The sequence below is a fragment of the Arvicanthis niloticus genome, chromosome X (genome assembly GCF_011762505.2).
Source record: "Arvicanthis niloticus isolate mArvNil1 chromosome X, mArvNil1.pat.X, whole genome shotgun sequence".
NCBI classification, from domain to species: domain Eukaryota; kingdom Metazoa; phylum Chordata; class Mammalia; order Rodentia; family Muridae; genus Arvicanthis; species Arvicanthis niloticus.
The window spans coordinates 61,263,740-61,552,097 of NC_047679.1; the positions used below are offsets into that span (position 1 = coordinate 61,263,740).

The following is a 288,358-nucleotide window of genomic DNA, read 5'->3' on the forward strand; positions in this document are numbered from 1 at the left end:
GTTATTTTGTTGGGGTTTTTTGGTCTGGCAGTTTTATACAATGCATTCTTTGTTTTCTTTTTTATTCATCTAGAATTTTGATGAATTAGTGAATTGTGTTCAGTTCTTTACTAATATGCTTACTTGTGCTTTCATGAGTTTGTTCTTTTGTTCTCCTATTATTCACCTTACTAGCTTAATAAGATTTAATTGCTATAATTCTAAATATATAATGAAGGTAGTAAAATAGCCTCAAATTTCAAAAAATTAGTATGAATATTATTTGCATCAAAGAATAAAAACTTGATTATCTTCTATTTCTCTTTGGTACATCTGTTCTAGTAGACTTTATAATTCCATGTGCTTGCATAGTGGTAATTTCTTTTGCTTCCTGATGAAGGACTTACTTAAGCATCTTTTATTATTATTATTATTATTATTATTATTATTATTATTATTATTTCTCTTTTTCCTTTTTTTTTAAACTCTGGATTTTATTCTCCTCCTGGTTCACCCACTGGCTGTTCTACATCCCATACCTCCTCCGCAACCCCTGTCTCCACGAGGATATTCCCACCAGACCTCTAAACTCCCTGGGGCCTCCAGTCCCATGAGGGTTAGGTGCATCCTCTCACAGGGAACCCAGACCCGGCAGTCCTCTGCTGTATATGTGTTGGGGGCCCCATATCAGCTGGTATATGCTGCCTGGTTGGTGATCCAGTGTCTGAGACATCTCCAGGATTCAGATTAGTTGAGACTGCTGATACTCCTACAAGATTGCCCTCCTCCTTAGCTTCTTTCAGCCTTTCCCTAACTCAACCACAGGGTCAGCAGCTTCTGTCCATTGGTTGGAAGCAAATATCTGAATCTGACTTTTTCAGGTCCTTGTTGGATCATCCAGAGGGAAGTCATGATAGGTCCTTTTTTTGTGAGCACTCCATAGCCTCAGTAATAGTGTTAGGCCTTGGGGCTTCCCCTTGAGCTGGATCCCACTTTGGGACTGTCACTGGACCTTCTTTTCCTCAGGCTTTTCTCCATTTCCACCCCTGCAGTTCTTTCAGACAGGAACTATTGTAGGTCAGAGTTTGACTGTGGGATAGCAACCCCATCCCTCACTCAATGTCCTATCTTTCTGCTGGAAGTGTGCTCTACAAATTCCCTCCCCCACTGTAGGACATTTCATCTAAGGTCTCTCCCTTTGAGTCCTGAGAGTCTCTTACCTCCCAGATCTCTTGTACATTCTGGAGGGTCTCCTCCAACCTCCTACCTACTGAAGGTTGCCTGTTTCCATTCTTTCTGCTGGCCCTCAGGGCTTCTAATGCCGGTTTCCCCAGCTTTTACTCAAATTTACATTTGTTTGTTCTTTATTCTTGAAGGATAGTTTTACTGACTATAGTATTATTGGTTACCAGTCCCTTTTCTTACAAACTCTTGAATAAATTGTCCCAATTCCTCCTGTGTTTAAGGATTTTACTGATAAGCATGCTGAGACTAATGAAGGATCCCTTATGCATGACTCGTGATTTTTTTCTAAAAGGTTATATTATCCTTTCATCTTACACTTTTTAGAATTCAATTTTTAACCTGAGGTCAGTATTTCTATTTTGGTCAAGCTTCAAGATTGGCATATATAGCTTGAACATGCTAGCCCTTTTTGTCCTGGGAATACTTTTATTCCTGCCCATCATGTTAAAGTTTGTCTTTAACAACATCAACATGTTGGCAGCCAAAGTACATGGCGTGAAACTGAAAATGGACCCCCAGACAGAATTAATAAATTAACAGGCTGGCAAGCCAAGGATGGGTAAGATTATGCACAGAGCCTTACCAACGTAAGACATAAGTGCATTGCTTTTGATGATGCATATTCCATGACTGGTAAGAAAGTCATTCTTTTCAGAATAACCTAAGACAGACTCAGTCTTGTTTATAAAATAAAAAGGGAGGAGAGGTGGAGAACTTGTGGGACTGCTTGGCAAGAATCTGACATTTGCCAAGGACAAGGAATTGTGCTCCAGGGAGGAATCTGACATTAGGCTAGAACAAAGAAGTAATTTCAAGCAGTAATCTAAATATTAGGCTAGAACAAAGAAGCAATTTCAGGCACGAATCTAAATTTTAGGCTAAAATAAGGAAGTAGGCTTCAGACATGAAAATGACTTTGGGCTAGGACAGGGAAATTGGCTTAGATATTTTGGTCATCCTGATAAGCCCTTAGAAACAGTGATCAAAGGAGTGTTCACAGAATTTTGTTTATTGCCTTGCTTAATCTTTGACTACTTGTGTTTATTGTATTGCTTGTTCCTTGACTCTTTGCATCTATTGTATTGCTAGTTCCTCAACCTACAACTGACCTTAATACATGTATGTAATTAAAATGGTATGAAAGCAAAAAGGAGGAGGAGGAATGGGATAGGGGATTTCTAGGGAGGGGAAATGGGGAAAAAGGATGACATCTGAAATGTAAATGAATAAAATATCCAATAAAAAGAGAATTCAAATTTTACTCTTCCAATGGGTAAAGAGGTGACTCACTTGTTGAGACCACTTGCTGCTTTTCCAGAGGATTCAGGTTTGGTTCTTAGCACCCACATCAGGAGTCTCAAATCAGCCTGTAATTTCAGCTTCAAGATCTGATACCCTTTCTGAACTCAGTGTAGCCATTGTGGAAGTAAATGTGCAGGTTCATCAAAAAAACAAACAAACAAACAAACAAACAAAAATAGAACTGCCATATGAACAAATTATACCACACCTGACAATACATCTAAAGAACTCTAAGTCAGCAATCTACAGAGGTACATGCATATCTGCATTTCTTGCTACAAAATTCAAAATAACTAAAAAATGGAACTAGTCTAGACTCCTATCAACAGATAAATGAATAATGAAAATGTGAAATACATACAAAATGGAATTTTATTCTTCCATAAAGAAAAATGAAATTATGACACATTCAAGAAGTACATAAAGTTAGAGATCTTTTTTTATTGTTTTTATTTTTTATTATTATTTTTATTGGATATTTTAGTTACATTTCAGATGCCATCCCCTTTCCCCATTCCCCCCCCCAGAAAAACCCTATTCCATGCCCCCTTTTTCTTTTTGCTTTTCTACACTTTTTTTTATTTACATTTCCGATGCCATCTCCTTTCCCCATTTCCCCTCCCTAGAAAACCCCTGTCCCATGCCCCCTTTTCCTTTTTGCTTTTACACATTTTTAAAAAATGTTAATCAAAGGCTTTATAAGTTTGGTAATGCTCAATCAGAAGTGTAACTCAATACCCAACCTAGATATAAAAATTGTCTTTGACTGGTGGAGACCTGTGAACATCTGCCTCCATGCCCCCTCTCTCTTTCTCTCTCATCATCTAGCTTCTCCTCTCCTGCATCTTCTCTCCTTACTCCATCTCTTCCTCTCAATACTCCTTCCCACTTAGCTCCTCCTACATATCACTCTTCCTGTTAAAGTAAAACTTTTCATTAGACATCATTTTAAAGCCATATTAAAAGTGACAGCTATGGCATGCTTTTTCTTGTATGCAGTCTAGATTGAGATTTATATGATTGTGATAAAGGTGGTAGGTTAAAGGAGAGGTAGGCTAAATAAGAACAAACAATAGTGACATATGCATGTAAAAATGCTTTAATGAAACCCATTACATCATATATTAAGTGAAAATTACTTTTAAAAGGAAAAATAATTTCAGAAAAGCAAGGTAATACAATATGTCCTCACTCACTGGTCACACAAAACCAATTTATTTGCATTGGTAAGTCGCTCAGTGATTAATAGTGTGCCCTGCTCTTGTGCTGGACCTGAGATTTGTATCCAATGCTCATGTCAGATGTGGCTCATAGACACATATAACAGGAGAATCAAAAAACTTTAGCCTCCATGGACACCTGCACACACACAGAAACAGACACAGACACAGACACAAACACAGACACAGACACAGACACAGACACATATGCCCAGACACACTCACATACACACACACACACACACACACACACACGGGGGGGGGGAGAATTTGAAACAGTAATAACATAAACTTTTAAAATTTTGTTTGATTTTATATGAAGTGTATCAGGCCCTCATGTATTCTTACATTAGTATTTAAATAAATCACAAGAAGCCAAGTTCTACATCTGTATTTTTTTATTCCATAATGATACATAATTTTATGTTTTTCATCTTTATTATTCTTATCAATTTATAAACATTACATTTTAACTTTCAAAAACAAGTAAAATACTATCTTTCTCCAAAATTCTTTCTTGAGATTTTACATTATGAAGATTCTTTATCTAAACTTTTCTAATATAAACTGGAGATATGGCTCAATGGTTAAGAACACTGGGCACTCTTCCAGAGGCCCCAGGTTCAATTCCCAACACCTACCCAATGCTTCATAGCCATCTGTACCTCCAATTCCAGGAGATTTGACTTCTTCTTCTGGCTTCTGTATGTGTCTGGTGCACAGTCATGCAGGCAGGCAGAGCACACACACACACACACACACACACACACTATAAAATAAATAAATCTTCAAGTTCCTTCATTTCTCTGTGTCAATTTATGCATTCCTCTCTTTTACTACACACATTTTTATTATACCCTTAATGATAAGATCCTGAAAGGCAATATCATGAAAGATATTTGCTGAATTAATGAATGAATGCACACATCCATACCCTTTGTGATATTCAGGAAAAAACTATAAAATATTTTACAATTATTTGGATGCCATCTGTTGGTAACCTGCACTCTGCCTCAATGCTTTGGGGCTAAGTGCTATGATCAAGAGAGAGAGTGGGGCTGCAGGGGAAGAGACGCGAAGAATGGAGACAAGACAGAGGTTCTGATCAAGTCTATAAACAGCAACACAATATATGTGGGATATCAGAGTGTGCTTCAGCTGTTGTAGGCCATTGAAAACCAAATCTCTTATCAGGGTATATGGTTCCAGATGGCTGCAAAGATAATCTAGGGGCTTTCTGCTAAAAGTCGGCTCCCAACAGCCATCTGCTTACACTTCAAGACTTACCTTAGTTTGGAAACTGTGAATGCATCCTGACATTTTTGACTGGCTAGAAGAAATTCTTCTAAGTTACTTTTCTGCTCCAGTACTTAGTTGGACTAGGGCATGATTCACTCTGGTCATAAATTCTAGAGATTTACTCAAAGGACTTTGACTTATAAGACTAATTATCCAGAAGAGTTGTCCATTATTCTGTAGGCAGTGCCCAACTTTATTTTGCTCACCAAATAAACCATTGTTGACCTTTGATCATTTCCCATGCTAGCTTTAACCTGTGGGGCAACAACCTTAACCAGACTTTGCTGCCCTTATTCTCAGTATAGGTACTTCTCTGGTTCTAATTATTTTGAACACAGAAGTTCTGAAAAGTATTTCCAATTCATATAAAGTTTTCCCTGGATTTAAGGAAACATAAGAAGTATCATGCACGTGTTTTACACTTCCCTGCTTTATAATAAAGATATAATTATATCTAATCTCAGAAACTCTCTGGTATTTAGAGTTGAAGTGTTTACCATGGACATATTTAGTGATCATGAAATAGCTTTTTGTTCCCTTTCAAACCCATATGAAATTATGTGAGACCATGATACTAATCAGTGAATGCAAACTAACTTCCAAGCCAAAGTACTTGAGAATCATTGTCTGGTTCTATCAAAAAAATTCTTCTGTTGTGGTTAGAGAACATTTTTATAACATGGTACAACCTCTGTTAGCCTAGGTCTTTGAATATGGTAGAAGACTGTTGCTAAGAATGGTGGCCATAAAAACTGAACCACACACAATTTTTGTCATTTTATTTTGAGCCATTGAGATCTCAAAGGCTAATTTACAATAAAACACATCCTAGCTTATTCCTTCATGTAATATTTTATACCCACTGAGGGTAGCTAGCTACATGTTAGGAACAGAGGTATTTTGGAGATATTCAGAGATTGATTAATGTTAATATTTGCAATTGATTGCTTTCAAGAAGGCTCTAAATTGCAAAATAGTTTCAGTCCAATATTGTCAGAACAGTTATGAATGAATAAAAAAAGTTAAATATTTAAGCCACTAACCGCTCATCCAGATATATTTTTACTCTAACTGCCCCCTGAGGAAAATAAGACTATTTTCTAGAGTGGAATAGCAAAAGACATGGTATTTCTGATTAGTGTAGTATTTCTTATTTATGTATATTGCTGTTTTATAGAAACCCCAAATTACACAAACATGGAAGGCTATACAAAATAGACCTGTCAAGTGTTAAATAGGGTTTTGAAAAACAAATGCCTGACTAGAAGTTCCATTAGAAAAGTTTAAGTAATTAAAATGTTTGGCCCTCTTCCAGCTTCCTTTTTCATTCACTCATTAACCTGACAAATATTGACTGCCTGCCTCTGATGTGCCAGCACCCATTCCAGGTGGTGACAATGAAGAAACAAATGTGACATAAGTTTTTCAGTCAAGGAACTGCAGTCTTGTTGGAAATATAAATAACCAGATAAGTTTAAAAAATATAATAAATCTTAAAATAGACTAATTTCATAGAATAGTGGGAGGCTCAAGGGTACACTATCTCAGCAAACCTTTTTGCATTGAAAACCCCATCTGTCATTGAATAGTACTTCGAGTAATTATCTACCTTGAACATCTTCTAAATATCTTCATCTCAATTTTTTCATAGCAGAATTTGTCATCCCATCCTCTGAACTCTTATTAATTCATTCAGTTTGCTAGTCTCAGGAAATTGTTGGAAAGAAATCAATCTGAATAAATTATCTCTAGGTGTGAATGAAGTCTAAATACTAGTATTTAGTTGTAAGATTTCTAAGACTTATTGTATTTGCTCAGATTCCTAAAATATTTAAATTATAGGTAATAATGAACAGTAAAAAGAGAAATTCAAGTTATTAAACTTTGGCAAGTGAAGAATTGTCTAGTAATAATGGGAGTAGAAAATGATAACTTCCGACTGGCCAGTTAAGTACACAGCCACCTGATTTTCATATGGCCAATGTGAATTTCTGTCAACTTGGCATTTATGAAAATAACTATTTCAAGTGTCGTTGTAGATGGTAAATATTGACTACAACTTCTAGCCAGTATTGTATTGACAGACAGGAAACTGTCTACTAGGCTTCTATTATTCTGGGAAGTAAAGAACATCTCAGCATCTCCCCTTTCCATTAATGTGAATTGCTTTAAATATCATAGAAATTTGTTCCTAGTCATTTGTTCAAAAAGGATAAAATATGCAAATATTGTGTGAATTTAACTGTAAAATTTGTGCAAATTAAGTATGGAAATCAGTGACTATTACAAATTGCAGACAATTTTCAGAGGTTTCAAAGACCACCCCACATATATAAATATTATGTAAATTAAACTGTAAAAATTTGTGCAAATTAAGTACAGAAAACAATGACTATTACGAATTGCAGATTATTTTCAGAGGCTTTAAAGACCACCACCTGCCACCAAAGAGCTGTTGTCTGCAAAACAGAAGTCCAATTCCTTAACTATAATTCAGAGCTCTGTAGTCTGGTTCATGTGTAGCTATTCATTTTCCACCACCACATACTGCAGAAAGCTCATTGCTTGCCTCAATTACTTTAAACTGTTTGCCTGCTAAAAACATTTTATTTGCTGTACCTGGGATTCAATTTTTTAAACTCTAAGGTTACAAATTTGTTTAACTTAGTGAAAGATTCTATCATGAGGTATGAGCGATTAGATTTCTAGTTTTTCCATTAACTTAATGAAGGTGCTCAGTCTATTTTCCCTCTTTAATGTCATTTTATGTAACTATAAAATTAAGGAAATGGATCTAGCTAAGCTGCCAGGTTCCTTACTGTCCAAAGGCATACTAATTCTATTATTCTCAACTCACTTCATTTTCCAATCCCCCCACTGAATCTTCATTCTCACCATTTGTTTTCCTTCATACATTTGAGAACTTTCTCTTTTCTTTTCTTTAACAAGAAATTGAAGAAGTGTATTTCCCTAAATAGATGCCTAATTGTGTACAATAGAAGAATATTTCCTCATCTCATTCTCTGACAACAGCTTCTTTTAGAAGGTTGCCAACCTTGGGCCAGGATCCTATGAATCCTTCATCATATTACTTCACTGAGTAAACAGGGCTCAAGCTACTATGAACAGAAATATGGAGAAGAAATGATAAGCACAAATTTGGATTTCTAATGCAATTTTTACCATTAATTATAGTATTTGTAAATGAGCATTGCTTTATTTCTTGTACCTTTAGAAAACAACCCTTTGAGGTAAAACTACTCCAGAAACATACCAGCAAATAACAAAGTTCAAATTCCAAACCCAAATTAAGTTTAGCTTCACAAAATAGTTTTCATTCGGAATAGGTTATTGTTGAATTAACAGGGGTTCTACAGATTCAAGTTTTCAGTCTATACTAGTCCTTGTTTGTCCATCAGAGACTATTCCATATAGCAGGGATTTGGTAAATATTTGTTGACTTACTGGAAGGGATATAGCTGGATTCAACAATTACTTATTCATTTGGAGCTTCACTGAAAAAAGAACAGTAGAGAAAGCTTTACCTCATGCCACTCAAACCTTTTGGTTTCTAAATGATAGAGTTACTAAAACTTGGCCATTTGGACTTATCATCCTGTTGGGAGCTGACTTAAGCAGAAAGCGGCTAGATCAACTTTGCAGCCATCTGGAACCATATACCCTGATGAAAGACTTGGTTGTCAAAAGCCTATAACAGCTGAAGCACACTCTGATAAATATATTGTTTATCCCACATAGCTTGTTTTGCTGTTTAGTGACCTCAGCTGTATGGTGCACGTGGTAAAGTGTTTTCACCTGTGTTCTCCTGCTTGTGTATATAAATACCTCAGAATTCCCTTCAATAAGAGAGACTTGAGGGAGACTTGAGAAAATAGAAGAGACTGAATCACACCCTGTCTTGTCTCCATTCTTCGAGTCTCCTGCCCCAAGAGCCCCACACTCTCTCTTGACCAGAGCACTAAGCCCCCAAAGTGTTGAGGCAAAAGTGTTGAGGCAGAATGTGGGCCTCAACATCATCCCATTAACCTCTACATCCAAGACAGGCCTTTAAGGCTTCATTATTCCCAAAGACAACAACTAATATAAAGGTTTTTTAAAGTTGATTTTCTTTTTGTCACAGCCAGCTGTTGCCAAATCACTACATTTTGTTTACTTCCTGGTATCTTGGGGGTAGCCAACAGCTGTCTGGTTGGACTTAAGGCCCAATCAATAAGGAATTCATACCTGGAAAAGGTCAGAGATCTAAGAAGAGAACCTACTACTGTCATTTCTCTAACTCAGCACACTCTCTAACTATATTCTAAAACTGTACTCTAAAACCCACAGGTAAGTATAGTTTTCACCATCATCAGAGAAGCTCTTTTTCCAACAGATGAAGCCTTTAAAGAGGTCTATAACCAGTGCAAAGAGTAAGTGATCATGGATTGCTCAATCCCAGCTAGTACAATCTTAAAAACAACCCCTATATCTCATGTCCAGGGAGTGCCTCAAAGAGAGGGTAGAAAGACCATAAAAGTCAGACGGCTAGGATGCCTGCAGAAAGACAGTGTCTTCTGGACATGACAGGGAAATTATCACTCACGAAATCTCAATGATATGATTGTCTAAATAAGATCTGCATAATAACACTAGGTGATACATGAATGCAGTCAAGGGGAATTTCATAGGGCCTCAGCCCCAGATAAAGTGTTTCAAGTAATCAATGGCTGGTAAAAGAAGAAGAATCAGTTTTCTCTGAGGACTAGCCCACTGATTAGATTATCTAAACCCAAGGGACCAGCCCTTAGCACACATGTATATGTGCAATATGAAATGGTAAGTTAATATAGTAGGTTATATGCATGTGTGTACATATGTATGAATGTATGTATGTATAATAATATTTATAAAAGAGGTTATGGATTTGAAAGGGGACAATGAAGCAGATATAAGGAAAAAGAAAGTGTTGAAATAATGTAAGTACAGTATTGATGTACTTACATTAAGAATGAAATTCTTAAAACATTAAAATGTAAATTAAAAGTATGTTAATTAATGATAGAATTGTAAAGCCCTAGGCAAATCTCCATGGCTTGAGAGTGGCGATTCTAATTGTATAGAAGATCAGTGAAATGCATAGTATTTAGAACTGACACAGTATCTGTGACTACCTAAGTCTAGGTGTGTGATGTTTTTATTTGTGAATTCATTACAATAAAGCAATTTTCCGTTTTAAAAATCATCCTTAAAATCTGCACTCAAAATGCCTCACTTGACAAACTGCATTAGTCCTGCAGATTTGTCAGTCCCAGCCCCAGTACTAGGAATACTTTAATAGGTTATAAAATGTCAAATTAATACTAAAACGCTCACTGAGAGCTAAGGTATCACCTACAATGTATTGTTTAAGAACCTCAAATGTTATGAAAAATTTAAGGATTTTTGTTTTCAAATGAAAAATGATGGCAAGAAAAATTAGAAAACAAAATTGATGGGCTGCTTATTTCATTCTGAGTGCTTCATAATTTTTGTTGATTTTATTTTCTGAAACTACTCTGTGAGGTAGGTGTGATTATCTATACTTTAAAGATGAACAAACTAAAATCAGAGCTGGGAAGTCACTGAATTGTAGGAGCCTGAGGACTGTCCTGAATCTGGCCTTCTGGTTCTCCATCAGGGAGAACCAAAGCATCCTTTATGCTCAATGTGCATTATTGATTTAACACTTTTAGAAAAAAAATCTATGTTATTTCAAAAGAAACCTATTCAGAGGTGTGAAACGGCTTTGTGTGTAAAACCGCTTGTTGTGCAAACCCAACAGCCTGAGCTCAGTCCCCAGATTCCATGATTCCATAGTGGAACCAAGTTGTCCTCTAACTTTCACAGCCATGTCATGGCACACACACACACATACACACTCACACACATACACAGAGAATAAATCAAAATGAAACCTGATCGTTTTATTAAAATGCTTGAATTTATTGAATTTCTTTTGGATAGATGCTGTCTAACTTTGGCTTAGCCTAGATACATGGCATCCTTAATTTCAGATGGCAGAAATCATGAAATCAAAAGTTGTAAAGTAACATAGGAATTTGTCATTGCAACTCAACAGGTTTGATTTAGCCTAGACACTCTATTACCTGTTTATCTATCTATGCTCATGCAACAAGTTCCATTATGAGTTACCCCATAGCATCAAGATAATTCTATTAGCAATGTGGCCAGGGTGCTTTTTGGTCCCTAAGGTTACCCTGTCACAATCTGCAAACACAGATGGTGGCAAAATTCAATCAAATCCATTTTGTTTTCCACTCACATTCTATATTATTTCTTATTTCTGTCCAGATGCCAGTATCACTGCCAGTTAACCTGAGTGTCAATTTCCAGATTTCATGGCCAATAATAACATTAGCATGTATCCTCCTTTGGCCCAGGATTTGTGAAAGGTATGTCTCTGAACTTCAACATCTACTATACTTCATTTCGCCCGTTCAGGCAGCCTTGATCTTTGGCTCTTTAGTTTACTACCATCTATTCTGGCATTCTGTATATTTTTTTTTACACAAACTGGGGATAAAGGATGCTATTTGTGCTTAAGGTTCACATTTACCTTATCATGAGCTATTATAATTCAGTCTTTGTTACCCACTTGCTGTTTGGGAAGAGATGAGTTCTATTCTAACCCTGACAGAATGGTGATGACAGCTAATTAAGCCCTGAGTCTTCTGGCTGAGGTGACTTTCCTGAGTTTGACAGATCAAACCTGTCAGAACTTGCTGCTATCAACCCTTAAGCTCATAATCTCTGCAGTCTGGATATCACCTCACATGGGAAAAGCAAGCTACCTTTATGTTGATGGGAAACGAGGATTTAGAGAAGTAGGAGGCAGAATCTGCAGTCAACATTAACCCCAGTTTTATCACAGCCATATATCTAGAAATTACAAACTCCATCAATTTAGTCTTTCCATAAGCAGCAGAAAGCAGATATCAAAAAAGATACAAGATGGGCTGGTAAGATGGCTGAGGGTGGGTAAAGGCACTTGCTTGTGCAATTCTAACCCTCTGAGTTAGATCCTTGGAACTCATGTAAAGAAAGATAGGAGAGAGCTGGTTTCACAAAGATGTTCTATGATTTCCATGTACACACTACGGAACTCAAACCCACAGACAGATGATGACTACGAGGACGACTATGACGACTAGAACAACAACGAAGAAGACTATGACAAAGATGATAACTAGGACTACAAAGACAGTGATGACAATCATGTTTTTAAACCTACAATAAATGGAGCTGGAGAGGTTGCTAAGTGGTAACGAGCTTAACTGTTCTTCCAAGGACCTAGTTTCGTTTTCTATCACCCACTCAAAACCATCTGTCCCTCCAGTTTCAGGACATTGAACCACCTCTTCTGAACTCAAGGGACACCAGGCATGAAAGTAGTGCATATGCATACAGGTTGGGAAAACATCCATACACATAATTTTTATACATTTTTAAAGTATTGGAAATATCTAGTTCGTACAGAAAAGAATGTTGTTATGTACCAAGCATTGCTTAAAATATTTGACAGAGAGTTTCTCTTTGACCAAATATTAATCATATTTTTCTCAGACATTCCTGACTAGATATTGAAATGGGATCTATCTTTGCTATGCTTGCTTAGCCCAGTTTTATATTTTTAAAAAAAGTATTAATGTTTAAAAGAGAATCTCCAGTCCTCAATGTCCATTTAAATTCTTCATTGTCCATCCTTGAGATATATGGTTGGCCTGCATTCAGCACAAACCCTAAGTCAGATGCACAAAAATAACTTTGCCCATTGTGACTCTTGTTAACAGTTGTCAACTCTGCTTAAAGGAAAGGCCATCCAGAGACTGCCCCACCTGGGGATCCATCCCATACATAGTCACTAAACCCAGACACTATTGTGGATGCCAAGAAGTGCTTGCTGACAGGAGCCTGATATAGCTGTCTCCTGAGAGGCTCTGCCAGAATCTGAAAACTACAGAGGCGGATGGTCTCAGCCAACCATTGGACTGAGTACAAGGACCTCAAAAGAGGAGTTAGGGAAAGGGCTAAAGAAGCTGAAGGGGTTTGCAACCCCATAGGAAGAACAATATCAACCAACCAGACCCCCCTAGAGCTCCCAGGGATTGAACCACTAACCACCAAGTACACATGGAGGAACCCATGGATCCAGCTGCATATGTAGCAGAGGATGGCCTTATCTAGCATCAATGGGATGGGAGGCCCTTGATCCTGTGAAGGCTTGAGGTCCCAGTGTAGGGGAATGCCAGGGCAGTGAGTTAGGAGTGGGAAGGTGAATGGTGGAGCACCCTCATAGAAGCAAGGGGGATGGGATAGGGGGTTGTGAAGGGAGAATTGGGAAATGGAATAACATTTGAAATGTAAATAAATAAAATATTCAATAAAAAATTGTCAACTCACCACACATTCAAATATGCTTTTTGGTTATACATTCATACTTGTTCATGATGTGTTTGCAGTTGAACTTAATCTCTTTCACATACTGGAAGTTTCTTTACACCTATGATGATATACATGAACAATCTTTCCTTGCCATTTTCACAAGTATAAAGGTAAATTATTCATTCATTCATCTACCACATACATCAATAAAACACATTCAGTAGCTCATAGATCTTTCACTAAAACAGATAAATATTTAGGCAATAAAATGAATCTAACAAGTAAAAATAAATTAAAATAATTTTGTATATTATGCAATTATAGTGGAATAAAGTTATCAATTAATAGCAAGAGAAATCACAGAAAATTTACAAATGCTTAGAGATCAAACAATATGTCCTTGAATGGCCAGTAAGTGATTAAAATAATTGAGAAAAAAATTCTTACAATCAAATGAAAATGATAGTAGAAATTAACAAAACTTTGACATGTCAAAAAAGCAGTTGCAATTGGGAAGTTTATAGTTATTAATGTTAATATCTAAAAATCATAAAGATTTCAAATTAGCTGAACAATGAATTTAAAGGTCTTGAATAAACAATTGAATCCCCAAAGCAGCAAGAGATAATAAAGTAGGGTGAAATTAATGAAATGAAAGCAAAAGAGCAGTTCATAGAACCAATTAAGCAAAAAAAGTAGTAAAAAAAGGGGGAAGTAACATAATAGATACCAATGAACTTTAGAGCATCATTAGAGAATACATTGGTTACATCTTCCAATAAATTGGAAAATATTATAGAAATAGACATATTCCTAGAAATATAACTTGGAAAATGCAAATCAACAAGCTATAGAAAACTTAAATGAATTCATAAAAAGTAATGAAATTGAAGTAGAGATAGACTATTTTATTTATTTATTTATTTATTTACACTCTAGATTTCATTCCACCACCACCACCCCTGTCCACCCTTCGACTGTTCCACATCCCATAACTCCAATCCAACTCCCTGTGTCCACGAGGCTGTTCCCACCCCCTATACCACCTGACCTCTAAACTTCCTGGGGCCTCCAGTCTCTTGAGGGTTAGGTGCATCTTCTCTGATTGAACACAGACCCAGCAGTCCTCTGTTGAATATGTGTTGAGGGCCTCATATCAGCTGGTGTATGTTACCTTTTTGGTGGTCTAGTGTTTGAGAGATCTTGGGGATCCAGATTAATTGAGACTGCTGGTCCTCCTACAGGGTCGCTCTCCCCCTTATCTTCTTTCAGCCTTGCCCCAATTCAACCACAGAGTCAGCAGCTTCTGTCCTTTAGTTGGGTGCAAATATCTGCATCTGACTCTTTCAGCTGCTTGTTGGGTCTTCCAGAGGGCAATTATGATAGGTCCCTTTTTGAGAGCCCTCCATAGCCTTAGCAATAGTGTCAGGCCTTGGGACCATCCCATGAGCTGGATCCCACTTAGGCCTGTCACTGGACCTTCTTTTCCTCAGGCTCCTCTCCATTTCCATCCCTGTAGTTCTTTCAAACAGATGCAATTATGGGTGAAAATACCCAAGAGACAGTCCATAGAACTCACAAAGGTCAACAAGCTGAAGGGCCCAAGTGAGGACACCTGAGTCCTACTGGGGAGGGAGAAGAAAGCCATCACAAGTGGGGAAGGAGGGAGGGACCTGGGAAGGAAAGTGAATGGGAGTGGGGGGAGAGGGGAACCTGATTTGGTACTGGGTGAGGGAAAAGGACTGAGGTCATGAGGGCCATAAGAAAGAACAAAAACAGACAGCCTAGGGAGGTATGAGGTTGGGGGGACCCTCCAGAATACACCAGAGACCTGTGAGGTGAGAGACTCTCAGGACTCAAAGGGAGGGACCTTAAATGAAATACCCAACAGTAGGTAGAGGGTATTATAGAGCCTACCTCCAGCAAAACAAAAAAAACAAAAAAAAAAAAAAAAACAAAAAAAAAAAACAAAAAAAAAAAAAAAACAAAAAAAAAAAAAAAAAAAAAAAAAAAGGTCATCAAATGATATAGAATATCTTAAGAAAGGAAAGCCTATGCGTGGACAGGATTAGTGCCATATGCTACCAAACCTTTTTAAAAGAGCTAAGACCAATGTTCTTCAAGCTGATTCATGAAGTAGAAAAGAAGAGTACTATCTTATTCTGTAAAGCTAGAATTAACCTGCTAAAAATTGCATAAAAACTGAACAAAAGGAATGATTAAAACAGTCTTGTCCAATTTCCTTCATGAACAAAGGCAAATGTTCTCAATTAAATACAAATCAAATTTGAAAACATGGTAAGAACATCATATGCCATGACCAAATACGTTTAATTTAAGGATGCAAAGATGATTCAGTAAGTATAATCAACCAGTTTAATACAGCACATAAATAGGTATAAGGACAAAGTCCAAAAATCAAATAATTATCCCAATAGATACAGACTTGTCTTTGATCAAGTTGAGCATCCCTTAAGGGTTATAAACTCAAAAATAATAAGAACAGAAAGAACTCATTTCAACATAATTAAGGTTATATATGACAACTCTATAGCCAATACTATGCTAAATGGAAGAAAATGAGAGCAATTGGTCTAAAATGAGGAACAAGATAAGATGCTCACTCTTTCCACTCTTAGTCAATCAATATAGTTCTCAAAATCTTAGACCAATATGTCCTGTGAAAGAAATAAAAGGGGATATAAATAGGAAAGAAGCAAGCAACGACAAAAAAAAAAAAAAAAAGCCAATCTTATTTACAGATGACATGATTTTATACTAAAAATAAGATTCTAAATATGTCACCAAAAAAACTCTCAGGTCAGTAGGAAACTTTAGCAAAGTAATAGTGTGGGAGTGGAGGAAGCCTTGGGTGAATGTACAAGAGTGGCTCAGTTAGTGAAGATTGACCTGTGTGCTAAAATTAGCAATGGCAACTTCTTCCTCCCAGATGCTGCAACATAAGACTGCCTACAGAGACCTCTCACCAAGACAAGCTAGTTTCCTACCCCTGTGCTGTACATAAGAAACATGCTGAGGTTCTTGTTTGCTGCGTACTTGGTAATGCTCCAGCAAAGTGAGCACAGCCCATCTTTTCTGTCCCTATGCCTTCCTGTGCATCTGTCCTTTCTTCCTTCCTTTTCTATCTCAGTCAGGTCAAGTCCCAACCAATTCGAATGAGGCAAAGTCGGTTCCAAAAAAAATTAATATGCAAAAATTAGTAGAATAGTGAAAATAAATTTTTTAAGAAAGAAAACATAAAAACAACTCAATCCACAATAGCTACCTACCAGTTGGAGATGCAGCTTAAAGGTAGTGAAGTCACCTAGCATTTACACAGCTATGAGTTCTATGGCCAGCAGCACATAAACCTTAAAGTGGCTGCAAATAGACCTAACTATAAAGAGGCGAAATATTTCTACAATGAAATCCTTAACATTAAAAAGGAAAAAGAAGAAAATGAAGATACTGGAATATATAAATCCCCCTCGTGATCATATTATAAAGATAACTGTGCTCAAATTGATCAAAAGACTCAATACAATATTAAAATTTCAAGGACATTTATTTAAGAACTAGAAAAAAACCCTAAAATCCACATTGAGGCAAAAAAAAAAAAAAACCTTGAATAGCCAAAATGAATCTAAGTAGAAAGAAATGTTGGCAGTATCACAACGCATAATCTGTTATATTTTAGAAACAGGATCATAAACAAAGTGTGGCAGATACATAGATGAAAGGAATATACTTACCAATCTAGAAAGAAAATTAACATCTACAGACACCCTAATTTTAGGCATTTTAAAAACAGAGTACTACATAGATCAGGTTGGCCTTAACCTTCTGACTCTCTAGCCTTCTCTCTTCAAGTTCTGAGATCACAAGCAAGCTCAACCACACCTTCCACTGCCATCTAGTTTTTCACCAAATGTCAAAAACACACATTGGAGAAAAGATAGTTTTTTTTCAAAGGATAGCATGGCAGAGGTCAATATTACCAGGTAGAAGACTAGAGCGACATCTATTTAAAAGAAGAAAGAAAGAAATTACATCCATGTTTCTCAAACTGTACCAAAAAAGCCATTCAAATTGTAACAAAGACTTTAATGAAAGACCTGAGACTCTGACCTGGTGGAGGGAAACAGGTAAAATGCTTCAATGTAAGTAAACATAAACATGGACTTTCTGAAAAGGAATCTAAGAACTCAGAAAATTATATAAAGAATGGGCAAATAGAATTGCATAAAACAAAAAAGCTTCTTATTCACTAATCTATTTCTGAATTCAGATAATAATGTGAAATATTTTTTGAGATGCCAAGTATTTTCAAATTTTAAAATATTTTTGGAAAGACTTTCAGTGGTTGCTCTAACCCAAAATTCATCCATCCACAGAGCCTGGTTATAAAGTACAAATGTAAAATGTTTAGATACATAAGAAGTCTTTTTAGAATTGTTTGAGGATGCTCTTGCCGGAGCAATAACGGAGAAAAATGCTAGTTATGCTAGGAATGAACTTGGTAATCATCTCCAATAATGCCTTCATTCCACAGATAAGAAAGTAAAGTGACAGAGAGAAAGAATCTAGGACATTATTTCCACTGTAGTGTTTATTCCATTGGTTAACTGTTTCAGTTCTTCTTCCCAACCCCTCACAATTATATAAAATCTTGCAAATTACTCTTATTTCTATCACTGTGTCCACAAATACTGACATGTAATTCTTCCTTAGTCATTCCCATAAGACTTGGCTACCCATTTTGCTTCACTTCCATCTTGGGACTTCTAAATCAAATGTGAGTAATTTAATGCTAACTGGCTGAGCAAAGACAGTTTTAAGCAGCATGAGCAAAGTTTGGTAAGACTCAGGTTTCAAGCTTTAAGTACAAACCAAGGTTTCTCTTCACTGATAATTAAGGTACCACATGCTAATATTTGTCATCACTAATTACTTTGATCAGAGATCTGAATGCCTTTAGAGAAACTCACTTGTGAATATGGTAGTTTGTGGTCTGGCAATTGGTGGCACATGCCTTTGATCCCAGCACAGGGAATAGGGAGGCAGAGGCAGGCAGATCTTTGAATTTGAGTGAGTTCCAGAATGGCCAGGACTACACAGAGACACCCTGTCTTCAAAAACAAAAGAAAGGAAGGAAGGAAGGAAGGAAGGAAGGAAGGAAGGAAGGAAGGAAGGAAGGAAGGAAAAAAGGAAGGAAAAAGGAAGGAAAAAGGAAGGAAGAAAGAAAGGAAGGAAGGAAAGAGAAAATAGCAGTTTGTGAAGAAATTTAAGCTGTATGTTGTATATGGTTAATTTAGGTCAAATATTTCCATACATTCAGTAGAGTAATCCAGGTGCAGAAGAGTCTTATTTACTAAAGTTTGCACCCTTTGTGGTTCAATGCTATAAAAAATAAATTAAGTAAAATTAGACAGGAATAATACATACGACATCTCATATTCATCATTTGATATCGCCTCACTCATCTAAGAAATGGGAATGATATTATCTTCAAAAGACATACATATAACAGTGTTTTAATGGTAATGAAACAAGATAAATTGCTAGCGATCAAATCACAAATATGTGATCTTTTCCTGTACACAATAGTACACAAATAAAAAATGTTCCTACACTCTGTTAATTTATGTGTGTAGTCACTCCAAGGCCCTCATCATCCAAAGCCCTCTTTCACCATGACCGTCTCCCAAACAATAAACAGGCATACACTGACCATACCTCTTTCCCCCTGATATTAAAAATCTAGCGGCAACTGTAATGGTCTGTAACAGTCCTTTCAGAAAGAATGGGAAATTGTAGTTCTTAGAAACAGAGAAATCTCATCAGTCACTTCTGATTCTCAAGGTCAGTGGCAGGATACTCTGTAGGAGGAGCTAAGGTGGGAGGAGTAAAGAGGGGAAGAAGAGGAGTAAGGAGAGGAAGAGAAGAAGGAAGAGGGGGAGCTAGGAGAGGAAGAGGGAGAGAGAGAGAGAGAGAGAGAGAGAGAGAGAGAGAGAGAGAGAGGTTCATGTGTCTCCCACAGTCAAAGGTAGCTGGTATATCTAGGTTGGGTATTGGGTTACACCTCTGATTGAGTGGGCATCTTGTTATTGATCATTACCAAATATGGATACCAAACTGGATAATCTAAGCACTAGGGTCTCATTTGTACTGAGCTCCAGTGGTTGGCAGAATGGTTTGGGCAATGCCCAGCCTTATGGAGATAGCGTGGAAGATTGGCAGAGCCATCTCCCACACTGACGTCTGGTGGGTGTCAGAGCTGGTGTTTCTGGCTGGCTGTTTCTAGCTGCATCGCGCATGTGGCCTCTGGCTATGGAACATGGCAGCTGAGCTAGGCAGAGCCACCACAGCTTAGATAGTCGTCTTGACCAGCAGCCATTTTAAATAATTACTTCAACAATACTCAACAACAATAATCCTCACTGATATAATATTAAGAAATATGAAAACAAACAGGTATTCAGAAGGAAATAAGTGGAAAACCTCATCAACAGGAACTCCACAAGAAAAAGGGCACTTAGCATTCCAACTAATTAGCATATCATTAATTCCTTCGTGTTTCATGGCTAAATATACACACACAATTCAAGAAAACATATTATAATATATTAATTCTAGTGCAAATAATGTGAGCATATATAAACATCAATTTCTTGATATTTCTGATGGTAGAGTTTGTCTAGGACAATAGCAACAAGAAAGACTGGAGTGATTCTTTTGAAAGCTTACATTCATTATTTAGGAGAAAAGTATCAAATTAGTCAGCTCCAATTTTTAAAAATTGAATGGCAGGTACCTGTCATCAAGTGCACGAAATATTGCAACAAGTATTGCAAAACTGCACAATGTCTGTCCAAAGGTATTTCTGATCCTTTACAGAGACTCATACATGTTGAATTCATACCCCATTTAATTTTCAGTTTTTAAAAGGATTGTGGAAACTGTTCTAATTTGATCAGAACCTTCTTGTTTGAAATAAATTTCTTTTATTCAACATGAGTAACATTAACTGAACAAATAAAAAAACACTGATGACAACACTCTCTTGATTAGTAACATTTTTAAAAGGTCATTTAGGAGTTCACAGAAAAGAGGGTTCTGGTTATAGGTGCTGCTGCTCCTGAATCAGGAAGACACAAATACACAAGTTTGCTTCCTCTTTAGAAACTATCATAAACTATCATAAAGTAATGCTTCTTAGAAAACAAAAATCAATTATTTTCAATGTATAAATCATTTGTATTAATTAGAAAGAATTCCTGAGTTGGCTGACAACTTGTGCATGGTCCTGAGTGACTCAGAACTAACTGAAGCAGAGTATTCTTAAACCTTATGCTGATCTTGGAGCATGCATTCCTCTAATTAGGGCCCACTTCTATCTACATCACAGAAATTCCTCTGGCACAGAACTCCATCTTTTCTTCCATACATACTATTACCATGTATTTTTACTTACTACTATATGATAACCTCTGGGAAGGACAAACTAGGGAAGTTTCTCCCCAGAATAAAAATAGAGTGATGGCAGTTAAGCTAAGGATAGGCTCCAAATGAAGCTTCACTTCTGCTTTTGGTATCCCTGTGTTCTTATCTGTATACAAAACACTCAAATAAACTTGTGCTCTGCTTTTCTGGAGTTTTCCTCAATGTCCTGCCCACCATCATCCAGTCTCTCAACTCAAGTTTTTGATACTGCTCTAATTTTTGCAATCTTCCTCTTCCTGGTATCCTTTTCATCCCACCTCACCATCTGACATGCCTGGATTGCTATATTAAAGTGTTGGTGTGTATGGTGGTTTGAATGAGAATGATCCCCACAGAATCATATATTTAAGCAATTGGTTCCCATTTAGTGAAACAATTTGGAAAGGATTAGGAGGTGTGGCCATATTGGAGGAGGTGTGGCCATGTTAGAGGAGGTGTGTCACTGAGAGTGGAATTTGAGGTTTGAAAAGCCCAGCTATTCCCAGTTAGCTCTTTCTGCCTTACAGTAGTGTTCCTAAATGTAAGCTCTCAACAACTGATCCAGTCCCATGCCTGTCTATCTGCTTGCTGTCATGCTCTCTACCATGATGACTATGAAGGACATGACTCTAGCCCTATAAAGCCACTGGCTCCAAATTAAAGTAAATACTTTATAAATTGTCTTGCCTATGGTGTTTTAATGACAGCAATAGAAAGTAAGGCAGTGTAGTATGCCCCATCCTTTTGGTTTGCCATTCTCTTAGAAAGGAGTATACATATTTTCATAAAGCACTAATCATTCTGAAACCTAAAGCAAGCAGCTGTAAAAGAAAATGAAGAAAACACTAATTCCTGAGCAATAGTGTTTGCCAAAGGCAGCCAGACTTGAAATTTTTTTTTAATATAACACATTGCACAACAGTGAGTAAAACACAGTCAAATAGCCTGTTTACTGTTTGCTACCTTTGAGGAAACACACAAGTCACACTAGATTTTCAGCACAGATGTTGCCACCCATTTATTTGCAATGCTAATCTGAAAGTTACGTACAAAACAATATCTTTGTTCTTCAGCATTTTCTAACTACACCAGAACACATATTTTCTGCTCAATGTACAGGCCCAGTGATACAGGACAAGCAAGTACAACAGGCACAAAGACCTGCAACAGTTGATATGACCATCAAAAATCGTGATTGACGTTTATATTTAAGGGCTTTCTTCACTGTTTCATTTGACTGTTCAACGTAGTCCTGGGTGCGCAAAATGTTGTACTCAATGCTATCCAGCAACTCTTGCTGTCCTGAGATGAACGTTTCTACTTGAAGGAAGATGGTATGCAATTCACTGATCTGGCACTCCAGGTCCAGCAGCTGCTGGTTACGTACTTCAGCCAAAGTCAGGCCCTGCTTAGCCTTCAAAACATCTAGATCACGACCCACAATTTGAGGAGGCACAGGGTTAGCCACCAGTTTCTCCAGGTCCTCTTCCTGGAGCTTCACCCCAGCTAGGTCAGCCTGTCTCACCATCTTCTCCTTCAGCCTGACCATATTCTGAGTCTCACAGGCATAGTGGTGGCTGATGATGCCACTGTAGTGACTAAGGAGAAAAGAGAGCTGGCTCTGACGAATGCGGTGCTCAGCCCTCCAGTACTTACAGTCTGTGGCCAATTCATGCTGGATAGTGCTTAGCTGAGGCTGGATGAGTCGGGCTTGGCTAGCAAAGGAGGCCTTTATGATGTTCAATTCATTCTTCTCCTTGAACACACTCTCCTCTGTGGTACAACACAGAACACCTTGCTGCTTCTTGTCTATTAAATGAGATAGCCCTTCTAACTCTGTCAGTGCCAGGGACAGTTCAGTCACTTCCTGTAAAAACTCTTCTATGGTGTTTGTTTCAGTCTTTTCAAAAGCATGGTTGTCAAACATCAAGCTGTCATCCAACTCCGAAGAGATTCTTCTGTGGTTAATGTGGTCCTTCAGTTCCTCTAATCTGTCCTTCATCTTTGACTCCAGCTGCTCGACATATCTCTACTTAAAGGACTTCAGAGGGAGATGTATCCATCAGCTTTGTCTGGTGGTATAGGAAGTCAGGGACAGCTCAGTTTTGCGTCAGTAGAAGCTATTAAAAATCTTTCCTTCTCAAGCGAGCAAACAATGACAAAGTCAATAGGCCACTGAACTGTTTATTCAGGATGAGGAGTGTCAGGTGGTAAAGCACACAGACTGGACTAGACCAACTAAATTTTATTTCAGGAATGGACTAGACAATTGCCTGACTTGTCAAGAGCTGAGACAAGAGTACACATGAGCTACAGAGCTTTAGGCTAAGAGGCAACAAAGTAAAAGGCTGGAGTCTGTACAACCCCTGGAAGCAATGCTGTTGGTTTTAAGGAAGGTAACCAAGTGTGTAGAGAACACTAATGACTATAGACTTCTTATTTAAGATTGAGAACTTATAAGATTGCACACTTATAAACAGAAACAAAGACACCAAAAAAATCTAACATTAGCATCCAATTTAAAAAAAATGGCTTCAGGCCAATCCTATTGCAAAAATAACCATCTGCTCACTGGTAAAGGGAAATAAAAAGAGCATAGCTTTCCCGATTGCAGATCTGTTTCATTTAATAATAACCTCTTCATCATCCATTGTTAATGCAATCTAGTGACTGGAGTTCATTACCTGCAATTAAAACCAGCCTGTTATCTTTCTGTCTGGTGTCTACCTGCCTGACACTCATTAAACTCCTTCATATAATTGAATGAAGAAAATACATTCTTTACAGTATTTTCAAGTATTATATATTAAAATTTAACTGTTTTCCTCACTTCCCTTTCTTCTCATTGTCAAATATTTATTAAAACATTTGTTTGATTGTTTGTTTTGGTGCTGCATAGATGACTTAAGAACCTAAGACTAAGCCCTGAGACCTAAGGTAAACCCAAAACCTACTGTTCTACTAAGTGAATGTAGCAATATATTGACTCCTGATGACATTCTGCTATACTCATAGATCAGTGCTTTGTGCAGATATCATCAGAGAAGCTCCCCCGACCCCTGCAGCAGATGGGAGCAATACAGAGAGACCCACAGCCAGACATTGCGCTAAGAGTGAGAGAGACCTTGGAACACTTAGCCCTGATAGGATGTCTCCATCAAATTCTTCATCTCAAGGATCAGGGCTCCCTGCAGAAGAGGAGGAAGAAAGGGTGCAAGCACCAGGGCATAAGGGGTGAAGGACACTAAGGAAACAAGGCCTCTAAATCAACAAGCCCAAAACACAAACAAATTTGCAGAGATAGAGAAATCATGCACAGGGCCTGCATGAGCTTGCACCAGATAGGGCCCTATAGCTAAAAAAAAAAGAACACATAACCCTATCCCTAACCCAGAAGCTATCTCCAATTGATAACAACATGCAAATGAAAATTCAGTTTCTGCCAAGGGAAATAGTGTCTTTAGATGTTCATTGTCTCATAATCTCATGTCAGGCCATGCATGCATCTTTTTAAAACTTTTTATATTTTAATTTAATTTAAATTTATTTTATTTTATATATACTTTAAATTTATCTTATTTTGTTTTTATTATTTTTCTGTCTTTTTATCCTATAGGTCCTCTGGATTGAGAGATGGATGGAGATAGATAGAAATGGTAGATAGATAGATAGATAGATAGATAGACAGATATAGAAAAGACAGATACATATAGATAGATACATAGATACATAGATATTATAGAGATATATAGATTCATCCAGCTTTGTGTTTTTATAGGATTCCTGCATGTGTTGATCTCTGTATCAATACCTCTGTGTTGTGTCTTTTCTTTGCTCTTCTTTTTCTTTCTTCCTATTCTGGTATGTTAGTTTTTTATCTAATTATATTTTATTATTATCCCTTAAATCCTTTTAGTTTCCTAATAAGAGACAGAAAAGGAGCCGGGCAGTTGTGGTAATCCCACCACTTAATCCCAGCACTTGGGAGGCGGAGTTCTGAGTTTGAGGCCAGCCTGGTCTACAGAGTGAGTTCCAGGGCAGCCAGGGCTATACAGAGAAACCCCATCTCAAAGAAAAAAGAGAGAGAGAGAGCCAGAAAAGGAGTGGAACTGTATGGGAGGGGAGGTGGAGAGGGCTGGAAGAAGAAGAAAAAACTGTAATCAGGATATATTGTGTGAAACAAAATCCATTTTCAATAAAAGGAGAATATAAAAACAAAAAATGTTTTTTAGCTACTCTATAGTTTTCTTTTTTCTTTTTATAAACTCTAAGGTTTTTGAGCTTTATTTAACTTTTACCCAGGTGTTCAACAAGATCAAACAAATATAGCATCAAAATATCTCGTCAAAGACTTATTTTTTTATTTTTATGTGTATCTGTGTGTGTGCATTTATGTTCATATGCCATGGAGGTTAGAAGAAGTCAGATTCTCTGGACCTAGAGTTACAAGTGGTACTGAGCTACACAGAATGCTTTGAACTGGATTTCAGTATTTTCAAATGCAACAAGCACTCTTATCTGCAAGCCCTCAAAATATCTTTTATATTCATAAAATTCTCCTGCCATCTGTCTAGTAATTTACACCGTTGTATCCCTGAGTCCCTCTCTGTCCTTTCATTTACCTAATTTTTCTCTCCCCACTCTCACTAGCTTCTGGAAGCACGACATCCTACATAACTTTCCAGTCACCTTCCCTATCACAACCTAAATGTCTACCTACAGAAACTAAGTTCAAGTTCTCCCAATCTTAACAAGCCTTACAAGCAAGAAAGCTCTCAGCAAAAGACAAGCATAACAACATCCAGTTTTATGTCCAGTTTTTTATTGTGGGTATTGTGTGTTTGTTTTGGTTTGGTTTTTAACAAATGCTTGGAGAAACTCTCACAGAACTTAAGAAGTATTGGAAGGCTGCTGAGAGCTCTTTTCGCTGAAGCAAAAGGTTTTTTCTGGTATTCCACAGGCCCTATGGAGACCTTTATTGCCTCTACTGACATAATACCACCCAGTCAGTCATTAGGAGACTCAGCTTTAGGTTGAAGAGAAAATAAAGACACTGAGAAAGAGAGGCTCTCACAGCCTCCATGAAATCCTCTCATCACAAACCTCAACATATTTTCTCTATTCCTTAATATTTACTTTGCCAAGTGGCTCTGTCTGACATCTCAGAATTTTGCTAGAACTTGAAACTCAGTTAAGACTTGTTGAAAAAAAAAAACATTGTTAAATTTCTATCAATAAACTTCATAGGAATTTTGTTACTACTCCCCTATGTCCAACTCTATTGCTATGTATATATAAAGGTATCTAAAATACAACATCCAGATCACATGATTTCTGGATTTGGTCATTACCTAAAATCTGAAATTGCTAAAACTAAACTTGACTATGTGACATCAAATAGTTTTCTATACTAATCTTAATTCAGTGTTTTTATGCATAGTTAGTATCATGCTATGTGAAATATTAGAGTTCACACTAGAACTTGATTAGGTAAAGAATCCCAGAGAAGACAAACCTCTTGATACATTTAGGAGAGTGTTTCCAGAGAGGTTTAATTGAGAAAGGGAAACCCACTCTTTAAGTGGGACCAATCCCATGGGCTGAATGAATGGGCTGAGTTCTAGACGGGATGAAAAGAAAGAAGGCATTGAGCATCTGCATTCATCTCTCTGTACTTCACTGTGGACACAATGTGACCAGCTGCCCCATGCTCTTGCTATCATACCTTTTTTTGTCATAATAAACCCTTCTGTTATAAATGTAAGTTTGTCAACAAACTAACAAAAATAGCTAATACATTTCATCCCACATTAACAAGTTCCCTCTCTCTGCTCCCAGGTGGAATTAGAGACTACATTCCTCACAACAACCCACTGATATTGCCCTGGCATATACTGGAATATTAAATGCATTTTGCTTTACTCGATTCCTCCAATCCCAGCTCAAGAATGGGAGAATTTGTTGGGGGGGAGTAAAGAGGGGGAGAAATGAGATCCTTTTCGACCTCAGTGAGGCTTTGGGGGTGAGGGTTGTTGCTGCTGCTACTGTTCTTATAGTAAAGAAAGCATTGCCAGAAAAATTCTCTGTTTTAGCTCACCATTTCTCCAACCCCTTGGCATGAGCTTGAAGCTTATTTTACCTGTGTTGGCTAACAGTTATGAGTGCATGTTTATTTTAGGCCCTGCTCAGCATGTACGTGACAGGCTAAATGAGAATCCAGGAATCTTACTAATCTATTATTTCTAAAGTCCATAGTCCACAGCTTTAAATAAAGTTTTATACTGTTTTGTATCTTTTATTCTTGGTGTTTATGTGGAAGCAGAAAAAGATCATGGAGACCTGGAGCTACTTACATACAAAACTGGAAATTTCTTGGGTGTCATTTTTTAAAAGTAAATATAAGTAATTAATTCGAGTGAAAGAAAATGTTTCCTGGGAAGTAAAAGTATTTGGGAGCTGGATAATGAATTCAAATTATCTAATAAAATCTTTTGATTGCAAAATTGTTTTTTTTTTATTTTCTGATCTTTTCATCTTTAGCTAAATCATCTCTTTTTATTATTATTACATTTTGACCCTGAATGTTAGGCAAATAAATGTTACACTAGCACTGATATTTTTTTCAATTTTGTTCTTTTCCCCTAGTTCCTTTGTTTAACTCAACTCTTCTAAACAAATTACATTAGCACATTTGGTGGCTATAAGACTATTAAAAAGCCAGTTGTTTCATCAACCACATATTTCTTGTAGTTCTAGAGACTAAAAAGTCCAAGATCAAACTGTAGACAGAGACTGTGTCTTTTGGGGATCCATTTCTTAGCTCAAGAATAGTCAGTTTTGTTGTGACCTCACATTGCAGATCAAGTGAAAGAAGTCCCTCAAGTTTCTGTCTGGACTTGGTTTATGAAATCACTCATTTAATTCATTAGGATATTGCCTTCATAACGAAATCACCTTTCAGTGGCTCCAACTTTAAATAACATCACCTAGAAAGGCTCCATTAAATAGCCTAGAATAGGAGCTGTTATGTGTAAGTACTTGATAAATAGGTGCCAAAGAATTCAATATATGCTTTTTAAACATGTACTGGAGATTTCTTTAAAATATAACATTAAAAACTAGAAAAAGCTATACCATCCCTTGACATATTCCCAAAAGTCTCAACATCCTACTTTATAGATATTTGCTCAGTCATATTCATTGCTGCTTTAGTCACAATATCAGGAAATGAAAGCAAATTAAAAGCGAAATATCCTTCAACTGATAGATAATGAAAATGTGAGATATATATATATATACTATTCAGTGAAATCATGAACTTTGCAAGTAAATGGATATAACTAGAAATAATCATATAAAGCAAGATAACACAGACCCAGAAAGACAAGACAAGCACTGCATCTTCTCTCTCATCTTTTGATCCCAGCTCCAAACACTCAGATGTGAATATATACATATATATATGTGTGTGTGTGTGTGTGTGTGTACACGTGCATGTGCACATGCGCACGTGCATGTGTGTGCATGTGTGTGTGTGTGTGTATGTATGTATGTATGTATCCTGTAGCAATCACAGAAATCAGGAAATTAACAAGGGACTCTGTGTGGGGGGGCGTGTACTGTAGATTGGAATAACAAGACTCAGGTGATATGAGTCTTTTTTATTGGTTATTTTTATTTATTTACATTTCAAATGTTATACCCTTTCCTGGTTTCCCCCCAGAAGCCCCCTATCCCATTCCCCTTCCCCTGCTTCTGTGAGGGTGTTCACACACACACCCACCCTCTCCCACCTTCCCGCCCTCAAATTCCCCTACACTGGGGCATCGAGCATTCACAGGACCATGGGCCTCTCCTCCCATTGATTTCCAACAAGGCCATTCTCTGCTACATATGCATCTGGAGCCATGGTGCTCCATGTGTACTCTTTGGTTGGTGGTTTGGTCCCTCAGAGCTCTGGTTCATTGATATTATTCTTCCTATGAGTCTTTATATTAAAAATTATGAGAAAGAGTATTCAGTTAGTCTAGACTGTTTTGTTTATATACCCCTCTCTGAGAAAATTGGATTAACATAGACTCATTGAAGCAGTGTACTGTGGGGGAAAGTACTTCATTAAAAAGAAAACATAGTGTATAACCAAGAAAAGGAAATTGATGCTAATCCTTCAGGTATCTAATCTAGACTAGTGACTAGCCTAAGGCAAACTTTTAAATACTAATTATTCATAAATAGTATAAGTATAATAACAATGAAAATTAGGTAAATATTTTAGAGTCATTAGATGCTCAATAAGCACATGAAAAGGTGTGCAGGACTCAAGAGCCATATGAAGTGCAAATAGAAGCCATACTGAGATACTATTTCTAGTTCTTCTACAATAAACAATAGAAAACAGATGTTAGTGATATTGTAGAAATTGTAATTACTAGGTATTGCTGCTGGGAATATGAACTAGAATGCAACTTGGCAAATCAGTTTAGCAATTCTTGTGCACCCACACAAACTACGTACATTAATGTTGGTAGTGCCATTATTACTAATACCTACACGAGTTTCCCAAGAGCAATGGACATGGAGACAGCTATTAAGTAGGAAAATAAACTCAGCTTGCAACTGCAAGGGCAAAGAACTAGACTTCCTTTCTTCCACATACATTGAGACCTAAGTGTCATAGCAGGCACCATTTAGTTCCTTGTCCCAAGGTACTATAAGACAACATGCCCTGATTTTGGGGAAAGATGGGTAACTAGAGGTGCTAGAGGTCCATAATCTAACATTCTTCATCCTACCACAGAGATACTTGTATGTCCATGTTCATTGCTGCTCTATTCACAATACCAAGAAAACAAAAGCAGCCTAGTATTTATTCCTCAACAGATGAATGGGCAATGAATATGATAAATTTACAGAATGGAATTTAATTATTTATTTATGAAATTTTCAGGAAAATGGATAGAACTGGATAATATTATAGTGAATGTAGTAGGGCTAAGATAGACTATATGCCCTCTCTCACATGTGGCTTATAGCTTTTAATGTTTATAAAAATGTATATAGGTGGGGGTATCAGTCATGGAGCTGGAAGAATAACCATGAGGGGGAAGGCATGGAAAAAACAAGGAAAAGTTAATAGAATAAATATGACATAGAAAAGGTTAAAAAGTTCACTATGTATATATTCCTAAATATATAAATGCAACCTGCTCAGTCTATATAATACTGCTTGTATGTATATTTTCAGGGTTGACCATTTTTCATTGGGTAACTGTCTTAGTTAGGGTTTCTATTGCTGTGCTAAAACACAACACCATTGTAGAGTTCTAATCCAACGACATGGCTGCTCTGGCAAGGGATCACATCCAAAGACAAGATTTGGCTGAAATGCAGACACATCACACACCTTTACTCCCAAACAATGAACTCTAATTGAGGGACAGACAAAGTGACAGAATGAGTCAGAGATAGGATATGTCCAAATCCCACAGGAACAGACAGGAAAGACAGACTACTTAATAGCAGTGAGGGGGAGAGCGCTCAGGTCAGTTCAGAGCTCAGTTTGCTGCAGTCCATTTTTCACTCAGTTCAGTTTAATGAGTTGGGAGTTCAGTCAGTTGGGAGTCAGTGAGTTGGGCGTTGAATTCATCACTGGGGAGTCATTGCAGTGAGTGCAGTTCAGTGCAGTACACCTGAGTTCATTCCTGAAGTCATTCAGTTCAGTGCACTTCAGCAAAGGCAGTTGACACTACAATATAAACAGCCAGAGGATTAGAACAAAGTGCCAGAGTTAGTTTGAGGCCAAACAGACCAATTCATTGAGAAGCTGAGAGAAGCCAAACTCAGTCAGCTTGGAGAGGAGTTTTGAGCCAAAATAGCTGAGTTGAACTAAGCAGTCAGAGTTCAGAAAGAAGAGAAAAGGTGAACTTATTCAGTAGGAAGCCTATGAGATGACACTTACATCTGGTGAATAGAAGATACATTTACACATGATCAAAAACAATTGGGAAGGAAAGAGTTTATTAGGATTATACTTTCACACCACTGTTCATCATTGAAACTCAAGCAGGGCAGGAGCCTGTCGGCAGGAACTGATTCAGAGGCCATGGAAGAGTGGTGCTTACTGACTTGTTTATCATGGATTATTCAGCCTGTTTTCACTTTTAAAATATTTTTTATTATATTTCTTATTTGAAAATACATTTTTATGCATAATGTTCTGATTACAGTTTATCCTCTCTCATTTTCCTTGGTTCCTCCCCACATTTTTTCTCCCTTCCTAAATAGAAAATTTTCCTTAGAAAATAAATGGGCTTCTAAAGGATAATAATAAAATAAAACCAAAACTAACACACAAATATAAGACAAAGCAAACAAAGAGAACAAAAAGAGCCCAAGAAAAGGTATAAGAAACAGATAATGACATAGAGGCCCATTCCTCCATACACTCCAGAATCTCAGGAGGGAGAAAAGGAAATGAAGAAATGTTGTACTCATAATCCCAAAAAATAAGTTTCTTTTCCAAAAAGCTACTATAGATGAAAGAGTGCAAGGGAGACAAAAAGATATAGACTAATAGAGGAGGTATGGGTATATAAAAATTAATTATAAAAATTCCATTATTAAATATAATAGTTTATGTCCTAATTACAAATTAAATGATAGCTGAAGTATGAAAGCAAATGCCCAGCAACAAGAGAAAGTATAAATAAAATAATACACCCACATATAATGCAATAATATAGATTCAAAGACAAATTAATACTGGGACATACTACAATGTAGAAAGACATTACAATCATTAAATTTAATGAAAGAAGAAAGACATAAAATGCTACATATTCTGAGATGAGACTGATTTATATGGTATTTCTAAAATAAGCAAACCTTATAGATGTTGCTCATCAAGTCATGGTTTCCTAATGTTTGGAGTGGTTGGAGAGCAATGGGAAGTACCTGCTAATGAGTGCAGTCTTTGTGTTAGAAAAAACTTCCAAAACTTTGATGAAAGTGTACAACTTCAAGAATATGCTGCAAACCATTGTTCTGTACTTCAAATTGGGAAATTATTTATCATACAGATAACATTGGAATAATGCTGTTACTTTTACAAGTCATGCTTACATATTTATCTGAAACTTTTGCATTTGGGTGACTTCTATGGCTCTTGTTTTCTAATTTTGCCTTAAAAGTGTATGTATGCCTCAACTAATATCTTGTCTTTACTGGCTACAAACAAAGCTATCAGCCCTGTTCCACTGAGCAGTTCTCTTTTTTTTTTTTAACCAAGCCTAGATAAACAGAAAAGGACAAAGGCAAGAAAGGGGAGGAAGAAGATAGGAAAAAAAGACAAATGAGTTACCAAATGCACAGTCTCAATAGTTCTGTATCTGGACTCTGGATGTTTGATGTCATATCCCAAACCAAGCTGACGTTTAAATCCTATCATTTAGGAGGCTATAGAATCATGAGATTGAAGGTAGTCTGACTATGCGGCTAATTCCATGTTTGTCTGGTCTACTAAACAAACAAATGAATGTAGTTACAACTGTCTGTGATCTTTGTTCTCATTCTTAAAAGTCTGTAATTTTTTGGAGTTTTTAACAATTAAAATGTAATTTTGTGTTGTTTTAGCTAGGTATAGGAGTTTGTTCCTGCAATCCCAGTACTTGAGAGGCAAAGGTAGGAGAATTGCATCATGTTAGAAGCCAGCCAACATAGTAAGTTCCAGCCTACCCAGGGTTACAAAGTAAGACTCTGTCTTAAACCATAACAATTTTAAGGCAGGTATGATGGCACACAACATTTTGTTTTTGTTGTTGTTGTTGTTTTGCTTTTTTTGAGACAGGGATTCTCTGTGTAGCACTTGTTGTCCTAGAACAGAGCAGTGGTACATGTCTTTAATCACAGAACTTAAGAGACAGAAGCAGGCAACTTCTATATTAACATGACGCCAGCCTGATCTACATAGTGAGTTCCAGGCCAGCTGCGGCTACAAAAGGAGACCCTGCCTCAAAAAAAAAAAAAGTAAACATTTCATAAAAATAGATGATTCAGAACTGTAAACACAGCTATAAAACAAGATTTATCAATATTTTCCATTGAGATAGCTTAACAGTAGAACAAAAATCATATGTATCTCTTAAAAGTAGAAAGTATTCCAAAATAGAATATTTTGAATACAAAAATATCTTTGATCTTAGGATCTAATCTTAATTTTTTTATTGTTTAGTTATTAACGTATTGGTACTTTAAAATTGAATAATGCCTTTTTCTTCCAAAAGTTCTATATTTCTGTAAGAAAGTATCATTTTTATCTATGTAAAGTAACTTGAGAATATTATGAAACATTAAGCTAATCATTTGGGAACATAGCACAGTCATCTGGAAAGTGAAATGGGAAAAATACATCAACTACTACAAATTCCTCAAGATCATCCTAGATCTCCTTCTAATTTGACTCGCTTTCTAACTCAAGTCTAAAAAACCGCGAGTCCAGTCCTTCATTTGTAAGGTCAAGTGGGTAAAGGTAAGACCATCTAAAGAAAGAAAATGTGTGATAAATGGACTTAAGTTCATGTTAGCCAAATTAGGACATTTGTTTTCATCTCTGTTTGGTAAAACCTTAGCTCTTCTTGTCTTTTAGGGTCAGATTTTCCACCTATTTAAATCTACAGTGTAAATAAGGCCAGATACATGGTTTTCCATAGAAAGACTTTAAAACTGAAACAAGTTTGCTGCCCTCCCCTTGCAAATAGGATCACAGTAGGCTAAAGAGAATGGAAACAGTCAGCTGCCAAGTCAAGGACAGCCTGCTCTTTTCATTCCTCACCCCAAGTGCTTTCTCTCCAGCAAACAAAGGAAGTGTTCCTTCTCTAGTCTCTGTTAAACTGCTAGCAAATCATTAGTAAGGTCCCTTGAATGTCTGAGTGTTTGTTCTCCTCTGGGAAAATGACTCATTTAAAAAAACTCATTTGTGTTTTTTTTAAAAAAGCTGTTGAGTACACACACACACACACAAACCAACCCTGCCTGTTTGTGCTTCTCAGTTATTTCTCTACAATACTATGAAATACATTTTATTGGTTTGCTCCTGGGAAAGTACATCTGTAGAGCTCAGCTTTTTATAGCCTTGTGAAGTCATTGACAATAAGAGAGGGAAAAAAATAGAACGAGAGATGGACTGATGCTAGTCAGTTTTAATTGTCAACTTGATACAATATAAAATCACCTGGAAAAGAAAGTATCAATGTGGGATTGCTTGATCAGTTGGCCTGTGAGAAATTATTTTAATTATGTTAACCGATGTGGGAAGACCCAGCCCACTATAAATTTGGGCCCTGGACTCAAAGCAAGCTGAGTATGCATTCACTGCTCTGTTCTTGCCCGTGGATATGATGACCAGCTAGTTTAAGTTCCCACCACCTTGAGTTCCCTGGTATGATGGTCTGAAATGGAGAAATGGGGGTGAAAATAAAGTCTTTCTCCCCAAGCTGTTTTGTCAGGATGTTTTTGACACAGCAACTGGAAAAGAAAATATTACTGCTGACAAGTCCTACCAGCAAAAACAACAACTATAACAAAAACAGAAACAGAGCATGATGTTACATGCCTTTAATCCCAGCACTCTGGACCTGGTTTACATAGTGAATTCCCTGACAAGAGCTACATAGAAAGATGTTGTCTTTTTGTTTTAAGTGTTCTCTTCCCTTTAAACCTACATGCTACAATTCTGAAGAAATTAAAGTGACAGTTTGTCGGAAAGGGAAACAGTCAGAAAATGAAGTTACTTGAGCTGGTAGCTTCCAAACTGCCAGCTAGTTTTCAATGTGCTTGAAGGTGATACAAAGGGTCCTTTAGGAGAAAAGCATCAGTTGTCTTACCCAGCTATGAACCCTATATATAAAGTATTATACCTTCTAGACAAACTACTCTCTGACTGGATGTGAGGCACACTCCACTAGAATGAATCCATAGTGAATACTGGAAATTGCTCAAGAGCCCACATCTGGGATGGGGTCGTTGGCCCTAGCACGTAACTTAAGTCTATTTTTTAATTAAACTGACATAACATTATCTCAACTTCTAAATATGTGTGCTTATACCCATAGATAATTACCACTTTCAGCCTGAACCAGAAAACCCCTTTTCCAATGAACTGCAGTAAACATGTAGAGTTATGCTTTTATATAGGGGGCTAAGAATAAGACATTGTCTAGTGTTCGGCCCTAAAAAAAAGACATTCATAGCATCCCCTCCAAAGACCAGGCAATAATGGAGACAAAGGAACAGAAAACAACAACAACAACAAAAGACAGAAGGTAGGACTAAGGGCTGCAAAATGCTATCTTAGGGACAAAACATAACCATGACAATCATGAATTTTCAACACCTGCAGGTAATTGCTTTGGGTCTGTAGAGTACAGGCCTATCAACAGTCAGGGCTGGTTGGAGAGGCTCTTATCAGGGCCCTATACTTCACTGCTGAAATTATTTCCTACAGAGAGATAGATTCAAAGAAGTGGAAGATCATTGCTTTCAGCTGTGTGTCCACTGGCAGCCTTACCAGGCTCCACTAGATCGTTGCAATCCAATATTCAGATTGATGGTCCCAGTTAAACAAAATGAGTGACACAGGGAAACCAAAAGTCATCAGTTTGAGAAAGGAACTGGTGTGGAGGAGAGTGGGTGTCTGGTAGGGGTGGGAAGGAGAAGGGAGATAGTAAAGGAACGTCAAATGATTAAAGAATAAAAAGTTCAGTTCTTGAGCATTCCAGCACTAGAGATTAACCCTCACATACGAAAACATATGTTGTTTCTTTACCTAGAGATAAATTTCAGTAACAGAAGATATTCAGCAGACAGGTTAGTTGAGATTCAAGTAACAATATGTAATCGATAGAACAAATTAAACTTGTATAAAGAGTACGAGTATACACTACAACAGTGTTACATTTTTGAGGCCTTAGACTAGAGGTTATAAAGAGCAAAAAAAAAAAAAAAGTGTAAAATAAGGAAACACCATAAAATACACAGCCTTGAGGGGAGATGGTTAGGATGGAGGAGAACTGTTTGTTGACTCCAAATACTTGATTGGGTAAAGGGTGATCATCAACTTAGAGCATGCCTTGGCTTTGTCTCATACTCATGAAACAATTTAAGTCAAAATAACTTTTCTGCCATCAATTGCTTATTTTTATAATATAGATAACACTTTCTCTACCAATATGGCTTCAGAGGACAAGGTAGACAAACATACATGTTGCTAACACAGTGCCTAACACATTAGTATTCAATACATGTTAGTTCTGATTATTTTGCTTACTTAAAAGAAAAGATTACCTACACATTGTAAATAAGAAAATACATGCTGTCACCCTTCCAAATAATAGAGGGGTATTCTTAACTAGCTCTAGATGTGGCTCAGTAATCTTATACCAACATTCTATTTTCTATGCATTATGTACACTTTATTTTATGTGTGAGTTTCTTTTCTCTTTGTTTGAAGCTTTTTTTATCCTGCTAATTTGTTAAGGAGCTAAATAACTTTGATAGATACCACCTATTTTTAAGTGGGCCATGGTTTTTCTTTTTTGAAAAATGGGCTTTTATACTAGTCCTTCTAGCTGGATGCCATCACTCTTTGTTTAATAACCTTTGCTGTCTCATCATAAGACTCCAACACTCTGTTAATGCAAATCACTGTGTGATACTAACATAATGTTCTAGAGGTGATTGCTGGCTCCAAACTCAGACAACACTTCTTCGTGATCCCCAAACCTTCCATATGTTGTCATCCTTTTGTGCTTCTGCTGCTTCTGCTATCTGGAATATTTATTTTTCTCTATCTCCAGTTTATCATTTCAAAGCTTAAAATGCACAGTCTTAATTCTATTAAACAAGACTATCTCTTTCCTTTTCAAACTCATTTCTCTTGGAGCATCATTGCTCATGCCTTACAGAGTCATTGTGTATGCCTTTAAAGAGACACTGACGTCAGTTGGCCTTATGTTAAGATAGTTTGTTTAGGTGACTGTTTCCCCTTAACTCTATCTAAATCTTCTTCTTGGGGATGGTATGTTGACTAATTTTAAAGCCTCATAATGCTTAATACAATGATTTGCTAAGGGAAGATAGTGAAGTTTTGATGACTTTAAAAGAAAGGCATGCTGCTAGTGTGATGTTTAAAATTTACCATCAACTTGATAAGATTTGAATTCACAAAAAGATAAACTTTAATGCACGTCTGTGAAGGATTACCTAGATTAGGAACGCTGCTGGCTCTACCACTCTCCAGGCTTTGGGCCACAACTCCACAAAAGAAAAAATGAAAATGAAAGCTAGACACCATTACTCATTGCTCTGTGTTTCCTGAGTATGAATGCACCGTGAGCAGGGTGATCCTGAGGCTATACTTTCCCTTCTTAGATTAACTTTTATTGTACCAAAAGGGGGTCATATCATATAGATCATTTGCATTTGGTTGATTTTATATAGCATGATTTTTTTTGATTGATTCATTTTCATTGTATCCTATTATACATTAGAATTTACTCTTTTAATCAATTTTAAGCCTGTAATTCAAAGTCATTGAGTACACTCACAGTGTTTGACAATCATCAATAGTGTCCACTTCAAACTATTTTTTATCATTCCCAAACAGAAACTTTGTACTCATTAAACAATAACTCCTCATTTATTTCCGTTAAGCCTCAGGTAACTTCTCCTGAGCTTTCTATCTTCAATAGTTTGCCTATTATACTAATGTCATATAAGCAGAGTGACACATAATATTTTATCCTTCTGTGTTTATTTTATTTAATATTATGTTTTAAAGGTTTATCCCTGTTGTAGCATGTACAGAATCTAAATAGATTTTAATCCTGAATAGTGTGGTATGTGTGTGTGTGTGTGTGTGTGTGTGTGTGTTTCTGGGGTTAGAGGCAGTTGTCAGATTTTGTCATGACAGGGTGGTCTTTTATGGTTAGTTGTTTGAAACACAAAGAGGTTCAGGGATTTCTCAACTGTCTCTGTTTTTTTTTGACAGCACTGAGCTCACATAGAGTTCAAAACTGTCACATAATACACCATACAACTTAGGGGGTGGGGAAAGAGGCTAAATAGCCCAATGCATTATAAAAGAGACTCCATGACAAACTACATAGAAAATGAGATGAAACTAAGTCTAGGTTTTTAGTGTACTATTTATATTTTTTCCATTAACTTCCAAAACTACCTGTTAATCTGGAGTAAGAGTAAATTTAGTAACAAATGGAAGTTGACAGTTATTCACCCTTACCAACTCCTTTTCCTGGGAGTCCACTAGTAATTTGTTCATGTAAACATCACCATTGCATTTTCTTCAGTTAATGTTAACTATGTTCCAAATCTACAGTACAAGCTGAAGGAATATGATTTGACCCAAAGAAAAGTAAAGTGATTCTACATTGTAATAAATTGCCAATCACACCTTTCAGCTCTGTTCACATGTCTCTGAAATCTTCCTGCCATCAATTCTGTTCATTTGATCCCTTTTATTTCCCAAATCTCTGTAGGATAATTAAATTTGTTAAAACAGTATATTTAAAACTTAAACATATTCCTCTGTCTGGAAGAATTCCAAGATTATGTGACAAGAGGACGCAAACATACAAGAAATTAAACAGATGGAACAATTACTCTGGCTTTAAATCCTGTATGTTTTAAAGAAAAAGAACACTTTTTTTTCCAGTTGCAGATTTGAAATATGAAAAAAGCAGATCCTGAATGAATAGAAAATATTCCCTCATGTGATGGCATGTCTAGAAAGTTTTTGTGGTTTTAGACAAGACTTTAGAAGGAAGGAGAAGGGTGCTTTCAGAAAATATTGTCCTATAAACAAAATCCATATGTAGTTTTCAAAGCATATGAGACTCTAAGCTCATTACATTTATATCTTGGAAAGTGATTATAACAATGCACACACTGTTATGTCTTCATGCGTCTTCTCAGATGTGACATTACCTTCTACCAGTCTGAGACATCCTAAGTGAAAGTAAAGCAAACTCTAGACTCTGGGGCCCAGAAAGCCTAAGATGCTTGGATTGATGCCCTATCTCTAAAGCACTATGTTGATGAATGCTTGTGTGCCAAATACTGCAGAGGCTGAGTCAGTAGTTCATAGTCAAGAGCTAGAGAACAGCCAGGGCAACAAACATAGCACAATCCAATTTTTAAAAATTCTTATTTTTATTCATGGTTGGTTACCAATGAGCTCTGAGCTAGGCTTACAAGCAAACACCTTACACATAGCAGGTCAATTTTTCTAAGTTTGAATTTTTTTAAAGAAAATATTAATTGACAGAATCTTAAATTGTTGAAGAGGTATATGTTAGCCCATGAATATTATTGTGTTCTGAATAATTGGCTTTCTTATACCATAAAGGTATAGACCAGTATAAATTATGCAATTTTAGACTCACTGCCACAGGGAATGATATTTATTGTTATTTTGAAGAATTCCATACCATTGCTCAATGATGGAAGAAGAGAGAATTCATATGGAGTATGAATCCTGTTGGGTTTCATAAAACAGCATCCAGAGTAAAAGGCACAGAAGTATAAGTAAGATTTTTTGCTGGCATCCTCTTCTATTCCCCTGATACCTATTCCACTCCACTCCCCCATAAATATGGGATTTTTCTTCCCCAAGGCAGGTTAGAAAAACTAGATCCCCTTTCTCTAAAAGAAAGCCATAAATCCTCAAAGCTATTATTTTAATTTTCTCCTGTGTTTTTTGTCTTACAGATGGCCATAAAGATATTCTCTGACCTATTTGGAAGGATGGTATTTAGACCCCCTATCCCAGAGGGGGTCCTGCACATCCCTTGGAGAAAGAAATGGTACATACAGTAGCTGTTACAAAATCTAGACAGGCCTCGCTGCCTCCGTCTGTTTCTAGACAAGCCTAATTTTATGTGGGTATATCTACAGGTTTGTCCAATCTTTATCAAACTCAAGCATAAAAATGGAGAGTTCATATTGGATCTTAAGATTTTCAATCTGGAGGATCACATTTGCATAAAATTGTGGCCAAATACGTTTGTTATGCTTTTCTCCTCTTTGTCCTTTGTTATAGGAAAGTCAGCCATCACTGTTTCAGATGATCTTGAAAGAGCGCACTCTCTTTTTGTGCTTCCAAATTTCTGATTACCAAAGTATATCACTAATCAAACAGGGAAAAATAAGTAGAATATTCTTGTCATCAGAATCTCTCTCTGGTTTTGCTCCCCATCTCCTGAGTCCAGAGAAAGAGCTGGGAAGATGGACTGGGTAGTAAAGTGTTTGGTGTTCAAGTGAGAACCTGTTTGGGCTCTCAACACGCATATAAAAAGTGGTTGTAATAGCATGCTTCTGTAATTCTACCTGTGAGGAGCCGCATTCACCATTAAAAGATGGCGCAGGCTTCTGCTTCCTGGTTCTTCATGGAATCTTTACTTGAGAATGCGCCTGCGCATGGCGCGAAAACCGAGTATGACAATTGGATGAAAGATTTGAGCCAATGAGGGATCTGCACGTCTCCCAAAGCTCTATTTAAGCAGCGGGCTTTCTGAGCTTGGCGTCCTTCCCTCCACCTCACCATCTTGAAGAGCTGTTCAATAAATGCTGTCAGAAGAATCCTGAGTGTGGCGTGCTCCTTATCGGTGAGCCTGCGCGCTACATCTACCACTCAGGGAGAAGAAGGCAGAGGCAGGGGACCTCTGGACCCTTCTTAGCAGCTAATCAGTGCACTCTAGGCTCAGAGCAGAACCTGTCTCAAAAGAAATAATGTGGAGAAACGAAGACATCTGGCCTGCTTGCACACAGAAGTGGAGGGGAGATTGAGACAGCAGGCATGACGTATAATGTAGAAGATAGGCAGAATTTACTACAGAGTAAAGTGTGTTACAGTTAATGGGTGGGAGTACATCAAGGCCAAGGAGACCATTATGTTGATTTACATTATAGGCAAGTTTTCTGCTAGTTCAGAAATTTCTGAAACAGATGGCTTTTCTGAGGGGTATTTTCGTGCCTGTGTGATTGTCAGGCCCATTTGAATCAATTGTTCCACAAGGGTCAATATATGACCTTGTTCTTTATCAGAGAGTCTCCTCCTATCTTACAAGGTTCAGGACTCCTGGAGTCAGGCTTAGTTTCAACTAATGATATTCTGGGAAGGTCAGGATGTCACATCTCCTCCCAGGATGGGAACTATGACTCAGGAGCCATTCTAACCAGTAATTAAGAGCCCACAGTTCCAACACTTGGTTTTCCCTGATGTTGATTATGAGGGAGGGTTCCAGGCCTAGTGTCCTCTACTTCTGCTAATACCTAACTAGTTTCATAATAGCTTGACTGTAGTTCACTCCCGTTTCTATTCCATCTTGATAGGAGAGATCTAAGAACACAAAGAGAAACCTAAGCAGGAGAGATATTCACGTTAGAAAGAGCAACAGAGCAGGCAAACAAAGATCAGTGCTGATTACTGATTAACAAGGAAAGTAGGCAACAGGATTTTGCCTGTCACAAGTGCCTGTGGAAACCATCTGATTAGTAAATACGTTCAAAGTGAATTCTGAGGACTTGCGAAATGTGAGGATAATTTTCAAACTCTCTGAGCAAACCCAACAGAATCACTGAACAACATGAAATCCAGGGCCATGGAAAAAAGGCTTAAGAGGATCTAAGAAAACAAAAAAGTTTCAGGGTGGACCAGACCTCCATTGTTCTCTTCGTTTTACAAGCTTGGATTCCCGTCAGCTCTGTAGGAAGGAAGAACTGGACACATAATTCAAAACTCCAGCCCATATTTTTAAAGTCCTTACATCTTAATTATAGCACATAGACTTTAGTTAGAAATAATGCATGTGACTGTCACATTTTAAGATGTCTGTAGAAATATTTTTTCATTTAGAGTCCCAAGTTTAAGAAGTCCTTCAGGAACTTTTATATAGAGACATCTGGGACAGATGCCTCTTGCCTTATTGTATCAGGTTAAACCAGATGATATTCAAACACAACCAAAGCAACTAACCTCAACATTATATCTTTCAGGATAGGCTAATTTCTTGCCAGATCAGTTGTACTCCAGATTATCCATGTTCTTTTCATTGTACTGTAAGCATCCAGTATAAAATGTCTTTGTGCATATTTTAAGTTTTATAGAGCAAGAATCTTTTCTTTTTTAGCTAAATTATTTTATTATTTACAGTTCAAATATTGCCCCCCTCCTCAGTCCCCCCCTCAGAGTTCTTCACCTATCTTCCCCCCCCTTTGCCTCTGAGAGGATGCTCCCCCACACTCCCCCTACCCATTCACTCCCCCATCTCATGCCCCTCCTCACATCCCTCTTCCCTGGGGCATCAAGTCTCTACAGGATCAGGTGCATCCTCTCTCACTGAGACCAGACAAAGGAGTCAGTCCTCTGCTACCTAGGTGTGGGGACTGGCCCTGGGGACGGTTGCAGGGGGTGGGGAGTGCTGAACCAGGAGAGTGCAGAACCAGAACCAGACTAAGTATGCTCTTTGGTTAGTAGCTTAATCTCTGGAAGCTCCCAGGCATCCAGGTTAGTTGATACTGTTGTTCTTTCTATGGGGTTGCCATCCCCTTCAGTTCCTTCAGTCCTTCAATAGCATTCCTGACCTCAATCCAGTTGTTGGCTGTCTCAGTCAGCTGCTGGTAGAGCCTCTTAAAATCTCACCTCCTACTCAAAACCTGCTTTTGGAAAGGAGTGCTACTTTGATACTATAATACACTTACTGCAAAAGGAGAGTGCTCCCTTTCTAGGCACATGGTTCCAACACAAAGGAATGTGCAGCTATATACACTATTACTATCCTCCCCACTAACTTTCATCTCCCTAGTTAATCCATTCCATCACTGGCAATCCCTTGTTTATCTGTCTGCATAGGTCCATTTTTAGCCATCTAGTAGAGTGGTTGTCACAAGTAACTTAGCTTTTCTCCATTTCGTTTCTCTGACTTTTTTTTTTTGGGGGGGGGTCTCTGTGTAGCCCTGGCTGTCCTGGAACTCACTCTGTAGACCAGGCTGGCCTCGAACTCAGAAATCCGCCTGCCTCTTCCTCCCAAGTGCTGGGATTAAAGGTGTGCGCCACCACTGCCCGGCTGATTTTTATATTTAAAAATTAATTTTTTATTAGAACATCGTTTTCCACTCCCATCAGCTGCCCAAGGCCTCGGAAGAGGGCGAAGATTCATGCAATTGCTATCAATTGTGGAGTTGGTCTGCTTTGTGCATCTCATCTGCGCATAACATGCACATGGGGTCAGAATCAAAGTTTAAAGATACAGAAAATACTGCTTTAGACTTTAGAGGGCTTCAGAGTGGAAAGAAGATGAGGACTAACAAGCAGGAAATGGCTTTTCATCAGAAGGTTAACCAGAAGAACTCAGACTTAAGTGAGCAGGGCTCACAGGGGCTCACAGAAACTGAAGCAGTAATTGCAGAGTCTGTGGATCTGACCTAGGCCCTCTGCATACATGCTGTGTGTGTTGGCTTGGTGTTTTGAGAGACCCCTGAGAGTAGGAGTGAGGTGGCTCTCATTCTTTTGCCTGCTTTTGGGACCCTTTTTATTCTACTAAGTTGCCTCGCCCTGCCTTGATTTGAGAATTTGTTCCTGGTCTTACTGTATCTTGTGTTGTGTTCCTTTGATGTTCCTGGGAGACCTGCTCATTTTTAGGGGGAGAAGGGGATCAGGAATCTGGATTGGGAGTGGGGGTGGGAGGAAGATCTGGGGGAGAGAGAAGGTGGGGGTACTGAGAGGAGTGGAGGGAGAGGAAGTTCAGTCTGGATGTATTATATGAAAGAAAAATAAACATTTTAAAATGTCATTTCCCTCTTTCTTTTCTGCCCCGCTAGTCCAGGGTTCTTAACCTGTGAGTCATGACCTCTTTTTTTTTGGAGGGGGGGTCCAAATGACATTTTCACAGGGATCATGTTCCAGATATCCTGCATATCAGAGATATCCTTTACAATTCATAACAGTAGCAAGATTATGGTTATAAAATAGCAACAAAAGCAAATTTTTGGTTGGTGGTCACCACAGCTGTCTGAAGCATTAGGAAGGTTGAGAAGCATGGCTCTAATCTCTCCCATTTACCCCTTGCTTTCTGTCTAATTTATAGAATCTTTTTCTATGCTGTTACATAGATGATAGATAGATAGATGGATAGATAGATAGATATTCCTAAATATATAAATATAATCTACTTAGCATATCATTACTTGTATGTATATGATTTCAGGGCTCATCACTTGTACTTGATAACCAATAAAGGGACACTTCCCTGGGGAAGAGTATTTCTCCCACTTCCAGCATTCCTTAGTTGTCTGTAGTTCTTTGTCTAGGGTTGAGGCCGTGAGATTTTTTCCCCTCCTACATTAACATGTCTCATTGGTGTCTAAAAATTTTATGCAAATTTTCTATATTTTAAACATAATCACCTTCTTTCCATTAACACTTCTCATATCCAACCTCTGCCTTCCCCTCCCAACTAATTTTGTGTCCTTTTGATTTTCTTCCCATTGAAGGAAATTCAAGCTCTAAATGTTCTTGCATGGCTTTCTACTAGAGTATAATCAACTTATCAGGGACTACACTCTTAGAGCAACCTGCTCCTTCTACACTAACTACAGCCAGTAGCCCCTAAACTAGAGGTGGAACTTCATGCCCCTATGCTTTTTATTCTGTGATTTGGTCTGGTTTGGACTTGCACAAGTACTGTCTACACCATCACAATCTCTGTGAATTCATATGTGCAACTGCCCTGCTGTGTCCAGAAGACACAGTTTCCTTATAGTTATTCATCAATTCTAGTGTTTTCAGTCCCCTCCTCCACAGTGATTCCTGAGACTTGGGAGGAGGGGGTAGAGTTTCGATTATGGCTGAATGTTCTGCAGAGTCTTATTCTTTGCACTTTGGCTTCTGATTCTCAGAAGCTTCTCTGGTAAGGGTTGAGGGATGGCTGAATCTATGAGTATAATGCTGAATAATCAGGAGTTGGTTTACTATTGTGTCTATTCAACAGTGTAATTGTAAAAGGTTCTCCCCTGGGGCATATAACTTGTCTATTCATTGGTTCCTGATCCAATATTGGTGCCAGGTATGGAGCTGACCTTGTAGACTGGCCCTTAAACCCAATCAGGAAGTTATTAGTTACTTATACCACATTCACTGCTGGTGGGCATGAAGTCTAGTGCAGCTGTTATGGGAATCGGTGTGATGGCTTTTCAAAAAACCAAAACAAGATCTACCACATATATTAGTTACTTTTCTATTGCTATGATAAAGCTCCATGACCAAGCTAGCCTCTACGAACTAACTTTCTTCAACAAGGCCACACCTCCCAAGACTTCACAACAGCACTTCCAATTTGAGAACAAGTACTCAAGTGCCAGAGACTGTAGAGGATACTTCATTCAAATCACAACACACACAGTCCTTTTATTTCCACATAGTGTCAAGAACTGTGTCAGGAAAGCCTTTCCTTTTTCTCCCTTAATCGTTCCACTCTTAGGTTGTGGAAAACCCAGAACCAAATATAGCATAAGATCATTTATATAGAGAAAACATTCATGTCAAAGTAAAATGAAATATTGAGATCAATTCTAAGCTACATGAACGTGTTCACAGGGATACTTACTGAACATAAACAATAGTATCTTAAGCTTCACTCATTTTTTCTAACTAAATTTACTTCTCCCAAAGCACCAAAGTTCAAAACAAAGAAATACCCTTTTTGTGTAAGGGAGCTGTCTTGTTTTTGTTCATCTATTTGGGAATCTATAAAGCTTTCCACTTGCAATGACATGGGATTTCACATTTTTAATGCAATGATTTGCATTTATGGCCTAACAAAGAACACTTCCATCACTTAGAACATTATTCTTATGAGAAAGGAAATACATTTCAAAAAATTTTATGTAAATTGAACGTGGAAAACATAATGGGCTCACACATTCAATAGCCCAACATTAAGTTTTATATTCAAGTATAGACGATGAAGCTATTGTAGTCACATGTACAACTATGAAATGATTGATCACATCCTCTCAATGACTTTATCTCAAACCTGGACCATGTCCTAGGGATAGAAAATGTAAGGTATAGGCAGAAGCAGCAATGATCCCTTTACACACTACTTTATTTGAGTTTCACTGGAACTGTACTCTTCCCTAGAATCCTGTAGTAGCTCTTAGGACAAAGCACCGTGTGATTCTTCCAGTGTCTGAATCTTCCTCATTTCAATGGGTTAGTAAACCTAATTTTCTGATACTCCAGCCTTATTATGAATAGTTTGGGGCTAAAACACAGTTCCATTAGTGCAGGGAACTGAATGTTCTTCAACATCTAAGGCCACAAAGTACATGGTTTCCTAGCTAAAAAGTCACATTAGTTTTCTATTATAGTCTAAATTACTGGAGGTCAAAATTAGCTCAGTCATACTGTGGAAATGCTGTTCACAGTAATTAAATAAGAGATGCTGATAAAATGTCAAAGATCTGCTGCAATGTAAACAATTTAATCAGAGTTAAATGGCCATGTGTTGACAGAAAATGTCAATACTTCAGTGACAAATATTTGGGAACAGAAATTACAGAGAGTCATGAGAAAAAAAATTACTTCTGCATTCTAAAACTTCAGTGTGGAACCAAATTGGTATAAGGATCGTCTAACCCCAATTTTGATTCTCAAAACTTCATCCTTCTGCTAATATTAAAAATTCTCTCAAACCCCTTCATCTATAGCCCATGATGTTATTTGTGTCAAATGCATTTAAATCACAAATGTGGTGTTCAGAAATTCTCCATGGAGTATAGGAACTTAAAACCTAGCTGCAAAGATCAGGAAATACACATAGATCAAATAAGGCATAAGATGAGCTTGTATGTAATTATGCACAGAACTGTTCATACTAAATACACTCTTGGAATATTTTTTAGACTAAGTTTGAACCAGGGGGAAGTGAGTATAGCCTGAAGGAAGTGACTGAGCTGAGAAAGAACATTGAAAAGATATATGAGTGGAAGATGGATTCGACTTTCCTACTTAAAATTTTTTCAGCAGGAAATTTCTTGAGAAGCCTTCCTTCCTCTAGTAAACTAATGTAATAATTACATTTACTTACAGGCTCCAGTGGTCATGTTCCTTACGCCTAACAATTTCATTAAGTTGTATGGTCGTTAGTACAACACATGAGATATATCTTCACTTATCTTGATTTTATTCATAATTATGTGTGCATTTATGCAGGTGCACACAATGTCACATGTAGAGGTAACAGGACAACTCAGTAGATTCAGTTCTCTTCCTCCACTATATGGATTCTGGAGATCCACCTCAGTTCACCTGGTTTGTTGGTAAGTGTCTTTAATAGCTCCGAAGAGATCATATTTTCACAAACCCATTTCATATGACTCAGCATAACACTGTAATGCTGATTACATTATGTATGTATGTAAAGATTATTATGATTGCCATTACAATTTCACAAATGATGTGTCTTGGCATCAAATTGGTTAAGTAATTCTACCCATGTTTCAGGGTTAGGAAATGGAAAACTAAGACTGGGTCATGTGTTCATAAAGCTAGTATTCCTTGCTAGATCATCTAACAGCTTTTTAAAAAAAATTTCACATCTTTTGTCTACTGATTGAAGTCCCATTATAGTCACTTCTTAAAAGTCAATTTTTAAGAAAGGAAGTTTATTTATCTAACCATTCTACTATAAGATATTATCCAAAACTTGGGCGCAAGATAAGCATGTCTTTTTTTCATTGCCATTCAATAGCAAGGACCACTTAAAGATCATTTACAAACATGAACCTTGTTCACCTTTCTCTTTGGTATTGACCAGAAGCTCTAGACTTAGTAAAGCTACATATAGAAGTATAGATATTTGTGTAATGGAAAAACAGATTGTTTTTGCTGTTTGGATGGTTGATACTAAGAATTACACTTTATGGCTATGTCAAATCCTATCAATTTCAACCGTCCTTTGAAAATGTCTGACCTATGAGTAGCTCCTTAAACAAATTGTTTTTCAGCATCTTAGATGAAACTGTTTTGGTATCTTATTGAAGACAAAGGGGTTTTGTCTTACAGTTAGGTGTATGTTGAATGAGTTTTACCCCTATGTGATCTCTTGATACTTGTGTCTGACAGATCCTTAGCATTTACCTTTCTTTAGAAGTTGTTGCTGCTTGACCTATTTTTCTTCTGCATAGTCATACATTTCCCAATGAACAAAGCAGAAATCTGTGTCCACAGTTTCGGGTTCATCTGCTTTCTTCAGCTTCAACAATGCTACTCTAATACAGATAAGACATGTTCATCTTTTACCTCCAGTATACTGACATCCTCTTAACTGCTGTCATTGTCAGTTTTTTTTTTCATTTTTTGATTGTTCTAAAATCTGTATCACTATTTTTTCTTAAATAATGTTGAACCATTGTTCAAGAGATAAGGTTCAAATCCATTACCCAAATGTTTTACAGCACCTGGCCTCTGCCTATTATCCAGCCTCATCTTTCTGCCATACTTTTTTCATACCTTAGCTGCCACAATACACAAGGAACACTAACGTATGTTACTTAGGTTGTGATGGTCAGAGTTGATCCCTGCCAGCCCTAACAAGCTAGGCCCTATCCCCCATACTCAAAAGGCCACTTAAAGGGATAAGTAAAAGGAGAAATCAGAGCAAAAGGATATATTCAATATGGCCACATTAGAAAAACAAACAAATAAATGAAAATGTCCAGTAATCTCTACCCCCACGTCTGTCTTTGCCTTCTTGATATGACATTTAGATTTAAATAGAAGGCAAAAAGTATGCATGGCTAAGCATTCCAGGCCAAGGTATGGTCTCAATGTCTAGGTTCCAGTCTCTGATGCAAGGTGGTGTGACAAGTTATCAGAACTGTGTAAAATTTTGTTTCCTTTGGTTGGCACCAGGTTTTTTGCCTTTTCCTTTTTCCACCATGAGACTCCTAAGTTCCAATTTATTGGAATCTATTGTTTCAATAGTCTAATAGTAAAAAGGAAAGACTTGAGGTTCTCTTTAAAATATCTTCATTCCTGTCAGGTCAGTTACTGTTATTCCAAGTATCCAAAGATGTTCTCTCGAACAGAAATGTCTTTGTACTTACTCTTCCCTTATTTATAACTCATTTATTTCTTTGTTTGGTACATTCCTTGTTACCTTTAGCAAAAACTGTAAATATTTTTGTCTTCTTCACAAAGTATGCATGCCTTGAAGACTGCTTGTGTCTTTTTATATAAGAGCATTGAAATATCTAGACATTGAACAAATACTAGGAAGCATACAAAACACAGCTAGCAAGAAATCTTAACTTTATTTAAAATAATACTTTTGCCTCTAATACAGAGAAAAAGTAAAATGATTGTGCAAGCATTTCAAACCCCTTTAGCCAACTACTAATTCTAATGCCAACTTTTACATGTATTACTGTGGTGTATATAAATCTTGGCATACTGCTGCTTTATTATCAACTATGGAGAGTTAATTTTATCTTTAAATCCTAAAAATACTATGTATATGGAGATTTGAATCTTATCAAAATGTTATAAATAGTGAAAAAAATAGCAAAATCCCATCAACTGTTCTTCTTAAGAATTCAGTAGCTAACTAGATATTTTTGCCACAAAATGAAATTTCTACTGCCAAGAATGGACTACATCTAATTGAGTTGTTCAGCAATGGGTCACCATGGAGATCCACAAACAAACCAAACTATTGCCAAAACTATTAGTTGCTCTTCACAAACTAATGGCAAGGCCCTATTACTTAAGAGAACACCTACACAATTCATTGAACATGGAGAAATTGAGCTGGTATCTACTTACATAGAGCTTCAACCCCTACTGACTAGGGTTTATGGTACAGGAAGGAACTAAAGGAGAAAGGTAAACACCAACCCAGCTAAACTCTTTGATTTCTAATGTTGACCTGAAATAGTGGATTGTGGGAGTAACCAAACACTTTCTGATTGGATTTATGGCCAATTCCATGGGAACACATGGAAGAACATAGCAATGTCATCCGGAAATACTCATATCTTGCTCAGCTATCATCACAGAAGCTTCTTCCTGTGGCAGATGGGAACCAATACAGAGAACCACAGCTGGACAATGTGCAGAGTATGAGAAGCTTTGGAACACTCACTACTAAATGGGATGTCATCATTAGATCCCTCCCCTCCGGGCTCAGAGAACTCTGAAAGAGGAAGCAGAAAGATTGTAGGAGCCAGTGGGAATGGAAGATAGCAAAGAAACAGTGTCTTCTTTACAAAATAGGGCTTATGCACATGGAAATTCACAAAGACTGTGGCAGCATGCACAGGACCTACACAGGTTCAAACCAGATAGCATCCTAGCAGTGAGTAGATTAAGTGGACACAATCCTCATCCCCAACTAAGCTATTCTGTAATTGATACTCATTCTCACAAACTACACTTAACAGCAAGCCCCACGCCAGTAGTGAATGGCTAACACAAAACTAACTCAATGGTATTTTTGGAGATTATTTTTGTCTCATATTGTTTTGTTTAGACTTTTTATTTTTTGTCTTTTGTTTATATATTATGGCTTCTCAATTTTTGTTTTTAATATGCTTTGCTTTTGTGATTTGAAACTTTTTAGTTTTTCTCTTTCTGTTTTCTAAAGAGAGAGAAAAAGAAGATATGGAGTTGAACAGTTGGGGAGGTGGGAAGAATCTGGGAAAAAATGAGAGAGGGGCAACCATGATCAGAATATGTTGTATAAATTTTTATTTAAAAAAAATTCAGAACTACATTTTGATTTATTTCTTCTAATTATATGATGTTACCTCTTAAGATCTTTTTTCAGATAACAAAATTAAACTAATTAATCTTCTAATACTAAATATGGTTTTGTATGAAAAGAAAGTGAGAAGAAGAACAATTTAAAGGAAGAAACATGGTGGACAAGGCCCTCAGGCTTTGCCTTTTCATCTGTTTCTACTGCTGCCACCTAGTGTTTTGTTTATTTGGGGGATTCACTTTCATCACACTGTATCTCTGAATGCCATTATAGGAAGGAACTTGGAGATTCTCATTTGTATTCTTCAATGCTTTCCCTCTTTGACCATATATATAGGAAATGAAACTCCCAGCTTTGAAAATCTTAGTAGTTTGTTAACTCTTTCTACCCATTTGCCATTTCCAAAGATGTTTACTGACAACAAGGATCCTGTGACTAGAATACTCTACATTAAATAATCACAAAATATGAGCACCAGAAAGGCTACTAAAGTACACAGAACAAACTACCACAGGTAAATAGATGAAGATGAAACCAATCATTCTGATTGAGGTAATCCAGGACCAGATTGGCAAATGTCTCATATTTTCTCTGGTTTATAAATAAATGGTAGCTTTGAATTTTCAGATATATGTATCTCATTTATATGTATCTCATTTGGAATATCCATAGAGGTCAGAAGATTAGTAAGAAGATCAGTAAAGATCGATGAAAGTGACTTTCAAGAAAGGAAAAAGAAACAATGGTATAAAGCTTTAAAGAGTAACAAAGAAATAGAAAAGGTTGAATGAGAGATAGGGTAGAGGAGGGAATATTCAGAGGGATAACTAACATTAAAGACCTTTCAAAAATCCCATGTGGAAACCTACTACTGTAGAAACTTTCTACAATATACACATATATAAAAATAATCTCAATTCAATTAACCTCTAACCTCAATTGAATTGCCATGTAATGGAGCAGAGATGTCTCTACCAGATATCACAGGCAATCAAAAAAACAAATAAACAAAAAAGCCCAGAGTTTCAAATGGGTTATCTCTTTTAGAGTTGTCATCGAGGGAGATCTTACAGACCTCCCCAAATAGTATAAGCTATTTGTCAATGTTCTTGTTTACACTCCAGAAGTTGATGGAAAAACCATTTTGCCAAAGACATCACATATTTAAGTCAAATAACATGAAAGAATAAAGCTGGGATTCACCTTAAAGCTTCTCCCATACTGGCTAGCTTTCATACTGCTGGAAGTTGTTAATGCATGGTACCAGCAAAGAAAAGTTATCATCACTCTTACTAAAAGGTGAACTCTACAAGCTACAGTAATGACTATCCTGGCAAGATATGGCCACTTGTGCAAAAATGACACTAATATTATGGGAGTAACCAATCACGTTCTAATTGAATTTAATGCCTGTTCCACAAAAAGGAACTCATGGTTGGTACCATTAGGGGAGCCAAGAGCCTGAAGCTAGGTAGATAATAGGCCCTATTTAACATAGTGTTAAAGCAGCTCCTAAAACTTAACATTACATCCACAAGTAAATGCATATCTCAGCACTCATCAGAGAAACGTTCTTATGCAATAGATGGTGATTAACAAAGAGACCAACAGCCAGTCAATGCGCAGAAAATAAGGAACTGCAGAAGGCTCAGCTCTAAATGAGACAGCTATATTATATACACTCTTCCAAGTCTTGCAGATCATTGTGGAAGAGGAGGACAGAAAGATTCTAAGAGCTTGAGGTATTGGATGACTATAAAACATTGGTTTTTGGATACAATAAGACAACAGCACATAAGGAGTCATAGCAATTGTGACATTATGCACAAGACCTGTGAAAGCTCAAGCCAGGCATTATCTATCTCAGCGTGGGAAGAGGGAGTGTACACGAGTTCCTGCCCCTAATGAAAGGACTATTGGAACGAAAGAGAGAGTGAGAACAAGACAGAGAAAGAGAGAGAGAGAGAGAGAGAGAGAGAGAGAGAGAGACCGAGAGAGACCGAGAGAGACCGAGAGACCGAGAGCTAGAGAGCACTCTGAGCCTTGCAAAAAGGCACTGGTTCTCTAGCTACTCAAGCTCATGGGGAGCATGGAAGAAAATACTAAGTGTGCTGGCTGTGGGGCTGTCGGTGTGGTCCAGTGGTAGAAGTGCTGTATAAAACACACAAGGTTCTGGGTTCCATCCCCAGAGCTACAACAGAAGCCACTGAGAAGAAAAATAAAGAAGACACTCTGCTTCAGCAACCCTTGTTTTCAACATGCTAGACAAGCTGCTTTCAGTAACAGCCAAAAAGAAGGATCAGCTTATCTCTGAGGGAGGCTATGTCTGGCAGTTCTTTTGAGTCTTAAAGCTAGGCAATAATGCCTACTATTTCTGCCTGGCATCAGTCTTCTTTGTCCTGCCTTGATGTCTGCTTTCGTTTCTGCCCCATCACTCCCTGAGAAACCCCTGCTTTTGTTTGCACTTTCTAGTTACTGTGACAAAACCTGGTTAAAGAAAAAGAGCATTCCATGGGTGCAAGTGGCAAAGTCATGGGCCTTAAGAAAGGAAGGAGAGATAGAGGCAGAGGTAGAGGTGGTGGTGGTAGAGGAGGTAGAGGCAGAGGCAGAGAGGTGGAGAGGTAGATGTAGATATGCTATAACATGTACAAGACTTATACAAAATCAATCTAGACAAAATTCTAATATGAAAGGAGTGGTAGTCAGGGAGTCCAAACTCCAGCTAAGGAGCTATGTGTAATTGATGGCTAATGGGAAGAAGAGTCAGTTTTCTACAGAGGTGCAACCCCTGAGAAGCTACTCATGCTTCAGGAAGTAATTGGCCATATATTTATGCACATTCTGGCAGTAATAAGTAGACTTCATAGATTTGAAAAAATACAAAAGCACATAAAATTTGGAGAAAATAATTGTGATGAGAATAGAGGAGGAGATGGAAGGAAGGTATTTGGGGGATGGACTTGATTGAAATAAATTATATGCATGTATGTATGTATACATTTATGCATGTATATATGTATGTATGTATGTATGTATACCATTCTCGATTAAATTTTTAAAAGAGCAATGCTGGATATAGCTCTTCACCATAGTTTATTATAGTGAACACTACCCCATCTAGTCCTTCATAATCAAAAATCCACTTTACATAAGCAATCCTGTTTCCTCACCCTGGGCTACTCTGCCCTTTACACCACACTGCATTTTATTCCTAATGGTCTTGCTGGGGCTAGCTTGTGTTGCTCAGCCATGCTTAGTTCTAAAAGGTAATAAGACTATACTTTAGGCTGCTGTGCCTAATTCTGGAGCCAGCTCTCTGGTCCTAACAGGTTCCCATTTAGCATTGTGACTGTTGCCTTTCCATTTGTCACACCTGGGCAATGAAAAGACCCAATGAAGAGTAGACAGTCTCTATTTTCTGTATATGTTCTTTCAAGGGACAAAAATGTACATGGAATACTCTGGGGGGATAATACCCACACATATTCAGGCTTCTGAAACATTTTAGCTGTACTTGCTGTCTTACGAGTTATGTCTTCTGTAAACTGTTGATCAAGCTTCAAAGTTTCCCAGAATTCTGTTAATGCAGCATTTACTTTTCTATTAATTTTTCCCTAAGAACAACAGATTGGAATGGATCTTACTTCATTTGCTCTTGAGTGACCCTGAAGGTCATTTATTCTTGATCAGTATTCTACTTTATGAGCCAAATTTACATGGTGATCTAAGTCATCTAGATCCACAAAATCCTCTCCTAAATCATAAAGATGGCATCCAACCTTGTGGTTAAGCAATGCAACTAAAGCCAAACACCAGTCCTGAGGCTAGTAGTGAAACAGAACCATGTGTAACCTAGGCCATTCAAGATCCCACACATGCATCAGGAATTACATGTTCTTTAGTCCACCAGCCATGTGGAGACATACCCATATTTGCATGGCAGTCCCCATTTATCATATTTCCATACCATGAGGACTACGGTTCTGGGATTCTCTTGAATGACATTGTACTTTTAGATGGCTTGGGCTTTGCTGCATATTCTATTATTAATCACAGGAAACATTAACAACACCCCTCCAGGTTACATCAGCAATAACAATTGGTGAAGAGACAAGACTCTCCAATCAGCTGAGATGCCTGCAGTTTGTGCAAGGAGGGGTGGTTGTATAGACCCCCATTATGAGTGATGAGACAGGAAACTAATTCTGACCTGTGAGAGCTTAGAGTATCTCTAGAGACAGTCCTGATATGGCTATCTTTTCCCAAATGGTAGGAAATGGTATGCCTTCCTGTAGTAGTGACAGCTGATGTTCCCTGTGATGAATGACAGAAAACATGGAACCACTCCTCCCTTTGATTCTCTTGGTCCCTGTTTATGTGCTAAACTTTCTGTGTGACTTTTCTCAGAGAGATGTGAACAAATGTGGATTCACCCAAGATAGCACACCAACAGACTAAAGAAGGAATTTCATCCAAGTCTAGCTCAGTCCTCAGTGCTTTATTGAGGTTACTTACTGGAAGCTTGAGTGACTCAAACACAGATGCATCCTGAAAAGCCCATCCCAGCATAAATGATGGCTAATGAAACCCACAGCCCCAGAGCTCGTTGCACGACTTGCAGGCAGCTCAGCTGATTGGAGAGTCTTGTATCCTGACCAACTGTTATTGCTGTCTTAACCTTCTGGACCTGTGTTGTTAATCAAGAGTCAGAAGCATCCTGAGCTTTATTTCACTTACTTCCTGATTCTAATAAACCTCCTTCCTCCCTCCAGGAAGGTTTCAATTAAGAAGAAAGAGCCACACAACGAAGAACACAACAGTTGCATCAAGAGAATTTTTTTTCTTTCCACATTGGATATATTTCTCTTTTTTTTATTAAATTAATTTTCCATATTAAAATCTCTGAAGCAGTGTTTAACAGAGACAGTGAAAGTTGAAATCCTATTTAGAGATTCCCTACTTGTAAAAGTAAAACATTCAACTGCTCATAAATAAGTGCAATGTTAGTTATGGGTTTTTCAGGTGCCAGTTATCGGCTTCTAAGAGTTGTTTGCTGCAAGCTTTTATTGTCCATGGCATTGTATTTGGTCAAATGCTTTTCTTGAATTTAATGGCATGAACATGGCATGAACATGTTGATTTCATTTCATTTTATTAATATTGATTTTGAGACTTATGCCACCGGCTTCTGATGAAGATTGAGGAAATTTGTCAGGCAGATAGATCTTCATAACCAGCAGGTCTGCTTCTTGTCTTTGACAAGCAGTTCTAATCTGGCCAGAACTGTCATTGGTCCTGTGTACAGTTTCTGTTCTGGCCATCAGCCAAAAGTGCATCTGCTACATGCACTTTTTGTTTTCTTCTTTAGCGTAGCAACCTAATGAGCACAGCTGCCTGAAAGCTATGTGTGAACAAATACTTCATTGGCCCTCAGAGTTGTGCATCAGAACAGTACTCCATTCACTGGGATGGAGAGGTTAGTGGATACTTTGTGGAGATCTGTGGTTGGACCAGCTGGACTAGCCAGCTCACCTCTCCTTATTTCAGCTAAATCATTTGAAATACCAATTTGCTTTCTTAGTAAAAAGCCTTCTGATCCCCCAGACAAAGCCCCTCAGAGACAACCCTCTCTTGGGAAACCTCTCACACGGGAGCTTGCTTGCTTTCTCTCTGCAATTAATCCTTTTTTAAAAAGCCTTGACTCTATGGTAAAACTCCTTTTAAAACTGCTGTCAAAACTTCATTTCTCAAGTTCACAAGACAAAGGATGCAGAGTTATTCACTCAGTGGCAGTTTTGATGACCATGGACATCTGGCACTTTAGCCAGGGTTTCAGACACCGGAGATGAGAATGTCTCTATTGTTCTCAAAGACAACCACTTAGTCCCCATCTCTCTGAGGACAAGTCTTACTTGTGTATAGCTTTTTACATTATTAGATTTGGTTTAGGTTTGTCAGTACGTTGGTTGATTTTTTCATGTATCTGTATTTAAGACAAATATTATTGTGTAGTTTTTTATGTTATTGTATCAGACTCAGTTGTCATTGTAATACAGGCATAACAGAATTTGTTGAATTTTTTTTAAAAAAAAATCTGTAACAATTTACCAAAGATTGCTATTGATTTTCCTTTAAATATCTGTTAAAAGTTACCAGTGACAACATACTAAACTGAGATTTTGTTTTTGAGAAAAAATAATGTACTAATTTAATCATTTTACTTGTACAGTTCTAACCAGTATCTCTGTTTTTAATTTTGGCAGTTTGTGACTTCCTATGAACATGTCTTTTATGAGTTTTATCTAATCTAACTGCATGCTGATCATTTTAGACATTTCCCCTCCCCTAAATTCAATGTCTAGCTTCTATTCTCTCATATGTTTCAGAAGCTATAGCCTTTAGGAAGCAAAACTTAGGTGATATCAAAAGGATAAGTGATTGCTATTGGTGTCCTTACAGGAGACATCAAGTTTTAGTATTTGTGTCTCTCTCCAACTAAACATACACTCGTCCTCGCAGGACAAGATTTAGAAGAAAGCAATCTAGTTAGCATTTTGATCTTTGACATCTAGTCTGTGGACAGTGAGAAATCTCATTTCAATTGTTCAAGGTACTCAGTCTGTTCATAGTATTTCCTAACAATCCTTTTGATTTCTTGTGAGGTAGGTTATAATATTTATTTTATATTCTTGATTTTAATGAGTTCATTTTTTTCTCTTATTTTCCTCACTGATGTAGTGCACATTTGCCTGATATTGCTGATATTTCTGGAGACATTTTTTTAATTTCAATGTATTCATAGCAGTTTTCTAAATTTCATTTCATTTTAGCTGTCTCATTGCTGTCCTTTTCCTTGGCTTACTTTGAGCTCTATGTATTTTTTTCTTCTATACTTACAGTTTTCGAGATCTCTAATAATAGTTTTCATCTTAAAGCTTACTTTGGCTTATTTCACTACTCCTTTCTCCTTTGTTTGCTGTTTGCACTCTCTTGCTGTCTCTTTGTATCTTTGATTTAAAAAAATATCCCATATACACTGCATAGAACTGGATTTTTAAATCTTTTTAGGTTTTAAGTATATGAGAAATTTGTTTGCATGTATGTGTTATGTCCCATGCATGCCTGGTGCCCTTGAAAATCAGAAGTGGGGATCAGACCCCAGAACTGGAATTACAAATGGTTGTGGTCTGGGAATCAAATCTGGCTCCTCTGGAAGAGCAACAAGTACTCTTAACTGCCCTTGTTTTCCAAAGAATTTGTTAAAATTTATTGATTATATTATTGGGTTCATTCACATTTGATGTTAATATTTATATGGATTAATTTCCCTTTGCCATATGTTTTCATTTTTATAACTTGTATTTATTTTGTTATTGGCAACCCTGAGCAGTGTCACCCTCTTCCCAACCTGGAGGCTAGACATTTGATACTGTTAATTGCTTGGTTATGTATTTTGTAACTAGCTTGATGACTTTACTGAAAAAAATTCTCTCCTAATTAAGAGACTCAGTTTCCTCCTGAATGTAGTTCAGCCTGTGGCATGCCCACAGTCACCCCAGCAAATCAGTCCTTTGGCAGAGGTCTCTTCTACCTCTGGCTATATTTTAAAATCCATTAATTAAGGGAATCAATCACACTTAAAATGAATCCAATAAAAACTGCCCTCTTCCCCGACCTTTCCTGTCCCTGCCAACAAATATATTCACCATTCTCCACAATCTCTTTGTTTTGAGATACCATATATAGGTCAGCCCTTGACCACAATGCCTAACTAATGTCATAGGCTCAAGTTTCCATTGTCTTTAAGATGGTTTTAAGACTTGGTGGCAATACTTACTGCCTCTAAGATGAGATTAGTCTTTTAGTGAAAATGTTTCTCTCTGGTTTCTCCCCAACCCCAGGCAAAATCCGTGAGTCAAGCCTCTGGAATGTCAAACCTCTGGGTAAAAGACTCCCCCACCCCCACTTTGTGGGAGCTGAGCATTTAGTCTGGGTAGAGCAGTAGCTGAGGTTTCCATCATGGTGTGTAAATATTTCATGAGCTGTGGCAAAGGTTATCGGGGCTGGCATCTGAGGCAGCAGCAGGAAGACAGAATTTCAGTTTATGCATTGAGCAGTGCTCAAGGCCCAGGGTTATTGATATATCCTCCAACAAGGAAGAAAATGTGTTTTGGGAGGGAGCTTAAACAACAGGTTTTCATTTACCTTAATGAATTTTCATAGTTTTCTTACATAGCTTTTGTCTATTTACTGTTTGCCCTTTGGACCTTTTCCAGCATCTCTTAGTGATTTCAAAAATATTTTTCATAAGTTTCACCAAGAAGTAAGTCATTGGAGTTCTCATTGCTATGCCATTAATTTCCAGTTACCTTATACTATTGCATTTGATAAGCTTTCCCTTACAAACACTTCTCCCAAACACTTCAGTAGAGCGATGTGCCTTCACAGAAGTTACTTTAACCCGGACATGGTGCTTACCAAGCTTCTGAGCATGAGGAGTCTTCAGTAGCAGTTCACTTTACAGATTAAGAAGATACAAAATAAACAAGCAAGAAAGGTCAAAAAATAGAACATGGAGCCTCATAGAAGTTAATGTTCAATTTCAACTTTGCACAGATACTGACAACCGGAACCAAGGAAAACAAGAAGAGACTTGGCAAGAGAGACCTAGCAAATTTCTGACTAAACAAGCCCACAGCCTTTGTTAAGATCCAAGAAGAAATCTTACTGTTTATTTCCAATGAGAGTTTTTAAAAGTTTTGCTTTCCTATGCAAGTTTTCATCTGTAAATGGAGCTAATGATAATGACTTTCTAATAAAGTTTGACAGGCCAAGAAGCTTATTATATTAAGTAATAGAATGATTCTGACATTAAAATGCTACAGGTTAACACTAATACATGTAAATACTCTATTCTCATCCATTCTACAATAAAAATACAAAAAACACACCTCAGGAGCTTCTTTCTTATTTCCAGTGATTTAGATGTGAGGCTGCTCTTTGGGAACTAACAACAAGCAAACACTGAATATTTTTCACACTTTACTATCTTCCCAAACCCACTGGCCTCTCTTTTCTGAGATGAATCTTAGAGAGACCTTAAGGTATTTTTTACTTCCTCTTTCCTTCCCCTGGCTTCTCTCAGGGGCACTAAGGATTAGAAATTCTCCAAGAAATCCTATGCTGGGGAAGGAGGAAAGGCCACCAAAGAGAGCCTAGGTAACAAGAAATGACTTTGTTTCCCAGTGAAATCTACACATTCCAAAATGCTAGCTTCATCTTGCCTATATCACTAAGGGCAAGACAGGATTTCTTTTGGCCAAGTTCTGGTTGAAACTGTAAAATAACCATCTGGTCACATCAATTTTTATCACCTAATTGTTAAGAGAAATGTGAGCAACAAACTTTGAAGTTGGCAACAAGGGCATTTCCATCTAAAGACACACCATGAAACATACAGAGCAGAGCACAGACTAGTATCTAACTACAGCACCAAGAACAGAAGATTTCTAAGTTGTATTCTACTAATGCAAGCATTGATAGGTTTAGAAGGGAAACTGTGGTACCATGAAATAAGATATAACCAAATACAACTCAAACAGTCCTGGAGGTTTTAAAAAATCCCATTGCAAATCTGGGCTGGTGGTGCATATCTTTAATTCCAATGAAAGGAGAGGCAAGAAGATCTCTGTCACTTCCAGGCCAGCCTGGTCTATACAGAGTTCTAGGACAGCTGGGGATATGTATAGAAACTCTGTCTCTAAACAACAACAACAACAAAACAACAAAAAATAAATAAATATCCATTGCAAAACCTCATTAACTGATGTTGATAAAGTTAGCAAGCATGAGTCCTTATAGCATAAATAGTTGAAAATTTCCCAGTCACTCATATATATCCAGAACTGTTAATGTAATTCAGGGGTTCAGTATACTTTATCTATAGGTCTAATCAAATTCCTACTGATTACCACCAGTGGCCAATGTTAAGTAGAAAAAAGTCATTATAATGATTGCAAGTTATCATACATAAAGGGTTGGTCATAGTAGCACAAGCCTTTAATCCCAGAACTAGGTAGGCAAAATGAGGCGGATCTCTGTGGGTTTGAGGCCAGCCTGGTCTACACAGCAAGTTCCAGGACAGCCAGGGCACAGAGAAACCTTGTCTCAAAAACAAAATAAACAAAATCTTGTTTTGATTCTGGGACAAAAATTTAAATATGAGGTTATGGAGAGAGAGGAGGGGATTAAATATAAATAAAAAGGAACTACTCACCAAGGAAACTGAGCAGACCTGCCCAAACCTCAGATGTCCTGGAACTCCATCTGGATGCAGTGAAGACACAGTGTCAGAGGCTTATCAATTTACTCTTCCCCCCACCCCTCTTCTAATATCTCAACACCTGTAATCATCTTGAAGAAGTTAAAGAAGAGGCAGCGACCCTATTCCCTGGGCTTGGGGACTAAGGTGGTTAATATTGGGCTGTCTTTCTAGGGAAAAGTAGTGGTTTTGTTGGAACAGGGAGGATTAGCTAGGACTTATTGCATAGCCATAACCTATTGGTAGAAATCTGTATAATTATTATCAAGATAAAGTTTTAATTTCTTAAATGGTACAAAATTTACTTTGATTTCAAATTTAAGGCCTTCATTGGTACGAGCTTCTTATTGATATAAAAATGAGATGAATATTGATACTCTTGTGGGCATTGTGCCTGTATAACACATTTAGGAATACAAGGCTTAGACCCAGTCCTTCTTTAACATTTTTAACTGATTTGGGATGGTTAGCCTATGAGTTAAGGGACTATAGAAAATTCATGGCTTTGAGTTTATTGTTGGGGTGTTTTCTATGTTTTATTTAGAAATATCTGAGAGGAGTTAACAGACAACAGTCCAGGTTACCTTACATGGATAGTTGGTTTTCAAAACGTCAGAAGTCCATAGAATTGGCGTTACAAATATTTCTATATTAATGTTCATTTTGATTAGAGACCTGTCTGCTCCTGACAGCTTCCTGTCGTGGATTCTAAGAAGAAATTGAGCATCCTTGGAGTTACTCCAGTTGTGGTGAGACAGCCACTTGGCAAGAATTGCCTCTTTCCATCTACAGACAAATTACTGTCCAGAAAAGGACACACTTGCAGAATAGTTGACTGATTATATCTGCCTAGACAGAGTAATCAGCCCTTAATAATCCTGCATCACTAAGGTCTGTCAGATGATTCTGGGCCAGAAGGCTGAAGATTTGATGCTCCATCATTCGGTAGTATAGGGTCTTTCCAGGTGTTCAGCGGTCTCTATAAATTGGCTAAGTTTTAGAAGCTATGCTTAGTGCTTCCCATAATTTCAGTTAACTCAGTCATTCTGGATTTCTGACAGGGTTGAAAACTTATAGTCTCATAGCCAATCCTGGCTATTTACTTTGAGAGAAAAGATCTGAGTGGATGGTTTTCAGCTGACATTCATTCTAAAGCCAAGAAAAAAGCCAGGTTCAAAACTAAGTGTTTTAGTTAGGATAGATGACAGAGGTTCTGGTTAGTCAACAAAATGATGGACTGGGTATTAGGACTATCTTGTACCTCACTGGTACAATTAGGAATAATTATGCTCTAATTATATTTTGAGAGAAAAGTTTTATTTTAACAGGAATGGCAATATGTAGGAGGAGCTAAGGGGAAAGGAGTACTGAGAGGAAGAGATGGAGTAAGGAGAGGAAAAGATGAAGAAGAGAAGGTAGGTGATGAGAGAGAGAAAGAGAGAGAAAGAGGAGGGGCATGGAGGCAGATGTTCACGTGTCTCCACCAGTCAAAGATAGTTTTATATATCTAGGTTGGGTATTGGGTTACACTTCTGATTGAGCATTATCAAACTTATAAAGCCTTTGATTAACATTTAAAAATGTATAAAAGCGCCGGGCGGTGGTGGCGCATGCCTTTAATCCCAGCACTTGGGAGGCAGAGGCAGGCGGATTTCTGAGTTCAAGGCCAGCCTGGTCTACAGAGTGAGTTCCAGGACAGCCAGGGCTACACAGAGAAACCCTGTCTCGAAAAACCAAAAAAAAAAAAAAAAAAAAAAAAAAAAAAAAAAAAAAAAAAAAAAAAAGTATAAAAGCAAAAAGGAAAAGGAGGCATGGGATAGGGGTTTTCTAGGGAGGGGAAAGGGGATGGCATCTGAAATGTAAATAAAAATAAATACATAAATAAATAAAAAGGAAAAATTTGGGGTAGCTCAAGGAAAAAAATCTTAAGCCCAGGGAGTAGAATAGTAAGTCATAAAACCTTTTTTTTTTGGGGGGGGGGTATTTTCTAAGAACTTTTATCTGAAAATCACATGACCTATTAGATGAAAAGAAGTTTCAAGTTTGCACTGACAAAAGTCCATATAGTATGCAAGGTAGTAAGAACTGGTATTCAGTCTAACATAGTGTGTGATGTGTGAGACAGAATTGCAATAACAACAACAAAAATAAGTCAATAGTCACATTGCTAAATTTCAAGACAGGGAGGACATCTACAGAAAACTAGAATCCCACTCATGTGCATGAAGCTTGTCTTGGATCCAGAGATTGGGTTGCTGAAACCACTTCGGGTACAGAGTGTTAGGATTTAACTTACAAGTTAATTCTTCACAGTGGCAAAGGCTAAGGTGGTGGTTCTCAACCTGTGGGCCATGACCCCTTTGAAGGTTACATATCAGATATCCTGTATGTCATACATTTATGATTCATAGCAATAGCAAAATTACAGTTACGAAGTAGTAAAGAAAATAATGTTATGGTTGGGAATCATCACGATGTGAAGAACTGTAATGAAAGGTTTGCAGCATTGGGAAGGTTGAGAACCACTGCTCTAAAGAAAAAAGTTAAGATCATTTACAAAGATGAATTCAGCTGTTATTTGGGCTGACATCATTAATGAGCTTGAAAACTCATTAATTTTTCTTAAAGGTCTACTAATTTCTTGTTCTCTCTCCCAACACTGATGCTTTACTAAAATATTAGTGTGCACTACTACTAATTACTTCTCTTTTAGAATCCAAGGCCTTATCAAATGTCCTCTACTGTTCCTCCTCTCAATAAGCACACACTGTTGGCCATAACATATTTGAATGTAGTATCCATACATACCAGAGCTCCAAAATAAGTCAGCCTTATGTACCCAGCTTTTCCCATTTTACAGAGAATGGACCTTTATCCTGAACCTGAGGGGATTATCTTTCTTTTTCTCTTAGCTCTGTCAGATCATTTTTATAGTATAATGAAATGACACTGTGTCACGTACACTCTAGTTACCAAGGAATGGAGAAGAGACCACCACACAGTACGTCCTGAGTGAAGATACACTCCAGACATATGATTTCTCATGAGCTCCATGAACAGTGTGGACACAACAGCGTCAGAAATATCAGAAACAATCTCATGACTCACTTCTTCGTACATGGCATCAGACCCTGTAACCGCAAAGTCTCCAAAGTAGAAAGAACTCAGAAAACATATCTCAGTGAACATCCTCTTTAAAAATATGATCCATATGCTCACTTTGGCACCACATATACTAAAACTGGGACCAAAAGCAAACAGAAAAGTTCGCTTTAGGTGATACTTATATGCATGAATTAGCCTCTGTTTTATAGCAGTTAGAAAGGAAGCCAACAGAAATAACACTAGAAGTAGGTATCCTAGATGAATCAAGGGTTTTGTTTCTTTTTTGTTTATTTGAGATAGGGTTTTTCCGTGTATCTGACTGTCCTGGAATTCACTCTGTAGATCAGACTGGCCTCGAACTCAGGGATCCACCTGCCTCTGCTGCCTCTCTAGTGCTGGGATTAAAGGCCTGTGTAACTTCTGCTTGCCCTGATGAATCACGGCTTTTTGATTTACTTACTAGCTACAATATCCCTAGACAAATTACTTGATTTTACTGAAACTCATTTTTCTCATTTGAAAAAAATGAGAGTCGACAGATAGTCGTTATGGTGATTAAGACTATATTTGAGGAATAAATTTCGTAAACTCTAAAGCTCTTTTAAAAATTACAGTGCTTAAAACACAGGAGGTAGAGATGAACAATCCTAGGGAGGTACAGTCCAATACAGGCTACAAGCACCAGCTGGTAAATATTATCTAGGAAGAACATCATCATACAACTCCAGAGAGCAAGAATGTGACTTAGTCCCTGACAATTTTGAGTTGAACAATTAGAAATATGTGATAAAAGATTTAGTAACTAAAACTGTCAAGGACAAGATATGAGGTCAGACTAAAACAAAAAACAGGTATGCTTTTTGTATACAAGAGTGGCTCTCATTTATAAATCAAAACTGAACATATGGAAACAATCCAGAACTATCAGCACTCCATTATTGACATTTTAAATGAACAATACCCAAGGGTAACAAAATCTCCTGTTAAAATGTCTAATACACAATTTGGAAAGCATATTTCATTGAAGCTGACATTTTGTCAAAAAAAAATCTAGAAACACCTTATGACAAGTTTTCTCTCCACGAAGTGCTTGACAGAGTACACAAAATTCCTAGTACAAATTATGTGCTACCATACAATCTAAACAGACAAAAATGAACCACAAAACACCACTAAAAGTGAACGAAATATTTATCAATGTTAATTGCTTGTATTAAATGATTTGAAATGTTTTTATTTCTTAAAATGTTTCTGAGAAACTTTATAAAATTGGAAATTCTAAGGGCACTGAGCAGGCATAAGTAGAATTTGACAAATTAATGAACATATAATAGCATGACAGTTTTGAAAGTCCTTAGTATATGTTGAAAGATTAGTATGCTAACACTTTTGCTGAAATTAGCTACTAGATGTTTCTATTCTGCAGGTGAGAAGTAACTGTATTAAGTTAGGTACTATAGATGGCAAAGGAAAGGTAACTAAAAAGTTACAAAATAAAAAAATGTCACTCCAAATTTGGGGGGAAAATAATACCATAAAATATTCATTTTATTTAAAGTTATGTTTGGTCTACCAGCATTATGCATCATAAAAATGCTTTAAGTACTTATATAAAAATCTTGAGACAAGAAATGAGTTTAAATATAGCACCAAAAATCCCACTTAAAAATTAACTCACACACTCAACGTATTAGTTTCAATTTATTTTGTGCATTTTTGGAAAGTAGCTTTAAGGAGTAAGTGGTAAATAATATAGAGAAAGCAAAGGGGACTCTTCCCTCTTGATCTTCTCAATGAGGCAAACAATCTTCTGAATACTTCAATAAAGTTTTGTCATAAAAATTCTTTAATTTTTCTATTTAAGAAATCTAGCGGGTAAAGAAAATACGAAAGCCTTCTAACAAAGAAATTTTAATGTAACATATTCACATAGTAAAAGAGGGTTATTTTAAAGCAGTCAAACAGCTACACAAAAATAACACAAATATACCCTGACCTCAATCTGGGTATTGTGAAAACTGGGCTGTCAGTCAATAGATCCAATGCCAGAAGAGAGGTGAACTATTCTAAGAGTCTTCTCAATTCTAAGAACACAAAACAGACAAGCTACATATAAAAGATGCAGACCAGTCTTTTGGAAGCTTATTAATCATGAATTCTTGACATTGGGAGAAAACTTGTGGGTATAGATTTAAGGCCAAGGATGAGTGTTCCTGGTAAAACATTCAGACCCCAGCTCGCTTCATTTCTCTCCCTCCTAGATTTACATCAAGTTAAAGCACCACTTATAAGAAATTCATAGTCAACAGGCAATTTAACCTCAAATAAAAAACACTGGGTATCCATAGCGCAGCTGTTAAAATTTAACAGTTAAGCATATTAGAAATCTAGCCACCTCAAGAAGCTCTGCAGAATCAAGAGCTCACAAGTGCTTGGGACTGCTATTTAAGGCACCAAGCAGCCCACATTTTAAAGTGTTACCATCATATTGATTATCTAAAGGTGATCCAAAAAAATATTAGTAAGAATAGGAAACATCTTTTCTTTCATAAGAAGCAACTCAGATTCTAAGAATTAAAAAATGATAATAAAATATCTTATGACAAGACCCACAGATTACATGATACAATCTCTAAAGCTGGATAGTTAGAAAGGTTAACTTCGTAGTTCTTATTCTTTTGTCTTGTTAATTTATCTCTAGTATGAATTAAGGCATAAAGCATCGAGAGTGCAACTGATTCCAAACAACTTGGAATTTTATTGTAAACATCCCATAAAGAATGGCAACAAATTTAGTCCAGTATTTTTGTCTTTGAAAGTAATTGCTTATAATGACCAACAACTGCCAAACAAAACATCTTTTATAAACCAAGCCAGTTTTGTTTACCTTTCTTCCCCACTGAATTTTAGTTTAATGGACATTCTGCCCATACACAACAGCACATCAACTATTAACTGAATGTTTTTCCATTTTAAAATTTATGGACACTAAGAACAAACATAAAGTACAGCTTTGTTAACACTGTGTAAAGGATTACAAAAAACATGGATGATAAGTTACAGAACAAAGAAATAAATTACTGATTGCCATCACCATGGTATTGTTTAAAAAATTAACATTTGTAGTACTGCCTAATGTATATTTGGTGACATATGCAAAGACACATTTTCCAACTGGGTTTCTAGATATTTCAATATGGGATTTTTAAAAGTAAATTATGAATGGAGATCTCAATATGTAGCAATAATTTTATTTTTTTAGAAAATAATTACCATGCTTTTATATGTCTAAGTCCCATATTCTAGATTTAATTAAGATAGGTATAAGAATAAGAAATGGGCATACATATAAACATATCTTAACTATAAATTGTAGGGTCTTTCTATTTTTTTCTCTCAGAAATGAATGTGAAATTTCCAGTCTGGTTGAAGTATGCTGAGTGCAGTATTCATTGTGAAAAAGAAGTAGATATAAGAGGAAGCCCGGGAGGAAAGACGACAAAAGAAATACTTAAGGATTATAAGACCATAGTAAGGAATAAATATCAAGAATCCTGAGTGCTCTCCATATTCCATAAAATACAGCACCATAAAAACATTTCACTTTAATTGGATTTTAACCCAAACTTTGTAAATATGGTAAATTAACACTTGGGTGTTAAGAGATGTAAAGAAAAAAAAACAGCATGCAAATAGTTCACCATAAATTTTAAAAATGAGCCTTAGAAATGATCTTAGAATATTTTCAGTAACATTCATAAAGCCTTGCATGCCACCAAGATGTTGGTGAATGTGGTTAGCATTTAAAATAAAGGACTTTAAATGTCAAAAGTACTATTCCTTCCCCCAGAACTATTTTCAAATGTTATTGTAATTGTTTAAAAGGCAGAATATCAAATTGTAGTGAAAATCACATGTTTTAAGACTCCTTTTTAAGGGCATGAAAATGCAGCTTTAAAGAAGTACCAGTTAGCAAATGTGCAGAAAATGATTCCATATATCCTAAAGGGGTGTATCATTACCACAAACTTACACATTTTGAAAAATGCTCCAAAAAGTTTTATTCAAAAGTTAGAAATGGCATTCACATCTTTCTCTTTTAATCACTGTATTGTCTGATGACAATCTACATGATTAAAACAAAAGATAAATCACTCTAATTTACAATATCTGAAAGCCAATTTAGGCGTAGGAGAACTAAAGTGTGTAGAAGGAAACTTAGGAATTTCACTCAGTTCCTTGGCCTCTGTGGGAAACAGAGCACCTATATTTTATTCTATAACAATTTCTAGAATAAACCTGATTTTTGGAGAGGGAAAGATAAAATACAAACAAATGAAAGACCAAATTAAATTAAAAAGAGAGACACAAATACATGACAAAACCAGAACTGTCATCTAGAAGACAAGATGACATGGATGATTAAATGTTAATAAATGCACAGACTGAGCTCCAAAGAGGCAAATTATTGGTAGACAGTATCCTACATCGAAAATAGTCTCTCTTTTAATGTCTGGGATAAGGTATGTCAAACTGGAAAAAAGCTACATACATACAAGCACACAAAGACTTTTACAAAAACAAATTTAGTCATTAGGCTAGTGGGCTTGTGCATGTTTTGGAGAGCATCCTATTGCTAGATGAGATACATACAGCAAGCCAGAGAAGAAACACATAATTCAACTTTATAAACATATACACATGCTAAGGTCATAAAGCTTGGAATCTGAACATTAGCATTCTTGAGAAATATTATAGCTTACTGACTATTCAGATATAGCAGAGGATTAAACTTATACATGTGTATGCTCTCATGGGCCTAAAGATAACAGTGGTCTTCATTTGCAAAATTCTTAACTCATTCCCTACTTTCTTTGCTATGGCTGAACCCAGATATTACTTAGGTTTAAAAGATCTCTAGAAAACTGAAATGATAAAGTATTCAATATGATACAAATTATGACACATTTGTAGGAAGTGGTATTAAAAAACTTAAAATATAAATTGGGGAAAGGGGAAGTCCAGATTAAAAAAGTAAAAATATTATTTTCCAGACTTTTATTTTCACACTTATGAAAATAATTTGCATGCAAACAGAAAAGTATCTGTTTGATTTATAATAAATGATACTATGCTCACCTAACATACCCTGGTGACTAACTCTTTAAATTCTAATGACTGAAATCAACATCACAGCAAAATGCTGTTCACTAGTATTTCACAGTATTTCACTACATATAAAATATGCTTTAAAATGTCTTTAGCCTTATTATTCTAATTATGTAAGCCTAGAAAATCTTGACATTTGGGGAATAAATGTGGCATTTTTATTTTTCAAAATAAATTATAAATAAAGCTCCAGACTGCTAATATCATACAAATGACAATTCTTCTACATTTCAAGAGGTCAGCTCTTCATGGAAGAATGTCAACAAAAGTTTCATACTAAAATGGTACACATGATACACATTTGGGTATATCCAGAATTTAAGCAACTATAAGTATGTTGATTGTTGTAGGACAAAATGTTACTGACTCCAGGAAAACACAGGCACAATTTAGTCTAAATGCCCAAGAGATGAATAACTGAAATAGTATATTTTAGTAAAAAATCAAATATAGACTCTCAAATGGGAACATTTTGAATCTATACTATAGCTAAAATGGCAGTTGAGTTTATAACCAGAAAGTTTTGGTATAGTGAAAAAAAAAAAAAAAAAAAAAAAAACAACAAAAATATCAGCTTGGTCTGCTCTCTAGCAACAGACATTAGTGCCATTAACAGTTCATTATATTTTCTTAAAGCCTGAACATCATTTCTACTGCAAGTGAAAATTGCTTAAGGGTATTAGTTCAAGAATAAAGCCCCAACCCCACCAAAAAGCAAAGTTATGTGTGTACTCCTTCCTCTGCACTTAACAGATTTTCAGATGCATGAAATGATTAAAAGCATGAGACAAACACGTCAGCTTAAGAAATATCCTGGACTACCAGGCATACATTAAGAAAATGTTTCATCACACAAGTTTGATCTAAGTGTAACAAAACTGCTGTTACAAAAGCAGAGATCAATTATTATCCCCCCTCCCACTTCAAGAATTTATGTAACAAAGTAGCACATCTGCTATCTCAAATCTGAGGAATAAAATTGATCTTGGAACTGAAGCTCACTTGTGGAACCACGTGCACTCTATTGCTGTAAACAAGACCATAGATGATTTTATAGGGGTTTTCTTATTTTGTTTTTCAACTATAAAATAACGATTCAAAATATCTGTTTGCAGTGCAATGAGGCTCTTTTCTGGAAGTCTAGAACAGAAGAAGCCTTTGGAATGAGGACAGAAGAACCTATTAAAGTTGCTTCCAAGTATTAGCTAGCCAAAATATTCCAGCTCAAGTTAGGTACTTTGATACTATTTAAGATTCAAATGAAAACCAGTAACTCACAGCTGTTAAATAGTAAGTAGTAGCAGATATATATATATATGCAGTAGAGCAAGTCTACTTACACAGATATGTTCTATAAAAGCCTAGAGCATATAACACTTAGGAAATCTTGTTAATTACAACTATTAATTTGAGAGCCAATATGATTATTGAAAATTCTCAGCTTATAACTTAGGAGTATTCATCCCTACCAAGCTTGTTCTATTTCTCCTTAGTAATGAGTAACAGCATCTATTTTCCTTAGCATTTCCAGTAGTTGTAGTTAATAGAGGTAGCTGAGCTACTGTTCAAGGAAGTTATTCTTTGTGGATGAGGATTTTTTTTCAAATGTTTAAGTTACATTTAAGCTACACAAGTTCTATTAATGCAATAAAATATAACAGGAAAAGAAAAATGGATGCAAGAAACTTTTGCATTTGGCACCTTGTCTAGATTGATACCTCAAGTATTCTCTTTTAATAAAGTTAATGCACACATCAGGACACACCACAATGATTTGCTACATATTTACAAGGCACCAACCCTTTCTCACCTTAAACGTGAATTAAGCAAATCAATGAAAAGCATATCAAGATACCCCCCACCCCACCCCAAAACTGCAGTATAAATATATACTTCAGTTCAGTACAGTTCGTGAAAGTTTGGCCTGGGAAGAGTAAAATAATCCAGATCGTTCTTACAATATAGAAACTGTAAACATTTAATAGCTGCCTTTAGGATTGGTGTATTGTGCAAAAGTTATTATTACTGGGTATAGGAATCAAAATGGCAAAAACAAACTATATAAAACTCTGTAAGAAGGTGCTATACTTCTGTGATACAAAAGCAAAGAGGGATATCTTATTGAGATAAAAATGTCATGCTACTCTTAAGAAGCAGTATGCTCCTTTAATGTAGTAAATCTGTAGTGTGTCTGTGGTGTGTATGTGTGTGTGTGTATGTGTGTATGTATGTGTGTGCGCAAGTGAGCGCATGTCCGTGCATGTGTATGTGCACACACGTGTATGTGTGGGCAAAATTTGTTTTAATTTAAGGCCTAATGAGTAAGGCTTGTTTGAACAAATGAAGTGTGGAGATTTAAAGTCTTGAAACAAATGTATACTGGCATAATGGAAAAGCACCAATGTGAAAGGAAGCAGAAGTCCCCACACAACTTGCTTTGTAGATTTTCTGATAAATTCCCTGCAGTAGAAGGCCAGTGATTTTATTTAAAAATTATTTTAAAATCTTTAACTGTTAATAATTCCATCCCATGAGATGGCTAACCCTGGCTTTTTCGGTCATTTTACGTACTCTGCCTGATCTGGATGTACCAAGATTCAGAGGATCCTCAGTGGACACAAAGTTGTCATTATCTGAATCATCATTATATAAAACAGTTCTCCTGCCTTGGTTTCTTGTTTTGATCCGTGGAAGTCTACTGAAACGTCCTGAAAACATCGTATCAAACTCATCATCTGCAACTCGTGCTCGTTTGGCTCGGCTCGATCCTCGAGAGGCACCTCTTCCTCCTCTCCCTCGTCCTCTCCCTCTCCCCCCACCTCCACCTCTTCCTCGACCCCCTCGCCCCCTGCCACCTCTTCCTCTGCCTCCTCTACTCCATCTACCCCATCTTCCCCATCTGCCTCTTCCTCCTGTGCCTCTCGTCTTCCAGTTTCTTTTTCCATTGGCATGCTGTTTTCTGAGTTTCCTTTTAGGTCTGGTTTGTATGAATTTGCTATAGTCATGGTCTCCGTCAACATAATCTTGATCTGTTCTGGATGTGGATTCAGAGTCAGAGTCAGAGCCAGAGGTACTTTCTGAACTTAAACTGGATCCTAACTCTCCACTCTCGGAGGAGGATAAATGTGCTTTTTCTTTTGTTTCTTTCATTTCTTTTTCTTCTCCTCCCATGCTTTCATCTTCTTCTGAAGCACTGAGCAGTTTTCTTTTGGCTCCTGTCCGGGGCTCTCTGCCATCAGCATTTGTAAGAGGGCCATCAAGGGAGTGATCTAAAGCAAAATGAATCATTTTTAAAAATTAGGTCTTGACACTGTAAGATAGTCACTGAGATTAAAAATCAAAACCATGTATTAAATTGATTGGACAGATTCATTGAAAGTATTAGGAAAGATACTTAGATATATTTAAAATGAATGATATTAAAGTTTGATTCTTGTTTCACTGCTTCTTTTGGAGTTAATAAAAAAGATACTGAAGGATTGTGGGGTTATCTGGACAGAAATTTTAGCATTAAACTTAAGAATTATAAGGAAACATAAATTACACGTTTCATTCATTCATTCACTTAACAAATACTTGGCAGTAATTAGTATGGAGTATTAGTATTAGACGGAGGTTAAAACTTGATGAATGAGAAAGTACTTGCTATCATAGTTCATACTACTGAGGATAACGTGACTAAAAAATGCAATGTTAAGTAGAGATGAGTGTTAATGATGGCTGTGTCTAGGGCGTGCTATTTAGAAAGGATGGAACATATAAAGAAGCAATTAAGGAAGTGACTAGAGAAAGACAGTGATTTACATTTAAAAAAAATTCCTGCTGTTATATAGAGAACAGATTGTAGGAGGTAGTTAAATAGAAGTGGATATCAGCTGAACTCTGAAGTTAGTAGTCTAGGTAAGACACAATGAGATGCCAAGAAGTGATGTCCATAATCTACTCAAAGGTTTTGTCCTAGAAGGCCAACCAGAATAAATCCTTTATTTCAAAGGTGTAAGTAACTAATGGGATCTGTTGAGAATGGTTGATGTCAAACACTAAGAACAAAACATAGTGTATATCCTAGATTTTATAGTGTAAGAAACTGGGTAATGAGTAGAAGTATTTGCTAAGTTGGGGAAACTGAAGATTCAACAAGTTTGGGCAGTGTGCTGAGAAAAAGTCAGTAGAAATCTTTTTAAAAAGACATGAAATAGTCAGAGGTTAAGAGGGTAGCTCAATGGTAATATGCTTAGCATGCATGAGAGCCTGAGTTCAGCTCCTGTTATACCCTTGTATATACATATCTAAGCATACCCCCAAACAAGTGAAGACATTATGTAGGTATGTATAAAAGCTGGATCTCATAAGATTTTGGAGTTAGAGAGAATAAAATTTCAGTCCAGGGAGAGCAAATAAAGGGCAAGAAAATGGATGAAGAAAGCAAGCTATATTAACTTAACATTTACAGATAAAGAAAAAGCAGCAGTTAAGTAATAGGGAAGAAATAGCCAGTGAGACAGGGAAAAAAAGAAAAACAGGAACGGAAACCAGAAGGAGAGGACTGGTGATTACAAGTACAACATTAATTTACTAGGTTGAGGTTTGTTTGGACTGAATTATGTGCCTTCAAAATTCTTATGTCAAGGGCCTAACTCTGAAAGTGCTTGTGGATACTGGAGCCTTGTATGAAGGAATGAAGGTCAATTGAGATCTAAAATATTAGAGAAAAAGGAAGAAAACTGAATGTTGAACATTTCTAAGTTTCCCTCTCTCCATCACACACACACACACACACACACACACACACACACGGATATACATACTGTATCTCCTATACAATATATAAATATCACCCCAAAGCAGTGGGGCCAGAGAAAGAGTAACAGAGAAATATAAAGTCAGACATATGGTCTTAAGGGACACAACTTAAATGTATTCTATAAGCCTGGGGAAAATAAAGGTCTTTTCAGATAGTGATTTCTGTGCACTTTGGGACTTCAGAACTGTGGGAAAATGGAGTCTTGTTTAAGCTTCTCACTCTGGAGTCTTATTACAGCTGTCAGAAGTGACTAATATACTCAGCTACAGACTTAAGTCGGTATCACAAAATAGCAGGAGATAAGATATTTTAGCAAAGAGTTATAGAAGGACTACAGAGATGGTCAAGAGGGCCTGCTGTTCTTGCAGAGGTCAGTTCTCAACATCCACATGGATAGCTCAAAACTGCCTATATGTCTAGCTCCAGGGGTGTGCACACTGTATTAACATGCACAAACTCACAGACAGGCACAAACATATGCACATAATTACAAATAAAACATTTAAAAGAATGATAGAATTAACAAGACTTTACAACTCTGTGATGTGAGAGATAAAGAGAGAATTAAAATTCCTGAGTGCTAATTTACACTGCCTTGAACTTCAGTATTATGGACATTAAGTCACTAAGATAAAAAAAAAATCTAAGGTAAGCTTAGACTACCCAGTGACATTATACCTTTAAAAATAAGAGATTGAAGTTGAATGAAAATGCTGAGTTTTGAGACACAAATATAGTGAACATGGATGAAATTCACTTTTGTTTGTTTGTTTGTTTGTTTTTTCGAGACAGGGTTTCTCTATGTAGCCCTGGCTGTCCTGGAACTCACTCTGTAGACCAGGCTGGCCTTGAACTCAGAAATCCGCCTGCCTCTGCCTCCCAAGTGCTGGGATTAAAGGCGTGCGCCACCACCGCATGGCTGATGAAATTCACTTTTAAGAAGCACCTGGAAACACTGGTGAAATGAGAAGATGCTAGAGTTGATACATCAGGAAGAATGGTTTAAGCCAGGAATGGTAGCATACACTTTTAACTCCAGTACTCAGGAGGCAGAGGCAGTCAGGTCTCTGAGTTTGTGGATAACCTGGTCTACAGAGTGAGTTCTACACTAAGAACTACACAGTGAGTCTCTGTGCTAAATGTGATGACTGGCTTAGTCAACAGATTATCATTAGATTTCTTTATTTACAGGAGCCAAAAACATCTAGTGAGCTAAACAGGAAAAAACTCTTCACAACAAGCAAAGCAAAGAAAAGCAAAAGAATTCTATAGAAATATCAGTAGAGGCTATAAGCCAGTAAATAGCTAATAAAGGAGGAGTAAACAGTGTCCAGTGTCTTAAGTACTAAGAAAAGGAGCATAGAGGAAGTAATAGAAAGGCTATATTACTGGTGATTTGGGCAGAAGAGCTTTTTGGAGAGTGGCTGGGGTAATAGGTAGGGTATAAAGGACAAAGGGATCCTGTATAAAAGAGGGAGAAAATACTGTCTATAAGATTTTCCTATGAAGGATTTGTGGCATAAGTATGTATGCAATAGAATCAGAAAAAAACAAAATTGTGAAATGGAAAACATAAAAGCACATTTTAAAGTACTATGTTTCAACTACTTGTCAGTCTTTTACCTGAGATCAACTATAACATGTTTCAATATTTTTCATATAATCGGCAATATATTTATAAAGTTTATAAAGTAACTTGGTGGTTATAAATCATTGCATATGAAAATCAACATCCAGTTTACATACATATATACATATATATGTATATATACATTTATAGATTGTTACTAGATTATTATACATATAGAGAGAGATAAAATAATAATCTAGTAACATACTTATAAAAGCAAATTAAGTATTTTTATAAACTCAAATAGTTGAACATAGAACTTTCTATGAGCATGCTCAGGGTATGTGCAGTACTCTGTATAATAGCTTCTGAATAATAGTAAACTTCATATGATCATGAATTAAGTCAATGATTTCTGTAAGCACTGTATGTTTTTTTTCTTCAAATAAAAAGTTACTGGAACAGCTCACAAGACCTTTAAAAATAGAACATTTGAGTCTATTTCATTTTTTATTGACTTGGTTTAATATATGAAGAATCATAAATGTGTTGAAAGTCTGGTTCTTATGCACTTGGGAGATAAATTCTTTATTTCGTTTTTATTCTCCTATTCATTCCATTTTACATTTTCTTTTAAAGTAATTATTAGACATTTGTTCCTAATTGTTTTAAAATTCCCTTTGACTTAAACTCAAGCATACTGCAATTCTTACTAAGTGCTAGGACACACTAATTGTACTACTCTAACATACCAGCTAATGATTCATTATCCATTATAAGAAAATAGAGAATATGTTACCTATCTCATATTCGATTTCCTACCTTGTTTAGCTGGTAAAACTCTATTACGGAACGATTTGGCTTTCCCTGGGTCATGGCTATTTCCACTTCTACTATATCCACTGAAACTTGATGGAGAAAAAGGCCCATCTCCTTCATCATCAAGCAGATACAGTGAAACACCTTCAGCAGCATCTGAAACTTACATTTTAAGAGATTTTAACATTAACAAAATTTCATTTGTTTCTCAGGAAAGTTAATATGGGCTGCTGTATTATAAAATTCAAAGTTGCTTTACAACTGGTAAGACAAATATACTCCCAGATTTTGAAAACTCAGAACGACAGTGAGTTGAAGATCTACCTTGGCTATTTTAGCAAGACTTTAAAACCCACCCCCAAAGTAAAAATAATATTTGACGACAAGAGAACAAATAGTTAAACTTTCAAACAAACTGCCGAAAACAAAACAAGGAAACACTTCTATCACATGTTTAATCTTCAAGTCTTATGTTGACAACTACATTGTACAAATCCTCTTGAGTTCTTATAAATACAGTTGCAGACTTTCAAAGGAACATCAAAATTCCTCTAGTCAGGGGAAACAGATGGCTCAGCATTTAAGTACATTGGCTGCTCTTCTAGAGATTTCAACTTGGATTCCCAGCACCCACATGGCAGCTTTCAACCATCTGTAATTCTGATTCTAGGGCACTTGACACTTGCTTTTGGACTCTGTGGTTATCATGCATACACATGGTATACAAAATACACATAGGCAAAACACTAAAACACAAAATAAATGCCTTAGAAGGGATTTTCCAAATTACCTAGTCAAACAAAGAGACCAAATCACTTGACCTAATGTCTTACTGGAAGGCCATATAAATAGCAAGCCAAATGATTAAAAATGCATTTTTAATCTAAATTGATTGCTTTTTGCACTCTCTTCGGTGGTATCACTTCTATATCCTTGAATAAGCATCAAACTATAAAAGAAAAAAAAACAAAGATATACTTACCAGGAGAAGAAAAAGGAGAGCTAGTCCTGGCATAAGCCACTGAGGTATTCTGGTCATTTTTAGGCTGTAACTTCATTTGCTTCTGTTTCCCTTTTGGACTGAAAAAAAAAAAAAGAGACCATCTTTCTGTTAGTAATTCAGTATAATAAATAATATGACAGAAAATTCTTAAGGTGACCAAAAATGAAAACTACCTAAAATCAAGTGATATATTTAAAATTGGCGAGCTGACAAAGTTAAATGTCAATAACTAAAAACACGAAAAAATAAAAGTAAACAAAATAAACATTAAAGGCATAGGAATATCCACATAAACAATAGCTTAGGTTCCAAACTCTATCTTTATATAAGAACAAGAGTTCCTGAATCTATTGAGACTTCTGGAACTTATTCATGACCTTTCACAAATGAGGTGACAGGCACAAAAGGCTGTAAAGCATCAAATGCTGCACAGACGCGCTCTACCTCGGAGCTCTGCTGCCCGATAGCGAGCTGCTGCTGCTTCTCAGACGCTTTCTGTACCGTGGTGCTCTTCTCCTCTTCTGACTCTGGATTGCTGACTTATATTCCGAGATGATATTTTTGATGTGATTTTCAAATAAGGCAGACAATCTCAGTGTCATGCTATAGATCTGGAAAGGTGGAAAGTACAGCCTTGCTTTAGCACTTACTTTAGTTTTAAGAAAAGTATGAGCATATCTGGACCAATATGCACATCATCTTTCCAGATGGAAAACACATCCTATCTACTTGAAAAATTCTTGAGGAACTAAGATGTCATTTTCATTAAAAATAAAATAATAAAAGCTTTAAAAGATAATATTTAGTTCTGTGAATGACATGAACAAACCCTCATATAACAGGAAATCTTTACTGAAACAATATTCTATTATTATATTTATATAATATATAATATGGTATATAATATATACCATAAAAATGTAAAGATACAGCTATCCTTTGGCTAATAGTTTTACTGCTGGTAATCTGTTATAAGGAACTATCAAGGGACTGTACACACATGAAAACATGCTCAAGGATATTAAAGACATTACCAACAGTCATTATTTATATAGAGTAAAAAATTCTTTCTTTAAAAATCAAATTTTCTAGCAAGAGGATACTAGTAAAACAAAACTCCAGTAAACTATGACATGATCAAATAAAAGAAAATTTCAAATATCTTATTTTAAACAATCATAATACAGACTAGAGCATCTGCCAACTCTCAGAGAAACATTTTCCTTGAAGTAAATAGCACACTTAATGTTGAGTCCCCCAATTGATCAATGTGCAGAAAAAAAAGAGCAAAAATGTGCTCAGCCACAATCAGTCTCTCCAAGGCTCAGGAATCTCCAAGGAAGAAAGGGGAGAAAGATTTTAAAAGAGTCAGAGGTGGTGGATGACTTCAGAGAAACAGTGTTTTATAGACATAGCAGGACAGATGCTTGTAGGGACCCAGAGACTGTGAAAGCATGCATAAGACCTACTGAAGTTCCAGACAGACAAAATCCCAGCAATAGAGGACAGAAAGGTTAATATGCATTCCTACCAGTTGCTGAGGAGCTAAAGCATGAAAGTTGGGCATTTTTGTTTTGTTCTGAGTGATATAACCTCTGGTAGGCTGACTGTATAACAGAAGAGGCCCCAATCAAAAGACTATCTGGGCAACACAAATTGGCTTGATGAGTAATGATTTTTTTAAAGGATATTTCAAAGTTGGGTGGGAAGGAATGGGAGGTTTGACAGAGTACTAAGTATGTTCAAAATATAGTGTATGAAATTCTCAAATAATTAGTAAAATTTATTTTAAGTCATAATACATATGTAACAAGACTTGAAATGCAAAATCAAATGTTGTAAAAGTATGTGAATAAGTATTAGTATAGTAAAGGATTAGTATAGAGAGTCCTAGAAGTAAGCACATTAAATATTACCTATAAAAAATGTGATAAAGTTTGAGTTTTAAAAATATTTTTCTATATTTTTAAACTTTCTATAGAAATTATATTACTCTAAAATTTATGATGAAAGGAGAAAAAGTAAATAAATACTACAACGAAAGGAAGAAAACCAAAAATTATGTCTAGAGAAATTAGTGAAAATTCACTATATGTAAAGAAGTTGAAGCACGTAAATATACACCTACCATACAACTAGATTGACACTTAGTTGGATACGAGTGACTCCAAAAGAAAACAGTACTGTAAGTATTTCTTGTTCTCCAGATATTATCAGTTTTGATAATACATAGGAAAATATTTTATGTAAGTAAGAAAAAGGTGGACCTTCCTAATAGGGTTCACTAGTTGTAATAACAATGGGAATATCTACATTAAAAACTAATTAAAAGATTTTATATAAATTAATACTGTCAACTACCTTTATTTTTAGATTCATTTACAGGGGAATTGAGTATTTAAATCATTAACTTTCTTTCTTTGTCATTACTCTGAAAAATGTAATTATCATTAAAGAATAAAGAAGAGTTAGATGGAAAAGAAAAAGCTGCCTAATTTCAGAATAATTACTTTAAAAGCATATTTCCACATGCCTTGAAAAAAATCCAGAATTCAGAAAAGATACTGAGAATCAAACTTCAATAATTGTGTCAAATACTAGACTAGAATATATTTGTTTACAAATCTTAAAAACTGTGGAAGAAAAACTGCCTGATATATATAACTGTCCATTTAATATTAGTTTCATACCCTTGACTTTTTATTAGAAGTATAAGCTTTGGAGTTGCTGAATATTTGGCGAACATCTTTATAAAATTCCAGAGGACTATCATAATTTCCTGATTCCAAAGTTTCTTTCACAGTGCTGAAGTCCATAGGTGTGTCTATAACATCTTGATAATCCTACAAATGATAATGTGTTATATTTAAATACTCAAATTGCAAAACAATTCTAAATAAAATAGTATGGAGAATGACATTACCCACTGATGCTAGTTACTCTTACAAAAATGCCACCTATATGTCTACCAATTTATTCTCACTCCCAAACCAATTCTTTTGTTTCTGAAAATAATGAGTTTTAAAGGTCAGAAAAGTCAAAGTTATTCATTGACTTGAAGTGATTGATACCTTGCCAAGTTATCTAATGACAGATGATGAGATTATTCATGCATAATTACATAAGTCCACTCCACAAATTACCTACATATTTCAAAGATTCTAAGTTATGACATTTCACGTATATTTTCATTAGCTGAAGTCAAAATTAACTGGCCATGCTTGTGCTCCATACCCCTTTTCTTGGTGTCTATATGCAGCTGAATCTGACTTTAGACTTACGGTTCTTCCAGCTTAGCCTCCCAAGTACTAGGGTTATATTTCTGCACCATTACATTTGGCTTCTCGTTTTAAATTTTCATTTCATCTAAACTCTTCAGTCTTACTGATTCAGAACTTACTTTGATTTTAATTAGGAGAAAAATACATTTTAACATAAATCTTTCAAGTCTAAAGCTATCATATAGGATAATATTTGAAACAGACATATACATTACTACCCTGATTACAGGAACTTGAGTAAAATCCATAGTAATGTATTCAGTCAATCATGCTACTTAGAATCATTAAGAAGTAAAACCATCACATTTTCTCTGGGGAAAAAAAAAAAGTGAAGTACCAAAATTGGCAGAGAAAAGTTATTATAATAAAGAAAAATCTTTTCTAAAAAACCCACAATTTCTTTTTTTTTTCTTTTTTCCTTTTTTGTTTTTGCTTTTCGAGACAGGGTTTCTCTGTGTAGCCCTGGCTGTCCTGGAACTCGCTCTGTAGACCGGGCTGGCCTTGAACTCAGAAATCCGCCTGCCTCTGCCTCCCAAGTGCTGGGATTAAAGGCGTGAGCCACCACCGCTCGGCTCCACAATTTCTTTAAATAGATTTCTGTAAGTTTTAAAAAACACCAAAAGTATATTCTAACAGGTTTTCAGAGTGAATAATGTTGGAACATAAGTAATAAGACAAAAAAAAATCAAAATATTCAGCTGACTATTTAAGAAAACCCCAGTGAGAATTATCATCTGTGATACAGAAATAATAGAGCATACTGCATGTTCTCTGCTTTGATGCATGGCTTTATATCTATGTCTACAAGTAACAACTATGACTTCATGAAGAACAACTGTGAAAACATGCTGACTCAAAAAATAAACAAATAAAAGAATAAAAATGACCAAAAATTAAATAAAGGTCTAAAAAGAAACTCAGTGAAGTTGCAAAGGGGGGGGGGGTGAGCAAATTGAACATAATTTGTATGCATTATGAAAAATTTAAAATGTAATATCACAAAAATAACCAATCTAAGCCTACCTCAGAAAGAGATGGATCTTGTCTATCTGGAGGAACTGATTCTGATGATTCTCCTTCTTGTTGTTCAGCCTATTTGGGTAAATAACACAGACTGTTTCCACATCACCATGACACAGAACAAGACTTTTAATGAAACTATGACTCAAGGCTTAAATAAACACAAATAAAAATTACGTTTTACTTGAAAGAAGTCTGTATTCATCAGATTTTGGTATGAAAAACCCAAGCTTTTTGTACCCAACTCATACTTCCTACTAACAAATCAAACTTTGTTGAATGTAACATTGATTTTCAGTTTCCTTTCCAGAACATACAAATATATATTACCAAGTATTTCCAGTATTTGGAGTTGTCACATATGTGTGTGAAAAAATATCTTAGACATAGGGCTGAGTGGTGCACGCTTTTAATCCTAGCATTTGAGAAGCCAGGTGGAACATGAACACAAGCTCAGCTTAGGTCTACAGTCAGTCCCACACCAGTGAGAAGACCCTTACTTCAAAGTAAGATGTAACTTTATATTCTAAATTGTTGTTAAGGTTATCTATGTTGAAAAGTAATTTTGGTATATGGATTCATCTAAGTAGCCATACTGATGATAAATTTACTATGAATTAGAAAGGTCTGACATATATTAAAAGTTAGTAGAATATACTAAACAAAGCATGAAAGAACAGAAAGGGTTTTTTGTTAGTTTGTTGTGTTTTAGACAGGGTCTCAATAGGCAGTCCTGGATGTCCTGGATTTCTGTGAAGATCAGACCACCCTCTAACTCCCAGTTATCCATCGGCCTCTGTTTGGGATTGAAGGCATGTGCCACCACATCCAGATGACTTGAGTTTCTTTTAGAAACTCCGTATTTTTTTATACTAAGTCCATGATAACTTAAAAAGTTATCACAAAAATTTTTCATGAACATATACTAATGAATATTAAGGATAAATTGTCCTGTTGGCAATTAAACAATGGCGTGCTTACTGGATAAGAATGAGGATCCGCTGGCTGTCGGAATGGCTCCGAGTCTTCCCGTTCATAAATGAGGCTCAGTAGCTCTTTGCATTGATTTTTCCAAGCATCAGGATTACACTTGAGAGACTGTCGTCTGCCTCGACATTTGGCCTACAGATATAACATAATTACATCTTTAACTATTCCTCGATCTTCTCATAAAAGCCTAATGTTATCAAAGTTAAGCTGCAATGAGCTGAGCTAACATATCTGTCATTCTAGCAGCAGTCACTTGTATAAAACACAACAACCACTACACTTTTATGTTTCTTAGTTTAAGTCATCATTCTGTCTGGCCAAAAAAAATAAACCAAAGCTAATGCCAACAATTTGGCTATTCTAAAATTTCATTTTAGGAAAATCTAAACTGCAAATAAACTACAGACAAGCAACCATTTCCCCACTCCCCTTGCACAGAAGCAGAACTTGAAGTAAAATGTTGTTGGCCTGTGGCCTGTATTTGGGAGCCTTATCTGTTTCTTGGATTGTAAAGACTGTTTATTTAAAGAGTATAAACAATATAATCTATCCAGGCTGCCTGCTTTCCTTGTGGGAATCTGGAACCAAGGTATGGGTTAGTCACAAGGCGCCTACATAACCAGTTTCTAATGAATGTCTTGGTAACTGAGTCAGGAATCACATACATGTTTTTTTTTTTTTTTTTTTTGCTTTTCATTGCTGGGGAAACAATAGGCTGTGTGGCCCCTCATCGGAGACAGAACATATAGAAGCTTATGATGTCATCCAGACTCTCCCTTCAGGTGATTAGGCTGTACACTGTACTGCTGTAATAAACCTAAAACATGTGTAAGCTATGTATTTGCTTCCAAGAGTCCTAGCTACTTTCAAAAATTAGGGTAACAGACTTTAGGATCTCTGACTCAGGAACCCTGGAAATGCTTTGTTCTCAGCAAGTCACATCTACTCACCCTCCTTCCAGATGAAGTGCCAGGACCATCTGAATCTAAGTCAACCATTTCTGTGTCCTAAATTATAGGCAGGGGTGGGGGTGGGGGGAACGAGAGATGCTAAGTTACATTCAAAGTGTTACAAAAGTAGATGTACATGCATGAGGAACTGGCAAAGATAATGACAGCTAACTTTGCTTCATTGGATGAGACAGCAGAACAAATGTGGGAGAGAGATTCACTCTAACTGTTGGCAATATGCTGTGCCCAGATTAGAAAATACACTGGGAGAAAAACTGAAAAGGCATTCTTTTAAAACTAGAATAGGGAATGAGGAAAAATGTGAAACTTTGTATTTAAATACATGTGAGCATTTAAAAAAACCTTATTCTATGTGAATTCTATGTGACTCATTCATATGATACACTACAATTCTAAAATACTCCCAATGAAACATTACTATTTCAAGAGTTAGTTCTCTACAGGAAATAGACATTTATACTAATTCAGTTAAGTATGTCTCTGAAAAATAGGTTTGATATCACAGCATAGAGACTCAGGTACAATTAGTGAAGGGAAAAACAACTGCACAATGGATAGGGGAAATCAAGCTGTTAACATTTGCCTAAACTTTTAATTCAATGCAAAACAGTAGTACTAGTTTGTAGAGAAATTCTTATTACATCAAATCCTAAATTAAAATACATTTATGGTAAAAGTCATAAAAGGTATAAGGAAGAGTGAATAATTATGCTTGGATTTTTAATAGATTAATATCTAACTCCTATATCACACTGTCCTTATTATTTATATAAATGGCATTTAGGTGTATTAAAATAGATTATTTTCTAGTCAGATAAGCTAGTCAGATAAGTTTTCACCAAGAAAAATAACCAAATCAAATAAAACGCTGAGTGCTTTGACTTTTTTTTAAGGCTAAAAGTCAGTACTGATTTTTAATCATATAAATGCACTGAGTTTCAAGGGATGATTGGTACTTGTCTCCCACTACACCTTGTAGATAGCACCACTACATTTTTGGTATGTAAGATTGGAATCCAGGTCAATAGAGCTTAATATATAAGATTTCAATGTTCAGCCACCTTCCAAAAGTTTTCACTATTTATAATCAATTACAGTATTTAACACTAACACTTGCTATGGCTCAAAGACCAGAAAAGAAATACAATGAGAATCATCAAGCTGTGATCCTTACCTCCTCCAGATCGCTGCTGTTTGGATCTTCTGCTTTGATTTTATTGTAAGTATCCAAAATATCAGTACAGCTTTGATCCCTAAGAAATAAGATAAGTAAGGCAAACTACATCCCATATTTAAGAAATAGGATGTTAGTGTCTATAGAAGATGACATTCCTTCTTACCCAATAAACCGAAGTAGGACATCAGTCACAATCTTGGCTGCTTTAACTATAGGACTATCTGGCTCATTGAAAGTCCTAGCATTATGTTCAATATAGCGTACCTCCCACATTAATGCTGATATTCTCCTATGAAATAAAAAAAATCTTGTTAGTATTGGCTTATACGTTTAAAATATATTCTAAGACTATGCATTATTAGACTATGAGGCACTTTATCATGGTATATCTAAGGTATTTCAATATATTTCAATATATGTATAGGACATATATGTATGTGTGTGTGTATATATATACATATACATACATATACATATATATATATATATATATATATATAATGTCACCTGTGCAGGCTTAGAACACCAGCATGGCCCAATGGATAACCTGAGGACCAGAGACTGATGCTCAGGATCACACAGTAGGAGAGAACCAACACTTGAAAGTTGTCCTTTGACCTCTGTGTGTGTGTAGTATCACAAATGTGGCTCTTCTGTTGAACCCCCAACATTCACATACATAAATAAATACAACAAAAACAATAAAAAGTGCATTGGTAAATCAAAATCACATTTAGTTTAGGAAAAGGGGCCAAAAAAAAAAAAGACCCTACATTATGGAAAAAAACAAATTTTCATCTAGCTATGTTTGAAATACATTATGAAATGAAGTCAATACCTATTTTATAAAATATGCCTGCTGGGTGGTGGTGGCGCACGCCTTTAATCCCAGCACTTGGGAGGCAGAGGCAGGTGGATTTCTGAGTTAGAGGCCAGCCTGGTCTACAGAGTGAGCTCCAGGACAGCCAGGGCTACACAGAGAAACCCTGTCTTGAAACCCCCCCCCCAAAAAAAAAATGCCCATTTATCAAGTACCAGAGGCCAACTAACTAGCTCATGGAATACTGCAGTTATTTTAAAGTGAACATGGCTTAACAAAGGCCCAAGACCTAACCTGCAAAGTGCTCTGATAGTAATTTCTCTCATAAGCTAAAAGAACAAAATAACATGGCCTACTTAGATATATAGCAATTAAACTTAACTATCTATTGTGAATTCTCCAAGGAGGATTTTAAATATTCAGCATATTCATTGTAGCATCTTGATCACGAGGCATTAATATACTCCCTAATCTGCCTTTAGTAAACTCAATTTAATGTAGCTATTGTGTTTCCCATAGATTTGCTACATATGTTTTCCACTCTGTCTTCTTTGCATATATAATTTTAGTTTGTACATGTGACAATATTTAGAGTATTTTTTGGATGACTAGATCAGACATCAAAAAGCAGATCTTAAAAGGTACAAGAACCATAAAACTGTGACTTCTGCAATAAATTATAAAACAAAACAAACCTGTAAAAGCGATTTTCAAGTCTTTGTTTGATGGTATTGAGGTCAGTTGGATAAGCAACTACAGTACAATACAAGGGGTAGGCACTAAGATCCACTGGAACAGCAAAAGGGCTGGCAAAGTCTGCAAAAGTCACCAAAATTTTAAAAACCTAGTTAATAAAAAGACCAACATTTCCTGGTAGTTAATATCCACATATAAACAAGAAGAAAGGGCAATATACCTAATTTTTACAACAATAAATATGTCACCTTTTCTTTGTATATAGTAACTTTGAATCATTGTGATGGTTTGTTTATATATGCTCAGCCCAGGGAGTGGCAGTATTGGAAGGTATGGCCTTGTTGGAGTAGGTTTGTCACTGTGGGCATGGGCTTTAATATCCTCATCCTAGCTTCCTGGAAGTCAGTCTTCCACTAGCCGCCTTCAGATGAAGATATAGAACTCTCAGCTCTGCCTGCATCATGTCTGCCTGGATGCTGCAATGCACTCACTAGGATGATAATGGACTGTAAGCCAGCCCCAATTAAATGTTGTCCTTTATAAGGCTTGCCTTGGTCATGGTGTCTGTTCACTGCAGTAAACCCCTAACTAAGACAATAATGTATAAAGTATTGGTTCAAATTCGATAAAATGAAACAAAATTAAGTGAGACACATGCCAAATTTCAGTTTTCTATGTCCTTCTTGAATAAATGCCACTTCTGGTGATATATTTTAGAAAATAAAACTATTTATGTGGGTAAAATACATTACTCACCCACTGTCTTACCAATAAACCTCCCCAAAGACAGGCTCAGAAAATAGCTAGAGAGCCAAAAAGACTCAAGAAAGAAAAGGACACTTATGTGCTTGCCTTCGCTATTACCCCTATCTCCCAGCAATGGCAAAATTTACTAGTTACTACCTTAGCCAAGCATATAGAAATGTTAACATTAAACTCAAATCACTGTCCCTCAAGTAAATGTCAAGTACTCTGTGATGAACTATAGCTGTTGCGCAGACTTTAAGATTCTGCTGGCCTTTCAAGTGCCTGTCTAGTCTTTTTTCATAATCACCATACCCAGGGAAAGAAGGTCGTTGATGCCCTGAATAACTCGTTCACACTCCTCATCTCTGGAATGAGCCCCCCACTCTCCTTCCTGGGGTTTGTACAGCAATGCAGTTAGTTCTTCCTGGGACACAGGAATACCAGCACCAACTTCATCTGGAAAAGTAGCTAGGTACAGAATAAAAATAAAACCAAAACAATAAGTTTCTAACATCAAACTGTTGCTATTTTGCTTTTCTAAGAATTATAATTCATCTTTAAAGGTATATTTACTTCCATCTGGAATTGGCTCCATATCCCAGGGGCTCATCTTTTCTCTTTCATTATTGTCCCAGCTATCAACAAAAGAAGAAGATGCAAATCAGATTCCCAAGCATTTCCATTCATACAGTAACATAATTTGCATGATTTCTTGAGGGTGAAATTAAGAAAAAAAAGCAACATAGTATTCATGACACTACAATTCTGCTTATATAAAGACAGTAATGTACCACTGAGAGAGAAAACATGTTACACCAATGTAAAAAGCTAAGAGGGCAGAAGCCCACTTGTCACACTAGTTACATTTCTTTGCTGAAGAAGAATATATCTAAAATTATTCCACAGGAGAGGACACAATGATGCATTAGAAAGATTTTAGATGAAAAAAGTTGATATAATGGAACATTTAGTATTTGTCAGAGACACAAATGAACTAAACTTACTGAACACTGTAACACTGGAAAGAGCTATCAGGATATTCTGGCTGAAAAGGCTGCTGACTTTCCACAGTTCCAAACCACCAGGCATCATCTATTATACTGCGGAATCTATCACCTATAATGAATTAAAACAAACAAACAAACAAACAAAGAGAATGAGCTCTCTCACCATTCAAATTATCACGTATTTTTAAAATATAGAAACATTGTATTCATCATCATCATACATAACTCATACATTTTATAAATCTGGCTTAGTAAGAGATTAGAAATGATATAATAAACCATTTAAAATATAATATTATAAAATACTCCAAGTTTGTGATATGGTTCCTCTTAAAGCATCCTATTGCACTACTATATTCTCCCTTCTTTTTGTGATTATGTGAGCTGGTACAGTGAGTGGACGTGAGGTGAATAATGTAGGCCTTGTCACACTATTAGGCTACTACATAGCAGGTGCCAGAACTTAAGCACAACAATATGCAGAGCATTCAGAAGACATGGGTGAGACTAAAAGGGATGTTCAGCTTATTCACTGGAAAAACTAACATTCCAGGCAAGAAGGAATGTGATGGTGTAAGAATTCATTATATCATTGAGAATGAAGTACAATCTAAAAATTGTGAGTTATTATTTTTGGTATTTCCAATTTTGTACCTTCATTCTACAACTGGAGATAGGCAAGGAAAATCATACAAGGTGAATGAGGGACAATAATGAAGCACTTGTAAGTACCACACAATGTGTGTAATGTTACTTAACATTATGCTTATTTTTTTTTGTTTGCCTTATACATTTGACTTTTGGGAATGGGAGAAGGGCCATGTGAGAGGAGGAATGGAAAGACAGAGGCACTGTTGGGATGTAAAGTGATTAAATAAGTAAATTAATGTGAAAAACAACAGGGTTAATACTGTAATTCAAGGTTAGTAATTATAAGTGACAATTCTATACTTACCAATCTGCCAGTTCCTTTCTTTGGCTTCATTATAAAACTGATGTAACACAAGGAAATCAATGACATCTGGCATGTCATGATACCTACACAGAAAATAAAGCACAGTAGCATCTAATACTGTAATATAATAGCAGTTATCACATGCTACACTTCCAAAGATATTTGACATAGCAAAATGTTGTAAACCCTGTGGTCTCCAGAATGCTTTTACTTAAATAACATAAAGACTTCGATAAAGGTTTAAAAAGTTTAGTATGAAGACCTTCTTAATATATTTTTTAAAAAAGTGGATTGCCAGGCATGGTGGCACACACCATTAACCATGGCTCTTGGGAAACAGAGGCAGGTGGATCTCTTTCAAGGCCAGTAAGGGGTACAAAGTGAGATCTGGCCAAAAAAAATATATGGTTTGATATTTTTTCATTCCCTTTAATCTTAAATTTAATTCCACAAACAGTCATTTACTTATTATTTGTATTATTATTAACAAAAATATCATCCACTACGTTTCAAGCTTTGATTCCTTCGAAAATATCAGCAGTTAAACATGTCCATGTTACATGAGCAGATTAAGTAACTTGCTTTGCTCAGGCATCAGTTCACTCTTATGTGCATTTACTCAATTATCATAGAGTACACAGAGCAACACGAGCTAAGCTCACATCTCTATAATTGTAAACCATGTAGCAGTGCCTCAGTGCTTTCTTCTCCCATCGTTTTTGAGGCACTAACTGAATATTAAATCCATTAGTAATGATGCACACTAAAACTCATACAAACAAACATAGAATCAGAAATAGCTACTTACTTAATGGAAAAAGACTCTCCAGTCATTTTGCCTGAAATTGGATCCAAAAATGCAAGTTTCAAGCAGCATAGTGTAGGTGGTCCAATCTCATATTTGATTCCTACAATCTTAACAAATTCTTGCTCCTATACATAGAAACACCAATACATTATTTTTCTATATATGATTACCTTTCATTAATACCCTTCATTATTACTCAAATAACTTAAGAATTAAAAAAATAACTTAAGAATTATCTGAATTCTAAACTGTTATTTAATAGTGTCTAAAATAGCACTAGCAATAACAAACATTTATTTTCATTTGAAGATATTTTACTTCTTTTATAGGGGTCGGGGTGGCTCCAAGACATGGTTTTTCTGTGTAGCCTTGACTGTTCTGGAACACATTCTGTAAACCAGGCTGCCCTCAAATTCAAAAAAGTCCATTTGCCTCTGCTTCCCAAGTACTGGGATTAAAGGCATGCATCACCACAGGCTGGTTATGATTTTATTTTTAACTAAAATTTAATTATACTACCTCCTTGCTTCCTCTTCTTCCTTTCGGCGCCTCCTATGCCCCTTCACTCTCAAACTACTTGGTTCCCTTTACTTTATTAAAGTAAATACAAATATAAATAATAAATAAAGTAAATAAAGTATATACACATATATATAAACTTTAATATATATAAATATATATTATTTAATTATATATTTATTTATATTTAATTATATATAAATAAATATATAATTAATTATATATAAATATATATAATTTAATATATATATATATTTAGTGTGTTTATACACAAGTATAAAAATATAACTTGCTGAATCAAAAAAGTCAACTAAATATCCATCAAATGATAGGAACTACACTAAGTTGAAGGCAGTCTCTTGAACCTTAAATATTTAACAGTGAAGCCAGTAAGATGACTTAGTGGGTAAAAGTGCTCGCTGTGCAAGCCAGCAACTTCAGTTCACCCTCAGAATCAACAGTGTGTGAAAAGAAACAACTTCCAAATGTTGTCCTCTAACTTCTCCATGTGTGCCAAGCCAGATGAATATCTAAACACACATGCACATGCGTATAAAAGCTGATTCAAATAAGAATTACAAAAAGAATACTAAACACGTTGACATTTAAGGTGGGGCTATAAACAAAACTAAGCAACAAAATGTTTAAGGAAGCATTCCAGAATTTACAATCTTAAGTATCACCCTTAATTTATAGGTCTTGGGTACATATCAGCCAAATAATGTTAAAAAGAAAACTTCTGACATTTGTATTAGACACAAACTCACAGCAAACTCTCTGTTCCTCTGGCTCATAGAGGCTTTCCGCCCACCTCTTCCTCAGTGATTCCTGAACCTTGGTATGAAAACTATTGTGCATGTGTCAGTTGGTAGTGTGCTGTACAACTCTGCATTTTAGACAGCAATGGATATGCTAACTTGAAAGAAAGGGGTAAAGCTCACTAGGCCTCAACCATGATAAAAGAACGTTATAGCCAATTCCTTAATGCCAAGTGTAGGAGAAATAGTCTTCTCCAGGGAAAAGAATACCAATTGTATGCACACAAGATGATTCTAATTCCAAATGGTCAGCCCTGAAATCATACACATATAAGCAGCATACAAACTGAACAGACTATTTACACACACATACATACATACATCACAGCCATACACCACAGCAATTAAAAGAAAATAAATCATGACTTTGAAAGAGAGCAAGGAGGCACATGGAAGAATTTATCAGGAAAAGAAGGGTAAAATGATGTGATTATACAATACTCTCAAAAATAAGAAAAAATAATTTTAAAAAATTAAACTGGAGGATTGTGCGACTGTCTAGTTAAAAAAAATCACCCACACCATTAGCAAAAACAATATATAATCATTCAGACTTATGTACATATGTTTGAAATGACAGGCTTTTTAAAGCATATGGTATTTTAATGTTACAATCCTACAGTTTATTGATGATATTTAAAAAATAAAGAACTAATCTTCCTGGATACAGCAACTTAATTAAAATCATATATAAGCATATAGAAGAGGTAGGGTTGAAATTCAGGTATTATTATCCCAAAGCTTTTATATCTTATACATATTACCCTCCTATAATTTCCTAGACTCAGAGTTATGAACAGAAATAAGACAGAAAGCTTATCCATTCCCTTGGTTGTAGGAGAGTATTCAATTCTCATCTGATTTTGGATAAGCAGGCAGTAGAGTTAATCCTAAGAAGATGACTTGGTAAAATATTTTAATACCTAAAAACATTAATATTTTATCTGCAAATGTCTAAACTAAATATCAAGTTGAATTTCCAGATTTTTATTTCATTCTTCAAGACAAACAGCAAGTCTTCATTTCTCATACAAAATCATACTAAAACTGCCCTTTTTTTCTCGATTAAAAAAAAAACACAAATAAAACACAAATAGGAAAGATATACACCTATACCTGCCTGTACATATTTTATATCTGACAAAGAATCAACTCACAGTAACTGACATAAAATTCTTCAACATAAAATAACTGTATTTATATTAACTTGAGGTTATGAAGCAGTGTAGGTATTATATCAAAAGAGATGATCCCCAGAATACAAGCCTTTAAGCTTCTTGTGCTTTCTGATATTTAACCTAACTACAAGAACTGTGAGAATGCCTGCAGTTCACAGGCTTTACTCTGGAATGTACACAACTGCTGATAGGGAAAATACTTGAAGCTAGGAAATATATCTGCTTTTCTGAGGTTGAGGAATGGTAAAACCTAGAGGACCCAAAGCTTACAGAAAAAATAGGGCAAAAAAATATATATATATTTTAAATATAAATATTTATATATATATTTTATCCATTCTATAAAATAGCATACAATAATTAATTTGGGATATACAACATACAACACCACCAAAATATCCATGAAACTGAGACAAAAAAAAGCTTAAAGCAATTTAATTCTCAAACTCTTTCAATTGAATTCATGCCTATTGGGCAAACTTACCCTGAGATCCATTTTGTTCCATGGCTGTTTTTGTAAATTAACACTATATATTTTTGATTTCCTTACAGCTCGCACATAAGCTTCATGTCCTTGTCTAAAGTAAATAAGCTGAAACAGAAAATGATGTACCACACAGTCATATTCTACTTTAACTCTACACATAAAATAATCACAACTAAAAAAAATTTTTTCCTGATCAAGTAAGTGATGTTCATTCAACACTCATGTTTATCTACCCATGTGCTGTTTTTACACTGCATAAATAATATATGCAGTCTTTTTCTCCCAAACAGCTGCAAAAGTCAACCGAAGAAAAGAGAAGCCCATGAAAGAGAAAAACAGGTTTTAAGGAAGTGGGGAGGGCAATAAGACACCTGTGACATTAAAGTAGAAAGATGAATGCTAAGAGTGGGAGGGTCCAAGGGGCGAATTGGGGCAGGAAGGTGTGAGAGATGAGAATGGAAGGGAGGAGTCAACAAAACAAAACATTTGTGAAAGTACCATAGGGAAAGCTATTACATTCTGTGATACTTTAAAATGTAGATATTTAGAATACCACTTATAATCTTAAACAATTTGTTGAAATGCAGCCAGTTTTGTGCACATCCATCATGACTGAGAGAGTTCTGTTTTAAGTGTTCATGTCAGCACTAGCCAACCACTGAGGAAAATGAATTCCTCCCCCCCCCCCTTTGAGCCCCTTATGGTCTTACAGTCACAGTGAAAACCCTTGAGGCAAGTTCCCTTCTCCTTGTACTCAATGCAATGTTCCTGAGTTGTCAGTTCTCCATTCTCAAATGCAGGGGTTGGTTGTTGCACTCACTGAACACACACAGAGAGACTCAAAAACACCCTCCAAGCCCTCCCCAGCTTGCCACACACACAGAGACAACCTGGGACCTTACTTGGGAAATATTATCATTGTAGATAACAATCAATCAATGAAGAGTATTTGAGCTCATAGCGGATGTAGGTGACCCCTAAACTAGTGACTGTCCAGAGAAGAAGGAAAGTTGGATATAGAGGGAACTGGAAGGAAGACTGCCATATGAAGGTAGGACAGAAACTGAAGTAATGCTGCCACAGGGTGAAGAACACCAAGAATTTTGAGAACCACCAAAAGCTAGGGCAAGTTTAGATTTGGGAGAGAACACAATTTTACCAATGGCATATTTTAATAAGTTCACCTTTCTAAACGGTGGTAGAATAAATTCCTATTATATGAGCACCAAAAATATATGAACATTACTCTATTAATCAAAACAGTGAAATAATTTCAATATTACTAAAATAAAAATCATAGAAGTTAAAGATCTAAACTAAACAACACATTGTCATATTATTCATTCTAATACTCAATATGGACAAAACATCTAAGCACAGGTTAGTGGATGAAATTGTAAGGTATTAAAATGTAATATTTCCTTTTAAGGAAAAGTAATATAATACATATATATGCGTGTGCACCCGCACATGTGCACACACAATGTAGGTGGAAAGTTCATATAGAAAGCGGAATGGGTAAACAAGGATTTGGCAGTTTGATTGAACATTTAAGAAGGAGCATTCTGAGGAGCAATTAATTTTTATCAGTATGGTTATTCTAGGCAAAATAAAAAGAGCTTAATAGTTAGAAAAAGTAGTAAGTAGTACTGTAATTAAAAAACTGATTACATGAACAGCAGACTCCTTTATAAGCTCTGGAACTGAAAGTTCTTACTGAGTAACAACATTGAATTTTATTGGGAAATTATTAAATTTTTCTTTGCCTGATTATGAATGTATATCTACACTTATTAAATAACAGGCTGAGTAATTATCATTTAGCACAGGTATCCACCTTCTAGAATGTAACATCACAAATGTGTTGGACTACATTTATAGGTATTCTGACTTTGACATGCTTGCTTTAGCATATTTTCTACCAGGTTAAATTTTTTAAAACAATAATAGTTCCTGAATGAAGACTCAAAATACCACTCAATTCTATAAAGTCACAATGAAAATAAAATCAATGTTTTAAGAACTTTAGAAATCATAAATAAATAAATTCAACTCCACCTTCATCTACCATCTACTAATGTTGACTACATTTTCTCAGGCAAAAATTAATCATATTGAGTCATGTTCTTCAAGAAATACACACCTGAACAAAGAAACAAAGATGGAACATATATAATTCTTTTTTTTTTTTTTTTTGAGACAGGGTTTCTCTGTGTAGCCCTGGCTGTCCTGGAACTCACACTGTAGACCAGGCTGGCCTCGAACTCAGAAATCCGCCTGCCTCTGCCTCCCAAGTGCTGGGATTAAAGGTGTGTACCACCACTTCCCGGCACTATAACTCTAAAAATCATAATATGAATTTCCTGGAGCAGGCAAGGTGGCTCAGTTGGCAAGGCACTTGCAGCTGTGTGATCTGAGTTTAATCCCTAGGACCCATGTAAAAGATGGAGAAATGACTCCACAGAGCTGTCCTCTGACCTCCATATGTGCTCCATAGCATGTGTGTTCCCTTTATTATGCACATACTCTTAAAAATAAGGTTAAAAAATAAAATAAAAAAATAACAAAAAATAAAATCAATATAAGAACCCAAGATTGAATGATGTTAATTGTTCATGTTTTTTAAAAAAAGCAAATTTTCTATAATTGTTGTTTTATTTTATTTTATGTGCATGCATGAATGTATATTCGTATACCATGTGCATGTCTGGTGGCAGAAGAAGGCATCAGATCAGAAATAAACCTAGGTCCTAGTGCTCTTAACTGCTGAGCCACCTTTCAAGCCCAATGTTACTGTTCTTAAAGCTCCAAGAGAAAGGGTTTACATCGGGCAACAATTACCTCATCTCCCATCTGTGGGACAAAAGGAGAACGTCGTGGTATAGTATCCAAGATCCACTGAGGGGCAAGCCACTCTTCATTGGGTTCTCCTGCCATAGAAACAAGTCCCCCTTTCTAAAACAAAACAAGCAAACAAAAACCCCAATTACAGTACTTATAATCGTTCTTAAGAACAAAGTCACAAATAGTAGTATCAAAAGGGCAGAAAGAAATTACTAGCTAGCCCACAATACTTGAAATTCTTTCTGAAAATGAAAAAATACATAAAGGAGCTGGTGTATATATAGCTCAGTAGTAGCGTGTGAAGCAGTAGGCTCAAACCCTAGTACTCAGATTTATTAAAACAGTAGATTATTCTATTAGTGTATTAATACCTTTTAAATTTTATAAGAAGATAGAGAGTTCATTTGTTAATGGCATCAGCCATTTTCAATTTAAGATACATGGGCATTTTAGAGAACAGTGATTCTTTTATAGTAGAAAGTTTAGAAATAGCATATCCTTGTTACAACATTAACATGTGATTAAATTCAAAGAAATTGTAGATTAAAACCTTATAGCCCTTACGATAAAGGACAGTAGGGGAAAGAGGATAGTGAAATCAGATAAAACAAAAGTTCAATGAACTCTCCATTCTATGAGTAAAACAAAGTAATACAAATTTCTAATTGGGTAATGACAAGGATAACCATTTTACATTATTATGGCTCATTCTCATAGAACATTGCTACATTCTAATAAGTGGTTGTCAGTGTTCTAGTTTAGTAACATATTGTAAACATGACATTTAACTGTTACCTTTGATAACAAAAAATTAAATTCATTAAGATCAATTTACATTTTATTTAACTGGTTTCCAAGACAATGTCATTTTTAGAGAAAAATCAAATGTCACTAACTATTAAACAAATACTAGAGGCAAAAAATAAACAAGAAAAAATAAATAGCTTATGTATTACAAACCTTCTTTCTAGTCTGTTTAGGTTTCTTCTGTCTATCTTCTAATGACTTCAAATTTTCATCTTCAGAGCTGCTGTATATTTTCTGTGTTGCCTGTCTTGTTTGTCTTTTGGGAGGCTGCAAATTTATCCCAGCATCTGCTATCCAGTCAGAATATTCACTTGATGAATCACTGTAAATAAATCAAAATTATAAATACCTAAGTATAGAAAAGGAGTAGTTTGACCTCATAAGTGAAATAGGATCTTAAAAAAAAAAAGAACAATGAGAGGATTGAAAAAGAAAGAAAACAATATAGAATTTTGATCCCTTTGATTTCCATGAAATGCTTCTTGAATAAAACTTAATACCCAATTTTCTTGAACAGAATTTTAAATCCCTGTTCAAAGGACAACACTTATTTAAAATAAAAATAAATCTTATTGCTAAAATGATGAAAGGAATATAGCTTTAATACTGAATTAAAAGCCAAGGTGTGGTAGCGCATGCCTCTACTTCCAGGGGCAGGCAGGATCTCTGTGAGTATGAAGGCAGTCTGGTGTACATAGTGAGTTCCAGGATAGCCAGAACTACATAGTAAGACCCTGTTTGAAAAACAAAAAATCTGAAATAATTATATAAAGTTGCAAAGGAGCAGAAACACAAATTTAAAAAGCTTATTTTACAGATAGAGGAAATAAAAACTCTACAGTGATATATATGGATATAGAATGTACTGGGAGTCATATAAAAGCATGCTATGTAGGCTTTTATTACAGAACTTCTATTATGTGATATTATTTTATCTATGCTTTTGTCAAACTCCTACAAAATCTTAATTTCGTATTAAATGTTGAATAATTTGGGGCTGGTCAAATCCATGAAAAGTACCTGGAAGAACTCTCGCTTTGCCACTCAACAACAGGATCTTCTACGGAAGCATCGCTCGTACCAACAGTTTCATCTTCCTACAGCAAAGAGACAGCAATTCAAACACATGCTAAGGATTAGTGTAATACAGAAATAAAATCTACTTATTTATAATACTTTATTACTTCCTCAAACATTCTAGTGAAAATGCACATCATTATTTTCGTACACACCTGTCAAATTTACAAACAAGCCTACTGGCTATTTTACAAGATCTAGCATTATACTGGTTATTGATAAAAAAACTATTTTATTTTTTTAGAAAAATTGTCCAAACCTCAAGATACTTATAATCTTCTTAAATGCTAAAAAATAGCTTTAAAAGTATTGCATGAGTATTCTTTTAAGGTCAATATTTTATTAATAGAGGAAAAGGGAAAATCACTTTCAGAACCATGAAGAGCACAAGGATGAAAGTACTATATAATAACATCAATGTGAATACATTTCTCACCATGCACCTAACAAACAGAGTTATTAAAAGAACAATAGGACTGTGGAAAGAGGAACAAGAGGGAAAAACTGCTATATTCTTTGTTCATTGTCACAATGAACACAGGTCTGAGATAATTCAGCACTCAACGATCTACAGAATAGGTAGCCAGTAATAAAAGAAAATGGATATGTAAGCCAATTACAGAGTGAATCAATTCTGGGACTGTTTATTTTTATTATTTATGTTATAGTTCATTCCATTCCTAGGAAGATTTCCTTTAACTATCATATTACTGTCCCATGCATATGGCACTGGCATATACTATCCAATTGTCAAGATCATATGATAGAAATCAGGAAATCAGGTAGAAATCAGGAAAGAAAACCACAAGGGCCAAGTGGGGTAACCAAATCTATCTTAAGTGCCTTATGAATGAAAAAAACCTCTTTAAAAATTTCTATTCAAGAAGACTTTTCAAAGTAAATCAGAATGAATGGCACAAAATAAAAACCAACAAAAAAGTTACACTGAATAGTAGATCTAACCTCTGAGGAGCTTTCTGAATCTTCTTGTACACCTGAAGTTTGAGATGATGCCTGTGAATTATGCTCTATGTTCGACCTTGTTAGGTAAGTATGCTGTCGCTTGCGTTGTGTCCTCCGTAAAGACCTTCCACAGCTGGGCTGATAATCATTCTACAGAAGAGAAGGAAAATATATTTTAAAAGAATAAAGAACACAAAACTGAGTATACATAAAAAACACATCTATTAGGCAGGGTAAAGACAGGGTAAAGGATGAAGATAAATTATCAAAAGTAAAACAATATATAAATATAACTATATAATTCACTTTTTACTAATAATGACTATTATTTTGCAACCTTTGTGGTTTGATCCCAGCACCCAAGAGGCAGAGACAAAGACAGTTGAATCTATGTGAGTTCAAGGCCAGCCTGTTCTGTATAGCAAGCTCCAGGCTCTCCAGGGTTACATCATGAGACTTTTAATAAAAGATATTTAGCTTTAACAAATAAAATTTAATGTAATATCTACGTTTGTAGATTACCTAATACCTATAAGTAGAAAACATTATTGTTGATAATACCATATAGCAAAATTTACCCTTAATACATCACTAGAAGCAAGTAGACTTAAAAGTCTTCTAAAAGAGTCTTGAAGGGTCAGTTTCTTTTCCATATATGTAAATATTACTATATTGTCAAGACTGGCCTCAACTTTCATTATCTTCCAACCCCAGCCCCCAAAATGTTGAGATTACAGATACGCACCACCATATCTGGTTCCTTTTCACCTTCAACATATATGAAAATGTCTAAATCCTAGCCTAAATATCTAAATGCTTATATACTTAGCCTAAAGCAGATAAAAATTAAACCAGATACCTAGCACTCCCAGATAAACCTGATAATTGGAAAACCATAAACCAGAAAGGAAACTTCTAATATTAGAGTTTAAATAAGCTAAAAACCACAATATAAAAATTTAAAGCAGGTTTCAAAATCATGTGCAAATATTTTAAGGTATTTATGATAATTACCACTAATTTTATTCATTAATATTGAAAAAAGTTAAAATCCAGAATACATTGCTTGGCTTTTATTTAAACAGTGAAAATCATTGTAGACTCTCTAACTGACCCACATTCTACAGAGATGTGATTGGGAAGAAAAAATTTACATTCTAAGGCCTTTTAACTGGTGATTGAGAAGTATTAATAAGCTTATTAGACCTAATGCAGTGCAGGCCTCCTACCCATTGCTTAGCAGGATCTACTGGGAAATGAATCCAGTACTTCCTGATGTATAGATTAGATTTTGCTTACATTATTAGGTAGGTTATGCATGGGTCTGCAGTAGAGGTCAGCAAAGTTTATCTGTGGAGGGCAGGAATGTGAGCATGTCTGGTTTTCTAGGTCAGATATAACTACTCAACTCTGTCTTTATACATAACATAAAAACAACTAAAGACAAGCTACTTCAATAACATTTAATCAACTGAAAGAGATAGGATTTCATCTATGAGCTTGTCAACCTCTTGTTTAATGGATCTACCATTTGTTTTACATTGGGATTAATGATCAATAAAGTTACAGATGCATTTAACCTTATGATATTTTAAAACACACATTTTATATAATTTTGTTTCTGTAAGTAACCCTATAACTAGGTTCCATATAGGCAGACACCAACTTAAACAGTCTCTTGATGCATAATTGTCGCCTTTCAAATGTTTGTATTTGCAAACATTAGATTCCAACTTACTCTTTGGATAGGATAAGATGGCTTTTTCTTCTTTTCAACAGTATAAAGACTAACTTCTAGGTCACCTTTTGCACTTCGACATTCTTCTTGTACCCTAATAAAATATTGGAGGTCAAAATAGTAAAACTAGCCCAGTAGTTTAAACATCAAATCTCAAAAACCTAACAACTTTAAAATAAAAAAAAAATTAATCATTTTCATCATTTTTGCTATATATGTCGGTGCAGTACATATGTGACCACCCCACCTCCCCACTCACACTGGGTCTTCCCCACTCTCAAGACTGAGAACCTCTCACCTTTGTTACTATGTCTATGAATTTGTCTGCTTTATGAATTTGTTCTATGTTAGGTGGGGTTACAGAATATCTGTTCTTTTGGGGATATCTTCTTCCACCTGGCAAGATAGTTTCAATCTTTGTTCATGTTATACGTTTTCAGATTGTGACCTCAGAAATATCACTGTGTGATTCTATCCTACTCAGTTACTGATTGATGTTTGATTTTTTTTCCACAACTTGCTCACTTTGGGTAACCATGCAATGAAAATTAGTGTGTGAATATCTAAGACCCTGCTTTCTAGTCTACTTTCAATTAAGGAATTCCTTCAACTGTATCCCAGCACTCATAAAATTAGCTGTCTTTTTTTTTCTTTCTGTATTCGTACTTACAACAGAAAGCAGAGGGAGAAAAAAATGGAAGCTAAATACATACACTCCTACTTTTGGGCTATCTGTTAAAAATACGTGGCTAGGAGGTATGGTTAAAACAAATTTTACATGTTCCAACAGTTTACACACACACACACACACACGTATACATATATGAATATATATCCTATTTCTAGTTGTGATTAATTATATAGTTGTTATTATAATAAAAGGTAGTTTTGTAAGTTAAAATAGTGATTCTAGATTTGAAATTATACCAATGAAGTGTATTTACCAATGAAGGCTATTTAAATGAAATTTTAAAGTGCATCTACATTGCATACACATACAACTCCAATAGTTAGCTGGTGACCTTATTCTTAGAGTCACTGTTGAATACAAAGTCCGTATGCTACTAATTTACATATAATCTGTCATGAGTTCTTTCTTAGTATTATATTTCTTACCCTAGCTTAAATGATAACCCCGAACATTGACAATAGTGCACTACATTTTCAGTATTCCCAAGGCATTTATCACAAAGATGAGTACACTTAAAATAATGAATGAATTAATTAATTGGTATTAGCTAATATGCAAAGACTAATACATGATGCAAGTTGGTTAGAATATCTTAGTTACAGGGGTAATTTAAACTAAATCACTTGTAAATAGAGCTTTGAATTTTCTTATGACGGTTACCATGTCAACTCACCTACTAATGCCACTATTTAGTTCATTCACCACCACTCTCCGGCTCCAGGCCATGAGGTCTCTCTCAGTTGCCATCTGGCTCCGGGGAGCATTGTTATGCATCTGCCGAACACCTTCGATTTGACCACTACGCCGAAGGCCAATATTTGGGGAAGAAGGTATGTCCATATTTGGACTACTCAGAGCTGAAGCAAAAGCAAAGAAAAATACAATTTTCTGAGCAAAGATACCAATATTGTAGATTACAGCTCTAAACAAAACAAAAGTTTAAAAAGTACAGGATTTTGGGACTGGGACTGTAACACAGTGTTAGATTGCTGGCCTGGGATGTGCAAGGTCCTAGATCTGATCCGTAGCACCTGAAATAAGAGAGGACAAGAGGGGAAATGGGAAGAGAGGAGTGCTGGAGATAGGAAAGTGACTGTTACACCTGATCCTCATTTATCTGTGTCATTGTCATGTTTTACACTGTTATAAATAAAACAAGTACTCAATAAATGTTGAAAGTTCATATAATTCTTTTAATTCTTCCAAAGCACTGCATATCAGGTATCTGGTAAATACACAATACAAAACTGTGTCCAAAGATGATCTGAAAGATTCACTCTAAGTATTAATAATAATTCATTATGTATTTTTTTTAAATCTAAATTCTACCTTTGTTTAATTGATTAGAATGTTTCAGGGTAAACTAGCTGTGGGGAATTACACACCTGTAACTCTAACTCTTGGGAGCCTGAGGTAGATTGTGAGTTGCAGGCTAGCATAGGCTACAGAGGGTGAGACATTCTAAACAGGTGCAATGTTTTAAAGTAAAATTTACAAAGCTTTCAAAACAAACACTTTAAAAGTACAAGTGGGGGGCTGGGGAGATAACTTAGTCAGGAAAGTGCTCACTATGCAGGCCTGAGGACCTGAGTTTGGATCCCTAAGCATACACTTCTATTGTCATGTGCCTATCTATAATCCCATCACCTGAGGAATAGAGACAGACCATGGAGATTGCTGGCCAGCCAGTTTTGGTGAATTGGTGAGCAAGGGGTTCAGTGAGAAACAGTCACACACAAAAAAAGAAAAGCAACTGAAGACACTTATCATTTATCTGTCACTTCTCTACGTGTGTGAACACTCATGTGCATATGACTACATACACACACACACACCAAACAAAACAAAACTAAACAAACAAAAGACAGTCTCACTCTGTAACCCAGGCTGTTTGAAAATTTACTACACCTGTGACCTTAAGCCTACTGTGATCCTGAGGCATTATCTACATCCAGGACAGAATTTACCACCTGAGCCACCACATCCAGCTAACAAAACACTTTTAATATCAAAATTTACCTTCAAGATTAATAAGCAATATAAGAATGCAGTGACAGAACTTTTTATTACTCTATAAGCTTCCTGTTAAATTTCTTCATATTTGCAAATAAGACACAAATAGAAACTGCAATTTTCAGCTACAAAAATAAACACTTGAAAACAATCCAAACAAATGAGCATGACAAACAGAATTCAGTGGGGTTCCAGTGGCTAATGGCATTTCCAATCTACCAAAACTTAATGTTAGAGGTAGCGCTATATGTTGATTTCACTAATGAAGGTCTAAATGAGGGATCTAAGAAACTCTGCTACCCAAGATTGTTACTCAGGACAATTTATCTGAGTTAGATACTTCCAAGAGATCCAAATGAAGAATGGTTTTATTATAATTTAGTAAAATATTATGTGTACTGCCTCTTAAGTTTAAATAACTCATTCATTTCTGGGTAACCCTACATATAATTTTATCAAAATTACATTAATTATGTGATTAATTATGTAATTAATGGAAAAAAATTAAACAACCAGGCACAGTGGTGCAGCCCTACAACTCCAGGTCCTTGGGTACAGTAAGCATAATGACTGCAACTTTATGGTCACCATGGTCAACTCAGCAAGACTTATTCACAAATAAAAAATATGTGGCTCAGGATATAGTTCAGTTGTAGAGACTTTGCTACAAAAGACACTGAGTTCAAACCCTAGCACTAAGGAAAAAATTCTCATGAATGCTTTTTAAAGTTAAAACTCATATCTTGACAAACTAGAATTTTAAAAAACTTTATATACACACATGTTAATCTTGGATGCATAGGCACATTTCACAGCAAATGAAAGACAATGTACAATAGATAATAATATTCATATTGTGGGTGGTAAAGGTAAAGGTACTTGTTCTCAAGTTTGGTGATCTGAGTCTATCCCATAGACCCACACATACACACACGTGCAAGGTAGGATGGAAACATTTTTTAAAAGAATAATTATTACTAAATAAACTAATCATATAGTAACTTCTACTGGTTTCTGATCAAGCTGTTGTGTAAGTCTGTTCAGGAGTCGTATCTGTATGCCCTAAGAGGAGGCCAGGCTTTTGTATACTGGCTTATTTTCATTCCTTTAGGAAAGATGGATGATATGCTGCTTTCTTTTAATAAAGAAGAGCCAATTATGGGAACAGTACTTCCTAAGCCTAAGGTGGCTCAAGTTTAAAAACTTCACAGATTGGGTTCCCCAACAAGAGTTAGACTTCTTCCAAGACTTCATTTCTAGAAATAAATGTAAATATTTTAAATATACTGAGTCAGGGGGAATATTGTATTTAAATACACTACCTATATTTTTCAGTCACAACTAATAACAATGAGGTCACGGTACATTGGAATAGCTGATACTGTAACTATAAATTAATAAAAGTTTCCATTGGTTTAACTGAAATATGCCTTTATACTTTCCACAAATTACAACTACTTACCACCATTAACAGAATATGATCTATTAATTGGAAAATGTGGAACATCTCCTTCATTAATTAGTCTGAGATCTTGTTCTCTCTGTAACTCCCTGATTATTCCATCAAGAATGCTTTCTTCTTGGTCATTGGTTTGCTGCCCAATTACCTGTTCTACCACCTCACCATCACCTTAATGAGACAGAGACACAAAGTCAGTCAGATAAACTGATTACGGCTTAGTATGCCTTAATATGGTTAAAAAAAAAAAAAAGAAAGAAAGAAAAGTAAGCTTAACTTATACATTGCGAGAGAAGTAATTAGAACTGACTTACCATGAAAATAAAGTATACACGAAACAACATTTTATGGGAATTAAAAAATACATATTAATAATTCAGCATTTGTGTTTGATTTAATCAATAGTACTAAATGTGACATTATTATCAAGGCATTTTAACGAATAACTATAATGTTAAAGTTAAATAAGGCATTTTAAAACAAATTTTTTATGTGTTACATTCTAAGGCCAAAATAGTAAATTAGAAATTTGAGTATTGGATCTTATGCTATAACCCAGCTTGGCCTGGAACTCATTATGTAGTCCTTCGTGGCCTGGAGCTCATGGGAACCTTGCCCCAGCCTTCTGAGTGCTGGGATGATAGGTGTGAGCCAACATGTCTGGCTTGAGTAGAGAATAAAGAAGCTTAATCACCATTACCCAAAATGTTCTTATACCTTTCTTTTATGAAAATTTCGTTCGGGAAAGAAGTTAAAAGTATAGTCTTTTAAGCAAAAAAAATATTTTTGGTCTTTTAAGTAAATAAATATTTTAGTTAAAAATAATACTGGTATTTAAATAAGTAGAAAATTATATTTATGATAAACTCAAATTCAATATTTACTTTTGAGTGAAAACTTTTAACTTTCATTTTTCTTGAATGCATCATGTCCTCTTTTTCATCTTGCCTTGTAATTAAATGGAATACTATTTGGTAGAATAATGAAGTAATTAGTTCTTTTAAGAAATTAGGTATGATAAATTAAAGTTTTATTTAGATTGTTTGATATTCTATTTATTATTCACATTTTTTCTTTGGCTAATAAATATTAAATCATTAGAGGAACCAATGCTACTTCATTTCTCTACAAATGTTTGCTCCCATTTATTCTATAAAGGTCAGCTCAAGACTTAATTCCCTAGCAAAGAAAGAAAATTCAGAAGCCAGGTGTGATGGCACATGCCTGTAATCCCAATACTAAGAAGGCTAAGTAAGATGGGAGAAAAATGAATTCCCAGCTACCCCAAAGTACATAGTGAGATCCTGTCTCCAAAAAAATTGTTTTACGGAGGAAAGGAAATTCTATTTACAAATCTGTAACCTACCCTTCCATAATTAAATGAAAATTGTGAAGTACCAAACCAATACAAAGGCATTCCATGGAAGAGGAAGTAGAAAAGACAGTATAAACAACTGAAACATCTATTTAAAGAGACCAGTCTTCTTTTCTTGGGTTCATTAAATGGGGGCTTTCAAAATGAACTATCAATGCTATAATCAATATAATTTAACCAATTATAAAAAGCTTAATATAGCTGAGTTAGTAAGTTTAATCATTACCAGAAGTCACCATGCAGAAAAAGGTCATACATATGGTAATGGTTTCCCACTGCGGTAGGTCAAGAAATTACCTCTTGGGAATGTTACTGTTTGTCTTAAACCTCTTTGTGCACAGCAGAGCTAAACAGTGAAAAACTACTCAGAGAAGCTGAAATATGCACATAAAACTTAATATAAATAATATATAATGCATATTATATCTTATTGGAGAAATCAGTGAGGAGCACACATCTGCGAAGCTTTCAATTTGCTTTAGGAGGTAGCATACCATTAGCCACATAGCCCAACTGTGGAATAAGCTGTTCATCTTTACAGTTTTCCCGTCCTGGTACCAGCCGTTGAAATTTTGTAGGATGCGGATTTCCATCGACATCCACCAAGAATGGGGGAGGCATGAGGTGAGGAGCTTGTTGAGTTTGTTCATCTAATACATAGTTATTGGCATCTCTGATGAGTGGCCGATAATCGGTGTGGAAGAACATCTGATCTGGAATCTTTGTGACAGATGTTTTGTTAGTGTTTAATAGAACAGAAAATGCATAGGTTGTGCCCTTATTTCATCCCTAAAGCATCCATATTTTTTGAATCAGGTAACTTTATATTCTCTCATAGCTCTGTATTGCTATATGTTCCCTTTAGGCATAAACAAAAGACCCAGTTTTCTTGTCTATAAAATCCTATGACTTGCATTAGTTTTGAGATTTCATCTTATCTATCACTACTTAGGACAAGAAGTAAGACAACAGTCTATCAGAAGTTATATATTTTGATTTGACTTAAAAGAAACACACAGACCTATGTAATGAGTTCTTATTTTTATTCAACAGTAAATGAAGTGTAATACACGAGTTGAGAAAGATAAATATCAACCAAATGAACTATATTAAAAGCTACTACAAGAATTGAGCTGACCTCAATGATGGTGAAGTCTCTTGCCACTATAATGTTCCACAATCTACCCCAGCCTCATAGCTAATAAAATACAAAGAACCAGGTGGTTGTGGTATGACATGCCTATAATCCTAGTACTTGGGAGACAGGTAGAGAGTAGTAGTAAGGTTAATGCCAGCTATTTAGCAGAAAAACTAAAAGATGTGGATGGAGGCATACACATGTGACCTAACAAAATTAAACTAAAACAAGCTAAATAATTTAAACAGATTTATAGCAAGCAACAAGCCTGAAAGAATAACAATCAGTAAAAAAAAAAAAAAAAAAAAAATCTCCCAACTAAAAAAGCAAACTTCTGAATTCTACAAGACCATTAAAGGATTAACAACAATGCTTTCTCAGGCAATTACACAAAACAAAAAAAAAAGAATGCTACCAAAATCTATTTATAAAGCCATCATTAACCTAACCAAAAAAAAAAAAAAAACAGATAAAGACAGGACAAAAATAAAATTGTAAACTGATATCGCCAATGAATATAGAAGAAAAAATGAGATACCTACAAAACAAACTCAAGGCCACATCAAAAACATCATGCAACATGATCAAATCGGCTTCAAATCCAAAGAGATGATTCAATATACATAAATCAATAAGTCTAATACATCACATAAATAGACTCAAGGACAGAAATCATATGATAATCTCATTTAATTCAGAAAAACTTTTGACAAATCCTAGTAGGACAAAAGCCCAGAAGAAACTGAGAATAGAAGCAGTACATCTTTGGGGTGGGAAAATGTCATAGCAGTTAAAGAACACCCACTGCTCTCTGTCAGAGGACCCAAGTTCATTTCCCAGAATGCAGAGAGATCACTCTTGCTGGCAACTTCAGCTCTAGGGACCTCCAATACCCTCTTCTACTCTTCACAGGCATTACACTCCTGTGAACACACACATGCACACATGCACACACATATAAACACACACACACAAATATGCACATAAAAATAAAATCTTTCTTTAAAAAGAAGTATGAGCTGGAGAGGTGCTTCAGCACTGATTATTCTTCCAGAGGACTGGGGTTCAGTTCCCAGTACCCACAGGGTGGCTTATAATCATTTGTATTTCCAGTCCTAGGGATCTGACACCTTTTTCTGGTCTCCACTGGCACCAGGCATGAATGTGATATACAGACATACATGTAGACAAAATACTCATATATGTATATATTGTATATATGTATATAAAATTTATGTGTAAAAATTCAAAACTCATCTCAATATAATAAAGGTTAAATATGACAAATCTATAGCCAGATACAAACCAAACAGACCACCAAGTACTGTCATAACAAGCAGACCTATTTCTTTCACTTTTGTTCAATACAGTGCCTGAAATCTTAAAGACTAAGACAGGAGACAGATACGAACATGATACAAACAAGAGCAAAAAAATTGAATTATTTTCAGACAATATGGCTGTATACATATGAGAGTCTAAAGACTTCATGTGGGGCTGGGAGAGATGGCTCAGCAGTTAAAAGCAACATTGCTCTTGCAGAGGACCTGAAGTCAAGTCCCAGCTATCACAATAGGCTCAGAATTATTTGTAAGTTGAGTTCTTGTAAGTCAAGTTCTAGGGGACCCTCTTCTGATTTCCATGGGTACCAGGCATGCATATCATGCAAGGAAAATACCCATAAATAAAATGAATAAATATAATTTTTAAAAAATGATTTCTGCAGAAAAATGTTAGAGCTGATAAATATCTTCAGCAAGATAGCAGGATATAAAATTAATATAAAACAATCAGCCTCTGTTTATATGAATGACGAAGACACTGTATAAGAAATCAAGACCATAATCCTACTCACAATAGCCTCAGGAATAAAACACCTGTGATAAACCTAATCAAGGAATTGGAAATTTTATACACTGGAAACATTAAAGCCCCGAAGAAGAAAAAGACCATGTTTTCTCTAATATATGGGCCCTAGTTTTCATATAGATACAAAAACTGATCTATATATATGACATGAATGAAGAAGTGAAACTATCTGGGGGACTAACTAGAGGAGAGAAAGGGGAAGGGAAGAGAAGTTCATATGCTCAATATATAGAATATGCTTGTATGAAAATCTCTGTACGCAACATAATACCATGTTTCATGAATACATACAATGAAAAAAACTATTTCTGAATGGTACAATCCCAAATTATGTGCAACAAAAAATTTATATATACTAACCTTTTCGTAGTATTTACTGCATCCAAAGCCAAATAGCAACAAATGCCCATGAGAATCTGTGCAGGCAAAATGGTTTCCATCTGGTGAAAATTTACAATCAAACACTGCCCCGTGACCTTGGCCTTCAATCTGAAATTCAGAGAAGTCTTTTAAGTCACTGTAAGAGTCTTTTGCAAATATCAAGTAAGCGATAGCTTCTCCTGGCTATTCCTTTGGTTTCTGACATGAATCAGCATTTCAATGTACTGTAGCCAGAACCCTAGAGTAAACAGTAAAACTCCGAAATATACTTATGAAGAATAACACTGGTAGATACAATAAACAACTGCAGCCAACATAAAAACTTATGAAATAATAAATGGATGCATCAGGAGAGTTAAGAGGATCTATATGTAATCAAATTGACAAAGGTGCTATTCAGCAAAGTGAAGATATTATGTTTATATCTTAAGCTATAACACAAATAAGCCTTTAAATAACTAACTTAAAAATTAAACAATACTGCCAGGCGGTGGTGGCACATGCCTTTAATCCCAGCACTTGGGAGGCAGAGGCAGGTGGATTTCTGAGTTTGAGGCCAGCCTGGTCTACAGAGTGAGTTCCAGGACAGCCAGGGCCATACAGAGAAACCCTGTCTCAAAAAAACAAAACAAAACAAAAAAAACAAACAAAAAATGAAACAATACAAACAAACTACTAACAAAGGACTTAGTATTAGTAATGATCTGGATCTATATAAAATGTATAGGAGTGAGCTCAAAGGCCCATCTACAGTTTAGCACTGTTTAGTCTTAACAATTCTTAAGAAAAGGATCCTAAACATGCAGGATATGAATATGAAGGAATGGTGTTTCACTGAGAGAAATTACAGCCACTCAGTGTTTCACATAATTTGTATGAGATTTATAACATAAGCATCTATACCAATATACAAGATCATGTGAGCAAAAGAAAAAGAAACCACAATGAGGTATGGCAGTGCACACATGTAATTCAAACACTTAAGGGGTAGTACAGGGACTGGCTCAGCAGTTAAGAACACTGACTGATCTTCCAGAGGTCCTGAGTTCAATCCCAGCAACCACATGTGTGACTGATGAACATCTGTAATGGGATCCAATGCCTTCTTCTGCTGTGTCTGAAGACAGCTACAGTGTACTCACATACATAAAATATAAATCTTTAAATAAAAGAGGTAGTGCAGAAGGATGAGGAATTAAAAGTCATCATTGCTTATACTGAGAATTTGATGCATACTTGGGCTACATGAGACACCATTTCCTCCTCTTCCTCCTCCAACAACAGAACATGCATATATATGCAAATGTATATTTTATTTTTTATTTTCCAAAAAGTTTGACTATGAAACTCATATAGCTAAAGTATATAGCAGAGACGGATACATGTATCACAGTCATTTCAGTAATTATAAATTAAAATTATAATGTTGATGTCAGTTTACACTTTAAATCCAATCTGACTGAAAGAGTTTAGATGTAGACATCAGAATCTGAAAAATACTAACAACCATGTTAAATAGCCATGCTAAAAGGTCTAACTCTAAGTCCCTGGGGCATTCTCTGAATTATTTCATGACTTAAACACAAGATGACAAGCTGTTCCTTTGTCCTACGCTACTAGATTATCAAAAGAAAAACAAAGTAATATTTAATATGAAAATATGAACTTTATATACACAGTTTGCTTACCATATTAAAGTAATTTCGTATTTTGGTCCCTCGGTCAAGGTCCCAAATAAAAATGTTCCCGTCATGACCCGCTGAAAGTATGATCCTTTGATCAAATGGATGTGCTTCTAGAACAAATACTTCATCATCATGCCCCTGTGATGAAAATCAATATTAGAAATGAAGATGCAACTCCAGATGTCTGACTTATTTGTCTAAATGTTCTTGAGCACTAGAAGTCTGGATGAGATGAATTAAGGCATATCAACTGAATAGAAGTCACTTGTGGATACTTTATAAATAATTATTCTAGTTAGAGGTCCTTAAATGCACAACTGCTGATTTTATAAACCGGATGTCATAGATATAAGACATAGAAAGATGATTAATGCTCAGTTACTGAAATATAATTTGGAAATCTAAGACTTCACTAATTTTTTTTAAAAGCCACAGAAAATACAACAAACAGGGTGTGACAGCATATATACTTCTGGCAGTCAAGGCACGGATGCAGGACAATCAGAGGCCACCCTTGACTATACAGTAAATTTGAACCCAGTTGGGAATACACAAGATAGGGTAGAGTAGAAGTTGCAGGACAGAGAAAGGAAAACAGACCTTTCACTATAACATCTATCTACTCTTACCATGATAAAAGACCTGATTGGTTTCCATCCAACCTTCTCTATCAATTGTATCTGTAGTCTCAGAACTCAAGAGGCTGAGGTAGGAAGATGATAGGTCCAACTGTATATAGTAAAAGCTTACCTCCAAAAATTACCTCAAGACTACCCCAAAATATACAGTGCTAAGATGAATAGGTAAAATTCTATTACAGAAAATACCATCAATAACTTGAAAAGAACCAAAATTCTTCCCTACGACTACTAAAAATATTCTTTTTATGCTGTAACTACTTTGTTCTAGAATCTTCTGAATAAGCCACTATTTCTTAGTTTCCAAAAAGTATATTCAATAAAGCATAAATTGATATTGATAATTGAAATGGTAACAGCATATCTATTTCAGAGTACATTAGTGCAAAGTCTCTCCCATATCAGATCACTATTAGAAATATACAGTGCTGCCTCTTGAACTTTTCATAATCAGCCTTTATTTGGTTAAAAGGTTTTCTCTTTTAATAAGCAACAGAAGAAAATGCTCATTAATTTTTCATTGATTTCTAATACTTAATCCAAAACTGTTCACCCAGTAGAAATCCAGGATCACTGAATACAAGAGCTTTATGCTCCACAAAGATCATGACATAAATTGTTACAGTGGAAACATAAGTACGGTATGAAATGAAGGAATTGGAATTTAGAACAGTTGGTAGAGTTCTTCCCTAGCACCACATGCCCTGTAGAAAACCACGTGATGGCACGTGCTTACAGTCCCAGCACTTGGAATATGGAACCAGGAAGAACAGAAAATTTAAGGTCATTATTGGCTAAATTGAAAAAGTTTAAGGCTAGCCCGGGCTACATGAAACTCATCTCAAAAATGAGTGAATGAATAAATGAATGAAATAAAGACAGAAAAAGAAAATTAAGTAGCTCTGTCTGTTACAAAGAAAAAGAAAATTTTGTCAATAAAATTTAGTGAAAACATATCTCTGAGTTGGCCCTAAGAGTGTCACTAAACAAGTAACTACGAAGATATTATCTTAGATGGATCTATCAAATTAACAGCTACAATTAAAGCTATGAATTTAGAGATGAATGTGCTGTGTGTAACTCAGTAAATACTACTATTTGTGGCTATTAAGCATTTGAAATATGGGTAGTGTGAACATATTTTTATATGAAAACTGCATGAAAAGTGAATGTCAAATGTTTTATTAGTAAATCCATTTTGAATCCATTTTGAAATGGTATATTTTGGATATATTAAATATGTTAGTGAAATGAGATTTTTAATTTTGGCTGCTAGAAAAACTGGTATTATATTATATATAACAGATTATCTGTTGTTTGGAGTATTGATCCAAACCAACATTACCAATTAAAGACTCGAAGAAAGAATATAGGTTATTTTGTTTGTTTGCTTTTGCTTATTGACTAGTTGACTGGTGTTGAGATGATTTTCCTGGTTAGCCCGGTATTCAATATGTAGCTCAGGGTAGATTCCAATCTGTGGCACTCCTCTACCTCAGCATCCTATGTGCTGTTACTACAGACAGAGGTGAAGATTACCAATTAGTTGGATAGATATGAAAGCAAGGTAACTAAGAAAGTAAGTTGAGTTTCTAGTCTCAACCCTGCCACTTAATACTACATTGAAATCATAGAATAATTACTTGGATTTGTCACAGTAAAATGCTTATAAACTGATAACTGAAGCAGAGAGGAGAAAAAGAAGTCAACCCGTAACATGATGACCAACAACGCCACCCACATGTATTCTGCTATTAATCCTACAGATGTAGCATTCTTCTACTATAAGAAACATAAGTAAAATCAAAAAAGCACGATCATTTCAACTACTTCCTGTTTCCTCTCTTTCTTAACATAAACTTATCACTGCAGATAGACAGTGTACAACATATGTGCAAAAAAATAAAACAGTCCTAACCCTCAGTAAAGACAAATCACTGTATACTTGAAGAACTACTAACATTAAGAAATGCATTTGGTTAACATTAAAAAATTGTATAAAAGCAAAAAGGAGAAGGGGTTTTCTAGGGAGGGGAAATGGGGAAAGGGGTGGCATCTGAAATGTAAATAAAATATCCAATTTAAAAAAAAGAAATGCATAAATACTAGGCTTAGAAATAACCTTTTAAAAATTATTCACGCTCTCAGTGGGGTATCATTTATTAGTCTTATCAGGTAGATGTAACAAAGGACCTCCAAAATATTCTCCAGAGGCTAATACATCATAGAAAAGAAAGCAAAACTCAAATGTCTTTCTCCTAGAATAATTAAATTTTCATTCTTTTTTGAGACAGTGTCTTTTTTGACCCAGACTGGTCTCAAACTCCTAGGTTCAAGTAATCTATACTTCACCTTAAGTGTCATACATATGATACACCACTGCACTAGGCTTAAATAATTTCTTTTTCTATGAAAAAGTAGAATACTTACAGATAAAGTATGAAGAAGCTGCCCTGTGACAGAATTCCAAACTTTCAAAAGGAAATTGTTCACTGCAGTAATAACAGTGGTGTCATACCGATCCCAAGCCACCATAGTCACCTTTAGTTTAGTGACTTTGTCTTCCGTAGATGTCAAATTATTCCTGAAACAATAATTTGACATAGTCATAACCTGTACATTTTAACAAAAGGAAACACAAAACAGCAAATATGACCAAATTTTTAGGAAGATGTAAATGATTAGATGTAAATAGTTGTGCTGGAAAGCTTTATGTCAGTTGGTCATAACCTAGAGTCATGTGGGAAGAAGGAATCTCAATTGGGGAAATTAGCTTAGTCTTTAAATAATACTGTAGGGCATTTTCTTGTCTAACCATTAATGTGGGAGGGCCCAGCCCATTATTAACAGTACCACCTATAGGCAGGTGATCCTGGATAAGAAAGTGGCTTGAGCAAACAAAAGAGAACAAGCCTATGTAAGCAATGTTCCCTATGGCTTCTGATCCAGTTCCTGCCTCCAGGTTCTTGCCTTGAGTAAGTTGGGGATGAATTATAATCTATGAGCTATAAGATGAAAGATGCACTTTTCTCTCCAAGTTGTTTTTGGCTATGATATTTAATCACAGCAATAAAAACCAAACTAATACAATAGTTACTTGGAAGTACACAAATAAGTGAAATTACAAATAAATCTATAACTTCAAAAATAAAATTCACAGTATGATCATGTTGGCTGCCAGACAATACAAAACATGTACATTGCTCATATTATCTTCATATTATTTTAAAATAAAAACACTAGTCTTTGTAAATAAGTATCAGAATATTTAATGACATAAATGAGTATGACATTAATTATATCTGTCTATGACTATAAAGTAAGTTTACTTAATAAGGTAGTCAATTTAAAGGTCAAACATGGAGGAATTGAATTATCTCAAAGACACTGATATATCATCTCATCAACAGTAAGCTGCTGAAAGCAGGTAGCAATTAAGTGCATATATAATGCTGAATATAAATGCAAACAATATGAAATATGAAGGAGTCCTTTGTAATTAGAGTAGAGGGTAAGTTTACTGTAGTATTTAATAAGAATAAGTCAAAATAGAAGTACAGATAGTTATAAAAAAATGACATATGAAAACTAAGCCAGAAAATAACTCCACAGGAGATAATAAAACTCAGACATCAAAGCATCACCATAGACCAGGATCTCAGTCAAATCAGCAATGTTCTACTCAACCAACAGCAAAGCCAACAATTGCTACAAGACCAAAGGTTCAATTTTCATGCCTGGTAATTAATTCCAAACTAGTTACTAACATAAAAAGTACATTCATTATTACATATGGTAGATTATAAAAGATAATATGCCATGGTACAGTAGACGCCAGAAATCTCTAGCAATCATGCTTACCCACTGATCTTAGTAGCCATATCTAGCACTATGCTCTTCCACTCTTGTTGTTGATATTGCCATATTCTTGCTGTTCCATCTCTACTTCCACTAACAAACCTTAAGCTGGAAGGTAAAATAACCTTGTTATTTTTTTTTTCCAAAAATTCATCACATTTTCTTGATGATAAAAGAAATAGCCTTCAGACACTACTGGGATATGGAAAACAGTACACTAATCTTAGAAAACAGTTCAGCAGTTCCTAAAATGCTAAATTAAGTTACCTTTTGACCCAGCAATCGTATTCTCCAGGTACATATCCGCCAAAAGAAATGAAAACGTTAGTACATATAAAATGTGTATGTGAAGATGCATGGAACACTCAATAATCCCCAAAGCTGAGACAAATGAAATGTTAGCCAATGGATAAATAAAACATGGCATTCATACAACAGAATTTTTCAGTAGTGAATAATGATACATTTTTAATATGGGTGAATGCTGAATATGCAAATAAGTCTAATAACAGAGAAGAACAGCTGCCCAGTGCTTGGAAAAGAAATGATGATAGGTTTAAGGATACATAAAAAAGGGAATGAGCATTCTATAAGGTGAAAAGACATGTTTGTTCTAAGAATAACTACACTGAAAGTTGCACAACCCTATAAATATACTAACATTTTTATTAAGAGCTACCCTCAACACATTTTTTTCACTCACAAGTGTGATATTGTATTTTTTCTAAGCTTTTAGACACATATTTAAACCAGGTATGCTTGCAAGCTTATGATTCCAGTAATCAAGATGATGAACCAGGAAGATCACAAGTTCAAGGCCAGCATGAACTAAAAACTAAGAGATTGGATGAAAAAAAAAGCCCATTGAAACATATATAATGATCCATATTCCACTTAGAAAACTGAAACCCACCATTTACAATGCTGCCCACAACTATATTTTATAGATCTATATTTATAAGTGCGGAACTACATCAATTTCAATAAGTATTCAACTATATAGATTTATCAAAATGTACTTAATGAAATGCATCATGATCAATAATTAAAGTGTTTTTACATTTCAGCTTTAAACCCAATGCTATAAAGAGCATCTCTGTCTTTCTACCATCTTATATATTGTACTGATTTAGAGCAGGTACATTTTTAAAAGGTTTTCATGGCCGGGTGGTGGTGACGCACACCTTTAATCCCAGCACTTGGGAGGCAGAGGCAGGCGGATTTCTGAGTTTGAGGCCAGCCTGGTCTACAGAGTGAGTTCCAGGACAGCTAGGGCTACACAGAGAAACCCTGTCTCAAAAATCAAAAAAAAAAAAGTTTTCATATGTATTGCCAAATTGTTTTCTATATTTTGGAAAAAATGAAACATGAAAAGTTTTAAGAAAGGGTCTGTTAATAATATGTTGAGATTATAATTTTAATTAATATTTAATTTAAAAATTGTTAGTTGTTTTAGTTTATATTATCATATTAGTATAATTGGCTGCTCTGATTAGGAAGTGTTTGTTTTTATACCAATAAAAGAAACAAGTACAAAGAATTTCAAGAATGAACAAAGTTTTACCTATGATCTTTTCTTAGAGAAACAAAATTTTAGCATTTTGAGTTTTTCACATATATGCATCTATTCATATTTAACATGTTTTACATATTTTTTAGATTCATATAAGATTTTTATATATTGGTTGCATTTACTTTTAAAGGCTTACTAACAATGTTTTTGAAATACACATTTACAACTAGGTAAGAAATTAAAATTTCAGTTTCAGTAGAAAATTATAGTAATATGGGTACTGGATCAGTAAGAACACATGCTGCTCTTACAGAGGATTGGAGTTTTGTTCACAGTACCTATGTCAGGTAGTCAATAAAGGCCTGTGAGTCATGTGAAATACACAAACACACACACACACACACACACACACACAGAGAGAGAGAAAGAGAGAGAGAGAGAGAGAGAGAGAGAGAGAGAGAGAGAGAGAGAGAATTAAACCTAAAAACTAAGTGCTACAGAAAGCCCCACAAGAGCATGTACTGTTCTTTCAGACTGTCACAAGATTCACAACAACCCCTTAACTCCAGCTCTAGAGGATCTGACCTTTTTGATCTCCTCAGGCACCCAGTTATGTGGACAGATACCCATGCACACATACACACACAAATTTAAAAGTCATTTAAGAATGGTAGTATGGTTAATTTATTCTTCTATTATATTTTAATGTTTCATCATACTTAATATAGATAAACTGGATTATCATTATTTGCTTTTATATTTATATTTCACAAAGATGGTCAGAAGTTCACCTTTGTAATTACTCACTGTTCAAAAGTGCCTTGAAATAAAAAGTCACCCACAGTACTGCCATATAGGCATATAGACACAAACATGCTAGTTTTATGTATTTTGTACTAAATTTTTGACCAACATAGTCTGTGACCTTTGCGGGTCAGATATTTTAGAGATCTCACAATTATCTGTATATAAAGTCTGACTTTACAGAGATAGGGAATGAATCTTATACACCAGTGATTCACATGTTCAGAGAATGTCAAAATAAATATGAAATCTGGACATCTCAGGACAAGCTCCAAGTAGGACATGAACCTTAAAACCCATATGAGACATAGATAAGATAGAATCAGGAGGGAAATGGAGGCATAGAGACAGAAAAGAAAAAGAGAGAAAAGGAGATGGGAGACAGGACATGCAGGAGGGAAAGGAAAAGAAGGTAGAAAGTGGGGAATGACGTTGCTGGACAGGAGTAGTGTGAGGAAAGTATAAGCAAAGTAGTGGATGAGATAATGTGAAAATATGGAATAGAAATCCATAAAGTGACTAGGAAAAAATGCATAGATTCATATGAGAAAAGAATGTAGTTGTCTAAGTCAGGTTTTAACAGAGTCTGGAAATGCCAGTTTGGGATTTAAAATTCATTCCAGAGCAACAGAAGAAAAATGGCAAGAAAATTTCTGAATAGAGCAAATGTTTGCTTGTCAGAGACATACTACTCAAACAAAACAATTCTTGGTCAAATCAGGTGGTCAGAGAAAACATAAAAGGCGAAGTATACAACAACACAGGAACTCACGGAGCGCAAGAGCAGACAGGCTATGGTCACTACTGAATTAACCATTTTAAAGAGATACAGATAGCAAGGAAGACAGACATGGACTCTGAACCTAAGTGTCTAACAAAATAAAATAGCTCATTTCTGCTTCATACATTTTCTGTAAGGTGAGAAAGAACTCCAAGCTGCTTTGTCTAATGTTATCTCTCAGTGATAGCACACGTCATCAGCACAGCCAGCTTCAACTGCCAGGGACTTTACAAAACAATCTCCCTCTCCACGAATGCATCTTGTAGGTTTTATCTTTAAAAGCAGCCAAGCAATTCAAGTAACCAAGATCATCTTAAAACAAAACAAACGACCAAAAAAAAAAAAAAAAAAACTTTTGGCAGTAAGTGAAATTAGGGTACAATGAAAGATATCCAGAACTACAGGAGGAGGGTCAAGGTACAAACTCATTTCTCGGTCTGACCTCAGTGACTGTAAATTGAGCTGATGGAGCATAACTGTGGGAAAGGTGATGTGAAGAGATGCTTAGCCTAGAAAAGGATTTCTAAGTGAGTTTCTTGAAATGTCAATGTCTGGATATCAACTGTATTAGTTTGGAGGGAATAATAAAAAAAAGTCAAATATTTCTTTATACAAGTATGTACTCCATAATTACCTGTCTCCAATGTTACAGAACTGAACAGCAACAACTTTGTCCTAAAACATAGAACAACAGACTTTTGATTAAATGAACTTATGTAAAAAATAGTGTCCTTCTCCTAAATTTACAGGCAAAAGCTTTACAGGGTAGATCCTATTTTAATATAATTTTCATGTTAAAAACTCATTTTGCTTAAAAAGATAAATCGCTGAAGCCCCAACCAGTGTACAAAATAAGTTTGTGGCATTCTGAAGCAAACTAAACATAAACAAATCTGCTTATAGATCATATCAAGGGATGCATAGTTCTGCAAAGGTGCTACATTATTACACCCTCTCTGAGATAACACAGTAATAGAAGGAACTACCTTAAAACAACTGAGTTAATTGAAAGTTCCCAACCGTTTCTCTAACTTTAGGGAACTATTTATTGACTTTTGTTTGCCACATGTTCTTTTAAATATGATAAAGGATTCATCTAACATTCTGTATGCCCTACAGTTTTCATGCCATGATTTATATCTTTGTATACAATGACAACAACATTAAAACTGAAGCTATCACTTATAGTTCTTCCTTTCTTTGATAGGAATCTAAAATGTACCCTCAGAGGCACTCATTTTCACAACAGCCACTTACCAAACTGCACTTGAACTTGACTTTTAATTAAAAAAAAAAAAACAGCAAAACCTTCGTACTTAATGATTTTAATTTTTAAACATTACTCACATAGTCATATACTTCTTCTGACTTAAATAGTTTTGCGGTTTCGATACAATATTTATTGATAAGTTCTGAAGTTTCACTGGCACGAGCAATAACTAATTTTAAGTGTGCTGAAGAAATAATATAACCTTGACAACTAATACAAGTGGTGCACCATTCATTTGAACAGGGGATTTTTACTGGATAATACTTTGCTTACCTGGGACCTTGCAAATAAAACTGCAAATCATGTGCTTCACCAGTCCCCTCCCCCTTAATTCTTTCCTACTCCTGTATTCTCTCTTCTCTCAGTGCTCTATGAACTAGACTGTGCTTGAATACACAGTGCAAAGTGATTGCCTTGTCATGCTTAGCTCAAATGGATTAGATTTAGTGGTCTCAGAATGAGATCTCTGAGTATTTCTAAGTGTTTCTCTTGCACAATTTAAATAGGCTTCCAATATTTAGTATATAGAATATGAAGCATCAAGATGAGAGCAAGCTGAATTTGATATGTCTAAAACTGGACAGTTCTCAAAGGAAAAATGCAAATGGTAATAAATATTTGAAAAGCTATTCCACATTCCTATCCATCAGAGGAATGCAAATTCAAATGACATACATTAAGATTCTATCTCACCTCAGAATAGTCAGAATGGCTATGACAGAGAAAACAAACAAAATATGATGGCCAGAATATGAAGAAAGAGCATCCCCTACTACACTGCCGATGAGAACATAAAGTATTAGAGGCACTATGAAAACCAGTATAGAGGTTTCTTGAAAATCAAAAATAGCCCTAAGATATGACCCATGTATATGACTTGTGGAGTCACACAAATGACTCTAAATCAACCTAACACAGAGATCCTTGCACATTCATGTTTATTGTTGCATTACTCACAATAACTGATAAGTAGAACAATTCTACATGACCCTTAGCAGATGAAACAAAATGTGGTACATGAATACAATGGATTATATTTTGTCAATGCATAAAGCAGAATGAAATCATGACATTTGCAGGAAATTGGATGGAACTGGAGATCACTGTGTTTTCTAAATATTCCAAGCATAGAATGTCAAATATATTTTCTCTCATACATGAAGTCCAGATATATATGCTTCTATATATAATATATATACACATATATGTTTATGTATGTATAGGTACAATATAAAAGTAGAAAGACTATGAGAGAGGAAAAAGAGATTTAGGTGTATGAGAGGAATAAGATAGGGTAGTGGAATATATGTAAAACTAAATCAAAGGAGAGAAAGGGGAAAGCCAGAAAAAAATGGAGGTCTAGGAACGGATCTTTAAAAAGAACAAAGTATAAGATCTATGTATGAAAATGACATAATGAATTATTAATCTGAAAACTAAATAAAACACTAATAACAAAAATAAGTGAAGACTGCTATTGCTAAGGAAGATTAGATTCTACTAAACCTTTGATGATACTGTGAAAAACATATAAAGATCAAAAAGCTCAATTCATGAAAGCATTTTCCCATGAATATTCTTAAACTGCCTTTTAAGTATACAAAACCTTTTATGTACAGTCAAACAGGGCTCATCTTAAGTACTAGAACCATAGTAATTCCAAAATTTCACATCTGATTTCATCACTAAAGATTATCTTGAGTTAAAGGTTTTAAAATTCATCTATATTAAAGAATGGTTCAGTCTAGAAAAGACAAACAAGGGAGATTTAAAAAAAAACAAGGCAATAAATACAAGTGTCTTATTTTGCTCTTACCGTATGTGATTCTAATTCAGCAATTTTCTCAGGTATCTCAGAACCCAAATAGTATATTCTAATAACATGATCAGTGCTCCCTGTTGTAATGAACATACCACCTGGAAGATTAAAACAAAATAAAATCCATTGTACCAAGGAACTTCTTTAGTTGTATTTAATTTTTTACTTTATATTAGTAACAAGTCTTCAAAAAACACAGTTGTCTTACTTACAAATAATGTCATATTAATATTTCAAAGAAAAACAAATAAAATTCACGACAAACAATAGAGTTGTGTCAATTAACAGAACTATAATTCTAGCTACTGGGGAGGTTAAGACAGGAAGATTATCAACTTAAAGCTCTCCAGGGCTTCAAAGTCAGCCTGGGCAATTGAGATCTTGCATCAAAATAAGAAAGAAAGGGCCAATGACACAGCTCAGTGCATAAAGGTGCTTGTTGACAAGCCCTGTGATCTAAATTAATCTTCAAAACCCACATGGTAAAGGAAGAAACATTGTACTCTGACCTACCCAAATGTGCCATGGCACACACAGGCACATGTATACATATACAATAAATACATGTTAAAAATGAAAGACCTCCCAGTTTAGAAAGTTAAAAATTAATAAACAAACAGTGAAAATGAAGTTAGAAGATTAAGAAGATAGTTCAGTGACTGAATGTTTGCCTAGCAGTTCAACAGTCTAGGTCCAATTCTCAGTGTCATAAGAGACAAAGACACAGAAGTATCTGAGACAAATATATCCTTAACTAACAAAATGTACCGATTATGCATCAAACATTAGATTACTGATTAAAAACTATACAAGCCAAAGCATTTAAGAATGTTATATTTTATATAAAATACTATGTCAAAACTCTAAGATTACTTATACTTACAATAATCTTACAACATCTAATATATGAAGCCACAACCATGATACTTTCTGTAAAGTTAAGTTAGGAATTTTGTAATAAATTTGGGAGAGTTGGGTACTATACATTTTAGTTAATGGGTATTTGGCTTGGGAACTGTTTATTTTTTGCCAAATAAAACTAGCATTATATAAACTGTATTAAAATAAATTAAAAAAATATTACTAGGCAGTAATTAGTCAAACAGGTTTGTGTAGCATAACACATGGTTTACATCTTTAGTAGGCTTAACTTCAATGACACACACTTTTTCTTCATTTTAAGCACTAAAAGCATCCAATTTTGATACATACCAGAACTGAAAGATGAACAAGATATCTGAACTCCAGGTCTGGATCTCTCAGTAAATTTTACTGGGCGATCTCTAAAGAATAAAGTAAATATTTTCAACTCTATCAGGCTCATCTATGGGCAAAAATCTTAGCACACTTATGAATACTGATCTACTTAGCATCAATATTAGTTTTAAAAAGCTAAAGAAAAGAGGCCAATAAGGGCTATTATCATATTTTCAGTTAAAGTTTTTAAACCTTATGCATATAATTTATGACATCAAAATTTTGACAACAGTTTGCAGATATATTGTCATGTTATTTAGTAATGTTATTATAAAATGTTCAAATATATCTTATCCCACTCTTCCCTACGAATTTCATTGTTTCAACACTGATTTTATAAGAATATTTATCCTAAAATCTTTAAATATTAAAACAGGTATGGCTATAAATATGCACAAGGGGAATATTTACATGTACGTACTTCAATACTAGAACTACTATAACACCAAGGACATGAAGACATGTGAACTTGATTTTTTACAACATTCCTAAAATGGAAACTTACCTAAACTTCATTGTTTTTACATGCCATTGCCAGAAACAAATTGTTCCATCAGCACCAGTAGAAGTGAGGTATCTAGTTGTGCCTTTAGTTGATGGACAAAACTTCAAAAGAAGAAGTTAAAGAAGATATGAAGTTTTCCCGTTCAAATGATTTTTTGTACAAATACAGCACATTAAATCGTTTAAAGATTTCAGAATCAGTCCAGTGAGATGGCTTTAGTGGGTAATGTGTTTGCAAAAATGTGTAAGGTCCTGAGTTTAGTTCACTGAAGCCAGACAACAGATGGAGAAACACACCTAATGGAACCTCCCCTGACCTTCAACCAAGTGCTGTATGTAGCACATGAATGCCTGAAGCCTACATACATTCATGTACAAATACCACATAGACACAAAGAGAAAATCATTTCAGTGTTAGGATTTTGTTGCTGAAATTCCATAGATAAATGAATACCTAACAAAAGATATTAAATACAAAAGCCTCCAGAAAATAGTAATTGAAGGGCTGGAGAAATGAAAGTTTGGCAGTTAAGAATGCTTGTTGCTCTTCTAGAGGACCTAGTTTTGGTTGTCAGCACCCACACTGGATGGTTCACAATGTCTTAAAACTCCAGTTCCAAAGGATGCAATGCCTTCTTTTAGCTCCACAGGCACTACCACACACATATACATCACTGCTGCACACATATACACATAACAATATTAAAAATAGAATCTTAAAAATGAAAATAATATTTGAAGCTGAAATAAAATATTCCAGTGTTGTTTTCAATTATTTAACATAATACTTTTATAATATTTTAAAGGAGAAGGAATTCAGAAATCATTACTAAGTTAAATCACAACAAATACAGAAAGTATATGTTCCTAAAAAAGAACTGTAGATTTTTCTTTTGAGATCAGGTTTTGCTATGTAATCCTAGCTGGTAGACTGGCTGCTCCTGCTCTTGCTGTTATCCTTCCTACCTCTACCTCCAGAATGCTGGGATTCCAGGTTTATGTCACCAGACCCAGGTGACTTTTGTCTTTTTAAAATGTAAACAACTCTCAATTGTTTTCTTAAATAAAATTAAATATACTAAACCTTTATTAATATCACAGCAGTGTGAACAGATTATGAAAAAATACACTTATGTGAGTTGGGAATTTAAAAGAACCATGACTCTTCTAAACAGATCACAGGCTTTATAATAGTATACTTCTCTGGTTCTGACCCTGGGCATTTCATGTCTCCTCAGAAAATAATCTTAGAGAAAAAAAAAAAAAAAAAAGAAGGAGCCATCTGTCTCCAAGATGGCTAAGCCATGGGAAAACGTTTAAAATCAGACCAGATTTTCCAGTATGGCTATGCATTTCAAAATCATAAATGAGGGGCTGGAAATAGTGGCAGAATACTTGCCTAACATGCACACGGTCAAGAGTACAATCCTTAATAACAGAATAAAAAAAAATCCAAAGTAGAGATAATAATTTCCACTGACATAATAATTAAGGATTAATATATGTGAGACTGATATTTTGAGCTCAAATAAAAATAAATAAATTATATATATGTATTAAGGTTAATTTAATTAGTTCAATCTAAAGCCTTACATTTGAAATGAACATTATCCATTAATAGTATCTATTAGTACCTAACAGACTAAAACTAAGTTTTATGCAGCACGCCTTTTAATAGTTTAAATCCTCAGATAAAGAAAATTGTATTGCAAAAGCTAATCCATAATCTATATCAGGAGTAAACAAATTATGGCCCACATATGATATCCAACTTGCTGTCTCTTTGTATAAATAAAATTGAACGGAACTCAGTAACCTTATACTGTCTATGGGTATTTAGTCACTTGTAAAAATAAAGTTGAGTGATTTGACAAAGACTGTATGCTCTGAAAATTTGAAATATTTACCAAATTGTCTGTGAATTTGCTACTGATTAGTGATCCATAGGAGTGAGAACATGAACAATTTTGTTGTCTCAAGAAATTTTAAAATTTAAATTTAAAGTTACATATTTAAAATGCTTTAACAATCACACATTGACATACTGCTATATATTAGTTATATTATTTTATTTGACAAATAATGTTATAGCTTGTTGAAAGAAAGCAAATATATTTCTTTTTCTTTTTGAGACAGGGACTCTCTAGTCTTGACTGTCCTGGAATTTGCTACATAGACCAAGCTGGCCTTAGACTCAGAGATCCTCATACCTCTACCTTCTAGAAGTAAAACCATGTACCACAATGCCTGGTATGAAAGAAAGGACATATATTTCAAACATACAAATTGAAATACAGAGAAAATTGAGCAAAAAAAAAAACTGCATAAAAAGAAACTGAAATTCTATCATTTAGTGGCAACCACTACTAATATACCATTTCGTCTCAAGGCTATTTATAAAAGATAGAAAAAATAAGTTGAAGGGATAATATACTGCAAATGAAAAGATAGTTAGTTATAGTAAATAATATAAACTGCCAATGGATAATTATTACTGTGGACAAAATGCCATGCCAATGTGGGTGGCTAAAACTTCACAAGGCCTCACTCCTAGATGAAGAGCTACATGCAATCAATGGCTATTGAGGTTGGGAGAATAAATTTCTCTAGATAAGCATATATAAGCAACACTGAGCAGTTTCAGCAGATTGTCCTTATACATACATGTGTGTATAGATATAATAATAAAAGAAGAGGTTCCAAATTTGACTGGGTGGTACAGGAGTAGTTGAAGAGGAAGGAAGGGGCAGAAATAATGTAAATGCAATACTTCTGTATAAAATTTAAAAAACAATAACTTTTAAAAAAAATAGTAAGAAGATATAGACTATTAGAGTAAATAAAATGATAAAATCAGAGAGAAAGTCTTCTTGAGAAGAAGATTTGCACAGAGTACTTACAAAGTGAATGGGCAATTATGTGACTATCTAGGAACTACTACAGAGAATGAAAATAGGAAAAGTCAGAAATTTCAGCCTAGCATATGACGTGGAGATAGGAAGAGAAAGAAAAGAAGGAGGAGAAGAGGAGGAGAAGGAAGAAAAGGAGAAGGTTAAGAAGAATGACAGGAATTTATCAGCAGCTAAAACAGTAAAAAGGAAAAGCAAATAATGGTATATGTGGTCAAGGAAAGTTTAGTGGCTGAAAATGTCTATAGTCTTGCAGATCACTGTAAAGACTTGCTGCCTCTAGCCTGTAGAATAGAAGCTAAGAAGGACTCTGAGTACTAGTGACATGAACTTCTATTTTACAATCATCTGTACACTATGTAGAATCTAGACTAGGGGACTGGTGAGATGGCTCAGTGGTTAAGAGCACTGACTGCTCTTCCAGAGGTTCTGAGTTCAAATCCCAGCAACCACATGGTGGCTCACGACCATCTGTAATGAGATCTGATGCCCTCTTCTGGTGTGTCTGAAGACAGCTACAGTGTCCTTATTAAAAAAAAAAAAAAAAAAAAGAATCTAGACTAGGACAAAGGAGAGCTCAGAGCAGGAAAATCAGAGAATTCAAGTTCATAAATCTAGCCGTAGATGTTAGTGGCACTAAACAGCATAGTAAAGATGTAATTCATGAAAATGTTCGAGATTCTGACTGTAATTTTCAGAGTTGAAGAAATATGACATGGGGACAGATTAGACTAATGAAATAAGAAAAATAGAAACATTAATTACAATGAAGACATCATTATATGTTTAGATGTTACTGTAGTTAGGATGTTGTCTGTCTCCACAAAGGTCCACATATTAAAGGTTTGGTCTGCAAGGTAGGTTATTAAAGATGATGAAATCTTTCTGAGGGTCAGCCGGGGAAGTCTAGAGATTATTGAGGGTATGCCTTCAAGGGACTGTACCCACCTCCAATGTGCTTCTGTGACTTCCTGCAGGGTGATTTTAGCTTTTATGCACATATGCCTCAGCCATGATTCATTTTTTTATGCTAGCATACTTCTGCCTTTATTATCTACTGAACGAAGTCATATAGACAAGGAGTAGTTGCAGAGTGTGTACTATAAATGCCAACTGTATCTCTGTTATTGCGAGCTAAATAAACCCTCTTTACTTCATAAGTAATATCTTTCAGGCATTTTATTTGTGACCAAAAAATGACTTACACAGATGAAGGCGTTGGTGGGATTAAATTTCAATAGGCAAATGAATTAAATTTTGAGTATGTTGAGTTTGAGGCATCTAGTAGACATTCAGGCAATGATGCTAAGTTTCACAGATGAATAAGCACAAATACAGCTATAAGATAAGCCCAAGATGAGGATATCTGAGTTATCAGGTTAATCAACCTTCAGGTGAAATTCAAAATGAAAATGCCAAATAATGTAAAAAGTACAGGCTTCAAAACACTCGCCGGACAGTGGTGGCGCATGCCTTTAATCCCAGCACTTGGGAGGCAGAGGCAGGTGGATTTCTGAGTTTGAGGTTAGCCTGCTCTACAGAGTCAGTTCCAGGACAGCCAGGGCTACACAGAGAAACCCTATTTCGAAAAACCAAAAACCAAAAACAAAATAACAAAAAACCAAAATAAAACAAAAAAAAACCACTCTACAGAATAATTAATCAAAACTTTAATTGAAAGTTTTAATTCAATGCAGAATGAGCATGCTTTCTGCTAGATCCTATAAATAAGTGATATGTTACTAAAATATCACATAATCAATATAAGTAATGACTTCTTTTTAAAGTATTGTCTTTTATTTATATGTAAAAGTTTAGTAAGAATTTTTGGTTTTCTCTTGAGAAAAACAGAACAGTAAAAGTAAAACTTCAGCTTAGCTTTGGTAAGAGCAAGGGCTTTTAAGATATCAATTACCAAGATCTGGCCAAAGTAATATATGAACAACTTATTTTATATATCAAGTACCATGTTGAAATAAAAAAAAAATCACTGAAACTAAAACTATAAAATTTTCATATTAAGACTATACACACACATTAAATCTGGCATAAATGTTGAATTAAATAATAACAGAGTATGCCAATATTCGTGTTAGAACCTGCTTATATCCTGATTAACAGGTATTAACCAGGGTGCAGGCAGGCTTTTGCAAGTTTAATCCCTTCACATATACACAAAAGATAAATATGGTGTTTCATTCTGGATTTGAAGAACCTTCTTCATCATGTTTTTTTTTTTTTTTTTCATTCATTTCTAAAGGCATGGGTTTATATAAAAAGGAAAAAAATAATTTTAAAAAGTTATTTGTCTGCAGAAGAGAAACAAAGCTCTATGAGAGCATTCTTTCTGTTGCCATTCTTTGCATAATACAAATGAGAAAATTCTCAGCTTTACTAATAACATGTCAGAGAGCTTATCATTGTTCTCACCTGTATGGAAGTAATAGAAGCTGAATGTCCCTGAAGGACAGCAACTGGTGCACAAGTTCGAAGACACCATACTCTCACAACTTTATCACAGCTGCCTGCAGCAATGAGAGTATTTTCATAGTTAACAGCCATGTCGGAGATTTCAGCAGAGTGCCCTCGCAGTGTGGCAAGGAGGCGTCCATCATCTGTAGCCCAGATTTTCACCAAACAGTCATCTGAACCCTACAGGGACACAAAAGGCAATTGAAACAGAAATGCACAATTTCTACCAAGAAGGGGGAAAAGAACATTACAAAGGAGTAATTTTATTAAGGAAAAATATAATGTATACTCAGTAGCAAATATAAGCATTGTGTAAATGACAGAACAGACTCAGTATTGCCCAAACTCGCAGTGGCATTTGTGCCAAAGTCTTCAAAACTAGTAATCCTAAAAACATTTTAAATATTTTATGCTTATTCTTAAGTGATTAGCCATTAAGAATTTCAGCCATTGCTCCTTTCTATATGCCTAGCAGGCTTGGCTTAATTGTCTTAATAGTTTTTCTACAAATATTTCAAAATTCAGTCTACAGTGCACATTGATTTCTCTGGAAACCTGAGGCCATTAATAATCCTAAGTGAAAAACTTTATGTTGCTCTTCCCTTTAAGAATTCCAAGTGAGCTTCAAATACAGAAGAATGAATTCTATTCTAATATGGCATAATAATTATCTATTTATTAAAAGATGACAAGCACCATTATCAAGTCATCATAGCTAGGGACAGAAATCATCAGCTGAAAAGCCCATAATACAATCTAAGGAGTTATAATTTCTCAAACTATAAAACACTTCCTTTGTTGGGAGGATATAAATAGAAAATGGAAATTTGCTACTTCTCTCACCTTGGCGTGAACAGCAATACAGCAATCACATTCATATTTTTAGACATATTAATATACTATAGATTTTACACAAAAGCAAAGAACATGACTTAGTGAGTAAAACTTTAAAATTAGAAAATTTTAAAAATAACCAGCCCTAAAGTCAAGTAAATATGTATAATGTAAGTGTAATCTTCAGCAATGTACAGTTGAGTTCAACCATTCAATCTCAAAGGTAATGTAATCACTAAAGTGAAACTTGAAGCAGATACATGGAAAATGTCTTTTAATAAATGCCTGTTGAATGGAATAAAACAATTATTTCTTTAATTCAAAGTAACCATCTTGAGTTTATATAGACTTCTAAGGACATAATTTTTTAAATTAAATTTGGCAAAAGATAGTGGCTAACATAGAACACCCTCCATTTATATAAAATTAGACATTATTTTCAATTTCAACCCAACTTTTCAATATCAATAAGTCCAAATAGAGTAAGTTACTTATAAAACATAATATATTGGATGGCATGGAGTCTTGCTTCAGTTGTAAATGTATAATGTTAAATATCATAAATTTTTAACTCACTGTAAAAATTCGCCTCCCACTTCGATCAAAGGCTACACAGTAGACAGAAGATAAGTGTCCCAGAATTCTCTTATGCATCTTAATGTGCTGGTAAGCAGATGAGGGGAAAACATGGCTGAAGCGACTACATCCGGTTAATTGCCTGGCTGAGGTGATATTCACTGCAAATAAAATGAAATATAAAGAGAATACATCTTAAAATCAGAAAGTGAAACTTACTATATGCAATTATGACTATTAAAATAAGATAATACAGGCTATAGCTGACAAAACAATTCTACATAATAAGATGTCTAAATTTCTTTATACATTTCATTATTTTCTAAACTTAAGAGTACTAATGTTAGGTCTTGGGAATTTGAAACTCTGTTTGCCTTCCTATAGTTTTATCAAGCACATTCTTTTATTCTCTTTTTATGATACTGCATAGGTGTTAAGGAGCAAAAAAAAAAGAAAGAAAAAAAAGAAAAAGAAAAACGGAAGAAAAAGAAAATCCCTTTGAGCTTTGTTTATCAGTTCTCATCTTTTGGATTCTATCTACAATGTTTTTTCCACCATTTTTTTCTTCTTATTTTCTTCTTTTTTTTCTAGACAGTGTTTCTCTGTGTAGCCCTGGCTGTCCTGGAACTCACTCTGTAGACCAGGCTAGCCTCAAACTGAGAAATCCGCCTGCTCTGCCTCCCAAGTGCTGGGATTAAAGGCGATCACCACCATTGCCCGGCTTTCCACCAGTTTTTAATCACTGAACTTGAGTCTTTATTACATCCTATGTGATCATTTTAATTAAAAACTGCCCACACAATAAAATGAATAAATATATAAATAAGTGAAATTTAAAAAAAATCACCAAGAATGTAACATGAGCTGAACAATTCAACAAATACTATCCAGATTCTGTTCACTTCTAAAATAGAGATCTTGGGTCTAATGTAAGGATTCTCAACCGTGTGTGTGTGTGTGTGTGTGTGTGTGTGTGTGTGTGTGTGTGTGTGTGTAAGTCTTTCCAATCTTCTCTTACACACTAAAAATACTAAGTAGCCGTGTGTGTGTGTGTGTGTGTGTGTGTGTCTTTTCAATCTTCTCTTACACACTAAAACTACTAAGTAGCCCACATGGTTATTTTAATAATATTGAAAATATTATTGTATATTGAAAATTATCCTGTGGCAAAGGACATTTTACCACTCTACAAACACTATATGGAACAAATAGTAACACGTCTCTGTTTAAGCACATTCAAATGAAGGCAAGAGTTCAGTGCTAGCTAGATTAGTATAATTAGAACCATGCCACAATAAAAAGATGGAGCCCTTAGTGTCTCACTCTATTAGGAGCTCTGAAGTCTACCTTTCAGGAAAAGTTACAATTACCGGCCACTTTAAACTGGTGAAATCACAAAACCATTAATGATGAATGTCATAGTCAGAAAACCTTGAAAGCAAATCCTTTAGAGCATGTTATATATGAGCACTTAAATATTGTAAGACAATGAGTAAATGAATAAAGGTTAAAAATAACAATAAGACTGAGTAAGAAGAAATTCGAGATAAGAAGTACTTATTAGTAGCCATTTCCTATCCCACTGAAGAGAAATTTCTCCAACTCTAAGACAAGACTGAGTAGGCATGCTGCTTTTCCAAGCAAACATTTTCTAATGCTTTCAGTTTTTGAATCAGCCTTACTTTGTGTTTTTTATTTTGGGGGTTTTGGTTTGTTTGTTTGCTCTGGGTTTTTTTTTTTTTTTCACTTTTTGCAGCTGCACAGAGTAAAAGTTATATATTGTTTAAGTATATGTTTTTTCAACTGAGGAACAAATGACTCTTTGGGCTGAATATTTCTATGTGACAGGGGTGGGTCTGTTCATTGTAGGATGTTAGCAGCAACCTTAGCCTCTACCCACTAGACACTAATAGCATTACCAGCACTGAGTATGACAAGCAAAAATAGCTCCCCACATGCTAAATATGGCTTGGGGGTCAGAGAAACACCTCCTTTGAAAAAAATCACTGCTTGCAGGACAAAAACTAGTAATAACAAATTAGCAGCAGGAAGAAATTTAAAGAAAACAATCAAACAAAAAACCTTGAGGACCACGTGAAGATAGAAAAAAATGCCAACCAATTAACCAAGATATCTTTCCATTTATTTATATAGTCTTTGGTTTATATCACCAGTTTATAACATCATGTTTCAGGTTTTAATCTGAGAGAATTTTCATTTTCTTAGTTTATTGTTATATATGCTATTGTTTGATATTATAAATAGGATTGTTTTCATAATTTCTCGTTCAACTAGTCCATTATTAGGGTATAGAAACATGTTTTCATGTGTTGCTTTCGTAACCTGAAAACATGACTGAAATTGTATTATCAGTTTCAAATGCTTTTTGATGCAGGGGGGTCAACAACTATGTCATCATCTCTTCATAGACAGATGTATTTTTTTTTTTTACTTTTCCAATGGATATGACAAGAATATCTAATATTCAGGCAGACAGAAGTAGATAGAGAAGGCATCCTTGTTTTGTTTCGAATCCTAAATGAAAAACCAGTTTTCACTGATGAGTATATTAGCTATGGGTTTGGAATATATGGCTTTTGCTGCACTAGTATATATATGATTTTTATGCTCATTAATACTTTTATCATCAGTGGATGGTGAATTATCAAATGCTTTCTTTATTGTTAGAGATGAACATGTACTGTATTTCCCCCTTCATTTTATCAATTGCTGTCATGGTCATTAACTTGCCTGTGTTGATAAATTCTTGCACCATAGAAACAAACTACACTTGATTATGTTTTATAATCTTTCATTGTGCTGTGGAGTGAGACTGCTAACATTTTGTATGATTTTTTTGTTATCTATGTCCATGAAGCATACTGACAGTGACTTTGATTTTATTATCAAGGTAATGGTGGACTCCTAAGGTGGCTGGAAGCATTATCTCCCTCAATTTTCACAAGTTTGAAAAATAATTGAATTAGCGCCTCTTGAACAAGTTGATGGAATTCAGCAATGAAGCTATTAGGAGACTTTTAGTTATTAATGAAATTTCTTGTTATAATTCTGTTCAGATTTTCTGCTCTTTCCTCATTGGCTTTTTTGTAGCTTGTAATTTTTGAGAAATTTTGGTTTCTTCTATGCTATATAAGTTCTGCTATATAGCTGTTCACTCTAGTATAGACTATCCAATTGGTTGACGCTATAGTTGTTATGAATTTTGCATTTCTGTGTCATGAGTTGTAATTTCTCTCATCTCTGTTTTGAAATTTTCCTCTTTTATAATCACATTAACTGAGGCTTTGGCAATACATTTTTAAGTATTAACTTTTAACCTGTCAAAAGCTTGGCCTATTAACATTCTACCATGGATGGAGACAGACTCATGAGATCCCACTCCTCTTTGAGGAGTTATTAGTAGTTAAAGGTTACCAGGGGAAAGAGAGTTATTGTCCTCAATGGACTAGGCATGGCACATTTTTCATGCTCCTGTAAATAATCCCTCCCCTATGCTCGTGGCAACACTAATTAAACTCAGCACATTACAAACATAACAAAGCAAAGGCCAAACACTGTACAAAACATGAAAATAACAGTTGTTGGGAAGTTACAACTGTCAAAAGCACATTATGTCATAAAATAAACATGGAAGAAATCATCAAAAAATAGAAAACTTACAGGCATGAACAACCACTATTAACTTGATCTTCTATGCTGTTTCTGTAGTCATTTTTTAATTTATTTCTGTTCTTTATTATTTCCTCAATTCTAACAAATTTAGAGTTGCTTTTATTCTTATCCTTTTCAGTTCCCTGAGGTATAATAGGCGGTGGAATAGGTGTTAACAGGTATTGCCATAATCTTCTCTTCAAACTACATTAGCAGTATAAGGTAAGTATGGTATGATTATTCTACTTACAGGTGGACTAATTCTTATACAAAAATGCTTGGGTTATCTACATATAAATTATGAGATATACTGGGGATGAGACTCAGGTCTAATGACAAAATTAAGTTATTTTGCATACACCATACACATATACACTGAATATTTTATATATTAAGTGTGGATCCATTTTTTCCTCTTCCTAGAATTTTTCATTTAAAGTGTATTTTTTTCTAACATGCAGTTATCTATATTCTGTTTAGATATCTCTGTGCATGGAATATATTTTTGACTATAAGTCTCATTAGAGGTACAGTGAATCTGTAAGAAGTATATAGTTGAATCTTTTTTATGTAGTCACCTACTTGATAATAAAAATGACCATAAAATTCAAAGCTATTTATAGACTCAAATACAATCACAGTAAAAATTACAATGACATTTTTCAGAAGTAGAAAATAATCCTTAACCCAAGTGGAAATATAAAATTTCCAAACACTCAAAAGATTTTAGAACACAAAGAGCAAAGCAAAAACCATTATATTACCTGATTAAAACCAAATACATTATAAAGCTATTGTGAATGGCGTGGTTTTAACATAGAAACAATACAATGATCAACATAAAAGATTGGGATGTCCAATAATAAAGATTTAAAATAAATTGATACTCCATAAATGTTCAAAGATCACACAATGAAGTAAAGATAAATATGTCATTAAGTGTTGTTGAAATAACACGATATCCACATGCAAAAGAATGATACCGTAAATACCAAAATCAACTTAACATGGTCAAAGAATTATATATAGGCCCCCAAACTGTAAAGCCTTTAAAATAGTAGTTTTTATACCACTCTAAAAACATATATAACAAAAATTAAGAACAAATGAGATTTCACCAAAACAACAACAGAAAGAACAACAAAAGCAACCCTATAGCACAGTCAACCTCAGAATAAAGAGTTCTCCCAGAGATTAAGAGAAAGTATGTGTAAATCACAGATCTGATGAGGCTAGTATCCAAATCACATAAGGATCACAAGGAATTCAAAGAACTTAACAATAAAACTCTTTAAATGAGTAATGAACCTGAAAAGACAATTCTCAAATGAAGATGTAAAAACTATCAACAAGAAAAAATTGTTCAGATCTATAGGATAAAGGTGTTTGTTGCAAAGCTTGAAGATTTGAGTTCAATCCCAAGAATCAATTAAAAAGAAAACACTAATGCCTGAAAATAGCCCTTCGGCTGATGAAAGTCATGAACATGAAAACACACACACACACACACACACACACACACACACACACGCACTAAGTAAGTGTTAAGAATATGTGTTAAGAGTGAAAACGTAAATTACATCATTTTCCTGAATACTATAGAGGTTCCTCAAAATATAAAAAACGAAGTACTACATAATCCAACAAGTTTACTTCTAGAAATTCATAATTCATATGAAAGAAATGATATTGTTATGATGAAGATATATCTAGACTACCATGTAATCTCTTTTAGTAAGTTTGAAAGTTTCTAATGTAGAATCCCTCAATTATATGGTTAAATAATAAAGAATATAACAAGTATATGGTTAAATATCCATAATATATAAAGCAATCTGTTTAAATAAAATCCCTAATAACATAAAAACAATCTTCTTGGGACTAGAAGAAAATCACAAAATTGTATGAAGCTACAACTCCAAATAATCAAACATGTCTTCAACCAAAGGAACAAAATATGACTTCAAAATATATTCCAAAGCTACAATAACCAAAACAACACAGTATTGGCATAAATATAGACACATAGAATATAACAGAATTGCAGTGGGCATGGATTTCTTTTAACCCTAAAACCATAGGAATCAAAATAACAGCAAACCAAATTATTATCACAAACTCTTTGAAGTTTGTTTCTGCAAAACACAAAAATATGACAGAGAAAAAGAACCTACAGATTGGGAGAAAATATTGAGAAGCTATTCATATGACACAGGGTTGATACAGATAGGATATAAGAACATCCCAAAACTCAGCAGAACACAAATGAACACATTTAAATGACATCATTTAAATGGTTTTAAGTATTATTAATAATGTAAAGGTAATTTTAAATATATGAAACAAGGTATATAAGCTATATCCCAATAATATTTGGTGTTTCAGTTTACTTTTTGCAGTACTGACCATTAAGTCCAGGGCCTTTCACTATCACTACCTTATAACCGTAGTACCTCTGTGTCATACAAGGACTTTGAGCATCCATTAATTTAGGCATCACCAGAGGAGGGTCCTAGAATCAATCCTTCATGATACTAAGTGACCATCACTGTATACGATTAGTAATTGACCAGGCTCGGGGTTAGAATTAGGTAGAAGTGATCCTATTATAAAAAGGCAACATAAAGAGCCCTTGTAGAGATGAAAATTTATCAATAGTAGAGTTAGACACACAAGTGGTAAACTGTATAGGATTTCAGTTTGCTTACACATACATATACACAAATAAGTACAAAGGAAACATTTGACATTACCAATGGCAATCTGTTCAGTTTTCAACTAAACTTCTCCCAGTTTACTATACTGATATCTATCACCCCTAGTAATTCATTTAGCTTCTGCAATTTTAGCTCTCAATATCATACTTAACATTGAAGGCAGTCAAAAATCACTTGCCTTTTCATAAAATCTCTCTTCAAGAAGATATAGGGGATACAAAAAAAGGAACAGAGCTGGTAATGGTGGTGGTACATGTCCTTAATAGCATTTGGGAGACAGAGGCAAGTAGAGCTCTGTGAGTTTCAGGCCAGCCTGGTCTACAAAGTGAGTTCCAGAACAGCCAAGGCTACACAGAGAACAGAAAAACACTATCTCAAAAAAAAAGTTTCACGATTTCACCTTCCACTTTTTAAACACTGCCTATTTAATAACATTACTAAATATACAACTACTGTGGGCCTAAAAAGACATATTTTTTAATTTTATTTAATTTTCTTTACACTCCAGATTTTATCCCCCTCCTGCTCCACCCTCTGACCTTTCCACATCCCATACCTCCTCCCTCCAACAGGATGTCCCAACCCTCCAACCCCCTACCCTACTAGGATGTCCCCATCCCCCAAACCCTACCCCACCAGACCTCCCCAATCCCTGGTCTACATCTTATCTCCATCTGCCAGACAATTAACACAATTACCAGAGATCCTGGCTTCTGCTAAATTGGCTTCTAGTGGGAAGCAGGCTGAGACCCAAAGAGTACCAACGACTATTCCACAAAGACCACAGCAGCCTGCTAAACCACTAACTAGTGTGTTCAGTTTTTTAGTTTATATTAAAAATTTTTCCCACAGGTGTGGAACCTTGAAGTGTCAACTACAAAATGTTTCTAGCCCACCCCCTCAAAAGATTTTCAACTCAGCAGATGAAGAACAGCCAAAAAAAAAAAAAAGTCTTCAAAATGACATTAATGACAAATCATGACCTGTGTTTATTTAAAAGATGTACAAGACTCCACTTTAAAATAGTCAAAAGCTATCCAGGACTGAAAGAGTCAATCAGTGAGAACTGAAAAATAAAACAAAAGCCCTAAAACCAATCAAACTTGGGAGGACAGACACAGATAAAGCCAGCTGCAAAGTTACCAGAAAACACTGCTTTCCCAATGTTATATAGTAGTTCTAAAATATCCTTGACTATTATTGATTTCTTACCAATCGCTCACCCAGACCTGTTTGCTATTTTCATTTCCCACAAGAGAGAAATATCTAACTTCTAAACTGCTTTTGCTAAATAACACCCAATCCCAGAATATTTCTCCATTTTCCTAATTTGCCTCAGAAAACAGCCACCAATTTAGAACTGTTCTGGCTTCCTTTAAATCCTAAGAATTCTTTAGTTTAAGCCAAATGTTATTAACCTGGCCCATCTCTCAGAGGCCTTCCATGCTTCCACAAGTTTACTCCCTCACTCTGTGAAAACAATAAATCTGATTTGGTTAGATTACAGGGTAACATGCGGTGGTCTTTTCTTAGTACACTTTAAATAGTAAACTTAATTGAATTACCCTATAATGTTCAGTTGCTTAGACTGACAAAGCTCCTAGCCCAAATAAAACTTCTGAGCCTAAAATAAAAACAATAAAAAGAAAAGAACTCACTGAATTCTGATATGTATTATTTGAGAAAAATATTGTCTCTTCTGGCAGAGAGTTATCAAACTAAGCATCAAAAAACAAAAGAAATAAAGATCCCCATAAAACAGAAGTGTACAATGTGGCAATAATATCTGATGTTTTCCCCATGAGGCAAATAACTCAGCAATTTCATCTATCCTTGATAGAATGATAATAGGTTCGTGAAATCCTGTAGTTTTCTAATTTTTAAATTTCAAATGCCTTTAAATCATATAAAAATAGAATGCTTCTAATTTTCTTAAATGACACTGAAAGACAAACCATTCTTTTGTCTTTTACAAAAATGTCACTTGGCTAGTGTTTATTTTTCTTTTTACAAAAATGTCACGTCGCTAGTGTTTATTTTTCTTTTAATCAGCAAAGAGTACCTATTTACAACTTTCTGAGCTTTAAAATGCAGTAAGCACAACAGTTCCCATAAATACAAAGGACCATAACTGACTAAGAAACTGCCCTATCAAAAAACCCTGAAAAGGCTGGCGAGATATCTAATCAAGTAAAGGTACATGCCACCAAGCCTGACTCACACACGTGCCCAATTCCAGGGACCCATATAGTGGAAGTTATTCTTTCTTTCTCCACATGTGTCCCATGGTGTGTATGTGTGTGGGTATGTGTGGGGTGCGCACTCGCACACATACACACATGCACATACTAAAATCGCCAATTCTCCAGGCTACACTGAGCCACAAAGTGAGTGTCTCTTTAAAAGTTTAAAAGACAAAGAAAACCAGCAACAACAAAAACCCACCCTGGAAACAGTAAGCTAGTGATGTAGTTCAGTACTGAGAAAGTCTGTAATGTAAGTAAGGCTCCAAGTCCCATCTGGAGCATTGGAAAAAAACAAAAAACAAACATCCTCACCACCAGCAACAACAGCAAAAATAAAAAAAATAGAAAAACCACATATAAAATTTGGCATCAACTCTACAGCTGCAAAGTTGAGTATAAAGCTTGAGTAAATGTTTTGGAGAAAACTTTACCAAGACAAATTAAAATCCACTACATTTGAAAGGTACTAAGATAGGAATAAAAATAAACTTGAATGAAACCTGAAAAATATAACAAATACATAAAACCAAAGAATAATTTTTTCATGAATTTAATGTTACTATGGCTCAAGTTATATCTGTAAAACTTTAATTCATCAAACTAAAATTATAGTTTTCAAAGCAGATGACAATTCCATCCAACAGTTCTCATCTGCAGTATAAATTAGATAATACTAGTTAGTACAATAGGCTTACTAATTAATGGCCATATATTCTATTGTTTGGATAATACCAAGTTATTGAAAAAACAAACTAATTAACTAACTAACCCAGTTAGATTCTCTGCAAGTTCTTTAATGTAATGTAAGTGGGACTATAAATGTCGATTTGTTTTGTTTTTTAAGACAGGTTTGCAATGTAGCTCTGGCTGTCTTAGAACTCTCTTGGGTTTTGTGGGGGTTTTTCTGGGTGTGTTATTTTTTTGTGTTTTCATTGTTGTTATTGTTTCATGACAGGGTTTCTCTGTCTAACAAGTCTGCCTCTGAGTGCTAGGATTAAAGGCATGACCTACCCCTGAATTACTTACTGTCTTGGGAAATCTAAATCAATGGTTCTCAACTGGTGGGTCAGTATGTAACCCCTTTAGTGGTTGCATATTCAATATTCTGCATTTCTGATACTTATGATTCATAACAGTAGCAAAGAAAATAACCTACATTAAAGGGTCACAGCACTAGGAAAGTGGAGAACCACTGCTCTAAATAGACCATGCTGGCCTTGAACTCAGATCTTCCTTCCTATGCCTCCCCAGTGCTGGCATTAAAGGCCTGTCCTTTCTACCACAACCAGCTTGTATTTGCATTTTCCTTCTTAATCTCTTAAACCTCTAAACCTGATTTGGTTATTAAACCCAGAAGTTTTGGAATACACTTTTCTCCAACTTAACAAACCTGACTCTTGTTTTACTGTTTCATTTGTTAAACTATAAAGTTCTGTTTCTGTAAGGTACTTAATTAAGTGTATAGTGCAAAAATAAAAGGACAAAAATATAAGAAACTTATGGTCATAATGGAATTAAAGAAATGATTTTCACTGTAACATGAAGATGAGCATAAAAATCAAATTTCTTTTTCAAACATACTAAAACTTGTAGGTTATATTTAGGAATGTCTATATACCCATAAGAATAATTAATGAAAAAGAAAAAAAGGCCATGACTCCAAAGAGAGGAAGGAAGGATATATGGAAGGGTTGGTGGAGCAGAGAGAAGCAGGAAATGGTATAATAATACAATTTCAAAACAAAAAGTAAAAAATGGTACTAAAATGACAAATCCTAATATTAATGCAATATTGATTGCAGAAGTGTATGTAAGGGCTAGAAACTCAGCTGTATAAACAATGCATTTAAAAGGGGTGTTTCAGTTTCCTTGTAGCAGTAATTATAGCACTTCCATTCATTTAATATTTAGTAAGCACTCAATGTAGCTCCTACAAAAGGCAGAGTTTATATCACAGTTGTAATTACTTGCAGGTGTGACAAATATCTCTCCCTCTTCACCAGATACATAAAAGCTAGGAGTGGAGAAGCAACTGGTTACATCCACACCTATCTAAGTACAAACAAGAGGGAAAGTAAATGGAGGGAGGCACCCAACAACGAATAAAGTCTGGCAGAAAATGATCCATGGACAAGAGATAGGAATTCTGGAAAATAAGGGAGGAAGGACAAATATTTCTGATAGAAACCCAGTCATCTCCTCATGAAAAAACAGTTTAGTACTCTCTTCAAATCGGTATTTATATATTAAAACGAGTCAGACTTCCCACCTCCAAGTGAGTTCTGGCATTAACTATGACACATGCAATGGCCAGTAAGTCAAGAGACAATCAATGCTAAATGGAAGCCTATGTCAACTTGTAAATAATAATTTGGCTTTAGAATGAATGCAAGCCTCCTAATGTGTACACAATGTAAATTAAAGACATGCAATGTAAATTATAGCATCTAACTGCAAGTTAATAGGACTGGAGATAAAAGTAGTGACAAACACTTAAAAATAGATTATTAATGCATCACGCCTTTGACTCAGCCTAGAATACACAAGCATGCTTATGTCTTCTTGAGGAACAGTGTCAGTATCTAACTAAATGAGTTAGCTCTCACCCTTGTCCTTCTAAGGAGAACTACATGACAATTGTTGGGATAGAAAAAAAGGAGAATTTGTAAACTTTTTGCCATGATAGGTAATAATTACTAGTTCTTGAAAGTTCAACTTTTAATATTACTCCTTTAATGACAAACAAGTTCCCCAGGCCTTTGTTTCCATGAAGTTTGTTAAGTCTTAACTATCAGTTTCCTAACATACAATAATCTTTAAAAGGATGGAGAAATAACATTTAGTGGTAACAAGGTACAACCCCAAGCAATACCACAAATGTTGCACATGCCCCAGTACTTATTTAAGTCATATTTAGTATTAATAGTGTTTGAGATTGTTTTAAACTTCTTCCTGATTTAGTCTTGGCACAATGAAAATCCAATTAGATTACACAAGCATATAGCTAATTAAACAGCACCACTAAAGTGTAAACAAAAAATATAAATCTTATAGTTTAAGATTTCTTTTTATTTGCATGGGTCTAATTCCTATGTATGACTGTGCAACATGTGTATGTATGCCTGGTGCCTCTAGAGGCCAGAGAAGGGTGTGGCATCCTCTACAACTAGAGTTATAATGGTGGTGAGCTACAATTGGGTGCTGGGAACCAAACCAGGTCTTTTTGCTAGAGCAACAGGTACTCTTAACCACTAAGCCATCTCTCTAGTCATAATATAGTCATATATTATATTCCTATTTTGCTTTCTCTAGAGAAATTTAGATATTCACCCTGGATTAAAGTGAGCACACAGATAATTAAAGTGTTAAATTAATTAGTATAGAGAATGTTATCAGGGTATTAACTTCCAAATTCCTTCCATGTGCTCCTTCACTACCATCTCATTAAAATACTAAGCATCATTATTTATTAACTGCTCAAAGAAGGGAAACATGACAATAAACAGTATAGCATGTTTTAGAGCATAGGTGAAATCAGAACTTTTATTTTTTCAATGTATTTATGTGTATGGGTCTTTTTATGCTGTGCACTATATGCATGGCCTTGAATCCACAGAGCCTGAAGATCATGCCAGATACCCTGGAATTGAAGCTGTCATGTGGGTACTAGGAATTGAACCCGGGTCCTTTCAGAAGAACAAGTATCCTTAAGCACTCCAACAGTCTGGTATGCCTATGATCTCAGCACTTGAGAGGTGGCAGTAAAAGGATCAAGGATTCTCTGTTGCCCTATTCCATTTGTAAGTTCTGTATATTTTTATGCAAACTATTTTTCATAGTTTGAATTCTAAAGATCATACCAATTCTTTTTTATTCTTTGACAATTTCACAGAGTATACTTTTATCATATTCTTCTGTTTTAAATAAAGTGTTACAGCAGTGTTTTACCAAATCAATGAATGAAATTCTGACCTTGGGGGCGAGTAAAGAAATGTCTCAATGGTCTGAGCTGTACTGTATTTGGCAAAAACACTTCTGTAAAACTTTCATTTAAAAGAAAAACACAGTATGATAAAAGTAAACATTAAATTCTCAAAGAACCCCCCCCAAAAAAAAAAGAATTAGCAAGCACCAAGTCTCAGATTCAATCTGAAGCACCACATAAAGCCAGTCATAGTGTGGCTAGCTGTAATCCCAGTACCTAGAATGGAGCCAGGAGAATCATCTTGTGAGGAGCAGAAGCCAGCATCTGCTACAGTGTGTACATGCCTACTCTAGATTACAGGAAACCCAAAACAAAGAGTAAACCCTAATGGTTGGTAACATAGCTCAGTGATAAAGTACTTACTTAAAATATGTGTACTATGTGTAAGTGAATTACCTACGAAACTGCAAACATAAAATTAAAAGAGGATATATCCATTTATGAATTTTTTAAAAAATTATGAATTTTTATAAAAAACATTTATGATTTTTTTTTAAATTAGGAATAGAAGTTAACATCTTCAAATTGATTAAATAAGAACACTTATTGTTACGTAGTGGTAAAAATTGTCTAGTTTTAATCTTCAAACAAAGAGCAAAGCAAAGGTGTCCATTCTCATTACTTTAACCAACTACTGCCTAATGCAAGAAAGGAAAGCTACCATTCTGTGTTGATGTCATCATCCACATAAACAATCTCAGCGTGTCTTTTTTTTTTTTTTTTTTTGGTTTTTCAAGACAAGGTTTCTCTGTACAGCCCTGGCTGTCCTGGAACACACTCTGTAGACCAGGCTGGCCTCAAACTCAGAAATCCACCTGCCTCTGCCTCCCAAGTGCTGGGATTACAGGCGTGGGCCACCACTGCCCGGCATCATTGTGTCTTTTTAAAGGTCACCAAATTTAGTAACTGAATATCACAAAGTTAGTATTAAAATAAATGTTAAGTGTAGTATCTATTTTCTAGCAATAAATATCAAACTATTCCCAAAATTAAGCCATGGAGTCGTTGGTATTTGAGGGAAATCCTCAACGCTTCTTTGTAGTAAAGTGGACTGTAAAGTTTATAAGAAATATTGAAACAATTTTGAAAAAGTGAGAACTAAATTGGAGTAGTCAAACAACATAGTCCAGAGTCATACATGCATGATTAAGAGAAAAGATGGCCTGAAACAATTACATTTCAACGTGCAAAAAAGTATAAACCCAAACTAAATTGCATATCCATTGTAACATTAATACAAAATGGAAAAAAATGAAGAAAATTTAAAACAAAATTCCAAAACTTTACAAAGAAACAATCTTGTGACCTTATGTTAAGGTACATTTTTTTAGATATGAGATCCCAACCAAAAAATATACTTTAAAACAAAGCTGATGAGCAGGGATTCAACAACAGCTACTTACTGGCTTTAGAATGACTGTTAAAAAACATAAAGGTCATCACAAATTGATGTAGAATATGACAAAAAAAATCATAACCAAAATATATTAAGAACTCATTAAGAAAAAGGCTAATCATTTTTAAAATGAGTACAGGACCGATTATAAAGATAAACTGGCAAATATACACATAAAAAGATATTAACCAATTATACACAAAACCAATGAAGATATAAAGCAACTGCAAATCACTGGTGAAAATAAGACAGGACTCTTTTGAAACTATCCTACAGCTTCTTATAGGTTTGTATTTAGCATTCAAGTCACCAACTCTACTTCATATTTACCTCCCAAAATGAAACCATGCGCATGAATATTTTCCATATGAAAACATTTAAAGTGACTTTATTCCTAATAGCCAAAATTTGGAAATAATCCAAATGTCCACTAACAGATGGCCCCAAATAAACAGAATGTATCAGTACAATGCGATAACTACTGGGTAAAAAAAGGAATGCTGCTCATATGAAATGACTTAAGTCTCATGAAACATTCATTAAAAAGGAATCAGATAAACCCCAGTGTTTTGGAGCTAGTCAGGAGGATCACCGTATTTCAAGGATAGCCTGGTCTCCACAGAAATTTCTAGGTGAGTCTGAGCTACCTAGCAAGACCTTGCCTGAAAAAACAGATCTGTAGGCTCAGTGTGGTAGTACTCACTGTTAGCCCCAGCATTTAAAAGACAAAGGCAGGATGATTTTTGTAAACTCAAGGTCAAGCCAATGGTAGGGGGAATAAAAAACAAGACAAACTTGTTCTAAGTCGTAAACTCCACCAGGACAGGAAGACCTACATCCTGAGACCTGGTCTCAAAACAAAACAAACCAGGAAGGAAGGAAGGAAGGAAGGAAGGAAGGAAGGAAGGAAGGATACACACAAAAAGCTGAATGCAGTGTACTTTAATTCAAATAGCATTCTAACTAAAGCAAAGATATAATCACAGAAGAGATGATTAGTCATTTTCAGGGTTTGTGAGACACATATTTAGAAAGTGATGGAAATATTATATCCTTTATTATTCTGGAAGTAACACTAATGTACACATTTGTCAAAATTCAGTATACTAGTCAGCTTAAAAAGGATAATTTTATTTTGCATCATTGTACCTTAACATGTTTGACTTTAAAAATAGCCAGGCCTTTTACCAAATCTGGGCTCTGATCCCACCTACATAGAAAACCTAGGCAGTAGAAGGCAGCAAACTAATAGGCCAGGCCAGCTTGAAGCAAAACAGTGTTTCAGAATCAAAATATTAAAGGATAGCTTCTGACATAGTTCAGTGGCAGAGAGTTTACCTAATATGTATGAGGGCCTAGCTTCATTTCTGAGTTACAAAATAAACAGAAGATAGATGACTGATTGATAGATAAACTTATTCTAAAAAGTAATATAGCTGGCCATATGGCGCACATCTTTAATCCCAGCACTTGGGAGTCAGAGGCCAGCCTGGTCTACATACAGTTCCAGGACTGTCTGGGCTACACAGAGAAACCCTGTCTCACCAAACATAAAGAAAAAAAGCAATAGAGCTAATTATGTATTTTGCAGCTCAGTAAGTGTATCTGAAATAATAATGACGATGATGATACTTGACCATGAACATGGTATGGTAATAAAAACAAGATAGGAAGAAAAGCAAACTTTGGCTATTATGACTTCACTGGATTTTGTTCAGGTTTCTATGCTGCAAAGAGGGAAGCTATAACCCAGTTTCCCAGACATATTTCCTAGAAATATTTGGAATCTTTACTTCCTTCTTTTCTTCCTTTTGAGACAGTTTCGATATAGAGCCCTGGTTAATCTAGAGCTGCTTTAAATCTCTTAAACTTGACTAGTATGTTCTATGTGAAACAGACTCAATTGTGTCTAAATTCCTCTCCAAATACAGGGCCAAATCTCAGGTTTTAAAAGGCATACCAACAATTCTGTAATTACTAAGCAAATACTGAAAGTAACAAACTTCCTGTAATCCTGAAAGAATATGCCCAGTTTAAAATACATTTATAATCACAACACTCAAGCAGAAGGACCACAATGAGTTTAAGGCCAACCTGGGCAAGAAAATGGTATTTCTCAAAAACTGAAGCTACAATAACAGCAAAATGAAGAAGTGCCAGGTCTGTGGCTTAAAGGTGGAATAGTTACCTATAGTACATGAAGCACTAAGTTACATCAAGACCACAAAAAGAAAGAAAGCTAAGAGCCATCCAATCATGACACAAGCCAGTAATTACCACACTAGGAATGCTAAAGAGGATGGTAAACTGAGGGCTGGCCTGGGCTACACAATAAAATCTTATCTCATTAAATGAAGGAAGGAAGGGAGGCAAGCAGGCAGTCAGGCACGCAGGCACCTAGGCTAAGTGGCACCTGCCTTTATTCCCAGCACCTGAGAAGCAGAGGCAGGTGGGATCTCTGTCTATATAGGGAGTTTCAGACCACTCATCAGACCTAGATAGTGAGAACCTGTCTCCAAATAAACAAAATCAAAAGAGAAAAATGACTTTTGAAAAGGAGGCTAGCAGCGAGAGTAGGGGAATGTGAAAGGAGAAAGAACAGTGAAGGAGAGAGAAATAGAACAAAGTATAATGGTGGCATGGATGTAAGAAAATTACTTAGCTAATGTAAACTCTTTTTGGATTTTCAAGATAGAACTCTGTGTAGCCCTGGCTGTTCTGAAAAATTCTCTGTATAAACCAGGCTGGCCTCAAACTCACAGAGATCCTCCGGCCTCTGCCTCCTAACTACTGGAATTAGAGGAAAGCAACACCAGCACCACCAGCACCACCAGCACCACCAGCACCACCAGCGGCTAAATTTAACTTAAAAAGGAATTTAAAGCCTGGCACAGTGTCACACACCTTCAATCCTAGCACTCTGAATGGAGAGGTAGGAAGATCTCTGTGAACTACATATACTTTTGAAAGTAAATAAATTCATGAGGTGAAAAAAATCCTTTCTCAAGTCAATAAATTAGAAATAAAAATTCTAGTATATAAACTATCCCTAACAAACTAAAAAAAAAAGTATTAGCAAAACAAATCCAGTAAGACCTACCTAAGTAACATGAAGGCTCTAAAAGAGTACTGTTAGTAATGTACTCCTAAGTGTTCAGTTTCTCTTACTAAGCTTTATGGTTTTTTTTCTTTTTTTTTTTCTTTTCTTTTTTTTTTTTTTTTTTTTTTTTTGAGACAGGGTTTCTCTGTGTAGCCCTGGCTGTCCTGGAACTCACTCTGTAGACCAGGCTGGCCTTGAACTCAGAAATCCACCTGCCTCTGCCTCCCAAGTGCTGGGATTAAAGGCGTGTGCCACCACGGCCCGGCTGAGCTTTATGTTTAATCCCTTAAAAGAATCTCTACCCCTCAATTTATTTAACGTCTAAAGGTTGTTAAGTTCTATTAACTTTTTGTATATAATAGTATTCCTTTTGAGATTTTTTTCATAAACCAAGCATAGAAGCATATGTCTGTAGTCCCAACCTTTGGAGAAGTGGAAACAAAAGATTACCATGAAACCATCCAGAGCACGACCTTGACTTAAAAAGCCAACAAGGCATCAACAAGCTGCTAAATACTTTTAATCCCAATACTTGGAAGGGAGAGGCAGGCCAATTTCTGTAATCTGTGAGTATGAGGCCACTCAGGGATACATAGTGAGACATTATCTCTAAAAATTTTTAAGAGCCAACAACAAAAAGTGTTTTTATCTTTTGATTTGACATTTATTTATTCAAGATTGAGGGCACAGTGTGCAAGCACTAGGAACTACAGAAAAATACATAATTTTTGTATGGAAGCAGAATGACATTCCAGCACCTTGGTTTTATAAGCACTGTGGAAAGGTTAGCTTTAATCAAAATGGTTTAGTCCTAGATCTATCATCACTAGCAACTAGTAATTCTGCAAAATTATTTGACCAGAGAATAACTAGGGATATGTGAATTTCAGTAAACTAGAACTAGGAATGGTGATATTTTGTCTTAAAAAAATAGATCTAGGTGTAGTGGTCCATGCCTTTAAATCCAAGACTCAAGCAGCAAGTTAAAGCAGAGAATTCTAATCCAGTATGGGAAACAGGAAGACTGTGTCACAAGACAACAAAAAGTAAATAGAAATATGACTGATATAAAATACATAACATAATTATAAACTTGGCAATGAAAAATAAACAGAACATACATTTCTTTCCTTCTGAAAGCTATCTTGAAGCAATTCTCTATAAAGTTTCTGTGGAAACTCAATACAGAGACATGGAAACAGAAAACCATATGGCTTAAATTCCTGTACTCTATGTTCAAAAATGTTCCTGAGGCAGGGTGTGGTGGTAAAGGACAGTATTTATGAAGTGGGAGCAGAAGTCATCAGAAGTTCAGGATCATCCCCTACTACAGTGGATTAGAGGCCATCAGAAATGAGATCCTGTCTCAAAAAGGAACCAAGTTTCTGCTAAGGAAGAAATGAAATGCACCAAATAAATCATCTTTTACAAAATAAGAATTAAGTTTGCTTAAAGGAGAAAATGACTTTAAAAATATAGCCCTGAGGCCCATGAGGTTACTCAGTGTCTAAAGACACCTGAAGCCAAACCTGCTGACCTGAGTGTGATTCCTGACATCCAGACAGTAAAAGAAAAGTCTCCAAGTTGTATTTTACCTCCACACTTGTGCAGTTGCATGTATACACACACACCACACTAAATAAATGTAATTTTTAAAGTATATTGTCTCCTTAAGAACTAGGCTAGAGAGGCTAGAAAGATAACTCAGTGGTTAAAAAGTGATTGCTCTTCTAGAGGACCTGAAATCAGTTCCCAACACCCATTTTGGGCGGCTCCCAAATGATTGTAGCTGCTCCTTGGCAGAATCCAAGACTCTCTTTGGGCCTGCCTATGTCTCTTGTAAGTAAACAGTATATACAGTATACAGATGCACAAAGATATACCTATACACACATACATAAATATCAATCTTCAAAAAATCTATGTAAACAGTACATTTATACTTCAAATTCAATTCCAGTGTCTACTTTTTCTATCAAATGAGTTCAAAAATGAATCAAGAACATGCTTCTAACTTGCATGCTATTACTTACCCACATTTGGAGGTTTCACATAATTTACAGGTAGTTCTGGAGGTCTGCCTCTGTGGAGAGCTGCAAAAGCAGACCCATTCCATAGTGTACTCTTACAGTCTATATAAAAAGACGAAAAGTTATTCAAGGGGAAAAAACAGTTTTTCTAGTACTTGACACAAAAGAACTTCATTTTACACCTTTAGAAATTTACTTGTACACTTAGAAAATTATTAAAAATCAGCAAGTTAATATATCTAAAACAAAGTCAGTAATTTTTAAATGCATGTGAATATTCATTTGAAACTACATTGATCTCTGAATCTTCCTCTTTAACAGTGTTACATATCTAAAAAAAAAAGTCTTACCTTTGGCATCCCGTAACAGAGACTGCCGACCGACACCTAGTAATGTCTGTACCCCAGGAACACTCTGAGGGATCTCCTTATCTAATAAAGGGCCAATCCTCTCACAAATTTTAAGGAGGTAGTCTGGAGGAATGTGTGCATTGGCTGCCACCTAAATAAAATAAATAGAACATAGGAAAAAAACATACTTAGTTTTAAGGTACCAACTTATCCCATCATAAAGCAAAGTATTGTACAATATGAAATCAAGAAAATTGAAATGAAATAAATTGCCAGGGAGTAATAGAATATGCCTTTAATCCTAGTACACAGGAGGCAGAGGCTGATGGTCTATGAGTTCAAGACTAGCCTGATCTATAGAATAAGTTCCAAGACAGCCAAAGCTACACAGAGAAACCCTGTCTCAAAAAACTAAACTAAAAAAAGGGAAAAATTAAAATTTACATATTTAATTAATACCAATTTTAACAGATACAACAGGACTGGAACAATAGCTCAGCACATAATATATTTGCAGAGGGCCCAAGTTTAGTTCCCCATCAGGTATTTTACAACTACCTGCAATACCAGAAAGCCTATCACCTCCTCTGTCTTTTAGGCACATGCATATACAGATAATTAAAAATAGTAAAAATATGTCTTAAAAAAGAAACAGACATAACGTAAGCAGAGCATATTTAAATCTTGTCACAACATTTACACAGCACAGGCCTCTCTCTGTTCTACAGACCTTTACTAAATCATACAACTTAATTTTATATAAAATGTGGTACAAAACAGACAAACTAATCATGCCAATAATAAAAAATATAAGTGATAAGTAAACTCTCTGATTTCATTTACTCAGTGCTGAGAATTAACTGGTTAAAAAAATCTGCCGTAGAGGCAGGCAGATGTCTGCTCTTTTGAGTCCAGGCCAGCTAAGGATGCATAGTGAGATCTTGTCTTAAAGAGAAGAATCTGAGCTATTAGAACACAGGAAGGTGTCACATGCCTAAAATTCCAGGACTTGGAGCCTGAAGCAAGAGAATTACCAGTAGTTTAAAACCAACAAGCACCACATACTGTGTTACAGACCAACCTGAGCTTCAGGCTAGCCTGAGCTACAAAGCAAGGCTCTTTCTCCAAAGAAAAACACAAAAGGAAAAATTCTCTCAAGGCCCCCAACACATATATAGATAGCAGAGCATGGCCGGATCTGAACTCAGTGAGAGAAGACACACCTAACCCTTTTGAGACTTGAGGCCCCAGGGAGTGTGGATGGCTGATGGGGTAGGGGGTGGGAAGGTCAGGATGTCCTCTTACAGATGGGGAGAGGGAGGAGGAGGTGTGGGATGTGGAACAGTCTGAGGGTGGACCGGAAAGTAGATAAAGTCTGGACTGTAAAAAAAAGATTAAATAACAATAAAAAAAAAATCTAGATTCTATACAGAATAAGAGTTACTTATAGCAACTAACTACTCAGCAAGTTGTTCCCTTAGTACAGTAAAGCAGAATTGTTTTCCCTATACAACGTTAGGTTCTTTAAAAGGGATAATCTAATTCATGTTCTTATGCAAACCATATTACAGATAACCAAGTCCTGAAGTCAAACGTCCTGGTAACTTAGTCTCTTTCTTGTCTTTTCTTTTTTTGTTTTTGTTTTCTTTTTGTTTTTCAAGGGTTTCTCTGGCCTTGGCCATTCTGGAAATCACTACGTTGACCAGGCTGGCCTCGAACTCACAGATATCCAACTGCCTCTGCCTCCCTCATTCTGGGATTAAAAGCATAACACCACAAGGAGCTGGAGAAATGGCTATATTGGAGAGATGGTTCAGCAGCTAAACTTACTGCCTGCTCTTTTAGAGGACCTGAGCTCAATCCCAGTACCCATATGGTGGCTCACAAAAGCATCTGCAACCCCAGGCCCAGGGAATTAAATGCCCTAGTCAGGCCTTCTCAGGTACCAGGCACACACATGTGCTACACAGACAAGAATGCGAAGAAAACACTCATACATATAAACTGCATTGTATGTTTTGTTTGCTGCCCTACTCCTAGCATTCAGAAAAGTACCCGCATGAACTATAGCCAGATAAATACTGAAGAAATCAGCCAATGAATAAATGAGTAAGGATATTTATAAAGTCTAACTAAAATCAATATGGTAAGTGCTCCTAGAATACTTCATATTCTCAGAGTGATTTGTTTGATTAGTATAACAAAGTCAAAGAATTAAAGTATCTTTATTCAAAATTCTAAGAAGATAAGCAATGCTATTAAGGTTAATATTTAGAAATTATTGCCTGCCAATAAGTTTTTCTCCTCTTTGGTTGAGGAGAAAACCACTAAAAAAGAAGCAAAAATTAAAGTATTTTTCTCTAGAAGAACTGTGTCTCATAAATAAGTGTTCTCTAATTAATCTTTTAGATTTACTTAAAAGTCAAGACTGAATCAAAAATTCACATCTTAAATCTCTCGGCAACTTTATTGAAACAAAAGTGTCTGGTTTTCAGACAATTATGCAAAATATATTACTGAATATTAAAGGGGGGGATAGATGTGCAGAAACGGAGAGAGCAGCAGGTCCTTCTTTAGTCAGAACAGTTTTTGTTTGTTTTTCCAGACAGGGCTTCTCTGTGTAACAACCCTGGCTGTCCTGGAACTTGCTTTGTAGACCAGATCCACCTGTCTTTGCCCCCATAAGTGCTGGGATTAAAAGTGCCGCCACCATGTCTGGCTACACAAGGCAGAGTGGACTGCAAGAACTTCAGACTCCCTACAACTCTGCTTTCTGAAAGTTAATCAGTATTAATCGCCTTTCCTTTTCTTTCTACTGGTTTAAAGATTTCCCCAGGAAAAAGAAACCTCAAACAACCCTCCTAGGTGAAAGTGTTCTCTAGCTTGCCCCACTTCGAGAAGTGTATTAAGGTTCAACACGGGGTTGCTTAAACCTTTCATCCCAGCACTCCAAATGCAGAGGCAGGCAGATCTTGGTGAGTTTCATGCCAGTGTGGTCTGGTCCACAGAGCAAGTTCCAGCACAACCATTGCTACAATGAAACAAAAACACTGCCTAAAAACAACAAAGAAAAAAGGAGGTGGGAGGGGGAAGGGAAGGACAACTGCTACACGGGCGAGATAAAAATCAACAAGAGTTCAGAGGATACATCTGTCTTCTAGAAGTTGCTCAACAGAGAAGATACACCAAAGGGAGTAAACAGCATCAGCTGACAGATTAAACTCTTTATATGTGTGTATGCACAAATATAGTGTTCATAAATATATGTGAAACAATAAATTGCCTTTAAATTGCTATTTGTTACCCATAAGGTTACTACTAAGCAATGAGTAAACAATTAGTGTAAAAAAAAAGCACACAAATTATTTCCTACAAGTTATGTGAAAAACACATTCGGAAGATGATTTCAGGCAGGCTGGGAAATGGCTCTGTGGGTAACAAACTCGTCCCAGAACCATGAGGATCTCCGTTGGGATACTCAGCAGCCATGTACAAGGCAACATGGGCTTGGAATCTTATCCTTAAAGACAAGGACACAGGAGGATGCCTGAGGTTTACTGATCGAGCACCTGATACACTGAATAAAATAACTGATTCAGTAAGAGATACTGTCTCAAAAAAATAAGGTGTATCCAATGTCTATAACCATTACACTGTTTTTACATGTATGAAATTATCAAAATGTTAAAAGAGATTCTATTTAAAATAATAAAGAATGCTGAGAGCAGGAGAAACAGTCTTTCCCAGAGAAGAGCATACCAATTGGGTATCCAATACCAAATGATCAGTCCTAAAAATATACATAAGTTTTACTGTGGTGTTTACTGAGACAAAAAAACACAACCCAACTGAGGAAACTACTCCTTCAACTCCTGGCCTCCACATGTACAGAAAACACACATGAATTCATATACTCACAGGCATATGCACACACATATTCCCCCACACACTTCATAAATTCATATTTATGGGAGAGGACGACTCCAAGACAAAAATTTTGTGAGTGGAATTCATGAAATCTAAAAATTCTTACCTCCCTGTCATCCACTCTCTTCCCTTACAATACCAGCTCACTTGTACTGCTGTACCAGTTTTCCAGAATTCTCAAAGAAACTATCAGAACAATCTTAATCACTGAATTATGTTTCCTACAACCAAATCTAGGTAAGCGCTAACTTGTTTCTTTGAGCAACAATGTGTATGTGGCTCTAGTAAAGTCAATAGTAACAGTGGCTTCTAGAGACTGCCTGCTTTGCCATAGTATCGTTAGTGTTATGTCACGGCAGGGCATTGAGTTTGAGGAGCACATGTTTTATGTTTCACATGCTTCATTCTATTCTTCCTAACTATGACTTATGACTGTGGGTCACAGTGCAGTTTTGAATTCACACGTTTAAATTGCATCCACACTTACACATGCAATAACTATGCTACCAGCACTCAAACATTTGTCTGCTATTCAAGCAGCTAATTTAAGCTATTGTTAGCAATTAGACAAAAGCTCAGTAAGGTAAGAAAAAATATATAGGTATGTCTGGAATGCTAATATATTGTTTTAAAGTAGTTGTTATGAATCAAATGACAATATGAAAACACTCTTGAAAGGGCTGGGCTGTGGTGCAGTCATAGTGCTTGCCTTGTAGGGATGATGCATGTGGTTCAATCTGCAATGCTGCCAAAAACTTCTTAAAGCCTGAATATTTTGTATAAAGACTCTTAGAATGATAAAAAGTATCTTCATAAATGCACCTCCTCTTTTTAAAGACAATAATGATCATTTACTCTCCATTGAACGTATTAACTTTGATAAAGTTATTTTAATATTGCCTCATATATTTTGCATATTAAACAAGGGTAACACAACCCATGCCATTCTAATACAATTGCTAAATAGTGCTTTCAATTCCATGAGTGAAAAATGGCAACAAGGGAGACACAGAAAATGATCAAAAACATATAATATAAAAAGTTACATGAAAAAGCAAGTGTATACCGTTTATCATGTATTATATATGGTCAAACATAAGAAAAAAATTCTCTGCATATAAAAACTTGAAATGTATAAGACAAGTTAAGAATGTAGTTTATACACAAGACCCTCAGTTCCATCGTGTGTGTGTGTGTGTGTGTGTGTGTGCGCGTGCGTGCGTGTGTGTGTATGAAAATGTAGCCAAGCACATGGTGGCGTGTGTGTGTGTGTGTGTGTGTGTGTGTATGAAAATGTAGCCAAGCACATGGTGGCATGTGCATGCTAGGAAGGCTGGGGAATACGTAACATTGAGTTTAAAGCTCCCAGAGTATCACAAATTCTACACAGAAAATTAAAAATTCAAAGCTAGCCTTGAATAAGTTATAAAACCTTGTATAATATCATCAACCCAAATAAATAAATAAATAAATAAATACCCATAAGGTGCATCCCAGCATTTCTCAGGCTGAAGCAGGAGGTTGCTTTGAGCTTGAGGCAAGCCTGGACTACATAATGAGCTCCAGGTCAGCTTACACAATAGTATGAGACTCTGTCTCAAACACAGTAACAAAACAAAAAATACATGAAAGAGTAAAATCAAGTCCATAAAATGGATAAGTGTATTAATGATAATTAAAAAATAGCTGTTAAGGATTAACTAAGCCTTACTGCTAATTTAAAAAGTCTATTTAAATCAAGTCAAGACTATTATGACATATTAAAACCATTTTAAATTATTTTAAAACTATAAACCCTCACACTGTCATTAGATGTTTTTGGCATTAGACATTAGTACAAACTTCTAGAGTGTGACCTTCAGTATGGGACAAAAGCTAGAAACCTGATGAGCTACTTTGACCCTATTCATAAATCCGTAAGTCTAGGAGACTTTCAGAGAAGACGGCAGCAGAAAAAGATCCCCTAATTATGCAAAAATATTAGTGAAAAAGTAAAAGTAACTCAAATGACCAGTTGAGGATTGAAGACAAATCATACTACCTAAAATACAACTGTTTTTCTTACCATTACCAGATGGCTATTCAAAGAACACTAGTTATGCAAAAGTACTGTCAGAAAAATATAAAGTAAAAAATGAACACTAATTATAATTGTGTAAAGATTCACCTTTACTGTTTAAGAAAATGACTAGTACACCACTTTTTAATCTGTGTAGTGAGGAGACAATGTTTAACTAGTGGATTTTCTATCAAGTTTGTTTTTTATATATAGTTTTAAGTTACCTTTTGCCATTTGCTTAAAAATGATCTACCCGCACACACTGGAAAAGGAAAAAAATTAAATAATGCCCATATAACCAGATATTAAAACTATATTCAAACATGTATCAGTATTTCAATACTAAAACATGTTTTTGTGAATAGTTCGAATTTGCTTGCTGTAGTACAAGTCAGACTTATGTCTAACAACAACAGAAAAGAAAAACAACAAAACTTTGGGCTGAAAATTTAAAGGTAGTAACAGGTATTCAAAAATAATTTATATCCATCTGAGAAATTATTACCATTAACTATACTGCTGGTGGCATTTACTCTTATTACAGTAAAACCATTTTTGGATTTGCAAGTCATTAGGAAAAAGTCAGTGGCTTCTGTAATACTTAATGTGGCTTCACTCTTGTAATATAATACACAAAGTTTTCAAAATGAATATCACAGCAATTTAACTGTTTTCTATTGACAAGCAAACTTTCAATAATTTTCTCTTTTATTTATTCTACCTTATTCTACTACTCTTCCAACTTTCTGTCCACTTTATGTAGTTTTCCTCATTTGGACCTTATTTGGTGAAGAGAGAATTTAGCTGAATTTAGGTTTTATTATCACTCCTTTTATTATCATACAACTCTATATCTGTGGCTAAGAGTAGAATCTCTTTTCCCACATATACAAGATCATCGTTTTGTCTCCGTGCAGAGCAGAAAATGCAGTTACATTGCGAATTATATTTGCAGAAGAAACAAGAGTCAGTCCAAGACTTAACTAAAGTATATTTTATTTTTCAAAACTGCCCATTGTTGTCTCCTAATCCCAAAATCCTGTCCACCTATTCCCAAAAGGTCAAAATGCATAGTTCTTATTAAGGGAAAAAGTATTTGTACAAATGCAATTTACTGATGAATTAATTAGCTATTTTCTAAGATTGGAAATATATAACAATGTTTTTATTCAGTAGTCCATTATCTAAAGATGGCAAATCTTGGAATTCACTCAGTAGTCCTTAGTATTTTTATTTGTGTAGTTTTCCTCACTTATGAGTCAGTTCCCTTTCTGAGTCCCTTCTCCCCTCTCTAAAAAGAAAAAAAAAAGAAAAAAGAAAAAGGAGGAAAGAAAGAGAGAAAGAGAGAGAGAGAGAGAGAGAGAGAGAGAGAGAGAGAGAGAGAGAGAGAGAGAGAGAGAGAGAGAGAGAAAGCTCGAGGGAGAAAAAAAAAAAAAAAAAAAAACACCCAAGCCTGGCCTCAGTTCCCGTATTTCAAGCCAGGACCAACCAGAAACCAGTTTTCTTCCACTAATCCGGAACTCCGGGCTGTTACCAACGCTGTCATTGGCCAGCGTCAGTCCTTGGTACGTGCCCCAAGATAACCCCCTGGTTTCTGTCCCTTATCCCCCTACAATGGGCCTTCTCTGATGTTTGTAACACAGTCATAATGCACAACACAGCACCTCTGAAAACCAACTCAGATTCTTCAAAGTTTTGGGGTGAAAATAAGCAAGGCTAGAGGAGGGCAAGGTACCCTTTCCGACACGCTGGGAGGGGGAAGGGGCAGTCCTTCCAACACTGAACAGCAGCAGGCTCGGGAGCTCTGAGGGCTGAAGGGCCAGGGGCGGGTTGGGGGCACAAGGTAGTGAAGGAGTGGAGAAAGAGTTGGGCTAAGTTGAAACGAAAAGTTTACTAACCAGATCCTCGAAGCTTCTTCGGTGCTCTTTCCCTTCCCAGTCTAAGCGGCTCGGAATCAGCTGGGGGCCAGAGGAAAAGAAAAAGGGGGGAGAGTGAAGGAAAAGCCTCTGCTCCCCATCAGCAACACCCAGCCTGGAGCCTAGTCCTAGACCCTTTAACATTTTCATTTCTCCAGTCCCGACAGCTACTGCCGCGGTGCTGGGGGTGGGGGGGTGGGGGCAGGCCAAAGGGAAGGAAATCCTGACAAAAACACCTCCCGCTGGAATAAAAGGCAGCGAGTTTAGACCCCTGCGTTGGCCGCCCCTTCTAAGCAAAGAACCCGGTTCACCCCAAGTGACAACAGCCCCAAGTGTCCAGCTCGAAGGCTCCCTCCGGGTCCCTGCCCTCGGCCCCTGACCTACCTTACCCTTCCTCCAGGTTCTCCCCAGCCCTCCCCACCTCTTCCCAAAAGGGGTCCATACCTGATGCTCTTCGAGCTCTTGCACTAGCACCTGGGGAAGAGGGACACACGGATGTGAGGAACAGATTGGGGCGCCAACCCATTCCTCCCTCCCCACTTCCAACACAGCCGCTGACTGTAGGAGTAATCGCGGCCGGCCTTTCCCTCACCCTCCAAGCGCACTGCTCACCCGGTGCCTCAATTTCCCCAATGGGACCATTCCCCAACACTCCCAGATATCCTTTCCCTCTCACCTGAGCGGATTTGTTACAGGGTCCGGACTGCAAGAACCTTGCGATCAGGTAATACAGCTCTAAAGAAGGGATGGGGGGTGGGGGGAGACGTTGAGAGAGAGGCAAGGAAGAGAGATACAAGCTTTAAAAAAAATTCTGACAGCAGTCGTGCAAAGCCCCCATCCCTTTAGCCCCCGGCTCAGCTACCCACCGGCTTCGATCTGGGTAGGTGCCGCCGCCATCCTTTTCCCGAGGGGGTTTGGGGGCTTCGCTCCGGAGGGCTGGCGGGGGCGGGTGGGGGCGCTGCCTCTATTGTGGTGAAGCCCCCATGCTTGGGAGTCCCGCCGCTTCCGCCGCACTCTTCGTCCCAGTTTCGGTCTCTCTCGGATTCATCGCATCACGTTTCTACCCATAGATATTCTAGCCCGAGAGCTGAGGAGGCGGAGGAGGAAGGAGAGCAAGAGAGAAGGAGAGGGAGGAGCAGAAGTCGGCGAGAGGTGGGCGGGGAAAGGGGTGGAGTCATAGGAAGAGGTGGGGTGGGGGAACGGGAGGGAGCAGCTTGCAGAGCTGCAGGCTGGCCGCCAGAGGCACTAAGGCGGCCGCCTAGTTCCAGCAGCTGAAGCCGGCCTGGGGTTGCCTAGTTACTGCCTAGAGAACAAGGAAGAGGTTCTAAACACAGGCAGACGCTCTGGCAACCTTTGTCAAACTCTGTGGTGGCGTTGGCGTCCCACAGCTCCGGAGTTGCTTACCCTTCCTGTAAGGGCAATCGGACCCTTTCCGGTGAGGGAACTTTTCTCCAGAAGTATCAAGAGAAACTTGCGAGGGACTAACTTGATCTAGCTTACCTTGAGTCACCGAAAGGATTTGGTTTGTTTATTCTTTCTCTACCCCAAGAAAAAGTCGCTGGCTACTAAAAGGTTTTGTTTCCAAAGGAGGAACAGTATGCCAAATGAAAGTGCTGGGCTTACCTGATGACTGAAACAAGGGAATAATATTCTTATAGAAAACTACTTAAATATCCCCCTCGATTCTGATAAACGTTGCGCGAGAAGTTTACACTTTAACCACGAGGCCGTTTCCCCCTTCTGAAACGGTCAACAAGCTGTATCTTCTCCATTAATGTAGGATAAGTTGGAACTCTGTTTTGAAATTCTGCTCAAAAATTTTAAAGTTCTTAACTATTCATTGAAATTTGGATAGAAATGATAGTTTGGTTTGGTTTGTCTTTGAAGTGTTATTCTCTGACATGCTTTCACTATTTATCTATCCAAGACTCCCCTGGAATTCAGTGTCAATCTTCCTGCCTCAGCTTCCCTGGTGCTCACATGGCTGGCATGAGTCACTACTCCAGTTTACAAAGTCTTTTTCCACTGCCTTGAGACTACAATTGTTTTAATGTATAACTTTAACTTTTAGCACAGCGCTGACTTGCTTTGTTGGATAGGTAAATCTTCAGTGATCAAAGGATTTGTATAATAATTGACAGTTTGAGTAAACTGGCTCACTTCCCCAGTTTCTCTTAACATCCTTTCTCAGGATGTTACTTTGAACAGAATTCATAGAAGCAAAACCTGATGGGAAACAAATACTATTTGAATTGTATACATTATTTGTGTTAAAATACTCAAACTTGAATGTTTCCATAAATGTATGGCTAGAGTGGGAGGTTGGTTTTCTGATTCAGGGAGCTCAGCCATTACCACATTGGGAATAAAATTCAATTAAGTAAACATAAACTTAGCATATCCTTAGTAACTCTTTCTGTGAATTTCTTTTATTCAGTAATTAATAACAACACAAGATAAGTATAAAATGCTATGCTTATCTTTGGTATAATCATTATTATAAAGTAGATGAAAGAAATATAAAACCTCAAAATCATTTTAAGGTGCTTACTGAAATAGTAATTTTTATAGTTCAACATAATATAATTTGCAGCTAACCTTTACCAAGCCATCACAACATATTTTACCTGCCATAACTCATTTAATCCTTATGTGACCTTGGAGATAGTTTATATTTTTCTTTATCATACCAATATTTAAAATGACTACTATATGACTAAAGAGCACTTACATTCTGTTGTCTTTCTTATGTGTAAATGATAATAATATTCACCATGTTTACTAACACATTTTTGTAGAAGTCATGTAAGAATATATCTCTGCTGTGTTCAAAAGGCTGTGACATAATTATCCCAGCGATCACTAAACTGTAAATTTGGATGCAATTAAGAGAGAAAACTCCACACATTTACAGAAATTTAAGGTAAGAAATTACTTTGTACAGATTTACTCTTATTTATTTATTTATTTATTTATTGTGTATACAAAGGGGCAGAGTCACCTGGCCTCAAGGTAAATAATTATGTTAACTGGAATTTGAAGTGATAAGGGATTAGGAGTAAAGAAAATACAGATTTACCTCCTGTGATCTGATATACCTATAATCCCAACACTAGGGAGGCTGAGGCAAAAGCCTCATATTTCAGAAACTTCAGGAAGCAAAATGCACTGCATTGATTCTAGATTCCTCTGTTGACAAAGCAAACTGATGAAAAGAAAAATAACTTAAAGCCCAAATCCATTTCCACAAAGCCAATCAGTAAGGGTAAATTTTGGAAATGATAATTAAGGAACTAATGAACTAGCAGGAATTTTCTGTAAGAAGGAAGGTTTTTAAATGTATGCGTTCCCACAAAAAGTAGTCACTCTCTAGAACTAATACTAATTAAACAGTTTGAAGGAATTTAGAACAAAGAATCACCAGTCTTAACCTGTGCCCATTTCTCTGTCTCTCTCTGTCTCTCTGTCTCTCTCTGTCTCTCTGTCTCTCTGCCTCTCTCTCTGTCCCTCTCTGTCTCTCTGTCTCTCTCTGCCTCTCTCTCTCTCTCTCTCTCTCTCTCTCTCTCTCTCTCTCTGTGTGTGTGTGTGTGTGTGTGTGTACACATGTGGAGGTCAGAAGACAGCATTTGGGAGCTGCTTTTCTCCCTCCATTATGTGGGTCCCAGACTGTCAGGCTTGGCAGCAAGTGCCTTTACCCACTACAGAGCCATGTTGCTGTCTTTCTTTAATTTTTTCAAAGTTTTGATTAGGAAAGGAGGCAAGTTTTCATCTGTTACAGGAAAACAAAATGGACTTAAGTAGAAAAAAATAAGAAATGTTGCCAGGCACAGTGGTGTGTTCTTATAATCCTAACACTTGAAAGTTTGAGGCAGGAGGATTAAGCACCAGCTTTGGCTACAGAGTACTTTTGAGACCAATCTGCCTACAGGAAACTACCCCAGGAAAAGAAAGAAGGAAAATAAGACAGTTGGCAAGTGGCTTAGTGGGTAAAAGCGCCTGCCACCAAGCCTGACAAACTGAGGTCAGTCCCCAGAGCCTACCTGGTGAAGGAGAGAACTGACTCTCTCTCAAGGTGTTCTCTGATATCCACACTCTTGCCCTGGCATGCACTTCCCACCCACACACAAACACACTACATAAGTGTAAAAAATGTTAATAAAAAATGTTTACTTGGTAGCTGCCTTAGCTTCCTGGGGCTACCATTACAACTTCTAATCCAGAGGGCTTAAGAAAGCAGTGGGTTGTTTTTATTTTGTTTTGTTTTGTTTTTCACATGAAAGCTAGAAATGTAAAATCAGCCTCTGGCAGGGTTTGTGTTCCCTCTAAATGCTCTGTAAAAGAATCCTTTTTACCTTTTTCTAGCTTCTGATTGATCCTTGGAATTCTTTGTTTTGTTGACAGCATAATTCCATTATCTTCATCCATGTTCAGATAACCTTTGTACATGTGGGGCCCTTCATCAGATCTTACTGTATTGTGTATATACATGATTCTAGGAACCCACCCTGGGTCTCCCACATTTTGGGCAAACACTCTACTCCTTAATGTGTTTTGTTATGAGGACAGGAGTCATTAAATTTCAGACCCACCCTACATCTAGAATGATCTCATCTTGATGCCTTAACTATATCTACAAAGACCCTATTTCCAAGTAAGGTACTGTGGTTAGAACATGAATATATTTCTGAGGGGATGCAATTCACTGAACTAGCCATTACTTTATCATTTTTATTTTTAAATAAATCTTATTTGCCATTATTATTATATGCATGTACGGAAATGTGTGCTTCATGTGTGTATATGTTGCTGTCAGAGGACAACTTTATGACATTGGTTCTCTCCTTCCACTTTTAAGTGGGTTCCAGGGATTGAACATACTGTCCTTTTAAAAATCACATTTCAGGACTATTAAGAGTATCTATAGCAAAACTTGACAGCCTGAGGTGGATCCTCAGATCCACAGAGTAGGAGAGAACTGACTCCTGTAAGTTGGCCTCTGATTTCAACACATGCGCTGTAGTATGTGCTGGTACAGAGTACACATGCAAAGACAATAAATAAACTGTAAACAGATTTAAAATCACATTGGATGAATCAAGGATATGGCTCAGCTGGTAAACTTCTTGGTTAGAATAGAGGATAATTTCTCAAATTTAAAAGTCATCTAAAGGGACAATCATAAGTTTGAACAAGGAAAGCAAAGTATTAATTATTGATCGAAAACAATGGTTATAAACTGTGGGTTCTGTGATCTCTTTGGAGGGGGTCACATATCAGAGATCCTGCACATCAAGTATTTATATTACAATCTGTAACAGGAGCAAAATTACGGTTATGCAGTAGCAACAATATAATGTTATGGTTGATGGGGGTGGGGGGTCACCACAACATCAGGCACTGTATTAAAGGGTCACAGTATTAGGAAGGTTGACAGCTAAGAGAGATTATGAACTCTGAAAACCAAACAAAAGTAATAATGAAAACAAAAGAGAAAAAATGGAAGGAGACTCTCAGGCGAAAAATAGGCAGCATTATATTCACCAACATACGTGCATACATATAATGGAAGTGCTAGAAAGAAGAGTGAGAGGAAATATTTTGAAAATACATTATAACAATGTTGGAAGCCTATGTTTCAAAGTAAACATACACACAGGAAGCTCAGTGAAGTCCAAATATAAACATTTAGTAGTGTCCACTAACATTTTGAAAATGGAAAACAACTGAGTCATCACTAATAAAAGAAAGTTAAGATATGATTTCTTATTAAAAACAATGGAGGCCAGAGACAATCGGATAGCATAGTCATTGTAACCCAAGAAGGAAGGCATCACACAAGAATCCAATGTTTAGTAAAGCTAACTTTGAAGACAAAGGTGAAACCAGATGCTTCCCCAATAAACAACAAAGAGAACAATTTGTTGTTAGAATAACCACATTACAAGAAAGACTAAAGAAGTTATTTTTCCAGCTGAAAACCAGCAGAATCTAGAGAGCATCAGAGTTCTGTCCCTTAATCATGAGGAGTAAAATCCGGCACCTCCAGTGGATACCTAAAAACAATTCTAATATCTTTTTATCCAGGGATACATAATTCTGGTTTTTTGGTTTTTGTTTTTATATTTTGAAACAAAGCCTTCTTGTGTAGCCAGGCTCAAACATTCAGTCACTCTGCTTCCACCTTGTGAGTACTAGAATTATAGGCATTTTCACTTTGAGATACACATTTAATGTCCTGTAGTAAAAGGGCTTACCACCCACCATAGCAGTATCTTTTCAGTCCAAAGTATGATAGCAAAAAGAACACTGATTTCTTGAAAAAAATACATTTTGTTCTCTTTTTTTTTCTCTTATCTCCTTCTGTTTTTTCTGTTTTTTAGTTAAATCTAAAGCCAAGCTCCTCTAAATCCTAGGGAAGTTCTCAGTATTGATCTCCATCTCTGTTTTTTGTTTTGTTTGTTTTTGTTTTATTGTTTGATACAAGCTCTCAGTAAGTTGTTCAGGCAGGCATTGAACTATCAGGGATGTTTGAGAAAGGGTCCCAAGTATCCCAATGCTGGTCTTGAACCCGCTATTTACCTGAAGGTGACCTTGAACTTTTTTTCTGCATTTATTTATTTGCTAAGTGCTGAGCAGACAAACAGGCATATGTCACCACCACACCTGGGAGAGCTTTGGAATTTCAATCTTCTGCCTCTGTAGAAGCTGAGATTAGGAGCTTGCACCAACAGGCCCAGCTACAGGATTTGTTCCTTATACATTATGTTTCTTTATTTGTATTTATTAAAATGTAAAGTACAGAGGACAGTTTTACAGGGTAGCTTCTCTCCTCCACCTTATGGATTCCAAGCATCACACACAGGTGGAACAGTGGTGGTGCAATATTAATCCCAGCACTTAGGAGGCAGAGGCAGGTGGCTTTCTGAGTTTGAGCCCAACCTAGACTACATAATGAGTTCCATGACAGCAAGGGCTACCCAGAGAAACCCTGTCTCAAAAAAAAAAAAAAAAAAAAAAAAAAAACACCGAATCAAACTCAGGTGAGGCTTGTACAGCAAGAATTTTACTCACCAAGCAGTCTCATCAGCCATAGTAAACAGACTTAAGGGTTCTGCTTCTTTTAACAATGGAGTATTACCAAAGAAGAATAAAATTGCATTACTTTCAAGAAAACAAATGTAACTAGAGAGAGAAAGCATCCTGTTAAGCAAAATGTGACAGACACAGAGAGACAAATAGCATGTTCCCTCTTGTGGATACTCTAGATTACACACATACACATGTATATATGTGTATACATATGTCATGAAAGTAAAGGTGGGCTGTGGAGAAAATGATGAGAAAAGCAAAGAATACAAGCAAACTACATGATGTTCACACATGAAAATCATGTAATGAAAGCTACTGTTTTGTGCAGCAACTATGCACAAATGCAAAAACAAAGAAATAAAACACAGGGCCTTGTAGAAGAAGGCCAAAGAGGGCATGATCTCGAAGAAGGTACTGGAACTCAAGACAGTTCCTTCCACAGTCTCTGCTTCCTAGTCTTGTGGAGGTGAACAAATTTCTTCTGTCATGCACTCATTTCAGTGCTACCAGGGGCTCATATCTATGGAACTAAGCAGCCATTCACTAAAAACTCTCAAAGCCTGAGCCAACGTAAACCCATTCTTTTTGAATTGTTTTATTTCATACATTCTTTTACAGAAACTGAAAACATATCAACACAAAACAATTTGCCAAATTCACCACCATTTCTAATCAATACTTCCAAAACACTAGTTTACAGAGGACTCTTCATCAAGCTAAGAACAGGTGTCCATGAAAAACCTGTAGTTGATATCATTGTTAATTGGGAAAATCTAAAGGCTACCTGCTTATAATCAGGAAGTCTGATTTCTTCTCTTTCTTTCAGACAGGGTCTCATGGAGGTCAGAGTGACCTTAAACTCCCTGTGCAGCCAAGAGTGACTTAGGCCTTCTCATCCTCCAGTCTCCACTTCCCAAGGGCTCGGATTAGTAGTATGTACCAGCACACATGGTTTATTTGGGACCTGTGCGGGGGGCGGGGGGGGCACATAACAAGAGTCTTGTGCAAACCTAGGTAAGCACTCACTAAGCTGAAAGAGCTACATCTGCAGCCCTTCACTGACCATTTCTGTTCATTGTCTTCCCAGAGGTCTTACGTGTTTAAATAGTTTTTTAAAAGAGGAAACCAAATCTGATGTGGAGAGGAAAGAGTATCTCTTTCTTTAAAATTCATGGATTTATGTAGCAAAAATCTTCATGAACTCATGGAAAACTTATTAGAGCAAATGAATGAGCAGAGCAATACATGAAACGTGACCAAGATAGTACTGATAGTTCTGTACCCAAACAGTATAAAGATTTTGAAATGAAAATGATTGTAATTTGTAGTATCATCAAAAAGAAGAAAATACTTAGGAATATATTTTACAAAATAAATGTAGTACTAGTGCACTGAAAATTGTAAAGCAGCCAGCTGCTGGTGATGGCGCATACCTTTAATCCCAGCACTCAGGAGGCAGAGGCAGGAGGATCTCTGTGAGTTCAGGGCCAGCCTGGTGTACAGAGTGAGTTCCAGGACAGCCAGGGCAAGAAAGAGAAACCCTGTCCCCAAAAATTTAAAACTAAATTTTACAAAAATTTATTTTTGTAAAATAAATTTGATTATTTTAATTTATTTAATTTAAAAATTAAAAAGAGAGCGAAAGAAAATTGTAAACCAGTATTGGATGAAATTAAAGACCACTTAAAGAAATAAAAAGCTGTTCCATGTCCATGGTTTGGAAGACATAGTAGTAAAAACTGATCTACATTGCATAAAATATGTAGCCAAATACCAGCAGGAATTTTGGCAGAAACTACATGATTCATACAAGGAGCCTAGAATAGCCAGAGCATCTTGGAAAGAAGGATAAATTAGGAAGGTTCACACTTCCCATGCTCAATCAAGCCTTACTAACTAAAAGCAATTATCAGGAGGAGTCTGTGTTACTGACATAAAAATAGTCATTCACATCAATGGAATACAATTTCGAATTCAGAAATAAGCCTGCAGCTCTGTTATCCACTGCTGACACCGGTCCCTAGACAATACAAAGTAAGAAAGAAGATATCCTTTCAACAAGTACTGGGACAAATGGATATTCACATGAAGAAAATTAGTTTAGACTACTATAATGCAATACTACATACAGAAGTTAACTCAATTTTTCCAAGCCCTTAAAGGTTAAAATGATACAATTTTTGAAGAAAACATAAATGCCAATGTTTGTTATATTAGATAATTTTTTTTTTGGTTAGGACACCTACAATAGACTAGCAAAAGCAGATAAATTAAGCTTTGTCAGAGCGAAACATTTATGTACATCAAACAACATTAAGAAAATTGTGGCCATTAATCAAGCAGCTTTATACTGCTAATCAGAAAGAGCACTCTAAAATCATGAGGCAAAATAAATCCTTCCACCCTTTGGAAAAGAGAGAGAGAGAGAGAGAGAGAGAGAGAGAGAGAGAGAGAGAGAGAGAGAGAGAGGAGATGCTTTTGATCCCAGCACTCTAACGGCCAAGGCAGGCAAATCTCTGTAAATTTGAGGTCACCCTGATCTACAGATCAAGTCCAGGCTGACGAGGGCTACATAGTAAGATCCTACATAAAAGAGGGAGGGAGAGTCAAGGGAAGGAAGGAAGGAAGGAAGGGAGGAAGGGAGGGAGGGAGGGAGGGAGGGAGGGAGGGAGGAAGGAAGGAAAAGATAACCCAGCTAGGCAGTAGTGGCATGTGCCTTTAATCCCAGCACTTGGGAGGCAGAGGCTGGCAAATCTCTGAGTTTAAGGCCGTGTTAGTTTACAGAGCAACTTCCAGGATCACCACGGCTACACAGAGAAATCCTATCTGGAAAAACAACAACAAAAAGATAACCCAATGAAAGGAAGAAAGTGGTTGTAAGTTATATGCAATAAGAATCTACTTACCAACTGTTACAACACTTTTAGAATTTGTCTAGCAGGTTTTTTGACTTTGGTTAGGAACGCCCCCCCCCCTTGCCAAAAGAAAAGAATCTATTTACCAGAATATATACAGAGAACACAGACATATCAGTGCTCCTTACAAAAATACAAATTGAAACCATAAGATGACAGTACCTTCCTTCTACCAGTAGCCTTACACAGAGCTGTAGAAACAGTTTGATAGTCCCTCAAAAACTTAAACTGTCTCCATATATTCAAAGGAATTGAAACATCTGTACAATAAAAGTTGTCCACAAAAGCTCATAGCATCCAGAACAACAGCAGAAGCTGTTGCAGTAGCATATGCTATTAATCCCAGCATTTAGGACGGGGGGGGGGGGGGGGGGGCAAGGGAATCATTTCAAGGGTAGCTTCAACTACACAGAGAAGTCAAGCCACACTTAGGTTTCCTGAGATCTTGTCTCAAAAAAACAACAACAACAAAGTTCACAGCAGTGTTATTTCTAATACTTCCATAACAGAAACAACTTATGAATGAATAAACAATATATTGTGTACCTATGGAATTGAGTATTCTAACATAAAAAGGAACAAAGTAATGACACATGATATATATATACTGGATGGACTTTGAAAATGTGTTGAATGAAAGAAGTTAATCAGAAAAGAGAGCACATATAGTATGATTCTATGAAATATGAAGAACAGGTGAGACTATCAAGGTAAAAAGCTAAAGATGTGGAGCAAGGGAAGGTGCTTGCACATATTACAGTTACTTGGGGTGGGGGAAGTGTTTCTAATGTGTTCTACATCTACATTCTGGTAACGCTTGCACAAGTTTGTAAATATATATAAAACCACCTAAGGGAACACGTTTTTCTTAGTGCATGGAGATGCCTGTGTATGGGCGTGGATGCTGTGATCCATGTGTGGAGGTCACAGGATAGCTTTTGTGGACTCAGTTCTTTCCTTTTACCTTTACATGGATTCCAGAGATCAAAGTCAGTTCACCTGGCTTGCATGACAAGTCTTTTAACCTATTTACTGAACCACCATGCTGGCCCTAAATTCACATTTTAAAACAGTGAACTGGAGCTGGAGCTTAGAGCTTAATGCTTAAAATACTTCTCTACCTTGCAAAAGGCCATGGGTTCATTACCCAAACAGTGAACTTCATGGTATGTAAATTATGTCTCAAGTGGGGTCTCAAAAATACGTGGTGCTTTGAATAAAGATAAACCAATAAAATCAGATTTTCTTTAAAATTAATTAAAATGGTATTTGGTTAATAAATTTAATTATGATTGTAGTATGTTCTTAACATTTTTTCCTCGTTGAGCCATAATTGAATATTTTAAAACCAAATAGTGTTCTGATTATTTTTGCTTGTAATATTGGCTTGCACTTTCTTCTTCATTCCCTCATGCATTTTCAAATTGCTACTCACAAAAGAAACAGTAAGAGGTTGGAATATGTACCAGTGGTAAGGGGCTTGGTTATTGTGTGCTGGGCCCTGGATTTGGTCATCAAACATATAAAACTTAAGAAGCATCTTAATAATTATAAAAGGTCACCTTTTGTACAATTGTTTTGACTTAATATTCTTCATTTGGCCTTTTTCCTCCTCTTTGTTTTCATTAACAAAGAATGTTTTTCTTTCTTTTTAAAACAATTCTGCACCGAGCATGGTGTTGCACACTTTTATTCCCAGCACTTGGGAAGCAGAGACAGAGGGATCTCTGTCAGCCAGCCTGGTCTGCAAAGCAAGTCCAGGACAACCAGGGCTCTGTTGCTTTGTTAACACAGAGAAACTTTGTCTCAAAAAAAAATTTAATCCCAGCACTTGGGAGGCACAGGCAGGTTGGATTTCTAAGTTCGAGGCCAGCCTGCTTCTACAGAGTGAGTTCCAGGACAGCCAGGGCTACACAGAGAAACCTTGTCTTGAAAAAAAACCCAAATAAATCAATGGACAAATAAATAGAACAATTTTGAGGTAGGTCTCACTGTGCAGCCCTAGCTATTCTGGAACTCTGTGTCAACTAGACTGGTTTCCAACTCAGAGATCTGCCTGCCTCTGCCTCTTGAGTGGTAGGATTGAAGGTGTGTAACCCCACTGTCTTATCACTTGTCTATATTTCTAATTATTAAATAGGTGCTTAGAATAGTTTCCTAATACTTGAAACCTATATGAATTAAATACATAAATACATATGTCCATACATACATACATATGTATATACATACATACATGCACACACACACACACATGCAGAGAGTTTTTTTTTAAGACAGGAACTCTCAGCCTTGGCTGACCTGGAACTCACTATGTACACCAGGCTGGCCTCAAACTCCGAGATATACATTCCTCTGCCTCCCGAATGCTGGGATCAAAGGTGTGTGCCACCACTGGGTAGCTGGATTAAATATTTTTAAAGGCTTTCCAAAATTGGTACATATTTTCATTAGTTTTCCCTCCAATTTATTTTTTAATTCTACAAATTCTGATATTCCTATTAGTAATGTATGAAAATTTTTATATCATAACCATCATGTGTCTATATCTACCATCTATTATTTCTAGTTTAACTATTTGGTTGCAAGAAAATGCGTTTAGTACTTGTTTATTAGCCATTTATTTCATCTGTAAAAAGTCAGAATTGCCTATTGCCATTTTATTAATTTGTATAATATATGTGATTATAAACACCTTTTATGCATGTTTCTGCCAGTGTATTTTCCATTTTATTGTTTTTATTTGTTTATTGTTAATTAATCTACATATTTTTGAGACAGGCTCTTCTAGCTTAAGGGCCAGTCTCCATGCCATCAGTCTTCTGTTTTAGTCCTCAGGTGCTGACATTACTGATGTCCATAATCATGACTAGTTTGTTTTAGAAGTTGGATTTACTTTGTTGAGAATGGTGGGGAGTTTACATTCAATCTTCCCCATTTTCCATTTGATTTATTTTCCATTTGTGATGGCTGATCTTGGTTGTCAACCTGACTGTATCTGGAATCATCTAAAGCTGCTGATGGGCACCACTGTGAGGGATATTTTTATCAGACTATTTGAAGCAGGAAGGTTTACCCTAAATCAGGGTGGCACCCTAAATCAGGTGGCAGCTCAGAATAAAAAAGACTTGGAAACAGAAAAATTGCTTTTTGACTGCTTGTTCTCAGTCTCACTGTCAATTCCATCTCTCTTGTTCCTACAGAATTTCTTCACTGGTATTCAAACCTACTACTTTGTGATTCCAACAGACTGAAGATGAGCATCTGTACAGGACTCCAGTGCCACACTGGGTCTACTGAGATACTGAGCCTTGTAGATTCAACAACTACCAGAATCTTTGCCTCTGCATCATGAACTAGTCATTAATGGACTACCCAGCTAGACTGTATCTGGTAAGCCTAAGAAATCACATATATCATATATATGACGTACACACACACACAATTCCGTCAGTTTTGTTCCTTTAGACTACGCTAATACACTATTGTTCCTGAACTTGGAAAGGAATCCTCATCTTTAGATTTCTTGCATAGTTAATCTTTCTTTTTATTAGCATTTATTATTTATTTAGAGATAGCATCTCCTGTATCATAGGCTAGCCTAGAGCTCTCCATCATCCAGCTTTTATCTCATAAGTGATGAATTATAAATCATTGTGTAGTACACCTGTGTCACTATTCCTGGTATAGGTGGTCCAGTAGATTGAACTCAGGGCTTCATGAATGCTAGGCAAAAACTCTACCAACTAAGCTACATTCCCAGCATTACATTACCTTCGAAAAATATAACTTGAGGGCCTGGGGAAAAGGTTCAATGGCTGAAGTACTTGCCATATAGTATGAAGACCTGAGTTAAGATCCCCAGCACCTATATACAGTTTCAAGCACACTCATAGCCCTAGTAACTCTGTGTGTGTGTGTGTGTGTGTGTGTGTGTGTGTGTTTTCCAGGGGATTGCTGGTTTAATGATACCATATATCAAATAACAACATTAATAATAATAATGTAATGAACAATAAATGAAGACACTCAACTTTAGCTTTTGGACTTTACATGCATAAATTTAAATGGAAGTGTGCACTTCCACTGCAAACATACATGAACGTACCAAAAGGTATGAAAATAGAAGATGGACTGCTTAGGAAAAAAATAATGAAAAGCCTTGTCTTAGTCAGTGAGTGTTCTGTTGCTGTGAAGAGACACCCTGACTGTGGCAACTTTTATAAAAGTTTTATAAAAACATTTTGTTGGGGCTGCTTACAGTTTCCCAGGTTTAGTCCATTATCCTCATGTCAGGGAGCAGGGCAGAGTGGAGGCAGACATAGCTGAGAGTTCTACATCTGAGTCCAAAGGTGGCAGGAAGAGAGAAATAACTGAGAGATCTACATTAAACAGGCATCAGGAATGCAGAGCCACTGGGTCTGCCTTGGGCTTTTGAAAAACCTCAAAGCCCATCTCCAGTCACACAGTTCCTCCAACAAGGCAGTACCTCCTAGTCCTTTCAAATGGTGCCACTCCCCAACCATTTAAATATAGGAGCCTATGGGGCCCATTCTTATGCAAACCACCACAAGCAGTAATAGAAAGTGACAAGAGTGGGTAACAGGGTGTGGATGTGATCCAATGACAATAAATGCATATATGAAAGAAGCAAACCTCCGTAGCCATCTATCAAAAGCCTATAAGTTCCAGTCTGATGGATCTAATACCCACTTCTGTCTGTGTATGCACACTCTCACTGCCTGCCCCCCAACATGCATATACTCTCATGCAGACAGGAACACATAAAAAATAAAATACATTCATTTATTTTGAATTGGTTCCACTATTCATATGTAGAGGTCAGAGAACAACTTGTCTGAGTCAACCCTCTCTTTTTATCAGGTGAGTTCTGGGAATCAAACACATTGTCAGCTTGACAGCAAGTGCCTTTACACACTGAGCTGTGCTACCAGCCCTAAAATCTGATTTTTGAAAGGTAGTGTATTTATTTATTCTCTGCCTCTATTGTGTGTCTGTCTCTGTCTCTTTGTCTCCGTCTCCCCCTTTCCTCCGTCCTTCTCCCCTCCATCCCCTTTCACTCTCTGTATGTGTCCATGTCAGTGGGCATGTACCTCATGTGCCTATGTGGACGTCAGAAGACAACTTGGAGTAAGTTTGCTCCTTTTACCTTAGGTTCTGGGGGATCAAATTCAGGTTGTCAGGCTTGGCTATTATCTATTTATCTATTGACCAGTCTCACATACCCAAATTAAAAGGAAAAAAGAAACGGGAGCCAAAGATGTGACTCAGTGGAGTTAACTGCTAAGTTTGATCCCTAGAAGCTATGTAAAAGGTGGAAGGAAGAGAACTTCCTCCACAAGCTTTCTCTGAGATCCACATGCCATAGCAGTCCTGTACCTACAGGCTCAACTCATAGACACACAATAATATTAAACTAATGATCATAATGAAAACCATTCTTGTGTGTAATTAAGATATGCTTTATAAACAAAAAACGAAAGAATAATTTAATATTTTTGTGTATGACTACTTATTTTCCAGTTGAATTTGTGTATAATGATTGCTTGAAAAATACACTTTTCTCTGGCAATATTTATTAAATTTTTTCCCCAGTTGCTACTTTATGCAGTCACTGTCATTCATTAATGTGTTAGACTAAGATCTTTTCCTTTTTCGGTGTTCTTTTCCATTGCTCTGTGTCCTAGTTTTCTTTCTGGTTGCTATGACAAAATGCCTTGTCAAATGCAACCTAAGGGAGAAAGGGTTTATTGTAGCTCACAAGTCCAAGTTACACTTTGTCATTGGAGGCGCCTTAAGGCATCAGGAACTTGAATCAGGTAGTCACATCCACACTTACTCATGCTTGTGCTCAGCTCACTTTCCCATCCTTTTCATTTTCCTTTATTTTTATTTTATTTGTTTATTTATTTATTTATTTGGTTTTTTCGAGACAGGATTTCTCTGTATAGCCCTGGCTGTCCTGGAACTCACTCTGTAGACCAGGCTGGCCTCAGACTCAGAAATCCGCCTGCCTCTGCCTCCCAAGTGTTGGGATTAAAGGTGTGCGCCACCACTGCCCGGCACTTTTTCTTTGTTTTTATACAGTCCAGTAGTCAACCCAAGGAAATAAAGTTGCCTACTTTTAAGCTGAGTTTTCCCACATCAATTAACAGGAATCAAGACAAATCCCTACAGTCGTGCCCCGGGGCCAACAGAACCTAGGCAATTCCTCACTGAGCCTCCCTCCATTTTTAGGTGATTCTAGATTGTGGCAAGTTGACAATTAAAACCAAGCAACACTATCTGGTCCCAATCCCATGTCAATTTCATTGGTTTCAATTATATTACATTTTGTCATCTGAGAGGGCTCAATTTTACACACACCAGTGTTTCTCATTTCCATTGGCTGTCATCTCTTTATTATGACTTGTAGACATCTCCTATGGTAAAGGTTTGGTTCTCCAGAATTTAGAGTTATTAGGACACAGACCAAGAGGGCCCTGATTTTGTCAATGAATTGATGCATTTGTGTGAATTCATAGGTCGTGTGCTAGTAGGAGGTGAAGCCTCGTTGGAGGAAGTAGGTCACTGGGGGTACACCTTTCAAAGGCATATCTTCTCACTGGACCCTTTTGGCTCCTCTTAGAAGACTAGGTGGCATATGCAGCTAAATTCTATATTACCCTTCTACTATAATGTCTTTATCTTGTCAAAGAGCTAAAAGCAGTGGAGTCAATTGGCTGTGGACTTAAACCTATTTAAAGATTGAAGCAAAATACAGGCATTGAGTTGTTTAACTCAGGCGCTTTGTCACCCCAACTTATTTTTATTACAGGAACTTCAGAAACATTTTGTCTTGTTTCCCTTCCTCCTTCTCTGTTTTGATTTATTTTTATTTTTTTGAGATGGGACATTACTTTTTAGCCTGGCTAGCCTAGAACTCAGTATATTGACCAGGTTTGCCTTGAACACAGAGATTCACCTGCTTCAGCTTTCTGAGTGCTGATATTATAATCAAGTACCACTGTGCCCAATTTATGAAGTACTAGGGATCAAATTTAGATCCTTGTATGCATTTGACAAGCACTCTAGAAACTGAACTACATCCCAAGCCCCACAGTGATAGTTCTTAATTTTCTTAATAATTCTATAAATCTTTTGTTGATTATAATTCATTTCATAATTTAAATGTCTTTATAGAGTACAGATCAATAGTACCTAGTAGATGCTAGGGCCTAAGCTGCATATTCACATGGATTATTGGGGGTAGTCACAAGAGCCCTGTGTCATACACTTATTATTCCCACTTTAGAAATAAGAAATCAAAACTCTATTCAACTAAATATTTGATCAATATCACAAAACTTGCAAATATTATTAACCCTTTTATGTGGTTCTCTCTCTTTTTCTCTCTCTCTCTTTCTCTCTCTCTTTCTTTCTCTCCATCTCTGTCTCAGTCTCCCTCTCACCCACCATCTGTGTGAGCCCAAGGTTAGACTTGTTTAAACTCACTACATAGCTGGTGCGAAGGCTAAACATCTGATACTCCTCCCTCTCCCTCCCAAGTGCTGAAATTAAAGGCATGTACCACCATGGTTCTCTTTCTTATTGAAAAGAGATGTTTTTTCCCGTCCCTCCCCTTTTCAGTCATTTAATTCGATGCTATCTATCATTGTATTGGTTTAATTAGACTTTCAAAACACTATGTACATGATAACCTTCAACCAGCTACTTACCTTGTTTGCCTCTCAGCTCACTGAGCCAAAAATGTTACATTTTTTCCCTCTTTGTTGAAAGGGCTAGAAGGGAGTTCTAGGGTAGTTATTGTTACACAATAATGAGAGATAAGGGACAGGCAACACGTATTTAGGGTTGGAAAAAATTTATTGGTTGATAAAAGATTTTCAATTAGATGGTTGTAAGCCTCCATGTAGATGCTGGGAATGAATCTAGAACCTCTTGAAGTGCTCTAAACCACTGGCCCAGATAGTTAAGAACTTGAGGCAGTGCCTCATGCAGCCCAGGTCAGCTTCAAATTCATCATAGAGCCACAAATGACCTTAAACTCTGAGTACCCACTGGCCTTTACCTCCCAAGTACTGGAATTATGGTCATGTGCCACCATACTCATTTTAAAACAATGAAAAATTTTAAAGTTATGAAACATTGTAATTTTATATAATTCTTACTAAACATAGTTTGAAATTTCTAACCAGTAAAGTAATGTACTAATTAGATATTACAGTGGAATGGAGGTTAAATCACTATAAATGGACCCAATACCCATATGTCACCTCTGTGGGTTTTATACATTCATGATATACATGTAGGACAAACACACACACACACACACACACACACAGACACAAAACATAAAAATGAATAAATATTTTTAAAAAGATTTGTCTTTGTTGTGATTAAAAATACACATATTCCTAATAGTGTAAGAATATTTTTAAGTCAGAAATGGCTTTTTTTGTGCTGGGAAAGATTGCTCAGAGGGTTAAAGGGCACTTACCACTACACCCAGGGACCTGAGTTTGATCTCTGGGACCCACATGGTAGAAGGAGAGGACTGATACCTATAATGTGTCCCCTGAACTACGTGTGCTGGCTATGGCATAAACATGCATGTGTGTGACACATATAATAAATAAATGCATGTTTTAAAATTAGCATGCTATGGAAAGAGAAAGAAGTGGCTTGTTAAAAGAAATAAAATATTTAGTTGGGCATAGTGGCACATGCCAGTCATCCCAACACTTGGGAGTTAGAGTTAAGACAACCAAGAGTTCAGAGTCATCATCAGTTACATGGTGAGCATGAGGCCTTTGGGTTACATGAGTATTATCTATTCAAATAACCTGTTGGAAAGATTTTTGTGTTTCTGTGTGGTTTTGTTGCTGAGCATCAAACCTGCAGCCTCATGGATGCTCTGTGTGTGTGTGTGTGTGTGTGTGTGTGTGTGTGTGTGTGTGTGTAACTCAGCTACATGCTCCGCCTTGATGCCATTTGACTTTTCAAAAGTTTTATCGCTGGGCGGTGGTGGCACACGCCTTTAATCCCAGCACTTGGGAGGCAGAGGCAGGCGGATTTCTGAGTTCGAGGCCAGCCTGGTCTACAGAGTGAGTTCCAGGACAGCCAGGGCTACTCAGAGAGACCCTGTCTCGAAAAACCAAAAAAAAAAAAAAAAAAAAAGTTTTATCTGCTTGCTCTTTCATTTCTTCTATCAACCCTGTTGTATGTTTTGTTTTTGTTTTGTGAGACAAAGTCTTACTGTAGCTTGAGTCAGCCTCAACCCACTCATAGCCATCCTCACAGCCATCCTCCCTTATCCTTTGTAGTTCTGGAGTGTATACCACCAAGCCCACCTATATGTATTTAAGCCACATTAAAATTATTCTAGAGCATACTGGATGAATATTATAGACATTATGTTTCCAATTGACACACATATTTTCCAGCCAAGGTCGCATATAGCTCAAATTGTCTTCTGACTTACTCTGTATCTGAAACTGCCTTTGACCTTTTCGTCCTCTTGCTTCCACCTACCCAGTGATGGGGTTACAAGTGTGGGCCACCATGCCCTGGTAATATACTTCTTTTTTTTTTCTTTCTTTTTTTTTTAAATCATATTTTTTTATTAGATATTTTATTTACACTTCAGATGCCATCCCCTTTCCCCATTCCCCCCCTTAGAAAACCCCTATCCCATGCCCCCTTTTCCTTTTTGCATTTATACATTTTTTAAAAATAATGTTAATCATAAGCGTTATAAATTTGGAATTGTTCAATCAGAGGTGTAACCCACTGACCAACCTAGATATAACAACTATCTTTGACTGGTGGAGATACATGAATATCTGCCTCCCTGTCTCCCCCCTCTTTCTCTCTTTCATCACCTAGCTTCTCCTCTCCTCCTTCTCCTCTTCTTACTCCTTTTCTTCCTCTCAGTACTCCTCCTACCTTAGCTCCTCCTACACATCACCCTTCCTGTTAAAATGAAACTTTTCTCTCAAAATACAATTAGAGCATAATTATGCCAATTTGTACCAGTGAGGTACAAGATAGTCCTAATACCCCGTCCATCCTTTTGTTGACTAACCAGCACCTCTGTCATTTATCCTAACTAAAACATTTAGTTCTGAACCTGGCTTTAGGATGAATGTCAGCTGAAGACCATCCACTCAAATCTTTTCTCTTATGGTAAATAGCTGTAAGTTTTCAGAACCCCATCAGAAATCCAGAATGACTGAGGTAACTATAATTGTGGGAAGCACAAAGCATAGCTTCTAAAACTTAGCCAATTTATAGAGACCTCTGAACACCTGAAAAGCCCCTATACTACCGAATGTTGGAGCATCAAATCTTCAGCCTTCTGGCCCAGAATCATCTGACAGACGTTGGTGATGCAGGATTATTAAGGACTGATTACTCTGTCTAGGCAGATATAATCAGTCGACTATTCTGCATGTGTGTCCTTTTCTGGACAGTAATTTGTCTGTAGATGGAGAGCGGCAATTCTTGCCTAGTGGCTGTTACCACACAACTGGAGTAACTCCAAGGATGCTCAATTTCTTCTTAGAATCCACGACAGGAAGCTGTCAGGAGCAGACAGGTCTCTAATCAATATGAACATTAATATATAAATATTTGTAGCGTCAGTTCTATGGACTTCTGATGTTTTGAAAACCAACTATCCATGTAAGGTAACCTGGACTGTTGTCTGTTCACTCCTCTCAGCTATTTCTAAATAAAATATGGGAAACACCCTAACAATAAACTCAAAAATATGAATTTGCTATAGTCCCTTAACTCATAGGTTAAGCGTCCCAAATCAGTTAAAAAGGTTAAAAAAGGGCTGGGTCTAGGCATTGTATTCCTAAATGTGTTATACAGGCACAATGCCCATGAGCGTATCAATATTCATCTCATTTTTATATTAATAAGAGGCTCGTACCAATGAAAACCTTAAATTTGAGATCATAGTAAATTTTGTACCATTTAAGAAATTATAACTTCATCTTGATAATAATTATACACATTTCTACCAATAGGTTATGGCTATGCAATAAGTCCTAACTAATCCCCCCTGTTCCAACAAAACCACTACTTGTCCCTAGAAAGACAGACCATTATTAACAACATTAGTCCCCAGGCTCAGGGAATAGGGGCGCTGACTCTTCTTTAACTTCTTCAAGCTGATTAAGGGTGTTGAGATATTAGAAGAGGGGTGGGGGGAAGAGTAAGTTGATAAGCCTCTGATGCTGTGTCTTCACTGAATCCAGATGGAATTCCAGGACATCAGAGGTTTGGGCAGGTCTGCTCAGTAAGCTTGATGAGTAGATACACCAAGGCTGTGTATTCTGCAATATACAATTCTCAGAACAAGTTTTAGTATCAAGAAAAAAAAATTTCCCACCCCCAGGGGGCTGACATTTTTTTTTTAAGATGTTGGTTCTGAAGACTTTCCCCACCCCCACCCCCCACCCCCGCTTGTTAAAATTGGTTGTAGTATTTACATTTCAGATTTTATCCTCTTAGCCTACTTCCTCCCACCACCCAGAAACCTCCTATCCCCTCCCCCTCCTCATGCTTCTATGAGGCAGTGACCACACCTCTCCCCCCCCACTATCCCCTCCCCACCCTCACATCATTCCCCCCCCCCCACTGTGTGTTCATTTTTTTTTTATGGGACCAAGAAACTCCTCTCCCACCTATGTGCGACAAGGCCATCCTCCCCTACATATACCTCTGGAGTCTTGGGTCCCTCCCTATGTGTTCCCAGGCTGGTGGTTTAGACCCTGGGGGGCTCTGGTTGTTTGGTATTGTTGCTTTCCACCTGGGGTCAATAACCCTTTCTGCTCCTTCAGTCCTCTCACTAAGTTCCCCATTGGGAAACCCCTGATCATATCAGTGGTTAATTGTGAACATTGTCCTCTGAGTGTGTTAGTCTTTGGCTGACCTCTAAGGAGACAGCTATATCACGTTCCTCGCATTATGCACTTCCAGCCATCCACAACAGTGTTTAGATTAGGTGACTGTACATGGGGTGAATACCCAGGTGGAATGGTCTCCTGATGGCCCCTCCTTCAGTTTCTGTTCCATGTTTTGTTTCCCTATTTGCTCCCTTGAGCATTTTTGTTTCTCGTTCTAAGTAGAACTGAGGCATCCCCTCTTGGTCTTCCTTCTTCATGAGCTTCATGTGGTCTGTGGGTTGAGTCTTCACTAATCCAAGCTTTTGGGCTAACATCCGTGGAGATATGTTTGTGTAACTATCTTCTTTTGGGGTTTTTGGAAGATTACTTTCTTGCTTTTTCTAGGTTATAGTTTCCCTCCTTGTGTTGGAGTTTTCCACCAATTATTCTTTGAAGTGCTGGATTTGTGTTGAGATACTGTGTAAATTTGGATTTGTCATGGAATATTTTGGTTTCTCCATCAATAATGATTGACAGTTTTGCTGGGTATAGTAGTCTGGGCTGGCATTTGTGTTCTCTTAGGGTCTGTATGATATCGGTCCAGGATCTTCTGGCTTTTATGGTCTCTGGTGAGAAGTCTGGTGTAATTCTTATAGGTCTGCCTTTATAAGTTACTTTGCCTTTTTCCCTTACTGCTTTTAGTATTTTTTCTTTGTTTTGTACATTTGATGTTTTGACTATTATATGGCGGGAAGTATTTCTTTTCTGGTCTAAACTATTTGGAGTTCTGTAAGCTTCTTGTATATTTATGGACATCTCTTTCTTTAGGTTAGGGAAGTTTTCCTCTATAATTTTGTTGAGGATATTTACTGGTCCTTTTAGTTGGGAGTCTTCCCCCTCATCTATACCTATTATTTTTAGGTTTGGCCTTCTCATTGTGTCTTGGATTTCTTGTATATTTTGGGTTAGTAGCTTTTTGAATTTTGCATTTTCTTTGACAGTTGTGTCAATGTTTTCCATGGTATCTTCTGCACATGAGATTCTCTCTTCCATCTCTTGTATTCTGTTGGTGATACTTGTGTCTATGACTCCTGATCTTTTTTTTTTAGGTTTTCTGTCTCCAGGGTATTGTCCCTTTGTGATTTCTTTATTGTTTCTACTTCCATTTTTAGATCCTGCATGGTTCTGTTTAATTCCTTTTCCCCTTTGGTTGCATTTTCTTGCAATTCCTTAAGGGATTTTTGTGTTTCCTCTTTAAGGGTTTCTATCTGTCTACCAGTGCTCTCCTTAAGTTCTTTGAGAGTGTTATTTATGTCTTTCTTAAAGCCTTCTATCATCATCATGAGAAGTGATTTTAATTCTGATTCCTGCTTTTCTGGTGTGATGGGGTGTTCAGGGCTTGCTCTGATGGGGGAGCTGGGTTCTGATGATGCCATGTAACTTTGGTTTCTGTTGCTTATGTTCTTGCTCTTGCCTTTTGCCATCTGGTTAACTCTAGTGCTGCTTGTACTTGCTGTCTCTGACTGAAGCCTGTCTTTCTAGTTATCTAGCTTGTGTCTGATCTCCTAGGGTCCAGATGTCTCTGTGAACTTTTCCAGCTGTACTGATTATAGTGGTACCTCTAGGATGCCTCAGGATATGGTGCCTCCAAGGTAGTAGTCCAGCTAGGTGTCTGTTGTTCTGGGTGCAGTGTCTCCTCTAGAATATCTCAGGATATGTTGTCTGAAGCTCTGAGTTCATTTGTTCCTCTGTGGCTCTGGATTGAGTGGACCTTCCAGTATGTCTCAGGTGGAATCCGGGGTCCACACAACAGCAGACCTGGCAGAGGTCTGATCCAGGCCTCAGATCTGGGAACTAGTTTCTAAGACGCTGTCCAAGTTAGAGCGCCTGGGATCCCTGCTTCCTCTGGGTTCTTGGAGGTTGGGGACAGAGCTGCCACCCAAGATCTGCTCAGTGCTCTGGCCCAGACTGGAAGGAACCAGTGTTCCGGGCTGGGAGTGACTTCCTGGGTCCTTTTGGTTCCCAGTTACTCCCTGTTTAGGGCGGGCCCTGCTGTCTGCTTACCTAAGATACTGCCTGAGTTCGAGCGCCTGGGATCCCTGCTTCCTCTGGGTTCTTGGAGGTTTGGGACAGATCTGCCACCCAAGAACTGCTCAGTGCTCTGGCCCAGACTGTGGTAATATACTTCTTAGTACAAACTAATATTTTCATTTTGAGTCAATCCTGTTTTTGTGCCAAACTTTTTCTAGATCATTTTAAGATACTATCGAATAAAAATATTTATGGAATGGTCTCATGTACTCCAGTCTGGACCTGAACTATTAGCCAAAGATGAACTTTGACTTCTGGTCCTTCTGACTCCATATGCTAAGTGCTAGGAAATTTATCCCCTTTTCTTGGGCACAAATTATATAATATTGTTAAAAAATTAATAGTCATTGTTTAAGAATTTATTCATTAGTATTAAATTTTAAAATTATGATGTTAATGGAGTGTGTGTGTGTGTGTGTGTGTGTGTGGTATCTGAGTGTGCTATGTGTGGGCAAGTGTATGTGAATACATGTGGAGGCCAGAGGATGACATCAAATGTCTTCTCCTGTTACTCTTCAGTGGTTTTATTTTCTTAATTAATAATGTTTTATTTTCAGAAATAGAAATGTGTTTTTTAAATCCTTTTAATCATTCGCCCCCTTCTTGTCTTTGAACCTTTCCATGAACCTTTGCTGTCTTTCAAATTCATGCTCTCTTTTTCTTTGTTGCTTTATACATACATATATATATGTATATAATAAGTGTATATGTTTATATATATTAGAGAGATTAGATATAGTATATATATATATATTCCTAAATGTATAAATACAATGTACTTAGTCCATATAATATTACATGTGTATATGATTTCAGAGCTACCATTTAGTATTTTTTTAAAAATAAGATCCCACGTAGAATCTTCAGTTCACTGATTTGGCTGAACAAACAGGACAAGGAGCTCCTGGGAACCGCCTGTCACTACCCACATCTGTCCCTGATGAGCACCACCACACCCAGCTTTCTCTATGGGTACTGAGGATCAAACAAAGGTTCTCATGCTTGAGCAAGCATTTTACCTTTTGAGCCATCTCCCCTTGTTAACTACAATTAGAAACAAAACCAGGCCTGGTAAAATCATATTTATATCTAAAGAATTGTCAATTTTGATTTTACTTAATTGATTTTACTATATTCTGCTTTTAACCCAAAAATTAAAAGAACTTAAGTTTTAGAGAAATTGCTAGGTTCACTATATATCAACACACACACACACAAACACACACACACACACACATTCAATCTCTGTATATGTTTTATATCAATAAATTGAAATCTTACACAACTTACAAAACACAGGTTAATCCTACCAAGGTAGAATTTTAATATTCAAAATATTATGGAATTAAGTATCTTGTGGAATTAAGTATTCTGTATATACTAATTCATGAAAAAAATCTCAAAATGTATTTCAAGGAATTCTGGTAAATCATTCAATACATGCCACCATCCATCCATTTCTCAGCTCTCTGATTAATACATATTGTACGTTAGTTAACTTTAAAATTCATCAAAGTCCATACTATTCATTCAGTTTAATTTTGTTTGAGACATGATCTCATTCTATATCTCATCTCAGACTGATCTGCACCATAGTCTTGTTAGGCCTTAAACTTACAGCAATGCTCCTGACTCAGCTTCCCAAGTGCTAGGATTAGAAATGTAAAACCACCAAACCCTGCTTGTTTTGAACTTTTAAACACTGTAATAGACTAAGTGAACTCACATGCTCCTCAAACACCTACTCTTCTTTAAAAAAAAAAAAATGTACTATATACCAAAATTGCCCTAACAATGTCTGATGTGCATTTCTTACCTGACTAAGCCCGCTTTCCACTTGAGCTAACATCAAAGTGCATTTTTATGGCTGTCCTTTGAAATTCTGATGAGCTCACTACTAGTTCTACTTCTCTCAAAACAGCTCTTTCTCAGCATGATAGAATAATAATGTGAGGCAGAAAAAAACATTGTTCTAATCTTGGTTCTTTCATTGTCTGTGACTCTAGGGGGGAAATCACACAATTGTTTAAGCTTTTATAAAAATTCTATACAATGGATTGACTTGCCCTACATGTAAAAATTTCACTACTATAATCTCTTTACTTCTATATCGTTTCTTCAATTTCAATTCTCAATTCCTATTCAGTAAAGATGTAAGTATTATGTCTCGCATTTTCTTCAAGATGCAAAGATTCATCTAACACATCCTCATTCCTTTTGGCTCTCAGTTCTTCTAGATACTGTATTTTTCTCCTTTTAAAATTGTTTTGTGGAGGCTCTGGTTCTTTGAGGACAAAATGAACTTTATCTTAAAATCTGTTTTTCTTTTTTGTCTCCTCTGATCAAGGCTCAAGGCTTTAATGTTTTAAAATCTGTGTTTCACTGAGCAGCCTCTTGCTCTTACTCTACATGCAGGCACCTGTAGCTCAACAATCTTTCTTACCAAACACATTACTTTTAAGTCTACTTGGATTTCTTATAGTTTAGCTTCTGAGCTATGGATAGCTCTCCAGTGGTCCCAGAGAAGTCACATGTGGCCTCCCAGATAGCTAGGTTTTGCAACCTTAGGCAATGCTTACCTCTTGCATCTTCCTTTGATCTCACCCCAACCCCTTCCCTGCAGAGAGTTAATTGAGATACTTTCCATTCCATCTGAACTATCCTCAGACACCTGGCACCCACCCTTAGGGGGCGATTCTAGGATAAAATTTTACCACCATGCAGTTCTGCATGATCTTAATCTCAATTCTAAATTGTAGTTAAAAGGGCATTGTCTTCCTTGGGTACCTTTCTACAAGTTCTTCATTCTTGAAATGTTTTTTTACTTACTTTTCTTTCTTTCTTTCTTCCTTTCTTCCTTCCTTCCTTCCTTTCTTTCTTTCTTTCTTTCTTTCTTTCTTTTTTTTTTGTTTTTGTTTTTGTTTTTCGAGACAGGGTTTCTCTGTATAGCCCTGGCTGTCCTGGAACTCACTCTGTAGACCAGGCTGGCCTCGAACTCAGAAATCCACCTGCCTCTGCCTCCCAAGTGCTGGGATTAAAGGCGTGCGTCACCACTGCCCAGCTTGCCAAACCTTTCTTATTCCCATTTTCTCATACATAAACCTTTTCTTCTGTGCTAGGTATTGAATGCAAAAGCTTACATATTAGCAAACACTGTACCATTGAGTTGTATCCCCAGCCTGAAACATTCCTTTTCTTATATTTACCCTCACACTATTATGTAGTTTCTATTTCTTAATTTGAACTATATTGATACAAATATATCTGCTTTTTAGAATAATTCACTCCTTAACTCTGTGCAATCAAGCACTACTCCTGAAAAAAAAGCTATGTAATTCAACAACTTCCCTTCTGTTTTCGCTACATGGGGAAACATTTTTTGACATAAGTTTCTATGTTGCTATACTGTTTCCTTCATGGTTCAGAATCACTAAATGTTCTGTGTATGGTTTTTCTTCTCTATCTTCTGTTCAGACTATTTAGCCTACATTACTAAAGTGGGAATATTTTCAAGTTAATATTTTCTATTCGCTTCTCGTCTCTAGGTATTCTCTCAGTTTTGGCTATCTTCTTTGATCTAAGGAAATCCAATTTATATTTGTAGTCCTAATAGTGCTTCTAAAATGAGTTCTAGATTAATCTTTTGTTTGGATTTATTGTATTATTTTTATTTTGTGTATGTTTGTGTGTGCACAAACATATGTGCATGTGCACAGTCTCTCAGAGACCAGAGATGTTGGATGCCACTAAAGCTAGAGTTAAAGGAAGCTGTGACCTGCCAGATGTGGGTACTGGGAACCACACTCAGGTCCTATGCAAGAGCAGTAGGCACTCTTAACTCCTGACTCATCTACCCAGCCTCAATCATTTTATTTTTATTTCAACAGATAGTGAATATGTACTATATGCCAGACAGGATGATGATTAAAATTAAAAGGCGAGCAAAGCACATGTGTTCTACATGACAAAATATTGGTAAGTTAAAAATATACTGTAGAGTGGGGTATGTGCTGTAATTGAAGTAGATTGTATTATAAGAGCATGAAAATGATTAAATTTTGGAGAAGGGGCAGGGAGTGCTTCCAATAGAATGTAAAATATAAGTATGGACGTGAAGTCTTGATAGATGAGGAGGAGTTTCCCACCTGAAGGTAAATGGAATGGGCAGGCAAACTTGAAAAGACAGTGACAAAAGGGGTCAACAGATACAAAGGCCTACAAGTCACAGAGAACGTGGTATTTGGGGGAAACTGCACTTAGTTCAGATCCAAAACTTCCAGATAGGCTAGCCAGAGTTAAGGAAAAAGTGATTCAATCGAAGTCGAAGCAATATGTTCAAAGGTTTTAGTTTATAGTCATTTTTGTTGAAAAAAATGTTAATATATTGTGATCACAGTTTTTCCTCTCTCAACTTCTCCTAGATCTTCTCTTCCTCCCTACCCACTCAGGGCCATACTCTTTCTCTCTTAAAAAAACAAGCAAGCAAAAACCTAAAAGATCCCTTTTCTTCCCCCTACTCCCCCAATTAGGTCTGCTTATCTTCTGTAAACTCGGGATGAGTGAGTTGTCTATTACAGTCTTCTACAGACTGGGATTACCAGACAGTTTTTCCACTTTTACATACATCCACTGGAATTTTTCATTTATCTCAGGGCATGGAAGGAAATCTGACTAAAGTACCTTGTGTCTTCCCTGAAATAAATCACCATGTCACGTCTAGTAGTTCTTTGCCATTTTATTTTTTATTGTACAGTTTTTGTTTGAGGAACTATTGGTTTAATATCCACATCTAGTTACAAAATAAAAAGGGTTGCACATTAAAAAACACCAACAGAAAACAAAACTAAAACCAAAAAAAAATTACTCTCACACAAAAACACAAATTCAGGAATAAAAATATAATAAGACAAAAACTACACAAAGCTATATGAGACAAAATGTCTAAGAAAATTCCATTGAGTTCATTTTGTTTTGGCCACAACTCATGACCACGGAGTCTACCCTGAAGTATGATTAATATAACCAGTGAACCTTCAATGGAGAAAACGAATTTCTCCTTTCCGAGTGAGTACCTGTTGCAGAAAGCTTCTTGGTTAAGGATTGAAGATCATCTCCACTGTCACTTCAGTGCTGCAATCCTGTGTGTCTTGAACCTGTACTGGCCCTGTACATGCTGCTTTAGTCTATGAATTCACATGTGCATTAGTCCTGTTGTGTCTGGAAGACACTGTTTCCTTACAGTCTTCCATCTCTTCTGGCTCTTGCAATCTTCCTATCTCCTCTTTCACATAGCTCCTTAAGCCCCAAGGGGTGGGGTGTAATGAAAACATCCCATTTACTATTGAGTGCTCCAAAAGATTTCACTATCTGCAGACTGTACAGCAGTGGGTCTCTGTGTTAGTTCCCACCTACTTCAAGAAGAAGCTTCTCTGTTGATGGCTGAATGAGGCACTGTTCTGTAAGTATAGCAGAATGTCACTTGGGAGCCATTTTATTGCTATGTTTTTTTAGCATAAGGTTTTTTCCCCCAATATTCTTCCAACCTCAAATTTACTATTTATGAATTAGTAAAAAGTGAGTAAAACACATTTCAAGCTGAGTTCAATGGCAGCATAGGCTACATGGTGCTAACATATATCAAACAAAATAAGACATAGCTCCACCATCATACACACTTGAATATTATTCTCTTCTTTACAATCCTCAACTTCTAATCTTTTGGTTTTCTGCACAACTATATGACTCATATGGTTTTCCAATCTATTTATCTTTACATTTTTTTAATGATATGTGTCATGCGTGGGTATATGCAGATAAGGGTGGGTTTCCATGAAGGCTAGAATATCCCTTGGAGCTAGAAATTCAAGCAGTTTTAGCTATCCAACATGGGTTCTAGGAATTGAACTCAGGTCTTTCTGCTAAAGAAGTGGTGAAGTTTGAATGAAAATGGCTCCTATAGACCCATAGGGAGTGGCCTTGCTGGAGTAGGTATGGCCTTGTTGGAAGAAGTGTGTCACTGGGCTTGGCTTTGAGGTTTCAGGTGCTCAAGATAGCCAACCCAAGTGGTCTCTCATTTTTCTGCCTAAGGATCTGGATGTTGAACTCTCAGCTCCTCCAGGACCATGTCTGCCCACATGCTGCCATGTTTCCTGCTATGAGGATAATGGACTAAACCTCTGAAACTGTAAGTCAGCCCTAATTAAATGTTTTATAAGAGTTCCTATGGTCATGGTGTCTCTTCACAGCAGTAGAAACCCTAAGATAAGTAGTATATGCTCTTTACCACTGAGTCATTTCTCAGCCATATGGGCCAAAAATTTTATATTTCCTTTTTTTTTAATATTGTCAGTACCATTATTAATCCTTTATAGTTGTCTCTGTTGTTCCTACACTGAACAACAAACCTTATCCTCTTAGTTTTTTATCTGATTCCATGTCTTCCATTTAAGGAAACTTTGCTGACCTCTTTTCAGTACCATAATCATACTAATTTTTCTCAAATACAGTTAGTCATTGTTTTTTAAAAGATTTTATTATTTTTAATTGTGTGTTTGTGTGTGTGTGTGTGTGTGTGTGTGTGTGTGTATGAACATGGGAGTTTAGGTACCTCTAAAAGCCAAAGATAGTGACAGATCCCCGTGAGTTAAAGTTATAGATGGTTGTGAACTTTGTGGGTTCTGGGAACAGAACTTTAGTACTCTACATCGGTTTTCAACTTGTAGATCACTAGCCCTTTGTGGGTTGAATGACCCTTTCACTGGGGTCATCTAAGATCATCAGCAAATGAAGATATTTCCATTATGATTCATAATGGTGACAAAACTAAAGTTATGAAGTATCAACAAAAATAACTTTATGGTTGAGGGTCCCCACAACATGAAGGACTTTATAAAAGTGTCACAGCATTAGGAAGGTTGAGAACCATTGCTCTAAAAGAACAGCCTGTGCTGAGTCATCTCTGCAGAGCAGTTGTTAGTTTTATTTACCCATATACCGTTATAAGTTATACACAAGTGAGAATTCACATATTAAAATATTTATTCAGCATTTTTGTTGCCAGATGTTGTACTAGACCAAAGACATTAAGGGGTAAGCAAGATAGGAGTGTTTATTGGTAGGTATTGTGACATTGTAGAGATTCTTGAATGAATTATCTTTTCTGATTGCACTTAGGGCCTTGTGAATGTTTCTCAGTGGGACCATAAGATCTTAGAGATAAAAGGACAGCTTCTAAAGCTTTATGATAACTTGCTTCTATTTAAATAACAAGAAATGGAAAGAAATAAAAATGAGCCAATAGAAAGGCTGAGATGCCGGAAAGGTTCTTTGAAAGGTTCCTATGTCTTGTGGACACATTTTGAAGTAAATGAGACATTTATCTAGGACATAATACATTTTGACTTGTAATACTTAACCAAAGAACACTTTTTTGTTTGCTTGCTTGTTTTTAGAGAGGGTTTCTCAGTGTAGCCTTGGCTGTCTTGGAACTTGCTCTGTAGACCAGGCCAGCCTTGAACTCACAGAGATTCTCCTGCCTCTTGAGTGCTGGGATTAAAGGCACCATCATCTCACAAGAACAATTTTTTTGGTCAGTTGTTTATTAAAACAAATATTTGATACATTTAAACATGTGTTTATTTTTCTAACTAACTTCTCTATGTGAATCCAGAGCTTCTCATCACTATTGACACTGGGTCAAAACTGTGGTTTGTGTATATGTTGGTTGGGAGCTGTTGCATGCATATGAGGATATTTTATGATATCTGTGTCCTCTTTCCACTAGATGTGAAAAAAAATTGTACCCAGTTTGGGGTCAATAATGTCTTTAGGCATTGTCTTCTAAGGAGAATAAGAACCCTTGCTGGGTCCACTGCATCATTATTTGAGATTAATGTTACACATGGTGGCATATAACTTTTATATCAGCACCAGGGAGGTAGAGGCAGCCAGATGTCTGTGAGCCCCCAGGACTGCCTGGTTTATATAGTGAGTTCTAGGCCAGGCTCTGTCTGGGATACATAGTGAGACACTGTCTCAAAACAAACGACTAAGCAAACAAACAAGATAACCCCAATTACCTCTCTTCTAATATTCAAAATAAACCCTTTATCTCCACATTTTATCCTGATAATACTCTACACATGTCATAGTCACTTTCCTTCAGATAACAGGTATAAGAGAGAGATAATCATGTTCTGAAAAGTTACTATGAATTTTCTTACTCTTTGGAAATGTCTTTAGTTAAGACATTCATTTAGGAGCCATTTTTTTTGTGCTGTGTGCTGAGTAAATTATCATTTTAATCCTTACAACAATCATAAGAAGTTGCTATTAGATCTGGATAGGAACAATTTGACATTAGTGTCCTTAAGCAATTTGTCTAAACGTATGCAATGGGTGGTTATATATGGATTTCAAATCCAGATCACTGACATTAAAATCACCTTCTACTAATCATGCTGAACTTACTTTTCATTCATATCAGTAATTTGTCAATTACTGTAATTAATTAATCCATAATTCTTCAAGAGGAATCCATTGTAAAGTGAATTTTATTGCCAGCCAGATATAATGTATCAAAAACTTCCCATTCATTCTTCAGTTAAACAGAAACTTCATTTTATCAACCAGAATTTCATTTTTCCACATTTTTATGAGATACTACAGGGTAGAGGACAGAGTGTGTATACCATGTCACATGTATGGAGTTTAGGAGGACAATTTTTGTAAGTCTATTCCATCCTTCCACAATGTGGGTCTCAGAGATTGAACTCAGGTTTGGTGATAAACATCTTTCCATGGTGAGCCATCTCACCAGCCCAACTATCAGCTCATTTTTTTTTTCATGTTAATGTTATAACCTGCCCAGAACTCTTCAGTTACTGGAAAAACAGATACCTTGCTAAACTAGAAACAAGTTAGTTACAGTATTATGTACTATATGAAGGCTGCAGGAGGGGGATTGCTACAAACTCCAGGACAGCTTAGGTTACAGAATGAGTACTAGCTAGATCCCTATAGCAAGACTCTGGCTCAGTAAACCAAACCAAGCAAACTAGAATTGGAAGGGATTGGTTTCTCATACCTGCAAATAAGTAAATGGTGTTGTGATCATATAGTTGACACCTCAGGTTTCAGTGACCTTGCTGATCTTTTGTGTAGTGAAAATAAGATTTGCTATTGTCATACAACCTAAAGGACCATGTGTTAGAATAACTCCAATTCTGAGAATTCTTAGAGTCGAGAAATTTAACTCCTGATTCTATCATTAATATCTTAACACTGAGTAAGTCATTTCTATACTTTCTCTCATGTTTCCTACTTAATAATGAAGGGAGCAGAACACAGGATTTCTAATAGAGTTCTGATATGCTATAGAGATCTGGATTGGAGAACCTGTCTTGGGAAGAACGGAAACAAAAGCTGAGCATAGTAACATGTATCTGTAAGCATAGCATTTGGAGCTGAAAGCAGCAGGATCAAGAATTTACATCATAGAGTTAAGAGCTAGCCTGGTCTACATGAGATCTCGTCTTAAAAGAAATTTTAAAAATGAAACACTGTATAGGTATTTTTAAGGATCCATTTTGTATATGTGGGGGGAGGGTTGCTAAGGACCATTCTTGGGGCTTTTTATATATTAGGTAGAGAGATAAGTGCATTGCCAGCTTACTTTCTCTCTCTGTCTCTGTCTCTCTGTCTCTCTGTCTCTGTCTCTCTCTCTCTGTCTCTCTCTCTCTCTCTCTCTCTCTCTCTCTCTCTCTCTCTCTCTCTCTGTGTGTGTGTGTGTGTGTGTGTGTGTGTGGTTTTTTTTTTTTTTTTTTTTTTTTTTAGACAGGGTTTCGCTGTGTAGCCCTGGCTGTCCTGGAACTCACTCTGTAGACCAGGCCGGCCTCAAACTCAGAAATCCACCTGCCTCTACCTCCCAAGTACTGGGACTAAAGGTGTGCGCCACTGCTGCCCGGCTACTTTATCTCTTTTTAAATACTTTTTTTTCTTTTTAAAATTGTATGTACATTGGTGTTTTGCCTGCATGCATGTCAATGTGAGGGTATCAGATCCCTGGAACTGGAGTCATAGACAGTTGTGAGCTGCTGTGTGGTTGCTAGGAATTGAACCCAGGTCCTCTGGAAGAGCAGACAGTGCTCTTAACATTTCTCCAGGCTTCAGTTTGTCTCTTTACATAAAAACTAATTGGTAGTTGAGTAAGAAAAGACTTTCAAAGCTATATATAATCTTACAAGTGTTGCCTTGTTGAGCTTAGTTGTTTATTTTTAAATATTGTTTTGGTTCTTTGAGGCACAGTTTTCCAATGTAACACAGGGTAACCTGGAACCCACTATGTATCCAATCTGGCTTGGAACTTTTGATCCTTCTACTTTGATTTCCCAAGAGCTAGGATTACAGTCATGATACATCACACCTGGGTGACTGCTTTTAATTTACTTTTTATTTAACTTCCTTTTTGCTTGGTATTTTTTCCTACATTTCCTCTAGATGGTGCTCCATAATAAAAAATCATTTTGTAATCGAAAAGCTATCAAAAAACATGTTTAGCCAAAAGATACACCCAATGAATTACAAAATCTGCAGTGTATTTTGTCTATATCACAATTTATATGATATTAGGAATATGAAACATAATTATTTTTCCTACATTTTACAAGGTTATTTAATATAGCACAAACCACCATCTGTATGGATTACTACCATCTGTTACACTGTATACCAACTTCATTTCTCATGTCTGTGTTATGACATCCAGCCATTAATTGGTGTTAGAAATACAGTACCCTATTGATCTGCTAAGTGCCCTGTTTCAGTCATGGAATAAAGCTTTTAAGAGCATGGAACATTCTAATGGAGGGAAAGGCAGTTATCTTTATGAATATGATCACTGGTTAGTCAAGCATGCTTCAGAGGATGGCCTCACATCTATGAATATATGAGCATCACAAATTGGAGTGGGTGATAAGGGGTAGGAAGATGGAAGATGGATCTAGAAGGAGTTAAGAGAAGGACTGAAGGTAAATCTAATCAAAATACATTATATACATGTATGAAATGCTTAAAGAATAAAAATATACTTTAGGATAAATAATTCCATAGAAAAACTTTGGGACACGTAAAGATACGTTTTATTTATAGTTCCACAGCAGCATCATGAACTACAAAGATAAAATATTTTATCTACATCATATAGTTTATTATTATAATACTTTATTAAACCAAAATATTCAAACTTCAATTTAAATACTGGATGTATTTTATATTGATTTGACCTTTATTAAAAATAGAAAACAATTTCAATCAATTGTAATAATTTTACTGTGGCTTTTACACTCTTCCTTATGGTTTGTATCTTAAATGTTCCCTGCCCCACTCCTCCAGTCTCTTGAGTTGAAGGCTTGGCCTCCAGCTGCTAAGTGGTGTAACCTTTTGAATATGGGGCCCAGTGATTTAAAAAAAGGTAGGTTAGTGGAGGCATGGTCTTGTAAGAGATAATGGACTCAGAAGTGAGCAGATTTGTTTCACTATGCTCTCATTACAGGCCCAAATTGATCAGGCCAAGTAACCATGGATTGAAATCCTTAAAATTGAATAGAAAATAAACCTTTTCTCTGATTTCTCTTAGGTATTTAGTCCAGCAAAGGAAAGTAGACTATCGTATTCTTCAGTATTCCATTTTATAGTCTTTCCAAGGAGCAGACTAAATCTACAGATCTAATCTCCATCATAGATCCACTTCTTACTCTGTTTCTGAAGTGCAATAGTAACAATTCCTTGATATCTTAACATTTCACATTTTCAAATTAAACATCAATTTTAAAAGCAAGGCATGGTATCTCTGGATGCCATGTGTGTTTTTGTAGGTTGTGTGTGTGTGTGTGTGTGTGTGTGTGTGTGTGTGTGTGTGTGTACTTGTGCAAGTGCATTGGGGAGAGATTTGTCGTACTAGAGATCAAACCTAGGGTGCCCCATATGGTAACCATATGTTCTGCAGCTGAGTACATCCATAGACCTACAATTATTTTGTTTTGAGTATGGATTCTATCCTACTAGATCTTGAAGTTAGTTGCCATTTTAAAATTACTCACCCAGTAAATATTTAAATGCAGCCAAATTGGTTATTTTATTTTCCCTTTACACCAGCTGTTATTCCTGAGAATTTTCAAAGTAATTAATTTTTAAAAACCACAGGAGCTCATGTACCTCATGGTTGGCATGGAACTTCGATATGTAGCCAGTGACAACCATGAATTCCTAATCTTCTTGCTTCACTTCTCAAGTGCTGTACTTAACAGTGTCTATCACCATGCCTGACTCAGATTTTATATATATATATATATATATATATATATATATATTTGGACAGGGTCTTATGAATCTTAATCTAACTATTAATTCTGTGTAGTTGAGGATGACCTTGAACTTCTGATATATTCCTTCAGTTCCCCAGTGATGGGATTACTGGCATATAGCACCATACCCAGTTTATTCAGTGCTAGGGATTGAACCTAGAGCTTCATGCATGGATCCACATATACCAATTATACTATTTCACCAGCCTCTTGAAATTCTGTTGGATTTTATTTATGCAACACAGAGATGGTATTTTATTTTTATTTTATTTCTTTTTTGTTGTTGTTGTTTCATTTTTGTTTTTCTGAGATAGGATTTCTTTGTATAACCCTAGTTGTTCTGGAACTCTCTCAGTAGACTATGCTGGCCTTGAACTTGCTCTGTAGATTGACCTGGAAGCCAGAAATCTGCAAGGTTTCTCATGGGATTAAAGGTGTGTACCACCATGCCTGGACCTAAACTTAGCTGGGTGGGATCTTGACCCCAAATCTCATTCCCTTATCTGTTAACTCCTAAAACACTAGATTCAGCTCCATTCTTCTTCCCTGTGCCCCTTTAATACATGAACCATATATTTTGTATTTTTCTTTTCTCAGCTTGCTATGACTGTTTAAAATGCTTTTCAGGAGACTTAACCAGATAATAAAGTCTCTGTTGGGCTTATTGGAGTCTTCCATTGTCAATGCAATTAATATAAATCTCTTTAGCATCAGGTAGACTTTTCAAGAGCAAAAAGCAGCCACATTCTTCACCAAAATATCACAAGAAGACTCTCTCAGCCACCTCTTAAAATTCTTCTCCTCTGAAACCTATAAACAAGGCTTCCACAGTTCAAATCACCCTCAGTAACAAAGTCTTCCATATTCCTACTAGGATGGCCCATTAAGCCCCACTTAAAGCATTCCACTGCTTTCCAAATCCACATTCTTCCAAACAAAAGTATGGCTAGGCCTATCACAGCAGTACCCCAGACCCTTGTACCAACCTTTTAGTTAGGGTTTTACTGCTGTGAACAGACACCATGACCAAGGCAACTCTTTTAAGGACAACATTTAATTGGGGCTGGCTTACAGGTTTAGAGGTTCAGTCCATCACCAAGGCAGGAGCAGCATGGCAGCTTCCAGGTAGGCATGGTGCAGGAGGAGCTGAGAGGTGTATATCTTCATCTGCAGGCTGCTAGGAGAAGACTGGCCTGGTCTCGTTCTACTATTACTTCTCCTTATTCTACCTCCATGGCCTCTTATTGCTTTCCTAGTTTCTGAAATTATTACAGTTATATAATTAACATCTAAAAATTGGAGCTAGGATCCACAGATAAGTGAGATCATGCAACATTTGTTTTTCTTGGAATTGGGTTATTCCACTCAGAGTAATTAATATTTACTAGTCCCATCCATTTACCTAAAAATTTCATGAATTTCATTTTTCTTTATAACTGAGTACAACCTCAATGTATTCTATTTTCATTTTCTATTCATCAGTTGAAGGACATTTATATTGATTTCATTTCCTAGCTATTGTGAATAAAACAGCATTGAACATAGTTAAGCAAGTAGCTGTGGAGTAAAATGCCATGTCCCTTGGGAATATGACAAGGAGTGGTATAGCTAGATCATATCATATGGTAAGCCTATATTTATCTTTTTTTTAGAACTCTCTACACTGATTTCCTAGTGGCCCCACCAGTTTGTAATCTCAACTGTAAATGAGTATTCTATTTTCCCCTAATCCTTACTAGCATTGCTCTCTTGCTCTTAACTGTTCTGTGCAGTGTAAGATAAAATGTCAAAGTAGTTTTAGTATGTACTTTTCTAGTTGCTAAGGATGTTGATCACATTAAAAGATATTTGTTAGCCATTTTTATTTCCTCTTTAGAGAACTCTCTGTTCAGATCCATAGCCCATTTTGTCCTTGGATCATTTGTTTTCTTGACTCTATTTTTCGAGGTTTTTGTATATCCTGAATATTAATCCTCTATCAGATATATAGTTGGCTAAGATTTTTTTCCGCTTGGTGGGCTTTATCTTTAGTCAATTGATTGTTTATTTTGTTATATAGAAGATTTATAATTTTATGAATTCTCATTTTTAAGTTGTTGGCCTTAATTACTGAGCCAATGGAGTCCTATTTATAAAGTCTCTTTCTGTTCCTATACCTTGTAGAGTATATACTGTGTTTTCTTCTAGCCATTTCAGCATTTCAGATTTTATATTCAGGTCTCTGATCCATTTGGAGTTTATTTTTGTGCAAGGAGACAGATACCAGTGTAATATCATTCTTATATAAGTGCACATCCAGTTTTCTTATGATCTTTTGTTGAAGATGTTGTGTTTCCTCCTGTATGTATATTTATATATATTTGTCATCTTCACTGTAATTTTTCATATTCATGTCTGAGACTTCTACTTTTCCATATATATATATATATATATATATATATATACATATATATATGGTTTTATGCAAGTAACAATATATCTTGAAATCAAGTATGGTATACCCTTCAGCATTAAGCAATTGGTAGAACTGTTTGGGAAGGATTAGGAGATGTGGCCTTGTGGAAGGAGATATGTTTAAAAGGTCCATGCTAATCCTTCCCAAGATGCTTATGTTTCATTACAGCAGTAGAAAGCTAGCGAAATCAACTCAACAGCCCATGAAACCTTCTCTAAAGTAGACCATGTTTTTAAACACACATACACACACACACACACACACACACACGTTAGCAAATTAAAAAAAAAAAAACCTGAAGTACCTTTGTGTATCTTGTCTAGCCACAATGCAGTAAAGCTTAAAGTCAGCAGCAAATTGAGTCTCTAAAAAGTATACAAACTCTTGGAGATTAAACAACATATTACTGAATGAGTAGTAAGCCAAAAAATATCTTATAACTAAATGAAAAGTAAAATACAAGACAGTAAAACCTGTGGGACTTGTTAAACATTATCTTAAGAGGGAAATTTTTAGCTCTAAGAATCCACATTTGAGACTCAGAAAGAGCACCAATAAATGACTATTATAATGAAAGAACAAAAGAGTTTGAAAAACAAGAACAAACCAGACCCAAATCCAGTAGATGGCAATAAATAATAAAGTAAATGCAGAAACTGATGTAATAGAAACAAAGAAAGTAGTACAAAGAATCAACAGATCTAAGAGCTGGTGCTTTGAGAAGATAAGAGCTACAGACTGACCAGTTAGCAGCAGCAGCAGGAACAACAACAACAACAAAAGATTCAAATTAACAAAATCAGGGATGAACAGAGGAGCATTACATTAATCACTGAAGAAATTCTGAATAAGGGAATTACTTTTAAAACCTACAGTCTGCTAAGTTAGACAAGGTAAAAATAAATGAACAAACTTTTAGATTTATCTGAAGTACTAAAATTAAACCAAGAAGACAACATAAACAGACACATAACAAAAAAAGGTACTAAAAATCCTTTTTAACTAAAAAGAGCCCAGGTTTTTTTTGGAGGGAAGAAATACAAAAGAGACTATTAACATGGGGCGGATAAGAGATGGTCATTGTAGTAGCAATGAGAAGGAGAAAGGTGCCTAAATATTGATGTTTTAAACATAATGTCCTTCTACTTGTGATGTAAGTAATTTAAAAAATATCATTCTTACAGACTGCAATGTCTTAACTTTTTCAGAATTTTAAAGGAAAAGTAAAAACAATACGTAGGGAAACATAGCAAAGGAGGATGGGAAATATATTGGCATCAGAACAAAGTTTCTCTACAAGTTTTCCAAGAAGTTCAACTGTGGTAACAGATCTGTTTCAAATGTCTGCATTTTTTTATTTTGCAAAATTGAATATATTGTCATATTGGCTTAATACTTTCAAAGGCAGTTCATCAGTTACCAATTGTTTCCCATGTTTTCCTTGGTGATCACATACCTAGCTAGACATACAGTTTCTGCACAATTCTAATCACCCTTTAGTTGTTTACAATATAATTGCTTCAATTGCATTTCCAGAGACTTTTTAACTTTTCTGTTGTTTTTGTGGTACAAAACAAACATTATTTTCTTAATCATTTAAAAATGTTACTCTATGTGTATAGGTATTTTTGTTTGTATGTGTGTCTTTGCACTATGTCTGTGCCTGGTTCCAAAGAAGCCAAAAGAAGGCATCAGATTGCTTAGGACTGGAGTTAGAAATGGTTGTGACTGGCAATCTGGATGCTAGGAATTGATCCCAGGTCGTCTGGTAGAGAGCTACCAGTGCTCTTAGTCTCTGAGTCATCTCTCCAGGTCTCTTTCTTAATCATTTTAAAAGTGTAGGGGTATTAAGCATATTCACATCATTGTGAAACTATTCTCTAAAACTTTTATGTCTTAAAATCGAATCTCTATAAAAATACACAACTCCCTTTAATCCTTTCATTTAGGTGGTGGAAATTATCAGTCTAACTTTGTTCCTATGAATTTGCCTACTTTAGATATCCCATAAAGATGGAATGATTCACCATCTGCTTTTCTGTGACTGTTATTTCACTTATACATCCTCAAGCTTCATCCATTTTAAAGGAATTCCTTTCTTTTTAAATATGAGAAATATTGCAATATTGCACTGGACACACACACCTATGTTACTGTGAATATGCACACATACACACATGCTAATTATAGAAGTAGTCATAAATTTTAAAAGGACTTGGAGGGACATGGGAGAAGATGGTAGTGAGAAAACATGTGAATATAGTTACTTACATGAAATTTCATGGAGTTACATGAAACTCCATTTTAAAACAATTTCTGTCTTCAACTATGTGAAAAATTTACCCAAGTGTCAAATTGCTAGATCATATGGTAGTTATATTGCTAATTTCTTGAGATGGATTCTTTGTTTCATTGAGGTTGGTTTCAATTGTGTGATCATCTGCTTCTACCTCTGTGTTCCTGGGATGACAAGCACATTCCACAATATCTAGCTCTTTTTAATTTTTGAACAAACTATTAATTGCCATAATAACTGTACTACTTTTTTTAGTCCTACTTACACAATGAATTTAATAATCCATTTTTTCTACACCCTTACCAAATTTGCTTATTGTTCTGATTGAATTTTGTCAGCGTTACACAGACCTGGATATATTTGGGGAGAAAAGCCTCAATGGAGAAAGAATATGCATCCATCAGATCTGTGAAGTATTTTCTAAATTACTGGCTGATGTGTGAGAGCCCAGCTCACTGCTGATGGGTGCCAACTCTTGGCCAGTGGCCCTGTGTTGTATAAGAAACTAGGCTGAATGAGTCTTAACAAGCAAGCTAGTAAGTAGTATTCTTCCATGGCTTCTGCTTCAGTTCCCACCTTGAGTTCCTGTTCTTATTTCTTTCAGTGATGGAATGTGACCCAGAATGTACTCTTCTATTTCTGAAATCTCTGTAAAACGAACGGTACAATAGAAAAAGATGTTAAAAACTGAAATGAAAACCAGAGGCATATTTGAGGAAATCCAGCATCCCACAAAATAGGAATTCTAGAAAGATGTTATATAGAAAATCAATGGTGGGGGGTTGAATAATTCAAGATAACTAAATCATTCTAAATGATAGCTTTCAGGCCATTTAGAACTATAAAATACTATAGTTTGAATATGATTTAATTAAGTAATCCCCACGGGACCATTAGAGTGGAGACTTGCTGTACAGGATGGTGCTATTTGAAGGTAGCTCCAAGAAAGTCATGGTTTGGGTCACTGGGAACATGACTTCCTGTAGGAGGAATGCTATAAAATGAGTAAACTTAGCTCCACGCACTGTATGTTTTTACTTTACTTGTATGAGATGTGTCTGCTCAGCCCACTATGCACTTCTGCCTTTGTTATCCATCGTTTGCTATGACATTCTCACCAAAATCCATCAAAAATGTCAGGCCCTTAAATGTTGAAAATTGTAAGCTAAACAAACTATTTATAAAGTTAGTTACCTCTCAAGCGTTCTGTTGTGGTAATGCAAAGCTGAATAGTACATGCTTGCAATAGATTTGGGTTTGAGGGTATTAACACATTGTTTGGTTTTGTCTGGCCTCCAACTTGCTATACAATCAAGGCTTGCTTTCAACTGATCCTCCGGTCTCTACTTCCAAGTACTGAGATTACAGTAATGAGCCATCATGCCCAGTAGTTTAATAATATTTAATTAATATCTCCCCTGAATCTCAACAAATATTTGCTTAGACATTTGCAATTTAATAGGGCATGAAATACCTTTTCAGTTTTCAGGAATATCCAGTATATTACATGACACTTAATATTCATAACACTCACCCATTCAATGCCAGTAATATCCCAGATATTGTGACAAGACAAAATCACTATGCTAACCTTTCAAACAGTTTCTGAGTACTGCAGTGCATGTTTCTATTTTCACCAAAAAAAAAAAAAAAAAAAAAAATTCCTGATTTTTTGGGTCTGTTCTTTCAGAAAAGAGTTAAGGGTTTTTGTTTGTTTGTTTGTTTGTTTTTGTTTTGTTTTTTTTGAGACAGGGTTTCTCTGTGTAGCCCTGGCTGTCCTGGAACTCACTCTGTAGACCAGGCTGTCCTCAAACTCAGAAATCCACTTGCCTCCGCCTCCCAAGTGCTGGGATTAAAGGTGTGTGCCACCACTGCCTGACAAGTTAAGGTGTTGTTAACAAGAGAAAAGGAGTATGGCTATCAGCATGTCATCATCTGTATTGGACACCAATTGGTTATTGAGTCTTTAGCTCTTGTTGTAAAGATCACATAAAACTTCTCTCTGTCGTCTCAGGTAAATCAGACACATTTTTATTTCTGTTTTGCAAACATCATTTATTGAAGAAATTATCCACTTTATATTTTATATCCTTTTGTCAATTTTACTTTACTTGTTTACTTTACATCCTGCTCACTGCCCCTCCCCTGGTCACCCCCTCCCACAATCCTTCCCCCATCTCCCCTCCTCTTCTATTCTGAGCTGTTGTGCCCACTCACCCAGGTATCCCTGGCACTTCAAGTCTCAATCAGATGCATTTTTCAAACATCATTTTTCAATATTTTATTTTGATGCTAGACAGAAAAAAAATCTATGCATTTAAAAATTCAACTAGATTCATTGCATGTTGCTGGCTGGTGGATGAGTCACAGTTATTATGTAAATACATATCCCATTTGGCTTGCTCTCATCTGAGAAACAATATGCCTTATATACACATACATTTTGGTATATGTAAATCTAATTTTCTGTAAAATAAGAGAAGCAAACAACTAGATAGAAGCCTAATGAGGCTGATGCAAATTTAATTTTCTGAACCTGTGTGTTTATTTCTTCATCTATCCTTCTTTCCCTCAGGAAAGTCTTTGAGCTCAGGATCCTTATTTGATCTGTGAAGGTTGCAAATTGTTTTTTGTGTTTTTGAAAACAAAGATTTCATTCGTTAATCCCCAATTTGCTTGATGAAATTATGTACCTAATGTTGCAAACAGTATACAACTATATGAATAATTTTCCTTTCTCACAAACAAGTTATTTTTTCCTCAAATTAATATTTGCAAATAGAACTTCTTTAATTCAAACAACTAATCAGGTTTTATGTAATCCCTTGGCTAGGTGAAAGCCTAATCTTATATTTATCAGGGGCTTTAAGTTTATAGAATACTAAAACTAGAATATAGCTTAAAGGTAATCTAGTGCATTCTCTCATTTTCATATAGAAAAACTAAAGTTGAGAAGAGCTAATTAAATTGCATTAAAGCACTAAGCAGTGACAGAAATCGCCCGTTTCATTGGTTAAAATAGCCATGCTTTTAAAAAAACTTAACTTCAGTGTGTGTGTGTGTGTGTGTGTGTGTGTGTACATGCCATGGTGCATGTGTATAGGACAGAGGACAACTTTGTGGAGTTGAAGGATCAAGCACATGTCACCAGGCTTCCATGGCAGGTATGTTTACTCTCTGAGCCATCTGTCTCACAGCCCTAGGCTGTGCCTCTTTATAATGTTATACATGTGCAAAGCAATGGCTATCTGGAAAAAAGAACAGTGTTCTTCTAGAAAGCATGATGCTAAGTTGCTAAAAATTCTAAATCATTTAAATTCTGTGATACAATTGAGATTTTTGGAGGACTTTTTAACACGAGGCTTTATGTATACCAGGCTGCCCTTGAGTTCACCTTGTAGCTGACTTCCAGGCTTTACCTCCCAAGTGTTAATATTTGAGGCCTGTGCCACTACTGTGGAGTAGATCTAACCAAAATTTGTTCTTTGTGCTTATTATATTACAGCTTTTTCTATAATATTCTAGTACTACAAAAAATCTCAAGATTCGCTACATCTCAGGCAATCTTTACACTATTAAATTGTAGCAATGACAAAAAATGTCTGTTTGAGACACAAATGTGCTTCTATTAGAGGCTGGCTAAGGCTAGGAACACAGTGGAAGCTAAAACTGTGTTGAAGAACTACCCAGTGAAGAAACACTTGATGCAATTCTTGACTCCTAAGCACAAATCAAGGCCACAACACCAACTATCCTGGATGTCACATAATTTCTCACTTTTATGCACTGTATAGGGTTAAAAGCCAGTTTTAAAATATCACTGGTAAATCTGTAAAAAAAAATTAGTTATTAAAATTCTCAACCATAGTGTTTTCCTGTGTGATAAAATAAGGCTTTTCTTCTGTACACAGGATTGTTATGGCTATATCAATCAGAACTCTAGTGATGAAGTTGTATGATGAACAACTTATAGTTTCATGGAACACATTGTTATTCATTGAATGGCTGGTGGGCAAACTATGGTTATTCTAAATTAGGTGTCTGTCAGACAGAAAATGATTAGATGTCATCTGCCACTTTAAGAAAAGCAACTGTCAATACTTGTTGCTAATGATAAACTTTGAGCTTTGAAGCAAAAGTTGGAATTGGATAAATTTGATATAAGCCTTAGTGTTTCTATTAATCTGATTAAAAGAAACATTGTCAAAAGCAACTACAGGAGTAATGGGTTGAGTTCATCCTATAACTCCTAAGTCACAATCCATCTCTGAAGTAAGTCAGGGCATGAACTCAAGGCAGGGACCTGGGAGCAGGAATTGAAGCAAGGACCATGGAGGGTCAGTGCTTACTAGATTGTACCTATGGCTTACTTAGCCCACATTCTTATACAATTTAGGATCACATGTGTGAACCCTCCTCTGTCAATTAGCAGTCAAGAGAATGTCCTACAGACTTGCCTACAGGCAATCTGATGGAAGCATTTTCTCAATTAAGATTTCTCTTCCCAGGCTGGAGAGATGGCTCATCGGTTAAGAGCACTGATTGCTCTTTCAGAGGTTCTGAGTTCAAATCCCAGCAACCACATGGTGGCTCACAACCATCTGTAATGGGATCTGATGCCCTCTTCTGGTGTGTCTGAAGTCAGTGACAGTGTACTCATATACATACAATAAATAAATATCTTTTAAAAAATACCAAAAGATTCCTCTTCCCACTTGACTGTAGCTTAATGTAAGTTTAGAAAAAAAATCTAACCAGGTCATGGTTTAGAATTTACTTCCTGCTATAGTTGTGTTTGGTAAGGTTTACAAGCTACTGTCCTAAGAGGGAGTTCCAAACAACTTTTGCAGATTTGGGATTATTTTAAATGTTGCACCAATTCTGTGCAATATTCTGGGCAGACTGAATTCAATTTTTAATCAAATTCTTATAAGCCATTCCAAAGTTAAAATATGAGACAAAGTCATTCCTATACATATAAAACAGAGAAATAATAGATAATGCCAGGGCAGCAATGTGATACAATTTGTTGGTAATTTATTATGCACTAAGCTCTTTACTAAATTATATCATATAATCAAATCAACAAGCCTATGAGATGTCTATCACATTGAATGAATTCTTACTTTGAGATAAGAAAATATTTTCCACAAAGTTTAGGAACCTGCAAATCATATAGCTAGTCAGTACTTGACCTGAGAGATTAAAACTAATCACGTCAAATTCTTGATAACTTTAAGTGACAATTCTGCTACTGCTCAAACTGTCGAGCTTGTGTCATTTACTTCTTTGTTCTTGCTAGTATTCTGGAGATATGTCAAAGTATTTTAATGGTTGGAGAGTGTCTTAGTCAGTGTGCTACGGCTGTGATGGGACACCATGACCGTGGCAACTCTTAAAAAAGAAAGCGTTTAATTGGAGCTGGTTTACAGTTCTGGACGTTTAGTCCATTTATCAGCATAGCAGAACACATGGAGGCATATAGGCAGACATAGGGCCGGAGAAGGACCTGAATGGTCATGCAACAGAAAGAGAGCCACTGTGCCTGGCTTAGTCTTTTGAAACCTCAATATGCCCACTTCCTCCAACAAAGCCACATCTACAATAAGGCCACACTTTCTAATCCTTTCAAATAGTGCCACTCCCTAAGCATTTAAATATATGAAACTATGGGGCCATTCTTTTTTTTTTATTTTATTTTTTTAATGTTACTCAAAGGCTTTATAAGTTTGGTAATGATCAATAACAAGATGCCCATACAATCAGAAGTGTAACCAAATACACAACCTAGATATACCAACTACCTTTGACTGCTGGAGACACTCGAACATCTGCCTCCATGTTCTTCCCCCATCTCTCTCATCACCTAGCTCCTCCTCTCCTTCTCCTTCTCCTCTCCTCACTCCTCCTGTTCCTCTCCTTACTCCTCCCACCTTAGCTCCTCCTACATATCACCCTTCCTGTTAAACTAAAGCTTTTCTCTTAAAATACAATTAGAGCATTACCATACCAATTTGGGTCAGTAAGGTACAAGATAGACCTAATACCCAGTCCATCATTTTGTTGACTAACCAGAACCTCTGTCATCTATGGGGCCATTCTTATTCAAACCACAATGAAGAATGTTAGAAGAAATTTCAGACTGTGAGTTTTGATTTGTGTGGTTATTTAGAATATCATGACATATTTTGAATAGTTTTTTATTATTTTTAAATAAAACATTAAATCATTGGGCTAAAGAGATGGCTCAATGATTAAGAGACATTGCTGTTTTTGGAGAGAACAGGTTCTATTCTCAGCACTTACATGGTGGCTTATAACTGTCTGTAACTCTGTTCAAAGGATCCAAAGGTCTTTGCTGACCTCCTTGGGGGACCAGTCACACACACACCAGTCGCCAGATACACACACAGGTAAATATTCCTACATATAAAAGATAGATAGATAGATAGATAGATAGATAGATAGATAGATAAGGATATAAACTTGTGAAGGTGAGGTGGGGTGTGTCTGGTGGTGTTATTACATTTCCTCTGTCTCTGCTGTTTAACCTATCCAATGTCTCACATTTGTGGCTTTTTCTTTAATTATTGTTTTTATATAGGCACATTCATATACATACACATACAAATATATAAATACAACCTGTAGACTCCATTCAGTATTGATTTTATGTCTGTATTTTTAGGGCTGACCACGTGATATTTGATAACCAATTAGAGATACCCCCGAGGAAGACAATTTTTTTCTTCCCTCTCTTTTAAGTCATTAATTGCGTGTAGTTCTTTTCATGGTAAAACTCTTTGGGAATACTCACATCCAGTTGAAGTATCAACTTGTGTTGGATTTGTCTAGGTCTTATTTAAGCGGCCATTCTGTTGAGATTTCATGGGCATAGCTTTCCTGTCCTAGCTAGAAGGCACAGTCTTTTTTTTTTTTTTCTTGTTTTCTTTTTTCCCTTTTTTATTGGATATTTTATTTATTTACATTTCAGATGTTATCCCCTTTCCCCACCCCCACCCCCATAAACTCTCTATCCCATTCCTCCTCCTCCTTTTTGGTTTTATTCCATTTTAATTACATGCCATTAGGCTAGAATAAAGAAGTAATTTCAGGCAGTAATCTAAATCTTAGGCTAGAACAATGGTACAGTCTTATATCAGTCTTTCTTGTCCTCTGACTTTTCCAGTCTTTCTATCTACTCTTCAAAGATGTTCGCTGAGCCTTAGGTTTAAGGGTTGTATTGTTGCTGTGTCAACTGTGGCTGGACAGCCCCTGATCAGTAGTTCTTTGCATTTTGACCAGTTGTGGTTTTCTCTTATGGGTCTCCATATACTGCAAAAAGAACCTTCTTTGGTAAGAAATGAGAACTGCAGTTATTTGTGAGTCTAAGGATAAGTATTTAGAAGAAAGTTAGAAATTATACTAGTTTAAGAAAGTGGCATAGCAGCTCACTAGCCACATGGGGTTTCTTTTGGGTTGTTGTTGTAGTTGTTGATGTTTTGTTTTTGAGTTAAGGTCTCACTGTGTAGCCCTACCAGGCCTGGAACTCACTATGTGGAACAGATTGGTCTCAAACACATTCAGAGCTGCCTCCCTCTCCCTACCTAGTTCTGGAATTAAATATGAGTGCCACTCCACTCCATCAATTTTGGGTCCTTTGGTTGATCATCTTATAAGAGAAACCCTAGGGTGTTGATGATGCTGATATCCATGTTTGCTGTTGTTTACCAGTAGCATGAACACTAATAGGTCATATCAGACTTTATTGATTATATTTTAGTACTCCTGCCTTAGCCTGCTAGATGCTATAGATGGGGCTACTACACTCAGCCCATACATCTATTTTTTACTTGATGTATGTGGCCTGTGCTTTTGGTGTGATATCTAAAAACTCACTGATGTCCAATGCCCAGGAGCTTTCTCCTGATGTTCTTTTTTAGGAGATTTTATGATGACTATTTTTAGTTCTCAACTTGACTACATCTAAAGTTAACTAAAACCCAAGTGGTTGGGTACACTTTTGAGGGATTTTTCTAAATTAAATCATCTGAAGTGGGAAGACTCATCTTTAATCCAGCTCTTTTGGGGTTGGAAAATACATCTTTAAGCCGGTCCACACTGATAGGCCATCCCTTCAATCTCTGCTCCATTTTTGTCCGTGCATTTCTTTTAGACAGGAACAATTTTGGGTTGAAAGTTTTATAGGTGGGTTGATGTCCCCATCCCTCCAGTGGTTTTCACTAGACTAGTGTATTTAACAAACTGAACACAAAGGTTAAAGAAAGAAAAGTAATCTCAAAGTCTGAAAGGAAGGAATTGGGAGGTTTGAGAGGATGGTAAGGGGAGCAGTTCAGTAGAGGAGTGTGTTCAAAATGCATTGTAGGAAATTCTCAAAGAAGTAATAAAAATATTTTAAAAGCCTTGGAATTATTATTATTTTAATGTGTTTTCATATTATTTTTGTTGTTTTATTATAATTTGATGAATCATGTTACTGGTTTGCATATGTTAAAACAGCTTTGCAGGCCAGGGGTAATTCTCACATGATCTTAATTATATAATCTTATTGAACTATTATAATATTTTACATGGGTGTTTTCCAGAGAAATTGCCACATAATTTTTGTTCTTTTAAAAACGTTTTAAAATTTATTCCTTGGAAATTTTTGGCATGTATCTCACATAATGTATTTTGATCTATTCACCCCTTCATTACCCTCTCTTATCCCCTTCTTCCTCAGTACAGATTCCTTTCCAATAGCTCCCTTGCCTACTCTTGTGTCTTCTTTCCTCATGGACCACTAAGTGTAATTAGGATTGCTCAAGTGAGCATGACAGCACACCAGTGACTATAACGCAGAAGGAAAATGACTGTCGTTCTCCAGCAGCCATTACCACAATTGCTCCTCAGTTAGGGATGCTCTCTCATGACCCCCTCCCACGTCCATGGTGGAAGTTGAAATGCTTGCTTTTGTGTAGGTTTTGTCCAGATAACCATGATTGTTATTAGTTCATGAGTACAATAGGCATGTCATGTCCAGAAGATGGCATTTCACAGCACTTTTTTCCATTCTTTTCCTTTTACATTCTTTCGTCTCCCATTTTTGAAATGTTCCCTGAGCCATGTGATGGGATGGGATAGAGATATTTCATTTAGAGCTAAACCCCCAGCAGTCACTTATTCCTGGCAATTTGTCAGTTATGAGCCTCAATATTAACCCATACTCCATTACAAACAGAAGCTTCTTTGACTAAAGGTTGAGTGAAGACTAATATTTGGATTTCAACATACATTTTTAGAAAGCATCTAGACAACATATTCATTTAGCAAAATAAAAATAAATGGCTTCTTAGGGCCTTTGACTTCCTTAGCCATGGACTTTTAACAAGATTTACAATCCAAGGCCTGAATTCCTTCTGGTGGATAGGACCTCAAATTCAACCAGAATGAAGTTGGTCACCCACATAGCAGTAATGACGCTATTGCAGCAAAAAGTACATATTGTTCGTCTGATGTGTATTGTGGCATCAGAGTGCACCACTGAAGCAATCTATTAATGGTCCCCACTTCCACCTCTGGCAGTTGGCAAAATACCTCGTGGTACTATGAAAGCTAGTTGGCAAAGAACCACCACTGAACCACTTCAGTATCATCTTGATTTCTCTAAGCCGTGAAATCAAAGTGTATGGTATGATCTAGCAACAATGGGTTTCTGAGAGTGGAGACAATAGCTTGGATTTCCTTGGGGGGCCTCTCATACATTCATGACTAACAAATTAAAAAGGGTATCCCATGCCTAGAACTAGGAATTTTACTTAGTAACCCACAGGTTACTAGAGCAGCATTATACACACACACACATAGACTTCCTCCACTCAAACTTTTTTTTTTATTTTTAAATTATGCATATACAATTGATCTATTCTAGCTTCTGTTTCTTCCTAAATTTTAGTAACTATATTTTCTTTTGTTTACCTTTGGAAATTTATGTGTTTTTATAATGTTCTATGATGATAATTTTGTTCCAAGTTTACATTTATTTTACTAATTTTTGGAGAACAACATACTTTAGTACGGTCTTTGTTTCTATTTTTTATTATTTATTTATTTATTTATTTATTTATTTATTTATTTATTGGTTTTTCGAGACAGGGTTTCTCTGTGTAGCCCTGGCTGTCCTGGAACACACTCTGTAGACCAGGCTGGCTTCGAACTCAGAAATCCGCCTGCCTCTGCCTCCCAAGTGCTGGGATTAAAGGCGTGTGCCACCGCCGCCTGGCGAGTCTTTACATTGACATCATTTTTATCCCACATTCTTCTCCCTCTAGCTCCTCCCCTGTCACACCTTATGGATTTTATGATATCTTCTTTTCAAAGTATTTTATACACACACACACACACACATACACACACACTCACACGCACACACGCACACACAGGACTACCAGTCTCCATTCCTGAACTTGATGATTTTGATGTAAATATCAGAATTAAATATTATATGTAATAAATATTTCTTGTTTATATTTCAATGATAAGAACTATTTTAACATACTAAAGTAAGAATATCACACCAAAAAATTAGTAGCCTCTTGCAGTAACCAAATGACCACTGTCAAACTCACAGACTTATGATAGTTTTAATATTTGTGCATGTAATTTGGCATGTAAATAAAATCCATATATTGGCATTTGTTAAATATCTCTCCTCCTTTAATGGGTTGATTTCTGGTCTATTCTCCTTTTTCATATTATATTTTATAGTATACTTATTGAAGATCCAAATCATTTGCTTCATAGACTTTCCTAATGTCTGGATTTGGATAATTGGATCTCGGAGTTGTCATTTAATATGTCTTCTGCCCTCTTCATTTCCAATACATGAGTAGATCCAAAGCCTTTATCAGATTCAGGTTTGATTTCTTTTATTTATTATATTCATTCATTCATTCATTCATGTATGTTTGTATGTGTGCTCCTGCACATGTGTCATGCTCACATGAGGAGGCCAGAAGACATCATTCTAAAATTGTTTCCACTCTCTTTCCTCCATGTGGGTTCCAGAAATGAAAAAGATGTTCAGGTTTGGCAACAAATGCCTTCACATGCTGAATTATCTTACCTAACCCTTAAGTTTTTGGTTTTTGTTTTGGAAAATAAATAAGAATACTTCATAGGTGGTGCTACAATTTTAATTTTTGAGACAGGGTATGTCTATAGTCCTGACAATCCTGGAATTCAGTCTGTAGACCAGGCTAACGTCAAACTCACAGAGATCCTCCTACCTCTGCCTCCTGAGTGCCGGAAGTAAAGGTGTGCATTCCCACACCAGCTGGTGTACATAGGAGATATACATTGTGTTTCTAGCTATCTTATCTTAAAATAGTTTTAGCCATCCAGAGATTATTATTATAAATTTGTGATATTTCAGTTCTCAACATTTTATTAAGGAGGGGCAGTGTACCAAATCTTATTTTTTTTTCTCTTATCATTTTTCAAAATTGGTTTGTATACTAGTAGCTTCCAATTTTGATTATTTGTACTTTTTAATTTTTACTGTGATTGGTTGATGTATTTTGATGTATGATAGTTATTGTCCTTATGGATGCTGAAGTTGTTCCTCTCTGACAAATGGAGCTTGTTCAATTTGGCTACTAAGTCCTTTTGTAATATTCCCTCACAGTGTACTTAGAACTTTCCTATTTTTGTTATCAGAAGTTATTACAGGCTCATCTTGTACATTTCCTGCCCTAGACCTTGATTTTCAAATAACAGTGTCTTGTATTAGAGAAAGTGTTTTTTTTTTTCAAGACCATAATGTTCCTTGTGCCTGTGTTGGTCACTATTCTTAGGTATTTTCATTGGACAAGCCGTGGATCTTTTTTTAAAGTTCATATTGATACTTAAAATTTAAATTCCAGACTACAAGTTTTAAATTAAACCTTCTGATCTTGCATATGTATCTGCTTCTCCAGTGTTGAAAACTATAATTCTTGGTTACAAGCAATGATAGAAAAAAAGAAATATTTATTTGTGTTTATGGGCCTGTGAATTGTCAGTTTATTTCTCTACTCCATTTTAAGAGAAATTTGCCTCTTGTTGATTTTTAGAATCACATATATATATATATATTAGAAATATTAAACCTTTCTTGATAGTATCGGCTGAATTTTGTCTTTTTTTCCTTCTTATGGAACATTTGTCCTACAGAATTTTAAATATAAACTTAAGTTTATAAATTACTCTTCCTTTCCCAACTCTGCATTTCAAATCATAATTAAAAAAATTGTCACCATTCCCAAATCATAATATAATTTACCTGTATATCTTTAGTAGATATATGGTTGCATTTAAATATATGATATACAGGGAAATTATCTCAATTAACATTTGATAAAGCTTTATCTACCACATATGACTTTTCAGTGAGTGACCTGTCTAGATATGGTGGTTCACATCTGTAATTCCAGCACTTGAGAGGATTGGTTTGAATTCATCCTCAGTTACAATTTTAAGGCTAGCCTATGCTGGGCAGTGGTGGCGCACACCTTTAATCCCAGCACTTGGGAGGCAGAGGCAGGTGGATTTTTGAGTTGGAGGCTAGCCTGGTCTACATAGTGAGATCCAGGTACAGCCAGGGCTACATAAAGAAACCCTGTCTCGAAAAACCAAAAACAAACAAACAAAAAAAAGGGCTAGCCTAGATCATAAGGAAAGAAAAAGTCCATGTTCAGCATATTAATCACCTCATGAATCAGAAGCTGACTATGCCCCCTGGCCTTACCACCATAGTTCATGCCTAGAGAAATTACCAGAACCATATTACCTTTCTATTGGATAGATGTTCAGACCCCATTTTATCCCAACAAGGTAGACAGAATGGGCTTGTCAAAAATAGGCTATGATAACTTATAAAAACTAAACATTAGAAGATGTAACATAAAGGTATATTTTCTTCATAGAATTGTGGACCCAAATGTTCTCAATATATATTGAGCTAATCCCGTTAATAAAAAAATCTCATTTTTGGCTGCCTGCTCTTTTCTTGACTTGCAAATGACTAACTCTTTGTCTCTGTCTCTGTCTCTGTCTCTTTCTCTCTCTTTCTCTCTGTCAAACACACTGTACAGTAATGTATCTGTACTTAAAACAAGACTATTCTTATCATGAGGAACTTACCATGAATTAATTAGTTACCTCACTAAAGGGCTTCATATTCACAAATCATTATACTGGGGATTGAGCAATTGTAACTACAAACTTCCTTCTTAAAATTATATTTGCTATATTCCAAAGGTATTGGCAGATTGTGTTTTTATTTCTACTTTTAACTTTAAGTTTTGACATTCCCTTTCTGTTTTTTTCAATGACTAGTCATTCAAAAGTATATTGTTTGGAGGCTGGAGAGATGGCTCAGTGGTTAACAGCTCTTCCAAAGGTCCTGAGTTCAATTCCCAGTAACCACATGGTGCTCACAAACATCTGTAATGGGATCAGATGCCCTCTTTTGGTGTGTCTGAAAACAGCTACAGTGTATTCAAATCCATAAAATAAAACTTTTTAAAAAAAAAAGTATATTGTTTGATTGCCGTGTATTTTTATAATTTTTCTTGCTATTGACTTCTGGTTTTATTTCATTATGACCTGATAAACTATTTTATTTATTTTTCATTTGTTAACAATCATTTTTGTGGAATTTTAAGAAGAATTCATATTCTTCAGTTGTTGCTACTTCCATTTCATTTATAATGCAGGTTAGATCCTCAGTCTCTTAATGATTTTTGTCTGGATGCATTATTTATTGACTATTGAAATCACTTGCTATTTTTGTATTTTGGCCTGTCTATTTTGTCTATTGTGGTTTTTAAGAAATTGGGTGTTTCAATGTTTATTGCATAAATATTTAATATTACTTTATTTGAAGATATTGTTCCCATTTATTAATACATTAGGACTTTATCTTGTTGGGCTAATTTTGCTCTGAAGGATAGTTTGTTCAGATAAAATAATAGCTATCCCTACTAATGTTCAGCTTCCACTTGTTTCACCTTCTACTTGTTTTCCATCCTTTGATGTCCAGTTGGTATTTTTTTGTTAATTATCTGTCTCAGGCAGACAAATAGCTGGATGTAGTATTTTTATCCACTAAACTAGTTCGTATCTTTCAATTAGGAACTTGAGACCATTTACATATATTACTTTTCTTCAGAGGTGTTTGCTGATTCCTGAAATTTTGATGGCTGTTTTTCTGATTAGCTAAATAACTTTTTGTTCTTTTCTTTTCCCCTTATGCATATTAGCATCTTGCTGGTTTGCTGAGTTGAAAATGATCTCCTCGGTTTCTTCCTTTCGTGAGTTGATTAACACTAAGAGGTTCTGTTTTAGTTATATCTGCTAGAGGTTTTAAATGATTCTAATTTTCTGTGTCCATTTGTTTTTTTACGTTTGGAGAATTTGCTACTTCAATATCATTGTGCAAATATTCTTTGCTTTAGTTAGAAACTCAGCTCCTTCTACTTTGTGGTTCTTAGCTTTAGTCTGTTGAGCACATCAAAGAGTTAATGAAAGCTGTGGTTATACTTGACTTTTTCTTCATTACTATCTAAATAAAGCATATCCTTGACCTTGTCTCCAATCTCTATTTTCAAGTCTGTTGGGGATACATTCCACTATTGTTTGATTGAAATATACATTTCCAACATTTCTATTACTTTGCTTCTTTTTTCTCCCCATCAAAAATAAATATTCATAGAACTGTAAACCAAAATGAAACATTCTTATGTATGTATAAAAACAAAAGGAAGCAAACAGATAAAAAATCTGAATATTGGTTTGTTTTAAAAGACAATTAATACAATTATATTAAGACAACAAATTTTCTCTTACATTTTATGGTCAGAGGTTATAATAATCACTTTAGTTATAAAGACCTCTGCTTATACTGTTCTGGGTGCTACCAAAAATGAGCAGACACTGGCTAATCCTTAACCATTTAAAAATTTACACACCATATGTATTAAATTTGTTTTCTAGTGTCTCCACTCTGTATTTTATTGTTTTAGTGGCCTGAGTTTGATTAGATACTCCTTGTTGGAGTAGGTGTGTCACTGTGGGCTTAGGTTTTAAGACCCTTATCCTAGTTAGTTGCCTGGAAGCCAGTTTTCTCCTGTCTGCTTTTGGATAAAGAACTCTAACCTCCTGCACCATGTCTGCCTGGATGCTACGATGTTTCCACCTTGATAATAATGGACTGAACCCCTGAACCTGTAAGCCAGCCACAATTAAATGGTGTCCTTATAGGAGTTGCCTTGTTCAGGGCATCTGTTCACAGCAGTAAAACCCCAACTCAGACAGATAATTTCTACACTTTGAAACCTACACATTGCCTAATTTACTTTCCATTGTTTTCATGTAGATATTTTTAGATGATCTGAATTTTTGTTTATAATCAACAGAAGTGGCTTTATGATTATATATGGAAACATTGAAGATTTTTATCTATTACATATGCATATAATTTGGTGTCTGTCCTATGCCAAAGATTGTTTTCTTTAAACTCCAATAGGTTAGCTAAAGTGTAATAGTGTTTGCAACATTAAGACATTTATCCCAAGTACACAATTTGCCATTTTAATGCAATTATGTGCTACATAGTGATGGTTGATCAGCAATACACCTGGCAATGTCATAACTATCTTAACCTCTCTAAATGATGTAACAAATGTAGATTCATTTTCTTACCTGCTTTTTTTCTTTAAAAGATTTTTCATACACTACATTCTGATGATAGTTTCTTCTTTCCTAACTCCTCCCAAATACTTCTCACCTCCTCACACCCTACCCAAATCCATAACCTTCTTTCTTTCTCATTAGAAAATAAGCAAGCATCTAAAAATAATGAAATGAAATAAAAGTAAACAAATCATAATAGGACCAAACAAACAAAATAAAAAGAACCAAGAGAAAAACATAAGATATTTATAGAGATGCTGACATACACATATTCTCACACAGAGAAAACCCATAAGAACAAAATGAGAAAACATATAAGCAAAAGATATGTAAGTTTAAAATAAAACAGCCCAGACAAAGAATCATGAGAAAAAACACTTCAAAGCTACTTTGACATTGTTTTATGTTGTCCTTCTACTCCTGGGCATGAGGTCTTCCCTTAAGTATCAATTGTATACCCAGTGAGACACTAGTGGAGAGAACAAATACTTCATTTAAGGATGGCTATCAATTAGAGATAGATTCTGGTTTAGGGCTGGAGGTTGTATCCACTTCCCCTCTCAGTACTGGGACCCCATCTGGCTTAGACCTGTGCATGCTGCATGGTCTCTTGTGAGTTCATATGGATATCAATCACTCCTAATAGGTCAGGAAGGCAGTATTTCCTTGGTGTCTTCCATTTCCACTGGCTCTTCCAATCTTTGTGCCTTCCTTTCCACAGAGTTCCGAGAGCCCTAGGAATGGATTTGATTGAGACATGCCATTTAGGACCGAGTATTCCAAGATCTCTCACTCTCTGTACATTATCCAGTTGTGGGTCTCTGTATTTGTTGCCATCTACTGCAAGAGGAAGCTTCTCTGATAATGGCTGAACAAGGTATTGATCTAGGAGTATAGCAGAGTGTTGCTAGGAGACATGCCATTGTTATTTTCCTTTAGCAGCACAGTAGTATTTGGGCTTTCCCCCAGGTCCATGTCCTATCAAGTCTCAGGGTCTTAGCTATCTGAGCATTGTAAAGCATGGGTTTCATCTCATGGAATGGGCCTTAATTCCAATCAATTGTTGATTACTTGCACAAACATTGTTTCACTACTGTACCAGTGTATCTTGCAGGCAAGTGACCATTGTAGAGTGTGGGATTTGCAGCTGAGTTGGTATTAATTTTTCACCTCTGATAGTGTGCTGAGTACTTCCAACACCATGAACTTTATAGGGATGAAGACTCTAGGTAGGAACTTAAATTTTTTGTTCAGTCAGTTGTATAGGTATTGTCTTCAGCAATAGGCCCTTACCTTCAGTTTGTGGAGAACAACCAATAGAGTAAGAAGTTGGTGGGAGGAGGATCTTCCTAGGAAGGGAAAATATAATAGTTGTGGGTGGATGGGGGAGGGAAGTGTGGGTAAAAGAGGGAATATGGAGTGGGACAGCTAGAACTAAGGACCACTTGTGGGGTCATATAGAAACCCAATACAGTAGCTTCTTAAAATGTATACATATATGAATGTCATATAAATGGAATCACCAAATAAAAGGGGAGATTAAAGCACCAACTAAACATCTGTAGCCACCAAATAAAACCTCCATTACCCAGAATGGGTTGCATGGAAATGCTGGCCAAAGGGACCCCATGGAATCCCCCATCAACCCAGGCTATTGCCAAGTTTATTGAATGTTCTTCTTACGTACTCTTATGAAAACAGTGACTTTGAATTGTCTTTGAAAATTCAAAATATGAATAAAAACAATTTTCATTTTATGTTTATCAAAATGACTGCTTTTTAAAATTTTTGAACTCTGCGTTTTTTAAAAATTAATTTCTGTTTTTTTCCTGAATTCTATTATTTCATATTTTGAGTAGTCATCTTACTTGTGATATTTCACATCTTCCATAGTTTCCTTCATTTAGCTTATTTTGAAATATTAGTTTTAAATTTTTATGTTTTGTGGTGAGATTTTACTGGAGTACTTTTCGTTCTATGAAATATTCGTTCCTTCCTCCCTTCTTCCCCGCCCTTTGTTAGAGACAGAGTGAGACTCTGCCCTGGAATTCATCATATAGTCCAGGCTGGCCTCAGAATTTCAATTATCCTTTTTTCCTCTGAGATTATGGCCACATACCACCATACTACCCTTTTTTTTTTTTTTTTTTTTTTTTTTGCGGTTTTGTGTGGGATGTTACCACATTATTTTTCTTTCAATGATATACACATCTTTATTTTTCTGAGTAAGAAGGGTGGGTCAGAGGAGATTTTCTAGTTGTGTTTGGAGTACCTTCTTTTTTTTCTCTCAAAGGAATGATCATTTTAAGGATTTTTTTTTTTTCTGTTCGATCTCCTATCTTTGTTCCCTAACTAGACTTTTATATGTAGTTCTCTAACTCTTGCTGAATTTGGAGGTTCTACATTCTTTTGAAAAATCTGCTCAATTGCGTGACTTTGCTTACTATCAGGCATTGATCCAGAAAGGAGTTTCAGATGGTTACTTTCATAAGGTCATAAGGCACAGAATGTTCCAACCCTCCAACCTTCTTTGGATCCCTTTATTCTCTGCAAATTGGAAGCATTCCCACTCTCAGCTGCTACACTCAAATTAATCTAATGATGTTTCCAGTGAACAAATATTAACTCTTTGGGAGCATTCAATTTCTGAGGGTATTATATGCTTAGGAGCTTTCCTCCTCATGCTTATTCCTTTATGTATCTGTATACCTGTTATTGATTTAATGGTTTTTGTCTTCAGCTTAAACTTGGGATTTGTAAAATACATGTTCTCAGCATTGCTTCAGATCTTTTATGTGATTTAGTCTGTTTACATTCCTAATCAGTGTTTATGGTGTTTTATGGATTTTTTTATGTGTGTGCTCCTAAGGATTAAATCCATGGCCTTGCACATGCTAGAACAATGCTCTCACTGAGTGACATATGCAGATGTTGATTTTCTCAGGGCCAGGAGAATGAATGTAAATCTGCAGCTGCATGGGGTTGGGGGAGTGGAGAATCTCTAGGAAGTCCTTGAAACCTGGGATAGTGGAGGCTCTCAGGAGTCAATTCCAGTGACCTTAGCTGATATGCCTAACAGTGGAGACAAGGAACCTGTAGAGGCCACTTTTTATCACCAGACAGCCACAGTGGAAGGACAGAGACACCAACTCACCCATTAAACTCAAAATTTGCCCTGTCTTCTCAAAATTTGCGCTGTCTTAAATGAAATGCAGGAACTGAACAGACTGAAGAAAAAAACCAACCAATAACCAGCCCAACTCAAAACCCACCCCATGGGCACACACCAGTTCGTGTTAATTAATCATTATTAATGATACTCTGTTATGTTTGCAAAGAGGAGACTGACTATAACTGCCCTCTACCTAGCAGCGGACAGAAACAGAAGCAGATACCCACAGCCAAACATTAGACAGAGGTTGGCAACACCTATGGAAGAGTTGAAAAATGTATCAAAAGCCCCTAAGGAAATGGGAACTCTACAGGAAGACCAACAGAATCAACAAACCTGGACCTCTGGAAGCTCTCAGAATCTGAGCCACCAACCAAAGAACATACACAGACTGGAATAAGGCCCCCAGGTACATATATAGCAGACAGGCAGCTCAATCTTCATAGCTGCCCTATCTGGCCTCGGTGGGAGAGGATGTGCCTAGTCTGGCAGAGACTTGATGTGCCAGGGTAGGGGAAAACCTGTAGAGGGTCCTACCCTCTCAGAGGAAAAGGGGTTCGGGGAGGGGGTTAAGGGACTATGTGAGTTTTCATTCTCTCTGTTCATTCTCTGGTTTGATTTGGAGGGGTTGTTGTTGTTTTGTTTTAAGGCCCAGGCTTCATGTCATCAACTTTTTGATGAGTCTTTTACCTCTTGAAGTGGAAGTCATATATGATCTAATTCTAAAGTGAAGGAAACATGAAAGTTTATTACAGAAAAAAAAGTCTGGCAGGTCTCCCTATAAGCATAGCAACCATAAAAAGGAACACAGTCAATTACACCTTAAGCATAGCAACCAATCATGGGCGAAGACAGAAACCACATTGCAGTCAGCTGTGCTTCTGAACTATTCTCATGTGCCAGCTGAGGAACAACATGAGCAACCGAATACCATGCCTCACTCCATCTGAGAATTTCTTAATTTCTAACACTGTGTCCCAAAGTGGTAACATCTGTTGAGTTCCTTTCCCATCCATATCTAACAACGGGCAGGCCCAACTTGTGTATGCCTATTTGCCAACAGACACAAATCCTATTATGAGTTCATGAATACCATAGGCACATGCATAGAACATTCAATTTTGCAAACCTTATATTATTTGGGCTTTATTTCCCGCTGGCATAGGTAAGGTTCTTCAGCAACACCAGCACAAAACTGTACTCATGAAGCATCAACATGTGCGCATTCGCTCACACATGTACACATAATTTTCTCCTTCATTCACTTTTTTCTCTCATGGTGGTTTAGTTTTTATTTACCCAATGACTGATGATGCTGAATATTTTTTAGTTTGCAAACATTGTCATTTGTTATCTTGTTTGGGAAAATGTCTATCAGTTCTTTGCTCGCACTTATTTTTGTATTCTGTGACATTTTGTTGTTAACATAATTTTTAAAGCTTTTTCATATGTATAATTTGCAAATGTTTCCCCATATTCTGGGAATCAACTTTCTGCTTTATTGGCACGCCTTTGAAGAAAAATGATTTATTTTTCATAGTATTCACTTTTTGTCTTGGTTAGTAATATTTAACACTGTTTTTACTCAGTTTTATAGTTTCAGCTCTTACATGTTTATGTTTGATACATCTTAAATTGTATTTACATATATCATGAAGTAAGAATTCAATTTCATTTTTTGCTCTATGTCTATGCAATTGTTCCCTCACCATTTGTTGAAGAGACTTCTTTTCTGCTTATAAGTTGTGGTATGTGAATGGAATTCTTTATTATTTCCTTGAGAATTTCATATAAAGTACTTTGATCATATTCATCCATTGCCTCCCAGATCCACTCTTCTATATCTTCTATAGTGGATCTTTTTTTTTTTTTTTTTTTTTTTTACAGTAGATGATGATTAACACAGAGACCCATAACAGTCAATGTGAAGAGAATGAGAGACCTCAGAATGTTCATCTCTAAATAAGATATCTCTATCACTCTCTTTCTATTAGACCCCCCTCTATTACACCCTTGAGGCCTAGGAATTACTAAGAGGAGATGGTAAGATTGTAAGATCCAGGGTGGTAAATGACTGCAAGAAAATAGTTTTCCTGGACACAACAGGGCAGTTACTCAACTTTTGTCACAGTGATTGTGACAGCATGCACAAAACCTTCAGTAGCTGAAGTATCTGTAGTTTTAAGTGGCTGATTTTCAAACTATATATCTTGACAGTATTAAAATACAACCAAATATGTGCTGTGTTGCTGAAACCAAGACTTTAAGTAGTAATATGGAAGGAGGAATGTTTGGAAACTAGTAATTCACATGCTGTATGAATGTAATTATAACTAGGAGTTTGTAAGCCCGAAATTACTTATTAATAATGAATTATATACATACAATTGATTCCATCTATAGACAAACCATTTGTAAATGGTTCACTTCTAATAATCAACATGGGCATTCCAATAGTTCATTTACTACTTCTTGATTCTGCTATACAGTGCTATTCTTCTGCCCCATGATATTTGTCTTATGTTGACTGTGTCGATTATTGCAGCTGGATTGTCTACTCCCTCTTAAACATTGGGTCTTTTTGTTGCAAGGGCTTCTGCAAAGGAGCTTCTGGAGTTCTACAGGCATTTCTGCCTGTTGCCCCTTTCTTCTAATTTCCCTTCCTTTTCTTGTGTCCTTTCTTTTCATTTTCTTTCTTTTTTAATTTGTTCTTTGATAGTTTTGTCCATGTGTAGCATACATTTTGGGCCTGTTCATTTCCCATTTTTATCCCCCTCCCTCCTTCAAACAAGTTCCCCTCACACTATCAGGTCTTTCTGTTTTGGTTTTTATTCTGAGAACCACGGAGTTTAACCAAGGCTACAATGTAGCGGTATCTACTGGAACATGAGCAATTCACTAGGGCAGCACCTCTGAAGACAGTGATTCTCAACCTCCCACAGGCATCTACTGCCAATATCTGGAGAGTCCAGGCCCCATTGTTGACTCTCAATCCATGAAGGAATGCTGACAGGTCCTCACTTGTGCAGATCCTGCAGTAAGTTCATGAGTACAAAGGCTATGCCATGTTCATAGACTTTGATGACTTTCCCCTTTGGACTGACTCTTGCATTCTGTCTGTATACTCATCAGTGATTTTCCCCAAATCTGGAAGAGGTAGTGCAGTGTGTTATTTAATTCTGAGCATTCAATGATCACTTGTTCTCAACACTTTCTTTTTCGTTTTTCAGCCATATGTCTCTGCACTAACTTCTATTCACTGTAAAAAGAATCTTCTCTGACCAAGGATAAAGACATCATTAAACATTGGGTATAAGCATAAATATTCAAGAGGCAGTTTGAAAACCTGTTCATGTAGTAGAACAGATGCAATAGGTTCACCTCTAGGGCCTATGGCCTTCCTACTCTTTGACTACTATTTGACCAAGTCCACAGTACCCTCTGGAAGAGTGAGCTTCAGATTCAATCAGAATGCAATTGGTTACTGAATAAAAGTCATACTACCATTAAATCAATGGGAAGGTTGGCATTGTAGCATCCAAGGTCAACAAATGGTTAAGACTACTGATGAGTTTTCTCCCTGTGGCTTTCATAGAAACTGCTGCCATTCTGAATGTTAGCCAGCATAAAAGAAGCTTATAGCTCAGAGCCCACATGATTACTTTATGACCTCCATCTATATTTGTGGTGTCTTCAGCTATAGAGTCTTACCATAAAGTTCTGGTGAACAACAAATAATCTATCTCAATGTCAGTATTCTATATTTTTCTAGAGTTCTTTTAGATCTTCCTATACAATGATTCATGAGGTGGTGTCTGACAATAGTATTGAGATTTTTATTTAATAACTCACTCTGTCCTGTACTCCCACCCCATTTTCATTTAAACCTTCTTACTCCAGCAATACCTCTCTACTTTCTTATAACATTCTTTTTTCTCTGTCTTTTCTTTGTTATTCTTCATGTATATTATTTAGAATGACCAAGCCTATTCATTATTACTTACTGAAAAGAGAAGGATTTGACTATATATAAAGTTAGCATAAATACTTTTCTCAGGAAAATAGTGGACAGTATGTAGGATTTCTTATTCTTGGGTATTCTATCCTACTTGATTTCAGATGGCCATAGCTGCAATAACTTCCCACCTGCAAGCTTATCCAAAACAACTAACTTAGAATGTAAGCATCAAGTTTGATGTGGGTGCTTTTTGGCCTGAGATTGTGCTCTTTTGTATAAATGTTTCTTAGATTTATTTCTGATAATCTGTCCCAATCTTATATATCAATTATAATGACTTATTTATAATATTGGGGTTTTTGGTGCCTAAGCTATAGCCTTGATACTTTGCCTTATACTTTAGTCTTCTATCCATTTCCCACTTTTATTTGGAGCTCTCATCACTAAACCCCTTGCTAATATTTAAGCCTTAGTTTTATTATGAGTAATTATATCTCCATTTCATAAAGCTTGTTTATCTATAATTTTGCCCCACTTTTTCTAATCAATGAATGAAAAGAAATGGGTCAACTGAGGCAAACTGAATACTGTCTTCCCTGTAATTTGAAACTAGAAGGGATGAAGGCATCCAGTAGCCCTCTGAAACTTGATTTGTTTCTTGGCCCATTCCTAAACACAATTTGTGACCCTTCCAATGAGTTCTAACACAGAAGCAATATTTTCCTCCATTGATTTCACTGACCTAAGTTAGGCATATTTGGTTCTATTGTTTATTATAAAATGACTCCTACAGACATATTCAGAAGGAAGGTAAACCAGACTGGGACTGATGAGTCAGAAACAATCTAGAGTGGAAAAAGAAAGCTCAGTATAAGATTAGCATTTTGGAATACCTGTTTGAACTTAGTTATTTGGTCTAGGAACAGAAACTTGAGAGCTTAAAATGATAACTAAATTTCTCAGCCACAAATATTAAAGCAGTTTTGGAGTACTTCAGAATATTATGGATTTTACATACTAAGGGGCTTGAACATTGATTCCTGATCACTGAGGAAACTATAATTTGCCTTATTTTCAAATTAATTACATTGCTTTTGATCCAGGATAAAAAAATGAAAACAGTGTGATGTTTCAGAACCTAACATTAGTGTATTTCACCTACCCTTTTTCATGGCTTTGGCAACTCAGGACTCCAGAGAGTTATTGGATATATATCCAATAAGACTACATCAATTCCTCTTCTCTGTCTCACTTTCTGTCTTTTTTGTTTGTCCCTGTCACAATGACTCTTAAATCTGTACCACACCTCCTCCTTTTCCTCCATATTCCAGGGAAAAAAATTGATGTTTCAAAACACTTGAGCATTTTTTCCCTCCAGAATATATCAGGAGATAGTTTCCAGCTTTTTACTACTGAAAAGAAGTGTTTTTTCTTGAACAAAAACAAGGCAAAAGAAAACATTATTTAAGGTAAATGGAGAAATGGTGTTCTAAATGAATGAGATGACAGAAGGGCGTAGGGTGGAGCAACAGAAGGAGAAGCAAGGTGAAAATGAAAAATGGAAGACTGTCAGCAACGAAAATAAAACACAAGATTAGAAAATTAGAGAAAATGAAAAAAAGTTTCCTACTAATCAAAAAACGTACAAAATTTGTTAATTTGCAAAGGAATATAAACAAAACCCTAAAATATATATTTTTTTAAAAAAGTTAAAATACCACTAAGACTATATAGTACAAAGAAAGGGGAGTGAAGCATGGCAAAAAGAAGGAAGAAGAAGAGGAGGAGGAGGAAGAGGAGGAAGAGGAGGAAGAGGTGGAGGTGGAGGTGGAGGAGGAGGAGGAGGAGGAGGAGGAGGAGGAGGAGGAGGAGGAGGAGGAAAGGAAAGATGCCAAGCTGGAGAGATGGCTTAGCCATTAAGAGCACTGACTGCTCTTTTGGAGATCATGGGTTCAAATCCCAGCAACCACATGGTGACTCACAATCATCCATAATGAGATCTGATGCCCTCTTATGGGGTGTCTGAAGACAACTACAGTGTACTTACATATAATAAATAAATGAAAACCTTTGGGCTGGAGCGAGAGGGAGAAGGGAATGGGAAAAAAAGGAAAGGATGCCTAATAAAGAATATAACAAATAGGCAATATTAAGAAAACTAAAATAGCCGGCGGTGGTGGCGCACGCCTTTAATCCCAGCACTTGGGAGGCAGAGACAGGCGGATTTCTGAGTTCGAGGCCAGCCTGGTCTACAGAGTGAGTTCCAGGACAGCCAGGACTATACAGAGAAACCCTGTCTTGAACCCCCCCCCAAAAGAAAGAAAGAAAGAAAGAAAACTAAAGCATCATATTTTAAAGAAAAATTATGGTAATGACAACACACTCCTAAATGTAGTAGAAAATCAATACAAAAGAGCACTAGGGGTAAAAAGAACAATAAAAGATTAAACCATGGGAGTGGCTTCTAGGTCCTGAAAATTCCTGTGTGTAGGTGGGTAGGATAGTTGAACCTGTGGACTCTTTCACATATTTTTATTAAATGCTGACCCTGTATTGGACAAGTGTCCCATATCACCCATAGCTGTCTAGACTTTAATAATTTCCCTTCCTTGTATACCAGGGGCCCCTGCTGGCTGCTCTTAACTTTGCAGTTTATTGTCTTGGCAGGTTCTCTCATCTTCCTGAAACTTATATGCCCTGAGATCACCTATGTTCTAGCTGAAAGGTATATCCCTAATGTTTTGGTGGTTAAGGGAGCATTCTAGGGCCTGAGGTCTATGTTCATACTTGTAGATCTGGTAAGCATTCATCACCCCACTAGAGGAATAGACAAGTTGTCCAGTTTACTTGAAGGTCAGATTTCTTTGAGTCTCCACCATTGAATCTCATTTCAGGTAGGTGGCTCTATAGGTTGATCCAACCACAGATTTCAGGCTCAGAACATCTGAGATCTCTATTTTTCAGTTGATAGCATCTGTTTACTCTCTAACACCAAAGCATGGCTACATTTTCCTATAATCTAAGGGCTGATCTTCTTGCTACCAGTACTGTTTAAATTTTTTTTCCCATTAAGCTTTCCCTCTTTCCAAAACTGGAGCTGTGGTATGTTGAATTAAGATTACCTGGCATTTCTTCCTACCACTTTGTCCCCTCTAAGTCCTTTCATGTCCTTCCCATTCCCTCTCAACTTCATGACCTATTCATCTATAATTATTGTTGTTTTACAACACATGCACACGCGCACATGCGCGCTCACACACACACACACACAAACACACAAACACACACACAGAGAGAGAGAGAGAGAGAGAGAGAGAGAGAGAGCGAGCCTATGCAGTCCATCTTATATTTCATTTCATTTCATTTGGGGGGGGGGGGGACAGGATCTCTCTATATAGCTCAAAGCCTGGAACTCACTTTGCAGACCAGGCTGAAAGCATGTGCCACCTCACTAGGCATCCTAGGAGTTTGTTTTAAACAACAGCTTCCTATTAAGATACTGTGTCACCACAGCCCCTCTGTGGTGGGGAACTCTTTTTACTACTGAGACCTCTTGTTGGAAAAGATACTCTTTCAGCAAGAACCCCAGATGTACTTGAGGTTTATGAATGCTGTGAGATTATTCTGTAAGTCAGATTGGATGTCTTTTCATTAAAGCTTCCAGGCTAACCTTTTAATATGAAATGCCTCCTTGCCCCACCACGGAAGGAAATGACTGAATGGAAAGTATTTGGCTTGACTGGCTGCTTGCTGATTTTCCTTTCTGTTTCTTTAGTTTTTTTTTTTTTTTTTCATCTGCCCTATTTCTTTGTGCATTTCTGAAGCTTCTCTTCTCTTACTCTTTGGAGTAAAGTATATATACATATTTTCTTCTTATGCATCTCCAGATGGTCATAGGTTCCTTCTACTCTCCCAGCTTACCAAGAAATTAGCTGAAATGCATTAGATTTGGAGTTAAAAACTGTCAGCTAGATTTAAATTTTTGTCTTGCAAGTATGAGAAGAAATTAATATACCATGATTGGAAAGCCTGTATTATTTAAAGAGGCTTTCCATTTAGTTTTATACATGGAAAAAAACATTCAATAATATCTAGTCCTCATTTAAAAAAATTGGCACTGGGAATTAAACTCAGACTTTTCCCATGCCAGATAAGTACTCTAAGCTTTGTCCCTGCATCTTACATTCCAAGTACTCTTTCAATAAGCTGCATCCATAATTGGTCCCCTGTACCTTACATTCTAGTTCTTAATGTCTTATGTCGTTTCTTTTGGCCTTCTGGTATTTTTGTTTTATTCAGTATGATGAGAAAAATACTTTCTGATGGCAGTGATGGTGCATGTCTTTAATCCCAGTACATGGGAGGCAGAGGCAGGTGAATCTCTGAGTTTGAGACCAGCCTTGGTCTACAGAGTAGGTTCCAGGAGAGCCAAAGCTATATAGAGAAATGCTATTAAAAAAGAAAAAAGAAAAAAAAAACTTTCTAAATGTTTTGATAAAGTGTCATTCCATTAGCTTTTAGAATTATCATAGAAATATGGTACCCTAGGGAAAACTTAGATATGTTTTGATTCAGATAATATATATTAATTTAATTATACTTGATTTCTTTATTTTCTTTTTAATTAATTATTTTATTGGTTTACATTTCTTGTTTGTCTTTTTTATTAGATATTTTATTTACACTTCAGATGCCATCCCCTTTCCCCATTCCCCCCCTTAGAAAACCCCTATCCCATGCCCCCTTTTTCTTTTTGCACATATACATTTTAAAAAAAATGTTAATCATAGGCTTTATAAGTTTGGTATTGCTCAATCAGAGGTGTAACCCACTACCCAACCTAGATATATCAACTATCTTTGACTGGTGGAGATACATGAACATCTGCCTCCCTGTCTCCCCCCTCTTTCTCTCTTTCATCACCTAGCTTCTCCTCTCCTTCTTCTCCTCCTCTTCTTACTCCTTCTCGTCCTCTCAGTACTCCTCCCACCTTAGCTCCTCCTACATATCACCCTTCCTGTTAAAATGAAACTTTTCTCTCAAAATACAATTAGAGCATAATTATGCCAATTTGTACCTGTGAGGTACAAGATAGTCCTCATACCCAGTCCATCATTTTGTTGACTAACCAGAACCTCTGTCGTCTCTCCTAACTAAAACACTTAGTTCTGAACCTGGCTTTTTCCTTGGCTTTAGGATGAATGTCAGCTGATGACCATCCACTCAAATCTTTTCTCTCAATGTAAATAGCCAGAATTGGCTATGAGGCTATAAGTTTTCAACCCTGTCAGAAATCCAGAATGACTGAGTTAACTATAATTGTGGGAAGCACAAAGCATAGCTTCTAAACCTTAGCCAATTTATAGACCTCTGAACACCTGGACACTCCCTCTACTACATAACAATGGAGCATCTGTTCTTCTGCCTTCTGGCCCAGGATCATCTGACAGACCTTAGTGCTGCAGAATTATTAAGGGCTGATTACTCTGTCTAGGCAGATATAATCAGTCGACTATTCTGTGAGTGTGTCCTTTTCTGGACAGTAATTAATTTGTCTGCAGATGGAAAGAGGCAATTCTTGTCTTGTGGCTGTCTCACCACAACTGGAGTAACTCCAAAGATGCTCAATTTCTTCTTAGAATTCAATATATGAAGCTGTCAGGAGCAGACAGGTCTCTAATCAAAATGAACATTAATACAGAAATGTTTGTCATGTCAATTCTGTGGATTTCTGATGTTTTGAAAACCAACTATCCATGTAAGGTAATCTGGACTGTTGCCTGTTAACTCCACTCAGTTATTTCTAAATAAAACATAGAAAACACCATAACAATAAATTCAGAGCCATGAATTTGCTGTAGTCCCTTAACTCACAGGCTGACCATCTCAAATCAGTTAAAAAAAAAAAGTTAAAGAAGGACTGGGTCTAAGCCTTGTATTCCTAAGTGTGTTATACTGGTACAATGCCTATGAAGGTAACAATATTCATCTCACTCTTATATCAATAAGAAGCTTGTACCAATGAAAACCTTAAAATTTGTAATCAAAGTAAATTGGTGCCGTTTAAGAATTTATATCTTCATCTTGATACTAATTATACAGATTTCTACTATTAGGTTATGGCTATGCAATAAACCCTAGCTAATCCTCTCTATTCCGACAAAACCACTACTTTCCCCTAGAAAGACAGCCCATCATTTACCACCTTATTCCCCAAGCCCAGGGAATAGGGGCGCTGACTCTTCATTAGCTTCTTCAAGCTGACTATGGGCGTTGAGATATTAGAAGAGGAGTGGGGGGAAGAGCAAATTGATAAGCCTCTGATGCTGTGTCTTCACTGCCTCCAGATGGAATTCCCGGACCTCAGAGGTTTGAGCAGGTCTGCCCAGCATGCTTGTTGAGTAGATACACCAAGGCTGATCATTCTGCAATATACAATTCTAAAAACAAATTTTAGTATCAAGATAGTTTTTTTTTAAAGAGGGCTGACATTTTATTAAGGATGTTGGTTCTACCCTCTTTTCTATTTTTTCCCCTCTTTTATTGGATATTATATTTACATTTCAAATTTTATACCCTTACCGCATTCCCCCCACCTCCCAGGAACCCCTTATCCCACCCGCCCTCCTCCTGCTTCTATGAGGGTGTTTATCCACCTACCCCCCAATCCCCCTCCCCACCCTCAGATTACCCCCCCCCCCCACACTCAGTGCTCAGCCTTCAAGGTACCATTGACCTCATCTCCCACCTATGCCCAACAAGGCCATCCTCCCCTACATGTACAGCTGGAGTCATGTGGCTCTCCATATGTGCTCCTAGGCTGGTGGTTTAGACCCTGGGGAGCTCTGGCTGGTTGGTATTGTTGCTCTCTTCATGAGGCCACCAACCCTTTAGGCTCCTTCAGTTTACTCTCTAACTTCTCCATTGGGAACCTTTGATCAGATTAATGGTTAGCTGTGAGTATCTGCCTCTGAGTATGTCAGACTCTGGGGGACCTCTAAGGAGACAGCCTTACCAGGCTGCTGTCAGCTTTCCCTTCCTGACATCCATATCAGTGTCTATTTTTGGTGACTGCACATGGAATGAATACCCAGGTGAAATGGTCTCCATACAACCTCTCCTTCAGATTCTGTCCCACACTTTGTCTCCATATTTGCTCCCTTGAGTATTTAGTTACTCCTTCTAAGAAAGACCTAGGCATCCTCACTTGTTCTTTCTTCTTCATGAGCTTCATGTCGTCTGGTAGTTGAATCTTTGTTGTTTCAAAATTTGGGCTAATCTCCGCTCATCAGTGAGTAAATACCACATGTGTTCTTTTGTGATTGGGTTACCTCACCCAGGATGATATTTTCTAGTTCCATCCATTTACCTATAAATTTCTGAAATTCATTATTTTTAATAGCTGCATAATATTCCATTGTGTAAATGTACCACATTTTTTGTATCCATTCCTCTGTTGAAGGGCATCTGGGATCTTTCCAGCTTTTGGCTATTATAAATAAGGCTGCTATGAACATAGTGGAGCATATGTCTTTGTTATATGTTGGGGCATTTTCTGGGTATATGCCCAGGAGTAGTATAGCTGGGTCCTCAGGTAGTGCTATGTCCAATTTTCTGAGGAACCGCCAGACTGACTTCCAGAGTGGTTGTACCAGTTTGCAACCCCACCAACAATGAAGGAGTGTTCCTCTTTCTTCACATCCTCGCCAGCATCTACTATCACCTGAATTTTTGATCTTAGCTATTCTGACTGGTGTGAGGTGGTATCTCAGTGTTGTTTTGGTTTGCATTTCCCTGATGACTAAGGATGTTGAACATTTCTTAAGGTGCTTCTCGGCCATTTGTGTTTCCTCAGTTGAGAATTCTTGGTTTAGCTCTGTACCCCATTTTTAATGGGGTTATTTTGTTGTTTGGTGTCTAATTTCTTGAGTTCTTTGTATATATTGGATATTAGACATCTATCTGATATAGGATTGGTAATGATCTTTTCCCAATCTGTTGGTTGCTGTATTGTCTTGTTGACAGTGTCCTTTGCCTTACAGAAGCTTTGCAATTTGATCAGGTCCCATTTGTCGATTCTTGATCTTAGAGCATAAGCCATTGGTGTTCTGTTCAGGAACTTTTCCCCTGTGCCTAGGTATTTGAGGGTCTTCCCCAACTTCTCTTCTATTAGTTTCAGTATATCTGGCTTTATGTGAAGGTCCTTTATCCACTTGGAGTTGAGCTTCGTACAAGGGGCTAAGAATGGATTGATTAATTTGAATCCTTCTACATGTTGACCTCCAGTTAAACCAGCACCACTTGTTGAAAATGCTGTCCTTTTCCCACTGGATGGTGTTAGCTCCCTTGTCAAAGATCAAGTGACCATAGGTGTGTGGGTTCATTTCTGGGTTCTATTCCATTGATCTTCTTGTCTGTCTCTGTACCAATACCATGCAGTTTTTAATCACTACTGCTCTGTAGTACAGTTTGAGGTCAGGGATGGTGATGCCCCCAGAGGTTCTTTTATTGTTGAGAATAGTTCTCACTATCCTAGGTTTTTTGTTATTCCAAATGAATTTGTAGATTGCTCTTTCTATCTCTATGAAGAATTGATTTGGAATTTTGATGGTTATTGCATTGAATCTGTAGATTGCTTTTGGCAGGATGGCCATTTTTACTAAGTTAACCCTGCCAATCCAGGAGCATGGGAGATCTTTCCATCTTTTGAGATCTTCTTCAATTTCTTTCTTCAGAGACTTGAAGTTCTTGTCATACAGATCTTTCACTTGCTTGGTTAGATTCACTCCAAGATATTTTATTTTATTTGTGGCTATTGTGAAGGGTGTCATTTCCCTAATTTCTTTCTCAGCCTGTTTATCCTTTGAATAGAGAAAGGCTACTGATTTGTTTGAGTTGATTTTATATCCAGCCACGTTGCTAAAGTTGTTTATCAGGTTTAGGAGTTCTCTGGTGGAAGTTTTAGGGTCACTTAAGTATACTATCATATCATCTGCAAATAGTGAAATTTTGACTTCTTCCTTTCCTATCTGTATCCCTTTGACTTCCTTTTGTTGTCTAATTGCTCTAGCTAGGACATCCAGTACTATATTGAATAGGTAAGGTGAGAGTGGGCAGCCTTGTCTAGTCCCTGATCTTAGTGGGATTGCTTCAACTTTCTCTCCATTTAGTTTGATGTTGGCTACTGGCTTGCTGTATATTGCTTTTACTATGTTTAGGTATGGGCCTTGAATTCCTGATCTTTCCAAGGCTTTTAACATGAAGGGATGTTGAATTTTGTCAAATGCTTTCTCAGCATCTAGTGAGATGACCATGTGATTTTTTTCTTTAAGTTTATTTATGTAGTGGATTACATTGATGGATTTTCGAATATTGAACCATCCCTGCATTCATGGGATAAAGCCTACTTGATCCTGATGGATAATTGTTTTGATGTGTTGTTGGATTCGGTTTGCAAGAATTTTATTGAGTATTTTTGCATCAATATTCATAAGTGAGATTGGTCTGTAGTTCTCCTTCTTTGTTGGGTCTTTCTGTGGTTTAGGTATGAGTGTAATGGTAGCTTCATAGAACGAATTGGGTATTGTTCCTTCTGTTTCTATTCGATGGAATAACTTGAAGAGGATTGGTATTAGGGCTTCCTTGAAGGTCTGAAAGAATTCTGCGCTGAAACCATCTGGCCCCGGACATTTTTTGGTGGGAAGATTTTTAATGACTGTTTCTATTTCTTTAGGAGTTATGTGACTGTTTAGATGGTTTATCTGCTCCTCCTTTAACTTTGGTACCTGGTATCTATCTAGAAAATTGTCCATTTCATCCTAAAATAGAGTTACAGATGGTTGTGAGCTACATTTTGGTTATTACCAAAATGGAAGAGATAGTACAGAAATGTAGCTCCATTCTTATGAGAGTCGTTTCAGCTATTTAATGACTTCATCAGTTAAGCTGGAGAGATGGCTCACCCGTTAAGAGCATTGCTGCTCTTGCAGACGATCTGTGTTTGATTCCTGGTACCCATATGGCAGCTCACAATCATCTGTAACTCTATTTCAGGGGTTACCAGACATGCACTTTGTGCACAGACATACATGTAGACAAAGTAATTATATACATAGAATAAAATTTAAAAATATTTTAACTAGGATTTTTGTCTTTTTTTCTGATAGGTTGCTGTTGGTATACAGATATACTATTAATTTTGCATATAAATTTTTTTTATTCTTCAAATTCCTTGAGTTTGGTTTTGGTTTCTAAAATGTTTTGTTTCTTTGTAGTATCATGCCATCTGAGAACAATTTGACTTCTTTCTGTACAATTTTGATGGACTTTTGGTTTGGTTTGTTTTTTGAGTTTTGGTTTTTTTTCCCCTTTTCCCTTTATACTGATTCCTCTGGGGATGACTTAACTTTGTTGTCCAAAAGAGTAAAAGTTGCCATCCTGTCTTATTCTAGATCTTAGTGGAAGAAAATCTTTCAACTCTTCCCAATCATCATGGATTTAACTATTGGTTTATCACGTGTGGCATTTATTGAGTTATGTTCCTTCTCTACCTAATTTTTGAGGTTATGTTAGTTTTCAACATTTTTTCAGGAACTGTTGGAGGTAGGGAGGGTTTTTACATTGTGTTTATTTGTTGGTGTATGTTGGATCACTTTTATATCCCTTTGATAAAATCAAATTGGTCACAATGTATATCATCTTTTGTCATACTATTCAATTCAGTTTTCTAATATTTTTTCGAAGATGTTCCCATCTGTTGACTTATAGTATTCTTTTCCTTTCTTTCATTCTTTATTTAATCAAAATGAAACGATATTTCATTCATCATTTTTGTTGTGTTCTTGTCTGCTTTTCTTCTGAGATAATGGTGACCTTCTACATTAAGTTTGGAAAGATTCCTCATCCTTCAATTTTTTTGGAACAGTTTGAAACAAATGGTATTACCTCCTCTTCAGATTTTTGGTCAAATTCAGCAATTAACCCCTTCAATATAGTTTATGTTTGGTAATAAACTGTATGTCTGATTCATCTTTCTGTTGTTGTCCTGTTCAAATTTTTATGAATTGGGATTCAATACTCATAGTTTATATGTGTTCAGGAATGTATCCATTTTCTATTTATTTATTTATTTATTTATTTATTTATTTTTGGTTTTTCAAGACAGGGTTTCTCTGTATAGCCCTGGCTGTCCTGGAACTCACCCTGTAGACCAGGCTGGCCTTGAACTCAGAAATCCACTTGCCTCTGCCTCCCAAGTGCTGGGATTAAAGGCGTGTGCCACCACGCCTGGCTGGAATGTATCCATTTTCAATGTTTTCTAATCTGATTACATATAGTTGTTTAAATCACCTTTAATAGCCAAATCTTTGTGGTGTGAGCACTAATGTATCCTTTATTCATCTCTGATTTTACTGGTTTAGTTCTTCATTCTTTTTCTCCACTTAGTTTAACTCAAGGTTTATTGAGTCTGTTTATATTTTCAAAAGTATAACTTTATTTTGTTTTTATGTGTGTTTTAGTCAGACTTTTATTTACTTATTTTTTTCTTCCTATTAATTTTATGTATAGTCTCTTAATGATCTTCTAATTCAATGGTTCTCAACTTGTGGGTCAATACTATTTTGGCTTCTAACATTCCCTTCAAAGGGGTCACCTAAGACCACTGAAAAGCACAGATATTTACGTTACTGTCCATAACAGTAGCAAAAATATAGTTATGAAGTAGCAATGAAAATCATTTTACCGCAGTGGTCTGCCGGGCAGTGGTGCCGCACGCCTTTAACCCCAGCACTTGGGAGGCAGAGGCAGGCGGATTTCTGAGTTCGAGGCCAGCCTGGTCTACAGAGTGAGTTCCAGGACAGCCAGGGCAACACAGAGAAACCCTGTCTCGAAAAAAAACAAAAAAAAAAGAAAATCATTTTATGTTTGGGGGTTCTCTACAATATGAGGAACTGTATTTAAAGGTTTCATCATTAGGAAGGTTGAGAACCACTGTTCTAATTCCTTTATATCATTAATTTTTTTTATTTGAAGTTGTCTACTTTTTGTAGTAGGCATTTACTGTTATAAATTTTCTTCTTAGACCTTTTTTACTGTTATGTATAAGTTTTGATATCTTTTGATCCCATTTTTTCAAGAAGTGTTTTAATTTCAATATTAACCCTATTGTAATTTGCATCTTAAGTATTTCCCAAATCACTTATGTTAAAGCATTGGTTAGCAGCCTTTTGCACTTTTGGGAGATGGGGATACTTTGTTTTTGTTACTTAGTTTCTTCTGGTTTCCATTTGCATGGAATATCTTTTTCTACCCTCTTATTTTTTTCATACTATGTACTTAGAAATGAGGTGAGTCTCCTCTAGCTAGCATGTTTAGTTTTTATTTTTTTAGTTAGTCTCTTTCTATTGCTATAGTAAGACAACATGTCAAAGACAACTCATGGGGAAAAAACTGTTTACTTGGGTTTTACAGTTCAGAGGATAAATCCATGACCACCATTGCTGGGAGCAATGTGTGAATGTATCTTAAGAAGCTTCTATAGTAGTATTTTTCCATGTAGCTTTTTCAAAAAGGCTCTTAGTGATAGTTATCTCACTACATATTCTCTCCTGTACCATGACTTCCCAGCCTCCACCCAATCTGATATATCCTGTTCCATTTTCCCCGGTTACTCTTTATATCACTGTATTATTTTTCTCTATCCTTAAAAGAGCTAATCTTTTTCTTAAAAGAGCTTAAAAGAGCCTCTTACTAGGCCCCTTAAACTAATATTTGTACATATTCCAAATGAAACACATATCCAAAGATTAAAAGTTAACATACATATATGACATAAAACATGAAATGTTTGACTTTCTGGGTATGGGTTACTTCACCCAGGATGATTGTTTCCTATTCCATACATATATCTGAAAACTTCATAATTCACCTTCCTTCCTTCCTTCTTTTTTAAAGTCACCTGCTGAAGGAGGTAAAGTCTGGGTAGAGACAAAAGGCAAAGTAACATTTTGACCAATTCATATAATTTCCTGGGCTATCAAGAATGTGTAAATAACACTGTATTTTATAGTATTAAATAATGCTTGTTGAAAATTATATAATTTGTTTTTCTTAATAGATAGGTAATACTCCATTTTGTAAAGAGAGGTCTGTATAATGTTTCCATTCCTACCCTATTCCAAAGGCAGCCTCAATGAATGCTCAGATTCTTTTTCAAAACCCTTCTTCATTCTATGAGCAAGGCAAAACTCTCTTATATCTAGTTTCTTCTGTTCAAAGGATGCTGTTTATGGGATGGAGTCTAACACAAAGTGGTTTAGAAATGGTGGACTGAAAATGTAAGGTCAAAATCACTTATAGGGATAATGAATTGAGTCTTAAATACTAGTACTTCTACAAGGATACTTAATTTGGGCATGTTTAAAATGCCTATATAACAATACTGCATCTTGATATTCACAGGCAACCATCAGACTGAGCCCTGGGACCCCAATGGAAGAGATAGAGGAAGGACTGAAGGAGCTGAAGGCGATTGCAAGCCCATAGGAAGGACAGCAATATCAACCAATCAGACCTCCCCTCCCCCCAAGCTCCCAGGGATTAAACCACCAACCAAAGAGTATACATGGAAAAACCCATTGGCTCCAGCTGCATATGTAGCAGAGGATGGCCTTATCTGGCATCAATGGGAGAGAAGGCCCTCTGTCCTATAGAGGCTTGATGCCCCAGCATAGGGGGATGCTAGAGTGGTGAGGTGGGAGTGGGTGGGTGAGTGGGGGAGCACCCACTTAGACAAAGGGGAGGTGGATGGGATGGGGTTTGCAGAGGGGAGACCAAGAAGGTTGAACATTTGAAATGTAAATAAATAAAATAACCAATAAAAAATTACTGCATCTTAATTTATTATTAGATAGTAATGAAATTTTCGATATTTGTTATGTCTTAATAATAATATTAATAACAACACCAAAAAATATTTCCAAGCTTTATATTCCTTTCCACTAATCTAGTATGTTTGTTTCTGTTCTGATCTGATTTGGGCACAAAATAACCTGGAAGGATCCTTATTTATTAATGGTTTTGTTCCCAGCTGTTGGCATTATTAATATGTAATTGAAATATGAAGTCCTCCTTCCTTCCAGTCTGGGCCCCGAGCACTGAGCAGACCCTGGGTGGCAGCTCTGCCCCCAATCTCACAGAACCCAGAGGAAGTGGGCCTTCCAGGAGCTCTAACCCTGGCAGTATCTTAGGTAAGGAGAAAGCAACACCCTCCTAAAACAGGTAGTAACTGGGACCCACTAGGACCCAGGAAGTCACTCCTGGCCTGGAGCACTGATTCCTTCCTGTCTGCATGTTGTGCTTACTGGAGCCCGATGTTGGACGCCAAACTGTTGCAGCCCGTACTGCCCGTTCCGGTCCGAGGGTCAGGGTCTAGCGAGAGAGAGAGTGGGGATAAAGGGGAAGAGACGCGAAGAATGGAGACAAGACAGAGATTCTGATCAAGTCTCGTTTATTGAAGGGAATTCTGAGCTATTTATAGGCTTTTGCCACGTGCCTTGTAGGCGCGTGGATACCACGTGCCTTGCAGGTGTTGATATGACGTAAGCCTTACAGGCGTCTATAGCGTGGACAGCACGTGCACCACAATGCTTTGCAGGTGTGAATAGCACATGCGCCTTATGAGCATGTATGGTGTAGATAGCACGTGGACAGCACGTGAACTGCATGCCTTGCAGGCGTGGCCACCAAGTGCACCTTGCAGCTGGAGGCAGTAAACAGCAACACAAAATATGTGGGATATCAGAGTGTGCTTTAGCTGTTGTAGGCTATTGAAAACCAAATCTTTCGTCAGGGTATATGGTTCCAGATGGCTGCAAAGTTGATCTAGCCGCTTTCTGCTAAAGTCGGCTCCCAACATCTGCACCTGAGCATGAAGCAGATCTTGAGCCTCAGCTCTAACCCTAGTAGTAACACCCACCCCACACAGTTCTGATACAACCAAAATAATAGGAAAGACAGGCTCCAATAAGAGACAGCACAGGTGGCACTAAGGAGATCCAGATGGTGAAAGGCAAGCACAAGAACATAAGCATAAGCAACCCAGGGTACTTGGCATCATTAGAAGCTAGTTCTCCCACACAAGAAAGTCCTGAATTCCCCACATCACTAGGAAATCAAGATTCAGATTTAAAATCACTTCTAATGATGATGATAGAGGACTTTAAGAAGGACATAAATAACACTCTCAAAAAAATTTAAGAAGAACATAGGTAAACAGGTAGAAGCCCTTAAAGAGGAAACACAAAAATCCCTTAAAAAATTACAAGAGAACACAACCAAACAGGTGAAGGAGTTGAACAAAACCATCCAGGACATAAAAATGGAAGTAGAAACAATAAAGAAATCACAAAGGGAAACTATCCTGGAGATAGAAAACCTAGGAAAGAAATCAGGAGTCATAGACACAAGCATCACCAACTGAATACAAGAGATAGAAGATAGAATCTCAGGCACAGAAGATACCATAGAAAATATTGACACAACTGTCAAAGAGAACACAAAATGCAAAAAGTTCTTAACACAAAATATCCAGGAAATCCGGGACACAATGAGAAGACCAAACCTAAGGATAATAGGTATAGATGAGAGTGAAGATTCCCAACTTAAAGGGCCAATAAATATCTTCAACAAAATTATAAAAGAAAACTTCCCTAAAGAACGAGATGCCCATAAACATACAAGATGCCTATAGAACGCCAAATAGACTAGACCAGAAAAGAAATACCTCCCGTCACATAATAGTCAAAACACCAAGTGCACAAAACAAAGAAAGAATATTAAATGCAGTAAGGGAAAGAGGCCAAGTAACATATAAAGGCAGACCTATCAGAATTACACCAGACTTCTCACCAGATACTATAAAAGCTAGAAGATGCTAGACAGATGTCATACAGAGCCTAAGACATCACAAATGCCAGCCCAGGCTACTATACCCAACAAAACTATCAATAACCATAGATGGAGAAACCAAAATATTCCACGACAAAACCAAATTTACACAGTATCTTTCCACAAACACAGCATTATAAAGGATAATAGAAGGAAAGCTCCAATACAAGGAGGGAAATTATACCCTAGGAAGAGCAAGAAAGTAATCCTCTTTCAACAAACCCAAAAGAAGATAGCCACACAAAGATAATTCCACCTCTAATAACAAAAATAACAGCAAGCAACAGTCACTGTTCCTTAATATCTTTTAACATCAATGGACACAATTTTCCAATTAAAAGACATAGGCTAATGGACTGGATACATAAACAGGACCCAGCATTTTGCAGCATACAGCAAACCCACCTCAGTGACAAAGACAGATTCTACCTTAGAGTAAAAGGCTGGAAAACAATTTTTTCAAGCAAATGGTTCTTAGAAACAAGCTGGAGTAGCCATTCTAAAACCTCCAGCCTGAGAACACAAAGGGAAGGACTCATGGCTCCACCTGTATAGGTAGTTGAGGGTGGTCTTGCCAGGCATCAGTGGAAATGGAAGGCCTTGGTGCCTACAAAATTGGATTCCCTAGTGTTGGGGAATTTCGAGAACAGGAAGGCAGGAATGGGAGGATGGTGGGAGCACACCCTAATAGTAATTGGAGGAGGGGGGATGGGGTAAGAGGTTAGGCATCAGTGGAAGTGGAGGGCCTTGGTGCCTGGAAGTTTGGATTCCCTAGTGTTGGGGGAATTTGATAGCAGGGAGGTGAAAATGGGAGGATGGTGTGAGCACACCCTCATAGAAACTCCCAGAATTATATGGATTAGACATGACAGAGGCAGGCTGCCAGAAGACTAGATTCCAGAATTCAAACAAAAAATTATCTTGTTACTAAAATTCGTTTTGAGAATTTTATATTGCAGAATATACAGCCTTGATGTATCTACTCATCAAGCAAGCTGAGCAGACCTGCTCAAACCTCTGATGTCCTAAATTTCCAGCTGAATGCAGTGAAGGCAGTGTCAGAGGCTTATCAATTTACTCTTCCCCCCACCCCTCTTCTAATATCTCAATGCCCATAATCAGCTTGAAGAAGTAAATGAAGAGTTGGTGCCCCTAGTCCCTGGGCTTGGGGACTGAGGTGGTTAATATTGGGCTGTCTTTCTAGGGAAAAGTAGTGGTTTTGTTGGAACAGGGAGGATTAGCTAGGACTTATTGTATAGCCATAACCTATTGGTAGAAATCTGTATAATTAATATCAAGATGAAGTTTTAATTTCTTAAATGGTACAAAATTTACTTTGATTTCAAATTTAAGGTTTTCATTGGTATGAGCTTCTTAATATAAAACTGAGATTAATATTGTTACTCTCATAGGCATTGTGCCTATATAACACATTCAGGAATACAAGTCTTAGACCCAGTCCTTCTTTAACTTTTCTAACTGATTTGAGATGGTTAGCCTGTGAGTTAAGGGCCTATAGCAAATTCATGGCTCTGAATTTATTGTTATGGTGTTTTCTATATTTTATTTAGAAATAGCTGAGAGGAGTTAACAGGCAACAGTCCAGATTGCCTTACATGGATAGTTGGTTTTCAAAATGTCAGAAGTCCACAGAATTGATGTTACAAACATTTCTGTATTAGTGTTCATTTTGGTTAGAGACCTGTCTGCTTCTGACAGCTTCCTGTCTTGGATTCTAAGAAGAAACTGAGCATCTTTAAAGTTATTCCAGTTGTGGTGAGACAGCCAGTAGGCAAGAATTGCCTCTTTCCATCTACAGACAAATTACTGTCCAGAAAAGGACACACTTGCAGAATAGTCGACTGATTATATCTGCCTAGACAGAGTAATAAGCCCTTAATAATTCTGCATCACTAGGTCTGTCAGATGACCCTGGGCCAGAAGGCTGAAGATTGGATACTCCAACATTTTGTAGTATAGTGACTGTCCAGGTGTTCAGCAGTCTCTATAAATTGGCTAAGTTTTAGAAGCTATGCTTTGTGCTTCCCATAATTTTAGTTAACTCAGTCATTCTGGATTTCTGACGCGGTTGAAAACCTATAGTCTCATAGCCATTCCTGGCTATTTACTTTGAGAGAAAAGATCTGAGTGGATGGTTTTCAGCTGACATTCATTCTAAAGCCAAGAAAAAGCCAGGTTCAGAACTAAGACTTTTAGTTAGGAGGGATGACAGAGGTTCTGGTTAGTCAACAAAATGATGGACTGGGTATTAGGTTTATCTTGTACCTTACAGACACAAATTGGTATAGTTATGTTTTAATTGTATTTTAAGAGAAAAGTTTTATTTTAACAGGAAAGGTGATGTGTAGGAGGAGCTAAGGTGGGAGGAGTAAGGAGAGGAAGAGGAGGAGTAAGGAAAAGAGGAGGAGAAGGAGAGGAGGAGCTAGGTGACAAGAGAGAGGGGGAATCATGGAGGCACATGTTTGCGTGTTTCTGCCAGCCAAAGATAGTTGGTATATCTAGGTTGGGTATTGGATTACACTTCTGATTGTATGGGCATCTTGTTATTGAGCATCACCAAACTTATAAAGTCTTTGATTAACAATAAAATAGTATAAAAGCAAAAAGGAGAAGGGGCATGGGATAGGGGTTTTCTAGGGAGGGGAAATGGGGAAAGGGGATGGCATTTGAAATTTAAATAAAATTTCCAATAAAGATAAAAAATATGAAGTCCTAGCTTCATCAATAGGCTGAGCAGTTTATGGTTGATTGGACTATCTAGGCTGCCATGATAGAAGGAACTTTTCTCCATCAAACTGTGTCTGATTTATTTTGTACTTGTGCCGTGGAATGAAACCTCTGAAACCATGAGCCAAAACCCATTTCTCTTTCCTTTAGTAATTTTTTTCTTCAATTTTTCACTGTAGTAGAAAATTGAGGTATAGTCTACCAAACCAATATTGTCCCAAGTGTTAAAACCATATAGTAAGTTCGTAAAATCAGGTAATTTGCTCTCCAGTTTTTTCAAAATTATAACTAATTTACTGTCCTTGTATTTCTTTAAAAATTCTGCAAATCAGTTTGTTACATATATATGCTTCTTGCTGGGATTTTTATGGAATTCATGTTAAACTTATGCCTTGATTTGAAGTAAAACAGACTCTTCCTTTCTATGAGTACTGTACTTATGTTTATTTATTAAGGGTCCATGCTTACTTTATCAGTTCTTGATGCTTACTACATGCTTCATTTTTAATGCTCATTATATTAATATTTACCTGTTTAGCTGTTATAAGTAATATTTCATGCTAAAATTGATTTCTAATTTTTACTGCTACCTCATAAAGGCCTTGTAGTCAGGAAAAAGTTCATGAGGACACAACACTAACTAAAAGAACTACAGGCAACTAAGGAATTATGAGAGTGAGAGAAATAGTCTTCACTAAGAAAGAACATATCAATTTGTTATCCAATACCAAATGGTTAGCCCTGAAAAATGCATATAAGTACTATTATAGAGACTGAGCAGGTTATATTTACAAATATATATTTGCATAAATATATACATATAATAAGAATGAATGAAAAACAAATAATTTGAAAGAAGTCAAAAAGTCTCTATACCTTTATACATATAGAAAGGTATAGAGAGAAAATGAAAAAGACAATGTAATAAGTATATTAATATCTCAAAAATAAAATTATATCCAGGTATTTTACTTTTTGAATACTACCATCAAGAGTTTTGTGAGGAAATGGAGAAATGACTGAGTGTCTAAGAGCAGTTGCTACTCAATTATGAGGTCTTAAATTTAAAACCCAGTACTTTCATGAGAGGGTTTACCACCACCTGCACATGCAGCTCTAAGGTATCCACTACCTTCTTCTGGTCTCTAGAGGCACCTGCTCAACACACACACACACACACACACACACACACGCATATACATTCACACTGGTATATAACATACATGCAGATGTCCCTACACATAAATATACACATAAATAAAATTAAAATAAAACAAATACACAGATTCTTAGCTGTGTGTGATCGCTCATGCCTTTAATTCCAAAATTTGGGAGGCAGAGGCAGTCAGATCTTTGTGATTTCAAGGAAAGCCTGGGTTATACAGTGATACCTTTCTTTTTTTCTTTTTTTATTGGATATTATATTTACATTTCAGATTTTATCCCCTAACCCCTTTCCCCCAACACCCAGGAACCTCCTACCCCATTCTCCCTCCTCATGCTTCTATGAGGCTGTGCCCCCACCTAACCCCCACTCCCACCTCCCCACCCTGGAATTCCCCCCTCCACTTGGTGTTAATCCTTCATGGGACCAAGAATCTCCTCTCCCACCTATGCCAGACAAGGCCATCCTCCCCTTCATGTACAGGTGGAGTCATGGGACCCTCCCTATGTGCTCCCAGGCTGGTGGTTTAGACCTTGGGGAGCTCTGGTTGGTTGGTATTGTTGCTCTCCTCATGGGGCCACAAACCCTTTCTGCTCCTTCAGTCTTTAATTTCTCCATCGGGAAACCCTTGATCAGATCAGTGGTTAGCTGTGAGCATTGGCCTCTGAATGTGTCAGCCTTTGGCAGACCTCTAAGGAGACAGCTATATCAGGCTCCTGTTAGTATGCACTTCCTGCCATCCACATCAGCATCTACCTTTGGTGACTGTACCCGGGATGTAGACCCAGGTGGAATGGTCTCCAGATGGCCCCTCCTTCAGTTTCTGTCTATTTTCTATTTTCATCTCTTGCTTTACTTTTTTACTTTTTCCTTAGGTCACTTCCAGGAGGTCCCTGTGGTCCCAGCCTCATGGGCAGCCATTAAGGTAGATCCTTTTGTGTGACTGTGTTCATGCCTTGTGTTTTGTAGGAATGGATTGCCACACAGCATTGGGTATTGTCCTCTTCCCTGCCCCCCAGGTTGGCCTTACATTTCCTATGTAGCTAAGAATGACTTTGAGTCTGATTTATTATCTTTTTTAAAGATTTGTTTATTTTATATATGTAAATACACTGTCACTGTCTTCAGACACACCAGAAGAGGGCATCAGATCCCATTACAGATGGTTGTGAGCCACCATATGATTGCTGGGAATTGAACTCAGGACCTCTGGAAGAGCAGTCAGTGCTCTTAACCTCTGAGCCATCTCTCCAGCTCTATTTCATTCTTTTTTAAAGTTCTTAGCATATTTAAATTTATTTTAGAAACAGCTGAAATATATTAAACAAAAGAGTAAACTCAAACACAACCTGTCACTTAAAACAACTATACAAATGTGTAGGATAATTCTGATAATGAGTGAATGGATGCATCAAAACTATACATCACTACCTGTGCAATATTTGTGCAATATTCCGACTCCTCATTTGGGTGATTAAAGTAAAACTATTTATGTCACAGTGACACATTCCTGCTGTTTGTTTTTAATTTTTATTTTTCAGTTCAAGTCAGAAAAGTTAGTAATTTGTCACGCTAAAAGAAAGGATTAGAATATTTAATCAAAATGATTTGGCTGACAGTTCACATGATGAAATACATTTAAATTATACCACTAATTTTTAATCTTTTTTAAATTTATTGATTTGAAATATGAGATGACTGTGTGCTGTCAAGGATTTATATTTAGTTATTAAATTTATAATGCACTAATTTTAAATAAAGAATTCTAACATAACATGACATTTTATATCTTCCCATGTAAAAACGTTGATTAGTTTTACAGACACAATAAAATAATATCAACAGCAATTTAGATTGACAAGCTATGACCGTTAATTTATGTGCATTATTTCATTTAAATTTTATTGAGTATTTTTATGTTGAGGAAAATCTTTTCTTAACATGTTTTATTTCAGTACGTGAAGATGAACTAGAGGGTGCCGGGGGTGGATTTTGCTTGCTTTAAAAATAATTGAATTTGGCTGTGTAAAATGGAAGTCAGTGAAGGAAGGGCTAAGCAGGAGTGTGTTCTGTTCCTACTCTGTTTTATGATTTACAAGCATGAAAGAAAATTCTTAATTGGCAATAACTCAATTATTGCAAAAACATAATCAAGATTTATAATAACTTCTGGAAACTTGCTGAAGTTTAGGTACTTGTTAAAGGTGAAAATATGAGTGAGCGATTAAGATAACTTTCAATGTCTTATTACATCGTAGATGTAAATTATGTCATCTGAAAAACATGGACTATTATATGTACTCCACTAAAAAGTCATAATGAACCCAATACACCCACCATCCAAATGTATCACTGAGATTCAGTGTTGTGTTACTTGAAAAATTTGGCATTTCTCCTCTTTAGACCTTCACAATTAATTACACCGAGATATGCTCATCCATGATTCCTATCTGTCCTCTATTTTCTAATGGTAGTACAGGGGAAAAAAAGAAGCCCAAACCATACAATGGAAAAAAAAGAAGGCATCTTCAACAAATGATGCTGATCTAGTTGGCAGTCTGTATTTAGAAGAATGCAAATAAATCTATATTTATCACCCTGCACAAAACTCAAGTCCAAGATGATCAAGGACATCAAGATAAAATTGGATACACTAGGGCCTGGGGAAATGGCTTATAGGTTAGGAGCACTGGCTGCTCTTTTCAAGGTCCTGAGTTCAGATCCCAGCAACCACATGGTGGCTCATAATCATCTATAGTGAGATCTGGTGCCCCCTACTGGTAGCAGGCATACATTCAGGCAGGATGCAGCATATGTAATAAACATTTTTTTTAAAGACACAGAAACATGGTATTTTTATTAACAAGCTGTAACCTTAGCCTGGGCAGGTTCTGAGCTATTCTAGCCTATATCCCAGCCATAGGTCCCATGTTATTTGCCTACTGAGTCTTGCTGTGTTTGCCCTGCTTCATGTGTGTCCACAGGGCAGTTTTCTCTTCACCACATGTTAATGGTCCATGCTTTGATCCATCCTGCCTTGCAGAGACCGCCTTCTTCTCCTATCTTTCTCTTTCTCCTTGTGGTCCCTACCTGAGACTCCCTATTTGATCTCAAGAGGAAGGCAGAACTTGATATAAACAAATCTTTTAAAAATCAGGATGCACTAAATCTAGTAGAAGAATAGCTTTGAACAAATTGGGACAGGTGCCAACTTCCTGAACAGAACACCAGTGGCTCAGGCTCTAAGATCAACAATTGTTAAATGGGACCTCATGGAAGCTTAGAAACAAAGCTTCTGTAAGGCAAAAGACATTGTCAATAGGACAAAATGGCAACCTACATATTTGGAAAGGATTTTCACCTTCTACATCAGACAGAGGGCTAATATTCAAAATTTATAAAGAACTCATGAAATTAGACTCCAACAAACCAAATAACCCAATTAAAAATGGGGTACAGAACTAAACAGACAATTCTCAACAGAGGAATCTCAAATGGCAGAGAGGCAGTTAAAGAAATGTTCAAAGTCCTTAGTCATCAGGTAAAGGCAAAACAAAACAACTCTAAGATTCCATTTTACACCAATGAGAATGGCTAAAATCAAACACACACATAACAACTCATGCTGGCAAGGGTGTGGAGCAAAGGGAACACTCCTTCATTGTTGGTGGGAGTGCAAACTTGTACAGCCATTCTGGAAATCAATTTGGTGGTTTCTCAGAAAATTGGGAATAGTTCTATGTCAAGACTCAGCTATACCATTTCTGTGTTTATACACAAAACATGTTGCACCATCACTCAAAGTCATTTGTTCCACTATGTTCATAGCAGCTTTATTCATAATAGCCAGATACTGGAAACAATCCAGGTATTCTTCAGCTGAAGAATGTATAAAGAAGATGTGGTTTCCAGTGGAAGGATAGAGACAACAACCCACCCACAAAACTTTCAACCCCAAATTTATCCTGTCTACAAGTAAAACACACCAATTTAGGCGTATTCTAAATTTACCATAAACAGGGTGATCAAAGTAAACTAATTTCAGTCAAATATATTTGGATAATTTCCCCAAGTTTCTCTATACAAACACATTTTCATTTTACACCTTTTCTCTCAGTCTGAACACATAACCAGAAGCAGACCCTAACTGTGCAGATGCCTTTGGCATGGAGTCTTAGGGTCTTTTTCATGTCTCAGAAAAAGTCACAGATAAATTCCTTCCTGGCAATAGTTTAGGGGAAAAGAAAGTAGTTTGTAGAAGAATAACCTTATATTCTAGCTTACAATCAAGACTGTGGTTCACATTGTGATAGGTAATAGCTGTGTGGAAACAACATACTACTGAGCCACTAGTCTCTTTTTATGTTTAATTGTCTTTAAAATAGCAGGAATGAATTCTGCAGAGGCAATAATTGTCTCGACCGAGGGTCTGAAAGAGTTATGATACTTTCATTAAGTATATCAGCAGAAGACAAGACTACATTAAAAATTCAGTTGTGGCTCAGAATAGAGCAAAGTTAACTCGTATACTCATGAATGAAACCAAAGACTATGACAATTGTTCTGATTAGCTGCATCAATCCTTATATGGCTTGACTTTATCATTTTATTGTAATATTAATTGTATTTCTTTCTTTCATTATTTTATTGGTTGCAGGGTTTATTATATACATATATCATGGACTTACCACCATATATCTTCAAGTGTCTCACTATTTTATACATAAACATTTTACAACCTTACTTCTACTTTACCTTTTTGGGCCTTTTGAATAATATGTCATTGCAAATGTGATATTTACATACATGTGTGTATGCATACATTTATATATAATATATATACATATGTATGTATGTATATATACATATATATACATTTTGATAGGTTAAAATATATTTTAAGCTATTTTACTTACAGTTGAAACTGTCTTTTAACAAGACTTAAGTAACTAACAACCTTAATATATGTGTGTCAGTCATTTCTAGCACTACCTCACTAGGCACCTTTCATCTACCTGAAGGACATCTTTTTCGTGTAATATAGGTATGATGGTAATGAATTCTAGCATTCTACTACTATCAAGTATTCTGTCATTTTAAAAGGCTTATTGAGATGTAATTTGCCTTGTGTTTATTTATTATTAATTTTGTTTTGTTTTTGAGACAAGGTCTCACTATGCAGTCCAAGCTGTTCTTGAAGTCATAATCCTCCTGCATTTAGCCAGTCTCCTGAGTGCTGGGATTATAGGTGTGTGCCATCATGCCTGGCTGAGATGTAATTTGTGCACTTTGTAACTTGCTTAATTTACTTAAAGTATAAAAAAAATCAATGGTTTTCATTATATTCATATAACTGGAGAGCAATAACCACAATCATCTTTAGAAAATGTCTTCATCATAAAAGGGAAACCTGTAACTATGAGTAAATATTCTCCACTTTACTCACATTCTTCTAGGCTTGTTGACCACTAATTCAATATCTAACTCTACAGATACATCTTAATTGACTATTTCATGTGAAACAGAATTATAGAGTATATGGATTTTTATTGGATATTTTCTTTATTTACATTTCAAATGTCCCCTTTCCAGGTCTCCCCTCCAGAACCCCCCTATCCTACCCCCGTCTCCTGCCTCTATGAGAGTGATCTTATGGCTTTTTTTTTACATCTATGAAAATTCTACCAAGCTTCATGCACATTTAATGCATATATTATGTATCTATATAATATAGATATATGTATATATAGATAAATTATATACATGTATATATATGCATACTATATATATATATATATATATATATATATATATATATAGAGAGAGAGAGAGAGAGAGAAGATATATTCTTATAGATAGATAATATAAAAAATCTTTTTTAAGTCCTCTGGCAGGCCTCTGGCAGGGAAAGCAGGTAGACTAACTCCAGATCTTCACCTCTCCCTCCTCTCCTCCAAATCCAGTCCCCTAGCTTCATCCCAAGCCTTGTAGCAAACATCCTGCTACAGCTTCCCCTCCCCAACCGCCCCATCTCCAGAGAATCACACAGATATTTCCCTCCAGTCTTCCATCCTCCAACTTCATCAGTTTATCTCAGCTCCAACTCCAGCAGGCATAAAAGAAACACTACTACAGCTTAAATTATATACTGACCCTCACACATTGATAGTGGGACACTTCCATACCCCACTCTCACCAATAGACAAGTCATGCATATAGAACTGCTTAAACCTGAGTCATATTCCAAATGGACCTAACAGATATCTGCTTGAGGAACATTTCACCCCCAAACAAATAATTTTGCCCTTTTCTCAGCACCTCATGGAAATTTCTCCAAAATTGATGACATATTCGGACATAAAGCAAGTCTCAACAAATACAAAGAAAATTGAAATTCCTGCATCCTATCAGACGACCATGGATTAAAGCTGGATAGCATCAACAACAAAAATAACAAAAAGCTTAAACACTCATAGAAACAACTCTGAACAACTCTGTATTGAATAAAAAATGGTTCAAGACAAAAACAAAGAAATTAAAGATTTTCTATAATTCAATGAACATGAATAGATGACATATTCACTCAAACTTACAGGACACAATGAAGACTGTTCTAAGAGGCAAGTTCCTAGCACTAAGTGCCTGCATGAAAATGTTATTGAGATCTCATATAAGCAAGCAAACAGCACACCTGAAATTTCTAAAACAAAAAGAAAAAAAACGCATCCAAAAGAAGTAAACATCAAGAAATAATCAAACTCAGGCCCAAAATCAATAAAATAGAAACAAAGGGAACAATGAAAGAATCAGTGAAACAAAGGTTTGGTTCTTGAGAAAAATAAATGAGGTTATAAGATGCTTAGGGAAATTAACAAAAAGGTGGAGAGAGAATGTCTAAATTTGAAAAATTAAAAATGAAAAGTGGGATATAACAGCAGACAGTGAGGATATCTAGAGGATCATAAGAACAAACTTCAAGTACTTGTACTGCTAAAGTCACCCCCATAGACTCTGGGGAGTCTCCTCCATCCCAGGTCTCTGGCATGTTCTCAAGATGCCTCCCATAAGTTGCAGTTTACCATTCATTCTCCTGGCCATCTGGCTTTCTCTCTTCTCTCCCCCCACACCTGATCCCGAATGTCCCTTTCTCTTCCCCTTCCCCTTTCTTTTCCCCTTCCCCTTCCCTTTCCCCCTCCCCCTCCCCATGAACATTCTATTCTCCCCCCTCCCTTCTAAGTGATACTCAAACATCCTCACTTGGGCTGTCCATCTTGTTTTGCTTCTTTGGGTCTGTGGAGTGTAGCCTGGGTATCAGTGCTTTATGGCTAATATCCAATTATCAGTGAGTACATACTGTGTATGTCCTTTTGTGTCTGGATTACTTCACTCAGCATGATATTCTCACGTTGCATTTTGCATTTACCTGCAAAATTCATGATGTTCTTGGTTTTTTTAAAGAATTATTTATTTATTTTATGTATATGAGTACACTGTAGCTGTCCTCACACACACCACAAGAGGGCATTGGATCTCATTATAGATGGCTGTGAGCCACTATGTGGATGCTGGGAATTGAACTCAGGACCTCTGGAAGAGCAGTCAGTAATCTTAACCAATGAGTCATCTTTCCAGCCCCGATGTTCTTGTTTTTAATAGCTAGATATTATTCCATTGTGTAAATGAACCACATATTTTCAGAATCCATTCTTCAGTTGAAGGACATCTGGATTGTTTTCAGTTTCTGGCTACTACAAATAAGGCTGTTATGAACATATCAGATCATATGTCATATCTGAGACTCATAGCAGTGGGAATATGGAACCTGAAGAAGCCACCTCCTGTAGCCAGACAGGATTCCCAGTGGAGGGATAAGGACACCAAGCCACCCACAAAACTTTCAACCCAAAATTTATACTGTCTACAAGAAATGCAGGGACAAGGCTGGACACCGAGTGGGGGGGAATTCGAGGGTGGGGAGGTGGGAGTGGGGGGGTAGTGGGAGCACATCCTCATAGAAGCAGGAGGAGGGGGATGGGATGAGATGGGGGTTCCTGGGTGGGTGGGGGGAATGGGGTAAGGGGATAAAATCTGAAATGTAAATATAATATCCAATAAAAAAGAAAAACAAAACAAAAAGAAATGCAGGGACAAAGATGAAACAGAGACTGAAGGAAAGGCCAAACAAAAACAGGCCCAACTTGAGACCCATCCCATGGGCAAGCACCAAATCCCTCACACTATTAATGATACTCTGATATGCTTGCGAACAGGAACCTAGCATAATTGTCTTCTGAGAGGCATCATCCAGCAGCTGACTGAAACAGATGCAGAGACCCACAGTCAAACACTGGACAGAGGTTGGGGTGTCTTATGGAAGATTTGGGGGAAGATTGAGAGCACTGGGTAAAATAGGAACTCCACAGGAAGACCAACAGTGTCAACTAATCCAGACACTTGGGGGCTCTCAGAGACTGAACCATCAACAAAAGAGAATACAGGGGGTGGACCTAGCCCCTGCCCCCCACATATGTAGCAGCTGTGAGCTCAGTCTTTATGCAGGTCCTCCAAAAAATGGAGCAAGGGCTGTTGCCGGTCTGTGGATCCTGTTCCCCTGACTAGGCTGCTTGTATGGCCTCCAGAAGGGCCTAGCCTTGCAGATAGTTGATGTGAGGGGATATCTGGTGGGGAGTGGCGGGGGGCTCTACTCTCTCAGAAGAGAAAGATATGGAGTAGGGACTGTGTAAGGGGAGAAAAAGAAGGTGAGCAGTGATTGGGATGTAAACTTAATACATTAATTAATAGAAAAAATGACTTATACTCCATACAAGTTTTTACATACTTGATACATAACATTTACTAAAGTTAAATCAAGACCAGATAAGCAATTATGCTAACCTATAACCCCTTAGTGAATTAGAAGCAGTAATTAAACCTGCCAACCCAAAAGCCCAGGGCCAGATGATTTTAGAGCAGAATTCTACCAAGATTCTTCAAGGGGATATAATGCTGTCTTTTAGCTTCTGTAGGCACCAGACACACATGTGGTACACAAACATACATGAAGGCAAAACCTCAAAGCACATACATATAAATAAATCTATAAATAATTTGTATTAGTTCTTTGAGAGTTTTTTTATGATATGCTTTGATCATAGTCACCCCTCATCCCCTAACTCTTTCCACCTCCCTTCCCTACCCACATAACTTGATGTTTCTTTTAAAAATTAGCAAGAGCGATATGTGCTGTTCAAATATTCTTGGATGTGTAGTCTTACACTAGAGCACTGGTTCTCTAATTTCCTTTTTTAAATTAAAAAAATTTTTCCATTGTCTTTTTCTTTGGATATTTTCTTTATTTACATTTCAAATGTTAGCTCCTTTCCTGGTTTATTCTGGAAATCCCCTATCCCATCCTCCCTTCCCCTGCTTCTTTTTATTTATTTATTTATTTTTTATATTTTATTTACATTTCAGATGCCATCCCCTTTCCCCATTTCCCCTCCCTAGAAAACCCCTATCCCATGCCCCCTTTTCCTTTTTGCTTTTATACATTTTTTAAAATGTTAATCAAGGGCTTTATAAGTTTGGTAATGCTTAATCAGAAGTGTAACCCAATACCCAACCTAGATATATGAACTATCTTTGACTGGTGGAGACACGTGAACATCTGCCTCCATGCCCCCCTCTTTCTCTCTCTTTCTCTCATCACCTAGCTTCACCCTTCCTGTTAAAATAAAACTTTTCTCTCAAAATGCAATTAGAGCATAATTATTCCTAATTGTACCAGTGAGGTACAAGATAGTCCTAATACCCAGTCCATCATTTTGTTGACTAACCAGAACCTCTATCGTCTCTCCTAACTAAGTGAACCAGGTTCACTTAGTTTTGAACCTGGCTTTTTTCTTGGCTTTAGAATGAATGTCAGCTGAAAACCATCCACTCAGATCTTTTCTCTCAAAGTAAATAGCCAGGATTGGCTATGAGACTATAGGTCTTCAACCCCATCAGAAATCCAGAATGACTGAGTTAACTGAAATTATCCTTCCCCCGCTTCTATGTGGGTGTTCCCCCACCCACCCACTCACTCCCACCTCCCAGCCCTGCCATTCCCCTACACCGGGGTATCGAGCTGTCCCAGGACCAATGGCCTCTTCTTCCATTGAAGTTCAACAAGACCATCCTCTGCTACATATACCGCTGAAGCCATGGGTCCCTCCCTGTGTACTTTTTGGTTAGTGGTTTAGTTGTTGGGAGCTCTGGGGAGTCTGGTTGGTTGATACTGTTGTTCTTATTATGGGGTCACAAACCCCTTCAGCTCCTTCAGTCCTTTAACTCCTCCATTGGGGACCCAGAGCTCAGTCCAATGGTTCTCCACTTTCCTAATGCTCTGACCCTTTAATAGAGTTCTTCATGTTATGGTGACCTCCAACCATGAAATTATTTTGGTTGCTCCTTCATAATTGTAATTTTGCTACTATTTTGAATTGTGATCTATATATCTAATATGTGACAACTGCAAAAAGGCTGTTAGATCCCCAAAGGGGTCATGACCCACAATTTGAGAACTGCTGCCCAAGAGCATGGTCAAACCTACAAGGGTTTATTCTTACAGAAGATAGTCTCTTCTCCAAGCAGCTAACAATTGAGAATTACCCTATGTCTATGTGTAGAATTTTGTACATAACTCTAATCTCTATGCTGGAATTTGTTCTTGTTTGAACTTTCACAGGTCTTGTGCATGCTGTTGGAATATCTGTGACTTCAAAGATGAAGCTACCTTGATTTGCAAAAGACACTATTTTCTTAGAGTCCACTACCATCTCTGGCTCTTACATTCTTCAGGTCCTATATCACAATGACTCCTATGCCTTCGAGATAGGGTATAATATCACCTTAGTTTGGCTTCTATTGCTGTGATAAAACATAAGCAAAAGCAGCTTATGGAGGAAAGGGTTTGTTTCAGTTTACAGTTTCCCATCAAAACCTGCTTTCTTATACAACTCAAGACAATTGGATCACATAGGGCATCACCTCCCATGGGCTAGACACACCTACATCAATTATTAATCAAGAAAATGCATGACAGACCTGCCTACAGGCAATCTTATGGAAGTATTTTCTTAATTGACTTTCCTTTTCCCAGATAACTGTAGCTTCTGTAAGTTAAAAACAAAACAAACAAATGAACAAAACCCAGGATACTTGTTAACCACCATCTACAGTAAATTGAAGCTTCTTGGATAAGGGTTGGGAGTTGAGGGATGCATTGGTCTATGGGTATAATGATAAGCCATTAAGAACAGGTTTAATACTATGTCTGTTTAGCAGAATAATAATAGATGATTCCATGGGACTTGTGACATGTCTACCCACAGGTTATTGGCATAATGTTGTCAGGTCTGGGTTTCATTTTGTGGAGCTGGGTTTTAGTTCATTCAGAAAATGATTGGTTACTCCTCTAGAATTCATGTCACTATTGCACCAATGGACATGTCTTTCCAGCCAAGTAAATATTATCATACATGGGGTTCAGAGCTGGATATGATTGATGATTACTTTTTTTTCTCTTATAGAATGTGCATCACCTTCCAGCACTAGGAAGTTAGCCAATAGGGATGTCTTCCAGATGAGTAACAGCTTGATTTTTTATGTTTTGTGTCAAGTATGTTTTGTCTTCAGCAATAGGGTCTTTTTGTCAAATTCTGGAGGGTAAGCAAGAGCAATAACTTTTGGAGACTAATGCAGTCACTATAGAAATTATTCAGTGACACCACTCTTAGGGATATAACCAAAGGACTCTGAATATTATTCTAAACATAGCTTCTCATTTATGTTCATTGCTGTTTTATAGTCAGAAAATAGAAACAGCTTAGAAGCCTATCAACTGATGAATGGATAATGAAAATGTAGTATATTTACACAAGAACTATTGTTTGGCTATTAAAAATGAATTTTATAGATAGTGGGTGGAACTAGAAACAGTTATTCTGAATGAGGTATCCCAGATTCAGAATGATAAATAGTATATGTTTTCTCTCATTTGTGGGTGTTATCTTGAATCTTCAAATATTTGGGTTTTATTTAGAATTCCCATAGAAGTTGGAAAATTATTAAGAAACCATAGGAAATGGCTTTTAGAGGAGTGGAGAGAGTACAGTTGTATAGAAAAAATAAAAGGGAATGATAAAAGAGGAAGTGTAAAAATGGGGTCAAGAAGCAGAGTGCAGCATAATATGAGGGATAAATAACAATAAAGACCTTTTAAAAAGTTGTATGGAAGCCTACTATTGTCTGTCTGTCTGTCTATCTATCTCTACCCCTCCTCTCTGTGTATGTGTGTGTGTGTGTGTGTGTGTGTGTGTGTGTGTGTGAATGTTTGTATTTATATAGTTTAAATGGAGTCATGTTATAATCAGAGCCCCTACTAAACTCTATACAGTCTAACAAAAAAAAAACTATTGACAGGACTGAGTTTGTTTTTTGTTTGTTTGTTTGTTTGTTTTGAGTTGTTGGCCAGTGACATCCCTTGACTCTCCAATAAATAAATAAATGTTTTTAAAATATGAGCTTATCAAGAAATCAAAATACAATATCAATAAAAACTGAATTGTTTTGTGTAATCATACTTAATAATCTAAAGTAAAACTTTAAAATGTGATACAAAGCAATACAAATAGAGTGGAACAATGCGAGGTCAATAAGACAAAATGTCTATACACTGAAAAATTTTAAAACTTTCCAGAATAGAGTAAGATTCCACATATTTAAAGTAGAAAATTTAATACTGTTAGGATGTCAATTCTTTACTGTATTTTTTAACAGAAACATAACCCAATCACTATTTTTTAAAAAGTCTAGCACAGTTCTTTTTTTTCTAGCTCATAATTTATTTTTTAAAAATTCTTTATTGGTTATTCTATTTATTTAAATTTCAAATATCTTATTTTCCAGTTTCCCCTCCTCAAACCCCCTATCCTATCTTCCCTGCTTCTAGGAGGGTGCTCCCCCATCCATTTACCCACTCCTGCCTCACTGTCCTAGAATTTCCCTATATTGGGGCACCCAGCCTTTACAGGACCAAGGGCCTCTCCTCCCACTGATGCCTGACAAGGCCATCTGCTACATCTGCAGCTGGAGCCATGGGTCACTCCATGTGTACTCTGGTTGGTGATTTAGCCCCTGGGAACTCTGGGGGGATCTGTTTGGTTGATATTGTTGTTCTTCCTATGGGGTTGCAAATCTCTTCAGCTCCTCTATTCCTTCCCCTAACTCCTCCATTGTGGTCCCTGCAAGCACAATCCTTTAGCACATCACCAAGAGGTTGCAAATGGTTCCACAGAACTTAAGTTTGTTCTATATGTATATGCCACATTTTTCTGTATAAGTCTTTCATGTTTAATTACTCTTGTCTCATGCTGTTGAATTCATAGAGTGAGATATTAGAAATATCAGCACCTTTCCTGTCTCTAAAAATCAAAACCAAATCAATTGATCCATGTTTTAAATAAGAGGCGAGTTGCTTACAAAGTTAAAGGACAACAGTAAACAGGTTAAATCCTGAAATACTGACATGTTAGACTTATAAAGAAACCAAAGTATTCAGACACAAAATACTAAGCAAATTAATGGGTAAAGCATGGGAAAAAAAATCTTCAGGTCCATTGGCTGACATTTTGCCAAAACAGTTTTAGATGGAATACTACCCAATAGACAAATTCTATTTTGCTTTAGCTTGCTAACCAGTTCAGCAGAGGGAAACTATTCTGGGAGAGAGTTTACCAATAAGCCTTTCAGCTAGCAACATCAGAGTACTTTACCCTTTATATGTACAACTTGAAAGTTTGTCATCCTCAATGGATTAAGTGAGCACCACCATGAGGACCTATATAGTCGTAGGGGACAAAAAGACTGCAAACAAATATATTTCAGTGGAGAATGTGAACCACAAAGGAGAGCTAAGCCAGAAGTAAATTATCTATACCAGAGCTCTGGAAGTTCATTAAGATGATAAAGTCAGTACCAAAGAGGGAATTTATATGGCCTGAGACACAGGGAAAACCAGAGCCAGAGTTAGAGCCTGTTCTGAGAGCTGAAGTCATTTGTGCACAGCAATCAGGGTACAATGGAATTTAACCCACCAGGAGAAGTAGACTGAGCTCCCACTGTAAACAGTTCATTCTAATCTAACCAGTTTGAATTCCAGAGAAATAAATGGCTTCTATCTCATCCACAGGATGAGCTGTAAAAGACAATACCTCCAAGTGGGAATGAAATCTTCACACTTACCATATGAGCAGGGAAGTTGACTAGTTTATTATTTTTCAATTTTTAAATAATCTTTATTTTTATTAATGGTCTTGTTCTTTTGGGAGATGAGTTGTTTTACTGATTTAATTTTATTCTTCCCTGTTATCATCTCTTCTTCCTTCCTCCCATACACTTTTCTTCTCATTACCTTCCTTCTATCTTATTTTTTTACCCAATTCACTTTCCATTTTGAGTAAAACAAGTAATGATAGAAGTATAGCAATACCTAATACTTTGAAATAATTGAAATAAATGGGATAGTAGCTGTTTAAAATGTATGAATGAATCAGAATAGCTGTGAATGAGTAACTATATAAATTCTGCCACTGCCAATTACTAGTTATGAAAATCGAGCAGCGCTTAAATTATGCCAGCTTCAGTTTCATGTACAAAGTGGAGCCTTAGTACTTCATTAGTATTGTGAGAGACATGATGTACATTAGTTCATGTATATTCAACATGCAATAAATAGTATATAGTTTTCTATCATTCTAGTGTAGAATACATGAAATAGGACTGAATATGTAAGGAAGGATAATATGAAGTTCCCTGTGTTTGCTAAATAAAGAATTGCGCTATTACCTTCCAAATAGTATTTTAAGCAAAAATCAATGAGAACATATCAGGGAACAAGATTCCTGGTGCCACAAAGGAGAAATGGTAAGAAAAAGCCAATGGAGTTTGAAGGTAATTTATATAACAGAATATACATTAGAGAAGGGAGTCTAGATTTGCTCTAAAAATATATCCTAGAAAGTAGGGGGATTGCAGTGCCATTCACATATCTTAAATTTGAAAAGACAAAAGAGAGTAACAGTTTTTGAGTGAAATAAAGAAGACAGTGTTGTGATAATTTAATGCAAAAATAATAAATATAACAAAACCCATCTCCCTGAGAAGATACTGGAAGGAGTGTAGTGGCAGCATATTTTCTTGGAGTTGTCTAAATGCTACCATAACAGATAAGAAAAAAAACATAGATAATGCCTACAAGTAGGTGACAAGATAGTTCTAAGAACAACAAACGGCCAGCAGTAGAAAATAAATCACCACCACTTCTAAGGCTTGAATGAAATCACTCGGTATATTATGGGAAAGAGGGATTAAGCTTCAGGACATCTGGAAGACGTGAAACAGGAAAATACCAAAATGACTCATGGGTGTTTGTGGGAAAAACCAAACTGAGAACAACTGCTGAAAGGCATGATTTCCCAACCCAACAGCAAATGAGTGCAAAAGTCTGTGATGCTGGCTAAATAAATTTAGTTAAGTCATTAAGTCCTGTGAATTCTGAACACTGAGTAACTAGGAGTTCCTTCTGGCATAGGCTTACACATCAAAGAAAAACTGGTAAGAATGGAACCAAATTATAACTGGATAAAATAGAGAAAAGATAAGTCCCAGATAAAAGCAACTATGGAGTAAAAAGCCACAAAAATCTCAAAAAGAAAATGAATATAACTTTAAACACAAAAACAAAATCTTTAAAGAGAAGATAAAAGCTGGGAAATTAGAAAATATACCTTGAAACATATATGACATAAATTTTCAGAAAAACATTCCACAGAAAAAAATCACTCTCAATATTTTTACAAAAAAAATCACTGCAAAAGTAGGGAGTTGGGGAGGATATGGAAGAGTTGTGGGAGGGAAAATATGATCAAATACATTTCATGAACACCATAAATAAAAATATAGATTAATTATAAAAATAAGTCTGTGAAATAAAAGGAAAAAGATCCAAGAAACATTATTATAGAATATGAAATTGAGGGTCACAGAACAAATAAAAACCATAGTCATCTATTTAACAAGCAAAATGACACTGAGAAAGTGATATAAGTCACAGAAAGCAATAATCAACTATAAATCAGAAGTAAAAAACTGAGATGTTAAGTGACCAAACCTGATAATTTTAAATATTAAAAATTGTTTTCAGAATATATAACAAAACTAGAAGAAATACAGTGTTTAATAAAAATAATAGATTTTGCTTTGAAGCAAGATGCAGGAGATAAGATGAGGGAAAACATTAAAGAAGAAAGTAAGTGAAAATAAATAAATTTTAATGTAATAAAAATTAAAATCATTAAAGAGAAACTAACATTTAGAAACTATGAAATCAAAGATTAAGACATTAAGAAGCTAAACAACAGGAACAAAACATCTTAAAAGCTGTAATTCAAGAAAACTTAACAGAATGTAAAGGGTTATAAACTTCATCATTAAAGAATATTATATGGCTGAAAGTCTAAGCAAAGATTAAGAAATACCAAGCCAGGCAGTGGTGGCACACGCCTTTAATCCCAGCACTTGGGAGGCAGAGGCAAGTGGATTTCTGAGTTCGAGGGCAGCCTGGTCTACAGAGTGAGTTCCAGGACAGCCACGGCTACACAGAGAAACCCTGTCTCAAAAAACAAAACAAAACAAAAAAGAAATACCAAGGCATATTCTTGGAGATTTATTGAACTATTAAAAAACAAAAGACTGTTCTACAGTCATCTAGATAGCAGTGGTTCTTTCTGTAAAGACTCTCTCTCTGTGTGTGTGTCTGTGTGTGTGTGTGTGTGTGTGTGTGTGTCTGTGTCTGTGTCTGTGTCTGTGTGTCTGTGTCTGTGTGTAGGTGTGCTTAGTGCACAGGCCTGAAGAGAATGTGGCATCAGATCCCCCTGGGGCTGGAGTAACAGAAGCTTCTGAGTAACTAAAGTAGGAGCTGGGAACCAAACTTAGATCCTCTGCAAGAGCAGAAAACTCTCTTAACTGCTCAGCCAGCCCTCCAGCTCTCCAGCTCCCTAGACCACAGATTCTTAACAAATGTTAGTTTTTCCCCAAAGGAACATTTTTTATTGTCTAGAGGCATTTTTGGCTGTCTCAAATAAATTGCACAGACCATAAATTTTACTAAATGTTCGTAAAAGTAGAGGACAGACACCCCACATGCAAAACTCTTATTTAGAAAAAAAAACCAATAGTGTTGATATTCAGATTTCCTATCCTGAGCCTGGTCTATTGGTGCATATCTGGAATATCAACAACTTCAAGAAACAAAGGTGGAGGGATCATTTCAACTTGAGAGTTTGAGATCAGCCTGGGGGAAAATAGTGAAAAATGATATAAAAGAATCTGGACAAAAACAGCAAATGATTTATGAAGAAAAATCAGTGACCATTATCTTTTTAACAGAAACACTTCAAGCCAGAAAAAAGGAAATCTAACTTCTCAAGCAATGTAGCTATAACAGCCAGTTTTTGTTCTATTCATTTATTTTGCATTAAAGTGTATTAGAAAGAACTATCTTCAAAGCTGTAGGAGATAGATGTACTTCAGATTATCACTAGAAATAGGAGCTTTACTATCTTCCTTGGTTGTTACCACCAGAAACTCCAGAGCCTTCTCATATAGGTGACATATTTTTATACACCATTTCAGATGAGATCATGTAGGTTCAGTGTGATGCAGTGATAGAACTTATATGCCATTTTAAAAGGCATATAAGTTGATGACCCCTGAAGAGAGGATGCTACCTGCTGGATACTTTCTTCTGTTTTATTATCTATTCAAGATAGAAATTCTATCATTTTGGACTTGTTGCACATATAGGCAGGCAGTTGTTCTTGACTTCTGCACCATAAATGAGTCGCCTTGGCGTTTTAACTCTTTCAACTCCATCCTGCTTTTGCCACTCTTCTCTGCATTTCACAATGTATTCTCAGTATATGTGCTTAGTCTCATATTCTTATCTTTGGAAGAAACACATGTAATCTTATAAGTACACATAGCAAATGTAATTTCAATATAAAGAATTCCATGAAGAGCTGGATGGTTCTCATCAAAATAAATTACACAAAGTTCATAGACACCCATCTCAGTCTCACTCCCCCTCCATTTTAATCTTTACTTGAATCTGTACAGCAGCAACAGTTAAAACACTGGCTTTTATGGTTTAGAATAATGACATTGCTGTTTACTAAAGTTAGTAAATAAAGTTCTCAAAGTTTTAAAACTCCATGCCATGAAAGTGAATTTTCGCTGGTTAATATACCTTTCTGGGTTGTAGCTTCAATGTCTATAGCTTTCTCAAGTTAGACAGATTTACTTGACACTTGATCAAAATTGTCCTGACTAATTTGCTAAATCTATAAAACTCATACCACCTTCTGCATCTTGAAAAACTTTTATGAAGTCATACACTTCTGATTAGATCAGCAGTGATTCTTTCAAACTGAGCCTGGCCAGTGTCATTCAAGTTACTGTAAGATACAACAAGTGGTTTTGAATAGATGAGGCACTTTCACATTTATCTTTCTCAGAAGTTTCCTGAAAACTTTAAAATACAACAGTTTTAATGAAGTAAATCCCTTTCTTTGACTTACTACATGATACTAGGACTGGTCAAAGATTTACTGTCCAAGAAAGTCTCCTTGTTAGTAGATTTCACTTCAAATATTTCTGTTTGCTTTTAGGATGAGAAGCATTCAAACTATCTGCCATTTAAATTATAGTCAACAATGGTTTTGTCTTATATTTTATGAGCACATATGTATGTAATTTTGGTATATTTACATAGGTCCTATATTACAAGACATCTACCAACTGTGCCATTTCTGTAGCCATATATATGTATGTATATATATACATACATATATATGATTATATATATGTGTGTGTGTATATGTATACACACACACACAGAGAGAGAGAGAGAGTCATTTATACAAATAACATGAGCCCAGAAAGGAGACTATATAGAGGAAAGGTCAGTAAGCAGGAAATAGAGAAAATGGAGCCTGATAGTCACAAATATGAGCAAAGTACAATTCCATATATGTATGAGAATGTCATAAAGAAAACCATATTTTGAGATGTTGTTTCAGTATTTGTCCCAGGCTTGCCTGGAGCTTTGTATTTAGACCAGTGTAGCATCAAATACTCCAAGATCCACCTACTTCTGCCTCCCAAAATATTTCACTTGGTACTTTCAGTGAGGTAATAATTCTAATACTAGGCTCCAAAAAACTGCAAACATCACAAAGGGAGAAACAAATATTGTGCATTCTAGTTAAAGAATTCAATTCTAGATCTGGATTGCTCCATGATTAAGTATACTTGCTGCTTGTCCAGAGCCATCAGTTCAGATCAGAGCACCTACTTGAGCCCCAGCCCAGTGTAACTCCAACTCCTGGACTCTGTACAGATTGGACGGCTCTGGATTCGCAGGCACTTTTGCTCATGTGCTCATACCCACATGCAGACACACAGACTTACATATAATTACAATTTTAAAAAAATTTAAACAATGCAATTCCATCTATAGGTTAATGAACGGGAACCAATATGAGGTAAATAAAATTCTAGATTCAGTTGTAAATTGTGGAAGTATAAAGAATGCCATTTTAAAAAATTCATTTGACTGGGAAAATATATGAGTAAAGTAGTTCAAGTTATTAGCAGGCAAAATATAAGGAGAAGGAAAGGCTGGACTGGGCTTAAAAGATACAGCATTTAACTGGCAAAACTAAAATAAAGTTTAAATTACATATTCATAAATGCTAGCTGGGTACAATAACATTCCCTTCAGCAAAAATAATTTAACATCAAATCTCACTAATGACAAATTTTCTCTCATTCATTTAGCCAATAGAACATGAGATTGTTTTCCAAATTCATCTTGAAATGATTTGTTCCTTTTAAAAAAATGTTACGGGTTTAATTACAAAGCAAGGAACACTTTAAAACAATGAAACTTTATAATAAAATGTCAAAGAAGAATTCACCTCAAATTCTGAATCTATTAGATAATTTTTCTGTGCAAATACATTTTTGCATGATGGATCGAAGTTTGCAAGACATAATCATTAAGAATCAATGTTAATTTCTTGAATTTTGCTTAGTAGTAACTACTTTTAATTTTACAATAAAACAGCATCGTGGGTGGAAATAGCAAATGAGTTTTTAACATTTGAACTGCATTTTGTATTTGTATAAGATCAGCTAATTACTCAAAATGCTTTCCTTATTAAGACCAAAAATGTCATATCTATAAACAATATAAAATAACGTGTTCTTGTGATCTCACACAAAACATCATTGCAATGGTTTAGTGACATCTACTGATTTCTTCATGAGTATTTTTCATGTAAGAACTTACATGTAAGATTCTTACATTTAAGAATGTAAGAACATAAGACTTAATGAATGCTTCCTATGGGAAGGCAATAATGAAACATAAGGAAAACACAATTACTTAACTATCATTTTCTTTTGTTATAACTGTTTCATTGAAATATTCCATTGAGAAGCAAATCCCAAAAAGTTCAACAGATTTGCAGAGAATTTCTTTTTTGTCACAAAGACACAAAAAGAATGTATTTGTTGAAATACTGAATTTGATAAATCCACAAAAATAACCTTAAGACAAACAGTCACCAAGAATCATTTTATGTCCTGGAACTGATAACAGGTAGAAGGTATATATATATATATATGACTGTAAATTTGATGACCAGAAAATGTGGTGCAGAAAGATCATTATAAATGTCTTTTATGTTTTCACTAGTTTTGAATGAAAGAAAGAAAATATTTGAGATATGCTATTTCAGAGTTGTTGACATGATGTGTTATTTGTCTGGGGAGTTATTAAGTAGGGTCTCATATAACCTAGACTAGCCTCAAAAAATCATTAATATAGCAAGAATAACTTTTACTTTATTTTTTAGATTTTATTTATTTTGTGTTATGAATGTTTTGCCTGCATGTATGTATTTGCTTCATATGCATGCCTGGTTCCCATGGAGGTCAAAGAAAGTACCAGATCCCAGGGAACTGGAGTTTCAGATATTTCTGAGCCACCATGTGAGTGATAGAAGTTGAACCTGGTTATTCTGCAAAAGCAACAGTGATCTTAAGCACTTAACCATCTCTCTAGACTCAAATATAAGCTATCTTTGTTCTCCTAATCATCTTTTCACCACCTCCCAAATGCTTGGATTGAACAAATGTGTCACCATGCCCATCATGCTATTGTGGAAGGAAAGAGTAATGGTACCTTTTATGGAAAAAAAACAATCCTGGTAGGCTTGGGCATTTCAACACATGGTCAAGTTGAAAATAAAGTATAAACATATCTGAAACATCATACAAATTATTACTATGATGGTGAAAGGAATGTAGCTTAGAAGAGAAAGAACCATAGGAAATAATTCAATAATGTCACGAATAATTCATTAATACTTGATCATTTAAAGTCAGATGTGGTGGTACACATCCATCATTTTGCAATTAAAAAGATGAGGCAAGACAATTATAGATTAAAGGCCAGTTTGAGGTACATAGTAACTTCTACTCCCTTCCATAAAACCTTTGACCCAAATTTTTTTCTGCCTATAAGAAGTGCAAGAAAAAAAATAGAGCAGAGATTGAGAGAATGGCCAACCAATTACTGGCCCAACTTGAGACCCATCTCATGGGAGAGAGTCAACCCCTGACACTCTGCTATGATATTCTGCTATGCTTGCAGACAGGAGCCTAGCATAACTGTCCTCTGAGAGGCTACACCCAGCAGTTGATGGAAACAGATTCAGAGACCCACAACCAAACAATAGGCAGAGCTTGGGAAGAGGACTGGGGAGCTCAAATGGTCACGAATAGCACAAGAAGACTTAGAGAGACAGGTAACCTGGGCTAGTGGGAAGCACACAGAGATTGAATGGGCTGGACTTAGGCCTCTTACATATGTGTAGCAGATGCGCAGCTTAATCTTCATGTGGTTCCCTAACAATTGTAGTAGGGGCCAGGGGGCCTGTCTCTGACTCTGTTTTGAGCCTTTGGCTCCCTTTCTCATAGCTGCACTGCCTTGTCTGGCCTCAGTGGGAGAGGATGAGCTTAGTCCTCCTATGACTTGATGTACCAGAGTAGGTGGGTACCTATGGGGGTTGGGGCTCCACTTCTCTGAGGAGGAGAGGGGAGAACTGGGATAAAAGGTATAAAAGTGGGACTGAGAGGGAAAGAATGGATGGGGGTCTATGAAGACTATAAAGTGAATAAATAATCAATCAATAAAGGAAAAAGAAAGTTCTTAAAGTTAGCAGATAAATACACAAGTATTGAATATTATTGAGATAATTAATTGAATGTTTTGGTTCAATGCTCAAAATATCTTATGACAAACAGCCTCCTATGCAAAAAGAATCCCTCAACCTGGAGCCATGCCTAACCTCTGAATATGACCTTTACAATTTCTCTCTTATCTTTGTTGGGCATTTCAGCTAATGTCATCTCTGGTTTAAGGGATGGGACCACCTGCCCACCCATCTCAAAAATATCAACACAGAATTTTTCCTGTCTGAAGGAAATGCAGGGACAAAGAGTGGAGCAGAGACTGAAGGAAAGGCCATCCAGAGACTGCCCCACCTGGAGATCCATCCCATCTGCAGACACCAAACACAGTCACTATTAATGATGACAAAAAAACGAAGCACTTGTAGACAGTAGCCTGTTATGGCTATTCCCTGAGAGGCTCTGCCAGAGCCTGACCAATACAGATGGAGATGCTCACAGCCAACCATCAGACTGAGCACAGGGACACCAATAGAGGAGTTTGAGGAAGGACTGAAGAAGCTGAAGGGGTTTGCAACTCCATAGGAAGAACAACAATATCAACCAGCCAGACCCCCCCCCCCGAGCTCCCAGGGACTAAACCACCAACCAAAGAGTACACACTGAGGAACCCATGGCTCCAGCTGGATATTTAGCAGAGGATGGCCTTATCTAGCATCAATGGGAGGGGAGGCCCTTGGTCCTGTGGAGGCTTGATGCCTCAGTGTAGGAGAATGCTAGGGCAGTGAGGCAGGAGGGGGTGGCTAAGGGAACTCCCTCACAGAAGAAAGGGAGAGGGCAGAAGGGATAAGGGGTTTGCAGAGGGAAAACAGGGAAGGGGGATAACTTTTGAAATGTAAATAAATAAAAGAATCAATAAAAAGTCCAATCCCCAGCCTTATGTCCAGCTTAGTAGCAGAAAACTTGCTGGAGCCTCCCTCCCTCAACCCCCATCTCCAGTGGATCACACAGATCTAACTCCTCCTAACTTCCCTCCCTCTGTTCATTGCATTATATCAGGCCCAAGCTCCAGGCCCTCCCTGGGAATCCCCAGGCCACTCCTGCTAGGGAAACAAATAAACTGACTTCATATCTTTACTTCTCCCCCTGTTTCTTCAAGTCCAATCCTCCAGTATCATCCCCAGCTCTGTAACCCATTGTGATATTCCATTCCTATCTGTTTTCATCTCCAGTGTATTATACAAATCTTCCCCTCCTAATTTTCTTACTCTCAGCCTATATCATTTGGACAAAACAGCAGCCTACATAATGGGAAAAGAATTTTACAAACTACACATCTGGTAGATGGCTAATATCCAAAATGTGTCAAGAACTCGAGAAACTATGAGCATTGCTCATGCATCAAAAAATGAAATTATCAGGTAAATGGTTGGAATTGGAAAAAAATCATTCCAAGTGAGGTAACCCAGACACAGAAATACAAATATGGTATGTACCCTCTTATATGTGGGTATCAGCTATTAAGACAATGATAACCAAGATACTATTACTAAAACCACAAAGATTCGGTAATGAAAAGGGGGAGGCTGAGGGGGTGCATATAGCTCTCTTCAGGAAAGGGAAATAGATAATTATGGATGGTGAGGGGGATAGAAAGAACGAGTAGAGAGGGGGGAGATGAAAGCAGCAATACAGAGAGATGTAAACACCAAGCCAGCCACAAACCCCTGATCTACAGTGGTGTCCTGTCTGTAAGATATGCTAGGGCAATGGTGACAAAAACTTGTGGGAATGACCAACAAATGTCTGATTTGACTTAAGGCCTACTCCACAAGATGGAACCCATAACTGACACTGCTTCATTTACCAAAAAATGAGGCTAGTTAGTCCAGGGACCTAGGGTAAAATAAATAGTATTGTTCTAAAAACAACATACAAAACCAAACAATCAAAACAAAAACCCAGTAGCACTGACATGACATTTTACTTAGCACTAACATGACTCCTGATGACATTTTACTACACTCAACTGAAGTTGTTAAGAGAAAAACAAAAGCATAATACCCAGAATTAGTCACGGAAGTACTTTTGTAAATTCAGTTTAAGTTTGGTGGTGGTGGTAGTGGATGCTTTTTAATCTCAGCATTCAGAAAACTGGCAGCCTGATCTACAGAGAAAAGAAGGCTATAGGGCTCTAAACCAAAGACAACGAGAGAGAGAGAGAGAGAGAGAGAGAGAGAGAGAGAGAGAGAGAGAGAGAGAGAGAGAGAGAGAGATTGATTTAAAAATAGCAGTGTAGACTCTATGTCATTTGCCTGATTATTACTTAAGAGGTAAAGAAGATGGGCCTGGAGAGATAGTTCAATGATTAAGAGCATTCACTGCATTAGAACTGCAATGTGATTGCAAGCACCTCTGCTGGATGACTCACCACTCACTGTCTGTAACTCTAGCTTCAGGAGATTCAGCACCCTTTTTTGGCTTCTGTGTGCACTGCATTCACAGGCACCTATCTACTCGCACACACACACACAGAGAGAGAGAGAGAGAGAGAGAGAGAGAGAGAGAGAGAGAGAGAGAGAGAGAGAGAGACATACAGGCAATTAAAAATAAATCTTAATAAAAGAAGGGGAGAAGAAAAGATGTTCTCTTTCTGAGAGGGCTACATTTAAATATCCCATTGTTGTCTTTAAGCATACAAGTGAAATAGAGCACAAAATATTTTTGAGGAGGCAATTAAAGTACTTACTAATAATGGATTATTGGTAATAGGGAGAATGGAAGGTTCACTAAATACCTCAACTGCTCACTAATTTTTCAGTAGCTGTGGCCATAAACAATGCACTATTTACAGTCTGTCGATAGTCCAGAAAGCCAAATGCATGTTAGTATCAAGGGCTAATATGATGTTGCATGACTCAAACAAGTGTTCCAGTTTAGTTTCATAGGTTCTCAGAGAAAACAGAAAATTACTGGGTCAGAGAGCAAAGGCAGCAAACATCAAGTTTTCAGTGAAAGATTTCTCACAATTCCCAGAAGTTTCTTTCATTTTGAATTTCTTTCAAACAAATACAATGAAAACTTCTGTTGGGGCCAATCTTTTTTTTAAGGATGTTTGTATAGCAAACAGCTTTAGAAGACACAATGCCTCCTTGTGGAGCAAAAGGAAGATATTTGAATGGACCATAATAAAGATAGTATCCTCTTCAAGGACAAATGTTAGGTAGGTTTGCTCACAGTTCCTTTGAAAGACTGATGCTGAGCTGTCAGGATGACTCAGTGGGTAAGGGCACTTGCCTTCAAGCTTAAGGAAGTGAGATTGATCCCCAGTACCCATACAATGGAAGGAGAGAACCAATTCCCTTGTTATTCTCTGACCTCCCCACACATACCATAAAATGTTTGCATGTGCTCAGGATCCTTTAGCTGTGATGAAAACACTTAGGAAAGCAAGCACCTACCTGGGCCTCTATCTGTCTATAATACCTTTATGATAACCAGAGTATGTTTCTGTCTGTTTGGATTTCTGTAACAGAATGTCATAGAGTTAGCAAACCCTAATATTTGTTTCTAGCAGTTCTGCATTCTGGAAGGTCTAAGTACCAGAAAAACCAAATGTCTAATGAAGGGCTTCTTCCTGGTTTACAGTTAGCCACCTTCCCATATCCTCACATCTTCTTAGATCTTCCTAACGAGGAAGGGAGCAGGGTTGAGAGCAAGATAAATTGTATCCTGTCCCATTTTACAAGGTTACTCATTTTTGTCATGAAAACTCAAATACTATGAGGTAATTGAACTCTCAAAAGGCCCACTCCTTAGGTTAACATCATGTTGGGAGTTTGGACACACATTTTTCAGTTCATAATAGGAACAAAGGGGGAACAAATACAACCAGGAATTTCATGCTGTCTACAAGCCATGAATAACAAAATCTATTTGTCTTCTACCAGTATTATAAAATGGATGTCAGTCTAACATGATAAAACTGAATATAAAGTTAAATCTCAGACCATTTATGATTCTTTTCAAAAATGTATTAGCATATATTAATTGTACATTGTGATGTGATACAGTGTGTTATTTCCATTCACAAATGAAGCATGAACTTTTCAAATATGAACTTCTTTATTGGTTATTTTATTTACATTTCCCAGTTTCCCCTCTGCTCAAAGGAGAAATTCTGAGTTAAAATTTTTGAGATGAGTGGGTGGCCCCATCCCTCAAGCAGGGGCCTTGCCTAACCTCTGGATATGGTCTCTACAGGTGCTTCTTCCCCTTTGTTGGGTATTTCAGCTAATGTCAGCCCCGTTGGGTCCTGGGAGCCTCTTGCTTTCCTGGCATTTGTGACTTTCTGATAGCTACCCCAAGTTCCCCATCCCCCACTGCTACACATCTCTATTCAATTTCCTGACCCTCTGTACATCTCCCCTGTCTCCTCCCACACCTGATCCTGCCCTCTTTCCCACCTTCTCTCTCCCTTCCAAGTCCCTCCCTCCATCTACCTCCTGTGATTATTTTGTTCCCCTTCTAAGTAGGACTGAAGCATCCACACTTTGGTCTTTCTTCTTGAGCTTCAAATGGTCTGTGAGTTGTATCTTGAATATTCCAAGCTTTTTTTTTTCCCTAATGTCCACTTATCAGTGAGTACATACCATATGTATTATTTTGTGACTGGGTTACCTCACTCAGGATGACATTTTCTAGTTACATCCATGTGCCTTCGAATTTCATGAAGTCACTGTTTTTTAAATTAATTTATTTTTTATTGGATATTTTACTTATTTATATTTCAAATGTTATCCCCTTTTTAAGTTTCCCCTTCAGAAACCCCCTATCCCATCCTTCTTCCAGCTGTTTCTATGAGGGTGCTCACCCATCCACCTACCCACTTCTGTCTCCCCACCCTGGCATTTCCCTATACTGGGGCATCCAGCCTTCACAGGAGAAAGGGCCTCTCCTCCCATTGATGTCCAACAAGGCCATCTTCTGCTACATATGGGGCTGGAGCCATGGGTCCCTCCATGTGTACTCTTTGGTTGGTGGTTTAGTTCCGAGGAATCTAGTTAGTTGATGTTCTTCCTATGGTTTGCAAACTCCATCAGCTCCTTCAGTTCTTCCTCTAACTCCTCCTTTGGCGACCCTGTGCTCAGTCCAATGATTGGCTGTGAGCATCTGCTTCTGTATTTGTCAGACTCTGGCAGAGAGTTATATCAGGCTCCTGTCAACAAGCACTTCTTGGCATCCACAATATTGTCTGGGTTTGGTGTCTGTATATGGGATGAATCCCCAGGTAGGGCAGTCTCTGGATGGCCTTTCCTTCAGTCCCTGCTCCACACTTTTTTTCTTTATTTCCTCCCTTGAGCATTTTGTTCTCCCTTCTAAGAAGGGGTGAAGCATCCACACTTTGATCTTCCTTTTTCTTGAGTTTCATGTGGTCTGTGAATTGTATCTTGTGTATTCTGAGCTTTTGGGCTAATATCCACTTATCAGTGAGTTCATACCATGTGTGTTCTTTCATGAATGGGTTACCTCACTCAGAATGATATTTTCTAATTTCAAACATTTCCCTGTGAATTTCCTGAAGGCATTGTTTTTAATAGCTGAGTAGTACTCCATTGTGTAAATGTACCACATTTTCTGTATCCATTCCTCTGTTGAAGGACACATGGGTTCTTTCCAGCTTCTGGCTATTATAAATAAGGCTGCTATGAACATGTGTCCTTGTTATATGTTGGAGCATCTTTTGGGTATATGTCCAGGAGTGGTATAGCTGGGTCCTCAGGTAATACTATGTCCAATATGTCCAATTTCCTGATGAACCACCAGACTGATTTCCATAGTGGTTGTACCAGCTTGCAATCCCACCAACAATGGAGGAAATCCTGCCATTTCTCCACATCCTCACCAGCATCTGCTGTCACCTGAGTTTTTGATCTTAGCCATTCTAACTGGTGTAATGTGGAATCTCAGGGTTGTTTTGATTTGCATTTCCCTGATGAGTAAGGATGTTGAACATTTCTTCAGGTGCTTCTCAGCCATTCAGAATTCCTCAATTGAGAATTCCTTGTTTAGCTCTGTACCCCATTTTTTAATATGGTAATTTGGTTTTCTGTAGTCTAACCTCTTGAATTCTTTATATTTATTGGATATTAGCTCTCTATTGGATGTAGGGCTGGTAAAGATCTTTTCCCAATCTGTTGGTTGCTGTTTTGTCCTATGGACAGTGTCCTTTGCCTACAGAAGCTTTGCAATTTTATGAGGTCCCACTTGCCCATTGTTCATCTTAGAGCATAAGCCATTGGTATTCTGTTATTTTCAGGAAAATTTCCCCTGTGCCCATGTGTTCAAGGCTCTTCCTCACTTTCTCTTAGGTTAATTTCAGTGTATCTGGTTTTATGGGAAGGTCCTTTATCCACTTGGACTTGAGCTTTGTACAAGAAGATAAGAATGGATTGATTTGCATAAATGTACCACATTTTCTGTATCCATTCATCTAATTTCTTGAGTTCTTTGTACATATTGGATATTAGCCCTTTATCAGGTTTTCCCACTTCCTTTGTGTATCATTCTCAGTCTCTAAAAAACACTCTTAATTTCAAGTTGATTTTTTTAACATTCAGAATATTAGAGACAACGTGCAATACTTGCCTTACTATGTCTGATTTATTTTTACACTTAATGTCTTCCACTGCCATCTGTGTTGTTGCAAATGCCAGGATTTCATTCTTCTCCATGGTCAAATATTAGGATATATTGCATGCTACTTATAAGTAGAACTCTACATTCTGTTCATTCATTCATCTACTATTGGTAGCCTACACTGCTTCCACATCTTAGCTGTAATGAATGTTGCTATAAGTGTAGGCCTACAGATACTTTAAAAATAGGTATCTAGAATGGTCTAATGAGTTTTTTAAAGAGATGTAAATTCAGATGGGTATGGAGGTAAGGGATGGATCTGGTGTGAGTTGAAGAAAGGGTTGAAAATGATAAAAAAAGATTGTATGAAATTCTCAAAGAATTAATACCACATCATTCTTAAAATCTTAGTTTAAAAACCCTAATCAAGGTAATAATAGCAGAAAATTTTCTATTTGTGGAAAAGACTTGATTCTCCACATGCCTGATGCTTATAGCCATACTATGAAAGATTTTCACCATACAGTATTATAGTTAAGCTGTCAAAGCTACAAGATAAATAAATCCTCCGAAATATGCAAGACAAATTTATAATCCACATGTAAAAAAATTCATTAAGTCCAGTTTGTGTTCTCCAGATACTCATGGGTGTATGGCTAAACTCTGGAAAGTGGCTAACCTACCAGAAGTCACTGACTTAGTAAAAGCTGACTCCCCTTCTCTCAATCGCTATCACTTGCCATAGGTCCTCACCTAGGACTGAGAATTTGGGCTCATCTGCCTCCTTGCCCATGCATTGTGTATGCTGTCATAACCCCTGTGACTTCATATATGCAAATTCCCTGTTGTGTCCAGAAAATACTATTTTCTTACATTTATCCATGGCCTCTGCCACTTACAATCATTCCAACTTTTTTTCTGCAATGATTCCTGAACCATAGAGGGACAGGTGTGATATGGATGTTCCATTACACTCTGCCATCTCTTACTCTCTGCATGTTGACCAGTTGTGGGTCTCTGGCTTAACCACCATCATCAGCAAGAAAATACTTCTCTGATGAAGGCTGAGGGATGGACTAATTTATGTGTTTATAAATGAATCACTAATAATTGGTTTAATGCTATGGTACTGAGTTCCAAACTTCATTACTACTGGTTACCTTTCATAGTGCTAAAAAGTGTTATGCACAGGACAAGAGGAGAAATGTAATTATCAATCTTATCCAGCTGTGAGCCCCACCAGTGATTGGCCTGCTAAGCTATGCTCACTGGCTCAAGTGGCTTACCCTTTCTGATTGGAGAAAGTTTCTCTCTGTAGTCCAGGCTATCCTGGAACTCTCTCTGTACACCAATCTGACCTTGAACTCACAGAGATTCACTTGCCTCTGCCTCCCCGGTGCTAGGATTAAAGGTGTGCACTACCACCACCAGATGTTCACACTATTTTAATACATCTGACTTTAAGTTCAGGTCCTAATTCTTGCAGTTGGTCTATCTTATTGAAGCTTTCAACTCTATTTTTATTTGACTTGATAAGCTCTTCATTTCTGAGATTTTGGATTTGTTCTTTAAATGATTTTTGCTGAGATTTTAAATTTATATTTTTATTATCTTCCAAATTTCATGTAGTTATGAATTATCTTTTTTATAGCAATTCTTTCAAATTCTTTGGCAGGCATGACATCAATATCAATTTCTTTGGGATATATCAATAGAGGATTATGTTCCTTTGAAGATAGCACATTAATTTGTTGTGTTTTTTCTCTATTTTTTAGTCATCTATATTGAAGTTTCTTCATTTAGTGAATGAGTTGTCATTATTACTTAAGTGTATAGATTTGAGTAGTTAGTAATAGGCTTCCATTCAATATGTGTCTTGGGCTTCCATTGTATCATGCAATGTTGTGTTTGCTTTCAGCTAAGCATCATATATAACCTATCTATGCTTTTTGCCTGTGGCAGATGACTTTGCTCATAGTGAATATTGTGGCAAAATTGAAGGGGCCCATTATCTCTGTGGATTATGCAAGAGTGTTCATTATAGAATTTCAGATAAGTAGCAGTGATGTGGGCATTCTTACAGAGGAGGTAGAGGACCCTACCAGATAATTGGACATTCCTCAGGAACTGTTTATACTAAGTATGCTACCAACAAGGTCCTCTCACACTGGCAACTCTTAAAGTGATAAAGAAACTGAAGTGCTTGTCCTCCAACCAGTCAGTTAGGTTGATATGCATAAAGGATCATTGTAAGAATTGAAGCAAGACGTCTGTGCTGCTCACATCCTATCATAATGATAGTTCATAGACTAGGAATAGATGTGGGCATTCAAGCACTATGAACACCATAGATGAGGTATTGTGGTGCTCCTCACTACCAAAGGTAGTGCTGCTGCTGGTGTGATATGACATCAGGAAGGTTCTTTTGGCCTTCTTTGGCTATGTGTGTCAGAGAACAGATAGGGGATTTCTCTCCCCTTCCCCATTTCTTTATCTCTAATATGCTCTGGAAACATTATGGTATCCAGAGTTATGAAGCACATTGTAGAATTTCAGTTAAGTAGCAGTGATGGAAGACCCTTCCATGTCACTGAAGGCCTAGCAGCAGCTTAGAGTCATGGTGCTTCCTCACTTCCTTGTTGGTTTCATGAGCCTGAGAATGGCAGAGGCAGAAAGAGTATTTTCACTCCTGAGTCTGGTATCAGTTGACATATGGATGATCATGCCCTTGATTTGATTTGGGGGCTGGGAAACAAATACCCTTATATCTTTATTATGCCTTATGACTACATTTATTTCCCTCCATGTGACAACATGTATACTCTCTAGTGCAAAACACCCAGCTAGCTTAGGTTACAGTCAGTCTCCCAAGCTGAGATTTCAAGGTACCCACCTGCTAAGCCAACACTGTAGAATGTCTATGATGTTGCAGAGAAGGGAAAATTCAGGGCTCTCCCATTGCAAACCCAGACAATAGATAACATCTCAGGATGATTCCAGGTTCCAGAACTTTGGGGAGTTGTCAGGAGATGATGTGATATGCTTTTCCAAAGGAGGACTGCCATGCAGATAACAAGTTGCTTATCTAAGTGTGCTGCAAACCCATAAGATTGTGAAACTTTACAGCAATTACAATTGACCGGATTTGTACTAATACAGTTTGCTAGTACTCTGTATTCCACCCTTTGTGCTTTCAAAAGGGAGACACACACTTCCCATAACTGTACAGTCATGTTTCAAATGGCGGGATACTGTGTGTCTTTTTATGTTGTTGTCCTCAGTTTCTGAATCTTAAAAGATTTCTTGGTGATATTAAGTGCAGTCCCATCGTTATTCACATCAATATGTAGATATGCCATTGCTTTCTTTCTAATGGAACTCTAATACCAGACAAAAGGAAAAACATTATAGAAAATTTGTACTATAATTATGTATACTTGGATGTTTGAAAACAGTATTCTGATATTTGAAACTTTGAAATTTATCAAAATAATTTGAATCGATGGATGTATAAAAGAAAAGTAGGTACATATTTAATAAAGCACAGAGATTAAAATGCTAATGCTAATGCTTCTATGGAAGAAGTGAAAGGCATCTTTACTCTGTTATTGTGAAGAATGCCTATTTACAATTTGTGACTGATTTCTGGCCCATTGTGGATGGCTATCACTTGGCTCAGGAAAATTCAGTCCCGTGGATATTCAGCCTTTGGAATCCTCCTATTTCTTTGGCATCTTTCATGAAACTTTGGTTGCTTTTGTATATGATGACAGAAAAAAATCAAAGTGAGGAAGATGAAGGTGGGAAAGTAGGTTTAAGGCAAATACAGATAATAGATAATCTTTATGTTTTTCTTTAGATGATTCACACAAGCCCACCAAAGTAACAAAGGAAGCTACAATGAAAACACAGTAGTGTTCATTTGCCTGCCATTTCTTCTGTAGGTTATCTTTTGGAAGCAATAGACATTGACAATACAATGAATAGATGTATTAATCTTGGAAATTCTAGAACTTTGCATTTCATTGTTTTTTACATTTTACTGTGAATGTTTTCAAAAATCCAAAAATAGAACTAATTGCAGGGAAAAGCCATATAATCATCACTTAGTGTCCAGAAATTAGCATTTTAATATCTGTGCTTTATTAAATATGTGCCTATTTTTCTTTTGTACATCTACCAATTCAAATTTTTTTGGTGAATTTCAAAGTTTCAAATATCAGTATACTATTTTCAAACATTTCAGTATACATAACTATAGTACAAATTTTCTATAGTGTTTTTTTTCCTTTTGTCTGGTATTAGAGTTCTGCTGTCTACAAATAATACCAGCTCAGGTATTAAGAACACTCATTTGCTACATCATACCTGTAAGTCAAAAGCTACGAACAACATAGCTGGATTCTCTCCTCAAATTAGTAACAGGCTTAAATCCAGGGAACAAGTCAACTGAATTTTCATCCAGAAATTTGGGGGGAGAATTTACTGGTCTGTTCATGGAATAGGCTAAATTTAGTTCCTTGTATTTACTGGCATAAGGTACCTGACTTCTTAGTACCTGTAAACCAAGGGCTATTCTCAACTCCTAAAGACCACATATTACTTACCATGTGTCTCCATTTACACCTGAGGCTCACAAATTAGTAATGAAGAATGTCTCTTATACTGAATCTCTTGTGATTTGAATTGTTTGATTTTTTATTCTCTGACATTTACACCCAGGTTTAAAGGAATCAAGAGTACAGACTCACCTATATTATCAGTCTTTCTTAGAGTCAACTTCTTCTTCTTCTTCTTCTTCTTCTTCTTCTTTTTTTTTTTTTTTTTTTTTTTTTTTTTTTTTTTTTTTTTTTTTTTTTTTTTTTTTTGCTTTTTCAAGACAGGGTTTCTCTGTGTAATCCTGGCTGTCCTGGAACTCACTCTGTAGACCAGGCTGGCCTCAAACTCAGAAATCCACCTGCCTTAGAGGCAATTTCTAACTATTCAAAGGGGTTTTCTACTTCATTTTTCTTAGGATCATATCAGTAACATAACCTAGACTTCCAATTTATCCCGTGATTTGAAAGATAAATATGCTGTTGCATACAAACACACCCCATGACGCTGCAGAATGATAGAAAAAACAATATATTTAATTTTGTAAAAAAACTGTCAGGATGTTTCTAAAAGTGGTTGTGCCACTTTATACTCCCACGAAGGAACAGGGTTTGGGTAGCTTCAAGTCATTACTAACATTGTATGTGGTAACATTTAATGTCAGCCATTCTAGCAAATTGTAATCATCTGTTACTGTGCCTTTGTTTCTTATTTCTTTGATGACTGTTTTTGTAAATGGATTCACATGTTCATTGGTCATTTGTTTGTCTTCCTTTGTGTGAAGTGTCTGTTCAAATATTTTACACATTTTAATATGGGTATTTTATGAATAAGAAATTATTTACATATTGTGCATTCCAGTCTTGATTCAATTATATGTCTTTGCAAATATTTCTTCTAGTTTGTGGTTTGATTAGTAATTTCCTTAATGATGTGTTTTGATGAGCAGCTTTAAAATTAGATGAAGTCTAATTGACTTTTAAGGACAATGTCACTGTGGGTCATAAAGGAAAAGATATCTGTCAACAAAAAACAGCATGTTACCAACAGGGACAGGAAGTATCTCCAGGGATGAGACCTCTTAGTGCCTTTTTTGATGTATTACTGCTTAAAATTATCAGTTAAAATATTTATTCATAAGTACAAAAATAACAGGGTACATGTTATATTGGAGGAGGAATTGTGGAGACTCACATCTTTTAATAGTCATAAAGAGAAACTTAATAAGTGTAGTCTTTTTCTGTATGTAAATGTATGCTCTACGTATGTGTTTGTGTGAGTGTGGGCATGTAGGTATGCATGCATGTTCATGTGTATGGAGACCAGAAGTCAATGTCAAACATATTCCTCTATCAGTCTTAACCTTATTCTTAAATATTTTATTGGCATAATTATATTTATTATTTTACTCATATTTTAGCATTTAATATAAAATATTGCTTTAACATTTTATATATGGTAAAAGACTTCATTTTCAGATTTTCAGACATTCACATAACATAACATTTGAATGCAATGTTCTACAGATGCCTGCTAAGTCTATTTGATCGCTGATATCATTTAAGTATTTTCTGCCAGGATGACCTGCCTATTGATAAGCATGAGATATTAAAATTACCTACTGTGATTGTGTTAGGTTAACATGTCACTCTCTGTCTAGTACTATTTGTTTTATAAAGCCAGGTGCATATCACATTCATGTTTAGAACTGTAGTGTCTTTTTGACAGATTGTTCCATTAATCAGTAAGATGTGATCTTTTTTTTTGCCTTGTGATGAGTTTTGGTTTGAAGTATGTTTTCATAGCTATTAGAACAGCGATGCCCTCTTGAGTCCTACTTCTCTATCTGTTCACATAAAATAATGACTTTGATATAAGCTACTCTTTGATGGCGAAGTGTGCTTCTTGGAGACAGCAGATAGATAGATCTCTTTTATTTTTGTCAACTCAGTTTTGTCTTTCATACATGCATTTGTGTTTGGTGTATACATGTGTGGGCATGTATGTGCATAAGTGTATACTCATCTGGACATGCACATGTTGAGGCTAGAGGTTGGCATTGAGCATCATCCTCTACTGTTATCCACCATGTTTTTTTGACAGAGTATCCTTGTCTTAGTTAGGGTATTTATTCTTTTTTTGTTTGTTTGTTTTGGTTTGGTTTTTTGAGACAGGGTTTCTCTGTATAGCCCTGGCTATCCTGAAACTCACTCTGTAGACCAGGCTGGCCTTGAACTCAGAAATTCACCTGCCTCTGCCTCCCAAGTGCTGGGATTAAAGGCATGTACCAACACTGCCTGGCTCATGGTATTTATTCTTGAGATAAAACACGAGGGCCATAAGCAACTTTGGGAGTAAAAGGTTTATTTCATTTTGTAGATTATAGCCCATCATAGAAAGAAGTCAGAGAAGGAACTTGGAGGCAGGAGCTAATGCAGAGGTCATGGAGTGTTGCTTACTAGCTTGCTCTTCATGTCCTACTCAGCCTGCCTTCTCATACCACCTAGAACCACATGCCTAGGGGTGGCACCATCCACAGTGAGCTGGGTCCTCCCACAAAAATATTCACCAAGACAGGTATGGTAGTGCACATCTTTGATCTCAGCAATTGAGAGGCAGGTAGATCTCGGAGTTCAAAACCAGCCTGGTCTACAGAGGGAGTTTCAGAACAGCCAGGGCTACACAGAGAAACCCTGTTTCCAAACCCCAAAATCAACCAAACAAAAAGACTTGTTCAACTAAAAGTTTTACAAGTTTCTGACTTGAGTAGAACAAAGCATAGTCCACAAATATAATATTTTCCAGTACTAGCTTTTTCTGCATAATCTACTGATATACAAATAGCTCAACAACACTGCACAATGGCCAAGCCTTGGATCATCTATCTGCTGGATAGTGACTATACTGACAATCTTCTTTTTCCATTTAGTTATTTATTTGCATGCCAGGCACTGCACCCCCTACTGGTCCTCCCCTCACAGAGTCCCTCCCCATATTCCTCTGAGAGAGTTCCCACCAACTTGATGGACCATCTGTCATTTTTAAAACCTGGTCAGAATTAACAGATTTGTTATATATTCTCCAAAGAGAATTGCAGCCAGGTGCAGTGGATTAAAGTGCCTTTAATCCTAGCATGTTGGAGACAGAGACAGGAGGATCTCTATGCCTTCAAGATCTACATTGCAAGTTCCATGACAGCCAGGACTACATAGAAAGATTATGTCTTAAAAAAAAGAGCATTGATTTTATATATATACGTAATACATAGAATATATATATATATATATATATATATATATATATATAATATATATATAATTATTGAATTTATTTTCAATAATAATGTTTAACAATCTTAGTCATTAGTCATCAGGGAAATGCAAATCAAAACAACTCTGTGATTCCACTTCACACCAGTCAGAATGGCTAAGATCAAAAATGCAGGTAACAGCAGATGATTCTGGCAAGGATATGGAGAAAGAGGAACACTCCTTCATTGCTGGTAGGATTGCAAGCTGGTACAACTACTATGGAATTCAGTATGGCAGTTCCTCAGAGAAAATTTGACATAGTATTATCCAAGGATCCAGCTATACCATTCCTGGGCATATACCCAAAAGATGCTCCAACATATAACAAGGACACATGCTCCACTACATTCATAGCAGCCTTGTTTATAATAGCCAGAAGCTAGAAAGAGCCCAGATGTCCTTCAACAGAGGAATGGATACAGAAAATTTGGTATATTTACACAATGGAGTACTACTCAGCTATTAAAAACACTCATGTATACATACCTACAAGGCTGTATATGCAAACATAACTTAAATTCTTAGGCAAATGGTTGGAACTAGAAAATATCATTCCTAGTGAGGTAACCCAATAACAAAAGAACACACATGGTATGCACTCACTGATAAGTGGATATTAGCCCAAAAGCTTGGAATACCCAAGATACAATTCATAGACCACGTGAAGCTCAAGAAGAAAAAAGATCAAAGTGTGAATGCTTTAGTCTTTCTTAGAAGGGGGAACAAAATAGTCACGGGAGAAAATACAGAGACAAAGAGTGGAGCAGAGAGTGAAGGAAAGGCCATCCAGAGACTGCCCCACTGGGGGATCCATCCCATATAGAGACACCAAACCCAGACACTATTGCTGTTGCCAAGAAGTGCATGCTGACAGGAGGTGATATAGCTGTCCCCTGAGAGGCTCTGCCAGAGCCTGAAAAATACAGATGTGGATCCTCACAGCCAACCATTGGACTGAGCATGGGGACACCAATGGAGAAGTTAAGGGAAGGACTGAAGAAGCTGAAGGGGTTTGCAACCCCATAAAAAGAACAACAATATCAACTAACCAGACCTTCCAGAGCTCCCAGGGACTAAACCACCAACCAAAGAGCACACATGGAGGGACTCATGGCTCCAGCTGCATATATAACAGAGGATTGCCTTATCTGGCATCAATGAGAAGGGAGGCCCTTGGTCCTGGGAAGGCTTGATGCCCCAGTGTAGGGGAATGCTTGCCAGGATGGTGCCATGTTTCCTGCCATGATGATAATGGACAAGAACCTATCACCCAGCCCATATTAAATGTTTTCTTTTATAAGATTTGCTTTGGTCATGGTGTCTGTTCACAGCAGTGAAAACCCTAAGTAAGATTCTGAGATATTTCTCTGCATATTTAGGTGGTATAGCAAGGCTAGATGTATATGAATGCATATTAATTCAAAGAAATAATACTGTTAATTTATTCCAGTATGTTGGCCTTCTCAGGTTTTATCTTATTCTACAACATTGTTCTATCATATAAAATGGTAAACTGATTGAAGTCATAAGAGCCTCAGACATGACCTCCACCTAGAGATAGCACATTAAAATACTAACTTTAGTTTATAAAAAGAACAAAATAATAAAATGTCTTTGGATATTATATGCAAATAGTATATAAAGAGATTAAAAGAGATGAAAGGGGTATTTTATAGAATTAATATAATGCTATTGTTCTATAATAGAACCACCAGAAAAACAAATTATAAAAAACAACCAATATAACATTTAATTCATATGTGTATCTATTTTAATGAATACACTCTCACTCTCAACCCTTCCTAAATAGGCATTGTTAATTACACTTTGTAGTCTTGTAAATCCAATGAGATAATAGCCTTCTTATGTCTATTATTTACCATGTAGGAGTCATCACAGTAGAAAATCATTACTCAAAGATGTCTGCTGTTGCTCATCAGGCAAGCATTTGTGTATTGAGACTATGGAGAACACAATAAGCCAATGTTCCAGTGTACATTGTATTTCTTCACATCAAAAACAAGGCTGAAAATAGAGGAAATAATATGCTGAGAGGAGACTAGGTTCACCTTGGCAAAAACCCATTTCCTCAAGTTTTGGGACACCTTTCACCTATACCTAGCTTTAAGAAACATATGAAGAAGAGCTGATAAAATACTTCAGTGGCGAAGAACATATGCTTCAAGCTTTGTTCACAGTACCCATGTCCAGCAGCTTAGAATTGCCTATAATTTCAGCTCAACCTTTGGTCTCTAACCCCTGCAGATGCACATGCATATAATTAAAAAGAATAAAAAGTCTTTAAAAAGAAATCTTTAAGGAATAAAAATATTAACTAGGAACTAGAAGAGTAGTTATTAGAGGTACTGCATGCAAGGGGAAAAAAGAATGGATTGGTATGAAAAATGAACTGTTGTACACATGTATAGAAATATCCCAGTGTGAATCCAATTAACTTGTATAATTAATATGTATTAACAAAAAACTATTAAGAAGCAGCAAGCATAGCAGCACCAAATCATTTATTTTTAAAAATCAACATTAATGTAAGTTACAAATCTAAACCATACTTTCTAAATAACTGTCAAAGAATCAGCAAAGCAATATGACTTGAGAAAATAAGATTATCAATATTTTAATAACACCAATTTGAAACATATTCTGTAAATTATATACATCTGACAAAAATGTGACAAATTTATGGAAAACTAAGCCATAAAGAGTCATGGAGCTTATGATTAAGTTTGAAAATCACAACTTCCAGTCGCTATCTCTTGCTCCTTCCTTTGTCAATCAAACAGGAGACTTAAGAGCTTCGTCATGAATATACCCTCCAAATTCTAGACTAGTTCATTGAAAGCAATTGCAACAATAGTTCATACAAAATTTCATGAAATGAAGTATTCATAAATTGCAGAACTCTTCATTACAAGTGCCTGTTGGGATATTGTGAATACAATTGCCATTAAGGGCCCTGTGCCTACTTTATAATTAGTAATTCTTTCTATTTTGGGACTATTTAAGTGCGGAAGACAAAGGTGAAGCTACCAGAAACTTTATTTGTAACCTGGAACACTGAAGCAGAAATATCTTACTAGTCATCAAAGGGACTTTATTTCATATGGAATGCTAGGAGAGTAGATGAAGAAGTACTGGGTGTAGTAACTCCTTTCATCACCACGGTGACTGAATAATTAACAAGAAGCAACGGAACTGAGAAACAATTCATTCTCTCTCAAGGTTTAATGCAAAGCATGCCAGTAGGTGACTAAAGTTGGTGGGAGCATCATCAGGTGATTTGTTTACACTTCAGTAACTAACCATAAGCCGGGCGGTGGTGGCGCGCACGCCTTTAATCCCAGCACTTGGGAGGCAGAGGCAGGCGGATTTCTGAGTTCGAGGCTAGCCTGGTCTACAGAGTGAGTTCCAGGACAGCCAGGGCTACACAGAGAAACCCTGTCTCGAAAAACCAAAAAGAAAAAAAAAAAGTAACTAACCATAAAAGCAAAGGAAGGAGAAGAAGGGCTCAGTTGTGAATCTCAATAACCCATAATTTCCCACCCACCCCAATAACCCATTATTTCAAAGAATCCTCACTTCCTAAAGTCTCTACAAACCCCCCAAGACATGATAACAAATTTAAGACCAAATATTCAAACTCATGGACCTATGGGGGACACTTTTTATTAGAACAATGACATTATATTCTGACAGCCCCCCAGCCATGGCTATCTCATAAGATAAAATACATCCAGTCCAAATTCAAAGGTCCCAATAATTTTACTGTTCTAAGAGTGTTTGAAAGTCCAAAGTCTTCATCAGTTGTTGGGTGAAGCCCCTCAGATGATTGTTATGGTAGCCTCCTATCTGTAAGAATAGTTGAATAATAATAGTGTCACAGTGGGTTCTTGATTCAGGCAGCAACTGATGGAAACAGAGGCAGAGACCCAGAGCCAGCCAAACATTAGGTAGATCTTAGGAAATCTTGTGGGAGAGGGAGAAGAAAGATTTAAGAATCCAGAGAGGTCAAAGAGAACACAAGGGAAGAATTGGGAGGAGGGTAGGGGAAGCTCTGATCAGAATGTAAAGTACCTAAATTAATTAATTACTAAAAATAAAAGGTATAAAACCTAAGTTTAAAAACAAGTCCAGAGGCCAGCCTGGTCTACAGAGTGAGTCCCAGGACAGCCAGGTCTATACAAAGAAATCTTGTCTCGAAAAAACAAAAAACAAACAAACAAAAAGCCGGGCAGTGGTAGCACAGGTCTTTAATCCCAGCACTTGGGAGGCAGAGGCAGGCAGATTTCTGAGTTAGAGGCCAGTCTGATCTACAGAGTGAGTTCCAGGACAGCCAGGGCTACACAGAGAAACCCTGTCTCAAAAAACAACAACAACAACAAAACAAGTCCAAGTTTTTTTCTGAGACTCTATGCAGTCTCTCTCTTACCTGTGGACTCCTTTAATGCATATATATATATATATATATATATATATATATATATATACCCAAGGTAAACATTTTAATTCTAAAAGGAAACATGAAACATAAAAAGGTATTAACAGATCAAAGAACTATTGAAAAATTAGAGGACAAACTGCAAACATGCCGCTCCTTGCCTAGACTCTAAGTTCTGTGATTGCATCGTTTAGGCTTTGGGTAGCTCTACCATTCATGTCAACTGTGGTCTCTGTTGGGCCAGCTCTACTCAGTGGTTTTAGCTTTTTTAGCGGGTGAATGCTCTCAATTTTGTCACCTCTAATGTCTTGAGGTATCCATTGAAACTTAGACCATTATCTTTATAACTCCATGCTAATGATGGCTCAGGAGCTCCAGGAAGGGAATTAGACCCTGCTGTATGTCAACTGACCACAGTGGCTTTCTAGATCCTCCGTGAAAGTCTCTTTGTCTCCCATCACCCTTGTATCCTATAAGCCTGTAAACTCAGCATTACATTGGACGGCCCCAAGTTCTGTCATCTCAATAAGCAGCCTGACATCTATGGATCCATCCCATCTGTGGGCTTTTGCAGCTTAACCTTGTAAAATATTCTCCTTGTGGCTGCCCTGGAACTCACAGAGATCTCTCTGCCTCTGCCTCTGCCTCTGCCTCTGCCTCTGCCTCTGCCTCTGCCTCTGCCTCTGCCTCTGCCTCTGCCTCTGCCTCTGCCTCTGCCTCTGCCTCTGCCTCTGCCTCTGCCTCTGCCTCTGCCTCTGCCTCTGCCTCTGCCTCTGCCTCTGCCTCTGCCTCTGCCTCTGCCTCTGCCTCTGCCTCTGCCTCTGCCTCTGCCTCTGCCTCTGCCTCTGCCTCTGCCTCTGCCTCTGCCTCTGCCTCTGCCTCTGCCTCTGCCTCTGCCTCTGCCTCTGCCTCTGCCTCTGCCTCTGCCTCTGCCTCTGCCTCTGCCTCTGCCTCTGCCTCTGCCTCTGCCTCTGCCTCAGTTGGAGTACTGAGATTAAAGCCTTATACCACCATGACCTGCAGGTTGGTCCTTTGAATGATCCTGATCTCTTTTGTGATTATAGTCATTTTGTGGTGGACCTGCCTTTCTGTCGCATTCACCACTTTTACCTTGTTCATGTTCCTTCCCTTGACAAACTACACACTTGTTCCTACTCTGCTTTTTTAAAAAAAATTCTCACTATAAACATCACAAAGTGAATAAACAATGCTATACCCTATTGTCTGAATCTAGCACTGTCTGAATGCTGCATTACTTGTCATTACTTTTAAATTCAGTCTTACTCAAAGTTTCAGGGTGTGAGTGGAATCCATCTTTGTGCACATATATGATAAATGATGTCTAGCTCAATTTCTCAGTGTCCTTGTTCCTCTCTAGAAACTTAATGAGACTAGCCTTCACTGTCCACACTTTCTGTTCTGCACATCTAATATAAGCCCCAGTGAAACTCTGCCTACAGCATTCTAGGATTTCTTTACCTTTCAGCTTCAAACTCTTTGACATTCCTCCCATAAATTAGCTCTAAAGGCCTGCAAAACATATGGTCAGGTTTATCACAGCAATAGCTGTGCTTTTTAGACCCAATATTCTGTATTAGTTACTTTGGTCATCACTTTAAAGAAACATCTAACAAGAAGCACTTTGAGGGAGTCTGGGTTCATGCTAGGTGAGTCCATCATGCTAGAAAAGGTGTGGTCATTGTCAGTTCCATGGAGGCAGAGGTACAAAGAGGCATATATATCAGTGGCCAACTGGGAAGGCCCAAATCATTTCTGTTAGCATATTTGTGTTATCATTCTGATTTCCACAGTGGGTAAAGGGTGATTATCGGTACTTTTCATGTTTTATGTAATTTAGTTCTCTCACTAATGCTAAAAGATTCATTTTCTGGTTATACAGTTGTTAGAGCTATGATTTAGAGTGATTAAATGACTTCTCCAATGCCATTCTACTAGTAAGGGACAAAAATGGAATGAAGCAATTATATTTGACTAAAAGGAAAAGATTTTCTTCCTGTCAGTTATAGTTAACTTTTTTATATGTTATCATTTGTAGCATCGCGCACCTGCACTTATACATTCTCTGGTACATCAAAACTAATGTTCATTGAACTAATAAATGAATTCATGATTATTTGCTACTCTACTTTTGTTTGTTTTAGGAAATATTAAAATGACTTTATGAGCATAGTAGAGAAATGATGCCTAAAAATATATTATGGCAAAAAAAAAAAAAATCCTGCTTGAAGTTTCAGAGTAGCATTGATGTTCAATTTAATTTGCTCACTGAACCTGGGAATTAGGAGAGTTAGCCTACAATTTCTTTTGCAGCAATTCTATTTGCCTAATCATAATATAATTCTGCTTGGAAACAAACATAGCAACCATAATTAGGCTTTACTTCTAACTTCTAATTGACTGTAAACCAATAACAGCATGCTTTCACTGAACAAGTCCCAGAGAGCACACATAGCATTCCATAGAATTCCACCTGTGGCTCCTTCCTTACTCTTACTGTGAAGCCAATTTTATTCTTATGTGCCTTGCTTGTAGTTTCTCTTTTAGAATGACCTTTTCCCAAATCATATTCCTAAGACACTGCATGAATTTTGTTATTTACTTTCCCACCTGGCTTACCAGCCTTGAAATTATTACGTGTATTCTGTTCTTTTTTTTTCTTGCCCATGCAGGTGGTCAAGGATTAAAAACAAATTGCCACGGATTTAGCCATATGGGGGCTAATTGAACTGTGTCCATACACACTTTACTCAAAGCCTATCTGTAGTTGGTTGAACAAACAGTAAAAATCATTAGGAGAGCACTGAGTGGCAGTTCAAGAATGCTATATATAGTACGGAAAACATTGGCTTCTACTCTATACTCAGAAATGTATTATTTCTGCTGTTAGACAACTCTCCTAAGATCAGTGAGCCTCAGTTTCCTTACATAAAAATGAGTAGGTGAAGTTTTGTACACTTCATATCCCTTTATGGATTTTTGACACTAGTGGCAATGGATACAGTGAGAGTGATTGTGTGTGTGTATAGAAATATAAAATTATTATCATGAAAGTTGTTTATTTCCTTCCCTAAACATCAGTTAAGCCAGCACTTGTAACAAGTAGCATTTTAGGTAAATGGCATGTTTTTTACACAATTAAAGCTATAATGTAAAAGAAAGGAAATGGAATAAAATCTAAAATAAAGGTAAGAAATACCCTTGTGTTCTCGCTAATCCCAGAGGATGCAAAACCATACATAGTCAAATGCTATCATCACATATTTTCTAGGAACATTGAGAAATTTAATATGGCAAAGATCCTGAGGCATTTTAAACACTCAGTAAAATAATCCTTGGTATTTTACAAACAGTGTATTTTTTTTCATCAAAGTACCTTTGTTATTTTTGAAGACATGTAAGGCTAGAAATTTTAATTTTCTTCTCCGTAAAGTTATTAAAATCAGTAAAATCACACAGTTCTCAAATAACATGTTCCTTCAAATTCAAGGATCACTCTTTTCTTCTTTCAACCATAAAAAAGTTCTGTTTAAATTTGTTTGGTTAATGGATTTTTTTCAAAGCTGAAATCATTTCCTGTTTTTCATAAAGCATTATGTCATAGTGGCTACCCAGCATGATAACTAATTAAAAATTACTAAGAAAGTCTGTGAAATGTCTTTTTGGATAAATAAATCTATAACCCAGTTTCAAACTCAGTAGTCACGTATAGGGCACATGATGTAATTTGTAAATAGGATGATGTGTATTATTTTATTATTGAAACAAATAATAGTCAACAGTATGAAGACCTGCATGAAGGTGGAGCACTAAAGCAAATGACCATTTGGAGCAATGCTAACCACAGTTATCTAGCCATTTCAGATGACAGTATTTCCCTCTAAATTAGTGAAAAAATGCTTCATTTACTCATTTCACATTGATGGCAGAAAACTACTGTCTCTGAAATTTTAATTTACTTAAATATTTGGTGAATGATAAATTAACACCTAATATGTTTGTTCTATGAATATATTAAATTTCAGGATGACCACTCAAGTCGATCTGTCTGGTGATTGAATCAAATGGACTGCATGATGCATCTAATTGTGTGGGAAATTATAGTTTACATGAATTGTCATAAGATTGGTTTGAAAACTTGATTAATCATTTATCCATTACAATTGTGGTTAACTGTGAGAAGGTGGACTGGGACTAAAATATTCTGGGTTAAAGTGCCCAATTTTGCCACTGAAAAGCTATAGCATCGTAAATATTCTAAATGATCTCTGAGGACCTCTAGTCTTCTCACCTGTAACTAAATGTATTGCACTAAATGCCTCTGCTTTCCTCTCAGTGCTCAAAGCACTTCCACATTTAAAATGTAATCAAGCAAATTTATTCCAAAACTCATGAAACTTTAAATACCTTTGTGGTGTGTATTCTCATACTCATTTTATTCCTCAAAGCTGTTTAAAAATAAGATGCCATAACCAATAACTGAAAAGTCACACATAGAATAAATATGTAAGCATAAAGAATTTAGGGGCTTTTGGGTATTTTAATATATGTAGTCAGTTTTTCGCTACTGTTTGGAGACTTCAAAAAAATAATTGTCAATAAAAGCTATTAATTTCAAACTTAGTCATCATTGAAAACAAACAAATCCACCCATAATTATTTTTTGTCAGACAAGTGACTGAAAACATTTTAAAATTAGTTGATGAACATGAATAGAACATTGATTTTTCTTTATGCACATTTAAGCAAATGTGTTGTATGCATAATTACCTGTGAAGACGTAAAACTATTTTAGAATGTTTAATTGTTAGCTTCTATCTTATGAGAATATAAAGTTTCTGAATGTGTCTGTAATTTTAACAATAATGTCTTTTCATTTCTTTTCCATTTTTCCCTGCATAAAGATTTTTGAAATAGTCAAGTAAATGATATAATAAAGCAAAATGTGATAACTGTATATATGCTGTCTGTGATGAATACATTCCTGAGATCCAAGTATATATGACAGTAAGTAGACTTTATATGATTCTATTGATATTCCTTTATATGATTTTTCTAGCAGTTCATCTACATTATCAACAAACATACTGAAACTAAAATTTAGAACAATGTTATTTACATTCACTTTGCTTAATATCTAGTAAAAACTAGATATTAATCTAATAAAGCCTACTGGTTACAAATCCCAATTACAATTTTCTGATAAAAGGAAATAAATGAAGGATGTTAGCAAAATATCAGTATAGGAAGTCACCTGTATGTCACTCCCATAGTACCAATTTTGAATTCATTCACAGACAAAGGTCTCTTTGTTAGAACCTTTGAATTCAGGTAGGAAGTTGTGAAATTCCAGTGATGCTCAAGCCTTAAGTGTATT

General features: G+C 36.4%; 2 protein-coding genes, 1 long non-coding RNA gene and 1 other non-coding gene across 14 annotated transcripts; 2 read left to right on the forward strand and 2 right to left on the reverse strand.

Annotated features, from left to right (window-relative positions):
• Positions 1-22,077: 22,077 nt before the first annotated feature.
• Positions 22,078-22,971, reverse strand: LOC117694990 (syntaxin-3-like). The gene has a single exon (XM_034485950.1). It carries the CDS (start codon positions 22,969-22,971, stop codon positions 22,078-22,080), a length of 894 nt encoding a protein of 297 aa, XP_034341841.1.
• A 43,999-nt stretch (positions 22,972-66,970) lies between these two features.
• Brwd3 (bromodomain and WD repeat domain containing 3) lies at positions 66,971-175,514 on the reverse strand. The gene is made up of 42 exons (XM_034485735.3): positions 175,488-175,514; positions 158,611-158,831; positions 158,421-158,479; positions 158,189-158,218; positions 157,727-157,786; positions 149,843-149,993; positions 149,496-149,594; positions 130,347-130,507; positions 128,895-129,116; positions 123,557-123,657; positions 123,007-123,077; positions 121,792-121,892; positions 119,340-119,380; positions 115,611-115,715; positions 114,180-114,333; positions 111,115-111,249; positions 109,406-109,534; positions 106,533-106,758; positions 104,667-104,834; positions 101,865-102,048; positions 100,501-100,594; positions 98,763-98,912; positions 97,743-97,819; positions 96,876-97,044; positions 95,913-96,026; positions 93,069-93,176; positions 90,070-90,194; positions 89,262-89,344; positions 88,304-88,415; positions 87,873-87,934; positions 87,612-87,767; positions 86,552-86,672; positions 85,200-85,325; positions 85,034-85,112; positions 83,839-83,895; positions 82,880-83,020; positions 81,902-81,970; positions 80,288-80,440; positions 78,042-78,208; positions 77,577-77,674; positions 76,598-76,756; positions 66,971-72,670 (listed from the first exon to the last, which is right to left on the reverse strand). The coding sequence occupies exons 2-42, from the start codon at positions 158,639-158,641 to the stop codon at positions 71,916-71,918; spliced, it is 5,403 nt and encodes a 1,800-aa protein (XP_034341626.1). The 5' UTR covers positions 158,642-158,831; positions 175,488-175,514; the 3' UTR covers positions 66,971-71,915.
• Positions 159,035-235,592, forward strand: LOC143435571 (uncharacterized). 11 transcript variants are annotated; one of them, XR_013106006.1, is made up of 13 exons: positions 159,035-159,179; positions 160,543-160,667; positions 165,660-165,765; positions 170,952-171,141; positions 172,633-172,726; positions 185,648-185,735; positions 187,134-187,218; positions 187,848-187,944; positions 205,216-205,286; positions 213,177-213,227; positions 215,330-215,485; positions 217,978-218,189; positions 235,200-235,591. It is a non-coding gene; the product is annotated as an uncharacterized LOC143435571 (long non-coding RNA). The 11 variants fall into 11 exon arrangements; XR_013106009.1 differs by lacking the exons at positions 187,134-187,218; positions 205,216-205,286 and adding an exon at positions 168,258-168,444 and having other exon boundaries at positions 165,664-165,765; positions 235,200-235,592; XR_013106001.1 differs by lacking the exons at positions 187,134-187,218; positions 205,216-205,286 and adding an exon at positions 168,258-168,444.
• Positions 167,741-167,803, forward strand: LOC117695573 (U7 small nuclear RNA). The gene has a single exon (XR_004604631.1). It is a non-coding gene; the product is annotated as a U7 small nuclear RNA (small nuclear RNA).
• Positions 235,593-288,358: the final 52,766 nt, after the last annotated feature.

Coding starts and splice junctions, on each gene's coding strand:
- Brwd3 (XM_034485735.3), bottom strand. CDS start 158,641: ATGGCGGCGGCACCTACCCAGATCGAAGCCG. Junction 157,787..158,188: donor AAGAGCTCGAAGAGCATCAG/GTATGGACCCCT, acceptor TCTGGCCCCCAG/CTGATTCCGAGCCGCTTAGA. Junction 109,535..111,114: donor TACGAAATTACTTTAATATG/GTAAGCAAACTG, acceptor TCTGAATTTCAG/ATTGAAGGCCAAGGTCACGG.
- LOC117694990 (XM_034485950.1), bottom strand. CDS start 22,971: ATGAAGGACAGATTAGAGGAACTGAAGGACCACATTAACCACAGAAGA.